At 43.7% G+C, this 288,358-nt stretch overlaps 2 protein-coding genes and 1 long non-coding RNA gene across 9 annotated transcripts; 1 reads left to right on the top strand and 2 right to left on the bottom strand.

The window, feature by feature from the left end:
* Positions 1 to 18,728: 18,728 nt before the first annotated feature.
* Positions 18,729 to 23,085, bottom strand: LOC148774859 (uncharacterized). Its single transcript, XR_016035323.1, has 4 exons — positions 22,988 to 23,085; positions 22,604 to 22,724; positions 21,179 to 21,253; positions 18,729 to 19,147 (listed from the first exon to the last, which is right to left on the bottom strand). It is a non-coding gene; the product is annotated as an uncharacterized LOC148774859 (long non-coding RNA).
* On the top strand, positions 22,313 to 143,521 carry FNIP2 (folliculin interacting protein 2). 7 transcript variants are annotated; one of them, XM_088828048.1, is made up of 18 exons: positions 22,313 to 22,333; positions 82,561 to 82,687; positions 85,266 to 85,385; positions 87,799 to 87,899; positions 88,871 to 88,942; positions 91,054 to 91,154; positions 91,314 to 91,403; positions 93,185 to 93,256; positions 102,627 to 102,756; positions 109,038 to 109,239; positions 109,511 to 109,599; positions 112,559 to 112,705; positions 112,814 to 112,983; positions 118,499 to 119,615; positions 120,222 to 120,378; positions 133,974 to 134,174; positions 138,047 to 138,162; positions 139,844 to 143,521. In XM_088828048.1, exons 2-18 carry the CDS (start codon positions 82,667 to 82,669, stop codon positions 139,920 to 139,922), a joined length of 2,985 nt encoding a protein of 994 aa, XP_088684174.1. In that variant the 5' UTR covers positions 22,313 to 22,333; positions 82,561 to 82,666; the 3' UTR covers positions 139,923 to 143,521. The 7 variants fall into 7 exon arrangements, with proteins under 7 accessions (XP_088684174.1, XP_055261686.2, XP_055261689.2 ...); XM_055405711.2 differs by lacking the exon at positions 22,313 to 22,333 and adding an exon at positions 23,199 to 23,543; XM_055405709.2 differs by lacking the exon at positions 22,313 to 22,333 and adding an exon at positions 59,679 to 60,796.
* An 8,747-nt stretch (positions 143,522 to 152,268) lies between these two features.
* On the bottom strand, positions 152,269 to 287,881 carry SPMIP2 (sperm microtubule inner protein 2). Its single transcript, XM_055404607.1, has 5 exons — positions 287,818 to 287,881; positions 227,041 to 227,273; positions 209,597 to 209,655; positions 153,167 to 153,356; positions 152,269 to 152,301 (listed from the first exon to the last, which is right to left on the bottom strand). Exons 1-5 carry the CDS (start codon positions 287,879 to 287,881, stop codon positions 152,269 to 152,271), a joined length of 579 nt encoding a protein of 192 aa, XP_055260582.1.
* Between the last annotated feature and the right edge of the window lie 477 nt (positions 287,882 to 288,358).

Here is a 288,358-nt window from a genome sequence, read left to right as displayed (position 1 = left end):
GTCTGCCCTAGAATCTTCCGGGTGGCGTTTCATGTCAACAAAGAAAACAAGGAGCGCTTACTAAATGGTGTGGAAGTAGATGGGGGTCCGTCTAGAAAAACAACAAAGTCAGACATATATCTTACATCTTATACCCAAATGAATTGCAGATGTATGAAAGGTTTACATATAAAGAAAAAGAAAATCTACTTCAAATGGGAGAGGGCTCTTATGACGCAATACTCAGAACCCATAAAAGAATATATTAATGAAATAAACTTTCAATTTTTAAAAATTCTGTATAGAAAAACCCACCACAAATAAAGTAAAAAGCAAATGATAAACTGGAGTTATGTTATTTTGTCGACTGAAAAGAAATACACAATGTGAGAGTGGCGAGGTAAGTTTTATTCGGGGCAAAATGAGGACTATAGCCTGGGAGAGAGCATGTCAGATAGCTCTGAGAAACTGATCCAGAGAGGTAGGGGGAGAGGTCGGTGTTATATATGATTCTGGTGGAAAAGGGGACACAATCAAGCACACATTTTGGCAGGGCGTTACTGCTAGTCACAAGAAGCAGATGTCTCTGTTAATGATTTTAGCGCTTTTCTTGATACGAAATGCAACCATCAGGCTCATAAAATCATCTCCTGAAAATATTTAACTCTCTGAAGGCCTTTTCTGCCAGTTTTTCCTAGCACAGAGAGTGCCTCATTTCTGATCTCCACGCTGAACTCCTTTCAGGGCGTGCTGAAGGTCAACAGCTGCTGCAGCACATGATACAACCCTTGTTAAAAAGTGCCAATTTGTAGTTGAGAATTCTAGCTATTATCACAAACCAAGTACTCATTTCTGTAATGTACAAAGAGTTTCTACACATCAATAAGAATAAGACCAATACGTTTAGAAAAGTTGATGAGGAATATGCAATACAGTTCTCAGAAATGGAAATTCAAATGGCTCTTATACTGATATTCAAATTCTCACATGAGAAAAGAAACACAAATTAAACAACATTGTGACTGTCAAAAGATTCAAAAGCACTTAATAGCCTCCATTGGCCAGGCTCTATGGGAAACTTGTGTGCTTATGCATTATTAGTGAAAGTAATTTGGTCATATTCTAGTATTTATCGGAACTCAAATGCTTGTTTTCTTCTACCCATCAGTTCTACTTCTAAGGGAGTGTAGTTCTGCAGAGAGCAGTCAGGAAAGGATTCCATGGAAAGGCAATGCCTAAAGAAGTGAGGGAATGAGCTATCCTGATGTTAAGGAGGCGGAGGAGGGCAGGAGAGGAGGGTGGGGAAAGGGAGGCAGGCAAGTGGTGGCACACCAGGGGGCCAGTGTGGCCAGCCTGGAGAAAGCAAGCTGGGGAGAATATGGGGTATGTGGCAGAGGAGTTTTGGAGAAGCAGGACACACAGGATCTCACGGGTCATTTTAAGAACCTCAACTTTGACTGTAAAGAAACAGGGAAATCACTCAGATATTCTGAGCAGAGAAGTAACCTACATTTTTTTTTTTTAGCTGAAGTTGATTTACAATGTTGTGTTAATTTCTGGTGTAAAGCAAAGTTACTCAGATATACATTATATGTCATATATGATATTGAGAGTCAATTCTTAGGTAGGTTGCTAAGAAGTCTGGGGGCCCCGAGGAGAAGGAGGAGGAGGAGGAAGAAGGAAGGGGTCTAGAGTTCTCAAGGAAAAGAAAAGGAAAACTTTCTTTTCTACATTGCTTTGTCTTGATCAATATAACAGTGTATCTTGCTCGAGGACATGTTTCTCCTTAACAAGAACCTTCTGACTAATCTTGTTATCTTAAGATACATGCTGTGGGAGTGGGTCTGGTGAGACCTTTCTATTGTTAGTTCTAATCTTGTTAATTTAACATGTATATTGTGAGAATGGGTCTGGTAAAAGTACATAAGGTCTGGATAAGACTAGTGAGTGGGGGGCACTCTGTGTCCCCCTTCTGATGTCTATGTCAGAAGTTTTCTCTGTCCCTTTTTCACTTTAATAAAACTCTGATACATGAAAGCTCTTGAGTGATCAAGACTGGTCCATAGCCCCAAAGCTAAATCTTCTTTGGAGATCACGAATTCAACACGGTTCATCATAAGCTATCACTATATCATATATTATATATATACATATATATATTTTACAGATTCTTGACCATTTTAGGTTATTACAAGATATTGAGTATATGTCTCTGTACTATACACTAGGCCCTTTTTGTTTATCTATCTTATATATAGTTGTGTGTATATGTTAATCCCAAATTTCCAATTTCTCCCTGTCTCACTTTCCACTTTGGTAACCATAAGATTGTTTTATTGGTCTCTGTTTTGTAAATAAGTTCATTTGTATCATTTTCTAAGATTCAGCATATATAAGTCCATTCATGTTGCTGTAAATGACATTATTTCGTTCTTTTTTATGGCTGAGTAATATTCCACTGGATATATGTACTACATCTCCTTCATCCATTTATCTGTTGATGGACATTTAAGTTGCTTCTATATCTTGACTATTGTAAACAGTGCTGTTATGAACATTAGGGTGCAGGTATCTTTTCAAACTAGTGTTCTTCATTTCCTTTGGATATATGCCCAGGAGTGGGATTACAGAATTGTACTGTAGCTGATTTTAGTTTTTTTTTTTTAAGGATCTTCCATATTGTTCTCTAAAGTGCCTGCACCAATTTACATTTCAACCAACAGTGAAGGTGGGTTCTTTCTCCCCACATCTTTCCAACAATGTTATTTCTGTTCTTTTTAATCATGGCCATTCTGACTGGAGTGAGGGGTGACCTACATTTTTGATAACTCACTGGAGCTGCCATGCTAAGAACAAGGGAGTGGGGTGGAGCAGTTCGGAACAATGTTGTGAGGTAAGAGACAACAAAGGGTTGAATCATGATGACAGCTGCAGAGGTGTGGGGTATATCCAGAATGTAGGTATATTTTGAAGGTAGAGTCACCTAGATTCGTGACAGATTCTATTTGAGGTCGACAGAAAGAGTCTAAAATGACTCTAAGATTTTTCAACTGAAAAACTGGAAAGAAAGGCATTGCTTTCAACTGCAATGAAGGCATCTAACAGAGGAACAGGTCAAGAAGGAGCTCAGATGTCAAATCACAGACAGGACTATGTTGAGGTGCTCGTTAGACACAGAAATGGAAACACCAGCTCAACAGCTGGCTACATAAATCTGGGGTTTGGAGAGATCCGGCCAAAGCTATAGAATTAGGAAATCAGCATGTATAAAAGGGCCACTGAAGCCTGAGAACTGGATGAGAGCACCAAGTTAGTGCACACAAAGAAGAGAAATGATAAAGAATCCTCTAGCACGTGGAGGTAGGAATGGTCAGAGAAGCCACAAAACAGATTGGGAAGGAGCAGCAAATGAGGGAAGAGTGGAACCCGAGTGTCGAGGCCTGTGAGCCAGAGAAAGGAGGTCACCAAGAGGGTGGAGCAGGAAGAGGACCCTGAGAGTGGGTCACTCCATACGTCGCAGTGACATGGGTCATCAAGGTATCTGACCACACACAGATTTGGACAGCAATATAGTAAACATGAGATTCTGATGGATTCCAGAAAGCAGAGAATCAAGCCTCAAGATGTTACTACCACTCATCCAAAATTTAAAAAAATGAAATAATGCCATTTGAGCAGCATGGATGGACCTAGAGATTACCATACTAAGTGAAGTAACTCAGACAGAGAAAGACAAATATTAATATATGATAACACTTCAGTTCAGTTCAGTTGCTCAATTGTGTCTGACTGTTTGCGACCCCATGAATCGCAGCACACCAGGCCTCCCTGTCCATCACCAACTCCCAGAGTTTACTCAAATTCATGTCCATCAAGTCGGTGATGCCATCCAGCCATCTCATCCTCTGTTGTCCCCTTCTCCTCCTGCCCCCAATCCCTCCCAGCATCAGAGTCTTTTCCAATGAGTCAACTCTTCACATGAGTGGCCAAAGTATTGGAGTTTCAGCTTCAGCATCAGTCCTTCCAATGAACACCCAGGAGTGATCTCCTTTAGGATGGACTGGTTGGATCTCCTTGCAGTCCAAGGGACTCTCAAGAGTCTTCTTCAGCACCACAGTTCAAAAGCATCAATTCTTTGGCGCTTAGCTTTCTTCACTGTCCAACTCTCACATCCATACATGACCATGGGAAAAACCATAGCCTTGACTAGACGGACCTTTGTTGGCAAAGTAATGTCTCTACTTTTTAAGATGCTATCTGCTGCTGCTGCTGCTGCTAAGTCGCTTCAGTCGTGTCCAACCCTGTGCAACCCCATAGACAGCAGCCCACAAGGCCCCTCTGTCCCTGAGATTCTCCAGGCAAGAACACTGGAGTGGGTTGCCATTTCCTTCTCCAAGATGCTATCTAGGTTGGTCATAACTTTCTTTCCAAGGAATAAGCTTCTTTTAATTTCATGTCTGCAATCACTGTCTTCGGTGATTTTGGAGCCCCCCAAAATAAAGTGACACTGTTTCCACTGTTTCCCCATCTATTTCCCATGAAGTGATGGGACCAGATGCCATGATCTTCATTTTCTGAATGTTGAGCTTCAAGCCAACTTTTTCACTCTCCTCTTTGACTTTCATCAATTTCTTCCATAAGGGTGGTGTCATCTGCATATCTGAGGTTATTGATGTTTCTCCCAGCAATCTTGATTCCAGCTTGTGTTTCTTCCAGCCCAGCGTTCCTTATGATGTACTCTGCATATAATATCAAGAGGCTTAGTAGTATTTAAAATAATGTTATAAATGAACTTATTGACAAAACAGAAATAGACTCACAAACATAGAAAACAAGCTTATGGTTATCAAAACGGGAAGGGGGAGAGAAAAATTAGAAGTTTAGGATTAAGAAATATTTAGTATCATACATAAAATAGGTAACTGACAATAACCTACTGTATACCAAAGGGGAACTACATTCAATATCTTGTAATGACCTACAATGGAAAAGAATCTGAAAAAGAATATTTATTTATATTTATTTTTATTATATGACATAATATTGATGTATAACATTTATATTATATGTATAACTGAATCCCTTTGGTGTATATCTGAAACTAACACAACACTGTAAATCAACTTTGGCTTTTAAAAATTATTTTAAAAGTGCTTATTACTACCAACTTATAAGAAAGGTGAGAAAGGAACAGTTGGGCAAAGTCATAGGACACAGGCAATCAAATCCAGAACGTGGGGACTTCCACAGGAAAAATGACCTTTGTAAAACAAAACAAAAAGATTTAGAAATGGCATGAAAGAGGGGGAGGGGGAAAAACTGTGAGAGATGAAAAACTGCCTCTAAATACAATGTGTTTAGAGACTGAGTTGAGTCGATCTATTATTTAAAAATATTTTTGAGACAATCTAGGAAATTCAAACTCTAATTATGTTTTTACATTTTTTTTACAATCTTGGTGTTGTGACTGGCATTTTTAACAGTCATTATCTATTAGAGATGTGTTCTGGAGTATTTACAGGTGAATGATATGATGTCTGGGATTTTGGTTTAAGATTTTCCAGATTTAGGCAAGGAGGGTGCATGAAATAAGATGGACAAAATGTTTACAATCATTGAAACTTGGTAATGATATATGGGGGTTCGTTATACTATCTCTCTACCTCTGTGTATGCTGATATTTTTCCAAATAATTTAAGAAGACAGAAGCTAAATTCAAGAAATATAGATAAACAGGAGCAGAGAGATAAAATGATAGCCAGAAGGGAAGGATACTTGAAAGTGTTTTTAGATTTTTTCAAGGTGGGAGAAATGAAAAAATACTTGTATGCTCTGGGGAAGGTGAAGCAAAGAGAGAAAATGTGATGATGCAAGAGAGAAGGGAGGATGGCTGGGGCAAAGTCTCAATAGACAAGGAAGGATGACGTCTAGTGCAAAAGTGGAAAAATGGACAGATTTTTCTCAGTAACAGGAGGCACAGCTGCATGGGGCGGGGGTGGGGGGTTGCAGCGCAAATGTAGGAGGCCAGAGAGACAGGAGGCAGGCACTTCTTGAAATTCCCTTCCAGAGCCTTCAGCTCCCTCAGTGAAATAGAATGCAATGTCATCAGTCAAGAGTGAGGCAATGGATTAAAGATCTAAATGTAAGACCAGAAACTATAAAACTCCTAGAGGAAAACATAGGCAAAACACTCTCTGACATAAATCATAGCAGGATTCTCTATGACCCACCTCCCAGAGTAATGGAAATAAAAGCAAAAATAAACAAATGAGACCTAATTAAACTTAAAAACTTTTGCACAACGAACGAAACTATAAGCAAGGTGAAAAGACACCCTTCAGACTAGGGAAAAAATAATAGCAAATGAAGCAACTGACAAAGGATTAATCTAAAAAATATACAACAATTCCTGCAGCTCAATTCCAGAAAAACAGGCGACCCAATCAAAAAATGGGCCAAACAACTAAACAGACATTTCTCCAAAGAAGACATACAGATGGCTAACAAACACATGAAAAGATGCTCAACATCACTCATAATCAGAGAAATGCAAATCAAAACCGTAATGAGGTACCATTTCACGCCAGTCAGAATGGCTGCTATCCAAAAGTCTACATGCAATAAATGCTGGAGAGAGTGTGGAGGGAAGGGAACCCTCTTACACTGTTGATAGGAATGCAAACTATTACAGCCACTATGGAGAACAGTGTGGAGATTCCTTAAGAAACTGGAAACAGAACTGCCATACGACCCAGCAATCCCACTACTGGGCATATACACCGAGGAAACCAGAATTGAAAGACATGTGTACCCCAATGTATATCGCAGCACTGTTTACAATAGCCAGGACATGGAAGCAACCTAGATGTCCATCAGCAGATGAATGGATAAGAAAGCTGTGGTACATATACACAATGGAATATTACTCAGCTATTAAAAAGAATGCATTTGAATCAGTTCTAATGAGGTGGATGAAACTGGTGTCTTTCATACAGAGTGAAGTAAATCAGAAAGAAGAACACCAATACAGTATAATAATGCAAATATATGGAATTCTGAAATATGGTAATGATGACCCTATATGCGAGACAGCAAAAGAGACACAGATGTAAAGAACAGACTGTTGGACTCTGTGGGAGAAGGCGAGGGTTGGATGATTTGAGAGAATAGCATTGAAACATGTATACCATCATATGTGAAACAGATTGCCAGTCCAGGTTCGATGCATGAGGCAGGGTGCTCAGGGTTGGTGCACTGGGATGACCCTGAGGGATGGGATGGGGAGGGAGGTGGGAGGGAGGGTCAGGATGGGGAACACATGTACATCCATGACTGATTCATGTGAATGTGTGGCAAAAACCACCACAATATTGTAAAGTAATAAACCTCCACCTCCCTTATGGCAGAAAGTGAAGCGGAACTAAAAAGCCTCTTGATGAAAGTGAGAGTGAGAAAGTTGGCTTGAAGCTCAACATTCAGAAAACTAAGATCATGGCATCTGGTCCCATCACTTCATGGGAAATAGATGGGGAAACAGTGGAAACAGTGTCAGACTTTATTTTTTGGGGCTCCAAAATCGCTGCAGATGCTGATTGCAGCCAGGAAATTAAAAGACGCTTACTCCTTGGAAGGAAAGTTATGACCAACCTAGATAGCATATTAAAAAGCAGAGACATTACTTTGCCAACCAAGGGCCGTCTAGTCAAGGCTATGGTTTTTCCTGTAGTCATGTATGGTTGTGAGAGTTGGACAGTGAAGAAAGCTGATCGCCGAAGAATTTATGCTTTTGAACTGTGGTGCTGGAGAAGACTCTTGAGAGTCCCTTGGACTGCAAGGAGATCCAACCAGTCCATCCTAAAGGAGATCACTCCTGGCTATTCATTGGAAGGACTGATGCTAAAGCTAAAACTCCAATACTTTGGCCACCTCATGCGAAGAGTTGACTCACTGGAAAAGACTCTGATGCTGGGAGGAATTGGGGGCGGGAGGAGAAGGGGACGACAGAGAATGAGATGGCTGGATGGCATCACCGACTCGATGGACATGAGTTCGAGTGAACTCCGGGAGTTGGTGATGGACAGGGAGGCCTGGCGTGCTGTGATTCATGGGGTCACAAAGAGTCGGACAAGACTGAGCATTTGAACTGAACTGAACTGAACTGAACTGAACAAGCCTCCAATTAAAAAAAAAAAAAAAGAGTGAGGCTGGGGGACTTCCCTTTTCTCTGACTAGATTCCATGAATGAGCTCAGGGGAGGAAGAGGTAGGATGTCCAGGCTTGTGGTCATGCCAGGTGAGTATTGAGATTCAAGGGAGAGCCCAGCGCATTGAGAGATGTATTCTTCAGAGCCAAGCTAGGCTGCCGCAACAAAGCAATCCAACATTAATTCTGCTACTTAAAGCAGATTTTATTTCTATTTCAGGCAACAGGCACAAGTGACCATTCCAGGTCACCAGGTCTCAGCTTCAGATGATCCTTTAGGGGTGGAGGGAGGGGCCTTCTCTCATCTGTCTTTCATGACAGGGCTTTATTCCCATCTGAATCCTGAAGACTGAGGAGCAGACACATCTTTACCTGTTACATGGAGGGGGAAGAAAGCATGGGGAGGAAGCACTGCCCTTGCTTTAAGGGCCTAGCCTGCAGGGGCCACACATCACTTAGGCTCACTTTGATGTTCTTGTTTAGTCACTAAGTCGTATCCGACTCTCTGTGACCCCATGGACTGGAGCCCGCCAGGCTCCTCTGTCCATGGGATTATCCAGACAAGAATACTGGAATGGGGAGCCCTTTCCTTCTCCAGGGCATCTTCTGGATCCAGGGAAAAGAACCACCCTCTCCTGCATTGGCAGGAAAATTCTTTACCACCGGGCCACATGGGAAGCCCCATTCCATCAGTAAAATGTTAGTCCTGTGGCCACATTTAAATCAAGGAAGCCCAAGAAATGTGTGTATGGCCAACTACATGCTCAACTACAATTCTATCATTTTGGAAGAAAGAGGATGGATACAGCAGGTGGATAATTAAACATAGTGCAGGGGAGTGATATACTAACTGACCAGGGGGTGCATCTAAGCTAGGAGGAATAACAGGCTCCAAGGGGATGAGGCTAGGTGGGTCAAGGGGCTGTGGTTCTCAGTGCAATGACAGGTGTTAGGGACCAGAGATGGCAGGGGCAGTACCAGAGGATGCTGGCCATTGGGAATATGAAGGACTTACTCTTACAGGTGAGGTCAACCTCTGATAAAGGCAAAATCCCAGAACAGAGGAGGGCTAGGGAGCTGCAGGCTAACCCAACTGGATATTAAAATGACTTCAGTTATGACAGGACTGCTCTTGGAGACGACTGGGTGCAGCTGCTAAAGTCTCTGTGAAATGAGGGCAAAGGACAGTGAGGCTAATCTAATGACGTCAGAGTCAAAGCTGGGTGGGGGGAGGGGAGCACCTTGAAAGTGGCCTCGAGGGGCAAGGAGACCCCAACTCCACCTGCAGGCGGAAGAGCATAGAGGGCAGGCTAGAGATAAGGGCCCCGGGGAGAGGGCTCGGGAAGCCGCAGTCCCCTCAGGAGGCTCCGGTGTGGGTGCAGCAGGGGAAGGGGGCACAGTGAGCACTGGAGTGGGTGCAGGGGAGGGAACCTGGCTCAGAGCTGCCTGGGGATCAGGGTCCGTGAGACCCCTCGTAACCCGCGGGTCCTCTGTCTCTGTGGCGTAGACATAAACACACAGGGAGGAAGGGATCTTGGGATGAATCCTGGTGGTTTCAGGGTAGTAACCTGGGGCGCCTGGGGTAGGGAGAGAGAGGTCTTTCCAAGAATTCCAGGGCCACATCTTAGCTCCTGCCACTGTCCCCAAGGTGGGAGAATGGGTCCCTGAGCACCCTGGAGAGGGTGGATGGCTCTCTCTCGAGGAAGGGCGGGGCTCTCCTTCGACTCCTGGGTCACAGTCACTGAGGATTTGGTGGCATCCCCCCAGCCTCCCTTTGGGATTGAAGCCTGAAGGACACGGACCCACCAAGATCATCAGGTCTCCACACACTCCCGGAATGGGTTTCCTGCTGCCTGGAAGTCTCCTTCCACTCTGACCAGGGGTCTGTCCTTTGGAGGTCCCCCACCACACACACACACACACACACACACACACTGTGCAGCCTTTGGAGGTCCCCCCCCCACACACTGTGCAGCCTTTGGAGGTCCCCCCCACACACACACACACTGTGCAGCCTTTGGAGGTCCCCCCACACACACACACACACTGTGCAGCCTTTGGAGGTCGCCCCCCCCCACACACACACACTGTGCAGCCTTTGGAGGTCCCCCACCACACACACACCACACACACACCACACAGACACACATACACCACACCCCCCCCACACACACACACACTGTGCAGCCTTTGGAGGTCCCCCACCACACACACACACACACACACACCACACACACACACACACCACACACACACCCCCACCACACCCCCCACACACACACACACACTGTGCAGCGGCTCAGGCTGGTTCCTAGTCCACTGGTTCCCTGACCCTGACCGTGTCCACTATAGTGGAGGAAGGGCCTCTGCTGAGAAGGTTCTCCAGGCAGCAGACTGAGCCTGAAGGGATGGCGGGACAGGCAGATGGACCCAGGGCCTCCACTCACAGATTCCTTTACCACTCTACCACCAGTTAGTCTTTGTGTTTAACATGTTCCTTATTTAAAAGACCAACTAAGTTCTTGACGCAGTAGACATCCTTTTATTTAATATTTTTTTTTTTTTTTTTAGTTTTGGCTGCACGGCATGGCTTGTGGGATCTTGGTTCTCTGACCAGGGACTGAACCCTGAGCCACAGCAGTGAAAGTGCCAAATCCTCACCTCACCACTAGACCGCCAGGGAACTCTCCACACATCCTTTTTAAAAGAAAAATTTAAAAGATCCTTGATGTTCAGTGAAAATAGTGTTTCAGGAATCCTCACAAGGGGAAAGACTTTAGCATTTTTCTCAGAGCCTTAGGAAATCAGAAGCATAGATTTATCTCCTCTGGCTCTCTGAGTGAATCCACACTGGGAGAATCTGTTTAATATCCAGGTCATTTTGTCTTCTCTTTGGTTTAAAAAAAAAAAATCAAACAGTTTGTCAAACCCGCCATGCGGTATAATCGAGCCACACTTTATCATCTAGCTTTAAGGAACTATAATTCCTTTGAATCTTTTCCAGGAATCGACCCCCGATTCTTCCTGTTGTGTCTCTAGTTTATGAATCAGGTCTTTCATTCATGTATTTATTCAGCAAGTTTTCTTTCCTTAGCAACGGTTCCAGCATAACTTCGTCCTAGGCACTTAGGAGGTTATAAAGGAAGTCTATTTCCAGTTTGGCAAGGGTTTACAATCTATTTTGGATGGCAAGAGAAAAAAAGAAAGGAAGGAAGGAAGAAGGGAGGGAGGGAAGGAGGAAGGAAGTGTGGAAGAGGGGAGAAAGAAAGTGGTCAAAATACATGTGTCTTAAGTTCAGAAAGAAACCCATGAAACAAAACTTCACTGTGGGACATGAAACAAGCCTTGCAGAGACAGACAGGTGTGCTGAGCTCCTGGATGGGAGGACTCAGTTTTGGAACAATATCAAATATGCCCAAATTCACCCAAAACTCAGTGTACTGCAATAAGCATCCCAACCCAGATTTTTACAAAAATTGACAAGTTGATCATGAAACCTTGATTTGGGAAAAGTAAATAGGAGCCAAAAAAGTTTTTTTAGGAAAATGAGAGTGAGGGACTTACCCTTGACAAAAAATCAAAATACCCTCAAAAATCTATTGAGTTGGCCAAAAAGTTCATTCTGTTTTAAGTAGAAGTAAAAGACATGTTTCTTATTTTAACTTCACTGAACAGTGTATTCGCTAACCGAATGAACTTTATGGCTAATCCAGTATAATAATGAGAGTGTCATGACTGACTGGAAAGGGAAGAAAAGCATAGCAGAGAATAGAAAGACTATTAAAAACAGTTGGAAGTTAACGCTAACTTCTAATAGTGAGTTTTTCACATGTGGACACCAGTCTAATTTTTAATGTTTAGAACACAATGATTTTTTAAAATATGACTTGGAAAAAGTTATAATGCTGTAACAAAATTCCTTTCATTCCCACCAACTTATGTCAATAGTGTTTCTCAGTATTTACATCTATAAAAATGAATGAAAAGTAAGCTTAATGTTGAATCTGTCATATGCCTCATTCATGCAATGAGTAATTTTTATCCATGAGTGAATAAACTTAATCTTATCTTTCTTCATCATTGAGAAATACATTTATAGCAGAATTTTATTTTTTATGTTTAAGACACAAATCTAAGTCATATTGATAAGTTTTGTATTAGCCCAGGTAATTAATTTAAATTTATACACATATTTTGTTACAGAGTATAGTAATTGAATAAACAAATATTTTCAAGTATAAATGTTTTACATTAAAATAAAATTATGTGGGAGAAGTGAAATATTAGTTCAAGGATATCAAAGAATGATATAAGATCTTTGGCTGTTAAAGAAAAGGTATCATATTTTGGGGACATAGATTTCATTTTTATTTTTTTGTACATTGATGTAGTTGATTCTGTGGCTTTTTTCTACAATAGTTTTAATTGTGAGACTATAGCATAGTAGTTAAAAAGTTAAAATTCCAGTGCCAGACTGGTGGTTTCCAATCATTGCCTGGTTGTACATTAGCTGTGCTCAGCAACTCAGCTGTATACATTTTCTCATCTGTAAAATGGGAGTAATAACATGACTTCCCTCACAGGGATGTTGCCAAGGATAAATGACCTAGTAACAGGAAGATGCTTAGGACAAGGTCTGGGACACAATAACTGTTATGGATGGACTTGCTATTATTTTTAAGAAATAGTGTGCCACAGCTAAGAGTATCAGAGATGACTGATCTTTTAATAAGAAATATTTGATATGTGAATTGGTGTGCAATATGCTTAAATAACTAATAATAGCCATGCTATATGTTATTATGTATTCAACAAATATTAATAGTAACTTAGCTATTGGTTTGTGTTGGTCTATGTGATGCATCTGTTTTAAATGCTTTATATTTTTTAAAGATATTCACTCTATTTATTTATTTATTTGATTGTACCAGGTATTGTGCTTCCCTGGTGGCTCAGACAGTAAGGAATCTGCTGGCAAATCAGGAGACCTGGGTTCGATCCCTGACTCAGGATGACACGCAGGATCTTTAACTGCAGCATGTGGGATCTAGTTCCTTGACCAGGGATCAAAACTGGGCCCCCTGCATTGGGAGTGCAGTCTTAGCCACTGGACCACCAGGGTAGTGCCTTTTATATTCTTCATAGCTACTAAAACAAACAAGTAACTTCTCTAACTGCTTAATGTATAATACGTTTAAAGAAAATACACAAATCAAAATTTAATTCCTTCTAGCAATTAATCTGAAATCATATTTTACTGCCTACTTGAATCCACATCTTCCTTTTTTTTTTTTCATTCCAGTCCCCTATAATGAAAAGGACATCTTTTTTGGTTGTTAGTTCTAAAAGGTCTTGTAGGTCTTCATGGAACCGTTCAACTTCAGCTTCTTCAGCATTACTGGTCAGGGCATAGACTTGGATCACTGTGATACTGAATGATTTGGCTTGAAAACGAACAGAGATCATTCTGTCGTTTTTGAGATTGCATCCAAGTACTGCATTAGGACTCTTGTTGACCATGATGGCTATTCCATTTCTTCTAAGAGATTCCTGTCCACAGTAATAGATATAATGGTCACCTGAGTTCAATTCACCATTCCTGTCCATTTTAGTTTGCTGATTCCTAAAATGTCAACGTTCACTCTTGCCATCTCCTGTTTGACCACTTCCAATTTGCCTTGATTTATGGACCTAATATTCCATGTTCCTATGCAATATTGCTTTTTATGCATCAGACCTTGCTTCCATCACCAGTCACATCCACAGCTAGGTGGTTTTTTTTTTTTTTTTGCTTTGACTCCATCCCTTCATTCTTTCTGGAGTTATTTCTCCACTGATCTCCAGTAGGATATTGGGTACCTACCAACCTGGGGAGTTCATCTTTTGGTGTCCTATCTTTTTGCCTTTTCATACTGTTCATGGGGTTCTCAAGGCAAGAATACTGAAGTGGCTTGCCATTCCCTTCTCCAGTGGACCACATTAGGAGATCAGGCCTGAGTGCTCATTGGAAGGACTGATGTTGAAGCTGAAACTCTAACACTTTGGCCACCTGATGTGAAGAGCTTGCTCATTTGCAAAGACCCTGATGCTGGAAAAGATTGAGGGCAGGAGGAGAAGGGGACAATAGAGGATGAGATGGTTGGATGGCATCACCAACTCAGTGGACATGAGTTTGGGTAAACTCCGGGTTTTGGTGATAGACAGGGAGGCTTGGCGTGCTGCAGTCCATGGGGTTGGAAAGAGTCGGACACAACTGAGCCACTGAACTGAAACTGAACTGAATCCAAATCACAACTCATGAACTCCTCTAACATTTTATAAAGACAAAAACAATTTTTAAAAGATTGAAAGATGAAATAAATTTAAGGAAGGCTGGCTTATATCAACTTAGTAAAATATTGAATAAAAGTGCAAAGTTGTCAAATCACCTGTATTACATTTTCCAGTTGGACTCCAGTACTATTTATGTGGCACTATTATATAAAGATAACACTCAATGACAACATAGACATGCTTTATCAACTGAATAAAATTTAACTATGTGCTTGGTCAGTGCCATTGGTAGGTGCCAATTGATCCATGTTAACTTTTTGAAGCCTCTAGTTTTTTTTTTTTTAATTGAAGTATAGTTGATTTACTATATTTTGTGTTAGTTACAGGTGTATCAAGTCACTTGATTTATATGCAATGTACTGCAATAGTAAAGTACTGGTGTTCTCCTTGGTAACCTGCTATGGACTGAAAATTCAGCCAGTTCTTCCCAGTCTATACCATTAATGAGTTTTACAAAGTGTTTTACTCACTACAACAATAATTAGCTGTGCTTTTTTTTTTAAATTATTTTTTATTTGGTTGCTATTGTGTCTTAATTGGGGCACATGGGATTTTCGTTCTACCATGTGCGATATTTTCATTACGGCTGGAGGGCTTGGTAGTTGTGGTATGTGGGTTTAGTTGCCCCACTGCATGTGGAATTTTAATTCCCTGATGAGGGATCGAACCTGGGTCTGCTGCATTGGACATAATCTTAACAACCGGGCCACTAGAGTAGTCCCTTCACTGTGCTTTTGACCTTAAATAATGAATAGAACCTCAATTGTTTTTGGAAGGAAGGCAGACAGAGAACAGCAATGCTTAAACTCTTCTGGATTTGGGGGCATCAAAGAGAATGGGAAAAGTAGGGACTCTCCCCCAAAGAAATGCATATTCTTGCAAAACTTTGTGTAGCATTTCAGAGGATCTGAGTGATGTTTCTCAAAGTATTGTCCATGAACCCTCTGCATCCAAATTTCTTGAGATTCTATTTAAAGGTCATTTCCTGAATCCCACTCTCACTAGATTGGAATCTCACAGTATCAGGCCCAGAAATAGGACATTAACAATGTCCACACGTGAGACTGTTTAAAAATAAACTTTATTTTATCAAAGGAAAACACACACACACACACGCACACATTCATCTGTATCATTTAAAAAGTCAAACAGTACTAAAAGGCTTATAATAAAACCCAGCAGCCTCCTACTCCACCCTTTCCCTCACCCAGGTCAAGCCCTATAGGCGGCCGCCTTCAACTTTCAGCTAGATTCACTGATATCTTCTTGCGTAACTTAAAAAAATTATATGCTCTGTCACTATTTCTTGATTTTCCAATTTAAGACTTTGTCTCTTGACCTCCTCCTATTGTGAATAAATTGACTCTCTTCCCTTTACCCCAGCTCTACTTTCTTTCTTCCCGCCCCCAACACAGTCACACATGATTTTTGCTAAATCAATAGCTGACGTTACATTAGTGGGACCACACAAATACTGTTCACTCAGTGAACAACAGCCAAGTAACGCATTGCAACCACACTTTTTCTTTTCCCGCCCAAGCACGCTTTCTTTCTAAAGTTAATAACTGCCTCATTTTATCACTTATTTGGTTTTTCAGCTACCTATTGTTCATTTTTCTCCAATGCTCCAGCATCTGTGCACATAAAGAATATATTCCTGGACTTCCCTGGTTAAGAATCTGCCTGCCAATGCAGGGGACACGGGTTTGATCCCTGGTCCAGGAAGATTCCATGTACCACATGGCAACTAAGCCTGAGGGCCATAACTACTGAGCCCATGTGCCATGTGGGTGCCCTAAAGCCTATGTTCTGCAATAAGAGAAGCCAATGAAGACCCAGCACAGTCAAATAAAAATTTACATAAGTAATTTTTTAAAAGAATATATTCCTATGCTGGAATATTTATGTTCTGTTTTTCATAGCTGCCTCTTCCCTTCTCCTTCCTGTCCTTGGCCTGGCTATTTTCTAGAAGCCCTGGGTCGCTCCTTCCTGCCACCTTACTGCCTTTCTTCCTAGTATTATCTTATCTTTCCTTTTCCTGTTTTAACTCCCTATTTTGCTAATATACCTCTTTCATCTGCCTGAGAAAGAATGGAGGTGCCATGTTTAAGAGCTTGTGTATCTAAAAATGTGTGTATTCTACACACATACTGAGTTATGGTTTCGTTTGGCCAAGGGTCCTAGGATGAAAACAGTCTTCCCTCTGAAAGTTTAAGGTGGGGCTTTGCTGTCTGCCACCATCAGGAGCGGCCAGGAATGACTCTGATGCCGTTCTGAATCCTGCTCCATTTTTTCAGGATTAGCTTTTCTCTTTGAAAGTTTTTACAATTTTTCTCCTTACCCAAGATGTTCTGAAACTTATGATGCTATGCTGTGAAGTAGGATTCAAGAAAAATGTATTGTTCTAGGTGGGCCTTTATCCCATGTATGGGGTCGCCTACCCTTCAGTTATGGGAAATTTTATTATTTCTTGGGTAATTTACTCCCCTCTTGTTTTCTCTGATCTCTTTTCTAAAGGTCCTATTAGTAAGTTCCTGGATGAATTCTGTAACATTCTCATCTTATCTTTTCAATTTATCATTTTTTCCAACTTTATCCCTCAGCTCCTTTTACTGTTTTGTTTACATCATCATATATTTAATTTTCTGAGAACACCTTCTTCTTGAGTGTTGATTCATCGCTTGTCATTTTTGTGTTACAGGCATATCTTCCTTTGTCCCTCAGATGCTATTCATCAATTACAGCTTTTTAAAAACTTAATTTTTGGTTGCTTTGGGTCTTTGCCGCTTTCTGAGGGCTTCCTCTAGTTTTGAGGAGTGGGGGCTACTCTTTGTTGCAATGCTTGAGCATCTCATATGTGGTTTCTCTTGCTGTAGAGTTCAGGCTCTAGGGTGGGCAGGCTTCAGTAGTTGGAGCATGTGGGCTCAGCAGCAGTGGCACATGGGCTTTGTTACTTTGAGGCACGTGGGATCTTCCCAAACCAGGGATCAAACTCACGTCCCCTGCATTGTCTGGCAGATTCTTGTCCACTGTGCCACCAGGGAAGTCCCATCAATTACAGCTTTGAAGTCTCCATCTCCTTGCATTGTCTCTGTTCACCCCAGAACGCTTTTTTGCTTCTGTATTTTCCTTACCATGTTGCAGGTGTTCATCACATGGTTTGTGATCCTTGGACTTCTGTTCATACTGATGAGTGAGACTCTAAACATTTTACGAAAGATTGTTGGTGTGGAGTACTGATTTGTGAAATCCATGAACAGATGCTCTAGTAGAGCACTGGCCTCCCACCATCGCAAATGTCGGGAGAGCTTTTCTCTGCCACCATCTCTCTCTGTGAGCCAGGCACTCACCTGATGCCCCTCTTTGGTCTACGGATGGATGGACAGGGCCTGGCTGTGCAGGGTAAGGGCAGAAAGGACCTGGAGTCTAACTAGTTCACATGGAGACCCTCATCCATCCTTCAGGGACCTTCACCTCCCAACGGCAGAGGCTTCAGAGTCTCTGGGGGGACTGACAGGCATCTTCATTCTTGGGTTTGAACGCCTCCTCTGATCAATTAGTTACTCCTCCTTCATCCACTCTCCACCTTCAAACACTTGTCCTTGGCCAAATGTTTGTGGAAAATCTCTCCCTCCCTTTGTTCTTGTTCCTTGCAGACCAACACCTTGGCTCACCTTTATCATTTTAGTGGGCTTTGAAAAACTGGGGAGGAGGGCAAAACATTTATAGACAAATCGCAAGTTTAAGCAGAACTCTAAAATAATTCTTGTGCAACAAACACTGGCTAAAGCACAGGTGGTATTGGAAAGCCAGATGACTACTGGCTAAATACATGAACTAGATAAATTCCTGTAGAATTAATGATTTAAGAACAACAGATTATATTATGTTGAATCAGTGACTTAGGTGCTTATCAGATCCACAAATAAAAATCCCTCTGAAACAAATGAGCAAAAGAGGGGAAAAAAAAAGAAAAAGGGAGGAAGGTAACAAATATATTATGTGTAGCTATTTCTATGTACCCAGGTTGCCGGATGAAAACATGACTATATTCTTCTTTATACTTTCCTGCATTCTCTAAATTTTATGCACTGTGTATGAGTGTGAATGAGCGTATGAGAGAAGGTTTCTGTATCTCTCCCAAGACCTCACCTATACAGGTGAAATAAAGTCCACAGAATCTGAAATAAGTGTATTAATTTAAAAGGCTTTTATTGAGTGCTGGATGAAAGTTACACACCTTAGAGGCATTAATGCTGATTGCAGCCATGAAACTAAAAGACGCTTACTCCTTGGAAGGAAAGTTATAACCAACCTAGATAGCATATTAAAAAGCAGAGATATTACTTTGCCAACAAAGGTTCGTCTAGTCAAGGCTATGGTTTTTCCAGTGGTCATGTATGGATGTGAGAGTTGGACTGTGAAGAAAGCTGATCGCCGAAGAATTGATGCTTTTGAACTGTGGTGTTGCAGAAGACTCTTGAGAGTCCCTTGGACTGCAAGGAGATCCAACCAGTCCATCCTAGAGGAGATCAGTCCTGGGTATTCATTGGAAGGACTGATGCTAAAGCTGAAACTCCAATACTTTGGCCACCTCATGCGTCGAGTTGACTCACTGGAAAAGACTCTGATTCTAGGAGGGATTGGGGGTGGGAGGAGACGGGGACGACAGAGAATGAGATGGCTGGATGGCATCACCAACTCAATGGACATGAGTTTGAGTGAACTCCGGGAGTTGGTGTTGGACAGGGAGGCCTGGTGTGCTGTGATTCATGGGGTCGCAAGGAGTCGGACACGACTGAGCGACTGAACTGAACTGAACTGTGTTACCTGAAAAGAAGCTATCTTTCTAAAGTTTGGAAGAAGGAAGCATCTTATGGGCAATTTTTTAAACCGATAAGTAAAACTATCACATCAACATTTTTACACTTAATTTGTTCAAAAAACCACATGCCTGATGCCTGCTATCTGACAAGATCCACAAATGAAATTGGAGGTGCAAAAATCCATAATCCTCTGTTCTGTCAACAGTTGTATTCAAGGGACCTGGTCCATTTGGGTAATATTCCTCCAAATGTAGGAAAATGTGGAATAAAAAGTTGACTTTTTTAATCTTTAAATTTATAGTAAAATTTAGTCCAAAATTATTTTTACAATTCATTTATTCTTACCTCCTGTGAATAATTTGAAAAAAATCATGACAACAATATGAAAACAACAGAACAGGTCCATTGGTGATAACTGTTTTATTTGGTACACTGAGGGTTAAGCAGGTAGGGTTTTTTTTGTCCCAAATGACAAGCAATCCAGGACAGAAAACAGGACCCTCTCTTATATGCTGCTTTTGGCTTCAGATACAAGAACCATTATCTCATCAAATGGGGAAGGTTGGGACTATTATCTCATCAAATGAGGTACAAGGATTGTGCCTCAGAAATGTTATCGAGGGCCACACCTCTCTGCTCTGGCTGATTTCATGCTCAGGCTGCAGAACAGCTATAGCATTACATGTAGACACACAACATCCAAAAGAAGAAAAAAACCCACCTCTCTTCTTACAACTCCCTACAAAGAGTGAGGAGACTTCCAGAATGTCTCCTCTGCCAGCTCCTTTCCCTCTTGCCTCCTTGCCTAGAACAGCCTCCCATTCCCCATTAGCTCACCTTGCAAAAGCAATGGGATTACCGGTAGATCATTCAGACTCAGTTTGGGCATAGTTGGCTTGCCCTGGTCCAGAAGAGGAACAGACACCTGAACAAGATGGGTTTCTATTGTGAAGAATGGGTAGCAGGTATTGGGTAGGCTAAGGGACCACGACAGTCTAATCGTAGAAGCAACACACCGGATGCAATTTACAGAACTCACACTGACGTCAGGGAACGTGCACCGGGACTCAGGATGGACTAGGACCAGGAATTCAGCCTTGTCCAGCTTAGTGCTATTGTGTATCTCCAAACGTTCAGGATGCTGTTTGATTTCCTCCTCCTCTTGATGCCTACAGGAGCAGCCAGCGGATGTATCTTCCAAGATGGAGTGAGTAGGGTGGGGTGGATGAGATGAATAGAAGGGCCAGTGCTGGAGCCTGGCCAGTGATGTCAAGCCTCAGGAAGAGGCAGTGACCCACAGATGACACGGGGCACATGGGAAAAAGGCCCAAGATGGCCAACAGGAGAAATAATGAAAGTGAGGTGCTAGAGCTGTCCAGAGCTGCCTCCCAAAACTCAGTTCGTTAGGATTTTTATAACACTTTAAAATCCAAGGCAAGAGAGGTGTGGCCAGAACTAGGATGAGGAACAATGTGGTGTTGACAGGAAGCAAAGTGAGGAAAGGGTACCATTTCAGTTCCTTTTTCCCTCCCCTAAGAACGTTCTTAATAGCTTTAAATGCACACTTTTCTTTTAGAGCTGCCCAATCAGGTCCAAGATTGAAGATAATGGTGGGGCAGGCTGAGTTTTTCATCGCCTCTGGTGAGTGTTCCTGCACCCTTGGATGGGGCTGGGACAGAAACAGCCCTCGGAAGTAAGGAACAAAGGTCATGCCAAATTCCTCTACGGTATGCTCTTAACAAAAGCTGCTACGCGCACCACAGAGTGTCCAGATTTTACTTTCAAGAATAAAAGACCTGACTTCCCTCGTGGTCCAGTGGATAAGAAGCCACACTTACCAGGTCGCTCAGTGGTAAAGAATCCACCTGCCAATGCAGGAGACTCAAGTTGGACCCCTGGGTGGGGAAGGTCACCTGGAGGAAGAAATGGCAACCCATTTGAGTATTCTTGCTGGGAAAAATGTAACGGATGGAGGAGCCTGGTGGGCTATAGTTCATGGGCTGGGAAAGAGTTAGATGCTACTGAGCCCACACAGCCAATGCAGGGGATACAGTTTTCCCTGGTCTGGGAAGATCTCACATGCTGCAGAGCATCTATGTCCCTGCACCACAACTTCTACTGAGCCTGCGCCCTCAAGCAGCAACTACTGAAACAAGAGAGCCTAGAGCCCATGCTTCGCAACAAGAGAATGAGAAGCCTGAGCATCGTCTCAAAGAGTAGCCCCTGCTTGCCGCAACTAGAGAAAGCCTTTGTGAAGCAACCGAGACCCAGCGCAGTCAGAAATAAAACTAAAAGAATAAACATTAAAGAAAAGAATAAAAGACTTTTTATGACCAAGGACATGGTAAGGGAGGGTGGTGCTTTGCAGGCTATGTATGACCCAGACCTTGTCTTTATAATAAAGTCGTAACAGATGAGACCAATCCCTGGAATACCAGATACTGTCCAAGACTGGCAGTCCTGTGGGGTACCTGCTTTCAATAAACAGAGAGAAACTGCAGAGCTGCAAATCAGGAGTCTGCGCACACTCCATGGTGGAGAAGGATGAACCAGTGAGAACACTGAATCCACCATTTTAATGGTAAAAATCTGAAGGAAAAAAACAAGTTTTGACTTCTACCACCTTTCCCTTACCTCTGTGAAATTTCATCACGTCTCCACTCACAGCTAGTATCCCACCAAGGCTAGAAACCTATGCAAGAAAAATTGATAATGCAAACTAAAATGGGCCCAGAAGAAATATTTTGAACTATTTATATTCGTGGAGCTACATTTGCCTTTTTGAGTCTCCAGTGGTCCTCCCTCAAACAAGTCTGAGGTGAAGCACTCAGAGTCTGCTGCTCACGCAGGACACGTAGGAGGCAGTCGGATCTCAGCTTTTTTTGCTGTTTTTTTTTTTTTTTTTTTTTTAAGCTGTGGAGCCAGCGTTATAAGGCTAAGGTCCTTCACACCCCCAGGCTGGAGTGCTCACGGAGACCAGGTGGGGCCGAAAGGTAAGTGAACTCAGGTACCATGGTTAAGTTCTCCCTTCCCCACATCAAACATCGTCTGCCATTGGTATCAGACTAGGATGTGGTCTGTTAAAATCAGGAGTGCAGTCCCTTGCTATAAAATGGCGTAAATTCCTAAACCCATGTAGTGAATTCCACGTGCTTTTTAATTTCACGTGCAACTTTTTATGTAACTATGGAAATGGTGGCCCAAGACGCCAAACAGCAAATTATACGACCAAATTTTTAAAACAAATTAAAAAGAAAACTCACAAAAGCAAGCCCATACGGCAGATGTACCAGTACCCCGGGAGTGAAGAGAGTCCACTCAGCCCCACAGAGCCGCGACCCGGTGCTCCCCCAGCGCACACCTCCGGTGGACGAGCCCGCGCACCTGCACAGGCAGAACCCAAGTTCAGGGGCTTTGTCTCCAAACAACAAAGACCCGCCCTGCAGCTCTCCAGCCGCTTCCAGCTGACCCCTGCAGCCTCGGGAACCCCCGCGCCCCGCAGAGCCGCGCGCCCCCGCCCCGCCCCCACGGGCCGCCGTGCCCCCCGCGGCCCGCCCCCCAGAGCGCCACGACCACCATCCCGCCTCCATTGCGGGCCCCGCCCCGGCCCCGCCCCCAGCGCCCCTGCCTCGACCTTCGCGGCCCACCTGAGCCGCCACCCGCCTGGCCCCGCTCCGCTTTAAGCGCTGCGCCCCTCCCGCGCTGGGTCCCCTTTACGCGTCGTGCCGCACCCCGCAGAGGCTCCCGGCCCCTTTAAGCGCCGCGCCCCCACCCACCCCCGAGACCCCCGCCTCCCGCGCCCCGCCCCGGCGCCGGCCCCCGCCCCCCGGTTCCGGGGCCGGGCGGGGTCCCGGGGCCAATGGCGGCCGCGCGGCGGCCGCGCTCCTCCCGCGCTCCTCCCGCGCCGGCGGCGGCTCCTCCCGCGGGGAGAACTGTCAGCGCGCGGCGGCGGCGGGCCAGCCCCGTCATATGACCGGCCGGCGGTCCCGGCGCCGAGCGCAGCTCCCCGCGCCGCGATGGCCCCGCCGCCGCCGCCCCCGGCCGCGCGCTGAGCCGGGCCGAGGCCGCGGAGCCGCAGCCGCAGCGGAGCCGCAGCGCCATGGCCCCGACCCTGCTGCAGAGGCTCTTCAACAGGAAGGGCGGCGGCGGCTCCGCGGCGGCGGCTGCCCCGGGCCGGGCGCCCCGGGAGGGGCCGGCCTTCAGGTGAGGGGCCGGGGCCAGCGGGCGGGGGGCGGGGGAAAGGGAAAGGGGCCGGGGTCTCCCAGCCGCCGCCGCCGGCCCCGGAGCCCCCGCCCCTGGCTCTGCGGGCCCCGGTCGGCGCGGTCACGGGCCCGCTTCCCGCCCGCGCTTGCCGGGGCTCCCAGGGTGCCGCCCGGGGGTCTGGGGGCCGCGCTGGCGGCCGGGGCGCCGCTTCAGCCCTATTGTGTCCGCGACTCTGCTCTGAACTTGGAAGCGCGCGGCGGCACCAGCGCGGCGCCCTCCTCCTCCCTGGCCCGGGGGCCGGTTCGCCGACGCGTGGATGGGAGCGTGTCGTTTCCCCGCCGTGGGGGGCCGGCGGCGCGTGGCGTGTGCGGGGCCCGAGATGCTCTAGGAAGTGGCCGAGGGAGGCGGGCCCACAAAGCTGGGGCGTGCGTGCTCGGACCTGCCCTCCCTACACGCGCCCCCGGAGACGCGCCGCTCGCCCGGGGGGCGCGCTGGCAGCTTGGGTACCTTAGGTTGATTTCTCTGGGACGTTTCCCCGACAACCTCGTCCTGCGGCTGCGACCGTAATTCCCATTTTACAGCCGGGCAGACGTAAAGTCGCAGAGAACCGAGCAGCTTGTCTGGTGTCTGAACTTGCATTTCACCCGAGCTGTGTGACCAGACAGTCCAGTCTGAAATCTCTAGGCTCGTCTGCTTTCAAGGGCTCTTTTAAAAGAGGCCTTCTTATATTGCCTTTCAGCACGCTTACGTTGAGAAATTCATTTCTTTCCCCGTAACTGTTGTTTTCCAGCAAGTATTTTAGTGAGCATCTATTTCCAATTGTGACACTTTCGGCTAAAATGTCTTGCAAAAAGAGTTTAAAGTCTTCCTCTTTGTGCACCAGGTCTAGACCTAGTGTAAGAAGCCTTTTAAAAGAAACTTTGAATACATTTTGGACTAAGTTTTATGCTCTAGATTTTGCTTTTCTTAAATTCCACTCACTGAAAGCACACAAAGCCCCTGGTTGCAGTTATGTTAGTATTACCAGCATTTAGCGTCTGTGGTGTGTGTGTCGGTGTGTGCTGTTTTTGGAAGGTAGATTGTGAAGACTTGACACACCTTGGTTAAATTCTGCTGTGTTCTGCAGGTGAACTGAATCGTTACAATTCTAGTAGGGCATTCTACCCCTTTCACTGCTGTGGGTCCTAGTGATGCTCTGTTGCTTCTGGGAACGGTAGAATTACTTCAGGCTCAGGGTGTGTAATTTCTTCTCTTCTTCCCAGTAACCCAGACTTGGTGGGGGGGGGACAAAGCCTGGAGGGAACAGGGCATGAGTTACAGCTGTCTTTGCTTGAGCAGTCCTTGTCTAGGGTGTGAGAGCCCCAAATTCCTGGCCATGGTTTGCCATGCTCTCTGCTCACTTGCCCACCAGTGTTTCCCTCCATCCACAACTGCAATGGAGTGCATTTTGAACCAAAAAATACTGTGTCTATATTTAGGCCCTGGCCATATTAGGGAAACTGATTCTAACTTAGTGGGAACGTTTTCAGTATAGTGTTCTGACTTCCTGTCAGTGTCTAGTGAAGAACAAAAAATTGGGCCAAGGACTGGTTATGGGTTTTGTCTTTGTTGACTGCTTTAGGATTTTCTGTATGTTTTCGAGGTAAATGTGTGATCGCAGGACCCTTCAGCAGTGTGTCTGCTGTGGGCTCACCTTGGAAACGTGAAGTAAAGACTCAGGAAGATGAGGGCAAATCAACCATGACACGTCACATTGACCCGGGGCGCCTGGGCAAGTCTTTCCTCCTGCTTTCTCACCTGACTTAACTCTCAGATGCTGTGAAGCCGTCCTGGAAAAGCCTCCTGGAAAATGTCCCCCTCCTGCTCTGTATGAGGTTTAACCAAATAGGAGCTGGATTGTGCTTTCAGGGGAACGGGTACCTCAGACAGGCGATGAGCTGCCCTTAGGGGCTCTGTAGTTATATGGATTTCCAGAAGGTAAGGTGTAAACCTTACCTTAAAACTCTAGCACACCTAATGTGAATTTAGTATTTTTCAGTGCATTTAATTACAGGAGATAACTTGTAGATCTTGAGAAGGAAAGGAAGATTCAGGTGGGGTTTGGGGGCAGTTTTGTAGCTTAGATTCCTATATATTTGGGGGAAAACCTAAGTAAAAAGTTTATATGCATATTTTTGTTTTGGAGGTTTTCTATGCCTTCTTGCAGTGATGGACTTCCGCTAGTTATTTTAAACTTTTCCCCACTCCTCCGTGGTCTTGCTCTGGATAGTGCTCTATTAACCCTGGGCCTCGCCACGTCCCTGACTTCCCACCCGTCTTTATGTCCTTCCAGTTCTCTGGAATTTATTAGAGAGGAACTTTGAGGACCAGGGTAAGTAGCTTACCTTGCAGGTCTTTTTCAGGTCTTTGTACTTCCTGGGGTTCCACCTGCAAACAATCATCACATTTGAGATTCCTTCTTACATGTATTTCTTTGAGGATCTTGACAGGAAGCCCTTTTCATAACTTTGAGGAAAGAGCTTGCTAGGAAAACAGGAAAAGAATCAGAAGAGATTGAATCTATGTTTGAGAGAAGGAATTATGATTATGGTTTTTGTGAAGTGTAAGCTCCATTTAAAGTTATAAAGTTGCATTATGGTCTTGAAATTTGAAAGAATTCTTCTTTTTTGCTTTCACTTTTAACTAATTCTCACACACACATGCTTTTGAATTTTTTCCAGAAGGATAAATTAGAACAAAATGAGGTTATGTGTCTGGAAGCTCAAATAAGAAATAGAATTGGGTTCCTGGTTGCCTTGCATCTCAGGTCAGCATGTTCATTTTAGGAACTTTTAAAAGCCAAGATGTGTCCACCAACTTCTTGCATGTCTGGTTCAAGTTTGAAATTTTATCTTTTTTTTAATTGTTTCTGGTAAATTAGTGGACCAGTTTCCACCTCAGATGTGTGTGCAAGATGGAGGAGGAAAAGATCATGGGTTATCCAGTGTCTTATTTGGGACCAGGTAGATGAAGTAATGGAGAAGGAAATGGCAACCCACTCCAGTATTCTCGCCTGGAGAATCCCAGGGACGGGGGAGCCTGGTGTGCTTCCGTCTATGGGGTCACACAGAGTTGGACACGACTGAAGTGACTTGGCAGCAGCAGATGAAGTAAGCATGTGTGTCCCCTGGGACTTGAGGGGTCAAGAGAGCGTCTCAGCCGCTTGGCCGCTGTCTGTGGAAGTGCTGGGAAGAGACCCCACCCCACACCCCTCCAGTCCTGAATATTTGAGGTCACATTGCCTACTTCATGCTAATCCACCTCTTCCACGTTTAAGTCACCTGCTCCAGGGTTGGTATAATTTAATCCACTTATCGTTATCTGAGAGGTTCTGATGCTTAGCTCCTGGGTGTGTGACTTTGAGTTCCACCTGTACATACCGGGGTAGGACATCTAAGGACAGCAGGTCCTATACCGACATGCATCAGCAGCAGAGAACACACTGGAAACTGTAACAGGAAGATAATTCAGATGCTGATAAGGAGCACACTCTTGCGTTAAGTACCTCACTGAGGACTCACTGTTCTCATCCTCACTGTGACTGAGGGCCTGGCCAGGAGTTACTCTTCCCTCTAGCAGGAGGGCTTCCCCCTGCCCGCCCGCCAGCTCCCAGGGCGCTAGCATCTAATGAGATTTTCCTGGGGTAAGGGAGGAATATTCTGGAAAAAACATAGATAGCTCCACTACACCACATTTTTTAAGATCTTTTTAGTAAGACACGTGACACATAAATCATGTGATTCATCTGTATACCCACCCCACCACATCACCTGGCCCTGAGCTGGGCCCTGGAGGGTGTTAAGAATTGGGGGTCAGAGTCCAGCTCATATGGTGGGTTCCGCTCAAATCGCTTGGAGGACCAGTCAAGGAGGTCATCGGTTTCATCCTGCTTTGTGCCACCCTGTGTGCATGGGGACCCCTGTGTCTCTCCCTTTCTCTGGGCCTCGGCTTTTGACATTTGTCAGTAAGGTAATTGCGCCCTTCCTGTGTAATAAGGTTGCAATAGGGAGGTAATATATTTGAAAATTTTGTGAAAAGAGTAAAATGCAGAACAGAATGATTCTAAGTATTACCAAGGGCCTCTTAACTCATCAGTATCACTCATATTGAGGCTTTACAAAAACAACTGTTTTTCAGAGGCTGATTTCTCCTTTCCTTAGTTGGGGTACTTGAGACCGAGTTGAAGCAACTTGTTATTACTTCTCTTTTTTACCTCGATGGTGTTGGTCATGAAACAGATTGAATTTTCAGAGGAGTGCGAAGACCCTCATCAGACCTGGATGAAGGTGACTGGGCGGTCAGGACTGGCTTTAGGAGTGTGGTGTGTTTTTCAGAATTATTTGCAAGTTTTTCCTATCAAGAATAAAATGTTATTTAAGTGGAAAGGAAAAATTTGTTAGGTGAAGTGATACAACTGGATGGCGGATGGCACTCTGCAGCTGCCAAGTCTTTATTGTTTTACTCTATGAACACATGTACACGTGTATTTATATGTGTACATGTATGTGTATGTACACATGCAAAGGTATTCTCTAGAAAAAGTAAAAGCAATATAAACTTGTGAATGATATTGAAGGTTGGTGTGGGACCACACACGTGGGAAGAGGGTGAGCAGCCCTGCCACCAGGATTTTAACAGCAGTGGTCAACCAGTGGGTGGAATTTTTATTTGATTCTTCTCTGTTTTATATTTGGTTGGTATTTTGGGTTTTGTGCTAATGGATTTGTGTTACTTCTGTGATTTAAGTTATTTTAAATGTTAAGTAGGCTCTGGGGTATTTTCCATTGTGAGGTAGGGATTAAGTGTAAGATTTGCTGAGAAACCCAATTTGGATAAAAAGTCTTTATAGATTTTCTCGTCTTTGCTAAAATAACTGGTAGTTCCTGTTATTAAGAGTAATATGCTGTGAGTTTTAATGTACTTAACACCTAAGTTCTTGATGATCCTTAGGATGCCAGTTTAATTGGTGAAGTTGATAATCGAAGGCGATATTTGTGTGTACAGTTTTTGCTAGTGGGGCAAGGTTCCTGCCTCCCCCAACGTCAGCCAGCATGGTGTCCACCAGGGCTCAGGAGCTGCAGCCAGGTCCCCAGGTGATCACCTGCATCAAGAGAGATCTAACTAAGATTTATTTGAAGTGTGTTTGGAAAAAGGTAACACAACTTTTTAGATTTGGGGGAAGCTTGAGTAAGTTTAAGGGGCTGGAATTGGATGTTTTTAAAGCTGAGAGACGTATTACAATTTTAAGTTCTGAATGTGAATTGGTCGTGTTCAGTTCAGTTTAGTCGTGTTATATGTTGTCATTTGATTTAGCAGGTGGTCTCGAGAGATGGGCCAGGCACACGGTCTTTTAAAGCACAGAGGATAGAGCTAAAGAGGGGCTGATTTCTGCCCCCATGGATTTGGGTTGTGTTTCCCATGGTCTGCCCATCAGATCAGCCTGAGGAAGCGCCTGCAGTTGTTTTTCCTTGGCAAAGGAAGTAGTAAAATACTGTCCTTGTGCTCCTGAGATGATCTGGCTGTTGGTGTGAACTCCTGGTGGGTGAATCTGATTTGAGAACTGGTGCTGTGCGATTTCCCCAGACACTGTTTTTCTTGGTGTGGGCACAAAAGAACACATGTTTTATCCTGATTGTCCAAGTCCCTTGCTGGCATGAACGATCAGGCCTGCACCATGAGATCACGGTCCTTGGCTGTAAAAGTGAGTCTTTCCCTTTGTGGATAAGAATGCTGAAATATCTGGTGAGTTCCTACTTACCAAGTGTTCTCCTTATCTCAGGTTTGTGAGAAATGATTATTATGTAAAAGAGGAAAAACAGGATGGACTTTTCCAGCTAACTGGGCATGTAATGGTGACTTCCCTCAGCCCCACCCCGTCTGCAAGTGGAACATCCATGACTCACCGCTCAGGCCCACAGACACTCTTTTGCAGCATGTGCTGGTGGGGGCAGCATGGGGGTGCAAGGGGGTGGGCTGCCGTCCCTCTGTGTTCAGCAAGAAGTGTCCAGCTGCCTCTGTGATGGACTCCTGGGAAGGACAATGTGCCATCTCACACATCATGCTGTTTTTCTTATTGCACTTTATGTTTGTGCCAAAATAACACAATATATTAAGTGCAATAAACGCAGCCATTAATACTCTGATGTTTTGGGTATGTGTTAGATGACAGGTGCTTTCTGTTACGTAAGTTTTCAGTATTAGTGTGAGTCTGGGTCCCCCGCGATCATGTTTCTCTCTCTTTAACTATGTTCTTTTCATTCATAGATAACGTTTGGAATATTTTTCTAGTTATTCCCTGAATCTTGCTTCATATGTAGATCATGCTCTGGAATTTGCACCCAGTGATGTGTTATGAAGAGATAGGTACCTGCTTTATGAAGATGGTTTTATCACCACACTTAATACATTTTCATCATCATATAAGAGCATTTATGTATTTGAGGTATTACACCTTTAAATCAGTGACCACTAGTGTCTGATTATTCATGGATATCTACTTGAAAATGACCACCAGTTCATACAGAGCGGTCACTGGGACAGTAGAAATTCATCCTCTGGAAGTGATGGGGGTTGAGGGGAAACCTGCATTTCTGGTGGGAACCTCAGCCTAGTTTCTATAGTGAGGATAGTTGTATGTTGGATATTAATAACGTAACCACGCATCCATCACATGTGGACAACCTAAGTAAACGGGGTGTTGATGATAGAGGGATTTTTCTAGGGAAATTGATAGTCCATTTATTTGAATATACCCTAGGTTACATTGTGTAATCCAGCAGTCCCCAACCTTTTTGACACCAGGGATGGGATTCGTAGAAGACAGTTTTTCCACAGACCAGGGGAGTATAGGATGGTTTGGGGATGATTCAAGCTCATTACATTTATTGTACACTTTATTTCTATTATTATTACATCAGTTCAACCTCAGATCATTAGACATTAGATCCGGGAAATTGGGGATATCAGTAATGGATATCAGTAGAAATGGAACATATACATGAATTTACTTGACAATTTAGCACAACCCAAGAAATATACTAACTTTAGAAGTATCTGGTTTCCCTTGAAGAAAGTGTACTCGAGACCCTGTAATGCTAAATGCTACACTGCTAAGATTTACTTGTCAAACAATCACTGTTTCATTTTATTTGTGACCTACTCTGACAAGAATGTGTGTGTTTAAATGTTGTATCCATGGAACTTTTCACAGAACATATTTTCATTTATTTTGATGGTTTAACAAACAGAAAACTAGCATTTGCTTACAAGTACACATATGTCAGTTAGATGGAATTTGGATTTTTGCATTTCACTGGTGAATTTTGCTCACTAAACTTTTTGTTCAGTTGTCATGGCAACTGTGTTTCTTCACAAGCTGGAGACAAGTTAGACATTAACCTGCATATTCCTCAGAGATGAAACAGGTGTTGCTTTAGGACGTGTTAGGAAGAAGCAGCAAAATCACCAGTCTAATCAGTTCTGCCTTTAACACCTTACACTTACTTCAGATTGCCAACTATCTTTCCCTGGTGTACCCAGAAAATTGAGCATTTTCTTCTGTCGTATGGTTGAAACCTTTGGAGGAATGGGAAGACTTTAGTGTGTTTGATTTCATCTAGCTCTTATTTGACTATCCTCATTTACACAAGTTCTAGTCTAAAACAGGATTGAGAAATAGTACCAAAAATGTCATTTAGCCAATTTAAGCATACATTTGAGTCACTGCATGAAACCAGAAAACAGCCATGTTGTGGTTAGATACGGGAATTCTTCCGACCCTAGCCCACCTGTCGTAGTTGTAGTGCTTCTTGCAGGGCTTGGCAGGAAGTTGTACTTAAATGCTTGTTAGAGGAATGAATGAATGAGAATTTTGCAAGCAGATGATCCGTAAAGATTCTCTGGAATTCCAGAACCTGATCTCTTAATATACTATGTTTTTTTCTTGATCATTCTGATATGCGTTTCGTCATTTGTCAAAGGACTCTTGTTATAGACAATGCAGTTTCCTTCTTTCCATTAATATGAATGAATTCTTTTTCTGACATAAAAATAATGAGGTAAATAAATACTCTAAAGGAACGTGCCCTCTCCTTAAAAAAGAAACATACAAAAGACACTTAAGGGACTTCACTGGTGGCTCAGTGATAAAGAATCTGCCAGCCAATGCAAGAGACATGGGTTTGATCCTGGATCTGGGAAGATCCCACGTGCCACGGAGCAGCTAAGCCTATGCACCACAGCTGTTGAGCCTGCGCTCTAGAGCCCACAACTGCTGAAGCCTGTGCGCCCTGGAGCCCATGCTCCACAAAAGAGAAGCCTTGACAGTAAGCCCACACGCTGCCACTAGAGCACAGTCACCACTGTGCAACACTCACCACAACGAGTGAAAGTCCGTGTAGCAACGAAGACCCAGTGCAGCCAAAACTAAAAACAAGTAAATAAAATGATCAAAATGACATTTAAATAATACATCTGAGACTTAGTTATGAAACTTCATAGCTGTTGAAAGCAGCCTATAGGAAAAGTATTTAATAATACCTGTAAACCTGTGAAATTACTAGCAAACTGTTTACAATAAAACTGTTCTATGCTATTTAGCATTATTAAATTTTTGTGTGGCTTAGTAAAACTGAAATATATTATAGAATGAAATTAGCTAAGTGGCTCTTTCAAACAGAAGATACAGCACGTGTGCTCAGTCACTTCAGTCGTGTCTGACTCTTTGTGAACCTGTGGACTATAGCCCACCAGGACCCTCTGTCCCTGGGATTCTCCAGGCAAAAATACTGGAGTGGGTTGCCATCCCTTCCTCCAAGGGGTCTCCCCAACCCAGGGATGGAACCTGAGTCTCCTGTGCCTTCTGCATTGCAGGTGGATTCTTTACCACTGAGCCACTGGGGAACTTAATTCTAAAAACACTGTTGGTATTCTGAATCCTCAGAGATGGTGTCTGCAGGCTGCAGGAAGTAAGTGCTTTAGGAAAAAAGATGGCATCTTTGCATTCCATGCATGTTGTTTCCAGCTGAAAAACCCATTTAAAATGGGTTTATAAACCTGGCATGCCCTTTAGGAAGAGATGGCCCAGACTGATATGTTATTGGCGATGGCCTCGGTGAGTGGGGAGGGAAGCCACGAGCAAACATTTCCCTGGCTTAGCAGGCAGTGCTGTTTGCTTTAGGCTGGTGCACTGGTTGCCAGGGCCGCACAAGCCCGCAGAGGGCCGGGAAAGCTGCCTGGTCCCTTCCGTGTGTGCAGGGCCCCGTGGAGACCCTAGGAACACCCTGACCTGGAACACTGTGTGCCACTTAGTGCCACGAGCTCCTGAGAAACAGCTCACAGATTAAATTACGATTGTGTTCAAGGTTAACTTTTAAATGCACCTGATTAAAAATCAAACAGTATAAAATGGTATACATTGAAATACAAGATTCTCACTTCACACCCCTAATCTCTGTTTCCAAAGGCTACCCTTATTATTTCCAAAAGCTACCCTTATTATTTTTTATACTTTTATTTCTTTTTATTTTTGGCTGTGCTGGGTGTTTGTTGCAGCATGGGTTTTCTCTAGTTGTAGCAAGCAGGGGCTACTCTTCATTATAGTGTGTGGGCTTCTCATTGTGGTGACTTTTCTTGTGGCAGAGCACGGGCTCCGGCGTGCTCTGGATTCAGTAGTTGCAGCATGCGGGCTCAGTGTGTGCGGATTCCTGGGCTCTAGTTGCACAGGCTCAGTAGCTGTGGCACGTGGGTTTAGCTGGTGCTTGGCATGCAGAATCTTCCCAGACCAGGAATCACACCCGTGTCATGGGTAAAGAACCCATGGCAGATGGGTTCTTTACCACTGAGCCACCAGGGAAGTCCAGGCTACCCTTATTATACCAGTTGCTTTTAGTTTATCCTTCTGGAAATATTCTGTGCAGACGCAAGAGAAAACATCATCTTTCATTCACAGAAATGGTAGTTGCTGTACACACCGTCCAGCATGTCGGTAATGCCTGCCTAGTTTCCGCTGACTGAATGCACATAGAAGACTTTATTTAACCCAGTGGTTCTCCAGGCTGGCTGGGCATTACAGGGCCCCAGAAAGATGTAAATGCCCAGACCATTCTCTGAGATTCCAGTGTCATTAACCCTGGCTGTCTATGGTCTGTCTTTATGAACACCCTACTCGGGTACTTTTAGCGGGCAGTCGAGTACACAGCCCTCTATTGATGAATGTTTAGATTGTTTTCAGTCTGTCTTTTTTATTAGAGACGGTGAACGTCCTGGTCAGAAGATGTTTATGCAGAAGCTCAAGTATCTTTCTAGGGTTAGGATCTAGGGTGGAATTTCTGCCAAATCATTCTCCGGAGATGCTGCAGCTGCCTACGCTCCTAGCCATGGAACTGTGTGTGACACTAGAGCGGCTGTCTAGTGGAAGTGATTGAAAGTGCCCTGAAGAAACGTGCTCGTGGGTGGACTGTACCTTCTACCTGGGAGTTATTGACCCCCTGTCTAGCTTGTGCTTTGGGGCCCGAATGATTTTAAAAGAAAAATGTTCTCTGCGTGGAGGTGTTAAAAAGAAAAACCAAAAAAAACTTTCGTACCTGGAGATGTTCTTTAAGCATGATTCTTATAATGATAAAAATCTGAAAAGAATTATGATAGTTGTCTAACAGCTATAAAGTAGCTAAATTATGATGTTAGCTTCATAGGATATTATATGATGATTAAATGATTATGGGGACTTTATTAATATAATTATTTTAATACAATATGTAAAATATATTAATGCATATTTAATATATCAACAAATATATAAAATAATATATATCATGTTGATTATAACATGCTATATAATATACATAAATAATGATATGCTTATATAAATATATAAAATATTACAATTAATAGCATAGCATTATTATAATCAGATATTAGATATGGTAAATAAAAATCTCAAAATCAGTTGGTTCCTACAATATGAATATATTACTGAAATACATAAATGTATGACCAAAGACTAGAAAAAAAACAGAAAAACACAAGAGTTGATGTGATTGGGTAATGACCTTGTAGGTAAATATTCTTTTTAAAAAATTCCTTTACTACTATAAAATAGTATGGGCAATAAATAAAAATTGAGAAAAATTCTTTTATAATGCAAATAGCCATTTGTGGTTTTAAAAATATGTTTTTGTATTCTAAACCTCATTAACTATGGACTATCCGTGTAAGTGGTGTGTCTGCAGTCTTTTAAGACGCCTGTAAGTAGCTGCTTCTCCAGAGTGTTAGAGGAGCCCCCAGTGTCTGTGGAGGAGGGACCATTTTCTGTGCAGTAGGCACCATGCTGCCTGGTCTTTGCTTACATCCTCTTGCAGTTACCCTTTGACGGTGGGCATTTTATTAGCTAATTTGTAAATATAAAGTTGTAGTAATTTACAGATAAAAACCAAGGCTTGCTGGAGATCAATGTCTAGTTAACTAGTGGCCCTGGGGATTTAAAACTCAATTCAGTACATGGTCTGTATTCCTTCTCTACAGGTTAACATTTGAAGTTCCTAAGAGGCGTGCTGTGATTCATGGGGTCGCAAAGAGTCAGACACGACTGAGCAACTGAACTGAACTGAAGAGGTTTATAAGGAAGTGTGTGGTCTAATATTTCTAGGGAGCTTCCCATTTAACTGTGCAATGATAGATACCAAATTTAAAAGCTAACTGGTGGTACAGAGCAGTTAGTAGAGCAGGACCAAGTGTACTGTCCTGTTCAGATGGCAGAAAGGACTGAGGGCTCTTTACTCTGGCTGCTTAGAGGCAACTTCACCCAGGAGTTAAGACCTGAGGGGTAGGACTCCGCTGGAGAGGCTGAAGGTGCGTCGCCTCGGCATGTTCCTGGGTTAGTGAATGGACCAGATTCTTTGAAGTTAGAGTGCTTCCAGGAGGCAGGATCCACTGGCCAGAATGTACAAGGCCTTACAAGCATTATATACATGTTCAGTTTTAAATTTCAGTGGCCCCAAAGAATAAGTGGGGGTCCTCAATCTGTACTTGGAGGGTTAATAGAAAAAGTAGGGAATCCATTGTGGATTTGTATTCTTGAGTTCAAAGCCAGCTCCCCCCACTTATATCGTAGGGCACACCTGTCTTGGTTTTTTCTTCGGTAAAATAAATATAAAATGGCTTTTCTTGCAGGGTCCCGAGGACTAGAGAGTACACGTCAGTTCCACCTGCTGCACAACACTTAGCATCTGTCAGGTCTTCCATTCACAGCAGGTCTTGTCACACTCAGAGTCCCGTGTTGTCTGCTGCTGCTTCCAGCTCCTCCAGCTTCTTCCCTGTGTTAATCCTGACTCTGGGTGATGTCCAGACTGTGGGGAAGTGGCAGGTGGCCTGTCTTCATCAGGAGGTGGTGTTCCTTCCCCGAAAGCACTGGGGGGGCCCCTGCAGGTGTGAGCAGGGTTGGTGCCGGATCCAGATCAGTGCAGTTTTACTGTGTGTGGTATTCCTTAGTCTCCCCCACATCCCCTACCCCAGGCTTTTCGTCTCTGAAGGGAAGAACAAAATGGACACAAGCTGGTATTGTCATGGTTCCCCTTTATGGTTCCCCTCCCAGCTCGTGGCAGAATCCGTACGTGTAGAGAGTTCACTCTCTCTTTTTTTAAACTCCTAAGAATCTGTTACTCACATTTTTTTATAAAAGATTTATTTGTTTATTTTTGGCTGTGCTTGGGTCTTCATTGCTTCTTATGGGCTTTCTGTAGTTGCAGAAAAGCAGCTGGGACCGGGGACTGCTCTATTTTGGCGTGTGGACGTCTCACCATGGTGGCTGCTTTGTTGAGGAGGAGCATGGGCTTCAGGGTGCGTGGGCTTAGTTGCCCCACAGTATGTGGGATCTTTGTGGACCAAGGATCACACCCATGTCCTCTATACTGGCAGGCAGATTCTTAACCACAAGACAATCGGAGCCACACCGTCCCCCTTTTAAAGTAAAGACTTTTTTAAGAGCAGTTTTAGGTTTACAGTAAAACTGAGAGGAAGGTCCAGAGCTTTCCCCTTTACCCGAGTGGTACTTTTTTTTTTTTTCACCAAGGGCCACCCTCCTTCCACACACCATCATCACAAAGCCCTTAGTTAACTTTCAGGTTCATTCTTGGTGTTGTGTGCTCTGTGAGTTTGGACAAATGTGTCATGACACGTTTCCATCGTTGTAACATCATGCAGGGTATTTTCATGGTCTTAAAATCCTCTGTGCTCTGCCTTCTCCCCTCCCCTCCCACTCCCGGGTATCTCTTTGCATAGCCCAGGAGTTCCTTTTTTTTCCCTAAGTGGTTTTCCAAGTTTTGTGAAGAGCTGAACAGTTTCCTAAAATTGCAGATCTGTGCCAAGGAGATGAGATTGCATTTGAACATGAGTTAGAATTTTACAAGCAGAAAAGGGATGGACCAGGGGAAAGAGAGGCATTTGTCTCAGAAACTAGACAAAGGGAAAGCTTCCAGTTGTCTGTAATCTCACCTAACTGAAGCGCTAAGTACTGACCCTAATTGCAGTGGTGGTGGAGGTGGTGGGGATCTTAGTTTCAAAAACCCGCGCCCTCTGCCTCCTCCAGCTGCCACTGTTACAGGCTACCTGGTGCCTGGAGATGCAGCCCACCCACAGTTCACAGCCTGTTCAGCATCCTGCCTGCCTTCTTCCAAGCCACCTCCTTCCCAGCCAGGTGGTGCTGGACTTTGTTCTCACGGCTGATGACCGCCCGCTGCTCCGATTGCTGCAGCGAGAATGGAGTTTACTGCCTGGACCATAAAAGTCAATATTGTGTTTAACACAGCGGTAGCCACGTGAGTTGTCTGAAGCTTGCCTTGACCGCTAGCATGTTTGGTAGCTGTTTTAACAGCAAGGTTCTTATGTCGAAATGAGCACTGGATTATCAGGATTGTCATGGCCCAATCAGCAGACTGGCGTAGGTAGCATCCTGGAGGGAAGTCTTGCTGTCTGTCCTGTGTTAGACCTTTGCTCTCTCCCCATGTTTTAGAAACCTTTGTGTGCAGAGCCCTTGGGTTCCAGGACTCAGAGGTACTGTTGGGGATGGGGATGGGGGTGGGCACAGTTATCCTTGAGGATAAAATAACAGGATTGCTCCTCCCCATCTGAACAAATCCAAAGTATTGTTAAACTGTCAGTTATCCCCCTGCTGCTCAGAAGATTCACCTTTTCTTCTCATCCTAGAAACAGCTGAGCTGTGGGACCTTGACCACCTCTGCCCTGAGCACTGGGACAAGCAGGCTTCATAGTTTTTTGTTTTTTTTACTGGCTCACATTCTCATTGAGGGTCTTTCCTCACCATCAGATTAATTCCTACATGGCCTTTTGGGGTCAGAGGAAGAGGTCGCTGACCTACTTTGGTTTAGGCCCTGAGATCCGCACAGCTGGGTTTCTCCATCAGCTCCTGTGTGGTTCCAAGCCTGGCCTAGTCCAGCTTCCCAGGATTTGAGGCTGAGATCAGGCATCAAAGTTTGCAAGTAATTATGGGCTTATCTGTCTTGCACTGCGTTCTCTGCACGTAGTTTCCAGGGGGACCTGACTGGTATGCATGGAGGAATGTGCTTGAGGCATGTTTCAGAGGAAAAGGGAGACGATGTGAAAGGGACAGGGAATTGTCAGAGTTCAGTTCAGTTCAGTCGCTCAGTCGTGTCCGACTCTCCGCAACCCCATGAATCACAGCACGCCAGGCCTCCCTGTCCATCACTAAGTAATCTTAAAAAGGAGTAACATATAATATTACGTGTAGGGTTTGAGCCTAAGTAACCCGGGCAAGTGGTAGCATAATTAATGCAAGCGGAGAAATGACTTGAAAAAAGGAGTGTGTATGTTTGTTTTGCACATGAAGTTGAGGTGCAGCTGGATACCCCAGTCATGATGCTCAGGAGACAGTGATTGTCAGGGGATATTTTAGGCCAGTATTTGCCAAAGGGGCCTGGGAAGTCTACATCTCTCTAAGACTTCTCTTCTTTCTTTTTTTTGTAATTAAAAACATTGAGGAACTTCCTTCATAGTCCTGTAGTTAAGGCTCCATGCTTCCAATGCAAGAGGTGTAGGTTCGATTCCTGGTCAGGGAACTAAGATCCCACATGCCTCATGGCCAAAAAATTAAAAAGCTGTGAAAAAAATTGAGGTATAATTGGTATACAACATTTTGTTAGTTTCCGGTGTACATGGTGATTTGATGTTTATGAATATTTTGAGGCAGTCGCAGTAAGGGTAGTTAACATCTGTCAGCTCATGTAGTCACAGAAATGTTTTTTTCTTATCATGAGAACTTACAGGACCTATTTTCTTAGCAACTTTCAAATAGGCAATACAGCGTGAACTGTAGTCACCATGCTACGTCATAAGACTTTACACTTACTAGTCCCTCCCTCAAAATTACTTTTGTCCAAATTCTGTTTGCTCTTCCCGACCCAGTTCAAATGCTTCCTTGACAGTTTTGCTGAGCCCCAAGTGGGCACACCCCTCCCCCCAGCCCCTGCACTTGCTGTTTCTTTGTTTGGTCTTTATGCCACTGACAACATTCTACCAGCTGGTTTTCTAATTAACCAGACATGACCAGATTATACCTTGCGTGCAGGGAACGTCATATGTCCCTGTAGCGCATAGCACAGAACTGAGGACGCTGATTGGAGCTCAGTCAACGTTTAAATATACTTAGTCAAGCCTGGCTTTTTTTAGCTAGTATTACTACTTAGAGGAATATAAATTTATGAGCCATTCTATGGAAGTTCCTTTCTGTGCATAAACTTGCCTCTTTAAAGCTTTTAAGGACATCTCCCCGTGCTTCCCTGCAGAATTTAACCAGTAAGCGTGTTTATCCTGTGTGTGTCTATGTTTACCCCCTTCTCTTCTTTCTTTCCAGTAGAGACTCTTTTCTACAGACCATTTTATCTTTTTCTATACTAGTCCCAGCTTAGATTTCTGAGGTTCATCACCAAGAAATGTATGATGTATTCTGTTAAGAAGATACTTTTTTTTTTGACAGCTTGGGTTTGTCATCAAAATAGCTTGAACGCCGTCATTCCCTAAACTGACCAGACCTTTGCTCAAACTGAAACTCATATACTTATCTGATGTTCAGAGAACCTGAAAGAGCTTAGTGTGTGTTCCCTTTTGTTGGACATTTTCAGCAGGAAAATGTCTAGTGCTGTCAACACGTGGCCCTGTCCCTGGCTGTCTCTCTCTAGATCAGCCACGAAGAGGTTGAGTTCACTCTCCACCCATCACTGAAAAGACCACACTGTTTACACTTCTCTTTCCAGAGAAATGTTTGCTTATCCCTTCTATTTTCTGGTCCTAATCCAGCTCTCTGTCCAAGATAAATATTCTACTGGCTTCACGCTGTTTTATCCTCGTTAAAAATGAGTGACCAGATACCTGCAGTTCATCTGGTGAAAATGTTAATGGTGATTCATAGTCGGATGAATAAATGAAGGCTTGTTTTGGTTTCTCATGTCATAGTTTAAAAAAAGAAGCCACCTAAGTTTACTTGTGCATGGATGACATACACTTACAACTTCAGGGGTCTCTCAGATGTCTGTTCCTCCCATTTGAATTTTTTGGATGTCAGTGGGTGCCTGGGACTTGAGAGTTATGTATTTCACCCATAAATTGTGGCTGCTTTCATATGGTGTTGAGAGTTGGCAATGGTTTTTAAGTTCTTTTTGCAATTTTAAAATTTATAATTGAAGGATAATTGCTTTATAGTATTGTGTTGGTTTCTGCCATCCATCAGCATTAATCAGTCACAGGTATACATATGTCCTGTCCCTCTTGAAGCTTGCTCCCACTTCCCACCCCATCCCTCCCCTCTTGGTTGTCGCAGAGCACTGGATTTGAGCTTTCTGAGACATACAGCAAATTCCCTGTGGATATTTATTTTAAATATGGTAATGTGGCTTTAATTTCCCAAAGAACATAGTTTGGGAGGAAGCTCCAATAGTCACCCTCTGCAGCCTTTATTCCATGAGAATATTGCCCCCTGTCTCCTGGTGACAAGTTACCCAGCATCAGAGGAGTTGCAGTTTTGATCTTCAGGGCTTCACTTCTCCTTTTGACTTTTTATGGTTTCCTCCCCCTAATGCTATATCCTTAATTTGCCATATTAATTAATTCAGATGAGGTGATTTCTTCGTGGGGTATGGGGACAGGAGGCCCGAGGGGGAAAGATTATTTTCTGAGTACTGCTTTTCAGGGCCCTAAGGTCACTTTTATCTCCATCTGTGATTTGATCTATGCACCTGAGGCAGAGGCACCTGTGGTCCAGATGCCCAGGGGCGGGAGCCCTTTGGGGATTGCAGCAGCTTGTGCTTCGATGATGTTGAGAAAGTCCCGCCATGAGGTCCTGTTAATGGAATCATCTCTCCTCCTTGGCAAAGACTAAGAAAGACATGTTTAGCCCAGGAAATGTAGTGGTGATGGTTTCAGAATAGTAACAGGCTGCACTGGAGGGTTAGGATACTGCAGTTAGGAATCACATCAAGACATAAACCAGTTTCCCTCGTGGATTTCTTTTCTAAAAATCATGCTGAGAGAAAGGTGAGTATTGGTTAAATGTGCTGTTGACTGTTGAAGACCAGTGTTTCAGAGAAAGGATCATTGATGATGGACTTAATTGTAATAGTTCACATTTATGTGGATTTTATTTTCCAAAGTGGTCACATGAATTTCACAGAACAGGACATGGATCCCCTGGACTAGGAAGTGGGTGCCTGTGCAGGGTGAGCCAGGTTGGGGACACTGATCTCTGGGCTCCTGTATCGTGCCACGGCCAGTTATTATCCCTACAAGTTTGGCCAGGTCCCTTGGTTTTTTATTTTTATTTTTATTTTATAGTGGAGTGTAGTTAATATACAATATTGTGTTAGTTTCAGGTGTACAGCAAAGTGACTCGGTTATATATATACGTGTATCTATTCTTTCCCAGATTCTTTTCCCTTACAGGTGTTTATAGAGTATTGGGCGGAGTTCTCTGTGTTATATAGTAGGTCCTTGTTGATTAACTGTTTTATGTATAGTAGTCTGGAGAAGGCAATGGCACCCCATTCCAGTACTCTTGCTTGGAAAATCCCATGGATGGTGGAGCCTGGTAGGCTGCAGTCCATGGGGTCGCTAAGAGTCAGACACAACTGAGCGACTTCACTTTCACTTTTCCCTTTTAGGCATTGGAGAAGGAAATGGCAACCCACTCCAGTGTTCTTGCCTGGAGAATCCCAGGGACGGGGGAGCCTGGTAGGAGGTCGTCTATGGGGTCACACAGAGTCGGACACGACTGAAGTGACTGAGCAGCAGCAGCAGTGTGTATACATTCATTCCAAACTCCTAATCTGTCCCTCCCCCACTTCCCCTCTGGTAACCATAAGATTGTTTTCTATGTCTGTGAGTCTGTTTCTGTTCTGTGAATAAGTTCATTTGTATCATTTCTTTAAATTCCAAGTGTAAGCAGTATCATATGATGTTTGTCTTTCTCTGTCTGACTTCACTTAATATGATCAATTCTAGGTCCACCCATGTCACAAATGGCATTCTTTAATTCTTTTTATGGCTGAGCAATATTCCATTGTGTATATGTACCATATCTTCTTTATCCGGTCCGCTGTTGATAGACATTTAGGTTATTTCCATGTCCTGGCTGTTGTAATTAGTGCTGCTGTGAACATTGTGGTGCATGTGTCTTTCTGAATTTTGATTTTCTCTGGATATATGCCCAGGAGTAGGATTAGAAGTGGGAATAGACGGCAGATCCGTCTTTTAATTTTTTAAGGAACCTACGTACTGTCCTCCACAGTGGCTGCTCCAGTTTACATTCCCACCAGCCGTGTAGGAGGGTTCCCTTCTCTCCATACCCTCTCCAGCATTTGTTTGTAGCAGTTCCCTTGCTTTGCACTTGTTAAAAATTGTTAGGAATTTGTAACTAAAATGCATTTTATGTTTTTTAATTATCTTGAGTAGGTGTTCTTTTGTGTATCTTTGAACATGAGACGTGTGCTCTTTCCTGGTATTGAGGGGCTCCAAGCTGTTAACGTGTGACTCTTCAGATTCATGCCTGGTTTTCTGGGTGTGGCTGGGCTGGGCCCGCTTCTCCTCACTGTCCCCTTGGTCCCACCCTTCTTACCCCAGTTAGAGTGAACCTGTCTCGGTTCCTCCAGCACTTTCGGGTGTTCTCTTTGTAAAGCTCTCCTTGGGCGGACCTGGCTTCCTGCCTCCACCTCTCAGCCGCGGGCTCCTGCCCAGTGCAGGGCAGGAGCGGCCGTGGGCTCCGCAGCCCGACTTCGGCTCTGTGGCATCGATGCTGTCACCGCCACACAGCTGTGTGGTCTTGGTGCTTTCCTGAGCCTTGCTGTGCTGGGCTGCTGTTTCCTTGCTGGCCCGGTGGGACCAGCACGACCGCTTCTTGGCGCGGCCATGAGGCTCAGATGGGGCTGCCCTTGCAGGGTGAGAGCCATGCCTGGTCCCTGGTAAGTGCTCTGACCACCACCCCAGGGGACAGCACAGCCCCGCCACGTCATGCCCGTCACCGCGCTCAGCACCCCATCCCGTTGGGGTGTGGTTTCCTGTGCCAGATTCTGCCGTGACCCCACAGGGTCGAGGGGACATGCTGCACCCCTGGTTGGTTCATGCCCTTTGTGTGGCTGCGGCGGGGTGGGGAGGACAGTACCCAGCGCATTTGTACTTTCGTAGGCCCTCACGAAATCAATAAATAAGCAACAGCCCTGTTGTTTAATGCCTTTGACCTCAGCTTTCCTTCCGTTTTGTGAAGATCATCTTAGCATTTATTGGTAGCTTTGGATGAGGAGAGAAATGATAGAAAAGATCAGGTCCTGGTTGGGCCTGGGATGCTTTTGAGCTTCCGGGCTTGGGACTTTGTGGTTTTGGGCCCCTGCTCCCTGAGAAAGAGGTAGTGCACACGGACAGGCCTCCGGGAGAGGGGCTATGCCCTCGAAGCCAAGGTTACAGTGAGGTCTGAGAGAAGCATCAGGACTGGATGTCCCTCACGGGGTCATGGCCGCCCTGTCCAACTTTCAGGGTTTCCCGTATTCAGCTTCTGTCGGCTGTCGGGTGCTCGTATAGCCTGGAAGCCACTTGACTTAAGTCAGCAATAAAAGCAGTGCAGAGGGAAAACTTATGCAAGAAGGAAAAGAGTTTCTGGATGGAAGTAACGGGAGAGAAGCGTTTTCAGCTCCAGGGGTGGTGATGGTGATGGTTCGCCCTGGCAGCCCCACTGGTGTTCTCGGTGCACAGAGAGCCTTTCTTAGGAGGAGGCAGGGGCTCGCTGGGCTGCCATGATTCCTTTGTTCAAGGCCGTTGGAGATCTGGCCCATGATTCATTGCTGTAAGATATGTTGGCTCTTCAAGGCTCAGTGGTGAACAGCAAGGACTGACTCCAGACAGGGCTTCCAGGGCAGTCACTTGGAGGACAGGTTCCAGCCTTCCTCCACCTGCTCTGCCCTGGTGGAGCGGTGGTAATAGTCAGCTTCAGCTGTGGGCCACGCACTGCACCGTCCTGTGGAGGCATCCGGTGCGTGTGCACTGCTTATAGTTTGTTCATACGGGGGCCTGGTTCTTTCCACAGAAAGCAAGGTGGGATGTGTAGCAATCACTAGAGCCTCTGTGTGTGTGTGTGTGTGTGTGAGAGAGAGAGACAGAAACAGCAGGCTCTTACCACTCAGAAGTCATTTCCACATAGTTAACATGTTAAAGATGCTATTCTGTTATGAAAAACAGCTAGTTCATACGTTTATCAAAATAATGGGTATATTCTAGGGTGACCTGGGTTTTGCAGGATGGCAGGTGCCCTGACCACCCTGTACGATGATGCCTCTGTGTGTGTTCCAAACTCTGAAAGTTAACTCAGGAGCAAGCTTCACGTCTGCTCCTTGTCTTCCGTATTTCAGGTACGGTGACCGGTTAGAGCACAGGAGTGAATGAGGAACATCCTGCCCTCAAGCTGTTTATTTCGCAGGTTCTGTTGTAACAGGTGTAACAGGAATTCACAGTGTGTCAGAGAGCAGAGGCTGGGGCCTCACAGAAGCGCCCAGTTAACAACTCTTACATGACCCAAGGTCTCTAAGCTTGGTAGGTTTCTTCATTTTTCAAGTGGTTTTTTCTTTTTAGCACTTTTTTTGGTTTTTTATCTTTCCATTTGGAGAGTTAGATACTGAATGTATATAAGTCATTTTGATGCTTGAGCTCATAATTTTTAAATTTTTGTTGTCCTTCCATCTTATCTGCGGATGATTGTCTAAAAGTAAAAGCCAAGTTCTCATGATTTGAATGCGTTCACTATGGATAGTTCCCTGTAGACCTGACTTGGGGCTGGACGGGGTGGGGGTGAGCATTAGGTGGGCCACGGCAGTGGACTGGGATGTGGCGTTTTCTGCCGGACTTTGTGGTTTCTCCCCAGCCCCTCAGGCTGTGTTGCTTCCAGTCCCCTCCCTAACCTTGGTTTACTTTTTAGGACCCCCAGGTACCCCAGGCCTCAGATGTTTCTTTCCCATTGAGAGCCTGTAAGGAGTTCTTGTGTTGGTGAGTTTGCGATACGAGGAATTTTACTAGTTGTAGCTCGTGACGATTCAGATGCAGGAAATGCTTTTGGAAGGTCACTGCCTCCCATGGGTTCACGGGGCACCAGGCCTCCTGGCCCCACCTGGCACATGCCCTCGCTAGTGACCTTCGCACTCTGTGTGCCACCCGCCCCCATCCCACGCTGTGTGGAGTGAGGGCTGCGAATGTCTGTCACCTCCCTTCCCTCTGGCTGCCTTACACATAAATGCTGCATGTGATGAAAGCTGTGTGTGGCTGGGTGGGGGGTTCTGATGGGCCTGAGCAGGTGACAGAAGACACTGAGACCCAGACAGCAGGGCCTTCCAGTCTTTTCCTTCCAGTGGAGGAGGCACAGGTGAGTGTGGGCTGGGCTCTGGTTAACAAGTATTCATCCTGCACCCGGCTAGTCTCCGGGACGCACGGAGGACTGAGACACGAGCTGCCTCTGGAGCTTGTGGGGAGCAGAGGGGTGGCCATGGGAACTACACCGGGTACCAGCACCGTTGCTCCTCATCGCTCTTGGATTCCATGTGTGCAGGCTCGCATGCTCACCAAAACTTGTTTATAGCCTTCAGGTCAGGGCTTAGTGGTTGTCTGGGGACACAGGCAGGTTGGCAGAATTCTGCAGCCGCCCGGTGTGCGTGTTCCCTGCTGAGGGCAAATGAAGCAGTGCTTGCCTTTCCTGCCTGCTCTCGTACTGCAGACACATGAAGTGTGCAGTCAAGAGAGTCCAGGTGGGGTTTTTTTCCTTTGCAGTTTTGTGCTTTTCATTGGTGATGTTGCTGTTCGAAATGGTCCAGGTGCATTGTGCCTGAGCACTGTTTCAAGTCCTCAGGCAGGACAGCTGTGATGTGCCTAATGGAAAAACTGTGTTAGGTGAGCTGCGCGCAGGTGCAAGCTCTGGTACTATCGGCTGTGGGTTCAGTGTTAATGAAGCAACAGTATTTATTAAATAGCAGAAACACACGTAAAGTAAGGTTCAGTACTAATCAGTTGATGAAAATCTTGTGGCCAGAGGTTTGCAGACACCTAACCCTGTATTTCTCCTAAAATCAACCGTTCATCATTAACTGATTCCGTCTTTGTGGAGCCTGTATAGAGCTCAGGCACCACGAATGGCCGATCTCCCACACTGAGAGGTGGAAAATGGGCCCCAGATTCTAGAATGAGTTGGACTGATGAGGTGGAGTCAGAGCCATGGCTTTGCAGGGCTTGAAGGATAAAAGAGCAAAGCCCAAATTGGACTTGTACAGGGAGACCCTGGAAGATGCCATCGTCCAAGGGCAGGCCTCAGGGACGGGGTAGCTGTAAGGACAGGGCTACAGGCACAGGCTCCTGGGAAACTGCAGGGCAAACGCAAGGCTGCCAGAGGAGGCAGAGCCCCAGCTGGGCAGGGGTGGTGAGAACAGTGCCCAGGCGTGTGGCTGTGTGCTCATTCCCTGAGACTCCATGTGCTCTGAGACGAGATGGGGAAACTGGAAAGTCTGGGTGTAGACGTGGGTGTGCAGAGGCTGCTGCCGGTGTCTGGTGAGTGACTGGTTTTCCCCAAATAGACAGGTGTGCCGTTCTGGTTTACAAGCCCCGCCCCCTTTGCACCTGCACGGGATGGGGAGCCAAAACCAGCCAGGTTTATGGGTTATATTCAGGGAAGGGAGTGGAGGAGGGTGGTGAGTGAGTGTGGACAGGGTCACAGGGTGCCCCATCTTCTGCAGAGCAGGCTGAGCTCACACTACCAGTTTCCTTCACGGTCGCCCAGCACCCACGGCCCGCAGTTCCCAGTTCCCTCGTCCTGTGACCGTCTGGGTGGAGGCCGGGGGCGGGCACACTGTGGTTCGGACAGAGGTACCAGCTGCTCTCAGTTCTCTTGCGAGGGGTGGGGTGAATGGCTTCCTCTGATGGGCTGAGAGGTTCCCGCATGAGCCTGGCCTTCCAAATGCCCGGTGTCTCGGACTCGGTTTCCCGCTTTTTCTCAGGGTTGGAGCTGGAGGACTGGCTGGTCAGACGCGTGCGCACCAGCGGTCATGGGGCCGGCCTGAACGGAGACACGCTGAGTGTAAAATCCGCCCTGGAGTCTAAGGGCTGCTGCTGCTGCTGCTAAGTCACTTCAGTCGTGTCCGACTCTGTGTGACCCCACAGACGGAAGCCCAACCAGGCTCCCCCGTCCCTGGGATTCTCCAGGCAAGAACACTGGAGTGGGTTGCCATTTCCTTCTCCAATGTGTCAAAGTGGAAAGTGAAAAGTGAAAGTGAAGTCGCTCAGTCGTGTCCAACCGTTAGCGACCCCACGGACTGCAGCCATGGGATTTTCTAGGCAATAGTACTGGAGTGGCTTGCCATTGCCTTCTCCGGAGTCTAAGGGCAGGGTGGATTATTAGCATTCAGTTCATCTGCTCCTTTTGTGCTTCTTTGAAGTGTGAGTCTTAGAAAACGTTAAATTACATGTGTGAAAAGTGAGAGTGAGGTCGCTCAGTCGTGTCTGACTCCGCGACCTCATGAACTGTAGCCCGCCAGGCTCCTCCGTCCATGGGATTTTCCAGGCAAGAGTACTGGAGTGGGGTGCCATTTCCTCCCCCAGGGGATCTTCCCGACCCAGGGAGCAAACCCAGGTCTCCCACGTTGCAGGCAGACGCTTTATCATCTGAGCCACCAGGGAAGCCCAGCTTCTCGTAAATTTCTACAGGACAGTGTTTCATTGCTCCCTTTGAATTTCTCGGATGTAATTTGAAAGCACTGTTCAGTGGTACTACTTCTAAAGACCAGATTCTTGGGTCCACTCGTGTTTGTTAATTCTGTGGAAGTTGTACCTGAGTGTAGCTGTTGGAAACACAAGGAGTACAGTCGTGAGTACAAAAAAATAATCTCTCTGGGAGGGAAAACTTCTCCCTAAGAAATGTGTTTGTTCTTTGTGGAAATTCTCGCGTAATTCCGTGTTACAGTCAGGATTCACGACAGTTATACTCGATGCACAGGGACTGACATAATCTTTAAGAACTGACGTAAAGGTTAGTGTTGTCTTGTGCTTTGGACTACTTAAGTTTAGTCAGATTTTTAAATGTGTAGTTATTCTTTAGAGGCTTTATTTTTTACTTTTGAAAATTATTTACCCATTTATTTATTTATCATTTGCCTGCTTTGGGTCTCAGCTGTGGTATGCAGCGTCCTTGTTGCAGCACGCGGCTGTCTCTGTTGTTGGGGCTCGCAGGCTTAGGTGCTCCTTGGCATGTGGGATCTTAGTTTCTCAACCAGGGATGCAGCTTGTGCCCCCTTGCACTGGACGGCAGATTCTTAACCACTGGGGAAGTCCCATAAATGTGTGATTATTTTTCACAGGAACACCTGACTCTGTGCCGCTTTGAGCCATAATGAGGTTTTCTTGACCCTGAGAAAGTGACTGTTTTCAGAACCTATATGAACAGCGGTGTGTGAGGTAGCCTCAGTGAATACGACAGAAAAGAGGTTATTTCCGACTTCAGAAGCACTTACCAGGTGCCTTCTCTCTGCTGGGTGTGAACTTAGCTCCACAAGTAAAACACAAAAGAAACGAAAGTGTTGCTGTTCACATTCTCAAGGAGTTCCTCACCTGGTTTGGAGTTCGTAGCCAATGTTAATATCCTGTTGCATGGGAGGAGGCGAGAGTAATACCGGACTCTAACAGCTAAAGCATTACAACCTGAAGACTGTTTATCACAAAATGCAGATCCAGGGTTACTTGTGCAAGCACCAAACTTGCCTGTGTGTTCCTGATGGGGACTGCGCACTGCTGGAGCCTCTTGCCCTGCACCGTGAGATGTAGGGGCTGTGGTTCACGGGGCAGCTGAGGGTTGGTTGCAGCAAGGTTGTGGGAGAAATGCTGAGCTGCTGGAAGCAGACAGCCCCTTTCACTGAGTCCGTCCTGTCTTCCTGTGTGCTTGTTGAAGTATCCTTAGCATAAGGGTCCTTATGGGGAACGTCTGGGATAGATGGTCCTTGGTTTGGGTCCTAAAATTTCTTGCTGGATTTGACTCTTTAGGAGGGGTGGTCTATGTGGTTGGAAGGACCTAGGAGGTGGAAAAGGACTTGATCCATATAAGAAAGAATGGCTTGATGTTCCCTTCAAAGCTAATTAATCATAGATTTCATTTTCTAGCTGTTAGACTAATTTGTTCTAGAGTTTATTGTTCCCAAGGGGTTCTACAGTGAGTTGCTTTGGAAGGCTTAATCGCCTGCAGCTTCCAGAGAATTGGCCCCGTTTGGGAAGGCAACTGACTTTCTTGGATAAAACTATGATTTACCAGATGTCATTGTGGCTGCAGTTATTCATCTTTGCTTCATGTTGAATAATACAGTGCAGTCATCCATGAGCTTAGTCACCCAGACAGGACAGTGAGTGCTCTTGGGCAGGCATGTAGAAAGTAGGACACCCCACATCCATCTGAGCGGTATGGCTTTTCAGGGGGGCTTTCGCAGGCTCACAGTGAGCATCCTTAGCCACTTTCCTAGGAATAGAGTGTCAGCATCACCATTATTTCCAGCTAAGGAGACAAGCTCAGAGAGTCATGTGGCCCAGAGTGATGAGGCCAGAGCTGAACACAGCCCTCTGCCCTGCAGACCTTACCTCGTGAGATCGTCCGGCTGCCATGCTCCTGGATCCTGGTCCCCAGCTCGTCATGAGGAGCTGACTCAGAGGAACGAGAGACTGCTGAGTCAGAGCTGACAGCCTGTCTCCAGCTCTCTCAGAATTGACTTCTGTCGACTGCCAAGCAGCCCTCTTAGTCGGCAGCTAGTGGAACTCTCAGAGCACTTGAGGAGGCTTGTGCATGTAACTTGCCAGCGATCCAATTACGTGAGAAGTGTTTCGTCTTAGCTCTGTTACTGTATCACTGTTTCTTCTCCGGCCAACCAAACCAAAGAATCGGCGAGAAGCACCTTCTGTCACTAAGTTAACTCTTTTTTAAGAATACATTTCTTTATTTGACTGCGCTGGGTCTTCCTGTGGCACGTGGGATTTTTGGTTGCGGCATGGGAACTCTTTGTTGTGAGATCTAGTTCCCGACTGGGGATCGAATGCGAGGCCCCTGCATTGGGAGCCCATAGTCACTAAGGGGACTCTTGGCCTGACCTCTAGTGGGTTTCCTTGAATAACTCTCATGACCTTTATTTTGCACTGAATGGATATGTAACCGGCCACGAGTGAGAGGGATGCCGGTAAGAAAGCTGTTGCAATAGTCCTGGCAGACTCAGGGCTTGCACTCTGAGCAAACCAGCATCTGCTTCAAAGCGTCAACAGAAAAGTTCAGCATTACCTTCAGATGGAAGGGAGAGGAACATAGATGCAAGTCCCTTCCTAGGTATTTTTTGAGACTTGTTTCTCATGACGTACACAGTTTGGGTAAGAATTGCACTAGTTTCAACAGGGAAATGGGAGGGAGCCCTGAAAACTTCGTCCCGCAGAGCTGGTTTCAGTCGGATAGGTGGAGTGAGCCGGTGTGCTAGACAGGAATTCCTGCCGCTGCCTGTATGCCCTGGTCACATGCTTTGGGGGGAACGATTCTGAGCCAGTGCCCCAACCCCGGGGCTCAGGCCTTTACGTCTTTCCCGACCCTGGGCTGCCGGCACTTTGCTCGGGTCCACACGCCAATGACAGCCTGGCCCAAAATCAGTTAAACTTTACAAGTTGTGTAATCTCGCTTCACTAATGTGTTTCCAACTTCTGGAAGTTTGCAAAGGAATAGCATGTTGTTGGTGTTAATTTCAGAGAAACACGGGTGTGGGCTGTACAAGTCATAGGGAAAAAGGATTGTAGATTGAGGTCTGATATTGAATCTTAGAAAGTGATGAAAGTTTTTATCTAAATTACTGGTTATCTAGCTGATTCCAGAAAGAAAGAAAAATCATTTCTCGGGGATGAAAAGACAAGCAGTACTTCTCCTTGTGGGTGGAGAGCTGTCCCAGCCAGAGAGCCTTCCGACCTGGCGTTAGTACACACGGCCTGGCCACCTCTTCTCCTGGTAAAAGCTGAGATATGAGGCAGTTAGAGCCCCAGCCTTGCTATAACCCTCCTCAGAGAAGACTTTTCACTTACTACCTTAGGGGTCTCCTGGAGTCTCGTCTCTCCTTTCTTTATCTTTAGTTGTCAGCATCTTGTACTTGGTTAGGTGCATAGCCTTTGAATGGCACTTCTTTTTTAAAAAGTGTCATCCTCTTGCGGTGGCAGAGGGTGGGAGGGAAGCTCAAGAGGGAGGAGATATATGTATGCTTGTAGCTGAATCACATTGTTGTACAGCAGAAACCACAACATTGTAAAGGAATTATCCTCCAATTAAAAATAAATAAATTAAAAAGAAATGAGCAAGGAACATTGGCAACAAGGCAGGAAAACGTTGAATTATTTGCAGGAGATATTCTATATAATATAATTATATTCCAGAAGATATATCCAATTGGAAATACCAATCCCAGTCTATTTATGAGAATGAACTGAAAGATTGTTAGGATTATTTAAAACCTTTCATAAGGTAAGAACAGGAGAAGACAATGAAATCTAACAGCACTTGGAACAGACATAGAAAATGCTTGAGAATAATTCCAAAAAATGTTTAGCATTATGAGAAGAAAGAAACCCAAGAATTATTGAATAATGTGGAAGAAAATTTAAGTGGTAAAATATATCTAGTTCCTTGGGACATCTTAATATTGTGAAACAAGCTAAACTGTCAGTATTGTGAAACAAGTTAAACTATCATTTTAAGACTAACTCCAATAAAATGTCAGTGATTTTGTTTAAAAAGATTCTCATGGTTATGCGTATTGTATTGCTGCCAGGTACTAAGCTGAGTCTCCAAATAAAGGGAAATTGAGGGGTTTTGTTTTTAGTTAGATGTTTTAACAGAGTCTGCAGCTGCAAGTCTCTACTTTTGCTGGTTTACGTAGATATTAATGATAGCAATCACTGAAGGAAAAACTCTGTGAGGAATATAGCAGTCTATGTTCAAAACACACGGGGAGCGTGCTTTGCTTTCCATTCCAGCCGTCTGAAATTGTTTGGACTCTGACAATTTCCTTACCATAAAGCCTGCAGAATTGTTATAGAACAAAGAAGTCAAGTGATCATTACTGGTTTGGCAGCAAGAATTTAAAAACAAGTCTCTTTACCCATGGTTTGTAAATAATGCATAGCTATTGTTGAAACGTGGAAAATAGAGAATTTTAAAAAGAAAAGCGTGCTAAGTCCCGCTATGCAAAGACATTTTGCTGTGTCTTTCTTGTTCTTTTTTCTGCTTTTGGTTTTTGAAAAGCACAGGACTTATCAAAGAGCACACACCATTTTGTATTGTATCCTCGTATCTTTCTTTAGCTTTATAGCGTAAGAAGTTTTCTGTGTTTCACAGATTTCATGAAGACGTGAGACATGCATTCATTCTTTCAGTTGCTGAGAGCCTTTTATTGATTGGCTGATTTTTGGCTGTGCTGGGACTTCACTGCTGTGTGCGGGCTTTCTCTAGTTGCTGTGAGCGGGGACTACTCTTCGATGCGGTATTTGGGCTTCTCATTGCGGTGGCTTCTGTTGTTGCAGAGCACAGGCTCTAGAGCGTGGGCTTAGCTGTTCTGTGGCATGTGGGATCTTCCTGGATCAGGGATCGAACCCATGTCCCCTGCAGTGGCAGGCAGATTCTTATCCACTAAACCACCAGGGAAGTCCTGAGAGCCTTTTCTGTGCCTCAGAGTCCCTGGATACGGGATGGGTGGTAACCTGGATCACGATCAGAACCACACATCACCAGGAACTCTCAAGTAACTTTATCTGAATCTGAAAGCTCCATTCTTTCACAGGTGCTTCCTCATTTTAAATCAAAGCAGTCCTATGGGTTGATTTTATTGTCTGTTTCACCTTACTTTGTATGGATCAAAAAGTCCCTCTGTGTAGGAGTCAGAGCCTCAGCTGGGCGTGGTCAGGAGAGCAGGGCAGATCATGGCAGGCAAGGGGACCCACGAGAGACCAGGCCACCGTGGTGCATGGAATGAACCCCAGCCGTACCAGGGACAGAGTTAGTGGGAGCCTGTATCTGTCGGTAGCCTCTGGTTGATGCTGGAGGAGAGACTTGGACTTGACTGATGAGCCAGTGACATCCAGCTGCTCGTCCCTGGTCGGTCCTCAGGTGGGGTGAGTGGTGTGGCTCACCTGTCACTGGCGGGGATGCCTCAAGTCCTGGCCCGGCCCAGAGGCACTCCCCACAGCGAGCCTGGTCCCTCGGCCCATCTATACTCTGCTCTTGCTGTCTGCTAGAGAGATCAGTGCTGCCCGCTCCTTGGCTGACAGAATGCTGATGGAGCTGTGCATGGCACGTGGCGTCGTGAGACTCATCAGCCAGCGAGTCTCCCCGTCCCAGCGTCTGTCTGTGCCCTGGACCGTCCCCAGCACAAGCTTGTCAGGTGGGCTTCTGTGGTGTTAGGGTGGGGCTGTGGGCTGACCGCTGTCCTAAGGACATGCGTAGGCTCAAGTGGCTGAGTGCTGCGGGGCACGGTCTCCATCCTGCGTCTGTCTTCAGAGCCTATTTCCCGAAAGCACACTGCCTCACTCCCTTACCTGAGTTCATGTCCTCTAACCCAGCAGGCGCCTTCTTTTTTTCAAATTTGATTCTTTAATTTCTTTAATTTAGTGAAGTGTAAGTGATCTTGTACTGCAAGGAGATCCAACCAGTCCATTCTAAGGGAGATCAATCTTTGGTGTTCACTGGAAGGACTGATACTGAAGCTGAAACTGCAATACTTTGGCCACCTCATGCGAAGAGCTGACTCACTGGAAAAGACCCTGATGCTGGGAAAGGTTGGAGGCGGGAGGAGATGGGGACGACAGAGAATGAGATGGCTGGATGGCATCACCGACTCCGTGGACATGAGTTTGAGTGAACTCCGGGAGTTGGTGATGGACAGTGAAGTGATTTACTGTGTTGTGAAGGTTTGAGGTGTACAGTGAAGTGATTCAGTTATACATGCATACATAAGTATATATTCATCTTCAGATTCTTTTCCTTTATAGATTATTGCAAAATATTGATTATGGCTCTCTGTGCTATATGAAAGGTTCTTGTTGTTTATCTATTTTATATATCATAGTGTGCTTCTATTAATCCCAGACTCTTAATCTTTCCTTCCCCCATCCCTTTTCCCCTTTGGTAACCATAAGTGTATTTTCTGTGTCTGTTAGTCTGTTTCTGTTTCACAGGTAAGTTCATTTTTGTCATATTTTAGATTCTACACGTGCATGATATCATACAGTATTTGTCACTCTCTGATTCGCTTCATTTATTATGATAATCTCTAGGTCCATCCATGTTGCTGCAGTTGACATTCTTTCATTCTTTTTTATGGCTGAGTAGTATTCCATTGTATATATGTACCATAGCTGCTTCATCCATTCGTCTGTTGATGGACATTTAGTTTGCTTCCATATCTCAGCTGTTGTGAATAGTGCTGTTATATATATTGGGGTGCACGCATCTTTTCAAATTAGAGTTATCTCTAGATATATGCCCAGGAGTGGGATTGGTGGATCATACAGTGGTTCTATTTTTAGTTTTTTCAGGATCCTCCATAGTGTTCTCCATAGTGGCTGCAGCAATTTTTCATTCCCACTAACAGTGTAGGAGGTTTCCTTTTTCTCCACACCCTCTCCAGCATTTGTTATTTGCAGACTTTTTATGATGGTCATTCTGACCAATGTGAGATCATACCTCTTTATAATTTTTCTTTCCATTTCTCAATAATTAGCAATATGGAGCATCTTTGCATGTGCCTGTTGGAGGCCTTTTTAAACAACTCCACGTTGAATGAGAAGGTCCCGACAGAAAACTGTACATGGTCTGCCTGCTGCATGTTCACATTAGCAGTGCCTGGATCAGGAAACAGAGTTTACCAGCAATCTGTAACTTTTCTGGTGTCTCCTGCTGGGGACCACCCTTCCAGAAGCCCTGATAGGAAGGGTTACTCTCCGTCATTCCTGGGTGTGGGAAAGATATCAGGGAGGGAAGGAGTTACCTCATCACCAGGGAGGGGGGGTGGTCTGTGTTGTGGATCTGGAACCCCCGCCCCCTGCTCTCTGCTGATTCTTACTTTCTTTGCATCAGGGTAGCATGAGGAGGCAGAGGAAGAGCCACTAAATAAGAGTCACGATACTGCGCTTCTGGGGGAGCTGCAGGAGACCTTCCCTTTTTCTCTCTCCGAACCCATCTTTCAGCTGTGGCTTGAGTTGATTTTTCCTTACACACAGTGATCACTGTTTTTTGTCACCTGACGAGCATGCTGATTAGGGATGCAGAAACGCACGAATACCCACCTGGAAACTTCCTGACCTTCATTCTCCCAACTCTGAGTCAGGGATGGGGGTGGATCCGTCCTCAGCCGCCACATCCTATGGGTCAGAGGTGGCCCTGGAGCATCGTGCTGGGAGGACCGGAGGGAGGTCTTGGCCCTGGGCAGAAGGGCTTCAGTGGGGGTCTGGAGTACCAGGTACCCGCTTCGCATGGTCCACATGGCTCTTCTGCTCTTCTCCTGGATGGCTCAGGCCTGGGCTGTGAGGGTGGAATTGGGTACAGCTTACAGACTTGCACCAGGGGCCTCCCTTCTTCACACATATCCCTGAGTTCACGCCCCCACTCCACTCCCCACTTCCTTCCAGTGGGTGGAGCTTCAGGAGGGCCGCGGGAGCCAGCTGGTGACCTCAGATCCTTCTCCCAGCGTGTGAGTGCAGCTGGACCACGTGGGCAGATGGAGAGCTTGACTGCTAGAATAGCCCATGATAAATGTCCTCTTGTGTAGTACTTACAGCTGACGAGAAGGATGTCTTATCCAGTGCAGTGCTGGTGTTCAGTCACTGAGTTATTTCTGACTCTTTACGACCCCATGGACTGCCTTACACCAGGCTTCCCTGTCCTTCACCATCTCGCAGAGTTTGCTCAGACTCATGTCCATTGGTCAGTGATGCCATCCAACCATCTCATTCTCTGTCAGCCCTTTTTCCTCCTGACCTCAATCTTTCCCAGCATCAGGGTCTTTTCCAGTGAGTCAGCTCTTCGCATCAGGCGGCCAAAGTGTTAGAGCTTCAGCTTCATCATCAGCCCTTCCAATAAATGTTCAGAGTTGATTTCATGTCGGATTGACTGGTTTGATATCCTTGCTGTCCAAGGGTCTCTCAAGAGTCTTCCCTAGCGCCGCAGGTCAAAAGCATCAATTCTTTGGCGCTCAGCCAGTGTGTTAACAAGTGGCTGTGGGGGAGCCCATAGAAGAGGATGCTCCCATTTCAGGAAAGAGAAGACAGAGGTCAAGGGAGGTGGGGCTGAGGTGGGGACAGGATGCCGCCTCTCTCACCCACTCCATCCACTGCTTGCATGGCTTGGAGAATGGATGTGACAATATCATTATTACTTGTTTTTCCACTTACCGAAAAAATGTTCAAGCTCCCGTGTAAATATAAGGAACTTGAAAGCCATAGACAGGCATTCCTTTTAAGTACAGTGGTGGTGGTTTTGATGTATATCCCTGCTTTATTACATACGATCTGGTTTTAAACTGTGGAATTATGGTTATTTAGGAGGGAACAGAGAGAAAACATAAAATGTTAAAATACCATGAGTCATGTCGATTGGAATGAACACAAGATGTTAAAACTTATAAAAAACCTTGTGCTGAAGTAGACGAGAGAAAGGGGGAAAGAGGGTGCTTGGAGTCTGAGCAGAAGTACCCGCTGCACCGCGCTGAAAGAGGCCGATGGCTTGTTGTAGCGGATTCATGTCCTAGGTTTATTTTGGTGGGGGGGGGGCGGTTTGGCTAATATTTATTTACATATTTATTTGGCTGCACCGGGTCTTACTTGTGGCACATGGGAACTTTTCTACCTTTGGTTGCAGCAAGTACACTCTTAGTTGTAGCGTGTGGCCAGTTCCCTGACCAGGGCTGAACCTGGGCCCCCTGAACTGGGAGTGCGGAATCTTAGCCACTGGACCAGCAGTGGGAGTCCCTCATGTCCTAGTTCTAATATAAGCGGAGTGAACAATCAATTGAGATAACTCACTGGTGGGAGTGTGGAGTCTTAGCCACTGGACCAGCAGGGGGAGTCCCTCATGTCCTAGTTTTAGTGTAAATATTCAGTGATATTAAGACAGTGAAAAGGTCATATGTAAGATCTGCACAAAGTGAACGTCCAGACCCAGTTTCTTATCTTCAAAATTTCTGGTTAGGATCGTGAGATGCATACACTTCTCTATTGGAAAGAAGTTGTGTGTTAGTGTTAAAAGGGTGTTTTTAGAAAATCATGCAGAATTCAGGCCCAGACCATCTTCATGGGTAGACTAGGATTCTTGTTGAGGAAGTGGTTCTCCAGTGGATGGTTCCCAGGCCAGGAATGGCTGCGTCCTGGGAACTTGTGAGAATCACATTCCCAGTTTTTAGCCCAGAACCGGAACTGCGGAATCAGAAATGGGGTGAGGTAGTTTGTGGGTGTTTGTGAGCCTCTGAAGTGTGAGCACCACCCTGCCAGGGAAGTGGAGGCTAAAAGCTGTGCTGACCAAATTTAGGGAGAAGCACTGACTGTTGAAGACACAGCTTAAGTCTTCATAGAAACTCTACAGGGGCTCGTCTTGGTTACTCCTCTCCCTCATCCTTGCATGTTAGTTACAGGCTGAGCTAGAGGTTAGAGTTTCTGTTGGAGGGCATTCTTTCCCCATGCGGTTCCTCCTTGTTTCATCCTTCATAACCATGTTGTCATTTTCTTCTCTTCTTATTCTTGTCGTTCAAAAGTGTTTCCATCATCCTTTGGATCGGGGATACATATGCATTGTTTTAACAGTGTTTGAAGCCTTGGAAAGACGTAAAATGTTGGGATGATTGAGCAGCTTTGTAGCTATCTGCTGGGAAGGTGTATATACAGAATACATAGTTACAAAGGGTTTGTGTCCTTTCCTAAGGGCCTAGATAAATATCTTCCAGAGACTGAAGTTTTAAAAGTGGAATGTATTTTTTAATACATATAAAGTGGGTTGTGTTCCCTGCAGTGTTTGCTCTACATATTTTATAAAATCTAGTTTACTTGGGCTTTTTCAAGGCTCCACCCCATCAACGTAGGATGATGCTTTCATTTCCACTGTGATTCTAGACAAGGCGAGCCACGCCCCAGGTGAGTTGAAGGCATTGACCCAGGGCCTTGCCCACATCTCAGGTGGGCGTGGTGGTAAAAGGGCTTCCTTCTGCCTCTGCTCGCTGGGACAGGTTGGTGCTACACGGGTGCTCTCTGATCCTCTTGTGAAGAAGAAAAAGGGATTTTCCAGACGGTTGAGAAGAAAAACAAAGAACCCCTGATCTCACTGAGGCCATGAACTTAAGCCTTGAGCTCAGAATGTGTTTGCCTTCCTGGAGAAATGGATTTACTTTCTCCTAACCTGGCCTTGTCTTGGCATTTGCGCCTGTGTCACAGAGGAGGTGGTCGCCACCGCAGATGCATTACACTCTCTCTCTCTCAGAGGAGGGTGTGGTTAACATCTGTGGGTTTGTCGCAAAGGAACTTTAAAGTCACATACACAGTAAAGTCTTAAGGTAAGTGAGGCCTCTGCCATGCAGTGTTAGACCTTGTCACATCGCAGAGTGGAATACATGTGGCTGCCATGTGTCGAGACACTTAAAGCCCTCTGAAGCCTGTCGATGAAAAATTAATCAATAGTTGATCTAAGAAAGAAATGGAAAATTTTGTTTGAGCCAACCTGAGGATTATAACCTGGGATATGGTCTTTCAGAAAGCTCTAGCATCATCATCCTGTCTGTGGTCGAGGCACAGTTAGATGTGTTTTTGAGACAAATGGTTGAATGTCAGATGATGTGTTGATAGTTTGCAAATCCTAGATCCACACATGCAGAGTTAGTTGAGGGTCATCCAGACCCCTCACGGGATTAGGAAGGAATGTTGTCTCCTGAGGAGGTCTGGTCGGTGCAGACTCACCACGCACTGAAGGTGAGCGGGGAGGCCAGCACAGGCAGAGGAGCATTTTAAGTTTTTCTTGTCTCGCCGTGAAATTTTATTTCATCAAACTAAAGACCCAGCCAAGGATTCATCAGATTTTAGAATTTTTAGTATTTTCTTCACCCTGATTTCAGGATGACAAGAGGAAAATTAATTGGGACAGTCCAGTTTTAGTGACTGATGCTTTTTATTTCTTCTAAAAGAAAAATCTTATCCATAAATTCATAGTACTATGGAAAAATATTGATATGTATGATATATCAATGTATATCATATAAAATATAAATGTGTATCACAGAAAATAGCATATATAAGACATAAAAAATGTAAAACACGGAAATGTGTCATTTATTAATGAATTTTATGCATGCTTATATAAGTGTGTATCATAAAATACAACAAAAATATAAAATATTTCATAAAAATCATAGAAATAATGTGCTATATCAATATATGTCATAAAATGCAAAAAATATAAGTATATATATCATGTAAGCTATATCACATAAAATATAACCTGAAAATATAAAATATGTATCATGAAATGTTGAAGTATGTGGTATATTAACATATATCATAGCTATATCATATTGATATATAATACCATGGTATTATTCTCATTTTACAGATGAAGTACATTCATGTCATAAGTCGAAACTGAACTGCCTTTGTTCTTGGATTCTGCTGGTTCAGGGCTCTCTCAGATTGGATGTGCTTAGGAATTAAGAATCCAGTGCAAGAGCTTTGGGGGTTTATGGCTTCTCGGTCATTACTATTTTTCTTTCATAAATTAAATTCGACATTGGTATTAAAGCCAGGATGTTTCCCTTCCCTCACCCCATTCCTGCCCCTGTGCGTCAAGCCCTGCAGTGGGTTTGCTGAGGGCTGCCGTCTCTCACTTGCTCTCGGCAGGATTTTCAAGGTTGCGGAGTAAGACCTGTCAGCTGACACTTGCTCACAGGAGAGCCATTAAGAGGGTGGTGGCCAATGTCAGGACAACCTTGCAGCTGCAGGCGAGTCACCGGGTTTCACCCGCAGCCATGTGAGCCGTGTGCGGAGATCTTGTGATCAATTAATTGGCTGCTTCATAATCTCCGGCCGGGCCACTACGGAGTGTGTCAGTCGAGCCACTCAGCCTGTTGAGAGTCTTGTCTTTTGTAACCCGGAGCACAAACCCAGGAACAAAAGTAGGAAGTGGGGCTTGGACTTGTTGGATTCTAATGGCTTTGCTGCGAGCCTGCTTTACAGAGTACGGCATGCATCTGACTTCCTAAATCAAGGGGCTTCGTTTACGTAACAAGTGAATGTTCTTTTTTTTTTTTTAAACTTCTGAAAGAGGAAATTAGAGGGCTGCTGCCAAGAAGCTTGTGTCACCTACCTCCTCTGTACAGGGAGTGAGGGTATCATAGGGACAGCCGATTACTGCGGAAACCTCTCCAGCCATAGGACCTTCCAAGTCCATGAGGACAGTGAGAACCACCTGGGAGAGGGCTGACCCACCGGGAGATGTGCGGTTGCTCGGCCAGGACCACAGCCCAGCCGGGGGGCTGGCGGGACACAGCCCGGGGTGTGAGTGGTGGGCGGCCGCACGGAACGCTTTTCTGCACAAGGACTCAGAAGCATGCCAGAGTGGGCAGGAGCCCTGATGCCCCGGAACTCAGCAACAGGTTTGAAACTTCTGTTCTGTCTCAGAGAAATTCTCACTGGGCACTGGGGAGGTAAATCATGGTGATCTGAAACAGGTTTGCAGACAGGCACAGGTGGTTGGTGGGTGTGCAGACAAGCCGTGTCCTTTACAGAAAAGTTACAGGATGGGTGTTTTCTAGGCTCCGTTTGGGTCCTGCTGCCCATGTCCATGCTCCTGAACCTCCCTTTACTCCTGTTGGAGCCACCAGGAAGCAGTGGGTGCCGCCTGTACCGGGGGGGAAGCTTGAACAGTGCAATCTCAGGGCTCACTGAGAAAAGGAGGCACAGCCCCAAAGAACCAGCACACTGAGAGACAGGGCCCGGATGCCTCACTTCTCATTCTGGTTGGTGGACAGAGGGCTGGGTGTTTCTGGCTGGAGGTGGGGTGGTGAGGGAGAGTCCTGGCTTCCCCTTCTGGAAAATCCTTTCCATGAGAAGGAAGATGTTAGGATGAACCAGTGTTTGTAATGCAGCCCATCAAAGGAATATGTATTATACTTGCTGTTTAATTGCTACTTAATTGTTTCATTCATTTCGGAAGAATTCACTAATTTTATTAGTGATAACTCTTAGTTGAAACATTAAGGAATTTTAGTGCATATCGGTGAAACAGAAAAATACTTTGGAAATTGCATTTCATTCCAAAATATTCAGTAAGGCCAGGAAAAAGTAAGCTCTGATTCTCTTGATTATGTAAAAATAAGTTTCTAAATCCACTTAGTTGTTGTTACTTTTTTCCTTATAGAATTTTTCTCAGCATTCACATGGCTCATCAACTGTTTACCCCATAAATATAGTTCTTGGTTGTTGACTAGTAATCAGGATATGATTTCTGTCATATGAAAATCATGGTATTTCTTCGATGGAAACAATAAAATGGTACAGAGTTCACTGCAGGATAAGTGTCCATAGTTGGAAACCCCGTGCTGTCCGCTCAGTATAGAGATGTGACTGTTCAGATAAGAATCTTCAGTTACACCATCTGTGGTGTTTCCCATGTGGAAAGGATGGCTGAGTGACAGCAGAGCGTGGTGGATCCACACTAGGTCATCTTGGGTGTGGATCCAAATCCAATCCTGATCCCAGCTCTGCTCCCCGGAGGCTGTGTTAACCCTGTCTGGCCCCCTGCTTTTTCTGCATCTCATTCTCAATTGTTGAGATGTGTAGCTGGTTTGGATTGCTTCTGAGATTCTCTCCTCCTCTAAGATTCTACAGGGTAGCTTCGCGACATTCTGAATTCCTATTTTTGTTATTCAGACAGTCCTCGATTCCCTGAGTAGGTATGTGGGGCACCGGGGGTGGCACCCACCTGAGAAGATGACGCTCAGGGCGTCACCAGTTCCTGACGAACTTAAGTTTTCGGTGTGAGCTTCTGCTTCTCACTCTCGGTGAATTTGCTCTTTTTCAGTAGAATTTTAATCATTACTTTTTAAAATGACACTTTAAACTTAACGAAGCCTTTTCATGTGCATTGTCTCCTTTCCTTATTTTAACTTCCTTTAGATTTACTTCTTCGATGCCGAGATGGTTTTAGACTTCTATACAGTGATGATGTGTGTTATTTAGTTGGAATTCATCTCTGGTCACACCAATTGTCTTGGCCCCATTTCCTCCTTTTTTAGTCTGAAAAGGTGGCCGTTGTTTGCAGGATGGTGCTTTTTTTTCCTGAATTTCTCTAAGAGTCGGGCTGGTCTCGGGGTGGAGTGAATTATTGATGGGCCCCAAGGATCTGGCTCCAAGTGCTCACGAGGTACCTGTGTGGCCAGGTCAGGTGGCAGCCAGCCAAGTGTGACTCCCAGTGCCCGCTTTGCTCTTGGGTATTTTAGATCAACAGTTTCAAGCGGTTGTCTTAGCTGAGCACACTGATAAGTAGTTTTCTTTCTTTCTTTTTCATTGCTCACGATTTTCCACTTAGTCAAAGGTGAAGAGACAGATTCCATAAATGCAGTGGAAAGGTTCAGTGTCACCATATAAACCTGGCACAATACAGGGCAGAAAGAAGCACTGGATCTTCCCGCTGTGGTTCTTGTGGAATGAGAGATTTCAGGATAGAAGTCGTCCCACCTAGACCTTGGCTTCTACTCTCTTTAACCTCTAGAATGTCAGATATTGGTTTTCAATATGTTTCACAAAATTCCAGAGTCAGCACAAACCTGTGGAGTTTGATGAGGCATCTTAAGTGGTTTACCAATAAAACATTCCTTGCTGAAACTCAGTTCAAATCTAGGAGCTGTGAACTGCGATGTGGGGCTTCAACTGCAATTGCTTCCAATCTGCTCTCTTAAAGATGCTAATAACTTGACTTTTCAAACTTTCCCAGCAAATAAAATCCATCCATAGGGCTGTTTACATGCAGAATCTGGGAGGACTTGCCTAGCTTATCTTATAAATTGCCTCGCTTATCTTGTAAATCTTACAAATTGCTGTTTCCCTGATGGCTGGAGAAAATTTGATACAGCCTTTCCTTAAAAAGTGTGCCCCCAAATGGATAACCAACAGGGACCTACCATGTAGCAAAGGGAGCTCTCCTCAATGTTATGTGACAGCCTGGATGGAAGAGTTCCAGGAGAACGGATACATGTTTATATATGGCTGAGTCCCTTGCTGGTCCACCTGAAACTATCACAAAATTGTTAGTCGGCTATACAAGTCAAAATTAAAACTTAAAAAGAAAAACATGCTCCACACGTGGAGAGGAACTGAAACAGCCCTTCAGAGTCAACGGTGCTTGAAGTTTCACATCTTGACATTTGGGTTCAGAGGAGATCCACTGTGGGTGCTTTAGAACCACCAGGAAGGAGGGAGAGAAGGAGTGACTATAGATCTCTGATATGTCTATGATTCAGATGAACCTATTCTATTAATGAAGATAGAGCCTTCACTTGTTTGTGGAAGATGCTTCCGGAGAAAACAAGTACATAAATCAGGGTGTTTCTTCCCCAGTGTGTGCTTCACGGAGATGAGCTGACCACAACCATACCATGGTCTATGTTTAGAGTAGTTAGTGTTCCTGAAGGTTTCAGTAAAAGGCTTCTAAAGGGGAGTATAAGGCAGGGTGGGCTGAGGCGGGGAGTGTTTGTATCATGCTCTTCACTGAGAAACACTGTGTAAAACTTCCTGCTTGGGAAATGAGCTGCTGGACAGGTTGAGTGCAGGTGCAGGCACAACCCCGCCCCGGTCAGCTGAGGCCCCGTGCTGGTGACCAGCCCCACGGGGAGGCTGCGGACCTGGGGTGCCTCTTCCTGATGCCCTGGGCGTCACCACCGCAAGCTCCCTGCTTCCCTGCCCTTTCCGCTGACTTCATGTGCCACGACGAGTTTTCTTTGACTCGTTGGAGTTTATTTCCACCGGCTGATGGTTGGGATTTGGGGATGTAATCTGAGGACGAGTGAACGGTGGAAGGAATGCAGTGGTAACGTGGTGCTGGGCAGAGGCGTGTTGCCCTAGGTTCAGAGAACGTTCATCTTTTCTCTGATCCCCGTCTCTCAGGGGTGAGTCAGGACAGCCTTGGAACGGGGCTGCTGCAATCCACACTGCCAGCTAACTGACATATACTCGATCTGGGGACAAGCAGGGTAAAGCCCTGTTGTCAGTCACTGTAGGGGAATGTGTTGAGAAGGCAAACCACTTTGGCTCTGGGGCCCCCAGGCCAGGTGCTGGGTGGCCAATGAAGGGTCCCCCCCGACACCCCCACTGACTCCTGCAAGCCCTGCTCGGCCAGATGGACTGGGGAGGATGAAGTGGCCACGACTCCTGGGTCTCCTGTGACTCCTTTGTGAGTCAGGCCACGGCTCAGCCTCATCCTTTCATTATTATAGTAGCAGAAGCTGAATAACCTCTGAACAAGGGGAAGCAAGCCCTGGCGGGAGTCCGTGAGAGCCATAACCCGTGACCCGCCAGATGCTGTAATTAGACTCCCAACCAACACTCACCAAGGGAACCCAGCCGGCGGGATTCCCGGCAGCTCTCCCCCACTTTTACGGGATCCTGAGTGTATGTGGGATGTTGCGTATCAGGTGTTCATCTATCAGTCAGACTTCTACATCCTGCAGGGTTTGCTCCTCCTCTTAATCTCTCATCTTTCTTAGTTTAGAAAGGTTTTTTTTTTTTTTCTCACTATGTATAACATTTTTTTTTCACTTTCATTTCTCACCCTCCCCAAAGGTAAACAAAAGAAAAAAATAAAAAACCAAAACCTTGGTAGAGCTAAGCTAGTTTCCCCACTTAGTGATTTTTTTTTTTTAAATCTCACCCCTGAAGTGAGAAGTAGACTGTGGCACCAGATTTAAGGCCAGCGCCTGTGAGGTGAGATCTTCTCTGCCTTGATCTCACGATCTCAGGGCTCATCTCCCTGAAGCCCACTGTGCCTTCGGGATCATCGCCTCCTCTCTCCGTATTTCTGTTTTCTCTTCTAAAAGAAATTAAAGTGGTGGGTCAGGTGAGTGATTCCCCAAAGATGTCTTTTTAAAAATGCAGGTTCCTGAGCCTCACTTCAGAGCCACTGGACCAAAGTCCTGGAAGTGGAGCTAGGGAAGCTTTGATTACTAAAAAGGAACACCGAGATTTTCTGGGGTGGTTCTAGTGATGAGTCAGGTCTGCAGCCACTGGATGGGGTGTCTGGGTCCCCTCCAGCCCCAGCATCCTGATTGTCTATCAGTGACCCGTGGGACCCAGAGATGACAGATGTGAGGACATCCTTTGGCAACCACGGGAGTCAGAATGATCTCAGCAGTCGTTTTTTTCAGTCTGGAGAGCAAGCTGTGTGGGTATTTGAGGAAGCGTGTTCTCAGCAGTGGGAGGAGTGAGTACAGAGATCCCAAGGCAGGAACAAGCGTGGTGTGCTCCCTAAACAGTGATGCCCAAGGGATGCAGATGGCATGTGGTCCTCCATGGGGCAGTGAGTGGGCGGAGGTGTGCGGGTGATCCAGGCTGCGCACACAGTGTGGGCGGGAGTCAGGGGGCTGTCCGTCCCCCAGAGTCTTGCCCACTGGCCTTTGCGTAATAACAAACATTCCTGCTATTGGAGCCTTTCTTCTTTGTAGCTAACCATCGTTCTCTCCAGACAGTGACTACTGCCTCAGGGTCACCTGCTTTTACGACAGCTGGTGGAGGACTGGGGGCTGCTGCCGAGCACGGGCAGGCCTCAGGGGAGGTGGCCTGCACTTCTGCTTGCAGGGACAGAGACCTTCAGTGGCTGCATCCAACACTCAAATAACGTGTCCTTGGTTCTCATCATCACAAGAGATTCTCCAGCACACTAAATGATCCTCAGAGAACAATCCTGTAGCAAAGTTTTAAAACCAGTCCTTATTACTCAAAGTACCTACATTTTGAAGTCCTCTTGAACATTGACTTTTTTTTTTAAGATAGACTGTGTTTCAGAGCAGTTTTAGGTTCATTGAAAAATTAAGCCTGAAGGTCAGAGCCCCTGTCTCCTCCCTGCAACACACTCACACCTCCCCTGCTGTCAGCATCTGACACCAGGGTTGTATGTGTGTTACAGCTGAGAAGCATGCAATTGACATACCATCCTTACCGCAAACTGTGTTTAACATGTGAGGTTCACTCTTGGCGGTGTTGGTTCTGTGGGTTTGGACAAATGTATAAGGACGTATGCTTCCCTGGTGGCTCAGTGGTCAAGAATCCGCCTGCCAACACAGGAGATGTGGGTTCGATCCCAGGGTCGGGAAGATCCCCTGGAGAAGGAAATGGCTACCCACTCCAGCATTCTTGCCTGGGACAGAGGAACCTGGTGGGCCGTAGTCCATGGGTTGCAAAGAGTCAGACACAATTTAGTGACTAAACAACTACAGCAACCCATCAATATAGTTTCATACAGAGCAGACTCACTGCCCTGAAAGTCCTCTGCACTCTGCCTATTCCTGTCACCCATCACCCATCACCCACCCCCAACTCTGGCAGCCACTGAGCTTTTCACTGTCTCTAGTCTCGCCTTTCCGGAGAAGGCAATGGCAAGCCACTCCAGTACTCTTGCCTAGAAAATCCCATGGACAGAGGAGCCTGGTAGGCTACAGTCCATGGGGTCGCTAAGGGTCAGACATGACTGAGCGACTTCGCTTTCACTTTTCACTTTCACACATTGGAGGAGGAAATGGCAACCCACTCCAGTGTTCTTCCCTGGAGAATCCCAGGGACGGGGGAGCCTGGTGGGCTTCCGTCTATGGGGTCACACAGAGTCGGACACGACTGAAGTGACTTAGCAGCAGCAGCAGCAGTCTCGCCTTTGGTTGGAATCATAACGGCACATCGCTTTTTCAGATTGGCTTCGTGCACGTAGTCATCTGCATTTCTGTTTGCTCCATGTCTTTTCATGGCTTGATAGCCCATTTCGTTTTAGTGCTGAATAATGTTCCATTGTCTGGATGGACACAGTTTATATGTCCATCCACCTACTGAAGGATGTGTTGGATGCTTCCACATTGTGACAGTGGGACGACGAAAGCTGCTGTCAATATCCACGTGCCAGTTTTTGTGTGGTATGTTTTATTCCTTTGGGTAAATATCAAGGCGTGTGCTTCCTGGGTTGTAAGGTAAGAGTTTGTTTTGCTGTAAGAAACCACCAGCTTCTGGACTGGCTGTACGATTTTGTATTCCCACCGGCAGTGAGTGACAGGTCCTGTTGCTCCACATCCTCTTAGCATTTGCTGTTTCTCAGTGTTCTGGCTCTCGGCCACTCTAATAGGTGTGTGGTGCGGTCTTGTTGTTTCAGTGTGTATTTCTCTAATGACAGACGATGCGGAGCATATTTTTCATATGCTTATGTCTTTTGTTCTCTGTCTATCCAGGTCTTTTGCTAATTTTTAAGTTGGGTTGTTTGTTTTCTTATTTTGAGTTATATGAGTTTGGGGTATATTATGGATACTAGTCCTTTATCAGTATTGTCTGTTGTAAATATTTCCTCGCAGTCTGAGGCTTGTCTTCTTCTCTTGTTTTCTCTGCCGGGCCAGAGCTTTTAAGCTTAATGAGGTCCAGCTCATCACCTGTTCCTTTCATGGCTTGTGCCTTTGTGCTGTCATCACCGTGCTCAGGATCATCTAGATTTTTTCCTGTGTTTTCTTCTAGGAGCTTTATAATTTTGCATTTTGAGTCTGTGATCTATTTTGAGTTAAAATTTTGCAAAGGATTAAAGGGCTGCATTGAGATTCTTTCTTTGGCGTATGGATGTCCACTTGTTCGCTACCATTTGTGGAAAGACTGCCTGTTCTCCGTTGCGTTGCCTTTGTTCCTTTGTCAAAGGTCAGTTGAGTGTGTGTGACTCTGAGTCTGTGTCCTCTGCTCTTCGTTATCGATCTGTTTGTCTGCTTTTTCACCAGGACCGCACTGTCCTGTTTACTGTGACTGTAGTAAGACTTCAAGTCAGGCAGTGCCATTCCTCTGACGTGGGTCTTCTGCCTCTCCGTATAAACTTCAGAATCCGTTTGTTGATATCTAGAAAACAGCTTGTTGGGATTTTGATTGAAATGTCATTGAATCTATAGATCAGCTTGGGAAGAACTGACGTCCTGAGTCTTCTATTTATTTAGAAGAGTAAACTCTATCTGTGAACAACTCTGTCTGTTTAGTTCTCCTTTGATTTCTTTCTTGATTTCTTGGCTTCTTTCTTAATTTCTTCCTTCTTCCCTCCTTCCCTCCATCCCTCCCTCCTTCTTTCCCTCTTTTATGTACCACAAGTCAGGTCAGATCTTAGTTCCCTGACCAAGGACTAAATCTGTGCCCCTTGCAGTGGAAGCGTGGAATCTTAACCACTGAGCTGCCAGGGAAGTCCCTCCTTTGATTCCTTTTTTTTTTTAAGTTTTGTAGTTTTCCTCCTATAGATCTTATAGGTATTGTGTTAGATTTATACCTAAGAATTTCTTTTTGGGGCTGATATAAATGATTTTTTACTTTTAAATTCCACTTAATTGCCAGTGTATGAAATATTAAAATTTAACAGAGCATGACTGCATTCATGTCAGGCTAGCTGCTTTCTCCTTTTCTTTATAAATGCCTCCATTTTTTCTTTTATATTGTTACTAAACTTACTTTTAATAGTTTTCTTTAATATTTTTTCTGATTATCAAAATAATACATTTACTACAAAGCATTTAGGAAATGCAAGCAAATATAAAAATGAAAACCCCACTTACCAAGAGTGCTGTCATACAGATTTTTACTACTATTAATAATTTTATATATTTTCTTACAGTCCTTTTTGGTAAGCGGATATAACCCTTTTCCACTTTCATTTTGTTATGAAACATTTCAGTCATACAGAAAGTACAGACTGTGCTGTATTAACCGTATGTGTAACCGTGACCCAGTTTTCTTAAATCTTAACATTTTGCCACTTTTGCTTCACATGCATAATTTTTTTTAAAGAACCAGATCATTAGGGAAGCAGGTGATGTTTCCTGTATCCTCCTTGCTGCGGCTCCGTCTCCCTCTCTTCCTTCCAGAGGTAACTGCCATCTGAACATGATGGTTATTCTTCTCATATCTGTTGTTTACTGGCTATGGTGCTCAGTCATGTCCGACACTTTGTGATCCCATGGACGGTAGCCCGCCAGATTCCTTTGTCCATGGAATTTTCCAGGCAAGAATACTGGAGTGGGTTGCCATTTCTTCCTCCTGGGAATCTTCCCAACCAGGGGATCGAACCAGTGTCTCTTGTGTCTCCTGCTTTGGCAGGCAGATTCTTTACCACTAGCACCACCTGTAGGCCTATTACTGGCTATGATGCATCCATAAATAATACTGGGTTACATGTATTTAACATTGTAAAATGGATATCATACTGTACATATTATTTCAGAGCTTATTTTTTTATACAGCTGGATGTTTTTGAGATTCATTCATATCAATCCGTGTAGCTCTGCTTTGTTAATTCTGAATTCAGTATAGCATGCCATTCTCTGAATAAGCTACAGTTTATGTATCTGTTAGCCTATTCACGAGCATTTCTTTTTTTTTTTTTTCAAATTTTACTATTATAATCAATGCTGCAATGAATGTATCACCATGTCCCTGTCTGCACTTTGACATTAATTTCATAGGGTGAGTGCTTACAGAAGAGTGGAGTTTAGGTTTTAGGACTTACGACTCTCGTTTTACTTGATATTCTCCAGAGTGGGTGTCCCGTCTCCTTTCTCACCAGCAGTGCATGGTATCCCCACTGGCCCCCATTCTTGGAGGTGGGGAGAGGGGAACAGAATCTCATTTTCTTTTAATTCATTGCTGACCAGGGGATTTTTGCAGAAACTAATGCCTGTGGCCAAAGATTTTTATTTTGGACAGCCAAAAATTAATTCTGTTATTTCACTAACACTTTGCGAGTTATTAAATTCAGTAGTTACACACTATAAAGTTTTTACTGACACGCCTGTAAAGTCTTCTCTAGCTTCATGAGTTGCATGTTCACCTTCAGTATCAGAATCAATCACTAAGGTTTTTTGTCATTTTGTTAGTCTAGTCTAATATTCACATCATCTGAATCAAAACTATATTCTGAAGAGCTGTCATCTCCTGAGACACTAGTTATATGTCACTCAGACAGTGAGAGAAATTACCTGCATAAAATTCACTGAAAAATTCTTCTTCACTTAAAATTTTGTGATGTGTCATTTTTGAAAATTGTACATAAAAAAGCTTGTGTGTACAATATACAGAAGGTTGGAACAAAAATCTAACAACAAAATGTGAATAACAAACATTAGTTGTATTATGAGCACTTGATCACTTTTAAGCTCTAACATCTTTCACACAGTGATTATAATTGTATCACTCTCTAAAAACATATTGATGCGTCTCCAGTCAATAATTTTCAGGGAAAAAAAAGACATATTAATATGTCTCCAGTCATATTATCGAGGTATAAATCATATACCATACAACCCCCCCATCTGAAGTCTTTCTGTACTTCAATGAATTTGCTGTTTCCACAGAGTTATAAAGTCCTCAGCACATCAATTTCAGAACATTTTCATTAACCTTAAAAGAAACCACCTACCAAAGTTAGCTGTCATCCTCTAGTCTCCCTACAAATGGTTCTAATCAACGATGAATTTACTGTCTCTATAGACCTGCCTATTTCTGGACATTTCCTGTAAACAGCATCATACAACATATGATGCTTTATGGTTATCTTCTTTCATTTACCATCGTATTTTCAAGATTCACCTGTGTTCTGGCATGTAATGGCACTTCATCCCTTTTTAGTGCTGGATCATATTTTATTGGTCATGGGCTTCCCTGGTGACTCAGGCGGAAAAGAATCTGCCTGCAATGCAGGAGACCCAGGTTTGATCCCTGAATCAAGAAGATCCCCTGGAGGAGGGCATGGCAACCACTCCAGTATTCCTACGTGGAGAGTTCCATGGACAGAGGAGCCTGGCGGGCTGCGGTCCATGGGGTCACACCGAGTGGAACACGACTAACCAACTGACACTTTGACTTTCAAGCTGGAGTTTGTTCAGTGATGGAATGGTTTTGGCTCTCGTGACTAGAGCTGTTCTAAAGATCCCTGGACTAGTTTTTATATGGACTTCTTTTTAATGAAGAAAGGGTAGTTCAGATACCAGGAACAGTAGGCAGAGGTCCTGGGTGCCCACCTGGAGCTGGCAGGTGGGTGAGAAGTGGCAGGGGCCCTTTCTCCAGCCCCCTTGGCCGTATGGCTCAGGGTTCCCCACCACGTCGTGGGGTCACAGAGGGCTCGTGGCAACAGGCATGAACTGCAAGCCCTTCCTCACTCAGGAAGGGCTGCATTCTTGCACGTTCTGGCCTCAGGTACCAACTGCCGGTCTGTCTTTAGGACAGCACTCCAGTGCTGTCTTTTGCAAGGCTTGTCTTCCCCACCCGGCCGTCTCCAGGCCAGCTCATCAACTTCTTGGCCATATAATTAAAAACCAAGCTTAGGAGGTGTGGGGGCAGCTCCTGGTCTCAATTGTCTGCTTCATCCCACACCTGTCCACAGTCGGGAGTGGACCCTAAGGTCAGGAACTCCCTTTCAGAACCAGTGGAGCAAAATCCCACTTCTGATGAACCAACCTCGCTCTTTCCCTGGGAGAACTGAATATTCTTGTGAGTTTTGCCTTCAGAGCTCAGAACTATCCCTCCTCTTCCTACATTTAAAAAATTCAATTTGCGTTAACTGTATGTTTTTACATTTCTTTTGTGTGGAAGTAAGCCAGAATGTATCTTTCCTTCTCCCATAGAGGGCGGCCTGCCTGTCCCAGGATCCAGGCCTGCCCTGTGGATTTGGGCTGTGGGCATACACCCACTGTCTGCAGCAGCTGCTGGTGTTCCGTGGGGTGGATGGAGAGCAAGGGGTTTAATTTGCCCCATCCCTGTCCTCTCCACTTGTTTCCAGTCTTCTGCTTTTATCAAACACACTGCAATCACACGTTTGTGTCTGTTTAGTTCCAGAAGTGGGGTTGGGGGTCCAAGGTTATAAACACTGGGGATCCTGAGAGCTGTGATTAGTTACCCTCCATCCGTGGTCGCACCGATTTGCACCTCCACCTGCGCTTCTCTTGTGTGGGGTGTCTTACCTCTGGGGTTTTGTTGTTTTTTTTTTTAATTTTCTTTTTTCTTTCCAAGAGTGAGAATTAACATCTTTTTCTATGTTTAAAGACTGTATTATTTTTGTTTTTCTGTAAACTATCTGCATTTTTTGCCCACCTTTCCATTGGTTTGCAAATCTTCATTGATCCCTGACTAGTCTTTATATGTTAGGAAGATGAATCCTTTGTGATATGAGCTGCTGATATGAACTGGATTTTGTGAACCTTTTAAAAAATGCTTGATCACATTTTTCTATATAATTGAGATCATACTGTATACATAACCCTGTCTTCTGTTTTTCAGTCCTGACACTGTGTCATCAGCATTTTTTATTTTTCAAACATAGTGCATTTTTACCCTCAGACAGAAATACAGAGGGAGATTTCAGGGTGCTGAGCACATGATCCCGAGTTTGCTTGTGATGTGGAGCTGATGACCCAGCAGCGTTGGAGGAGCACAATTTGGGGTCAGGAGACACTAGTTTGGGTTCCATCTTTGCCACTTACTGGTTCCAACCTTATTCAAGTCTCCTAACTTCTGTGTAAAACAGAACACAAGACACCTGTGAAGGACATCTGTGAAGGCCAGCTCAGGTACCGTCTGGAAGGAGGTTAGGCAGGTATTTCCCATGTGCCATGCAGCTCTCATCGCCAGCCTCCCTGTCTGCACCCAGACCTCAGGCCTTCTGGGCTCAGTGTCTCAGACTTCAGGCCTTCTGGAACCAGCATCTCTAGGCTCTGAGATTATGCAGTTAAAAAGGACAGTTTGTTAATACGGTGGAAATCAATTCGATACAGTCAAAACAGTAATAGCAAACTGAAACCTGTAAATGGGTTTGATAAATGAGAGGGGGCATTACTTTCTTGGAAACGTTGTCCTGTCCTCAGGGGAGGCAGGGGTGAAAAGGGGCAGGAAAGTGTGGTCTGTGGATGCTGAGAAGGGAACTCAGTAAATGCCATTGTCTAAGGCCAGACTGTGAGCTTCCCTGGTGGCTCGGTGGTAAAGAATCTGCCTGCAATGCAGGAGACACAGGTTTGATCCCTGGGTCTGGAAGATCCCTAGAAGGAGGGCATGGCTACCCACTCCAGTATTCCTGGCTGGAAAGTTCCGTGGACAGAGGTCCCTGGTGGGCTTCAGTCCATGGGGTCACAAGAGAGAATGACTGAGCAACTGAACACACATAAGGCCAGACTACATATTTGAAACCGAATCGGACTGCTTATAATTCAGTAAGGTGGCTTCCCCGTAGAAGTCCACCCACTGCCTTGAGCTTCAGCTACCAGAGGCTTTATAGAGCAAACTGTCATTAGACTCTTTGATGGATTTTAAAAGAAAGAGTGTTCCTGTTGTATTCCTGTTTCATTATTTTTAATTTTTCAAGAGATGGTGCAGTCATGGTGAAATATTGAAAAAGCACAAAGTCTTAGCACCTACCTGCACACACTCATAGCCTGCCTGACTCTGTGATAAGCAGAGATAACCCTCAAAACAGCGCTCATGAGGTGGGGACCACTGCCACCCCCATTTTGCGGGTGGGGATGCTGAAGGCACAGGGGAAGGGTGTGCCGCATGGGCAGGAGGAGGCAGGTGAGGGCGAGCGCCCAGGCGGCTGGCCCAGGGTCTGCAGACCCCTTGGTCTGTGGCCCTGACACTGGTGAATGGCATGGGTTTGCAGGAGGGGCTCTCTCTGTGTCCTGTGGGGAGGGACCCACTCGCTTCTCTCTTTCAGCCGCCAGCATCCTACTCCAGATACCAGCAGTCTCACAGATCTTCTAGACAGACTATGCGTATACAGTGAAATTCAGAGTTTTATCCCTTTTAGAAATGCGCATGGCAGCGTTCTATACACAGTACCCTATCCTCCTTTTTTCCAGTTAAAGGGATGTCCTAACGCATACCATGTCACTGCCTGAGGAGCGTCCCCGTTCGGGGTCATGTCCGTGTAGCCCCCATTGTAGGGACGTGCCGTCCCACGTGGATGCTTTGTTCTAGTCCTTTGCTGCTCTGAATGCTGTTGCTGTGCATCGCTTTTTGTACATAACCATTTTGGACCAATGCGAGTTGATCTGTAGGATTAATTCCTACCAGTGGAATATCCAGGTCAAAGATTATGTGAGTCTGTGTGTTAGCACCCTTCCTCCCATGTCTCTAGTGCTCTTCCCAACTCCCTCTTTTCCCTATTTTGGTCTCTGCCCCGCAGCCCAGCCCTCAGCACTACTCTGACTGCTCCCCCACCTACTCACCTATACCCATCTCTTAATAGGTATAATATTTTATACCCCAAAATACGGACAGTTTCTGTTTATTTTGACTTTCCCATTTTGTAAACAAAAGATCTTATGGAGAGTCATACTTTCAACCTCTGAAAATCTGGGAAAATTGACCTCAAGAAGCCTCTAGGGAAAAAGAATGATTTTCTTATCTGTGTGCAAGTTAAACAGATGTAGAATAACTCATATGTGAGACTGTGTCTTGACTGTTTGAAATTCGTTCACCTACCTGTTATGAGTAGAGAGTTTCCCTGATGGAGGGAAGGATGGGAAACCTTACGTTCAGAAAAAGATATGCAATCATGTTGATGCAAGGTAGCTTGAAGCAGAGCTGAAGTTACATCTCAGCCCTCCTGGAACACAGAGATGTGTGTAGATGATTTGGGTTATGCTGTCAAGAGTGTGAAAGAATTAGATCAGGAAATACTGAATTAATGCATGCTTGGGGATGGATCGCAAAGCTTCTTTTCAAAAATGAAAATACAGATAATTTGTAGCTTCTAGATACAAGAAAAGAATTATTGCTCTTTTAAGAATTAAAGGAACCCTTTTGGAAAATATGAGTCATAGTTAGAGATTCTGTAAGTGTTTAAAGAGGAGAAAAAGAAGACCCTGTTAATAATAACAGAATCTGGGAAGCCAGCCGGGCCGCCTGCTGGCTGGAGCAGGGCGTCTGTGTAGCCTTGAGAGAACTGGCACTTTTCACCTTCATGTTTTGCCAACGTTTTTGGACCATTCTGTTGATAGAGATGTGTTTGTGCTGAGAAGCCTGCTTCTCCATCACAGTGCAGAGCCCATCAGGGAAGGCCAGGGCGCCGTGCAGTCAGGAAGGTCAGTCCGCGAAGGCGGCATTGCTGTTTTCTCCTGTCCTCTCTGGCTGAGGACACCTGTTATACTTCGTACACTGCACACCTGGTAGATGGTTTGTGTCAGAGTAGGAGGGCTTGGAGGTCATTCTGGCTGCAGCTCGTCACTTACGAAGCGTGGGTGCCAGGCTGGAGCCGAGGAGGCTGCCTGGGGTCCGATGCTCCATCCCGCCTGGGGGCCACGCAGGGTGGCCCAGGCTGGGGGCTTTGGGTGGTGGTGCCACGGGCACCACACAGACTCACCAGCTCCAGAGTTCCGTCCAACGTGACCCTGAGCTCAGCAAGGAGGGACGGGGTTGCCTTCCCTCTTCTGTGTCTCGTAGTTCCCTGTTTGTAGGTCCCAAATAGGCTGCATGAGGACTCATGACGTCCTGTCATTGCTGTGGGAACCTAGTTGGTGAAGATTGTGGTTTGAGCTTGTGACCGGCATAGTCATTCATAGTGCTGTCTTGGCGGGAACCATACTCCCAGCCACCAACAGCCTCCCGAGCTGCCAGCTTGCTGGAACCACTCATATCCAGGGTGTTGTCGGGGGGTACTGACCTACCTCAGGCATGGCAAGCATCACACTGGACAACAGCCTTTTATCCTACAGTCCCTGAATCCTGAGATCTCTGAAGAAAACCTTTGGAACCCACCTGAACTATATATAAGACTATTTATGGTCTCTTGATAATCCACTTGGCATAAATAGTCATCACTTGGACTGGTGAAATATTAATTTGTTTCGTGTTGGGGTTTAATTACAACTCAGACCCTGGAGAAGTTGTTGTATGATATGTGGTATAAACGTCTTTTGAAAATTAAAAAAAAGTCTGAATTCTGAAACATCTGGCCCCAAGGATCTCAGCTAAAGGACTGGGTATCTGAATGCACTTTTGATTCTCAGTTACAGTTTTGCAAGTACTTTCGTCCTTATTCTCTGTCTTCCCAACAGTTTTGTGAGGCGGGTGAGGGCTGCCTCTTGCAAGGGCTTAGCTCTGGAGTCAACGCTTTCCCAAAGTCACCTCCAGTGAAAGTGGCCAAACTAGGTGGGAGCTCGGTCTTTCCTGAAGGGTAACCCATGTCCGAGTCACCATGTCATCTGAGACTTGTACCCACTTCTCACCCCTACTAGGTGGACTCAACCTCTCCTTCCTTCCAGGGATGTTTCTTTGTATTCCTGTGACAGCAGCATTTACTGATTGGTTTGTTCGTTGACCTTCCCCCTTCAGATTGTGTTTTGAGGTGGGCACCAATCTTGTTATTTCTCTTCCTGATGTCTCTCACGGCACCTGGTCAAGCCAGCACCCAGTGCTCAGAGCTGCTGGGCAGATGGACAGGGTTTGCCAGCCTTTGTTATCATCATGTTCAGCTTTGTTGGTTTCGTGTAGTTTCGTTTTCCATTTTTTTGAACCATTTAAAGTTCCCGATCATACCTGACTCTTTTTTTTAAAAAAATCATTTATTTATTTTTGACTCTGCTGGGTCTTGTTGCTGTTTGAGGTTTTGCTGGTTGCAACAAGCGGGGCTACTCTTCATTGCGTTTCATGGGCTTCTCAATGGAGTGGCTTGTCTTGTTGCGGAGCACAGGCTCTAGGCATGCGTGTTCAGTAGTTGTGACTCCTGGGCTCTAGATCACAGGCTTAATAGTTGTGGTACATGGGCTTGATTGCTCCAAGGCATGTGGGATCTTCCCAGACCAGGGATCGAATCGGTGTCTCCTGCATTGGCAGGCGAATTCTTATCCATTGCACCCCCAGGGAAGTCCCCACATACCTGAGTCTTAAAACATCCACATTTTGAGATCACAAGATGGCTCTGTCAACTCTGCCTGTGAACTTTTCTTTGATGATCTTTGTTTTTTCACGTGAAAGTCAGAGGAAGAGCATTTCCAAAGTGTCCTTCTCTCATAGACTGCGGTTCCACTGGACATACTGAGCCCGCTTCCAGCCTGGTCCCTGTAAACATGCAGGGGAGGAATCAGACGCCCAAGCTGTGGGGCCCAGGGGACAAATTGCTGCAGCAAACCGGACACCTCCCACCCTGGTCCCTGCTGGCTCGACTCCTGGAAACCCTGGTGTGCCATTTGGGGCCCCTCTCCAGTTCCGGAAAAGTGGTTTTCTCAGGTAGTTTTAGATCTCTCCTAAGACGGGTCCGATGGTGTCCTTCACTTTCTCAGAAGGTTGAAACGGCATTCAGCCCAGTGGTTTTGAAGCCAGTTCATTCTTTGACATGGCAGTCAGAGTCCTCCTCAGGTTGTCCTAAACTTCCCAAGTCTGTATGGTCCTCTCGCAAGAGAAATATTCCAGCCGCCCAACGCTTGAATGCTGTCCCTCTCAACTGTGTGTCTGTGCCCTGCTCCCAGCCTGAGAAGACCCCTGCTCACGACCACGTCCCATCCTGGCCATCTACATCCTTCATTCCTTCCCTGGTGCAGATGCTGGCTCTTCTGGGTTGTCTCCTGGTTCTTCTGCTGTCTGTGCCCTGTCTGGTCCTGTTGTTTTCTGTGGTTACCCACGTGGTTGCTTCTTCAAGATCCTTGAGAACAGGGACATTTTGCTTATTTATCGTATCCCCCTGAGGGCCAGCATCCCTGGACTTCCTGGGCTTGTCACCACAGCTCGGACCTCTGTCCTGTCATCACAGAGCCATCTTCCCTGTGTCTATGTCCAGATTCACCTCCTCCCAGGAGGACACTTTCATTGGATGAGGGCGCATCCTGGTCCAGGATGGCCTCAGCTCAGTGACATCTGCAGAGATGTTGTTTTCAAACAAGGTCATATCCACAGCTACCAGGAATTAGGATCTGGCCATCTCTTTGGGGGGAACACAATTCTGTTTTCTCTACTCAAAACCATTTGAACTCCTCTGCTTGTCACCTTTCGGGTGAGTCATCACTCGCCTCCCACTCTTGGATCAGCAGTTCCAGAGATAAGACCTGGTCCAACCAGGCAGATCTTCGCATCCTGGAATTCTCAAACTGAAAAGGGTTCATCTAAGTCCTTTTGTTTAACTTTTACAGTTGGAAAAGGTAGACAAACAATCTTATTTTCTTGTGCTTCAGATCTTACAACTGTGACCATAAAGCAGACAAGTACTATTGTGTTCCCTGATGCCAGGGGCACTGTTCCTCCCTTGTTTTCAGCAAAATGTTTCTGATCAGAGTCAGTGCCTTTAAAGTACCAGACAGATATTTTAAGGCAAGGACCCAAGGCTTGTTTTCACCCCCTGAGTCCTACAGAGAGTCGCCCTCAGCAAAGTGCCAGGAGCTGCGGCTGGTGCTCCTGGAGGCTGCTCACTGGAGGTTGGAGTGAGTGTGGGCATGCAGGGAATATGGATGGATTGTGGTCACAGGTAACTCCAAGGTGGCAGGGAGGAGCCCTCAGGGTGCTGGAGGTTTCCACACATCCTCACGACAGGGGATGCAGAGCCATAGTGTGACCCCAGGCCTCCTTCTGAAACACCATTTCACCTCCTGCATTTCCTGTCCCAGATGACTCTCAACTATCATTCCCTCTACAGCAAGTCACCGACATATGAATGAGTTCTATTCTAAACGTGGGTTTGTAAGTCCAATTTGTTTGTTGAGTCCAACAAAGTAAGCCAACTAACACAATCGGCTGTGTAGTGGGCTGTAATAATATATATTATATATATATATATATAAAGTAGAGGTTTATAATGCTTATCACACAAGCATGTGAAAAACATAGAAAATAAAATTTTTAATCTTACAGTACAGTGCCATGAAAAGTACAGTAGGTAGTACCAGTACCAGCTACCTCACTCCTGTTTCACGCCTGCTTGTGGACATCCTGGGCTTGAAATAAATATACTGTAACTCTATACCGTGCCATCCAGTAAGGTACACAAAAGCACAACCACTTGTAGAGAATGCGTGCAGGTGACAATGTCCCCCAGATACATGAACTCACGTGACTGGACGTGTGAAGGCACAGTCACATCTTTTGAAAGTTCACAACTTGAAGGTTCATATGAAGGGGACTTATTCTACTAAGTTCAGAGATGGGGAATATCAGAATTACAATTAGGTGTTAAACCAGTGACAATATCTTTGTGAAAGTAGGAGAATGGAGTTTGCCTCATATTTTAGAAAAAAACTTTTTAAGGTATTTGGGTCAGTAAGTTGAATAATCTGACAAACATCTTTTCTTCCCATATCTTTTCATCTTTTTAAATTAAAAAGTAGCATGAAACCATTTATAGGGCATTATAGTGAAAGTCGCTCAGTCTTGTCCAACTCTTTATGACACCATGGATTATACGGCCCATGGAATTCTCCAGGCCAGAATACTGGAGTGGGTAGCCTTTCCCTTCTCCAGGGGATCTTCCCAACCCTGGTCTCCTGCATTGCAGGTGGATTCTTTACCAGCTGAGCCACAAGGGTCTTTATGAAATTTTAGTTCTTCCAGAGGGGCTGTCCTCAGTTTGATTGGTATTTGAGTCAGTGTTACCCTTCAAAAATAAGGGCTGAACAAGTTGCTCAGTAATGATAATTTACAAGTTGTAAATAATAATTTGCAAGTTGCTCTGTAAATGATAATGCTGTCTTGGCAAAATATCGTTCTTGGGGCAAAATGGATTGAACAAGAAAATACAAGACAATTAGGTCTTTGTCAATTTTCGCTTTTAATGACTTCAGCCTGTGTGCTGTGTTTTTAGTAATTGCAGAGGATGTTTTTAATAATGATCTGTGTAAAGTGTTGTGGTTTGAGTTACAGGCATGGGGAGTTGTTGGGCTGGGGTGACGGAGGACTGGCTCCAGGAGCTGTGCTCCCCAGGAAAGGCTGGCTGACAACGCCCCTCTTATTCCTCCTGTGCTTCAGTCCTCAGGTTGGCTCTCAGCTCGTGATGACAAAAAACAGGCCCCAGCTGCGCAGCCCAGGTGGAGGTCAGGGAACGTGTCTGACCAGCCAGGCCTGGATTGAAAGTGGGAGATAAAAGTTTTCTGAAACAAACTCATCACGTTGTATGAAAACTAGAAGGAAGAAGGATGCTGGGCCTGGCTGCTTAGAGCTCGGGCTGTTGAGAAGGTGCAACCAGAACTTGATGCTTTGGGGGCTACGATTTAAGACAACAAATCTGCTCCCTGAAAAGCACGTGTTCATTATTACCAGGGCCTGAAAAGGAAAGGATCAGTGATGCGCAGTTCATGGTTGGGGACCAGACACTGTAGCGATGTCCTTAAAATATTGTGACATCAACAGTTCTTTGGGAAATTACCGCTGTGCTGGAGCAGTTAGCTGTGTCAGCCTCTGGTGTGAGACACTTTTCACGTAATCCCTGCTTCAGCTTTGTGAGCTTGGTGCTGATACTCGCGAGCTGATGGAGAAATGGGATCTCAGAGAGTTTGGATCTGAAACCATGTGTGTCTGACTTGGCTCTGCCATACCATCTCTTAGTTTTACAGTATGCTTTGTCCATCAGTCCTCTAATTCTTCTTCTGTCCTCCACCCTCTTCCCTCCGTGCTCTCAGCACCTGGCACCCCGCTGGCCTCCGTCCACACTGAACCGTGTCGGTTCTGCCTCTGGATGTACCTGCCGCCAGCATCTGGCCCCCCTTCCCCCTGCCTCAGTTGCCCTCACACTAGCCTTCATTTGAAGGCCCTGAACTCTTAGAATAAATTCTACTTGGCCTTCCTGCTTCTAGTTTTAATCTGCCCTAGCCCGGCTTCCCCTCTAGCCGTGGACCAACCTCTCAAAAGTGTAGACTGAGTTTATGAACCTTTTGGCCTTGGCCACTCGCTGTCCTCGGCGATGAGCTGGCCTGCTGTCTCCCACCTGCCTCTCCAGCTCTGTCTTCCTTAAATCCTAGGGACGTCCCTGCCCCTCCCCCACTGCTTAAACCTGAAAACATGAGTCTTGTCACAGCCTTTTCTTTCTTGCACTTGGACCACCTGTAGTTACACATTTATAGATGACGACTCGCCCAGTATTCCTCACTGAACCATGTCCTCCCTGAGGGCAGCGATCAACCCTGCTTCGTTAACCAGCTGCTCAACCTCTAGCTTCGAGCACAGTGACGGCAGGTGCCCAGATCTGTGCTGAACAAATGGCTTAACAGACTTGTAACTGAAGAGCCCAAAGCAGTGCAGCCCTTTCTTAGTCTTCGCATTGTGATTTCACTTGTGGCTGAAGAACAAACCTGTGTTTGGAGCCGTTTTTGTCTCGGTGGCTTTTGGTTTGCTTAGAGAAGAGTAGGCTCCCTTTATGGCTGATTGTCATTGTCAGCAATTCAGCTTCTGTGCAGCAATGAACTTGGTTTTCCAAACTTCCATGTCAGAACCAGCCACAGTGGAAGGAAAGAATAGGTTCCAGGCGATGTTTTTCCTCTCGGTCTGGCCTGAGACTGGGTGGGTGGGAGGGGAAGAGCGAGGGCTCTCCTGACTGCTTCCAGATTCCTGTCTGATGGTGCAGAGGTGGGAACACTCCAGGCCCTTCAGCCTCGGCCGTGCTGGCCCCCAGAACCCGGGCATCCGGTTCAGCTGTCTCCATACACCTGTGCCACTCCTGCCTGCCATCTTTGAGCAGAGTTTGCTTTTTAAAAATTTTTTTATTTATTTATTTTTGATTGTGCTGGATCTAGTTGCGGCGCACAGGTTTCTTGTTGCAGTGGCTTCTTGTTTCAGAGCATGGACTCTAGGGCGTTCGGGCTTCAGGAGTTGCAGCACTGAGGCTCAGTAGTTGTGGCTCACGGGCTTAGTTGCTCTTAAGGCTTGTGGAATCTCCCCGGACTAGGGTTTAAACCTGTGTCTCCTTCACTGGCAGGCAGATTCTTATCCACTGGACCATCAGGGAAGTCCCCAGAGTTGCATTGGAAGGAGAATTTTTCTCTCCAGTGATTTATTATTTCAGCAGCCCTCCCAGCCTTGGTCATGGGCACTGGCTGTCAGAGTCTGCAGCCAGGGCTGTGTGCCCCCCGTCTGCGAGATCTCGCATGCTGGTATCCTCCATGAACACATGCCTGCCAGCTGGGAGACTCGTCTTCCTATGCCTGTCCTGAGTGTTGCCGCTAACACTACTCCTTTCTCTCTCGTTAATCCACAGTTGGTCATGTTCAGAGCTGGACCTGAACGAGATTCGCCTGATCGTTTACCAGGACTGTGAAAGGAGAGGCAGACAAGTCTTGTTTGATTCTAAAGCTGTTCACAAGATGGAAGAGGTGGCAGCTCAGGTAGGAAACGTGGATTTGCTTTCCTCTTTTGCATCTGTGGTGATGGAGGTGATGGTGGTGGTGGTGGTGATGGTGATGATGATGGAGATGGTGGTCGTGGGGGAGATGGTACTGGTAATGACGATGGTGAGGTTGGTGGTAATGGTGGAGGTGGTGATGGTCGGGGGATGAGGCATGGGGCATCTGGGGATGGTTAAAAATGAGGACAGAGTAGCCCTTGATCTTGATCCCTTGGAACCAGAATGGGAAAGGTAGAGCAACGTGTCTGCTGGGAGCAGAGTCTGGTCCTCCCTGTGAGTCTTCAGGATGGCTGTCCAGCGTCCTTCTGACTTGTCGCCTTTCAGCAGTTATCCAGGTGTCTACAAAGTAAACCCTTTTCTGTTCCTTCTTTTCATGTTCAGTAAGCTGCCTAGAAAATCCCATGGATGGAGGAGCCTGGTGGGCTGCAGTCCATGGGGTCGCTAAGGGTCGGACACGACTGAGCAACTTCACTTTCACTTTTCACTTTCACACATTGGAGAAGGAAATGGCAACCCACTCCAGTGTTCTTGCCTGGAGAATCCCAGGGATGGGGGAGCCTGGTGGGCTTCCGTCTGTGGGGTCACACAGAGTCGGACACGACTGAAGTGACTTAGCAGCAGCAGCAACCTGCTACCTGTATTGATTGAATCCTGGCACTTTAGAGAATGTGCAACTAAGTAACTGAATAGTTTATGTCACAGTCTACATCTCTTCAAGCCTGAGATCTCTTCCTGCTTCTGATAAGGTCATTTCTACAGGAAGGAAGTGTTTGGTTGAAGGCAGTTTAGCTGGGCAGATCCCATGGTGCTCTCACGTGGAAGTCGGCCAGGTAGCTAATCATTAAAGTAGTTGTCAGGCTTGTTAGGTAAGTGGGGGACTGGGGGATGAGAAGTCTCCCAGATGATTCCCTGAGGCTTTCATGGTAGATTCGTATCTAAGTTCAGGTGAGCTGGTACTTGGCCCTTTGTTTGGTGAACAGCCCGCGGTTTCCCCCTGATTTCCTGCATCATTTCCTATTTCCCTGAAGGCATTGCACAGATGGTATATTTGCACATCCACATTCTGTCACCTGGGCTCTTAATGGTGGTAACAGGTAGAGGGAAAAAATTCCCACTGGTTGGCAAAAGGAACCAGAATCGTGTCTGTAGGGGCAGTGATGACCCTGGGGTGTGCAACAGAAGTGTCCGGGAAAGTGCTCATTTATTAATAATTAGAGGCAGCTGGGCCCAGGTAGGCTCGGAAACTGTCTGAGCCTACTGAACAAGTCCAGCCTGGGCTCTGCTCACTGGACTGGGTGCTGTCACCACCCGCGGATGGCTTGGCCAGAGGGCCTGGTGGTGTGGGATAGGTGTGGGTCGTGGGTCGCTGCAGGGCCATATTCCTGTCTTCAGCGGCATGAAGCAGTGGGCAGACCCGAAGAGACCACTGAGGGTGTGCATATGCTCGGGGAGGACCTCACATCCTGGGCCTCCATCCCTGCCTGTGACCACTGGGGACACATGCTTCCTGTTCCCCTTCCGCCCCTCCCCATCTTCAGCCTTCCCCCCCACCGGCAGGCACCAAGCGTCAGCAGTTGGCAGCAGGCACATGACTGCAAGCATTTGCATTCGACCACCAGTGTGACTGTCACATTGCAGATTAGATAAGCTGCAGTTGCATTCATGGTTGTCCAAGCAAAGCTGCACACAAAAAGCAAATAAGACTGAGGATAGAAACCACGCATCACAGAGGGGGCAGGCTGCGTCTGTAGGGGGACGTGTGTCTTGGCACAGGAGGATGGGAAACGTTAGTACAGGTGTATCTTTATTCCTTTGTGTCACTGTCATAGAAACCAGCCCTGGACTCCATGTAGGAAATGTGTGTAGCTCGTGCCCCACGAGCCCTGACCTCTGGAGGCCATGTTGCGTCACATGTTGGGTGATCATAGGAGCCCCTGTTCAGTGCTCTGTCTTCATCTTTCACAAGCCTGACCGCGTGACTCTCTGAAGCAGTGCAGGAGGGTGTGTCATGAAAGCACATGCCCGGACTTTCCAAATGAATCCTTCTGCCTTAGTAATTCCTTTTGCCTGGTGAAAATTTAAATTTGAATCAAGCACTGTATCCTCATCAGTATTCTAATCTATGACTCTACAAAGTACTCCAAAATCCTCTAATAATCAAAACAGAGGTCAGGTCTCATCAATGGTTTTCAAGTATGAATTGAAGCTTCAATAACTGCTGAGTTATTTAAAGAGAATATTCTTGGGGAATCCCCTGGTGGTCCAGTGGTTAAAACTCAGCACTTTCATGGCAAGGGTCCGGAGTCAGTCCTTGGTTGGGGAACTCAGATCCCTGAAGCCTCCAAAAAAAAAAAAAAAACAGTGATAATAATAAAACAAAGAGAATAGTTTTTTAAAAATAATTTTATTTATTATATTTTTGCCTGTGCTGGGTCTTCAGTGCTATGCAGGCTTTTCTCTAGTTGCGACAAGTAGGGGCTACTCTTTAGTTGCAGAGTGGTGTAAGGAAGGGCTCCTCAGCGAGCGTGTGTTCACCCTGCCTCTCCCTCTTCACCCAGAGAACGGAGGACCTCCCTGCAAAAGTGCTGGCCAAAAGCTGCTCGGGAGATGGCCCTGCTGCTCATGGCCCTTCAGGGGGATCTCTACCACATGCCAAGGAACAGCTTCCCAAGTACCAGGTAAAGCCGCCCCTGCGAGCGCAGTAGCCCAAGGGCTGAAGTCACTTACTGTCATTTCCCCACGGGGATCACAGTGCTGGAGGCGCCCGCTCCTGCAATAGGAGACTGCAGATCCAAAAATGTGTCCCAGGTGTTTTAGGTCGGTGCTGTGCTCACACTTTGGCTTTTATCTCTCCATAAAAACTAGAGAAAAGTGGAGCAGGGGGGGATCCAGCGTAACACAGACCAAAAGAGGAAGGAATATTGCAAAGGAAGCGATCTCACCTGTTTCGGTTGCTCGGTTGTCAGAACTGGGCTAATGCATGTGTTTTCCAGTTTTGTCAAAAGAGTTCTGAGGAGTCTGGGGTTGCAGGCGGACATCCTGAGAAAATACTCTTGCCAGTAGAAGGAAGAAAGCTTCTTACAGGAGCATATGGAAAGGCCAGACCTAAGTTGAGTGTGAAGAATAGACGACTGGTAGCATTTTTATGGGTGTGTGTGTGTGTCTGTGTGTGTGTGTCTGTGTCTGTGTCTGTGTGTGTGTGCGCGCGCGCAGAGGATAAGGGTTATTGCAGAATATTGGCCAACCGACTGGTAGCATTTTTATGGGTGTGTATGTGTGTGTGTGTGTCTGTGTGTGTGTGTGTCTGTGTGTGTCTGTGTGTGTGTGTGTGTGCGCGCGCGCGCAGAGGATAAGGGTTATTGCAGAATATTGGCCAACCGACTGGTAGCATTTTTATGGTGTGTGTGTGTGTGTGTGTGCGCAGAGGATAAGGGTTATTGCAGAATATTGGCCAACCAGGCAAAAGGGAAGTTGTTTCATAAATATGACTTGCAGAAGGGTACTACTTGTGGAGGATATATCAGTTTTTATTTTTATTTTTCTAGTCATGTGAGTTTTTCTACCATGTTGCTAGAACAGCAAACCCAGGGAAGGTACCAGCAGCCACAGGCATATAGAATGTTGTTCTCTTCATGGCCAGGATGGTTGCACACATCCACCTATATTCGATAGAATCCCAGGTCTCAAGAGCAGTGTGTGTGTGGTTGCAACAGCGCAAAGTGGATTAGCAGTGAGTTGAGAATCACAATTCGCACGTGGACCTTGAGCTTCCAGAGTAAGCAGATTAAGAATTGGAGGTGGTGGTTTGAAATTATTACTGAAGAACATGAAAGCCTGTCAGTTCTCTGTGCATGTAGTGAGAAGGGATTGGTAGGAGCCTATTAAATTAGATGGATTGATTTCTGTTTCTCTTTCCTTCTCTGCAAATATGTGTAAGTAGGTGTATGTGTGTGTCCTTCTGTGTGTGAATATATATGTGTATGTGTGTGGATTTTTCCTTGCATAGTAAACAAAGCAGTCAAGAATCTGGCTGGTGGCCCGAGTCACGGGAGACCATGGTTTGGTTTTGGTCAGGCTGTGTAGGTGCTCCTGGTTGGGTTGACTCTCAAACCCATCTTCCTTATCGTGTGTCACCAGTATTTACAGTAGGAGCCAAGCATCCTCTATTCAAATGCATCTACTCACATACCATCATATTTCACAATATACAGATTTTGTGCCATATGAGTGAAGGCATTTGGGTGCTGGCTTCCAAAGCCCCAGGCAAGTCAGGGTCCAGAGATGAAGGTGAGGGGGTTCCCACATGTCGGGAAGAACCAGAATCACAGCAGTGGTGGTGGCCGTGGGCAGTGACAAGAGGGCCCTCTCAGGAACTGTTCTGTCCAGGGGGTGAGTTGGGAAAGCAGAGATTTAAGAAGGAGAGCAATTAGCACATCAGATACCGTGAGACATTTAATGAAACAAACTGGGAAGTGCCCACTGGATTTCACAGAAGGCAAGGCCATCACTAGAGCGGTATGAATAGTTGTTGGGGGAGGCAGTGCTGTCCACCGTCTGTGCTGGCAAAAGGGACGCGAAAGACTGGTCAGAGGTAAGGGCTCAGATATTTAAAAAATATTTTTGTACAACTTTAGGGGAATCAGGCTGTCCGTCATCTTTTGGACCTCACCTGCCCCGTGGGGCGTTTTGTTCAGCAGTGTTAATTTTGGTTGAATAATCCCAGACTGTTTCTTTCCAGGATATGTTCTCAGTACCAAGAGAGCAGCCACCCTGTCTCTTCCATCACCTAATCTTTCTACTTAGCCTTTGTAAATGGGGATGAGGAAAACCGTTGTTTCTCATAAAAAAGATTTAAAATGAGCTTCAGTAAAATGCTTGGGTCCTGTGTGAGGATATCATGTGTAAAGAAGAAATCATGAACATTAGTGATTATTTGGGGAAAAAAGTAGGCAATCACCATTTTTTACAATCACTAAGATGGTAAAGCTGTCAGACGCTGCTTTGAGAAACAGGTCTAATTACCAACAAGCCGAGTGTTATTCTCTGTCACACTGCGCATGATGTTGTGGTGGTTCTTTTCACATCCGATAGTACACGCGGCCCGCCTCTGATGTCAACATGCTCGGGGAGATGATGTTCGGCTCGGTCGCCATGAGCTACCAAGGCTCCACCCTGAAGATTCACTACATACGGTGAGTTCTGGCACCGCCACCACGCATGGAACATAGCATGTTGACTCCTAATTCAAACGTGCTTAAAAAAAAACTTAAACAGTTAAACAATAGACTGTCATCTGATATTGTTAGCACTTGATATTTTTTATGCGTCTTTAACAGTTAAAAAAGACTTTTTCTACATAACTCTGACCTTGAATCAGCTTAGCAGAACAAAATCCTAAGCTTTAACTAAGTACTGTAAGTGAAAAATGTATACCAAAGTCTTCTATCTGCCAGGTTAGTAGTAGCAATACTTTCTATCAGAATTATTGAAATGTTTTAAGTTTTTCAAAAATCTCATAAATTTTCCGTTTTCAGATTAAAATTTTAGTCATGACTTTTTCCTTTTACTGAGGTACATATATTTTTCTTATTTTTAAAAGAATCACTGAATGAATGCCAAGTTTATTTCTGTTTCCAGGGAATGGTGTCTAGAACAAAAGCTTCTGCAAAAAACAAAATGTGACCCCATTAAAGAATATGTCCGTTGTCTGCGTGTCAGAACAGAATTTAGCTTGCTTGAGGCGCAAGCTATATGATTTATGAAAGAAAGCCTCTCCCCATCCTGCATGTCTAACCTTCTGTCTGTTCATCCTGTGCCGTGTGGCAGATGAAAAATGTAACCTGAGAGAAAACAAACTTCTACTCTGAAAGATACCAGCTAAGCGAAGTTTGTTCATCTGAAATACCTGCTCCCAAGGAAAATGGCCCCCAGAAATGTCTCCATGTCTCTCTTCTAGGGTTTTAACATCCTTGGGATTTTAAAATGATACAATTAGAAAAAAGAAATCTAGGCACCCCACTGATACAGTGATTTGAAAAATACATGTCTCATTCTTTGTCAAATAAAATATAGAAGTGAATAAAAGCTTCAGAAAAAGTAGAAATAAAAGCAAGCAAACAAAAAGGCATCTCTCCCTGCCCTGTCCTTTTGTCTTTTCCTCCAGTTCTCCTCCGCAGCTGATGGTTAGTAAAGTCTTCTCCGCCAGGATGGGCAGTTTCTGTGGGAGTACAAACAAGTAAGTGTGGGGTGTCCCCCCACCCCACTGTTCCAAGTGGCTGTTTCTGGGGTGTCCCCACTCCCACTGCTCCAAGTGGCTGTTTCTGGGGTGTCCCCCACCCCCCATTGTTCCAAGTGGCTGTTTCTGGATGGAGTCACTCCTTGTGACTCTTTTTGAGATGAGAAGCAGGACGCGTCCGCATTAACTCAGGGTTTTTAAGGTGGCCGTTGTCCAGTACACAGTGAGTGTGAAAAGGCCCTGGCTCTTATCAGTTGGCCTTGAAGACAAATCTGTCTATACATATATTTGGGATCTCTGCCTGTTACCCTCTGTTCCTACTGACAAACACCAGTTTTCATTTCCCGCAAAATGAAATGTGAAGGGGAAAAAAGGCGGGGCCACAGTAATGAGCTGCAGTGTCCCTGATATTATTTTATCAAGTCTTATCGGGACTTCTCCCTGGTGCTACAGTAGTTAAGATTTTGCCTTCCAATGAAGGGCGTTCAGGTTCAGTCCCTGGTCAGGGAGCTGGGACCCTGCCTGCCTCATAGCCAAAAAAACCAAAAACACTGTACAAAAGCAGTGTCGTAACAAATGCAATAAAGACTTTAAAAATGGCCCACATTAAAAACAAAAAATCTTAAAGCCTCATCTGCTAGTTTCCTCATTTATTTATTTCTAAAGGAATGAGGCACAGGGTGAGTTTGCCAGGCTGAGCGGCCCCTGAATGGCGGGAGGGGCTGTCTGTGTCTACTGTCTGAGCCGTCTGTGCCACCGCTGCGGTTGGTGGGGACTCGGGTTAGGCAGTGTTTTGATTTTTGCTCCTGAGTTCCTCCTCCAACTCTTAATTTTGCTCTTCTGTGTAAACTAAGAATATTTCAGTGTCTAACTTAACTCTTACCTTGGCACATTTGTTCATGTATTTTGAATTTTCCAAACAAATATTTTATATACTGCTTTTTTTGAATGAAATAACAAAACATTTGTTATACTTGCGTAAGTTTGAAATAAACGTTTGTTATAAATTAAAGGGGTCTTTTTCTGGGTGAGATAAAGGCTGTATTTTTTTTACAGTCTTTGGAAATTAAAAGTATGTTCCTCTGCAAATTTGGGTGCCTTTGAGTAAGTCTGCTTACTGTTCATCCCAGTAAAGAATTTATATTTTTGAGCATTTTAAGACTGGATTGTTAGGACTTAAGCGTAGAAATTAATGTTTCTTTTTTTGTGTGAGATATTCTTTTTCAGATCTTTGCTACTACCTGAGCATTTATTATACTAACTCCCTCTAATAAAATATTGAGCTCAGATTTAAGTAAAAATGATTTTTGCCTCATTATGCTATATTATCCTCAAAATCTTTTTTACTTCACTTCTTAGTAAATACAATAAATTATTACAATCTGCTTCTCTCACACGTATGTTATGTTAGTCAGTCATATCTGAGTCTTTGTGACCCCAAGGATTGTAGCCCGTTAGGTTCATCTGTCCATAGAATTCTCCAGGCAGAAATACTGGAGTGGGTTGCCATTCCCTTCTCCAGGGTATCTTCCCAACCCAGGGATAGAACCTGGGTCTTCTTCATTGCAGACAGATTCTTTACCATCTGAGCCACCAGGGAAGCCCTCTCACATGTTTATTTATGAGTAATTCTAACGTTTTAGAAGTTGTGGAATCAGACTCCTGTAAAAATCATTATTTCCATTATATGGTCCTCCTGAAAAAGGTTGCCAAATTTCTCATGGATGTTAACTAAGAGTTAAAATGAATTTCATTTTGAAGGTTTATGTAAAATTACCCTTGAAATAAATAGCATTAACCTTGGTCTTAGTCACCAAAACAAGATTTTAGAGTCTCTTATTCCCCGTTATATAATGTGAAATTGTATATTTGGATTGTAAATGTTTGGAATGTGTCATTTAGTTTTATACATTGAACTACCTCCCAGAACCTTTCTTGTCTTCTAACAAATTCCCCTGAAGATTAATTCCCTCCAGTAGATGTGAGACTTTATTAATTTATATAGAAAAATCTGACCAACTGGTGGGTTGTCTTGTACCTGAGAGTCTGTTAGCAAGCAGCTGTATTCATCTCTTGATGTTTCTCTCCCTTCCGTCCCCTTCTGGACTTAGCTTGCAAGACAGCTTCGAATACATCAACCAAGATCCTAACCTGGGGAAACTGAACACAAATCAGAATAACCTGGGTCCCTGTCGGACTGGAAGTAACCTAGGTAAAGTCCACCGCAGAGATGGGTCTGGCTTTCTGGGCCCCCGCCGCGGGGGTGCGTTTTGCTCTCTTTTGAGTCTGCGGTGTTTTGTTCCAGCAGTATCTTTAATCTGTGTTTATTTCTGTGTGTGCCTTGTCCGCCCCCATGTTGTCTCCGCCGCAGGTGCGCTGCAGGGATGCGGCGGCAAGCTGCCCCCGGGGGCGGCCGAGGGAGGACCTCTCCGGCTCAGCCGCAGTGCCTCTTTCTTTGCAGGTTTGTGTGGAATGCTGAGCACGGTGTGACCTGCACACGTTAATAAATCCTGGGCAGGTTCTTGGAAACAAATCCTGTTTGGCACCTCTCTAGAAATCCAAGGGGCTCTTGAGATAATTAGTTCCAAATGCTGCCAAGTTCCCCATGTTCTGAAACTTCCACCCGTGAACCCCCTATTGTAAAAGTCTCCGTTAATACCCCAGCGTAAGCTGATTCTGATCCGAAATGAGCCCTTCGTATTTCTAAGAGGATAATATCTTCTGACCTTCCTCGGGCTCGTCCGCTGCTGTGAGCTGTCTCTCTTTGCCGTGGCGTCTTTAGTCATTGTTCACCTGCATCCTTAGCTGCACAGTCTCTTCAAAAGTCACTCTAACACCAGCATGGAAGACCAACCTCACTCACCGTCTCTCTCTCTCTGTGGCACTTAAGTAGCTCAAATGCATTTTCCAGCTTCTTCACAGGTGTAATTGTCTCCGTCTCCCTGGGTAGGTACACTCTGAGCAGAGTCTGGTCTTGTAGCTGAGGCTGTCTGCTCTCTGCTGTAGGCTGGCATGATTAACAAGTGTGGAAGTCTTCACTGCTAACTTTAAAGGTTGTGTTTATGGCAAATGGTATGCTTCATTCCGTTTTACTTTGTAGCCCAGAGTATACTAGGCACCCTAGTTAACTGACAGACACTCTCCTACCTACTTCAGAGTGAGGATAACAGGTTTGTGTATACACTGTCCTTAAAATTGTAAAAATAAACATGCCTCACAAAAGAGCTGGCAAATACAACACTCAGGCAGGGCAGTCTTGTGCAGTGTAAAGCTAACTGTAGCCACATGTCAGCTACCTTCTAGCTCAATAAGGAAATAGTTAAGACCGAGCTGAAGCATTCCTAGAAGTCTGTAATCCTTTAGAGTGTTTTCTTTTTTTGTTAATTTTTTTTGGAGTATTGTTGCTTTACAGTGTAGTGCTAGTTTCTACTGTACAGTGGAGTGAAGCAGCTTTACGTACACATACATCCCCTCTTTTCTGGATTCCCGTCCCATTTAGGTCACCACAGAGCACTGAGTAGAGTTCCCTGTGTATACAGTAGGTTCCCGTTAGTTATCTATTTTACTACAGATACTGTGTATAAAATAGAGTGTTTTCTAAGAAAGTCTACAGTAATTCTGGATCTCGGTATGTATGGAAAAGAGGTGGAGGAAAAAATCGTTGAAAATAAATACGTGTTTTCTATCTACCAAGAGAATGGGTTATAAAACAGAGAAACATTTTTCAAATTTATGAAATGGTTTTCACGTAGTTCTCTAGGTTGCCTGCAGTTGTTACTAAAACTGATTACAAAGCATTTTGAAATTTCTTAATACTTTGAAATACATTCTAATATATTGAAAATACTTAAATACTATTTAAAATCTACTAATGAGGAAAATGCCTCAAAGTATCCACTGCAGGATGCGGTTCATTGTATCAGGTGACCACACAGTTTATGATTCAGTTAGAGGTGAGTATCAGAAAAGTCTCCGTGCTGCAGTAGGACAGGCAGCTGATCCTGCCTCCTCCCCGCTCCTTCCCTCCTCCTCCGCCTTTTCTCCTGCTCCCCCACCCCCTACCCCCCCCCGCCCCCCGATCTTCCTCACCCCTCTCCCCTTCCTCCCCCATCTCTGTCTTTGCTGCACTGAATTCTGCTTCCTCGTTCCTATGTACACTCACGCGGGTCCTCACTAGCCATCATAAAAATGAGCGCAGTTGATTTGAACAGCCCGGTGACCAGGTTTCCTTGCTTCCCACAGCACACAGCACCCCGGTTGACATGCCGAGCAGAGGACAGAACGAAGACAGGGACAGCGGCATCGCCCGGTCAGGTACGGGCGTTTCTCCTCTTGTGTGGCATCGCCCATGGGGTGAGCACTCTGAGCTCTGGGCCTTCAGGGGCGGTGTCCAGGCATGATGTGCACCAGGATGAGCCCTGGCGGTGAACGCGCACTGAGAAGTGACCCTCTAAAAAGAGAGAAGCCTCCTTGAGCCAGTGGTCCTTGCTTGCTGAGTGCTGAGGATCAGGTCAGGGGAGGGTCAGTGTCCGTGGATGTCACTCTGACCATGGCCGTGGCAGGACTGCCTGCTGACCCGTTCACTCCTTCTGTCCTGGAGACATACTGCTCTAGATTTTATCTCCTGTGCCTTTTCTTCTTACGTCAGGCTGTTACTGACCAGGGTTTTTGGCCTCCTTAATCAGTAGAAATTGACAAGAGACCAGACACAAAATTCAGACAAGGCTTTATTGGGCCCCCACTGCAGCAGGGGTAGCGAGAACAAGTAACAGGTGCCCTCGCTTGCTCCTGCAGAGGAGAGGGGAGTGAGCTGAGCTGGTTCCTTACATGGGGTGAGGGTAGGAGTGCGTCCAGGGATCAGGCTGGAGGGGTGGCTTAGGTGGTCGGCCCACCCCTTAGGTGGTGGTGTGTGCAGAGGGCATGCACGGTACCCTGCTAATCCCAACATTCTGCTTTTGTAACTGGATCTTCACAAGTTGCAGTTAGATTTTTTGGTCTTTTTGTGTCTTTTGTTCATAACTTGCCCCAACTGCACGTGCATGCAGTTATTTTTAGCCCCTCTGATTTCTTGGTATCTGTTGAGACATTTGTCCAGGCCCATGACTACAACAAAGGGTCCCGGGTGGCAGCCTGTCTCAAAGCCTTAAACTTTCCCAAGACTGCTTTTAAGATCTTTTGGTTTCTGCTCTTATACCTGATTCTGCTGTTGATTTTGATTTATGGTTCAGATCAGAGATAGAGTCCTTGCAGTGAAAGAAGGGTGGTGAGTGAGTGATGTGGAATTGGAGGGTTTGGGGGTGTGTGGGCTGTGCCCGCTGCAGACTCGGGGCACCTACTGCAGCCGGTTGGCACTCATTGTGCTGAGCCTGGCCTGGGCTTGCTGCCTTAAGTCATTTCTGATTCCCTCGGGTCCCTTTCATGTGGTACCAAGCCCTTCACCCCGCTCGGTATAGCTCTGCTCCCAGGTTGTTAAGTGAAATGGAATTTGTGACAGAGTCCACCTGTTTGGTTAATATATGTCACGTGATGAAAAGTACACAGCATTCTGTGTATGATTGGTTTCAGTGAGTTGATTCACTTTGGGTTTCCCAATCCTGTCTTAGGTAAACTTGGTCAGAGGTGTAACTGCCGTTAGTTAGACCTGTGTTGTTTTCGTTTGTAGTAGTTTTTACACAAACATAAAACCTGGGATGCGACGCTTATGGAGTGGTAAGAGGATCATCTGACTTTGTGTCCCATGGTGCTCGGGATGATCTCCATCCATACAGGGTGCGGTCAGCATCCACTCTGCAGGAGGGTCTTTGAGTCACATCCATCCATCAGCCACTGGAAGCTGAGAATGTGGTGTGATGGTCTTACTGTCCCAGAGCCCAGCCCCGGAGCCTCTCCAGTCAGGCCTGGCTGGGGCTAGCTCTGTCTTGGTCAAGTCTCCAGGCAAAAAGAAGCAGGAACCATGGTAGAAGCAAGGCCATGCTCCATTCCAGTTGCTGCCTTAGCAGCTCATAGAATTTGGTGTGTTTGTCTTTATGTGGTGAACACCCAGGTGGCACTAGTGGTAAAGAACCCACCTGCCAGTGCAAGAGATGTAAACGACACAGGTTCGATCCCTGGGTCAGGAAGATTCCCTGGAGGAGGGCATGGCAACCTGCTCCAGTATTCTTGCCTGGAGAACCCCATGGACAGAGAAACTTGGACAGTCCATAGGGTCGCAAAGAGTCAGACGCAACTGCGACTTAGACGTTTGCGTGCACACCTCTGTGTAGTCAACACTCTGTACCCAAAGATGACTAGTGTTTGGCTGAGTCCCGCTCTGAGCCCTGAGCACACAGGGTTCCCACTGAAGCTTTCTCTTATGTGTCTGTTTCTGCTCCTTCTTGTTCCAGAAAGGCTAGAGAGACTGGGAGGAGCGGAAGTTTGGGTGTTCCTGGGTAGCTTCTCGGTTTATCGTGTGTTTGGTATGAAGGTTCACGTTGCGCACATCAGAATCCCCATAAGTTTAGTAGTTCTGTGACTCTAAATCACTCCCTGCTGGTAAGTCACTTCAGTCGTGTCTGACTCTGTGCAGCCCCATAGACAGCAGTCCACCAGGCCCCCCCGTCCCTGGGATTCTCCAGGCAAGAACACTGGAGTGGGTTGCCATTTCCTTCTCCCGTGCATGAAAGTGAAAAGTGAAAGCGAAGTCGCTCAGTCGTGTCCAACCCTCAGCGACCCATGGACCGCAGCTTTCCAGGCTCCTCCATCCATGGAATTTTCCAGGCAAGAGTACTGGAGTGGGGTGCCATTGCCTTCTCCCTAAATCACTCCTTAGATGAGTCTTTTTTGGCCTCAGAGAAGCAGGAACATTGAAGGGCTGAGTGTGCATTAAAGTGAAAAGTCCATAGCAGCCGCATCTGGGCATTTTCTTGGGAGGAGGAGGCAGATGTGAACCTGGTGCAGATGTGAACTCTGACTTCCCTGGTGGCTCAGCTCGTGAACCAGGCACCTCTCCTTTGAGGCTCCCAGCCTCCTGTTGCGGGGATGGCAGACATGGGGCTGCACCGGGCGCTCAGGGGCCTTCTGCTTCCCTCCCTCCCTGGGAGCCGCTTCAAAGTCATCGGGTGCTCCCGGGGCGGGTCTCCCTCCACTGAGGCCTCTTGTGCTCCCCAGGCCTCTGCTCCTCGCCACCCACACCGTGTGGGACCAAGTGCTCATCCTGAAGCAGAGCGGGGACTCCCACATTATAAGCAGACACTCTTAAGAGAAGTACTATTAGTGTTACCGTCAACAAAAGCTGTTGTCATGTACTGTTTTAGTTGTAGTACCCTCTGTATCAAACTGAGAGAAAGGGTTCAGGCTCAGAGCCACACTTCTACCACCACCACCACCACCACCACCATCAAAATAAAAGTGTGAAAGTGTTAGTCACTCAGTCATATCTGACTCTTTTTGACCCCATGGACTGTAGCCTGCCAGGCTGCTCTATCCGTGGGTTTCTCCAGGCAAGAGTACTGGAATGGATTGCCTTTCCTTTCTCCAGGAGATCTGCCTGACCCAGGAATCGAACCTGCATCTCCTACATTGCAGGCAGATTGTTTACCATCTGAGCCACTAGGCTTCCCTATCAAACATAAAAAAGACTTAAAAGGAAGAGGTGGGGAGAAAATCCTTATGCTGTCTATACAGTTTTGACCATAGGAAGCTTTTTAACAAATTCAGGTTTTGAACTGTCTAGAAATTTTTTTTCTAATGCTTTGTGTCTGCTGTGCTTGTTGATCGAGACAGACATCATGAAGCAACTTTTCTTGAGGATCTTATGCACCAGACGTTTTTGTTGGATGTGAGGAGAGATCAGTAATCAAGTAGACGTGCAGTTTGTATTCAATAGAGAAGACACAGAGAAAGACAATAAAATGTAAGCAGGCTTCCATCACCACCAGGGTGCTCGCTCAAGGAATGCCTCTCCTGGAAGCTGAAGTCTCAGTTGACTCAAGCGCCTTGCTGACTTGCTTGGTGAAGACCAGAGCAGAGAGCATGTTAGACTTTGGGGGCTGCTGGGGCAGAGCCTGGGGTTGGGAACAGGCTTTGCAAGTTTGTGTGTGGGCAGCAGAAAGACCGCTGTGTACTGGGAACAGAGGGAGGCTGGATGCAGTGAAGGGAGAGTCTGCAAGCTGAGCTTGGAGAGAAAATAGAGGTCTAGTCACATTAGCCTGTTGCAGGACTGGAAAAAGTCAGTTTTCATTCCAATCCCAAAGAAGGGCAATGCCAAAGAATGCTCAAACTACCACGCAATTGCACTCACCTCACACGCTAGTAAAGTAATGCTTAAAATTCTCCAAGCCAGGCTTCAGCGATACGTGAACCATGAACTTCCAGATGTTCAAGCTGGTTTTAGAAAAGGCAGAGAAACAAGAGATCACATTGCCAACATCCACTGGATCATGGAAAAAGCAAGAGAGTTCCAGAAAAACATCTACTTCTGCTTTATTGACTATGCCAAAGCCTTTGACTGTGTGGATCACAGTAAACTGTGGAAAATGTAATACCGGACCACCTGACCTGCCTCTTGAGAAATCTGTATGCAGGTCAGGAAGCAACAGAACTGGACATGGAACAACAGACTGGTTCCAAATAGGAAAAGGAGTATGTCAAGGCTGTATATTGTCACCCTGCTTATTTAACTTATATGCAGAGCACATCATGAGGAACGCTGGGCTGGAAGAAGCACAAGCTGGAATCAAGATTGCCGGGAGAAATATCAATAACCTCAGATATGCAGATGACACCACTGTTATGGCAGAAAGTGAAGAACTAAAGAGCCTCTTGATGAAAGTGAAAGAGGAGAGTGAAAAAGTTGGCCTAAAACTCAACATTCAGAAAACAAAGATCATGGCTTCCAGTCCCATCACTTCATGGCAGTAGATGGGGAAACAGTGGAAACAGTGGCTGACTTTATTTTTCTGGGCTCCAGAATCACTGCAGATGGTGACTGCAGCCATGAAATTAAAAGACACTTACTCCTTGAAAAGAAAGTTATGACTAACCTAGACAGCATATTAAAAAGCAGAGACATTACTTTGACAACAAAGGTCCGTCTAGTCAAAGTTATTGTTTTTCCAGTGGTCATGTATGGATGTGAGAATTGGACTCTAAAGAAAGCTGAGCACTGAAGAATTGATGCTTTTGAACTGTGGTGTTGGAGAAGACTCTTGAGAGTCCCTTGGACTGCAAGGAGATCCAACCAGTCCATCCTAAAGGAGATCGGTCCTGGATGTTCATTGGAAGGACTGATGTTGAAGCTGAAACTCCAAAACTTTGGCCACCTCATGCGAAGAGCTGACTCATTTAAAAAGACCCTGATGCTGGGAAAGATTGAGGGCAGGAGAAGGGAACAACAGAGGATGAGATGGCTGGATGGCATCACTGACTCGATGGACATGAGTTTGGGTGAACTCCGGGAGTTGGTGATGGACAGGGAGGCCTGGCGTGGTGTGGTTCATGGGGTCACAAAGAGTTGGACACGACTGAGCGACTGAACTGAACTGAGTTTTGGCGAGAGTATGTCCAGAAACAAAGACACCCCATCTGTTCTGTCCAAGCTGTGCAAGAGATGGAAGACTCGCAGCCTCTGCGGCTTCGTCTGCCCAGATGTCCCCTGCAAGTGAGGGCTATCTGGCAAGTCCAAACCTGCACTCTAGACCCAAATGTCTGCTTGCAGTCCTGCCTCTGCACTGTCCCAGGAGTGCTGTCAGGTTGGAGAGCGCACGACTCCATTTTGCAGCAGCATCAACCAGCCAAACTCACAGTTCTTCCCATTGGAGGAATTGTAGCAGCTTCTGAGTGTTTCAGTTTGCATTTTCTTTTCCAGTGTTGAGTTTGCCCCTGTGGACTCACCACACTCTGGTTGTGTTATGTAATTCCTTGGGGATTTTTGCTTGCTGTTTCTTTTCCCATGGAGAGTAAGCTCCCCTGGGCAGAGACCCAGCTACTGTGTCACGCTGACTGCTCCATCCCCAGCAACCTGAATCCTGCCTGGCATATAGGAGATGTTCAATGGATCCTTGAATGGGGGGGACATGTTCCCCATATATACGAGGAGGAGTACTTACAGATTTTTTTAAAGAGACACACTCAGATGATCTAGTCATTTTCCTGGGGAACATCTGATGTGCCCTTTCCATGACTGGCTCTTGCTGGATTTTAGTTTTAGTTGAGATGTACCATTTTCACAAGGGTGTTCTGGGACCACTGAGGGGAGAATAAACCTTTGTCCTGGTTGCTTAAAGAAAAGCATGTGAACTTAACACTGATATCATCTTGTTTATATACTCCACGCATGCGGGCTTGTTAAGGACAGAGCTTGTTAAGACTTGTAACAAGTCTTGTAAGCTTGTAACTTTCTGCCCCAGGCCCAGGTGGTCCCAGGAACTTAGTAGGTGCTCAGTCAAAGTTGAGCAAATGGATTTAAGAGTTTCAGGGCGTTGCCACTTTGAATCCAGATTTTGTCAGATCATCAAAAGAGTAAGCTCTCCAAATAGCACACATATTTCCAAATAAAGCTGAATACTTATCTTGAACAACACAGGTCAAGAAAAGCCAGCAGTTGACATTTTTAAGCCTATAGATGTATTCTTTTTTCTTACTGCTAATTTCTGTAGGAATAAATAGACACTTGTTGAAGAGCCCCCCTCTGTCAGGAGGGTGGGGATGCAAGCATAAATTGTTTTCTTATTCATGTGCAAAACTCCAAAAATCTCTGCAGTCTATGTGCATTAGCATTTGTGCTAATTATAAAAGTATTCTAAAAAGAAGAGTGATACTAAAAATATTAAGAAGTGTTAGACATAGCACTTTTAAAGCTGAAGCCGAGGCTGTGAATAATTTAACTGAAAGTCGCACATTTTACAACCGAGGCACAACTTGTGGAGCTGACAGGAAGCATGGTGTGGGCTGGAACCTACCCCGTGGAGCTCCTGTGCAGAAGCTCTTTGGTGTCCTGGAGATGCCAGGCCCGCAGTGAAGTGAGTGAACCAGCCAGTGAAGCCCACACAGTCCTGGGGATGGGGACCAGCGCCCCAGCAGCATCCAGGCTGCTTTCCCTTGTTAGACCATGGCCCAGCCCATAGCCACACACACTAAATGGGGATTGAATCTATCCTTTTCTCATGAAAATGGCAATAGGTTACAAGGCAAAATGAGGCCTGTTCTTGTGTCTGAGAGTTGTAGCTGTATCATTTGCTAAAATGTATGATTTACTACGGGCTTCCCAGGTGGCACTAGTGGTAAAGACGCCGCTACAGAGACGCCACTACAGAGGTGGGCTACAGTCCATGGGGTCGCAAAGAATTGGATATGACTGAAACAACACAGCATGCACTCATGACTGACTACATGCACTGCAGTACTTTTGCATAAAAATCTTTCTGTGTGATATCAAAATGCATTTTTAAAATATTTATTTTATTTATTTGGCTGTGTTGGTAATTGTGGCACTCCAGATCTTTTTTTTTTTAAGTTGTCCATGATTCGCACGTGGAATCATGATTTGCAGCATGTGAACTCTTACTTGTGGCATGTGGAATCTAGTTCCCTGACCAGGGATCGAATCTGGGCCCTCTGCATTGGGAGCACAGAGTCTTAGCCACCGGACCACCAGGGAAGGCTCCCAAATTTTTCAGGAAATGTTGGAGAACGCTCACCCAGCCCTTCAGCTTATGTTTTTATCACAATTATTATTCAGCATTCTATAGTACAGATAAAGGGAACATCCTTCTTGGTTTTTATTATTTTAATTTTTTGCTTTTGTTTTTCATGTCTCTATTACAAGTTCTCGGCTCTTTTCACAATTAACTATTCAGAATTAATGACCTTTTAGTAGTACTCTGAAATGTCTTACCTGGCCCACCTTTTCCAAGAATTGTTAGAGAGTGAGTAGGTAACATTTACGGTATGGGCACTGGGCTGAATGTTTTACAGGTATTGATTTGTTTGATCCTCCCAGGAACTGTATGAAATAGGTCAGTGGTTTTTAAAGCTTTTTTTTTGTCTGCCGCCCACGCTAATGCATTTCACATCATGATCCAGTAACAAACATCTTTATATATGACAAACAAAAGTGTCATAAATTAGTGTTAACACTGCCCTCTACTCTATTTTCATTCATACTTCTCTTTTAAAATACCAGTTTTGATCTGCTAAATAATTTATAACCCACTAGCAGGTTGCAGCTCTCACAAAACATACTGTGGTGTGGTCCCTTACTGCTCCTGTTTTATGTATGAGAAAGCTGACAGGTTAAGTGAACCACCCAGGTGTCCCAGCCAGTGAGCCACAGAGCTGGGATTTGAAGGAGAGCCTGGGTGTTACTCCTCCTCTACTGAACAGAAGAATCATGCAGCTGTAGGACTGCCAGAGGGTTTCCCAGCTGGTGCAGTCGTGCAGAATCTGCCTGCTAATGCAGGAGACTTGGGCTTGATTCCTGGGACAGGAACATCCATAGAGGAGGGCATGGCAGCCCACTCCGGCGTTCTTGCCTGGAGAATCCCGTGGACAGAGGAGCCTGATGGGCTATAGTCCATGAGGTCACAGAGAGTCAACACGACTGAGCACACAGCATGAGCATGACTTCCAGAAGAAAGTGGTCCTCAACTCATCCCATCCTGCTTTTGTGACAGGGTGGGGACAGTGTTTATAATACAAGCGCTGCATCTCAATGGTGTCCTCCACCTGCCAAGAAGAAGCTGAGCTCTGCTCAGCATAAGACCAGGGACCCTGAGATTTGGGAATAGGGAACGAGGATCTTCTGGATCTTATAGGAGATTTTGAGAACTTGGGAGTGGGGCAGACATGTCTAATTAGGATTTTTTTAATTAAGGAGTATTCTGTGACTTTGAGGAAAAACCATCTCCCTCCAAATTCTCAATAGAATTATCTACTCACTGATACTTGAAATGGGGATTTGATTTTGGAGGTGTAAGTCCAGCCTTAAGGCTGAAACCAGGCCAGCCTCACCTGGGAGCACTTCAGTGCAGAAGTGCCATACGTTCAGCAAACCTTTGTTAATTGTCCATTGTGTCCCAGGCACATCCTGGATACAAGGGATCAACAGATAAATAGGCTCTACCTTTCCTGTGCACGTTGACTGGATCAGAAGAAGAGCATCTCATGGATGCTCACAGCACCTCTGCTGTGGACCAGGAAACCTAGATTGTTAGCTTCTCACCCTTGTGGCTGGGGGTTCTCTGGTCTTGCAGCCGTCAGCTCCATGCAGGGCCACCATGCGCTGCACAGTGCCTGGCACATTGCAGATGCTTGATGCGCAGCCAGGCAACCCTTGCAGGATTTCAGAACTCACACTGGGGACTCAGCCTATTTCCATCTGCCTGTAAAAGTAGAAATAAAAACATGATGGCTCATGTGGAGAAGCTGCCTTCCAGTGGTGTCCATGAGCATGGTACCAATTGTTTGCATTTATAAGTGAGGTCTGGTCATGGATACAGGGCTCCGTCTGTGATCCCTGCTCCTTTTGACTTGTTTCCCCTTTTATGGGATATTTTCTCACAGTACAGGAGTCTTAGGGAGGCCGGTCTCCCCCTGCTGGATGTGGCCTGTAGAACCTGAACAGATAGGTTCCTGGGCTTCTGCTTTTCGTGTAGGTTCACGCAGGCTCCTTGAGTTCAGCTCTCACTTTGCAATCTTCTTCCCGCAGCCTCCCTGAGCAGCCTTCTGATCACACCGTTCCCATCTCCAAGCTCCTCCACCTCCTCGTCCAGCAGCTACCAGCGCCGTTGGCTTCGGAGCCAGACCACAAGCTTGGAAAACGGCATCATCCCCAGGAGGTGAGCTGGGTCCCCCTTGCTGTGAGGGGCACCCAGGTGGGCGGCCAGGGGTGCCCACAGACACCGCGTTCACCTGCCGTCCTGGGAAAGTGTGGAAGTTTTCCGCTCAGCTTCAGCTCAGCCTGGAGGTTTACAAGTTGAGGGTCCAGGAAAGACACTGGGAATATCTGGGTAGATCTGTGTTGATTTAGAGTGAGTACATGCTCTGTTTGTACTGGCTCCCCTCCGGGGAGGGGAGCTTGTGTAAGTGAGAAGGCTGGAATAAATCTTGGCTTATGGTGACACAGTATGGTCTTTGAAAATATATGAACCCAAGAGTGGTGACATACCCTTTTTTTTTCTTTTTGGTAAAACTTTAATTCTTAAACAGTCATGAGTTTGATTATGAATAGAGATGGTACCAAGATATTCTTTGCCTTTGTTTCAGCTGGTTTTAGATCTAAAGTTTAGTTACATTGCAAAATGTACATTTTTGACTTATGATGATGTTACGTCAGTAGCTTCCAATCTCTTTTTCGTACAACCCACAGCTTAACAGGGAATGGAGATGGTTGTCCCTGTAAAATCCAGACGACAGTCGGTTGACTTAGTAAGTTGAGTTGTGAGTAGCATGTATAGGGTCTGTGAGGGAGTGAAGAGTCAGCTGCACAACTGCATTTCAGAAGTTCATGAAGACGCACAGGTAAATAATGGTGTAAAGAAGATAAATGCTTAGAGAGAGTAGAGTATTTGGAGCTTGGAGGAGAGAGGCAGCATTCTGGAAGTCTTGGGGCTTGGGGAACTTTCATGGAACTGGTGGTCCTGAAAGAACAGGCTGAGGTATGGGGTCTAAGACATGCAGAGGGTGTCAGGCTGCTGGCACCCTCTTCTCCCAAAATTAACATCACGTGTTAATGTTTCTTTTTAAAAAATTATGCTCCAGGCATTTTGAGAACAACCTATAAAACGAGTGTAAGACTTTTCCATTAAAAGTATTTTACTTTCAGGACTTTCCTGGTGGTTCAGCAGTTAAGACTGCTCACTGCCAATGCAAGGGGCCTGGGTTCAAGCCCTGGTCAGGGAACTAGATCCCACATGCTGCAATTAAGTCTTGGAACAGCCAAAAAAAAAAATATATTAAAAATATTTTACTTTCAAAATATAATAGGAATAATAGTGATCTGTGACTATTAACATAAACTTATAAATTGCAAAAGAAAAGTTTTGGTGTAGTAATTTTATATAATCAGTAGTAATATTTCATACAATATCTTGACTCAAGATTTTTCTGGCTCACTTTTCTGCAGATTCATTTGTTTAGGTCATCAGAATTTATATGTCAGTTGGCATAATTGGAAGCAGTGTTAGCTGCTTCTTTCAAATGCAAGATGGCAGATAATTTTTGATAATTTTTTTATTTTGGGAAAGCTCATTTTGTTTATTGTAACAGTTACTGGAGCTGCATAGATTATAACAACATTAAGATAAATTTTTAATAAGCTTTAAAAATATAAATTTTAGTACATCTGCTGCTGCTGCTAAGTCACTTCAGTCGTGTCCTACTCTGTGTGACCCCATAGATGGAAGCCCACCAGGCTCCCCCGTCCCTGGGATTCTCCAGGCAAGAACACTGGAGTGGGTAGCCATTTCCTTAGTACATCTAGATCAGATTATTCTTATGGAGAAGTTTTGCTAAAGATTTTATTCTTCACACATATCCATTTTGTATGTCTGAATTCGATTTTAAATGTAAATTTATACAAGATTATTTTAATGTTTCCTCTGCCAATTCCCGCAGCTTATGGAGGTCTTGCAAGAAATTAGAAGTGTCTTTGTGCGTTGCATGTAATTCAGAATGCCTGTTGAGGCATTCTATACTGTGTTGTCAGTTATATGGAAAATTAATTCTAAAATGGGCTTCCTTATTAATAATCTCATCACCTAAAGGTTCATCTAGAAAGTAATGGGTGTTTTCTATCCAGTGCAACAATCTCTACACTTGATTTCTATTTCTGTGCTTGTGAGTATTTGCTTGGCAATGTTGCTGCAGTTTTCAAAATAAGAGATTACAAACTCTTTGAAGAACTCTAATAAGTCCCTGATATATTAATACTTTACTGCATTGTCCACTGTAGGCCCTTCTTTGTGATAATTTACTGCCCTGGGGCTCAAGACAAAGAGCTGAGTATTTTTGCAGACCCCACAAGGGCAGGCTCTGATGATAGACTGATAAGCTGCCTCCACTGTGTCTCGCCCAAGCCCTTTCCCTCTCCCACAGCCGTGACCTCTGCTGCCACCACCAGTCTGGGCCCAGGTCCCAGCCTTGCCACCTTGGGGCCTCGTGGCACCTGGGTTCTGGTCGTGTCTGTATGTGCCTGACCCCAGGCTGACTGCCCAGCGTCCAAGTTCCCTGTGTGCTCAGCTGCCTAGCATCTGTGTGCATGCCCGTGTGCATGCGTCATCACCCCATCAGACTTCACTTAAAGAGCACAAGTTAAAGGTGACCCAGTTAGGGATCAAGATCATACCCACTGAATATTACCTCAAGCTTCAGCCCTTCTGAGAGCAGCCCTGCGAGGGAGCACAGCCTGGGCTGGCTGTTTGACACCCAGGATGGAAGAGCTGCAGGGACTCAGCATCCATTACTGCCTGTGAAGATCCTTCAGTTACAGGGGTGTCGCCCATCTCCCTTGTGGCAGCACCCTTGTGGGAGTGGGGTTTAGTCTCTGATGCTGGACCAGGGAACAGTGGGTACCAGAGATGTGATTGCTTCTGCTCTGAGGGAGAAGTCACAGCAAAGACTTCATTCCAGAGAGAGTTCAGGGAGGCTCTTCACAGTCCATAGGGTTGGTTGCTTGTGTTCACCCGTATCTCGGGGCCCTGCCATCCCACGTGGGGAGCTTTGGTGACTGGAGACAGGGCCAGCGGAGTCAGGGGGCAGTTTACCAGCTGGTGCAGAAGTGCTGCCAAAGGACTGGGGGAGAGAGGCTCAGAGATTTCCCTGCTTCGTGGGGCTGTTGAAACCCTGAAGAAGCAGCGGTAATGTCCCAGAAAGGCTGTTGACTTGAATTATGAAATGAGTAACCAGAGTTGCTCATGAGATGTTCTTTGACCTACAGAAATGGTGATTTGATATATTCCAGTGTAATCCACAGATTCAGTGTAAGTTCAGAGTGACATAAGCGGTTAGACTAAGCAGTCCTGAGATCAGCTACGGGTCACTGAGATGTACTTAAATAGTAGAGTTTTGGCTTCACTTAGGATCTTGAAGTGTTCATAACGTATGTAAATGCTGTTCATAAGTGTCAGCAAAGTTCTATCTGGTTTTTATTATAAGAAGAAAAATTCAGTGTGTAGCTTGGTCTTCCCTTGACTCGAAGGCCTGTCAGCTGTGTGATTGCTCCCCGCCCCTCCCCTCAGTGCTGCAGCTGGGTGACCCCAACAGACGGATCAGACGTGGGGCCAGAGCCCCGGGCATTCCCAGTGTCCAAGCAGTGAGCCAGGGCCAGCAGACAGAAACCCTGGGCTCCGATTGCAGCGTGGTCATTGCAAAGCTTCTGTTCTGAAGCAAGTCAGTCACTCTGCCTCAGTTTCCATGTTTGCAAAATGGACTGTGTATCTCATCTAATGCCCTGATGGTAAAGCTATGGTAAAGTATTTGTGTGCATAGTTAAATGTTGAAAAACACTTTGAAGCATGCTATCATGTAGATTGATCTTAAAAGCACATTTACAGTATTATTCAGCCATAAAAAGGAAGGAATGTGAGTTAGTTGTAGCGAGGTGGATGAACCAAGAGCCTGTTATACAGAGTGAAGCAAGTCAGAAAGAGAAAAACAAATATCATAAATGTCATATATTAACGCATATATATGGAATCTAGAAAAATAGTACTGATGAACCTATTCACAGGGAAGAAATGGAAATGCAGACGTAGAGAACAGACTTGTGAGCATAGCAGGGGAAGGGGTGGGTAGGACTCATTAAGAAAGTAGCGTGTATAAATTAGCCAGTGGAAAGCTGCTGTATAACGTACACAGGGAGCTTAGCCTTGCGCTCTGATTACCTAGAGGGCTGGGATGAGACAGGGAGTCTCAAGAGGGAGGGGATATTTACATAACTGTGACTGATTCAAGTCATTGTATGGCAGAAACCAACACAACATTGTAAAGCAATTTTCCTCCAATTAAAAAAAATGATCCCAGGCTTAAAAAAAGTATATTTATAAATACCACATGGCCTGATTTATTCCAGTTTGCATGGCCAATCCAAGACTACTACAGACTGAATGAAACTCAGCAGCTTTAGAGTTCAGGGGAGAGCAAGTGAGAACCAACACGCTGTTAGAGCTGCGGGTGATTCTCAGAAATTCAGCAGGTGGCACCGTCTGCTGTGCTGACTGGAGCTGGTTACTGTTTTCAGGGTGGAGCTGGAGCTGACTCAGACATGTGAAGAGGGCTCGACGCTCAACGCTCACAGCAGTTTGATTATTAGAGACCACATTGACCAAGACATGCAGACTGATGTAGGCATTTTTACTTTCGCAAAAAGGAGGGAAGTAGGAGATGACAAAGAACAAAAGGGTTGCAAGAAAGGATTGGTGTAACAGAAGCTCAGAATTTCCTCTACAGAATAAAAATAAACTGGTGCAGAAAATCAAAGTTATAGGACAGGTACTATGGAAAAGAAGAGGGAGCATTGTATGAAATTAAGTAAAATCGTAAGAGAGCCTCGACAGTTTCTTTCTGCCAAGCAAATGATTAGGATCTAGGGGTTTCTCAGAGAAAGCAGTTGCTGGTTTGTTTTAATGCATAGCATTTACAAGAGCACCGGGAGACCATGTCCTTCCCCTGGCGTGTCTGTGAGTGAAGTCTTTTACCGATTTATCAGCCACACTAATGACATGGTCCTCTGAGGTTCGAACATGACGCCTGTCTCCTTTCATTTAAAAATGAGATAGCTTTCCTGACCATAAAACTTGTGATATGTGTATATTTTTAAAATGTGGGTATGTTCTAAATCTACTGTGAGTGGAGCACTAAATAACCAGTTAAAGACTGGGAATGAGGCCGGTTGCCTTGAGTTCTGCCAGCAGACGTGACCATCGGGGTGTAGTTTGTAGTACAGGACATGGAGGAGGCAGCGTCCTCCTGTGCTTAGCAGCAGACACAGCTGAACACTAGGGTAAGTGAGAAAGATGTACTGGCTAGGCGCTTTCATTTGCAGTGTGATGTCACTTGCTTCGGGACTTCCTAAAGGTGGCGCTAGTGGTAAAGAACTCGCCTGCCAGTACAGGAGACACAGATGCGGGTTCTATCCCTGGGTCGGGAAGATCCTGTGGAGCAGGGCATGGCTACCCACTCCAGTATTTTCACCTGGAGAATCCCATGGACAGAGGAGCCTGGCAGGCTACAGGCCATAGGGTCTCAAAGAGTTGGACATAACTGAAGCGACTTAGCATGAATGCACATCCTTTGCTTTGGTGTCTTTATAGAAAAAAAAAAAAAAATAATTTAAAAAATCTTTCACTCTTGCTGTTAGCAGCTGCATGGTCATATGCTGGTTTTTCAGAATGAAGGAGAGACCTGGATTGGCTGTATTTGTGAGGTTCATCCCTTACAACAAATTGAATACATGTTCAGTTGGTTGGCTTTGTGCTCTCATCCTAGAAGCAGAGTCTTTGCACAGAACGTTAGGTTGGTCCAGGTGCTGACTATAGAGGGGGGTCTTTTTTCTTGGGGGGTTTCTTGGGGGGTTTCCTGGAGAGTGTTCAAGGTCGCGTGGCTTAGTCTCAGCGTTTATAGGAGTAACTTCATCTAATAGTTTTAGTAACCTTGGGAAAGCAAACCTTGGCTACTAGTAAATGTCCAAACGCGATGTCCTGGTCACACAGTGGACCGCAGAGGACCTTCCCTTTCAGAGATTCTTATCTACTGGTATCTATTAGCCAAAACTGAGGGCCTGTGTTTCGAGCCAACAGATGTTTCACACCCCTTCCCAAATACCACCAGTCTGGTGTAACACAGTCCAAGGGAAAAGGACTAGAATCTAATAAGAGGGCACTTAAAATTACTTTCAGTTCTCACTGAAGTTTCTTTTCATGTTAGGATAACACTGAGTATCAAGGGGAGGTTTTCATTTTCACAATAGAATCTGACGGAGGAGGACAGCTTAGCAGGGGATGTGCTCTGAATGAGGACGACATGCCCTGATAGGCTGTCAGGGTGTCACCCTGGCTTCGTGGCTCTTTTTCACCGTGGTCCACTGATGCAGGGCGACTCCTCAAACCCCTTCTCCTTCCAGGTCAATGGATGAGACGTTCAGCTTGGCCGAAGAAACCTGCAGTTCCAATCCGGCCATAGTCCGGAGGAAGAAGATTGCCATAAGCATCATCTTTTCACTGTGCGAGAAGGAGGAGGCACAGCGGAATTTCCAGGACTTCTTTTTTTCTCATTTCCCCCTGTTTGAATCTCACATGAACAGGCTGAAGAGTGCCATTGAGAAGGTACTGAAAGTACAGTGCATGGCCCCACGGGGCTGTAAGGGTGGCGGGCTGTCTGTACTGGATCACTGTCCCGGGGCGTGTGGATTGGCGGCAGCAGTGGTAGACAGATCCATAGGCACACCGATGTCAGTCAGCAGGTGCTCATTGCTTTGGGAAAGGGAATTACTGCCTCCCACTTGGGCTGTAACCTTGTCTCATGAATAAAGCCTGGTAGATGATTGTGAAGGAATGTCGTCTCAGCATAAAGTGGCTTCTTTTCTCTCCACCGAAGGCCATGATTTCCTGCAGGAAGATAGCAGAGTCGAGTCTCCGTGTCCAGTTCTATGTCAGCCGTCTGATGGAAGCTCTGGGGGAGTTCAGGTAAGTTGGCAACGTTTGGCGAACCCAGCAAGGGACATTGTGGAGCCGCAGCCTTGAACCTCCATGTGTGTGGAGACCATGACTCGGAATTCAGAGTTGGGGGCAAATTCCGACTTGGGGGTTGGCAGTTATTGGTTATTTTAGCAGCTCCTTCCTTGGAAGCTAAGGCCCAAAGGAGCAAAAAGTTTAAGTCACCAGCCCCAAGTTATCCTCATAACTGCCTGAGGGACAGTCTTTGATCTGATTGTCTCTACCAGAATGAATGGGGAAAACTGATGTTCACGTGCCTCGGGTCATCTCACAAAAGCCCTCAGAGTAAGCACGCTTAGCCCATTTTACAGACGCAGAAACTTGAAGTCCAGATGCTCGTCCAGAGCACAAGTGGGGAGAGTGTGTGTATCAGGGACATTACACTCCAGTTTGTCAGGACCGACCTGTGCACACCCGGTGTTCTTCCCGTGAGGGTCCTCCTCGGGACATAAATCACATGATCACCCTAGTGTATCTTTGCTGTGAGTTCCTCACTGACGACCTTTGTATCCTGGAGACCAGTTTTCTAGAGGTCTTGCCCCTCGTGTCAGGCAGAAATGTGGTGAATCCCACGGTCACCAGGCTGAGCAGGGTTGTTGCGGCACTCCTTAGGGCCGGCTTCTTGGGTGGGGAGTTAAAGCCCCCTCTGAAGCAGTCATGAGCTAATGAATGAATCTAAGTGTTCCTCTCTAGCTGCAGAACAAAAATGTTTACAATTCTTAAAAAGTTAGAAGCTTTTTGTGATGATTAAGGTAAAGGCTGGTGAACTCAGATGCTGCTTGAAGCAAAGTCTCCATCCAGTCTTTGCTGAGCCCTGAGTTATATGTAAAGTACTCCACTAACACATGACTCATTATCTGGGGTTGCTCAGACCAAGTCAGATATTTAAGGGATATGTGCAGCTGTGTGTTTCGGTGGCAGTGTGGTGACTAGTGAACCTCCTGCAGTGTAGGCGCCCTGGGGCTGCTGTGGCAGACTCCAGGCTGGCTTATGCTGGAGCGTCTGCACACTTGTTTAACGAAAGGTCCAGATCTGAAAGCGCAGGATCAGAGGCCTTGCTGTGGATGAATGGGTCTTGTTCTCACTTTAGTAAACCGCTGCTCAGAAACTATGACAGTATGGTGTGTTAGTGCTTGGAGGCCTTGGTTTCAGTAGGTGAATCGTAGGTCCATGTGGCTGTAACTCGTCCCTCCTGCCTGCTCAGAGATGCTCTGCTTTGTGCCAAGGCAGGATCCTGTGTGTCCCAGCTCCTTGATGCACATGGCCCCAAACTGAGATCAGAATATGCCCCGTGTAGATTCACCAGGGAGAGGGCATGTGTCCCAGCCTCAGAGGCAGAAAGGTGGTCTGCTCTGGGGGGCAGGTGGGATTCATGGTCAAAAGGCTGAGCAGGGCTGTTGCAGTGCTTCTTTTTTTTTTTTTATGGTTTTTCTTTTTTTTTTGGTAATTAATTTTTTATTGGAGGCAGATTATTTTACAATATTATATTGGTTGGTTTTGCCATACATTGACATGAATTCGCCCCGGGTTTACATAAGTTCCCCCTCCTGAACCCCCCTCCCACCTCCCTCCTCCCTTTATCCTCCCTCTGGGTCATCCCCGCATGCCAGCCCCGAGCATCCTATAACATGCATCGACCCTGAACTAGTGATTCGTTTCACATATGACAACATACGTGTTTCAATGCCATTCTCCCAAATCATCCCACCCTCACCCTCTGCCACAGAGTCCCAAAGACTGTTCTATACATCTGTGTCTCTTTTGCTGTCTCGTATACAGGGTTATCATTTGCATCTTTCTAAATTCCATATATATGCGTTAGTATGCAGTGCTTCTTAAAGCCAGTTTCTCAGTGGGGAATGGAAGCCTAGGCTAAGTCAGTGTTCTCCCTTTAAGGACCCCTGTGAGCCACACGGGCTGGAGCAGAACCCCCGGCACCAGGCATCCTCATCAGAGTGTGTGTCTGCTGCGAGGAGCCTAGCTCCTCTACACCTCGGTTTCTTAATCTGTAAAGTGATATGACTAGACTCATCAGTTTCCTAACAGCGTACTGTCCTAAGAATTTGATTCTGTTAGTCCGTGTTAAGAATCTAGTAAATAATATAGTGAAGAAGAGACATTTATGTAGCTTTTTCATCTGAAGTGTATAAAGTGCTTTGGTTCAGAGAAGGAAAGTGCTGACGAGAAATTGGGAGAGTTGAGTTGCCTCTGGTCACATTTTCGGTCTAGCATATTTGATCTTTCTTCCTTATGTTTTCCTCCTGTAAAAATTGCCCTAGATTCTGACACAAGGCTTCGTGAAGGCTATTTTACTTCAGTGTTTAGTATACGTTTCCTGAAAAGGGGTCTCTGCTGCAGCTGCTCAGCTTTCCTGTTGTGCAAATGTACCGAAAGATAATAGGGAAATGATGAGCATGGCCGTGTGCCAATAAAGCTTTATTTATAATAAAGGCCAGATTTGACCTGTACATTGTGTCCTAGTTTACCAACCCCTGTTCAATATTATTGTATTTTGAGTTTTCTTTTTAAAACATTTTCTTATTGAAGTATAATTGCCTGACAAAGTTGTGTTAGTTTCTGCTGTACAACAGCGTGATTCAGCCCTTAGTGTACATATATGTCCCCTCCTTGAGCTTCCCTCCCACGCCGCGAATCCCACCCCTCTAGGTCATCACAGAGCACCGGGCTGAGCTGCCTGTGCTGTGCAGCAGATTCCCACTAGCTGTCTGCTTTACATTCGGTAGTGTGTTTCTGTCAGTGCTGCTTTCCCGGTTCATCCCCGGTCTCCTTCGACCCCGGTGTTATATTCTGCTTTGAATGCCTTCGGGGCTACATAGATCCAGATGACTGTTTTCTTCTGGGTTCCTTTATGCAAAGGTCATCCACCACGGCACCTGTGACGGTTCCGTGCTCCCCTTCTCTTCTGCAGAGGGACGATCTGGAGCCTGTACTCCGTGCCGAGGATCGCCGAGCCCGTGTGGCTGGCCATGATGTCCAGCACCCTGGAGAGGACCCAGCTGTGCCAGCGCTTCCTCAAGGAGTTCACGCTCCTGATCGAGCAGATCAACAGGAACCAGTAAGGGCGGCCCGCTGGGCCCCGCGCGGCAGCTCCTTGCCCGTGCGCGCTGTGGGTGCCTCTTCCTGCGCTGACTAACTTGGTTGTGTTTTCTCCCATTTCTCCAAGGTTTTTTGCTGCCCTGCTGACTGCAGTCCTAACCTACCACCTGGCCTGGGTACCCACCGTCATGCCCGTTGACCACCCACCCATCAAAGCCTTCTCCGAGAAACGTACTTCTCAGCTGGTCAACATGCTGGCCAAGACACACCCGTACAATCCTCTCTGGGCTCAGCTGGGTCAGTACCTGATGTGACCATTCGGAGGCCGTGTGGGGTGGAACTGCAGAAACAGCAACGTTTTCGGTTAACATTAGCCGTCCAGCCCAGTGATTCCCAGGTGTCACTGGGCTGGCAGGGAACAGGAGACAGGCCCACAGATTCTACCTGTAAAGCGGGACCCTCACCCCACCAGAGCCTCATTCTGGTCTTTAAAGCCGTGCAGGCGCACTGAGTCCTCCCACATGGCAGCCACAGCTCCTCCTCCGGTGGGCTTCCTTAATGTTGGTACCACTGATATTTGGACCAGAAAATTTTTTGCTGGTTGTGGGGAGAGGGGCTGTCTGTGCCTGGTCATATATATATATATATATTTTTTTTTTTGTAATATTTGTTTATTTGGCTGCACCAGGTCTTAGTTGTAGAGTATGGAATCTAGTTCCCTAACCAGAGATGGAACCAAGCCCCCTGCATTGGGAGCACGGAGTTTCAGCCACTGGACCACCAGGGAAGTCCCTGGTCGGATGTTTAGCAGCACGACTGGCCTCTGCTCACCAGCTGCCAGTGAAAACCCCTCTTCCAAAGTGGTGATGATGAAAAATGTCACCAGACATTGCTCAGTGTCCCGTAGCGGGCAGGACACCCCCGGGTTGAGGACCACTGCCCTAGAGAGGGTGGACTGAATAGGAGGAAAGTCACAGAAAAAAGGAAGTAAGCACACACTGTGATTCCATTACCTTTTAAGTTTGAGCTGAGGGCAGAGACCTTGTCTTTCTGTCCAGCGCCCCCTGGGCTACTTCCTCCGAGCTTCGCGCTCAGACGCGCAGGGACCTGGCGTGCCAGGTGGTGGCTGGCGGAGCATGGGCTTGCGAGACCAGGGCTCAGGGTGGGAGAGGTGGGTGCCAGAGCCTCTCACCAGCAGAGCCTGCAGTGACCACTCAGGCTTGCATACCCGCTCTGGCCCAGGACCCCGTCCGTCGGCTGAACCCAGGGCTGGGATGACAGGCAGCTCACTCTTGGGACACCGGCTGCCTGTGGAGGAGGCAGGCTGTATTGAGAATGTCCTGAGCACTCCTTTGTTGGGGCAGGCAGAGGCCAGCCCAGAGAGAGAGAGCGTGCAGTGTGGAGGGTGAGGGCCAGGGCCAGATGGCTGGACTAAAACCCTGCCTCCTGGGCAAGTGGCCTAACCTCCGTGCCTCTGCTTCTCCATCTGTGCTATGGGAAGTGACAGCTCACGGCTGCTGTGGAAACTCCACTGTTTGTCTGTAAGTGGCCTTGTTGTCCATTCTGTTGCTGCAGCTGTGAATATGGGAGGGGCCCCGGGAGATAGAGGAGTGAGTAGAGGGCACTTTCAAGGAAGACACACTTGTTGTTGAGTCGCTAAGTCATGTCTGACTCTTTGTGACCCCATGGACTGCACACCAGGCTTCCCTTGTCCTTCACTATCTCTTGGAGTTTGCTCAGATTCACATCAGTGATGCCATCCAACCATCTTATCCTCTGTCGTCCCCTTCTCTTGCCCTCAATCTTTCTCAGCATCAAGGTCTTTTCCAGTGAGCTGGCTCTTTGCATCAGGTGGCCAAAGTATTGGAGCTTCAGCTTCAGCATCAGTCCTTCCAATGAATAGTCAGGGTTGATTTCCTTTAGGATGGACTGCTTTGATCTCTTTGCAGTCCAAAGGACTCTCAAGAGTCTTCTCTAGCACCACAGTTCAAAAGCATCAATTCTTCGGTGCACAGTTAGAAGGGCTGAATTTTTCAGAAAAGAATTGCAGACTGGGGACAGGCACAGCAGCCTTGGGAAGGAGCATATTCTAGTAGTAATGAAATGAAAGCTGTCACTGTGGGCCACACTATTTCAGGTGCTTTCCGCACATACTAATTAATTAGATTCTCATTCTCAACCTGTTGCTGCATCCTCACTATATTACAGATGATAAAGCTGTCTTCCTCTGTGCCCTGGGTCACGAAGTGTGTGAGGAGGAGGGTGCGTTTCCCACGTTAGGGGGATCCTAGGTGCAGATGAGTTAACTGAAGGATTTACGGGTGTCCTGAAGGATTTACTGCAGCCCATCAGCACAGCGGAAGGAGCCGGGAGCCCTTCGTCGGGTTCTTCCCAGGGAGGACAAGGCACTGCCGTTCTGGTTATGGACAACAGGCTTGAAGAAAAACTTATTCAGCAGTGACAGAAGGGGGCCAGATGTTTAGAAAACACGGTGCTTCTTGGTGCCCAGTCACCCATTTTAAAGGAGCGTGAATTGAACGGTATACATTTAACTAGATAAGTATATTTTTACTTAGCTGTACTTTCCATGTGAAGTTTAACTAATTGAGATCTGTTCCCTGAATTCGGAATAACAAGGCAGAGTCCCTTCCTCTGGGCCCCAAATCCTCTTTCAAAGGAGAGCATGTGTTCTCGGAAGTTCCCCCCAGCAATCCAGCAGGGCCTGCTGTGGACAGACCGAGGATGGGGTGCAGCCTGGAGTACAGTCACAGGGGAGAGCTTTGTGAAGCCAAGGGTTAAGTGATGGTTGGGTTTCAGTATTACAGAACATCGAGGACTGCACTCTTTTGACAGGGAGGCACTTATTTCCAATGATTGTTATTTTTATTAAACATTCACCAAGTCACAGCAAACAGAAAAATATAAATGACCAGGAATATGCCTGGTGCTGATTTACTTGTTGGAAGAGGGTGTTTGCTATGACCAGTGCGTTCTCTTGGCAAAACTGTATTAGCCTTTGCCCTGCTTCATTTCGTGCTCCAAGGCCAAATTTGCCTGTTGCTCCAGGTGCTTGACTTGCTACTTTTTCATTCCAGCCCCCTATAATGAAAAACTCATCTTTTTTGGGTGTTAGTTCTAAAAGGCCTTGTAGGTCTTCATAAAACCATTCAACTTCGGCTTCTTCAGCATTACTGGTTGGGGCATAGGCTTGGACTACTGTAATATTGAATGGTTTGCCTTGGAAACGAAAAGAAATCATTCTGTTGTTTTTAAGATTGCATCCAAGTACTGCAATTCGGACTCTTTTGTTGACCATGATGGCTACCTCATTTCTTCTCAGGGATTCCTGCCCACAGTAGTAGATATAATGGTCATCTGAGTTAAATTCACCCATTCCAGTCCATTTTAGTTCACTGATTCCTAGAATGTCGACGTTCACTCTTGCCATCTCCTGTTTGACCACTTCCAATCTTGATTCATGGACCTAACATTCCAGGTTCCTATGCAATATTGTTCTTTACAGCATCGGACCTTGCTTCTATCACCAGTCACATCCACAACTGGGTATTTGTTTTGCTTTGGCTCCATCCCTTCATTCTTTCTGGAGTTATTTCTCCACTGATCTGCAGTAGCATACTGGGCACCTACCGACCTGGGAAATTCCTCATTCAGTAGCCTATCATTTTGCCCTTTGATACTGTTCATGGGGACTGCAAGGAGATCCAACCAGTCCATTCTAAAGGAGATCGATCCTGGGTGTTCATTGGAAGGACTGATGCTAAAGCTGAAACTGCAATACTTTGGCCACCTCATGCGACAAGTTGACTAACTGGAAAAGACTCTGATGCTGGGAGTGATTTTGGGTGGGAGGAGACGGGGACGACAGAGAATGAGATGGTTGGATGGCATCACCTTCTCAATGGACATGAGTTTGAGTGAACTCCGGGAGTTGGTGATGGCCAGGGAGGCCTGGCGTGCTGTGATTCATGGGGTCGCAGAGAGTCGGACACAACTGAGCGACTGAACTGAACTGAACTGACTGTACTTGTAATCATGGTTCCTCAGTCATAGGGAAGGTCTGTCTTGAATTATTTCAAGGCCCGTTTGAGAGTTTGCCAGGACAGGCCTACTGCCACCTAGCTCCGCCCGTGTCCCTGCTCATCTTCTTGATGAACACTGGGGCCGAGTTAACAGTAGTGTCATGTGAATCCCTGACATGGCCATGACACTCTGCAGCCTCAGCAGACGTGATCACGGGAAATAGCAGTAATATACTCTTAATCGAGAAAGTTTTCTCAAACAAAAGTGCTTGTCCAGAGACCAACTGCAGTTCTGAGTTATTTTCAATTCTTGCATGGTTTCTCTCAGTCAGGTGCAAAAGCTTCCGAGGTAAAGTTCTACTAGTTTGTAACTTAGTCCTTTTATGGAGGGGATCGTGTGGTTATACTTGTCTTGCCCATTACCTGTTCTCAGAGTCTTACCCTGGGAATCCTCTCAAGGGGAGAGGACCCACCTCTGATGGGTCCTATCGCTTTCCCCTCAGGCTTCACCTTAGCTGTATGATTAATCTTGTCTAAGAGTTGTCTCCCCGCTCTCCCTCTAGATGGAGTCCAGATTCCTGAGCTCTTAACCTGTAACTGTCACCATGTATCTCCTCTCCTTGACTTAGGGTCACTCCACATTTTGATTTATTCCAGCATTCTGATTATTCCCAAAGGGGCTTCTGACTCAGGGTTGCTCCTGCGGAGATGTAAGGGAGATAAATCTACCTGAAACACTCAGCGCTGTGCCCGCAGTCAGGAAGTGTTGGCTTTTTGTTGTAATTGTCAATATTATTATCAAAGTATCAGAGATACCCCTTACCACGGGTAGTACTCAGATTTTATGAAATGCAGTAATTTTAATGGTCAGGCACTGGACAGACACCTGTGATGAGAAGCCTATGCTGCTGGTTCTCAAAGGTTTGCCTTTATTCTACCTTTAGCCAGTTTTTAATCAGCATGTCAGGATATAACTTACGGCACATTTTTTTCCAGTAAAATTTTCATATGACCTAAGAGAAAAAAATCAGATTCATTATTCATGACCAAGTGATTTTTTTCTTGTTGATCAAATTGATTCCACTTGATGCTCGTGTATATTGAGCAGACCATTTCATTAAGTATTTTGAATTGATTCACTGCACTTCTGCTCAGAGATCCCAGAATTTGGATATAACCCCAAGGCTTCTTATCCTCGGATTCTTCTAAAATAAAGATCTCATCATTCTAGTTTCCAAAATAAATGATTTGGTTTGGTCACAAATCAAGGGCGCTGGCTTTAGCCGTCCTTGGGGAGAAGGGAGCCAGCTGGCCCACTGACCTGCATGGTAAGACCCAGCCCGCAAACGGGGGACTGTGTACATGTCTCTGCACGCAGCACTGAACCCAATATACACACTGGCTCTGCACCCAGCATACACACCCATGCTGCACCCAGCGTACACCAGCACTGCACCCAGCACACACCTGCGCTGAACCCGGTATACACACTGGCGCTGTGCCCGGCATATCCCTGCGCTGCACCCAACGCACACCACACTGCCCGTGAGCACCCAGAGCAGGGCTGCTCCTGACCGGCCTTCCCAGGCAGACATTCCATCCTAGAGGGAAACGAAAAGGTGGTCATTCTAGGAATTAACCTCTGTGCCTCAGCTGTGTGAAGTGAGTCTGGTCTGGGAACACGTCATCCGTGTTTCTCCTGTTCAGGCTGACACAGCAGCCTTGAAGCGCTCACCCAGGTAACTGTGTCTTTGTGTCCACTTGGCCTCTAGGCGACCTTTATGGAGCTATCGGCTCTCCAGTGCGGCTGACGCGCACGGTGGTGCTGGGGAAGCAGAAGGATTTGGTGCAGCGCATACTGTACGTGCTGACCTACTTCGTGCGGTGCTCAGAGTTGCAGGAGAACCAGCTGATGTGGAGTGGGGGCCCCGCGCAAGGCGAGCAGATACTGCACGGCAGCAGCATCACCACGGCCCTGGAGAGAGGGGAGGTGGAGGAGTCCGAGTACGTGGTGGTCACGGTGAGGAGCGAGCCTGCTCTCCTGCCACCCACCCTGCCCGTGACCACGGCCGAGGGGTTGGCTGGGGTCCCGGTGGACGCTGACCCCAGAGACTTGTGTCCCCAACTTGATGGAGAAGGAGGCGGGGCCCTGGAGAAGAGCCTGACAGCCCACGGCGCGTGGAGACCTCAGGGCGCGTCCTGCGGGGACGAGGAGAATAAGGAGCCCCCTCGAGGCGGCTCTGCGAGGCTCCCCAGCGGTGCAGGTGTGGGCGCGGGGCTGCAGATGAGCCCTCCAGCCTTCGGGGTGGAGCCAGGAGGGGAGATGCCCAAGAAGCCGCCAGAGCGGTCGGCGGCCAGGCCATGCCCTGATGGACGTCTCCGGGACAGGCCGCCTTGGGAAAAGGTCACCTTCCACATCGGGAGCTCCGTGTCTCCGGAGTCAGACTTTGAAAGTCGCGCCAAAGCAATGGAGGAGCGGCTGCAGGCCTGCAGGTGTGCGGAGCCAGAACTGGCACGGGGACCCCCGGCCAGGCCTGGGGCGGCTGTCGACACAGCCCAGGAAGGCCAGGACCAGTGTGCTCCGACGTGCTCCCGGTCCCCTGGGGTATCTATGGGAGGCAGAGACGTCAGGACTGAGGCTGCCGTGGAGGTTGCTGGGGTGCCGGGTGCGCCTGCGATAAGCGGGAGCACCGCCCCTGTGCTCGGTGGCGATGCCAGCTTCAGGGTGGAAGGTGGCCTCCCCCGGAACGAGAGCTCCGACAGCGCACTTGGAGACAGTGATGATGACGCGTGTGCAGCGGCCTCACCGGACCTGGGTCCTGGAGGTGATCCTGATGCGGACCATGACCAGAGCGAAGGGTCACTGGAGGTGGAGCTGCCGCTGCCCAGGTAAGGCCGGCGGGAGGCAGAGTGAACCGGGTCAGATGCTGCCTCTCCGGCCACTGAGGGATGCGGTGGTGGTGGGGAGCAAGGCATGTCATCTCTCGCCACCCTCGAGGAAGATCTGTGGCCGTGGACGCCCAGCCTCGGAGGACGGAGGGTGGATGTGGTGGTGGGTTACACCCCCGAGCAGCTTTTCCCCTGCCTGTCTGGTCAGGACAGCTTCAGGTGGTTGGGAAACAGCACCTTTTCCTAAGGCAACATCAGCAGGTGACCTGGTCTGTAAAGCAGTAGCTACAGATTTGTCCCTTTTCTGTCTTGGCACCCCCCCTATGCATGTGTGTGAGTTCCTGGAGCCAGACTTTGTGAGGGACAAGAACAGACTCACACCCAGCCACCAGAATATCTGATTTTTCCTGCTCTTTCTCTTTAGGAAAGTTCCTTTTCCCTTTAACTCCCTTCCCTTCCCACAACAAAGACCTGCTTCCCAGGGGACTCCTTATGTGACCGTCCCTGGATGTTTCTCTCACCTGTGTCCCTGGGGCTTTGTTCCCACTGCAGTGCAAGAAGGGAGCACGTTTGTGTTGTGCGTGCTGATGGCTGGTCTTGTTTTAGGTCTCAGAGCATCAGCAACCCCAATGTGAGGAACTTCGGCCGCTCCCTCCTGGCGGGATACTGCCCCACGTACATGCCGGACTTGGTGCTTCACGGGACCAGCAGCGACGAGAAGCTGAAGCAGTGCCTAGCAGCCGACCTGGTCCACACGGTTCAGGTGAGTGATCCCAGCTGGGAGCCTCGGGCCACCAACCAGGGGGTGAAGGAGGGGACAGCCAGGCGGGGTGGGCAGTCACAGGTATAGTCATGGGATCGTTGCTCCAGATGCAGCCAGGGTTACGGAAACAGCGAGGCTGCTGAGGCATCTGGGGATGTGCGGAGCTGGAGGCTGTGAACACCATAGGGCACAGCGGTGGGGAGAAGAGGAGCTGCCTGGCAGTCGAAGCACAATGGGGTAGGGGGACCCCTGACTTCTCACTCCTCCAGCCTCTGAGCTCCGACAGGGCTTCCTTTGGGCTAAGCCCAGCTAGAAGCCACAGAGTGAGGAGGTCATGGCTGATGCAGATCCAGGCCTGCGGTCTGCAGAGCTCACCTCTGCACAGGACAAGGAAGGGCACAGGGTGAATCTGGAGGCGGGGGGGGCAGGCCGGGCAGACAGAACAGTCAGCACAGATGGTGCCAATTATGTGCGTCCCAGGGAGGACCAAAGAGCTGTCACATGTGTTTTGCTTTTTAGCCGATCCTTACAAGTTCCTAAAAGTAATTTATTTTAACTGATTTGTCATTAAGTTCACTTTGATGGCTGTTTGAGGATGACTGTACAAAGATTAACACATCTTATGGAAAATTGCCTCGTGGCTGCCTCTTAATACTTCTCCACTATCTGCAGCGTGACAGGAACTAAACAGTGGAGGAAACCATGTCAGTCTGACAGACCTGTTTTTAATTGAGCTGCTATTGGGCAGATGTGCAAAAAAATAGCTGTTTTGTATTGGAAGCATATTGTATCTTGGGCAGTAGGAAAAGTCCTCTTTGCATCAGGAAAATTGGAATTTGGCCGGTTACTTTCTCCTCGCCCAACAAGTACTTTTTGAGAGGTAGAACAGAGGGCAGTGCATGCAGCCTTTGGCCTTGAGCCTCTCCTCTGTGAAGACCAGACTTCCATCAGGCACAGGCCAAGCAGGCTGGAGGTATTTGTGTGAAATGGGAATTTGATGGTGAAGCAGCTGCACTCACCCTCTGAAGGGGGAAGGAGGAGGTTGGGGGGAGGGACCTGAGGCTGGCCCACCCCGTGCAGGGACTCGCACCAGGTTCCTGAGCTACCCGGCTTTGTGCTTGGCCACCACCCTCCCCAGGCCAGCCCTGGAAGGAGGCAGTGCTGTCGTGCTCCGTCTGCATAGGCCTCAGGAGCACCGTCCTTGCCTGTCATCTCAGAGGCCCGCGCGTCAGTGACCTCAGAAAAAGGAGATGCCCTCCTTGGACAGCGCTCTTTCTAGGTCATCTGGGCCACGCGTACATTTAGTGGCCACCAGGAGCTGTAAGGCAGGGGACTGGAGGCCCTCCTTTTGGCAGCACCATGTGTTTATAATCGCGTATGCAGCACCCGTGGGGTTTTTCGTCCGCCCGTGTTGGTTTGACCTGTAAGAACACTAGAGCTGCTCACTGGACCCTTCTCCCATGGAGCCTGGGTTCTGCTCTGACAGGTGTGCCAGGAGATCCCATGTGAACCCACAGGGCCATCCTCACCCACCCATTCTCCAGCAAGTTGTCATCCAAATGCCCCAGAGTCGCTGACCACCACTGTGAAGATGCATCTGTACACTGATTGTCCTCCCTGAACTTATTATCTGCAGAACAATTCATGGCATTTTGTACATTTTCCATAGGCTGACACATTCAGATGTTTTGTGCATTAGGTTTCCATGGTGACCATCTAGGTCTATAATTCTTACATTTAAAGAAACAAAACCATGTTTCCTCTGCTTGTGCTCTTAAAGACCTGTCATGTCCCATTTTCTTTTCCTTTCAAAGGTAGTATTTTCACACTCCAGCTGTTCTCTCTCTGCAGACTATGCAGTCAGCCTGAGAGATGGAAAGTTATTAAGCCTAATGACCTATATTGTGTCAAATGGTGGGAACATCTCTCATGCAGCCTGCGTGGGTGTTAATAGGGAATTGCAAGGGTCATAAAAATATCTTCAGAAGAATGTATCCAATCAGCATTAGTGGAGTTCTGATTTCACTTGGCACATTCATCATAATGAATTTTGCTTTTGAAGTAAGTGTTCCATTTAAATTTCTCAGACTGGGATCCTGCTCCATGGCAATGTTTAAATAAAAACAGCCTACTTTCAACTGCCATTGACAAATATTTGTTGGAAAATAAATTAGGAGGTTTAGGAGGCAGAACGTTATCTTGAATGACTGCTCCACAAAGCCTAGTAATTATTTAAATTCTTGAGTGTGTTGCCAGAGAAAAAAGCAAAGATCTAAGAACAAGAACAGGAGATGAGTTAGGACTGAAATACTGGCTTGCTGAGGAGGAAGACCTCGGGATAAATTGCTCTCTCATAATTTACTTTCAAGAACCTGGTTTTTGAATTTTAATAATTTCTAGTATTCATGCCACACTTTATCCAGCTTTGAGATTCATAGTTGTTTACAGAGAAGGATTTTTAATAAAATAACTTTTTAAGAGCAGTTGATTTACATTATTGATCTGTTTTCGAGGCCTGTGCTTGACAGGATTGTGAAATCTGTCTTATGTAAATACACATTTCTGTAACCTCAGTGGACTGTGTTGTGGAGTTTCTTCTCTCACTGAGGTACTGTGTCTGGAGCTCCCAGTACTAAGAATTTCTTTTTGTGCATTTCCTTATCCTAGACTCTTATGAAAGAAAGAAGTATTAACTTTGTTTCATTCATTTCCATTTTTGTTGCTGGAGTCCACGTGTTAAGAGTCTAATGGCCTTTAAATATTTTAGCATGTGTTCTTATTTAATCCACCCACTGCCTCTGTTCCATCCTTTGAGCTGTTTCTCTGCCTCCTAATGCTAGATTATGCAGCTGCCTTGAATTAGGCTGAGGTCATACAGTTTCATTTTTTTTCCTGCCTCATCTAAACGTGAATTCTTTCTTCTGTTTTCCTTTTGACTTTGAAGGGTGAAGTGGGAGAGCCAGCTTCACTCTGCACCCATGACTCTCAAAGAGCTTTTTCTCTCCCCTTCTTTCCACCTGTGTCTTGTTCGCCTATGAGTACTGATGACCCACGGGTTCTGGGTACTAGGCCGGGGCAGCTCTGAAGTTGCAGGGAGTGGAGGTGGTGGAGGAGGCTGACTTGACACTGATGCTGTGGTGTTACCGCTTGTTCGATGGTCGTCAGGTAAATCTATTGGCTTTGCTAGGCCTCAGAAAAACATATTTAGAGGAACAGAAAAAATGTAACCCAGCAGTTAAGAATGCAGCTTCTAAAGGCAGACATACCTGCGTTTGACTCATGGCTTACTGTGGCCTTGGGCAGGTTTCTCTCGTCTTCCAAGCATCTTTTTCATGTTCTAGAAGATGAGAGTACTTGTAGGTCTGATTGAAGACCGTGAGATGATGCGTGTCTGTTGTTGAGCACAGCGCCCCGCACGTTACTGCACACCCATTAAGCGGTAGCCATTAAAATGACGCCGTGAACGTGCTTTGTGAATGTTCTCCAGGATGCGCACGCTCGGGGTGCTGAACAGGAGCAGTGCATATTATTTCAGTGCTAATGGCCGCTGAGTTCCCTCTGCCATGACGGTTGGAGGAGCAGGCCGAGCCACTTAAAGCTCTGCAGGGTCGGGTCATCGAGACCAAAATTAGCATCACACGTTGTTTCTTTTAAGAAAAACTGTATGCCAGGGCTTCAGGCATCTTCAGAATACTCTCTAAAATGAGGAAAAGGTGGATATGGCAACCTCTTTCATTTAAGAGTAGCAACAGGTTGACTCCAGAAATCAGTAGTGCAGATGAGGAGTTTTGCTAATGGCTTGGCTGTGCTGTGAGCCTCGAATACCTAACGGAGCCCGTGCCACACCATCAGCCAGTGAGGTTATGAAAGAGTTGCCAGTCACAGGGACCGATAAAGCATTGCGTTAGTAACAAAGACAGCACTGAGGTGGCCCGGATCAGTAGCTACCTTCAGTCAATGGTGTTGTGGAGGAAACAGCCACGCAGAACACATCTGCTGTTTGAGACAGAACAGCTCTGGTCGCCTCCTTTCCTGGGTGGGGTGGTGAGCATGGTGGGGCCATGGACCTTCAGCCCTGACTCACTGTTCGGGTGTGTGTGTGTGTATGTGTACATGTACACATATGTCTGTATAAATGTGCATGTATAAGTATGCACACTGGGTTATGACATTCAAACGTATTTCTTACTGCACGTGGTGATTTTAAAAAATACTTGAAAAAACTACTGGTATCCGGGTATCGCCAACTGCAGTCTGAAATCTTGGTGACCCCCTCCCCTCCCCAGCGCCCCTCCACCTGCAGACGTTACCTGCGTGCGGCCACTTTGCACACAGCCACGGAGGGCTCCTTCTCAAATAGGGATTTGATTGGTCACACTTCTGCCCTCACAGGGACCCATTTCTTTAGAGAGTGAAATCTAGTCTCCTTGGCTGGGATCGCCCCCCATATGTCCTTCACACGCGCACACCCATGGTCACACTGTGGACCAGCCTTTAACTCCCCTCCTGTCTTCCACCTCCTAGCCACTTGCTGTGTTCCCTCTGTCTCAGGCACCATGGAACCAATTTACGTGCCATTTGCAGACCTCATCCTGATGTTGCCCCTTCTCCGAAACCATTCCAGTCCCTTTGCACATGCCACTTGCTTCTGCCTCTGGCGTCTTCTCCTGCCACGCTTGCAGTGCCCAGACAGGAAGGGGGCTTCAGTCCTACCAGTCCAGCACCCAGTCCAGGGACAAGCGGCACAGTGTGGGCCCCCGCACTGGTTAGAGGAGTGTGTGTCCCTTCACGCGACACTGTGCTCTAGACTGTGACCCTCCTGAAGCAGAGAGAAGCGATATACTCTGCGTTGAAGATCTAAGGAGGGAGGCATCTGTGCTTAGATGTGATGCCTGAGGCCCTTTGTGTTCCTTTTCTTTACCTAAAGGAGAATAAAAAGCTCTCAAAAGCATCATTTCTCTTGCATTTTGTAAATATTAGGCATATGGCTAATTTTGGTGTTTTCCCCAGTTTTTTCATTATGTGCAAAGTATTTGGACATCTAAGCCATTCTCTGCAGAAAAAGCTACCAGCCTTTTTACATTTTGTCTTAGCATCATGCACATCCTCCCATAACTTTGTTCTGATGATCCCTTTTGACCTCGAGCATCTCTCCTTGACTTTAAACTGTTTGCTTCCTCAGCAAGTGACTGGCCTAAAGTCTAAGGCATCCCTGAGGCTGTGCCCTGTGTGCTCAAGGCTGAGGCTTCCCCGAGCCCCTGCCTCCCAGGACCCCTCAGCAGTGCCCGTGGTCCAGAGTGGTTGATTCTCTCTCCTTCTCTACTTTATCACAACTCTGAAGCCTTTAGAGTCGACATGGCGCCTGTTTCCAAGAGACACATGCAGCACATAAAACAGAACAACTCCAACATGATGGACTTGCGGTCAGAACAAGGGGGCTTAAGCCGAATGGGCAGGGGCGTTAGCCTTCCTCCCACAGCCCAGAGTGAGTAGCCGCTGAGTAACTATGTTTAAAATGGTGGTGGTGATAAAAGGAAGGAATTGGAACCCTTAAAAAGATGGTCTGATATGATACCCGACTATTTAGATTCGTAAAAGAACTAAAGGGAGCTGCTAAAATGGAAAAATGTAGTCATGGAAATTAAAAACTCACAGGGGTAGTCTAATGAGCAGAACAGATTAAATGCAGCCAGAAGGCATTAGAGTTTGTGAAACAGTGACGAGATACAGACCTGCCCCTGTGACTGTAACTCTGAGACAAAAGGACGTGAAAAAAGCCAGTAAGAGAAGTGGTGGCTTGAGTGAGACAGTTTTATGGTGTATACAGGAGGCAGGACAGAGCAACAGTATTTGAGGGAAGAATGGCTGCTATCTTGCAGATTAGATGAGCCTGCTGACATGAACACATCCACACTGAGCTGCAGGTCGTCAAAGAAAAAGGAAACTTGTCACTGGCCAGAGAGGAGGCCTGGCTCTGTCCTTCAGGAAACTGAAATCCAGCATGTGACTAAAGACATAAACAGTGAAAAATAGAGGCCACTGTCAGGATGGGAGGCAAAGAATGCACGGATGGCTTCCTGGAGGAGGTGACATCTACAGTGAGGATAAGCAGAGCTGGAATGGGGGGTCCAGGCAGGACACAAGGACCCTGCGCTCCCCCAGGGGCTGCAGACTAACTGCAGGTGGAGCCAGCTTTACTGCCATAGGAGCTTCCGTCTGTCACTATAAACTACTGTCAGGAAGGTCTGGGTGCTGAGCATTTAGCGTTCAGTATTTTAGATGATAGACTGGAAGAAGTGTTTGAGAATGGTGAGTGGTAAAAGGATTCTGTTCTCTGCATGAATGTGAGACTAAAGGTGGGTTTGTTTTTTTTTTTTTTTTAGTATGGACCATTTTTAAAGTCTTTATTGAATTTGTTACAGTGTTACTTTTGATTTATGTTTTCATTTTTTGCCTGCGAGGCATGTGGTATCTTAGCTCCCAAACTAAGATTGAACCCCCATGACCCCCCCACGTGCCCCCGCTCCCCACCCCTGGATTGGAAGGCGAAGTCCTAGCTACCAGGGAGGCCCCAGACTGAAGGTTTAAAAAGAGAAAAAAAACTGGTCAGGCAGCCACATTTATCTGCATCCTTCTGTGTGCCCTCAGCCATCTAGAAGTGGGTGGACTGACCAAGGACTAGCTTAGGTTACTTAAATCCTCAGTGCCAAGGATGTGGGGGGTGTGGTTATGTAGGTGGGCCTTGGCCCTAGAGAGATAGGAGAATAAAAACAGGATCTGATGACATTTAACCAAGAGCAGATGCTGAGAACGTGAGCCTCAGAGCATTGATTATCTGCTTTTTCTCTGTGACTAGCCCAAGGCCTATTGAAATGTTTTAAGGACAAAGACTAACAGAGTCTTGTCAAGAGAACACACTGGTCGTAGCAAACACCCTTTTCCAGCAATCCAAGAGATGACTGTACACATGGACATTACTAGATGGTCAAAACCGAAATCAGATTGATTATATTCTTTGCAGCCAAAGATGGTGAAGCTCTGTACAGTCAGCAAAAACAAGACCTGGAGCTGACTGTGGCTCAGATCATGAGCTCCTTACTGTATAATTCATGCTTAAGTTGAAGAAAGTAGGGAAAGCCACTAGGTCATTCAGATATGACCTTAATCAAATCCTGTATGATTTTACAGTGAAGGTGATGAGTAGATTCAAGGAATTAGATCTGGGAGAGAGGGCCTGAAGAACTATGGGTGCTTAGCATCACTAATTATTAGAGAAATGAAAAGTCAAAACTACAATGATCTGTCACCTTACACCAGTCAGAATGGCCATCTTCACAAATCTAAACAATAAATGCTGAAAAGGGTGTGGAGAGAAGGGAACCTCTTCCACTGTTGGTGGGAATGTAGGTTGATCCAGCCGCTGTGGAGAACAGTATTGATGCTCCTTAAAAGCTAAAAATAGAGCTACCATATGACCCCATAATCCCATTCTTGGACATATGTCCAGAGAAAAACATGGTCCAAAAGGATGCATGTACCCTAATGTTCATTGCAGCATTTTCACAGTAGCCAAGACATGGAAGCAACCTAAATGTCCATTGACAGATAAAGAAAATGTGGTACATAAATATACAATGGAATACTACTCTGCCATGAAAGAATAAAATAATGTCACTTGCAGTAGCATGGATGGACCCAGGGATTATCATACTAAATGAAGTAAGTCAGACGGAAAAAGACAAATATCTGATATTGATTATATGTGAAATATATAATATGATACAAATGAACTTATTTACAAAACAGAAACAGACTCACAGACATAGAAAATAGACTTGTGGTTACCACAGGGCAGAGGGGGAAGGGATAGATGAGGAGTTGAGGATTAAAATATACACACTACTGCATATAGATAAAATAGATACGGAACAAGGACCTATACTGTATAACACAGGGAACCAAAGTCGATGTCTTGCAATAATCTGTAACGGGAGAATATGTTAAAAAAAAAATATGTATTCATATATAATTGAATCACTACATCTGAAACTAACACAGCACTGTAAATCAACTATTTTTCAAAATATTTTTTTAATAAAGAGGTCACTACATAAAATGTTAGTGGTATAAATAGCTGTACATGGAAAAGAAATATGTTAATAGTTGTGTGGATGACTTAATAAGCAGTGGATCCAATCTGAAAAATAAAGAAATCTGAATAGAGAATTGTTCCACAGAGCCAACATGTATTAGGTATTTAGCTCATGCCTTGCATTTTGTTATGTTCATTTCTGAGACTACGGAAGAAAATGTAATTTCTCTCCTTGAGTTACTTACGAAATGACTGAGTAGACAAACAGACGTGCAATCAAGAGAGAGTTAGGGCAGTGTGACTCCATGCCAGACAGCGGACGAGGGGAGTCTCACTGTGGGATGTAGGGGGGACGGGGCCAGGCCAGGCCAGGCCCCCGAAGAACCGGAATATTTAGAAGGGAACCCAGAAGATGTTCTGGCCACAGCCTGAGTGAGAGACGGGCTTCCTCTCTGCCTGGAGAAGGGGGCTCTCCTGAGAGAGCCTGGAGGGGAATGTGTGCAGGTGGAGGTGAGCCTGAGGGAAGCTGCAGGGATGCAGAGACAGGTTTGACCGGTAAGCATTGGGGGGGGCCCACGCTAGGGTAGGTGTCTGAGTCAGTGAGGGTTTGGGGATGTGGTTACATGAGGGGGCTGTGTAGGGTGTAGGGAAGCAAGGGGATGCACCTGGCAAGTGGTAGGCACTACACTATGAGTTTCATGCACATTTTGTCACAGAAACCCTGAATTAAGTACAGTCACACACTGCATGATGGTACATCTGTAAATAATCCTGCTAATGCAAGAGATACAAGTTTGATTCCTGGGTCATGAAGATCCCCTGGAGAAGGAACTGGCAACCTGCTCCAGTATTCTTCCTGGGAAATCCCATGGACAGAGGAGCTTGCTGGGCCACAATCCCATGTGGTAGCAAAGAGTCAGACACAACTTAGTGACTAGACAACAACACACTCTGCAGATGTAGAGATGGAAGCCCTGGAGAATGGGGCCACTAAGACCCCACAGCTAGTAAGTAATGGCATGCGTTCATTACTGGTAAGTGTATTTATGTGTACCTTGGGTTGTATGTGAACCTGATAAAACTAAAGAAACCTGCCTGACAGATTTTACTATTAGTGACTTCTATATTTAAGTTACAGCTCATAAGTAAAAGTAATAAAGAAGCGTCATGTAATTCAGCATTTCCTTTGTTTATGGTAGTTCTACATATGCCACAAGTAGAGCCATTGCGAAGAGGAATTTTCTGTTGAATACTAGGCGGGGCAGAGGCATGTGTGGGTGAGAGATCCTGTGATTATCCAGGCGGGTCTTCTGGATCTCAGAGTTCTTTAAACTCTACAAGCGTAGAGACCAACTAATAATCCAAACCGTAAAACGTTTACACTGCCCATTACTGCCCATAAATGTTACTCTTTAGTGGGCTGTATTTCCTTTGGAAAGATACATGTCAGAAATCTCCAGAATCATCAGAACTTGCGCTTCAATGCTCTGACTTTAAAGAAGTTTAGACCAGATCAGGACTGGGCTGGTCAGTTGCCCTGGTGGTCCTTATATGATAACTTGAAATGGTTGCAGATGACATTTTTTATCTCTCTCCAGTATTCTTTTTCTTGAATATTTACATTTCCTTCTATTTCCATATTCCTCAAAAAAAAAAGGGTATTTAGTCTTCAATAAATGAAAAACTACTAAATGGCATAGTTGGAGACAATTATGGTGACCGGTGGATGTATTTAGGGAATTCTAGAGGAGATCAATCCTGGGTGTTCATTGGAAGGACTGATGCTAAAGCTGAAACTCCAATACTTTGGCCACCTCATGCGACGAGTTGACTCACTGGAAAAGACTCTGATGCTGGGAGCGATTGAGGGTAGGAGGAGATGGGGACGACAGAGAATGAGGTGGCTGGATGGCATCACCGACTCGATGGACATGAGTTTGAGTGAACTCCGGAAGTTGGTGATGGACAGGGAGGCCTTTCGTGTTGTGGTTCATAGGGTCGCTAAGAGTCAGACACGACTGAGCGACTGAACTGAACTGAACTGAAAAGTGTTAATTGCTCAGTGATGCCTGACTTTTTGTGACCCCCATGGACTGTAGCTCGCCAGACTGTACTGTCCATGGCATTTTCGAGGCAAGAATGCTGGAGTGGGTAGCCGTTCACTTCTCCAGGGGAACTTCCTGACCCGGGGATCTTCCTGAACTAGGGACTGAACCCGGATCTCCTGCATTGCAGGTAGATTCTTTACCATCTGAGCCACCAGGGAAGCCCATTTAGGAAATTACATGTTAAATATTTAGTAGTCTGAGAATGTATAATTCTTTTTTAAAATTTTATTGAAGTATAGTTGATTTACAATGTTGTGTTCATTTCTGCTGTACAACAAAGTGACTCAGTCATACATAGGTGTATTCTTTCTCATCTTATTTTCCATTCTGGTTTGTCACAGGTTATTGAATATTGTACCGTGTACACTTCTTTCTTTAAGGTGCTGTCCTGACAGCGTTCCGTGGTTCTGCTTCCCTGGATCCCACACACGTGACACTCAGTGCTATGTGTGGGGTCACAGGTGCTTGCCTTCCCTGTGACTGCCGGGCTCGACCTGGTCTGTCTGAAGTCTGTCCTTTCTCAAGGAGCTGGTCCTGCATTTGGGGCTGAGAGTCCAGGAGAGAGGAGTCAGCCCCTCCTTCAGGGAGTGGGCCCTGGGCTCCCTGTCCATTTGTCCCAACCTTCAGACGCAGCACTCTTTAGTCTGTCCCCAGGTTTCCAGTGGTGATTTTAAACAGCTCGTGCTCATATTTTCTCTCATAATTGTGCCATCTGCTGTGTTGTTCCTCTGCTGTTTCCACCCCCAGGTCTGCAGCCTCCCGGGGTCACTGGTACCCGGACGGCCTCCTCTCCATCACGTCCCCAGTGAGCCTCGCCGCCCGCCTGCCGGTGGCTCACTTCTGAAGGCCGAGCTCTGTGCGTGCTTGTCGGTGGTGTGCGTGGTCCCGCGTAATCTGCAGCCTGTCTGCTTTCCTTGGATCAACACACTGCTCCCTTCCCTGCCATGAGGGGTGGGAAGTTACTTAGGAAACTGAGTGAGTTGGAAACTAGGGCCCAAATTATCCACTACAAATAGTTCATCCAACTAAAGCTAGACTTTTGTACCAACTGTCTCAGCCTCCTGGCCCCCTACTCACAAAGAAGTCTCGGAGAAGGAGCCCTTGAATGACCTGGCTTGGGTCCTGTTCCCGCACCTTGATAGAGGAAGGTGACTGAAATCCAGTGAGAGGAGATTGGCATGCCTTCCTCTCACTGTGTGTACATGGGCATATGGACTTTAATAATTATATGTATATATATTTTCAGGGGCTTCCCAGGTGGCGCAGTGGTAAAGAATCTGCCTGCCAGTGCAGGAGACATGGGTTTGATCCTTGAGTCAGGAAGAGCCCCTGAAGTAGGAACTGGCAACCCACTCCAGTATTCTTGCCTGGAGAATCCCATGGACGGAGGTACCTGTCAGGCTGCAGTCCATGGGGTCACAAGAGTCAGACACAACTGAGTGACTAAGCACATAAACATCATATAACACACAGCACATGTACTTCCATAGTGTAAGTCCCTTGAAGGAAAGGTCTTCATATAGATTCATATAGATCTTTTCTGTGCAGTACCCAGCACACTGTGAATTTCTGATTAATGCACAGCATTGAAGGAACTTGAGCTCCAAATGCAAATCTTTTCAGTTTCCAAGTTTTCATCTGCTTTGATCATAAGGACCAAGCCATTGTCCTTTTGCTGTCGATCTGTGACACAGGGATTGAGCCAGAGCTTGCAGAAGGAGCTTGTGGCCATGCCTGTACTTTCTGTTTTGGAGAGTGTGTGCACGGGTGGGAGTGAGGCGTCACAAGACCTTGTGGGTGAGAGTGGGAATCTGGTCTTTATGTGTGTGGGCACTTCGACTGTTTGGTTAAAAAAGTCTAAGAAATGAGAGCCATCCTTGGGAAACTGGGCTCCGTTAATTCAAGAATCTGTTCTATCACATTCTTCGTTCTTCACGTTTAAGATTATTTGAACATACACTTAAATCTAGTGGGCCACTAGATTTTGCCTGATTTGCTGTTCTTTTCAACGGGGAAATATTCTAAACCATGAAGGTTTCCCTCCTGTATATAGTCGAGGAATAAATGGTGCTGCCAACAAAGTTCTCATTCAGCCCATCAGTCACTTCTTCCCCATCTGTGAGAAAGAATACAGAGATTGAGTCAAAAGCCTCAAAACGAAGGAAACAGATCGCCTGTTAAATGTAGAGTATGGCAACAAACATCTTGGGTTTCCATCAATAGGCTCCCCAATCATAGTGCTGTCTTTTTTAATTTTTCATTTATTTGTTTATGTTTTTGGCTGTGCTGGGTCTTCCACGTTGTGTGGGCTTTCTCTAGTTGCAGTGAGTGGGGGCTACTCTCTAGTCATGGCAAGTGAGCTTCTCATTGCGGTGGCTTGTCTTGCTGTGGGGCACAGTCTCTAGGGTGGGGGAGTTCAATATTTGTGGCACCCTGGCTTAGTTGCCCCATGGCAAATGGGATCTTCCCAGACTAGGGATCAAACCAGTGTCCCCTGCATTGGAAGGCAGATGATTAACCACTGGACCATCAGGAAGCCCTAGTGTTAAGTCTTAAGTACATTCATCAGTGGCCACACTTGTACCTTTTGGCCTCGTCTCAATAACATAGCTCTCTAGTCCCTTCTGATTTTAGGTGGTTGTTGGAGTTGATTTATGTATGTAGCACATGGTTCCTGAGTGAATATCACTTCGTGATTAAAGCTATACTTTTCAGGGAATATTAAGTCATCCTTCCAAACCTCGTGGTGGGAAAAATGGCGGTAGAATCCTGCACTATATTCTGACAGTCTCCATTGTACAGGGAATGAGCAGGGGCTTCCCTGGCAGTCCAGTGCTTAAGACTCCATGCTTCCACAGCAGGGGCTCAGGTTCGATCCCAGTTCAGAGAACTAGCATCCCAGAAACCACACAAAAAATAAAGGAGAGTGCAGTCTTCCAAAAGGAAGTGGACTTTCATGTCCTGGTTTGGAGCGAGATTGCAGGCCTTTTTGTTTACCTGTGAGCATTTGGTGATGTTTATGGGTCCCTTCTGAATGCAGGAATAAAGTAATGATGGAGTGCAATTTTATCAAGTTAATGTTTAAATGGCAATATGACGGCACTCTTGAGTCCCTGTGGAGCTCTGGGCTCCTGGGGCTCCCACCATCACCTTCTTTTTATTTTTCAATTGGAGAAAAATTGATGTACAATGCTGTGTTGGTTTCTGCCGTACAACAATGCAGAATCAATCATTGGCATACACATATCCCCCTCCCTCTTGAGCCTCCCTACTGCCACTGTAGATCATCACAGAGCTCTGTAGCTCCCTGTGCTATCCAGCAGCTTCCCACCAGCCATCTATTTTAGACAGCTGGAAGCGTGGCGAGGAGTTGACCCCCTGTGTCTGTCCTGCAGCATCCCGTGCTGGACGAGCCCATCGCTGAGGCCGTATGCATCATCGCAGACACAGACAAGTGGAGTGTCCAGGTGGCCACGAGTCAGAGGAAGGCGGTGGACAGCACGAAACTCGGCCAGGATGTCCTGGTGTCAAGTCAGGTGTCCAGCTTACTGCAGTCCATCCTGCAGCTCTACAGGCTTCACCTCCCTGCTGACTTTGTAAGTTTGTGTTCTCCAGTCATCAGAGAAATGAGCTATAAAAACACTTCCCACAGTATTGTGGTTATAAAGTCACGAGTTCCTGTGTATTGATTTTAGTATAATTGGATGTTAGCATCAGTGGAAACAGAGTGTGTGATACAAAACCAGCACATGGGCTGGATACAGTAACAATAGTCCTTCTGAAAACAGAGCACAGAGACATCATCTCTTTGAACGAGTTACATGAAGAAGTAGGTATAATGTGGAGGCAGGGGTCAAGCATACAGGGAAGTTTAACATACCCTCCTTGGGGAAACTTATTGGTTTTTCCATCATCAGTTTGGTGCCAAGTCAGCCAGCTTTCCAAAGGGACTGTGGTTCCATCTGCTCAGGGACAATCCTCCCAGAGTTGTTACGGATAAAGTAGGATATCGTTTGTGTCAATACTTAAAATGTTGAAGCACCATAGCCATAGGGGATGGTATCAGTTGTTCCTTTTTGAATGGGATTTTGCAATCACTTTGATAACATTATATTAAATACAGACAGCAGACAAACCCCCTGAACTCCTAGAAAATGATCAACAGTTCTCCCCGAGTCTCTGGAATAATATGCACAACACATTCGTGTGTGTGTGTGTGTGTGTGTGTGCTCACGCACGCATGTATAGAGAGATGAAGAAAAACCACACTCAAGGAGGGAGGGAGCCAGGTTTCCAGAGCAGAAAGGTGTGTACCAGGAGGGGAAGAGCTCCAGGAGCTGGGTGGGACGCACCTGCGATGAGCTCACCTGCCTTCTCAGCTCCTCCTCCCTCCCCTGTCTGCATTCAGCCCTGCACCAAAAAGCCAGCATCTCCCTGCCAGCCTCCGGCCTCCACAAAAGATGCAGAGCTAGTAACAAGCAAGTAGGTGGCTGGATTACGGTCAGCTCCCTGATTGCTCAGGAAGGGTTATTCCCCTGAGTTCTTATGACCAGACCTACAGGTGCACCACGCCCCTTGGAAAGCCAGGACTCCTGTGTCCTTGGAGGAGGGCTTTGAAACACTGAGGTGGCAGTGTGGCATCACAGGGACATCACGGGAGTCACATCTGGGCTTTGCCTGTTTGGCTCCTTGGGCACCTCAGGACGTCAGCTTTTTCCTCTGTGAACATGGTACCTTTGCAGCAAGCACATGAGAGCCTCGCTGAGGTGTGTTTTCTACCTGGCCAAGCCCAGGGCGAGATGAGGCTCCTTGCAGCCAGTGGACAGCAGTGGACAGTCAGTGGGCTTTCAGTGGCTTGGACTCAGACCCAGGCTCCTCTGCTTCCTGACCATGTACCTTGTCAAAGCTGGGGAGCAGCAGAACCTGTCCCATCTGTTTATGGAAATTAAGTGAGCTAATTGACTTAACTGGGGCTAAGTCAATTACTGGGGCTAATTCTCTGGGACTTCCCCACTGGATCAGTGGTAAAGAAACTGCCTGCAATGTTGGAGACCCAGGTTCGATCCCTGTGTCGGGAAGATCCTGTGGAGGAGGGTATGGCAACCTACTCTAGTATTCTTGCCTGGAGCATCCGATAAACAGAGGAGCCTGGCGGGTTACAGACCTTGGGGTTGCAAAGAGTTGGACACGACTGAAGCGACTGAGCACAATTCACCTAAAGCACTTGGAGTAATGCTGGATGTTATACACACTCATGAGACAGCTTCTATTGGTGTGATTGTTAAGTGTAACTACTTATATGAAACAGTGTTCACGGCTGTGAAGACTGACACCACCTATTCACTGAAAACTTTATTTGGGCTTTAAACAGAAGGACCCCTGTCCCAGTGGTGACCCAGGAGGCACCTGTGGCTTCTTAAAACCCGACTCTTGTTCTGCACTTGCAGGCAGTTTTCCCTTCTAGTAGCAACGTGCGTCATGCTGATGTAGAGGCCGAGTTTTGCTTTTCTGTAAGAAAAGAGAGATATATTTGATTATACAGTTTTTTACTATTATAAGCATTTACCAAACTTTTATATTTTATTCTGTAATCCATATCTCTCACTACAGTTGACATCTTAAGTTATCCCAGCAGTAAATTACCACAGTTAATTCTTTTTTTACTTAATTTAGACATGTTACATTTAACCACAAAATCAAGATCAAAGAAAATTTCATCTTCAGTTTAAAATTCTACTTAAAATTCACTTGAATGAAATATACAATTAATTTCCTGTTGGTACTTTGAATATGGAAAGAGAAAGTAGCTATTTAAAATTTCAGAAGTTAAAATTGAAGAAATCCATCTCAGAAAGGAAGGAGCAGATCCCCACATAGTTCAATTTCATAACCAGGCTTTGTAAAAAAAAAAAAAATTTCTAAATGCTTGGATTTCAAGTTTCATGTACATTTCACATGAATGAACATTCTTTTTATTTCCACATTGCAATACAGAGTTTTCCTGGGGACTGTGAAAATGCTGCAAATTCACTATTTTAAACCATAAAGGATTCAACATAATGTAGAGGTTCCTTTTAATATTTGATAATGCTCTTATTAAACCTTTGTATTTACTCCATAAGGAACTGAAACTGAGCAGGAGGCCCTCCCCCACTGAGCCCCCTTCCTTGGGGGAGCGTTCCCAGGAGAGCGGGTGAAGCCCTCCTTGCTTTGGTTAGTACTCTTACTCACGTACCAGTTGTGTTTCGTCCACACCACACAACGCACTTAAGATTTTAAGCCAATGGAAAAGAGTGCATCTCGAATGCATACTTTATCTAAGTCACTGATCAGCCCAGATGGTCAAGATCAACATTGTCAAGTGCATCTGTTAATCTTTTTACCTTGAAGACAGCAGGCGTAATGGTCTAGAAGAGAATCACGTCAGATGGACCCTTGCCAGAGCCATCAGGTGACTTACTGAGGTGCCTGATGACTGCCTGCCAAACGCAGAAGCATTTGCCTCTGGTGCAAAGCACAGATGGTTGCTGTTCTCTAAAACACAAAGTTGGACACAGTTCCAAGGGTAGAGATGTCCTGAAAATAATTGCCTCTCTTTATTGTTATTAGAGACCTAGTTAAAATACACTCTTGAGAGACAAGGAAAGTTCAGAATAACCTTGTTCCAGTCATTCTTCTGGGAATGAATTGTACCAAAATAATCTGAGGTATAGAAAACAACAGCAGAGATGCTCTTTATAAAAAGGCATTGGTAAAGAATTTTTAATAACATGGGGAAAGGATTATTAGAAAGTTTTTTGAAAGCAGAGAATAATTGTACTTATAGAATGGTTTCAACTATGTAAAAAGCAAAAGCTTTTTTGAAAAGACTAGAAGATATATGAAGATCTTAACAATCATTGGAAAAAGTAAACTTTCTTGTTTTACAAAAACCTGCTTTTTAATTTTTTTAAATTTATATTAGAACATAGTTGATTTATAACGTGGTATTAGTTTGAGGTGTGCAGCAAATTCGTTGTTATACATATACACGTGCTAAGTCATACCCAACTCTTTGCGGCCCCATGGACTATAACCTGCCAGGCTCCTCTGTCCATGCAATTTTCCAGGCAAGTGGAAAACTGGAGTACTGAAGTGGAGTGCCATTTCCCACTCCAGGAAATCTTCCTGACCCAGGGATCAAACCCGAGTCTCTTGTGTCTCCTGCATTGGCAGGCAGATTCTTTGCCCATATAGGTTATTACAGAGTACTGGGTAAAGTTCTCTGTGGTATACGGTAGGTCCCTGTTGATGACAAAACTTATTCCCCCAAATGGTAGGGTTTGCACTGGCTTGCAATCCCTTAAGTATATTTTATAGAGAGGAGATCACAGTTGTGTACTTAGAAAGGATGGAGGGAATTCCAGCTCTTGAATCACTGGCGGAGCTCTGAGTCCCTAGCTCATCGTGACTGTGGTTGGCTTTGCAGTGCGTCATGCACCTGGAGGACAGACTGCAGGAGATGTACCTGAAGAGCAAGATGCTGTCCGAGTATCTTCGTGGACACACACGCGTGCACGTGAAAGAACTCAGCGTCGTGCTGGGGTGAGTCCTGTGGAGTACCACCGTTGCCCCCGGACTGCACCCACCGACCCGTCCAGCCCCTGCCGCTCCCCGGGGACACCATGGTTTCACACTGAGAAACAGACTCTCTGACCTTTCAGCTGGAGGTCCAGGGTCAGCCTTCCCCCCCGGGGTTATTTTATCCTTGAAAGTGGAGCACATAATCCTCCTCCAGATGCCCATCTCTAGGCATTTCACTAGGATGTGGGAGTCACGGGCTGTTGGACAGTGGCTGTGCGCTCCTCGCCGTTTCTTGGGGAGGTTAGGAAGGCAGCCCCCTGGACTTGGGGCCCGTCTGCATGTCCCAGGTGGCCGGACTCTCCTCCCTTTTCCTGTGAGCCCATCAGAAGAGGAGGTGGGCCTATCATCCGTGTCCTGCATCATCTTCCAGAGACTGTTTGTCCTAATTTCTCTGGGGGGAAGAAATTCTGACTCTGAACAGAGTAAAATTTTTGCATTTTGCTCTCTGCTCAGTTTTTCCACAGAGAAGTAACAAAACGACATTGTCTCAATAGGGCCTTGTCCCCCATTTTCCTGTGATGACGATCCCCCCAATTTGGGGCAAGAAAATACCGTGTATAAAACATCAATCCCAAAATTCTCTATTAGGCCTGCCAGTCAAAGTTGTATTATTTCAAGGCTCAGGCCTTCGCTTTCTTGCTGGACTTCTCATGTCAGACCCAGGATATGACTTACTGTATTATTCCACTCTCAGCATTTCCTGTTATACTTTTTTTTTTTTTACGTACTTCACTTTAAAAATATTCTCCTTCTGAGGCATTTTCTTCTGCAGTTTTTGCTTAGATCTCTTCACCAGCCTCACAGTAGTCCTGCCTTATCTGGTTTCTGATGTGGGATGTGCAGCTCTGATTTCTAGGACGCTTGCCTGGCCCCCATCAGCACCCACCCCTAAAGGATCAACCCTGAAGGTGGATTTGCCTCCTTGCTTCAGGCCCCTCAATGCCTTATTGGGCCCGTTCCAGCCCTTCGTCACTTCCCTCCTGCTCTCAGGCCACCAGCACTGCAGTGCTGGGAACTTGCTGTGACCCTGAATGTCACTGCAGAAGGCAGGGAAGATGCCACGAGCTCATGCCCGCTGCCTTCTTAGGTTCTGTTTTTAGTTTTTAGATTTTGGAAACAAGGGACAGCATTAGAACATGTTTCAAGCACTGAGACCATCCTGGCTTTTCCAGGACACCCAGTGGCCCCCTGCCTGTGCTCCCCCACCCTTACTGACTCTACCTCTGTTCTTCGGAGGTGGCTTCGGTGTCTGAGTGTCGAGTGCGTGCTGGGTGGGGGTCTCGGTTGTGTGAGCCATTGAAGAAAGCCCAGGGGTTTTGAAGACATTGTCACCATCTTGGGTTCCCGGAGACTTACTTGCACCCGGTGCAGACTTGGGGTGCAGTCCTGGAGTGCTGCCTGGAGGAGGTGTCATGCAGAGGCCATGCAGGGATACAGGCCCTGGTCCCATGCACACAACTGCCACTGCACCATCGAAGGCTCCGGGACCCTGGAAGGGCAGGTCTCAGGAACAGGCTCACCATCTCCCTGCCTCTTTCACTCTGTTCTGATTGCCCACTGGGCAGGCCTGGGATCTGGCAGTGGGACGCTTCTATAAATCCTGCCACTTTAATGTAACTACCTCCCCTCTCTCCACTTTCAGGATCGAATCCAACGACCTGCCTCTGCTGACAGCCATTGCGAGCACTCACTCTCCTTACGTCGCCCAGATACTCTTGTAAGCTAATGCTCAGGACAGCTCCTCCTTGAAGAAAATCGGATTCTCAGCCAGAGGAGAAAGGATGGCAGCTCCCTGCAACCACGAGGCGCCAGCAGGGTGGACGGACGCAGTCCTCCCCGCGCTGTGCTGTGTCAAGGGGAGTCGCTTCCCCGGGTGCTGGCTGGAAGCCGTAGGTTTACTGACACCAGGCGTCTGTGTTGTCATGAGCAGTCAGGCCTCCATCACCCTCGAGTCAGCGTGGGTGCTGAGGGCACAGCGGTGACCAGGGACCTGAGAGCGGGCCTGCGTGACACAGGCATCATCCATCGCTGCTAGAAACATCTGAGTGCAAGCGTGAGCTCCCCAAGCTGGAGGAAGCGATCCTGCTGTCCTGAGAAGGCGGTCAGCAGGGGGACCCTGGACACCAGGGACCGCGTTGTAGTGAAGCCCACGTGTACCGCCTCCGCTCCGGTGGCTTTGGTGTCACCATCTGGCAGAGAGCACGAGGGGAGTGGCTGTGGGCAGCGGAGCTCCAGGGACCCACTGCTTCCAGCCTTCCCCCAGTTTCCCCTGTTTGAGACGCAGCCGCGGGTAGGTTAGGGATGGACTGTTGGTGCAATAAACCCGAGAATCAATGTAGCATCCTCGTCCCATCCACATACAGCGCACAGCAGCGGAGGGCACAGCCCGACCCCACTTGCTTCGTCCTGAGGCTTCAGAGCTCTCAGCAGCCTTGTCAAAGAGACCGTTTACCAAAGTTATTTCTATAAGCTCGAGAGCATTTCTGTGGCTAAATCCCTCCAGCTAAAGCCACCTTCTTCCTGTAACAGTTAATACAGATGACTATTTATACTTTAAAAGGCACAGCTGTCCAGGTGGGATGTGAAATTTGCAACAGTTCAGGGTGACTTATGAATCAGTTTGAGCATTTCTAAACAATCCATCTATGAGCTCAATTTTTACTCTATCATCTCTGTGCCTTCCAAACCCTACATCCTTTTCAAAACACCTTCCCAGAAATTGACTGCCCCGTAGTATAAAACCTGCCACAAGGCAGCATTGCTTACGTATGAGCGTAGTTTGCTTTTTTAAAAACGCTGAGTTTTCTGTTGATACGAACTTTGGTTTACTGATTGTGAAGCAGGAAATGTCCTGACATCCAGGGTAAAGGAAAAGACTAGTAAATTGGTGGTTAAAAGGCAGGGTTAACCCTGTTAACAGCACACCTGTTAACACCTGCAGACCTTGAGGACATTCATTATAACCAGGCTCTGATCTCCTTTATATATTGATCCCAATCCTTTCCGTGGTAGCTTTTGCACCTAAGAATATGAAACAACTTCCCTTTCAGGAGTTAGAATACTCTGTCTTCAGATTTGCTATGTGATAAAATCCTAATCCCAAACCCCAAGTTACATATGTCTCTGTCTTTATTCTTTGACAAATACAAGTTTGTTTGAAAGAGCAGAGCAGCAGGACCAATGGAAAAGAAACAGGTGTGTTCTTTCTTAGGAGTGGTTCTTAGGGGATAGGTTAGAACTATGGCCTTCCCCTGTTTTTAGTAAATCACGTGTTTTTTTTTTTTTTCCCTTGGCTGCTCCACTCGGCTTTTAGGATCTTAGTTCCCCAACCAGAGATTGAACCTGGGCCCTTGGCAGTGAAAGCTCAGAGTCCCAACCACTGGACCATCGGGGAAGTACCCCTTCTCTCTTTTTTTTAAGGATGTGAAGCGCAGAGGGTCTCGAGACTCTAAAAATCTTTAATTTGTATTTTATGTCTTTCTCTCATAAAAGTGATGTCCATTTTATCTATGTTTTCTGTTTTCCTTTTTGCCTGATGTCCAAGATGAGACGGGTATTTAGAGTCCCTGGTTCCATGACACCATGGTGGTTGTCGCGGACCTGGCCCACAGCCGCCCTCTCCCCACCTGTGTCCTTTACATGTGATGCACCGTGCTGAGCGAGGTCACAGCGTCCCCTCTGCACCAGCTTTGAGCATCCCCCAGGCTCTGACTCCCCTCTCACTGGCATGTTCTGGACACTTTCCCTCCCCTGCCACCCTCCAGGGTTTACAGACAATAACTAGATGCAAAATCAGTGCAGGTAGCGGCCTGTGGAGCATTAGACCCAGCCCAGGGAAGCTGAACTTTAAATGGTCAATTCTAAGCTTCATGCAGAAAAGATGTGGCCCAGCCCCTGGCAGCCGGGAAAACTAGCTTGGCCTCTGCATGCCCCCCTCCCCCAGAAGAAGGTGACGAGGGAGACCCCTCAGGACACCAGGCAGCCCACCCCTCACGGCTGCCGCCTGCACCACAGACCAGGAACGTTGCTGCTCTTCTGTAAACCCTCCTCCTCTCTAGAACATCCACCTGTTCCCTCGTAAACGCAACCTCTTCCCAAAAGTGGAAAAAGAATCTCATGGAACTGGGTGGAGACATGCCGGACACCACCCCGGGGCCGCTGGGTTCTGTCTCAGCCACAGAGGTGAGGAAGGGACCCGCCCTCGCCCAGGCCCACCTCAAGAAAAAAACAAAAATGTACAAATAAAACTACCTCAGTTGACAGGATTCCACCTTTAGGGTTTCTTCAACTTTGACGTCTTACCTGTTGAGTGTACCTTTTGCAGCATCTTGCTTGTCCAGGCGAATGGAAGGCAGACGGAGCGGGTGTTCACCAGCGTTGCCGTGCGGGCCTTCCTCCAGCATGTCGAGGCTTAATTTTTCGTAGATTGACGAGTGATATGAATGTAAAGATACTTGTGTACGTTTAAACATGACAATGAAAACTTAAAAGGTAGCTTCCATACTTGTGCATAATTCCAAAGTATTTTATTTTTATCAGTGTTAAATAGCTTTTTGTACAGGCTCCAATCCATTTTTCTGAAGTGTGCTGTTTTTTAATGAAAGTAACAATAAAATTTTCACATCCCATGGAACTGCCGTTTACACATCACAACTTTTTAAACTTATCATGTTTTTCAAAGTTAACTTTTTTCGAGGGAGGAAAATCCCCACCTGCTAAACGATACTAAACTCTTGTTTTGGCTCTTCTAATTAGGTCCTGAGATTTTATAAAATTCAGTCTGTAGCTTTTTAGGTTCCTCATTGGAGTAGGTTGTACATAAAAATAAAGAATATAAAGTGACCCTGCAGTTCTTTTAAATATCCGGATTTTTCCACTTACATGTGCTTTTGAAAGTATTTTGTTCATGCATACTTTCACCAATAAATTGAAAAAGTCTTGAGCTTCTTGGAAAATGTGAACCATTTGTTTTCTATTGTGCTTTGGGGGCAGGAACCTTTTAATATAATATTTGCCTCAATCAAGCAGCCCCCTCCGAATGTTAATTTTTAAATGTCCACATTTGGTGAACCATAAATCTTGGAAGCAAGACTGCAATATGCTTAAATTTAAGTGGTGTTTTAAAAGGAGAAAATTCCAGGATTGATTTGTTATCATTGAAGTTCCATTACAACAAACTGATAGGACTTTGTTTTTGATCAGTTAAATAGGTATCAGTATCAATGTATGGAATTCTTTTTTCTTAAAACTTGTTCACATATTACTTTGATCTGTTTTTCTGTGGCATCTGGTGCAATAAACCTTTTGAATTTATCTTGAACACTTTCTTGGTACTGCCTATGATTTGTATGTTTAATCAGACTTCGACAGCTCAGTTCCAGTAATTCACGCTGAAACAAGCCCACTCTAAATGTTAGTGACTCTCAGCAGGTGTGTTTGGTGAGCATGTAATGGGAGAGGGCTCCGGGCAGAGTGGGTGGGAGCAGAGCAAATCTCCCAGGGATAGAGGAAATCTCGTCATGTGCTGGACACCACGGAATAAGGAGTTATCCCACCTCCTGTGTGACTTAAAATATCCTGCTGCCGTTCATATGAGTGAAAACCTGCTTATAATGATTTAAGCTGAGAATTTAATTCTGCTTTACATAAATGCACAACATACTTCTCTCGTGATCTTAATATATACCTAATTTTCCAGGAATGACACTTGTATAAACTGAGGCAAGGTTTTACTTTGTAAGGTTTAGGATGGTAATAAGAACTGACATACATTTGGAAAACCATATTACCAGTAGCTGTGTTTATCATGGAGTTTGTCATCAACAGTCTTCTGATCATCTCTGCTTAGAGCTGTTGCCTTCACAGAGATTCCACTTGGAAGCACGTGTCTGCTTTGTTGATTATATTTTCTAAACTACTAATGCCTCAATATTCATGTATTAAACTATATACTAGTATTAGTTGTGAAATAGTACCACTAGGACATTATAGTGGTTTGTCATAAATTATGTGTGTAAGTAAGTTATTCTGTTGATGAAAATTATGCATTTTATTTTAGGAAAATAAAGGGCATTACAAAATATTTACTATGAAATCTATCACTGATGCATACAGCCTCAAGAACATGCTGTTAAGTGTAACTTTTGTAGCAATGTAAGACCGCATTGAATCATGTCATTTCAAGACGTCAGTTCAGTCCTCAGTCGTGTCCGATCTTTGCGACCCCATGGATTGAGTGCAGCACACCAGGCCTCCCTGTCCATCACCAACTCCCAGAGCTTACTCAAACTCATGTCCATCGAGATGGTGATGCCATCCAACCACCTCATCCTCTGTTGTCCCCTTCTCCTCCTGTCTTCAATCTTTCCCAGCATCAGGGTCTTTTCAAATGAGTCAGTTCTTTGCATCAGGTAACCAAAGTATTGGAGCTTCAGCTTCAGTCCTTCCAATGAATATTCAGACCTGATTTCCTTTAGGATTAACTGGTTTGATCTTGCAGTCCAAGGGACTCTCAAGAGTCTTCTCCAACACCACAATTCAAAAGCATCAATTCTTCGGTGCTCAGCTTTCTCTTTAGTCCAACTCTCACATCTGTACATAACTACTGGAAAAACCATAGCTTTGACTAGATGGACCTTTGTTGGCAAAGTAATGTCTCTGCTTTTTGATAGGCTGTCTAGGTTGGTCATAGCGTTTCTTCCAAGGAGCAAGCGTCTTTTAATTTCATGGCTGCAGTCACTGTCTGCAGTGATTTTGGAGCCCCCCCAAAAATAAAGTCTCTCACTGTTTCCATTGTTTCCCCATCTATTTGCCATGAAGTGATGGGACTGGAATGCCATGATCTTTGTTTTCTGAATGTTGAGTTTTAAGCTTCAGCATTATTCAAACCAAAAATTTCCAGATGTACAAGCTGAGTTTAGAAAAGGAGGAGGAACTAGAGATCAGATTGCCAACATTCACTGGATTATAGAGAAAGCAAGGGAATTTCAGAAAAAGCATCTCTGTTTCTTCGACTACATTAAAGCCTTTGACTGTATGGATCATGACAAACTGTGAAAAGCTCTTAGAGAGATGGGAATTACCAGACCATCTTACCTGTCTCCTGAGAAACCTATATGTGGGTCAAGAAGCAACAGTTAAGAACCCTGTAGGGAACAAATGATTGGTTCAAGATCGAGAACAGAGTATGACAGGGCTGTCTGCTGTCACCCTGTTTGTTTAACCTATACGCTGAGCACACCACGAGAAATGCTAGGCTGGGTGAGTTACAAGCCACAATCAAGATAGGCGGGAGAAACATCAACAACCTCAGATACGCAGATGATACCACTTTAATGGCAGAAAGCGAAGAGGAAATAAAGAGCCTCTTGATGAAGGTGAAGGAGAGTGAAAGAGCCAGCTTAAGACTAAATATTAAGACTAAGATCATGGCATCTGGCCCCATTACTTCATGGCAATTAGAAGGGGAAAAGGTGGAAGTAGTGATAGATTTCTTCTTGGGTTCTAAAATCACTACAAACGGTGACTGCAGCCATGAAATCAGAAAATGATTGCTTCTTGACAGGAAAGCGATGACAAACCTAGACAGTGTGTTGAAAAGCAGAGATATTACTCTGCCAACAAAGGTCCATATAGTCAGGTCTATGGTCTTCCCAGTGGTCATGTAAGGTTGTGAGAGTTGGACGGTAAAGAAGGCCAAGCGCCTAAGAACTGATGCCTTCGAACTGTGGTGCTGGAGGAGACTCCTGAAAGTCACTTGGACAACAAGGAGATCACACCAGTCAATCTTAAGGGAGATCAACCCTGAATACTCACAGAAAGGACTGATGCTGAAATTGAAGTTCCAGTATTTTGGTCATCGGATGTGAACAGACAACTCATTGGAAAAGTCCCTGATTCTGGGAAAAATTGAGGGCCGGAGGAGAGGAAGGCATCAGAGGATGAAATGGCTGGACAGCATCACCGATCCAGTGAACATGAACTTGGGCAGACTCTGGGAGATGCTGAGGGAGAGAGAGGCCTGGCGTGCTGCAGTCCATGGGGTTGCAAAGAGTTGGACATGACTGGGCAACTCAACAACAACCACCCAGATATCTGGTCTCACACCAGTGTGATGTTACTGTGAAGGCATTTCATGAGAGCAACACTGAGATGAATCAGCTTTGAGTAAAGCGGGTAATCCTCCATAACGTGAAGGGGAGCCTAATCCAGTCAGTGGGAGGACTTCAGAGGAAACAGACCGAGATCCCCTGAGGAAGAGGGAATTCTGCCTTGCCTTCACACAACTGCCTGGGTCTCCACCTCCTGGCTTACATGTAGATGCGGGATTTGCCAGCCTCCACAACCACGTGAGCCAATTCCTTAAAGCTATCTGTCTGTCTCTCTTTTTATCCATCCATCCATTTGTCCCTTTATCCATCCAGCCTATTGGTTCTTTTTCTCTGGAGAACCTCTGAGTAATACAGCTACTTAAGATATTGGCCCAATGACATACATGAGGACCCAACAGTGCAGCTGGGAGTCAGAATATCCTCATACCGGGTTATAGGATGGACACTTTGAAGCGAAGATCTTTAACGTAGTGAACAGCACAGACTTCCCACTTTCCCCTGGAGGGCTGAGAGGCAATTCACATAGACTCAATATGTGCTGCAAAGTGGGTGCTAGAGAACAGGCAGAGCCCAAGTTAGGACAGCCTCTGAGATGGCAGGGGAGGAAGTATCACCCCATTTGTGGTGTGAGAGTGGGGATTCATCCCCACAGTGAGCCTTGCCCACTGTGCTCTTACAACCTCCAGCCATCGGTCATCAGCCCTTTCCTGACCTGCAAGTTCTCAGTCTACTGAGCCTTCTAGGCCCCCTTCATCCTCAATTTCTCCTTCCTTAACAACTGAGCATTTTCTAGAGAGGCTTCCTTGGCATTCACTTCTTTCCTTCCTACTCTCTCCTTACTGCCCCCTGCCTCCACCCTTCATCTCACAAGGTCTGGGGTCGATCGGCCTCCACTGCCTTCCCTCATAGTTACTGAGATCTTTTCCCCACGTCCAGTCAGTAACCAGAGTTGCTATTTTCTTTGGGTCCCAATGCATTGCCTTTTCTCCTTCCCCTTTGCCTTCTTTTAATCCCTCCTGATTTCTCAACTGGGTTACCAAAATGCCCTCCAAATGCACCTCCTGTCAGCAATCCTCTTCCAGGCTGATGTCTAAATAACTTCCCCAAAATGAGAGCTTAACCCTGTCACTTCTGTTTTTAGAGAAATGCAAATCAAAACTACAAGGAGGTATCACCTCACACTGATCAGAATGACCATCATCAAAAATGCAACAATAAATGCTGGAGCGGATGTGGAGAAAAGGGAACACTCCTACACTGTTGGTGGGAATTTAAATCAGTGCAGCCACTATGGAGAACAGAATGGAGGCTCCTTAAAATACTAAAAATAGAATTACTGTATGATCTAGCAATCCCACTCCTGGGCATATATCCAGAAAAAAAACACAATTTAAAAAGGTACATGCACCCCAATGTTTATAGCAGCACTATTTACAATAGCCAGGATATGAGAGCAACCTAAATGTCCCTCAGTAGAGCAATGGATAAAGAAGACATGGTACATATATGAAATGGAATTTTACTCAGCCATAAAAATGAATGAGATAGTGAAATTTGCAGAGATGTGGGTGGACCTAGAGATTGTCATACAGACTAGATACGTCAGAAAGAGAAAAACAAATATCATATAATATTGCTTATATGTAGAATCTAGGAAAATAGCACAGATGAACTTATTTACAAAGCAGAAATAGAGACACAGACATAAAGAACAAACTTACGGATACCCAGAGGGAAAGAGGGAGTAGGATAAATTGGGTGATTGGGATTGACTTACTGATATTATGTATAAAATAGATAACTAACGAGAACCTACTGTATTGCTCAGGGAACTCTTACTCCCTGGATGTGAAGAATCTCAAGCCCCATCCCAGACAGACTGAATCAGAATCTGCACCTTACTGTGATCTCCAAACGATGCGTGTGTGTGTGTGTGTGTGTGTGTGTGTTGTGCTTAGTCGCTCAGTTGTGTCCACCTCTTTGCAACTCCATGGACTGTAGCCCTCCAGGATCCTCTGTCTATGGGTTCTCCAGGCAAGAATACTGGAGTGCATTGCCATGCCCTCCTCCAGGGGATCTTCCCAGCCCAGGGTCAAACCCAGGTCTCCTGCATTGCAGGCAGATTCTTTACTGTCTGAACCACCTGGGAAGACCCCAGATGATATATATGCATATTAAAATTTGAAAATCACTACTCCCACATCCAATGTGAGTGAGTGGCAAGGGAAAGAACGTACCAATCCCTGAGATTATGTCCATGGTTTGGCGGGAAGGGGAGCAATGAAGATATTTGCAAACAAAGAAATGACATAGAAATGGATGACAATGTTGAAAGTGTCTGTCATATACACAGAAGTTTCACAACACTTAAGGAGCTGTTATTTATGTGGAGAAAATAATGTCAACCAAAAAGCAAGAAAGGAAAACAATGAATGTAAGAGATGGTAGGACTTGAGAGATATTTTGTGATTTAAAAAAAGAAATTTGGGGAAATGTAGGTGGCGCTAGTGGTAAAGAACCCACCCACAAAGCAGGAGACATAAGAGAGGACAGTTTGATCCCTGAGGTGAGACGATCCCCTGGAGAAGGAAATGGCAGCCCACTCCAGTATTCTTGCCCGGAGAATTCCATGGACAGAGGAGCCTGGCAGGCTACAGTCCATGGGTCGCAACTTGACTGAAGTTGCTCCAGTAACCGAAGCAACTTAGCACAGTATAGCATGGAAGAGATAGTTGAGAGATTTGTGCCACTGATTTCCCAAAATATTTGTACAAGCAATTTGGGTATTATATACAAGAATGGTACATACTGTTAAATATCATAAATTGGACTTTTAGAAATTAATTTAGAAATTAATCTCTGTACTTGGGTTGATAGGTATAAATCCAAACTTTCAGTTCAGTTCAGTTCAGTTCAGTTCAGTCGCTCAGTCGTGTCCGACTCTCCGCGACCCCATGAATCACAGCACGCCAGGCCTCCCTGTCGATCACCAACTCCCGGAGTATACTCAAACTCATGTCCACAGAGTCGGTGATGCCATCCAGCCATCTCATTCTCCATCGTCCCCTTCTCCTCCCGCCCCCAACCTTTCCCAGCATCAGAGTTTTTTCCAATGAGTCAACTCGTCGCATGAGGTGGCCAAAGTATTGCAGTTTCAGCTTTAGCATCAGTCCCTCCAATGAACATCCAGGATTGATCTCCCTTAGAATGGACTGGTTGGATCTCCTTGCAGTCCAAGGGACTCTCAAGAGTCTTCTCCAACACCACAGTTCAAAAGCATCGATTCTTCAGTGATCAGCCTTCTTCACAGTCCAACTCTCACATCCATACATGACCACGGGAAAAACCATTGCCTTGACTAGACGGACCTTGGTTGGCAAAGTAATGTCTCTGCTTTTTAATATACTATCTAGATTGGCCAAAACTTTCCTTCCAAGGAGCAAGCGTCTTTTAATTTCATGGCTGCAATCAGCATCTGCAGTGATTTTGGAGCCCCAAAAAATAAAGTCTGACACTGTTTCCACTGTTTTTCCATCTATTTCCCATGAAGTGATGGGACCAGATGCCATGATCTTCGTTTTCTGAATGTTGAGCTTCAAGCCAACCTTTTCACTCTCCTCTTTCACTTTCATCAAGAGGCTTTTGAGTTCCTCTTCACTTTCTGCCATAAGGGTAGTGTCATCTGCATATCTGAGGTTATTGATATTTCTCCCGGCAATCTTGATTCCAGCTTGTGCTTCTTCCAGCCCAGCGTTCCTCATGATGTACTCTGCATATAAGTTAAATAAGCAAGGTGACAATATACAACCTTGACATACACCTTTTCCTATTTGGAACCAGTCTGTTGTTCCATGTCCAGTTCGAACTGTTGCTTCCTGACCTGCATACAGGTTTCTCAAGAGGCAGGTCAGGTGGTGTGGTATTCCCATCTCTTTCAGAATGTTCCACAGTTTATTGTGATCCACACAGTCAAAGGCTTTGGCATAGTCAATGAAGCAGAAATAGATGTTTTTCTGGAACTCTCTTGCTTTCTCCATGATCCAGCGGATGTTGGCAATTTGATCTCTGGTGCCTCTGCCTTTTCTAAAACCTGCTTGAACATCTGGGAGTTCACGGTTTACATACTGCTGAAGTCTGGCTTGGAGAATTTTGAGCATGACTTTACTAGCGTGTGAGATGAGTGCAATTGTGTGGTAGTTTGAGCATTCTTTGGCATTGCCTTTCTTTGGGATTGGAATGAAGACTGACCTCTTCCAGTCCTAGAACATGAATATAACATGTCCCCATTTTCAGCTATTTATCTTGATAAGAAAGCATTGTGATATTGTGTATAGGTTCTTGTGTTTAAAATGTCCTCCAAGTCTCCTGGTACTATTGACAAAGTTTCGCTTTTCCAGGACTGCTCCCAGTGCCTAGTCCTGGATCTCACAACTTACAGATGGCAAGTGGGCTGCATCTCAGGTGGGTGTGGCCATAGGAGCCTCGCACAGGTGGCTGGTGTGAGGCTTACTTTGGAAGCTTGAATTTATAATGTGCTCCAACTTATTTTCCCTGAAGAGAATTTATGTCAAGTGGGGAGAGGGGTTGAGTACTTACTGAAGTATCACCCACAAGAACCCTGGGGGATCATCCAAAGAAAGGCCTTGGGGAAAAAGTTTCTAAGGTATCTCTGGAATTTACAAAAAAGCATGGCTGATAAAAAAAAGATTATTTTGAAACGACGTAATATTTTGCTTATCTCTGGAAGGGAAGAGGTTTAACCAAGTGATCAGTTACCATCACCAATGATGAGTCAAGTACTCTGTGAGGTGATACCCTGCAGATGATGTGAACACTCACCTTGGGATTCCTGCCTAAAACATATCACCCAAGAAAATACCAGGTATACCTGAAATAAGAGGAATTCCACAGAACCAGTCTGAATCCTTCAAGAACATCAGTGTCATGAAAGACCAAGGCTGAGGAGCTGTCCCTAACTGAAGGAGACTGTGAGGCTTGAGAACTAAACATAAGGGCTAAGCCTGAATCAAACATTGTGTCAGGGAACATGACAAAGAGTAGCTTTGGGCCATGCAATAAAATTTGCTTATGAACTGTAGATTAGGTAAAACTGTATCAGTGCTAAATTTGCCATACCTTATCATTGTACCATGGTTACATGCAAGAACCCCCTCATTCTTAGTAAATGCACCCTGAAATCTTCAGAGGTAAAGCAAAACCATGTCTGCAACTTAACCTTCAAATGGTTCAGTAAAAACAAAAGTGTGTGTGTACAGAAAGAAAGCATTAGAGCAAATAAAATTACCAACCAATGATTCTGGGTGAGGAGTGTATCAGTTCACTTTGCACTGTTCTTGCATCCCTTCTGTAAGTTTGAAATCATTCCAAAGTCAGTCTTTCAACAGATTTTTTTTTTTTAATGCATAAAAGCATCTCAGTTGGATGCCAAATGTAGGATGCATTTAGGATCATTCCATGATCACTCTAGTTCTACGCAAAATTAATTCACTGGTAGAAAATAACGAATTAAAGCGTTCCTCACAAACACTGCAATAAATCCCACTTGGACCCAGCTCAAAATTCAAACCACATTGGAAAGTCAGCAGCCAAATGCTCCCTTCTTCAATTCAGAGCATCCCTGGGTCAGGACCTACTGAGGACTTCCTCGGTTCCTCACAGAGTGTTTCAGATGGATATATAATTCATTGTCACACAAACAACTCCTGATGAACAGATCTCTGGCACCAGAGGGAAAGCAATATTCTAGGGCAATGGCAAGGAGCCTCTCTCCTAGTAGAGAACAGGAGTCGCAGTGTATCTGAGCCAGTGTGGTCGTTTTATACCAGGGAAGCTTCTTGTCACACTCGATATTGAAATGCTGGATGACTACACAGAGGATTTGCTGTGGGGTTATGCAGAAGGACCCCAGGAAATAGTTATTTTTTTGAATACATGCTTACACACTCTCCACTTGACTCTCATGGTAACTCTACAAAATATTCAGGACAGATGAAAACATCCCCATTTTAGGAATGAATAAACCACACTGGGAAATCGTGCAACTTGTTCAACACTCAGACAGTAATGGGGAGAAAACCTTAAATTTGAACTGGGATATCCTTACTCTGTTGATCAGTCTGTGGAGTTTTAAGGATTGGTTATAGATGAGAGTTTTCTCAGGTTTTGGAAACCAAGCATAAGGCTATGCTCTCTAGGTTAAACTACACGATATATAAGTGGTTCTAAAGACTAAGCCACACACCTCCTGTGTAAAATTGGAATAATACTCACCTATATAGACATCACTGTGGAAACCAATGTGAATTACAAAACATTTTGATAGGTTGACAAGTGATAAAATTGATTATTTGTAGTATTACTATTAAATGAAAAGCAAAAAAGAAAGTGAAAGTGTTAGTCACTCAGTCATATCTGACTCTTTGCGACCCCATGGACTATAGCCCGCCAGGCTCCTCTGTCCCTGGTATTCTCCAGGCAAGAATACTGGAGTGGGAGGCCATTCTCTTCTCTAGAGGATCTTCTCAAGCCAGAAATTGAACCCAGCTCTCCTGGGTTCTTTACTATTTGAGGCGGTTTCTTTACTATTTGAGCCACCAAGGAAGCCCATTACTATAAACAGCACTCTCTAAGTCATATATTAAAACAGCTCAGCCTTTTCCAGGATGACTCAGAAAAGCTAATGAGCCATGAAAGTGAAAAGTGCAAGTCTCACAGTTGTGTCCAACTCTTTGCGATCCTGTGGACTGTAGCCCACCAGGCTCCTCTATCCATGGAATTCTCCAGGCAAGAGTACTGGAGTGGGTTGCCATTTCCTTCTCCATAATGATCCGTACCTCCTCCTTTTTTGGTAGCTTCGGCAGCTTCAGCGGTCTGGACGCTGTCGGCAGGGCTGTCTTGCTCTGCCGGAGGAAGACGGCCCGTTTGGAGTTTCTTTGGCTGGTGTCTTCATAATCCCCCATTTGCCAGGCAATAAAACCACGACTGGAGCTTCCTTCTGCATCCATGATAGAAGGATTGGGTTGCCTGAAACAGGAACAGATTGCTTGGTCCTCACACTGGAAGGATGTTAGAAATAAGGCTACCAGTTTTCAGAAGCTTGAGACTCACCAGCTTCTGTTGTGATCGTGGTGATTTCTAGCCACAGAGCTTGAAAAGTTAAGGCCCCCAAGCCCTGAGCTGGCATCCTGAGAAGTTTCAAGACTCTGCCCCTCCACTCCCCCAGAGAACTACCTTCCCCGGTGGACAATTACCTAGGAAGGTTGTTGATCACCTTGCCCAGGTACCATGACTGCTCCTGGCATCCTTCCAAGCCAAACAGGCCAGATGCTGGGAAGCTGGGGGCGAGCCAGGCCTTGAGTTCTCCCGCTGGACATGCCGGCCAGGTCTGAGACCTTGGGAACTCAGGGAAATGCCAGCTTGGTGATGGCAGACTCTGGCTTTGGACAATGCCACAACAAAGGTCCTGGCTTCATTCTCCTTTCCTGATCCAACACCCCTAAACTAGAATATTATCTGAGGACTGTTTTCCCATGGCAAAGGGCCAGGTCTAGGGGCAAAAACAAGAGGATCATAGGATAAGGACTCGCCATGGGCTTCCCTGGTAGCTCAGATGGTAAAGGACCAGGCTGCCAATGCAGGACACCTAGGTTCAACCCCTCATTGGGAAGTTGCCTTGGAGAAGGAAATGGCAACCCACTCCAATGCTCTTGCCTGGAGAATTCCACAGATAGAGGACCCTGGAGGGCTACAGTCTGTGGGGTCGCAAAGAGTCCGACGTGACTGAGCAACTAGCACTCTCATTTGGAAGAAAGTTGGGACTTCTTACCCCCAAACCCCTCCTACCAGGCGCCCAGGGCCTCTTGGCCACTGCAAAGCTCCTTTCCTAGACCCTGAGTCTTCCGGCTTCCTCAGTTCTTTGGGTCAAGGGTCGGGGCAGATCTGCACAACCCTCACTCCTTGCAAGTCCAACACTGGGGAAGTAACTTGAAGACAACTAAAGACAGGTGGGTTCTAGAACTTGTGGGAGTTGGGGACAGGAGGATAGGCAATACTGAGCGGAGCTGAGTCGGGGAGAGTGGGCAGTTGGGGGCCCACTAGACCCCGCCTTCCTCTCCACAACCATAGAGACTTTGTCACCCTCTTGCAAGCCTGCCCCAGACACCCCACTGCTAGTAGGACGGAGGTCCACTCTCCAAGTCCAGTACACCAAGGGAAGCGGTCGCTGTCTGTTTCTTCTCTTAATGCTCTGCCCTCGGGGCCCCGGGCCCCGCCCACTGGCCGTGCTCCCCACACTGAGACCCCTGTGCTCCCAGCTGCCTGCACCTTCACCAGCACAGAGGAGGACTCACCTCCAGATCTCTGGCCTTGTTCCCCACTTTTCCTTCTCCCTGTGGCCGCCCTCTCCTTCAGAGACAAATGGCAGCTACTCCCTGACAACACCTCTTGTCTGAAGACTTCCTTCACCCCTTGTTGTTCAGTTACCAAGTCATGTTGGACAGTTTGTGACCCCATGAACTGGAGCACACCAGGCCTCCCTGTCCATCACCAACTCCCGGAGCTTGCTCAAATTCGTGTTCATTGAGTCATTGATGCCATCCAACCATCTCGTCCTCTGTCATCCCCTTCTCCTCCCACCTTCAGTATTTCCCAGGATCAGGGTCTTTTCTAATGAGTCAGCTCCTTGCATCAGGTGGCCAAAGTATTAGAGCTTCACCTTCAGCATCAGTCCTTCCAATGAATATTCAGGGTGGATTTCCTTTAGGATTGACTGGTTTGATCTCCTTGCAGTCCAAGCGACTCTCAGGAGTCTTCTCCAGCACCACAGTTCAAAAACATCAGTTCTTTGGCCCTCAGCCTTCTTTATGGTCCAATTCTCACATCCGTACATGACTACTGGAAAAACTTTGACAGACCTTTGTTGGCAAAGTGATGTCTCTGCTTTTTAATATGCTGTCTACATTTGTCATAACTTTTCTTTCAAGGAGCAAGTGTCTTTTAATTTTGTGGCTTCAGTCACCATCTGCAGTGATTTTGTAGCCCAAGAAAATAAAATCTGTCACTGCTTCCACTTTTTCCCCATCTATTTGCTGTGAAGCACTGGGAACGGATGCCTTGATCTTAGATTTTTTTTTGTTTTTTTAACTGTTTTCCTCCATTGGTAGCACATTGTATTTGACTTATCTGATGGAAGCTGGTAGAATATACTCATTAATAAATTGCTAGTGCAGCAGGTTCTCCTCCTTCCATTTCAGGGCTCCTGAAAGAACCCAGAAGTGCCTCCTTCATCACTGCCTCCCAGGCCCATTACCCTCCTGAAGCATGGCTCGCTCAGGGGATCTGTGATGGACGAGCAGGGAGGGGATCAGAACTGAGTTACTTGAAGACCTGGCCCTTCTGCAGTTGCTTCCCTCCCACCAGGGAAGGTGTGCAGGCGTGGATCCTGCACCCTCCTGTGTCTGAGTTTTCTTATTCATGACTACAGAGTAATTACCAGGGACAATTTCAGGCAAGCGTAAAGGGAAAGAGAGCTGCTGGTTAGAATGTATGGAACAGGCATGTTTACTATTTCCACTAGCTTGATTCATGATTCCTAGGAAAACCATTTAATGCAAATGTGCCACATTTCCCTAAAAATAATATATTACAGAAGGAATGACACAGAAAAGATTAGAAAAGAAAAATCCTTTCATGTCCTTAGTCTTCATTCAAATGCTAAAATATTTTATAATCTGTTTTAAATTCAGACCATCCTATGGCTCTGAATCTCACATTACCAAGAACAATAGAAAATTCAAAATTAATTGTAAGTCAAAGACTTTAGAGATCTTGTACATACAATTGCCACATCAACTATGGAAATTTACGTACACTATAACGGAACTTACAAATGAGCCAAAAAGTCAAGAGCTGAGGAAAGAGCAGAAATCTTGGCTCCAGAAAGGTTTGAAGTATGAATGTCAGGCCATCAGGAATGATTTGGTGTTAGTTACAAATGCACAATGGCAGCAAACACTCACACACATACACACACAAACACACACATGCACACAAAACTATCCCCAAATGATGCAAACATTCTTAGTGTAACATTCTATTAATTATGTTAAGTAAACCCCTAAGGCTCAGGTCTTTTTAAATAAATTCAAGCTTATAGAAAGATGGAGGCACACTATAGAGGCTTCTTTTCTTAATTAATTTGAAAGTACGTTATTGACATAATACCCATTATTACCAGCTCTTGGGTTGGCCAAAAAGTCCCTTCAGTTTATGGTCATGAGATGTTATGAAAAATTGCAAAAAAGCTTCTTGGCCAATTCAATACTTACATGTGTAATTCCTGCAAACAAAGACATTCTATATAACTTCAATATAATCATCAAAATTAGAGGAAACTAGCATAAGCAACAAAATAAAAAATAAACAAATAGGACTACATCAAATTAAAAAGCTTTTGTACTGCAAAAAAATACATCAATGAAGTGAAAACACAACTTATGTAATGGGGAAAAATATTTGCAAACCAGATACCTGATAAAGGGCTAATATCCAAAATACATAAAAAACTCAATAACAAAATAAAAAAATACACGTCAATTTTTAAATGGGCAAAGGATCTGAATAGACATTTTCCCATTTTCTCCTTTAGAGGTACGTGAATGGCCAACACACACATGAGAAGATGCTCAACATCACTAATCATTGGGGAAATGCAAGTTAAAACTACCGTAAGATATCACCTCACACCTGTCAAAATGGCCATCATCAAAAAGACAAGAAATAACGAATGTTGGTGAGGATGCAGAGCAAAGGGAACTCTTGAACACTGTTGGCAAGAATGTGAATTGGTGCAGCCACTATGGAAACAAGTATAGACGATCCTCAAAAGAATTAAAAACAGAACTGCCATAAGCTCTGGCAATTCCACTTCTGGGAGTAAATCTAAAGGGAACAAAAACACTAAATTGAAACGATGCTTGCACCCCAATGTTTACAGCAGCATTATTTATAATAGCCAAGACATGGAAACAACCCAAGTGTCTGTCAATGGATAAATGGATAAAGACGTTGTGGTATGCACATATATAATGCATATTCAGTTCAGTCGCGTCCAACTCTTTGCGACCCTGTGGGCTGCAGCACACCAGGCCTCTCTGTCCATCACCAACTCCCAGAGATTACTCAAACTCACGTCCATTGAGTCGGTGATGCCATCCAACCATCTCATCTCTGGTCATCCCCTTCTCCTCCAACCTTCAATCTTTCCCAGCATCAGGATCTTTTCCAACGAGTCAGTTCTTCACATCAGGTGGCCAAAGTATTGGAGTGTCAGCTTCAGCATCAGTCCTTCCAATGAATATCCATAACAACGCATATTACTCAGTCATTAAAAAAAAAAACAAGGAAATCCTACCATTTGTGACAAGATGGATGAAGCTTAAGGGATTATACTAAGTAATATAAGTCAGACAGAGACAAATAGGGGTGTGATGGACAACATGACGACCACAGTTAACACTGATGTATGAGAAACACAAACTGATCTTAAGCATTCTCATCACAGGAGAAATGTTTTTCTTTTCTTTCCATTGTATCCATATGAAAGGATGGATGTTAACTAAACCTATTGTAGTAATCATTTCACAACGTGTGTTAACCAAGCCACCATGCTCTACCCCCTTAAATTTATACAGTAATGCATGTCAATTATTTCCCAATATACCTGGTGTGAGGATTCGAGGAAATCAGAAAATTAACATTTGTATTACCACTACCTAATTTTCAGACACCATTCAGATTTTGCCAGTTGTCCCCAAAGGATTCAGGTCAGAATCACACTTTTGTTTTCTTATTTCTTCAGTCCCCTTCAATCTGGAACAATTTCTCAACTTCTTGCAACTTTCACTCAGCCTTGATCCTTCTAAAGAACACTGGCAGATGGATTTATCTTATGTTTCCTCTTGTAGATTTTGGTTCTTCATCTTTGAACAGGAATAACTCAGAATGGCAACGGTGTGACTTGTCCCGTTATGGGTGAGTTTCACTTAAGTCACTGATCAGTGGTATCTGTCAGGCTTCCCTCTTGTAAAATTACTTTTCCTGTTTGTTATGAGATCATGGCATCTGGTCCCATCACTTCATGGGAAATAGATGGGGAAACAGTGGAAACAGTGTCAAACTTTATTTTTTTGGTCTCCAAAATCACTGCAGATGCTGATTGCAGCCATGAAATTAAAAGACGCTTACTCCTTGGAAGGAAAGTTATGACCAACCTAGATAGCATATTAAAAAGCAGAGACATTACTTTGCCAACCAAGGTCCGTCTAGTCAAGGCTATGGTTTTTCCAGTGGACATGTATGGATGTGAGAGTTGGACTGTGAAGAAAGCTGATCGCTGAAGAACTGATGCTTTTGAACTGTGGTGTTGGAGAAGACTCTTGAGAGTCCCTTGGACTGCAAAGAGATCAGTCCTGGGTGTTCATTGGAAGGACTGATGCTAAAGCTAAAACTCCAATACTTTGGCCACTTCATGCAAAGAGCTAACTCACTGGAAAAGAGTCTGATGCTGGGAGGGATTGGGGGCAGGAGGAGAAGGGGATGACAGAGAATGAGATGGCTGGATGGCATCACTGACTCGATGGACATGAGTTTGAGTGAACTCCGGGAGCTGGTGATGGACAGGGAGGCCTGGCGTGCTGTGATTCATGCGGTCGCAAAGAGTCGGACACGACTGAGCGACTGAACTGAACTGATGAAATTCTGTAAAAATCTCATCCAAGTGAAACTTTCAATTAATCAGTTAACATTAGTATAAACTCATGTTTCCCTGTTTTATTCACTAGGTTATCATCCCTGACGTTCATTCTGATGCTCGAATTGTCCTAGACTTGACTCTTTCGAGCCCTTTTGATCTGGCTTCTGCTGTCCTTTTTATGTCCTCCAGTCATTCTTTGAGCACTTTCTTAATTTTTAACATAGAGTTGTTCCAGATGCATCTTTCCCTTCCCCACACTCATGTTGTATCCTCTCCTTCAAGAAATGGATTATTCCAGGGTTATAGTTCCTTCTAGTGGAAAATGGTAGTTAGAAACCAAGATCTGGGTGCAGGGATTACTATTGAGGTGCCACTGCCACACAGCTTTCCTAGACAACATGACACTTCGGAAGGCTCACTGTAGTTTTCTCCCTTTCCAAATGTGTGAGTCTCTCCTGCTGAGGGGAACCTGGCTCCCACACTCTTTATGAATTTGCTTATTTGATCAGTCTTCCTGTCTGTCACCATCATTGCACTGCTACCACCCCCTCTCCACCTGTGCCTGCCCTCCTCACCCCATCTGGAACCCAACACACTACCCTCAAAAATTCCCCAACAGATATCCTTCTCATCATACTCTGAACCACCATGGATCCCCAACTTCTCATTCTGGAGTGACAGTTCCCCTGCTAGACTACATCAATGGCTCTAATAAATTGTGGGGGGAAAGGAAGAGAAAGGCAGGCAGATATTTTGGAAATATTCCCAAATGTCTACAAGAGTACGTGTATATGTCAGATTCTTGAATAAATGAATCTTTTTATCACTACACCTAGATAGATTGACCTTCAGTGCAGCACTCATGCTTTGTGTCATTAAAAAAATGAGATATAATAATTCACATGCCATAAAATCCACATCTAAGTAAACAATTCATTTTTTTATCATATTCACAAAGTTGTGCAACTAACACCACTAACTAATTCCAGTTATTTTTATCACCCTAAAGAGAAAAACCTTTGCCCATTGGCAGTCACTCCCCATTTCCCCTTCCCTCCAGCCTTTGACAACACTAATCAACTTCCTATCGCTATGTATCTCCTTATTCAGGACATTTCATATAGATAGAATTGTATAATTATGTGCCTTTTAGAGTTGTCTTCTTTCACTTAACATAACATTTCTAAGGTTTATCATGTTATGCTGCTGCTGCCAAGTCGCTTCAGTTGTGTCCAACTCTGTGCGATCCCATAGATGGCAGCCAACCAGGCTCCGCCATCCCTGGGATTCTCCAGGCAAGAACACTGGAGTGGGTTGCCATTTCCTTCTCCAATGTGTGAAAGTGAAAAGTGAAAGTGAAGTCGCTCAGTCTTGTCCGACTAGTAGAGACCCCATGGACTGTAGCCCACCAGGCTCCTCTGTCCATGGGATTTTCTAGGCAAGAGTACTGGAGTGGCTTGCCATTGCCTTCTCCGATGGCCTGACTACTTAACGGAATACAGTAAGTTCCCTACGTATGAACGCTCTCCATTCCAAGAGCGTGTTTGTTAGTCCAATCTGTGTGGAGGTTCAACAAAGTCAGACTAAGTACCCAACTAACACAATCAGCTATATAGTACTGTACTGTATATAACAGATTTATAATACATAAAAAACCATATATATAAAACATTCTTAATCTTACAGTACAGTACCGTGAAAAGTATTGTGGTACATTATAGTATGCATCAACACTTCATTCTGTTTTATGGCCAAGTACTATTGCCTAGAAAATCCCATGGATGGAGGAGCCTGGTAGGCTGCAGTCCGTGGGGTCGCTGAGGGTCGGACACGACTGAGCGACTTCACTTTCACTTTTCACTTTCACACCTTGGAGAAGGAAATGGCAACCCACTCCAGTGTTCTTGCCTGGAGAATCCCAGGGACGGCGGAGCCTGGCGGGTTTCCGTCTATGGGGTCACACAGAGTCGGACACGACTGAAGTGACTTAGCAGCAGCAGCAATGTTCATTTTGTTTATGTATTTACCAGTGGATATATATTTGGGTTGCTTCTGCCTTTTTTCCTGTTAAGAATAGTGTTGCTATTAAACAGTTATGTATGTTTCTGTATGGAAATATATTTTACTTTATCTTTGGTAGATAGCTAGGAGTAGAGTTGTGGCATTGTATGGTAATTCTGTGTTTAGCTTTTTGAGAAATTGCTATTTTCCAAAATGGCTTCACCATGAAACTAATACAACATTGTAAATCAGCTGTACTGCAATAAAATTTAAAAAACCAAAAACCCAAGACTCAAAAAGCAAAGCAAAGTGGCTTTGCCTTTTTATGAGGCCACTGGCAGTGTCAGAGGGCTCCAGCTTCTGCACATCCTCATCAACAGCTGCATTTGCCTTTCTTCTCTGTTTTCACCACCCAAGTGTAAAGCACCTCATTCTGGTTTTTATTTGTATTTCTCTAGTAACTCATTACAGCAAACATTTTTTCATGGGTTTATTGACCACTTGCACATCTTCTTTGGAAAGCTGTCTGTTCATCCTTTGCCCATGTTTAATTGGGCTATTTGTCCTTTTACTGTGAGACTTGGGAGTGTTCTTTGTAATTCTGCATACAACTCCTCATAAGATATATGATTTGAAAATGTTTTTCTCACATTTAGTCAGCTGTCTTATCACTTCCTTTTTTTTTCACTTTCTTTTTTTTATATTTATTGGAGGCTAATTATTTTACAATATTATATTGGTTGGTTTTGCCATACATTGACATGAATCCGCCCCAGGTGTACATGAGCTCCCCCTCCCGAACCCCCCTCCCACCTCACTCCTCCCCTTATCTTCCCCCGCATACCAGCCCCGAGCATCCTATAACATGCATCGACCCTGAACTGGCGATTCGTTTCACATGTGATAATATACATGTTTCAATGTCATTCTCCCAAACCATCCCACCCTCTTTTCACTTTCTTGATGGTATCTTTTGAAACATAAAAATTACTTAATTGTCTCGTTCGTCTATTTTTTTCTTTTGACCCTGTTTTTTGATGTCATATATAACAAACCATGGCCTATTCCAAAGTCATGAAGACTTACTCAATGTTTTCCTGCAAGAGCTGTATAGTTTTAGCTCTTACATTTAGATCTACGATCATGTTCAGTTCATTTTTACATATGGTGTGAAGCTGAGGTCCAACTTCAATTTTTTGCATGTGAATAACCCCACATCAATTTTTGGAAAAAACTATTTTTCCATATTGAATTGTCTCAGCACCCTTAGTAAAATCAGTTCAGTTCAGTTCAGTTGCTCAGTCGTGTCCAACTCTCCACGACCCCATGAATCACAGCACGCCAGGCCTCCCTGTCCATCACCAACTTCCGGAGTTCACTCAAACTCATGTCCACAGAGTCGGTGATGCCATCCAGCCATCTCATTCTCTGTCGTCCCCTTCTCCTCCCGCCCCCAACCTTTCCCAGCATCAGAGTCTTTTCCAGTGAGTCAACTCGTCGCATGAGGTGGCCAAAGTATTGGAGTTTCAGCTTTAGCATCAGTCCTTCCAATGAAAACCCAGGACTGATCTCCTTAGTTTTATTAAAATCAGATGACTGTAAATGTAAGGGTTTATTTCTGAACTCTCAATTGATCTACACGTCTCTCTTTTTGTCTGTACCACACTCTCTTTATTACTGTAGATTTGTAGTAAGTTCTGAAATAGAAAAATGTGAGTCCTCCAACTTTACTCTTTATCAAGATTGTTTTGGCTATTTTCAGTTCTTTGCATTCCATTTGGATTTTAGAATCAGTTTAATTGTGCAGAGAAAGCTGATATCTTGAGAGAGATTGCATGAATCTATAGATCTATTTCAAGGATATTGCCATCTTAAAAGTGTTAAGTCTTCCAGTCCATAGACATTGTGTCTCTCCACTTAATTGGTCTTTTCCTTCTTTCAGTGATGTTTTGTAGTTTTCAGTTTATAAGTCTTAAGCATCTTTATTAAATTATTCCTAAATATCTTATTATTTTGATGCTATTGTGAATGCAATTGTTTCTAATTTCGTTTTAGATTATTCATTGCTAGTATATAAAACTACAATTGATTTTTGTACATTGGCATTTTATCTGTAATTTTACTGAGCTCATTTATTAGTTCTAATAGATTTTAGGGCTTCCCTGGGGGCTCAGACAGTAGATAATCTGCCTACAATGCAGGAGACCTGGGTTTGATCCCTGCAGCAGGAAGATCCCCTGGAGAAGGAAAAGGCAACCCACTCCAGTATTCTTACCTGGGGAATTCCATGGACAGGGAACCTGGTGGGCTATAGTCCATGGGGTCACAAAAAGTCAGACACAACTGGTGAGTAACACTGAATAGATTTTATGCAGATTCCTTAGAATTGTCCATATATGAGATCATGTAATCTACATAGTTTTAACTTCATTTCTAATCTGGATGTTTTTAATTCCTTTTCCTTACCTAAGTGCCCTGGCTAGAATCTCTCCTATAATGTTGAATAGACATAATGTGAGCAGATATCTTAGTCTTCTTCCTCATAAAGAAAAAGCATCTAGCCTTTCACTATTAAAAATGTTAGTGATGGAGTTTTTGTAGATGACCCTTAGGACTGATGCTAAAGCTGAAACTTCCAATACTTTGGCCACCACATGCGACGAGTTGACTCACTGGAAAAGAGTCTGATGCTAGGAGGGATTGGGGGTGGGAGGAGAAGGGGACGACAGAGAATGAGATGGCTGGATGGCATCACTGACTCGATGGACATGAGTTTGAGTGAACTCCGGGAGTTTGTGATGGACAGGGAGGCCTGGCGTGCTGTGATTCATGGGGTCGCAAAGAATCGGACACGACTGAGCGACTGAACTGAACTGAACTTGTCAAATTAAGACTATTTACTTCTATTCTTAATTTGTTGAGTGTTTTCATCATGAAATAGTGTTGGAATTTTAGTCAAATGCCTTTCTGCATCTATTGAGATGATCATGTAGTTTTTACCCCTTGTTCTATAGATATAGTGTATTACACTGAATTATTTTCATATGTTGAGCCAATCTTGCATTCCTGGGACAAATGCCAGTTAGTCATAATTTATAAACCTTTTTAAATGTTGCTGGATATAATTTTTGTTTGCTGGTATTCTGTTAAGGATTTTTGCATCTATATTCATAACAGAATCTGGTCTATAGTTTGCCTCATTTACTGTCAGGGTAACGAATAAATAAGGAAACATTCCTCCTCTTCTATTTTTTTTTAATTTATTTTATTGGAGGCAAATTATCTTACATTAATATATTGGTTGGTTTTGCCATACATTGACATGAATCCGCCCCGGGTGTACATGTGTTCTCTTTCTTGAACCCCCCTCCCACCTCCCTCTTCCCCATATCCTCCCTCCATGTCATTCCCGTGCACCAGCCCCAAGCATCCTGTATCATGTGTCGAACCTGGACTGGTCACTTATGATAATATACATGCTACAATGCCATTCTCCCCAATCATCCCACCTTCACCCTCTCTCAGAGAGTCTCAAAGACTGTTCTATACGCCTATGTCTCTTTTGCAGTCTCATATACAGGGTTCAGGTTACCATCTTCCTAAATTCCATATATATGCGTTAGTATACTGTATTGATGTTTTTCTTTCTGGCTTACTTCACTCTGTATAATTGGCTCCAATTTCATCCACCTCATTAGAACTGGTTCAAATGCATTCTTTTTGATGGCTGAAAAATACTCCATTGTGTATATGTACCAAAGCTTTCTTATCCATTCATCTGCAGATGGACATCTAGGTTGCTTCCATGTCCTGGCTATTATAAACAGTGCTGCGATGAACATTGGAGTACATGTGTCTCTTTCACTTCTGGTTTCCTCGGTGTGTATGCCCAGGAGTGTGATTGCTGGATCATATGGCAGTTCTATTTCCAGTTTTTTGAGGAATCTCCACACTGTTCTCCATAGTGGCTGTACTAGTTTGCATTCCCACCAACAGTGTAAGAGGGTTCCCTTCTCTCCACACCCTCTCCAGCATTTATTGCATGTAGACTTTTGGATAGCAGCCATTCTGACTGGTGTGAAATGGTATCTCATTGTGGTTTTGATTTGCATTTCTCTGATTATGAGGGATGTTGAGCATTTTTTCATGTGTTTGTTAGCCATCTTTATGTTTTCTTTGGAGAAATGTCTGTTTAGTTCTTTGGCCCATTTTTTGATTGGGTCATTTGTTTTTCTGGAATTGAGTTGCAGGAGCTGCTTGTGTATTTTGGAGTTTAATCCTTTATCAGTTGCTTCATTTGCTATTATTTTCTCCCATTCTGAAGGCTGTCTTTTCACCTTGCTTAGAGTTTCCTTTGCTGTGCAGAAGCTTTTGATTTTAATTAGGTCCCATTTGTTTATTTTTGCTTTTATTTCCAATATTCTGGGAGGTGGGTCTTGGAGGATCCTGCTGTGATTTATGTCGGAGAGTGTTTTGCCTACGTTCTCCTCTAGGAGTTTTATAGTTTCTGGTCTTACATTTAGCTCTCTAATCCATTTTGAGTTTATTTTGGTGTATGGTGTTAGGAAGTGTTCTAGTTTCATTCTTTTACAAGTGGCTGACCAGTTTTCCCAGCACCACTTGTTAAACAGACTGTCTTTTGTCCATTTTATATTCTTGCCTCCTTTGTCGAAGATAAGGTGTCCATAGGTGCGTGAATTTATCTCTGGGCTTTCTATTTTGTTCCATTGATCTATATTTCTGTCTTTATGCCGGTACCATACTGTCTTGATGACTGTGGCTTTGTAGTAGAGCCTGAAGTCTGGCAGGTTAATTCCTCCAGTTCCATTTTTCTTCTTCAAGATTGCTTTGGCTATTCAAGGTTTTTTGTATTTCCATACAAATTGTGAGATTATTTGTTCTAGTTCTGTGAAAAATATCATTGGTAGCTTGATAGGGATTGCATTGAATGTATAAATTACTTTGGGTAGTATACTCATTTTCACAATATTTATTCTTCCAATCCACGAACACGGTATATTTCTCCATCTATTAGTGTCCTCTTTGATTACTTTCACTAGTGTTTTATAGTTTTCTATGTACAAGTCTTTTGTTTCCTTAGGTAGATATACTCCTAAGTATTTAATTATTTTCGTTGCAACAGTGAATGGAATAGATTCCTTAATTTCTCTTTCTATTTACTCATTATTAGTGTGTAGGAATGCAAGGGATTTCTGTGTGTTGATTTTATATCCTGCAACTTTACTGTATTCATTGATTAGCTCTAGTAGTTTTCTGGTAGAGTCTTTAGGGTTTTCTGTGTAGAGGATCATGTCATCAGCGAACAGTGAAAGTTTGACTTCTTCTTTTCCAATTTGGATTCCTTTTATGTCTTTTTCTGCTCTGATTGCTGTGGCCAAAACTTCCAGAACTATGTTGAATAGTAGTGGTGAGAGTGGGCACCCTTGTCTTGTTCCTGACTTTAGGGAAAATGCTTTCAGTTTTTCACCATTGAGGATAATGTTTGCTGTGGGTTTGTCATATATGGCTTTTATTATGTTGAGATATGTCCCTTCTATTCCCACTTTCTGGAGAGTTTTTATCATAAATGGATGTTGTATTTTGTCAAAGGCTTTCTCTGCATCTATTGAGATAATCATATGATTTTTATTTTTCAGTTCGTCAATGTGGTGTTAGAAAAGGCAGAGGCACCAGAGATCAAATTGCCAACATCCGCTGGATCATGGAGAAAGCAAGAGAGTTTCAGAAAAACATCTATTTCTGCTTCATTGACTATGCCAAAGCCTTTGACTGTGTGGATCACAATAAACTGTGGAACATTCTGAAAGAGATGGGAATACCACACCACCTGACCTGCCTCTTGAGAAACCTGTATGCAGGTCAGGAAGCAACTGTTAGAACTGGACATGGAACAACAGACTGGTTCCAAATAGGAAAAGGAGTACGTCAAGGTTGTATATTGTCACCTTGCTTATTTAACTTATATGCAGAGTACATCATGAGGAACGCTGGGCTGGAAGAAGCACAAGCTGGAATCAAGATTGCTGGGAGAAATATCAATAATCTCAGATATGCAGATGACACTACCCTTATGGCAGAAAGTGAAGAGGAACTCAAAAGCCTCTTGATGAAAGTGAAAGAGGAGAGTGAAAAGGTTGGCTTGAAGCTCAACATTCAGAAAACAAAGATCATGGCATCTGGTCCCATCACTTCATGGGAAATAGATGGAAAAACAGTGGAAACAGTGTCAGACTTTGATTTTTTGGGCTCCAAAATCACTGCAGATGCTGATTGCAGCCATGAAATTAAAAGACGCTTGCTCCTTGGAAGGAAAGTTATGACCAACCTTGATAGTATATTAAAAAGCAGAGACATTACTTTGCCAACCAAGGTCCGTCTGGTCAAGGCAATGGTTTTTCCCGTGGTCATGTATGGATGTGAGAGTTGGACTGTGAAGAAAGCTGATCGCCGAAGAATCGATGCTTTTGAACTGTGGTGTTGGAGAAGACTCTTGAGAGTCCCTTGTACTGCAAGGAGATCCAACCAGTCCATTCTAAAGGAGATCAATCCTGGATGTTCATTGGAGGGACTGATGCTAAAGCTGAAACTGCAATACTTTGGCCACCTCATGCGACGAGTTGACTCACTGGAAAAGACTCTGATGCTGGGAAAGGTTGGGGGCGGGAGGAGACGGGGACGACCGAGAATGAGATGGCTGGATGGCATCACCGACTCTGTGGACATGAGTTTGAGTGAACTCCGGGAGTTGGTGATGGACAGGGAGGCCTGGCGTGCTGTAATTCATGGGGTCACGGAGAGTCGGACACGACTGAGCGACTGAACTGAACTGAACTGAACTGAACTAATGTGGTGTATTACGTTGATTGATTTGCGGATATTGAAGAATCCTTGCATTCCTGGGATAAAGCCCACTTGGTTATGATGTATGATCTTCTTAATGTGTTGTTGAATTCTGATTGCTAGAATTTTGTTAAGGATTTTTGCATCTATGTTCATCAGTGATATTGGCCTGTAGTTTTCTTTTTCTGTGGGATCTTTACCAGGTTTTGGGATTAGGGTGATGGTGGCCTCATAGAATGAGTTTGGAAGTTTTCCTTCCTCAGCAATTTTCTGGAAGAGTTTGAGTAGAATATGTGTTAGCTCTTCACTAAATTTTTGGTAGAATTCAGCTGTGAAGCCGTCTGGACCTGGGCTTTTGTTTGCTGGAAGCTTTCCGATTACGTCCTCTATTTCCGTGCTTGTGAGGGGTCTGTTCAGATTTTCTATTTCTTCCTGGTTCAGTTTTGGCAAGGTGTACTTTTCTAGGAATTTGTCCATTTCTTTCAAGTTATTCATTTTATTGCCATATAATTGCTGATAGTATTCTCTTAATCCTTTGTATTTCTGTGTTGTCAGTTGTGATCTCTCCATTTTCATTTCTAATTTTATTGATTTGGTTTTTCTCCCTTTGTTTCTTGATGAGTCTGGCTAGTGGTTTGTCAATTTTATTTACCCTCTCAAAGAACCAGCTTTTGGCTTTGTTGATTTTTGCTATGGTCTCTTTTGTTTCTTTTGCATTTATCTCTGCCCTAATTTTTACGATTTCTTTCCTTCTGCTAACCTTGGGGTTCTTCATTTCTTCCTTTTCTAGTTTCTTTAGATGTAGAGTTAGGTTATTTAGTTGACTTTTTTCTTGTTTCTTGAGGTGTGCCTGTATTGCTATGAACTTCCCCCTTAGCACTGCTTTTACAGTGTCCCAGAGGTTTTGGGTTGTTGTGTTTTCATTTTCATTCATTTCTATGCATAATTTGATTTCTTTTTTGATTTCTTCTATGATTTGTTCGTTATTCAGCAGCATGTTGTTCAGACTCCATATGTTGGCATTTTTAATAGTTTTTCTCCTGTAATTGAGATCTAATCTTACTGCATTGTGGTCAGAAAAGATGCTTGGAATGATTTCAATTTTTTTGAATTTACCAAGGCTAGATTTATGGCCCAGGATGTGATCTATCCTGGAAAAGTTTCCGTGTGCGCTTGAGAAAAAGGTGAAATTCATTATTTTGGGGTGAAATGTCCTATAGATATCTATTAGGTCTAACTGGTCTATTGTATCATTTAAAGTTTGTGTTTCCTTGTTAATTTTCTGTTTAGTTGATCTATCCATAGATGTAAGTGGGGTATTAAAGTCTCCCACTATTATTATTGTTAATTTCCCCTTTCATACTTGTTAGTAATTGTCTTACATATTGCGGTGCTCCTATGTTGGGTGCATAAATATTTATAATTGTTATATCTTCCTCTTGGATTGATCCTTTGGTCATTATGTAGTTTCCTTCTTTGTCTCTTTTCACAGCCTTTGTTTTAAAATCTATTTTATCTGATATGAGTATTGCTACTCCTGCTTTCTTTTGGTCTCTATTTGCGTGGAATATCTTTTTCCAGCCCTTCACTTTCAGTCTGTATGTGTCCCTCGATTTGAGGTGGGTCTCTTGTAGACAACATATATGGGGGTCTTGTTTTTGTATCCATTCAGCCAACCTTTGTCTTTTGGTTGGGGCATTCAACCCATTTACGTTTAAGGTAATTATTGATAAGTATGATCCCGTTGCCATTTTCTTTATTGTTTTGGGTTCTAGTTTATATACCCTTTCTGTGTTTCCAGTCTAGAGAAGATCCTTTAGTATTTGTTGGAGAGCTGGTTTGGTGATGCTGAATTCTCTCAGCTTTTGCTTGTCTGTAAAGCTTTGGATTTCTCCTTCATATTTGAATGAGATCCTTGCTGGGTACAGTAATCTGGGCTGCAGGTTATTTTCTTTCATCACTTTAAGTATGTCTTGCCATTCTCTCCTGGCCTGAAGAGTTTCTGCTGAAAGATCAGCTGTTATCCTTATGGGGATCCCCTTGTGTGTTATTTGTTGTTTTTCCCTTGCTGCTTTTAATATTTTTTCTTTGTGTTTGATCCTTGTTAATTTGATTAATATGTGCCTTGGGGTATTTCGCCTTGGGTTTATCCTATTAGGGACTCTCTGTGTTTCTTGGACTTGGGTGATTATTTCCTTCCCCATTTTAGGGAAATTTTCAACTATTATCTCAAGTATTCTCTCATGGTCTTTCTTTTTTTCTTCTTCTTCTGGGACTCCTATGATTCGAATGTTGGGGCGTTTAATATTGTCCCATATGTCTCTAATATTGTCCTCATTTTTTTAAATTCTTTTTTCTTTTTCCATCTCTGTTTCATTTATTTCTACAATTCTATCTTCTAGCTCGCTTATCCTGTCTTCTGCCTCCGTTATTCTACTGTTTGTGCCCTTGAGAGTGTTTCTGATCTCATCTATTGTATTATTCGTTATATATTGACTCTTTTTTATTTCCTCTAATTCCTTATTGAACATTTCTTCCATCTTCTCAATCCTTTTCTCCAGTTTATTTATCTGTAATTCCATTTTGCTTTCCAGATTTTGAATCATTTTCACAATTAAAATTCGAAATTCTTTATCGGGTAGGTTCCCTATATCTTCCTCTTTTGTTTGTGTTGGTGGGCATTTATCCTTTAGTTGTTGGGTATTTCTCTGCCTCTTCATCTTGCTTATATTGCTGTGTTTGGGGTGGCCTTTCCGTCTTCTGACAGTTCGTGGAGTTCTCTTTATTAAGTAGTTACCTCGTTGTGTGTGGGTTGGATGGGTGACTTGTCAAGGTTCCCTGGTTAGGGAAGCTTGAGTCAATGTTCTGGTGGGTGGATCTGGATTTCTTCTCTCTGGAGTGCAATGAAGTGTCTAGTAATGAGTTTGAGATGTCAGTGGGTTTGGAGTGGCTTTGGGCAGCCTGTATATTGAAGCTCAGTGCTATTCTCCTGTGTTGCTGGATAGTTTGCGTAGTATGTCTTTCACTGAAACTTGTTGACCCTTGGGTGGTGCCTGGTTTCAGTGTATGTATGGAGGCATTTGATGAGTACCTATCAATTAATGTTCTCTGGAACAGGAGATCTCTGGTGTTCTCAGGATTTGGCCTTAAGCCTCTGCCTCTGGTTTTCAGTCTTATTCTTGCAGGAGGCTCAAGGCTTCTCCCTCTTCTGTTTTCTGGTCTCCTCAGTGTCTAATTCCTGTCCTGACACCAGGATGCGGTGGTGGACATTTCCCACCCGCCCGGCTCTCCTATTCAGTCCTGCTATGGGGAGGGAGGAACAGCTAACAAATATCCCTGGCGTCTGTGGGGAGTGCTCGCAGTGTCTCGGCTACACTGGGAATGCTCCCGCTCGAGGCGTGTGTGCTTTCCCTGTTTATGCTGCTTAGGCTCTAGGTTGCTCTGCTGGGAGCTGTCCGCGGCTGGCGCTGGGTTGCATGCACTTCCCAGGTCTGAACGGCTCAGGTTCAGGTCCTCGGGTACTCGACAAAGGCGCAGACTTGGCTGGGCCTGCATTTTGTGCCTTCCCTGGTCCGAGCAGCTCAGCTGACCAGGCGTTTGGCGAGCACGGTCGCTGCGACTTATCGCCTTCCCAGTCCCTGCCGCTCGGTTTTCTGGGAGTACAACCAGTGCACTTTCTCAGGTGGATATCGACCGGCCCGAACCCAAGAAATCCTGGCCAGCAAGGAAGCCTGCCTGCAGCTTGGCAGGGGAAGCCTCTCTCCTCCTCTTCTATTTGGAAGAATTTTTGAAAGATTGATATTAATTCTTCTATAAATGTTTTCTAGAAAACACCAGTGTAGCTAGTCTCTTTCTTGTGGAAATTTTTTTTTAATTATAATTCAATCTCTTTATTTGTTATATAATTATTCAGATTTTCTATTTGTTCTTCAGTTTCAGTAATTTGTGTGTTTCTAGGATTTGTCCATTTTATCTCACTTACCTAATTTGGTAGCTTACCATTATTTTAGTAATCCTTTTCATTCCTGTAAGATCAGCAGTAATGTCTCTGATTTTGGCAATTTGAAACTTGTATTTCCTTTTTTAAAATTTAACTATGGTTGGTTTACAATATTGTGTTAGTTGTACAGATTCTTTCTCATTATAGTTATTACAAGACATTGGATACAGTGCCCTGTGCTACACAGTAAATCCTTGTTGCTTATCTATTTTATATATAGTTATGTGTATCTGTTAATCCATACTTCTAATTTATCCCTCCTCCTCCCCTTTCTCTTTTGGTATCCATAAGTTTACTTTTTTTACCTGTGAGTCTGTTTCTGTTTTGTAATATAAGTGATATCATACAGTACTTGTCCTTCTCTGTCTGATTTACTTCATTTATAGTATGAATCTTGTATTTTTAGTCTCACTAAATATTTGCCAACTATGTTATATGTTCAATTTTTATTTTATTGATTTTATCTATTATTTTTCTATTTTCAAGTTCATTTATTTCTGCCCTGTATATTATTATTTTTTCCTTCTACTTGCTTTAAGTTTAGTTTACATTTCATTTTCTAGAGTATTGAAATTTAAGATTTGATTCTTTAGATTTTTCTTCTTTAAATATAGTTATTTACAACTGTAAGTTTTCCCCTGAGCACTGCTCTATCTGTATCCCATAAGTTTTCAAATATTGTGCATTTGTTTTCATTCATCTCAAAGCATTATCAAACTCCTTTGAGATTTTTTTTCTGACTTGCAAGTTAAGTTTGTGTTTAATGTTTATATACAAATGAATTTCTTAAATTTCCCTTTTTATTGATTTAAAATTTAGTTCCATTATTGTCAAAATACATATTTTGTATGATTTCACTCCTCTTAAATTATTGAGGCTCATTTTATGGTGTAGCATGTTATATCCTAGAGAAAACTTATATGCTCTTGAAAGCAATGTGTTTTCTGTTGTCATGAGATGGCATATTCTATAGATTTGTTAAGTCTAGTGTTTTTCAAACCTTCTAATTCCTTGTTGATCTTTTGTCTGGTTGTTCTACTCATTATAGATAATGACATATTGAATTCTCCAGCTATTATTGTTGAATCGCCTACTTTTCCCCTTAGTTCTGTCAGTTTTTCCTCTTTTTTTGCCTCTGTTGTAGATGCATATTTGTTTATAGCTTTTATGTCATGGAAGACATTAAGACCCTTTCATCATTATAAAACGTCCTTCTTTGTCTCTTGTAACAATTTTTGTCTTAAAGTCTACTTTGTCTAATATTAGAACAGCAGTTCCAACACTCTTTGTTTACTATTTGCATGATACACCTTTTTTCCATTTTTTATACTTTTGATTTATATGCATTTTTGCATTTAAAGTGCTTCTTTTTATACTTGGATATATAGTATATGTTTGGATCATTTGTTTGCCAATCTCTACCTTTTGATTGGAGTGGTTAGCCCATGTACACTCATTGTAATTATTGACAAAGTAGAATTTCTATGTTATTTTGTTATTTGTTTTCTATATGCCTAATGTTGTTTTTGTTTCTCTGTTTCTCCATTACTGCCTTCTTTTGAGGTGAATGCTATTTTAATTCCCTTGTTATGCCTTTATTGTATGTTTCTGAGGGTTATTTTTTAGTGGTTGGCATTGGGATTTAATTAATATCTTAATTTAAAATAACGTAGTTTCATTAATTCCAACCTAATTTCAATCAAATACAAGAACTTTGTTTCAACATAGCTCCATGGTCTTCCTCCTTGTTTGTACTATTATAAAATTTGCATCTTTCTAAATTATAAGCCCATCAACAAAATTGTATAATTATTGTTCTATTCAGTTGTCTTTTAAATCATATAGAAAAAAAGTTGAAAGGCAAAATGCATTTATGCTGACTTTTAAATTTACCTATGTAGTGGAAACAGTGTCAGACTTTATTTTTTTGGGCTCCAAAATCACTGCGGATGCTGATTGCAGCCATGAAATTAAAAGACGCTTGCTCCTTGGAAGGAAAGTTATGACCAACCTTGATAGTATATTAAAAAGCAGAGACATTACTTTGCCAACCAAGGTCCGTCTAGTCAAGGCAATGGTTTTTCCCGTGGTCATGTATGGATGTGAGAGTTGGACTGTGAAGAAAGCTGACCGCCGAAGAATCGATGCTTTTGAACTGTGGCGTTGGAGAAGACTCTTGAGAGTCCCTTATACTGCAAGGAGATCCAACCAGTCCATTCTAAAGGAGATCAGTACTGGATGTTCATTGGAGGGACTGATGCTAAAGCTGAAGCTGCAATACTTTGGCCACCTCATGCGACGAGTTGACTCACTGGAAAAGACTCTGATGCTGGGAAAGGTTGGGGGCGGGAGGAGAAGGGGATGACGGAGAATGAGATGGCTGGATGGCATCACCGACTCTGTGGACATGAGTTTGAGTGAACTCCGGGAGTTGGTGATGGACAGGGAGGCCTGGAGTGCTGTGATTCATGGGGTCGCGGAGAGTCGGACACGACTGAGCGACTGAACTGATGAACTGATGTAGTTAATCTTTACTATTGCTTGTTAATTCTTTTATGGATTTCAGTTGTTTTTCATTGTCCTTCCATTTCAACCTGAAGGACTCTCTTTAGCATTTGGTGTAGGGAAGATCTGCTAGTGACAAAAATCTCTCAGTTTTTGTTTGTCAGGAGTGCCTTAATTTCTCCTTCATTTTTGAAGGATAGTTTTTCTGAGTATAGAATTTTTGGCAAACTTTTTTTCTTTCAGCACATTGAATATGTCATTCCACTGCCTTCTGGCTCCCATTATTTATGCTGAGAATTTAACTGTTAATCTCGAAGATCCTGTGTATAATGATCCCTTGTAAATGAGTCATTGTGGCTCATTTTTCTCCTGCTACTTTCAAGATTCTCTCTTTGTCTTTGCCTGGTCTCTGAGTTTATATTACTTGAAGTTTGTTGAGCTCTTAAATATGTCAATTATTGTTTTTTATCAAATTTGGGAGCTTCTGGCCATTAATTTCTTCACATACTCTTCCTGCCCCTTTCTTTCTTTCTCCTATCCTTCTGGGATTCTCATTATGCTGTGTTGATACAGTCTCAGAACTCTCTTCTGTCTTCATTTTTTTTTTAATTTCTTTTTTTCTTTCTTTTCCTCAGATCATATAATCCCAGTTGACCTATATTCAAGTTTATTAATTCTTTTCTGACAGCTCAGATCTGCTATTAAGCTCCCATAATGAATTTTAAAATTTTAGTTATTGTACTTTTCAACTCCAGAATTTCTACTTTTTATATGTACAGTTTCTGTCTCTTTATTGATATTCTCTCATTGGCAAGAACTTGCCCTCATGATTTCCTTTAAATTTTTGAACATGGTTTCTGTGAGGGTAGGGTCCAAGTTCAGTCCAACACTTCCTTTGTGATTCCAAGAAATTCCTTGTGCTCAGTACAGGACATGCTGGCAAGCTCACAAGTCATACTGGATGCAAGAGCTCAGAGCACAGTCAGTACTACCCGTTCCCTTAATCTTGGGCATGTGAAACTTTCTCAGAACTGCTTGGCTATGCACGTGTCAATGGCCCTCAGGTACATCCCCAACTTTGGGTATTTCAAACTGTAAGGAGTAAGAGTTGGTGTCCCTCTATGGCACAAAGTGAGGTGAATGCAGCAGCCTGCCTTTGACAGCTGCTGAGTGGACCCACTAGCTACGGAGGGCTGTTATATCGCAAGGAGATGAATATTTGTGCACTCTCTCCTTTTGAGGTAGGTAAACAAGGTGCCATTTGAACCTGGATGCTGTTGTCTGCTCTTGTGAGCTGTGCTAAGTCACTTCAGTCTTGTCTGACTCTTTGGGAACCTATGGACCATAGCCTGCCAGACTCCTCCATCCATGGGATTCTCTAGGGAAGAAAACTAGAGTGGGTTGCCATTTCCTCCTTCAGGGGATATTCCCAACCCAGGAAGCGAACCTGCATCTCTTATGTCTCCTGCATTAGCAAGCATGTTCTTTACCACTAGCACCACCTGGGAAGCCCTGTCTGTTCTTAGTGACCTGGAGGCATGCACTGGTCTCTTCCCTGGTTAGCACTTACCTGTGTGTTAACCTCAGTCACACTTATGTTCTATTCTATTCTCTGCCACATCTAACCCACCTACTGAAACACTTTCCCTTAGTATTTTGAACATATTTGTAATAGTTGACTTAATTACACTTATATCTGTGCTTCCTTGAACACAGTTTCTACTGACTGCTTTCCGCCCTGAGTTTTAGCCATAGTTTTCTGTTCCTTGTTTGTCTCATTATTTTTTGTTGAAAATTTGTCATTTGAAATACTACAGTGTGCTAATTCTGGAAATGAGATTTCCTCCCTTTCTCCAGGGCTTGCTGTTGCTGCTTGGTTTTTCGTTTGTTCTGTTTTGTTTGTTTTTGGTGGTAGTGGTGGTGACATTGCTGCTGTTTAGTGACTTTCCTGGACTACTTTTTAAAGCTGTCATGTGTGCCTCCTGAATTTTCTGCTTGGTTAGCTTAGCGGTCAGCTAAAGATTAGAAAGAAATTTTCTTCAATGCCTCAAATCAGTGTGTTTTCTGGCCTTTATATGTGTGTGGGCATATCTTCAATGCCCTAGTAGGCAGTTTACAACTCTGCCCTACTCTTCATTTCCTGCCTTCATGGAGCTTCAACGTCAGCCAAAGGTGAGCAATTAGGACATATTGGGGTCTTTCCTGGGCATGTGCATTGCCTTCTAGATTTCTAGGAATATGTTACAGTTTTTTGAAATCCCCTAGCGACATCTCATTTCCCAGTTTTTTCCTTAAAGATTTTTTATCAGCTTCTTGTTTGCCCCAGTTGGTGTTGCCCTCCTCCCTGCGCCTCAGGCAGATGTGACATGATTATTGCCTTGAATGAGTGCCTGTGAGTGCCTGTGAGACAGAGCTGTTCACACAGAGCCAGGCCAAATAATGACAAGTCCTGAGAATGGAGTATTTCCAGGGAATTTTAAGACAGATCATAAAACAAAACAAAAAGAAAATCTACTGAATGGGAGAAGATATTTTCAAATGATATGAACAATAAGAAATTAATAGCCAACATATATAAATAGCTCAGCACTGTCAAAAAAACCAAAGAACCAGATTTAAAAATGGGCAGAAGACCTGAATAGGCAATTTTTTCTAAAGAAGAAATACTGACGGCCAAAAGGCACATGAAAAGATGCTCAGTGTTGCTAATCCTCAGGAGTATGCAAATCAAAACCACAGTGGGATATCACCTCATACTTGTCAGAATGGCCATCATTAAAATGAACAGAAATAACAAATACTGGAGAGGACATGGAGAAAAGGGAAGCTGGTACCCTGTTGGTAGGAATTTAAACTGGTGAAGCTACTGTGGAAAACAGTATGGAGATGTCTCAAAAACCTAAAAATAAAACTACCATATGACCCAGAAATTAATTCCATTTCTGGGTATATATCTGGAAAAAAAATACCGATTAAAAAACATACATACACCCCAATGTTCGTTGCAGTATTGTTTACCACTGTCAAGATACAGAAGCAACCTAAGTGTCCATTGACAGATGAATGGATAAAGAAGTAGTGTATATGTGTATATGTACATATACACACGATAAATATTCCTCATCTATTAAATAAGAACAAAATGTTGCCATTTGCACCAACATGGATGGCCTTGGAGGGCCTTATGTTAAGTGAAATAAGTCAGACAGAAAGACAGATACTGTCTGATATCATGTATATGTGGAATCTAAAAAATATGACAAACATGAGTATCACAAAAGAAGCAGATTTACAGATATATAGAACAAACGAGTGGTTACCAGTGATGGGGGGCAATATGGAGGCAAGGGAGTGAGAGATGCAAGCTGCAGGATGTAAGATAGACTCAAGGATATACTGTACAATATAAGGAACACACCCAACATTTCGTAATAACTGTAAGTGGAAAGTAATCTTTAAAAATTGTATAAAAATTAAAAAAATAAAGAGCTGGAATTGGGATTTGAACCAGCCAGTTTAAGAAAAAAAAAAAAAGATGTATATAACATTTCTCTGAGTAGGAAGCTTTTTAAGGCACTCCAAACTTTTGTTTCCCCTCCAGTGACTGGCTGTCTGATAGTTTTCACAGGTTGTGAAGCTATTGGCTTTTTCAAGGATACCTTGAAGCTGGAAAGAGAGAATGGTAATAGAGCAATCAACTAAAATTTAAAATGCCACAACAACCATGTTTGTTTCTAAGATTTAACCATTTTTCTTAAATATATGTTCTATGAGCTATTTGTTTATTCATTTCCAATGTTTTTAAAAAGGCGATTTTGATGATTTTTTTGCCACCACTTTTCTTTCATGGAGGAAATATATATTTTTGGAGGTCCTTACTGCACCATTCCTGAAGTGCTTTCCAAACTGAATTATTTTAAAATGAAATGGAGGCTCACTATTTAAGGAAAAATTGTCTGTGCCTTCTGTTTCCACTTCTTCATTTGCCCCCGCTCCAAATACTGCAGTCTGTTTTGCGTTGATGCTATTTCTTCATGAGGGTTGTGACCCCAGTTGACAGCAGCCTCCTGTGTGTCTGCTCTCCTCCCAGAAGCATTTGTGATTGTTGACACTGTCCTCCTCCTGACTTCCTACTGGGCTTTCAAAGCTCTTCTCTTTATGCCTCTCCTCTTACTTCATCTACCTTTCTTCTGGAAAAATCTTTCACTCTTTTTGCTCCTTTATCACTGGTATTCACCAGGATTCCATTCTGGTTCTCATCTTCCCGGTACATAGCCACCAAGCTCCAAACTAGGAAATAGCCTTTATATATGATGAGCCAACCAACATCAATATACTGATGTGTACATTATTTCCCTTCAGCTCTAAAAATCTAAGTACAAATTCCCAACTTCTCACTGAACATGGTACCAGGAATCTCATTTTAAAAATTTAATTTGTCAATGTATGGAAAAACCAACCAATATAATATTGTAAAATAATTTGCCTCCAATAAACAATAAATTAAAAAATTAAAAAAAATAAAGTAAAATAAAAATTTAATTTATCCATGTATTGAGACATATGAGGTTCCAGGTACTGTGCTAGTTGTTTGATACGTATTACCTCTCTCTCATCTTTGTTATACTCCAGTGATAAATGTCATTTCTTGCCTTTTACATCTGAAGTTAGACTAAGTATTTATTCAAGATCAAACAGTTAAGAAACAGTAGAGCTGGGATTTGAACTCAGAGTTTTCTGATTGGAAACTTACAGAATTACCTCATCTGTAAAATGGGTATAACATTATAGTACCTACTCTTTATAAGGACGAAGTGAGTTAATTCTTACAAAAAATCCATAGCAAATTCACTAGAATGTGGGCCTTTGTGTTATTATTATAGGATGCTGCCGCTCATCTTTGCACCTCGCTGTTGTTTCTCTTCCCCAAATACCCTGTCCTTGCTGCATTGCCTTTTTCAGTCCATGCCATAATCATACCCACAGCCACCCAAATAAGGTGCATCAGAATCGCCTAGGACTTTCACATCGCCCCCATCCACCCACATTTACTTGGTTGCCAAGCCTCACAGAGTCTTTCTCTGAACTGCCTCACCATCCCCATCCCTCACCCAGGCTCCCATCATTGTGATTATTCCAAGTTTGCTTACCCTGTCTTCTTTCCTTTGGACTCTCTCCTCTGCTCCACCCACTCAGCAAACAGTTTTCTACAGCTATTACATATCTTGTATTCTTTCTAACACAGAGGCCTAATTATATCACTTCCTTACTTGAAAATTTAAAACAACACATTGTCATCTACAGAATTAAGCACAAAATCTTTCATCTGGAGTTCAAAATACTGCACCAATGGCCCCTGTACTGCAACCCCAGTCTCACCTCTCACCTCACCCCAAACCAATGCCCTGTGCTCTAACCACATGAGACAAGCTCTCATCCCTGGGCACACCAGGAAGATTCATCCCTCCCAGCCTTTGTTCATGTAATTCCTTCCGGCTAGAATTCCTTCCCTGGCTGCATCCCAATGCTCTCCTGTTGATTACCCATGTGTGTATGCTAAATCGTTTCAGTTATGTTCAACTCTTTGAGGCCCCATGGACTGTAGCCTGACAAACTTCTAAGTCCATGGGATTATCACAGCAAGTTTCCATTCCCTCCTCCAGGGGATCTTCCAACCCAGGGACTGAACCTGCATCTCCTGGGACTCCTCCATTGCAGTCAGATTCTTTACCGCCGAGTCATCGGGGAAGCCCGTTGATTCCCCACCCAGCCTTATAAAAAATTGTAGCTGTGTGACTTCTCCTGTGGAGCATTCCTGATTGGCTATCTGACCTTCAACACTGTTTATGCCTATTCAATTTCCTGAAGGGAAGGAATCCTGTCCCACTTTTTGTGTCTTCAGCATCTAGCAGAGTTCCTGGCATAGAGTACATTTCCAATCCAGTTTGCTTGCTGCTATCAAGGTAAAAAGGCCAAATGGCTGTCTGAGGAGCCCTTCCAAAGAGTTGATAAAAGAAGAGAAGTGAAAGGCAAAGGAGAAAAGGAAAGATAGATCCATTGGAATTCAGAGATCCAAAGAATAGTAAGAGAGATTAAAAAAAATGCTAAGTGATCAGTGCAAAGAAATAGAGGAAAACATTAGAATGGGAAAGACTAGAGATCTCTTCAAGAAAATTAAAGATACCAAGGGAACATTTCATGCAAATATGGGCTCAATAAAGGACAGATGGTATGGACCTAACAGAAGCAGAAGATATTAAGAAGAGGTGGCAAGAACACAGAGAAGAACTATATAAAAATGGTATCACAATGGTGTGATCACTCACCTAGAGCCAGACATCCTGGAAAGTGAAGTCAAGTGGGCTTAGGAAGCATCACTATGAACAAAGCTAGTGGAGGTGATGGAATTCCAGCTGAGCTGTTTCAAATCCTAAAATATGATGCTGCTAAAGTGATGCACTCTATATGCCAGCAAATTTGGAAAACTCAGCAGTGGCCACAGGACTGGAACAGGTCAGTTTTCATTATAATCCCCAAGAAAGGCATTGCCAAAGAATGCTCAAACTACCGCACAACTGCACTCGTTTCACATGCTAGCAAAGTAATGCTCAAAATTCTCCTAGTCAGGCTTTAATAGTATGTGAACCATGAACTTCCAGATGTTCAAATTGGTTTTAGAAAAGGCAGGGGCACCAGAGATCAAATTGCTAACATCTGCTGGATCATCGAAAAAGCAAGAGAGTTCCAGAAAAATATCTATTTCTGCTTTATTGACTATGCCAAAGCCTTTGACTATGTGGATCACCATAAACTGTGGAAAATTCTGAAAGAGATGGGAATACCAGACCACCAGACCTGCCTCTTGAGAAATCTGTATGTAAGTCAGGAATCAACAGTTAGAACTCAACATGGAACAACAGACTGGTTCCAAGTAGGAAAAGGAGTACGTCAAGGCTGTATATTGTCACCCTGCTTATTTAACTTATATGCAGAGTACATCATGAGAAATGCTGTACTGGAAGAAGCACAAGCAGGAAACAAGATTGCCAGGAGAAATATCAGTAACTTCAGATATGCAGATGATATCACCCTTATGGCGGAAAGTGAAGAACTAAAGAGCCTCTTGATGAAAGTGAAAGAGGAGAGTGAAAAAGTTGGCTTTAAACTCAATATTCAGAAAACTAATATCGTGACATCCAGTCCCATCACTTCATGGCAAATAGATGGAAACAGCGACAGAATTTATTTCTTGGGCTCCAAAATCATTGCAGATGGTGACTGCAGGCATGAAATTAAAAGATGCTTACTCCTTGGAAGAAAAGTCATGACCAACCTAGACAGTATATTAAAAAACAGAGACATTACTTTGTCAACAAAGGTTCATCTAGTCAAGGCTATGGTCTTTCCAGTAGTCATGTGTGGTTGTGAGAGTTGGACTACAAAGAAAGCTGAGCACCAAAGAATTGATGCTTTTGAACTGTGGGGTTGGAGAAGACTCTTGAGAGTCCCTTGGACTGCAAGGAGATCCAACCAGTCCATTCTAAAGCAGATCAGTCCTGAGTGTTCATTGGAAGGACTGATGCTGAAGCCGAAACTCCAATACTTTGGCCACCTGATGCATAGAGCTTACTCATTTGAAAAGACTCTGATGCCGGGAAAGATTGAAAGCGGGAGGAGAAGGGGACGACAGAGGATAGGATGGTTGGATGGCATCACTGACTCAATGAACATGGGTTTGGGTGGACTCCAGGAGTTGGTGATGGACAGGGAGGCCTGGTGTGTGATGGTTCATGGGGTCACAAAGAGTCGGACACGACTGAGCGACTGAACTGAACTGAAAGCCTTTGACTGTGTGGATCACAAAAAACTGTGGAAAATTCTTAAAGAGATGGGAATACCAGACAACTTGACCTGCCTCTTGAGAAATCTGTATGCATGTCAAGAAGCAATAGTTAGAACCGGACATAAAACAATGCACTGGTTCCAAATTGGCAAAGGAGTTTGTCAAGGCTGTATACTGTCTCCCTGCTTATTAACTTCTATGCAGAGTACATAATGCGAAATGCTAGACTGAATAAGGCACAAGCTGGAATCCAGATTGCCAGAAGAAATATAAGTAACGTCAGATATGCAGATGACACCACTTTTATGACAGAAAGTGAAGAAGATCTGAAAAGCCTCTTGATGAAAGTGTAAGAGGAGAGTGAAAAACCTGGCTTAAAACTCAACATTCAAAGAACAAAGTTCATGGCCTCTGGTCCCATTCAGTTCAATTCAGTTCAGTTCAGTCGCTCACTCGTGTCCGATTCTTTGCGACCCCATGAATCACAGCACGCCAGGCCTCCCTGTCCATCACCAACTCCCGGAGTTCACTCAAACTCATGTCCATTGAGTCAGTGATGCCATCCAGCCATCTCATTCTCGGTCATCCCAGTCTCTTCCTGCCCCCAATTCCTCCCAGCATCAGAGTCTTTTCCAGTGAGTCAACTCATCACATGAGGTGGCCAAAGTATTGCAGTTTCAGCTTTAGCATCAGTCCTTCCAATGAACACCCAGGATCGATCTCCTTTAGAATGGACTGGTTGGATCTCCTTGCAGTCCAAGGGACTCTCAAGAGTCTTCTCCAGCACCACAGTTCAAAAGCATCAATTCTTCGGTGCTCAGCTTTCTTCACAGTCCAACTCTCACATCCATACATGACCACGGGAAAAACCATAGCCTTGACTAGATGGACCTTGGTTGGCAAAGTAATGTCTCTGCTTTTTGATATACTATCTAGGTTGGTCATAACTTTCCTTCCAAGGAATAAGCGTCTTTTAATTTCATGGCTGCAATCAGCATCTGCAGTGATTTTGGAGCCCCAAAAAATAAAGTCTGACACTGTTTCCACTGTTTCCCCACCTATTTCCCATGAAGTGATGGGACCAGATGCCATGATCTTTGTTTTCTGAATGTTGAGCTTCAAGCCAACCTTTTCACTCTCCTCTTTCAGTTTCATCAAGAGACTTTTTAGTTCCTCTTCACTTTCTGCCATAAGGGTGGTGTCATCTGCATATCTGAGGTTATTGATATTTCTCCCGTTGTCCTTAAAAACTGCTCGTTATATGAGAAATGATCAACATTTTCCTAGCAGTCTGGAAAGCAGAGAAATGGGGCAAGAAGATAAAATAGATTCCAGCACTGGCTTAAAAAATGACTGCCTAGGACTTGCTTATATAACTGTCTAGAACCAATGAGACAAACTGAACTTTCATGTTGACGCTTGTGCCAGAATAAACACTCTGGGTGGCTGAAGAGGGGCCCTGTGAGGGCGGTGCTCTGCTTAGGCTCCTGGGTTCCCGCCCTTTTGTCTGAGCTGGGCCACAGGAGACTCCCAGGCAGTCACTTTGATTCATGATCCAACAATTCAATGAACTCTCAGTCTGTTCGCCAAATAACCGGCTTGAATTAAAATGTTGACTTAAATTGATCAAAGCAGCTGGTTCTTCTGGAGACTGACCACTGGGCATCAGTCCTGTCCAGGACTGCTTGGACATCTTCTGGTTTCCTTTTGGTTGAATAAAAATAGTTCTAATAAGTGGTAAAATGATGGTCTTTTCCATTCCAAAGTTAAGGCAATAAATGACTGTTTAAGTCGTGGTGAGTCAGTCTGGTTGCCTCATATATACCCGGGAGACAGTTATTCACTTGAATTTTAATAGAGAAAGATGCGGAAACTTCCCTGTTGGGCTTAGCATTTTCCTTGTAGCATCGTAAAGTGATATAGTTCTGTGCATTTCTAGCCCATGTAGAGGCCTGGACCGTATAAGTACAGTGGCTTGAAAGCATGACTACCTGTTTTCCCAGCAAGCTAGTTTGCTTAATTGTGTGCTTTCTTGCAGGGTCATTGATTTCTGCACGTTTCCATTTCTGGAAGTACTCAAAAGCCATTGGTGGCACATGGAAATTTTTGAGAAACATTTAGAAACCATTCGGCAGCATCTCTTCTCTCTTGGAGAACAGCCCTTCTACAGGACATTTGCAGGAAAACAAGACCCCAGTGCTTTAAAAATCTCTAAATGGCCCTGATGGCTCAGATGGGAAAGCATCTGCCTGCAATGTGGAATATCCGGGTTTGATCTCTGGGTGGGGAAGATCCCCTGGAGAAGCGAATGGCAATTCACTCCAGTATCCTTGCCTGGAGAATCCCATGGACAGAGGAGTCTGGTGGGCTACAGTCCATGGGGTCGCAACAAGTCAGACATGACTGAGCAACTAAGCATAGCACAGCACAAAGTCAGAATCTGCCAAGGAATTACAATTAGGGCTTTAAAGATGCCTAAAATTGTGTTTTTCTCTTTTAAACTGGCTTTCTGCATCGCTGGAGAGTGTTGCTCCCAACGAAGGCGGCCACGTATGTCGTATGACTTCAGAGACAGACAGCAATGTCCTGCAGAGCCTACAGTTGGGAGAGGTCATATAGAGCAGAAATCCCCTGAATCTTGCCAAGAGAACTTATCTTGAAGGGGTGATACCACGGAGATGGACCTTGGGAGACTGGGGGCTGCAGCTCAGTGTTAGATGTGTTGTCAGTTAGCCGTCAGAACTTATTTCTTACCCATTGACCTTCCTTGTCTCTCTGCCCTATGGAATCATACATGAAGTCCAATAGAATCACACATGAAGTCCTAAAGAATCATATGTGAGGCCCTAGAGAATCATACATGAGGATGTTGTGTCTTGCTTTCAGAAAAAGCCGCCTTAATCCTCTGGGGTAACACTTGAACCTGGCTCAACAGCTGTCATGGAGATGATTAAAAAACATGAAATTATCTTGATGTTTCATATTTGGACAAACAGTGAGTGCATGGCTATATTTAGCAATTCTTAATAGAGAAAAATTTTAATGCAAATGGAATTTATCCTAGGTTAGTTGTTGCCCAGGAGATTCTTGTTGAGTGAAAAGAGAGACTTATTTGAAAAGCAAATTCTTAGTAATTCATACCCAGAGCTGCTTAAAAAGACTTGTCTAGAAGACATGTGCCAAGTTTACTCATTTAATGTTCTGCCTTCAAGATGCTGGGAAAATCGAGCTTCTACCTCTGAGAAGCAATTTAATCAGTTTACATTAAAGGTCCAAGGTTAAATATGCCTGAGTGATCAGGACGAAGTGAGGGGACAGACAGACTTACAGACGCAAATGCCACCTGCAGTCCCAGCCCAAGCGTTTTGAACAGACACTAGTATGTGTATAGCAATGTCCTGCACAGAAGGCTAACAGTCCGTGCAAGGTGGATACACATCACAGGACCATAACATTAGTACATGAACACACACAGTTGCTTATTTACCACTGTACCTGTCAATGGCTACTAAGAGGTTATTTGATTACAATAAATTTCTAGTGTTAATATTCATGCATGATGAAATGCAGAAGGTATATTTTTAGCCTGCTTGAATCTTTTAATCTTTTTTTGATTATTATGTTTTAATTGGAGGATAATTGCTTTACAGTATCATCTTGGCCTTTGCCATACATCGGCGTGAATAAGCCACAGGTGTACACATGTCCCCTCCCTCCAAACTCCCTTTTCATCTCTCACCCCATCCCGCCCCACCCCACCCCTTTACGTTGTCACAGGGCACACAGGGTGGAGTTCCCTGTGTCACACAGCAGATTCCCACTTGCTGTCTATTTTGCATATAGCAGTGTACATGTTTCCATGCTAGTCTCTCGATTTGCCCCACCCTCTCCTTCTCCCACGGCATCCACAAGTCTGTTCTCTTATGTCTGGAACTCCATTGCTGCCCTGCAAATAGGTTCATCAATACCATCTTTCCAGATTCCATGCACATGCATTGATATGCAATATTTGTCTTTCTCTTTCTGACTTACTTCACTTTGTGTAATAGGCTCTAGGTTCATTCACTTCATTAGGACTGACTCGAATGTGTTTTTTTAATAGCTCAGTAATATTCCACTGTATATGTGTACCACAATTTCTGTATCCATTCATCTGACAATGGACATCTAGGTTCCTTCCATGTACTAACTATTGTAAAAAGTGCTGAATAAAGCATTGGTTTTATTCTTGCTTAGTAGTTCTCTCCTTAGCAAAATAGCAAAAATGACTACAATCAACTTTATACATCATTAATAATCCACCTACTATATAGCACAGGGAATGCTGTTTGATATTATGTAACAACCTAAATGGGAAAAGAATTGAAAAAAGAACAGATATATGTAAGTGTATAACTGAGGCCTTCCATGGTGGTAAAGAAACTGCCTGCCAATGCAGGAGACATAAGAGATGTGGGTTTGATCCCTGGGTTGAGAAGATCCCCTGGAGGAGGGCATGGCAACCCACTTCAGTATTCTTCCCTGGAGAATTTCATGTACAGAGGAGGGTTGAGGGGCTACAGTCCATAGGGTCACCAAGAGTCCGACATGAGTGAAGTGACTTAGCGTGCATGCGTTCATAACTGAATCACTTTGGCATACACCTGAAACTAGCACATTATTAATCAACTATATTCCAGTGTAAAAGAAAAAGGTAAAAAAGAAACAAATCGAAACCAAATTTATTGAAAGGAGGTCTGTATATCTATGGGCCCAGATTATTTTGCAAAGTAGATAGGATTACTTACATTTATAAACAAGACTGTGAGATTCACATTAGCATGAAACATACTGTCTCAAGGATGAAAATGAAATTGCTTCCCAAAGAAATGTTGGGGAGAACACAAGAGGCGTGTCTCCAGATTGCCAGTGTAACCATTTCAGACATAGGAACATTGCTTGAATACTATTTTTAAAAGATAGAAAGAGATAACTAAATATAAGAATATTTGTTTTCTTTTATGTAGAAAAAAAAAATCCATTCTCTTGGGCCCTCTTCAGGAAAGAGAGCATGGAAGGCTTGTGCAGTTCTGTAAAATTATATACCACCATATGCTTTCAACCTCAAATTCTAGCTATTTTGGTTTGACTTACTGCTTTTATTCCATAGGAAACACAAGTACTTTACCCCAAAGGCTTGTTAAATATTCTACCACTCGGCTGGAGTAAAGAATGAATGGGAACAAGAGAGGTCGCTCATGACCCTAAGTGGACAAACTCTTTTTCATTAATTTGCCAGATTGTCTTCTCCAAGCTCCAGAATGTGAAAAATACTCTTTGCCACAGTGATGTCACCAGCACGTGGCTGGCTGTCCTTATGGGTGCCAGCTGGGTTTCCAGGCACACGGGCCACGCAATCAAAATCAAGCATGTTGTCTTCCTGTGCTGAACAACACACTCCACAAGGTTCCTGTTGCCAAGAGTTTGTCCATGACGTGGACCTACACAGAGGTGTTTATTCATTTTCGTTCAGTATTTTAAATAATTTATATAAAGTGACTATCACCCGTGCCCACAGCCTCAGAGGCAGCCGTCCAAAACCTTTCAGCAAAGCAGCATGTTAGACATTCTAGGGTCACCTGTGAGGAATGCTGGACGGAATCCCTGATGTTGCTGCAGGTATGGGCAATTTTCTGTAGGACACCCAGGAAGTCCTGCCTGTTTCAGCAGCGCAAGGCATCTCTCCAGGCTGGTACTTCCTGGGTGATGCTTGTTTGTGTCAGGATCAGAAAACCACAAGGGGAAGAAAAGGCAGCAACATGTACTTCAGCTGCTTGGCAGCCTTCCTGGAAGGCTGGTTGGGAGGCTATAACAGTATTGATTCAATTTAGTTTTGGACAAGTTTATACATCCAGATGGTGAAGCCTGACCTTCATTAACTAAGGATAAATTTGATACAATTTCACTTCAGTTATTTTGGAACTTAAGGATACACACAATTAGACAAAATAGTTCAAAGATTCCCAAGTACCCGTCACCACCTTCAAACACTCATCAATTTATAGCTAATTTTATTAAACCTCAATTCTTCCTATTACTCCTCCATCCTCCCCACCAAGACAGCAACTCCGAAAGATGTAAAAACTTTTTCTTAACATAATCACAATGCCATTACTTCTCCTAAGGTCTTAGTAATTTCAACACATGTTCAGCATTGGAAATTCTGGTTGTCTCCTCAATGTTATAGCTTTTTTAACAGCCCGTTTGTTATAGAAACAGAATCCAAATGTTTCACACCTGCAATTGCTGAAGTCCTGTATATTTTCTTTAATTCATAGGTTCTCTTTCATCTCTTTTTCTCCTCCACCTTCTCCTCCTTGTCATTCTCCTCACTATTTGTTGAAGAAACACATTTTGTTTCTACAAAAATGTTTCCATTTGTCCTATAAAATTTCCTACACTTGACATCTTCATGTGGTCATTTAACATTTTCTGTTGTCATCTTATTTCCCATCCATTGTTGGTTGGATTTAGAGGCTTGATCTAAGGCTGAGTTTGGGGGCAAGACCAGCGCATTGATTTGTTAGAGCTGCCATCACCCAGTGCCGCAGATGGGTGGCTGAACAGCAGAAATATGCTGTTCACCATCGTAAGGCTGGATGTCCAAGATCCAGGGGTCAGTAGGGCTGGTTTCTCCTGAGGCTGCTCTTCTTGGTGTGTATCTTCCCATGATCTTTCCTCTGCATGTGTCTGTGCTCAAATCTTCTTCTTATAGAGACACCAGTCAGACTGGATCAGGGGCTAACCCAATGACTTCATATTAATTTAATTACTTCTTTGACATCTCTCTCTTCACATCCAGTCACATTCTGAGGTACTGGGGGTTAGGACTCCAACATGGGAATTTCAGGGGTGAGCAATTCAACCCATAATAACTTTCCATGTGATAATCTTCCTTCAAGAGGTACATGAAATCAGATTGCTTATCTTTTTGTGGCTTTGGCAGCCACTGATGATCAATGCCTAAATTCATTAATTTGAGTTTGCTAAGTGGTGATATATCCTAATTCTGGTCTTCCTTCTTCATATATTATCTAGATAGCTTCATATATGAGCTAGATACCTTTGTGTTTTTTAAAGTTGCTTCATCTTCTCTTTGTTTTGTAATTTTATTGGAAAGGCAGAATTAATATTTGATTCTATTTACTCATTTTCAAAATAATAGGTTGCTTCACTGAAATCCTCCAGTGTGATCAGTTTGTTGTGGTTTTCTCAGTGACATATTGAACTCATGGATGTTCACATCTGTGTGTATGAAAGTGTAATGGATAGTAATCCACTGTGGTTATTACCTTTCCCTCAAACTGCTGTATTTTCGGCCAAGGGAGGCTCTTCAAGCTAATACAGACCAGGGATCTTGGCCTTCCCCAATCAATAGAAATCGATTAGAGGCCAGAAATTCAGGCAAGGCTTTATTGAGGCCTCTAGTGCAGCACCCACTCCAGTGTTCTTGCCTGGAGAATCCCAGGGACGGGAGAGCCTGGTGGGCTTCCGTCTATGGGGTCACACAGAGTCGGACACGACTGAAGTGACTTAGCAGCAGCAGCAGCAGTGCAGCAGCAGGGAGCGAGAACAAGTAACAGGTTCCCTTGCTGGCTCACAGTAGGGGAGGGGTGTGTGTGGGCATCAAGCTCTTTCCTTTTCTGGCGTGAGAGCAGGGGTCTGTCCAGGGGTCTAGGTAGAGGGGTGGCTTAGGTGGTTTACCCACCCTTTAAGTGGCATTATGTGCAAGGGGCGTGCACAGTACCCTGCTTTTGCTCCCGACACCCAGTTTTTGCTCCTGGCTCCTCAGAACTGGCAGTTGGGTCTCTTTGCCTTTGTATCTTTGGGTCCAGAATTCGCCACAAGTGCACACGCACACTGTTATTTTCAGTTCAGTTCAGTTCAGTCGCTCAGTCGTGTCCGACTCTTTGCGACCCCATGAATCACAGCACGCCAGGCCTCCCTCCCTGTCCATCACAAACTCCCGGAGTTCACTCAAACTCATGTCCATCGAGTCGGTGATGCCATCCAGCCATCTCATTTTCTGTCGTCCCCTTCTCCTCCTGCCCCCAATCCCTCCCAGCATCAGAGTCTTTTCCAGTGAGTCAACTCGTCGCATGAAGTGGCCAAAGTATTGGAGTTTCAGCTTTAGCATCAGTCCTTCCAATGAACACTCAGGATTGATCTCTTTAGAATGGTCTGATTGGATCTCCTTTGGTGATGGACAGGGAGGCCTGGCGTGCTGTGATTCATGGGGTCGCAAAGAGTCGGACACGACTGAGCGACTGAACTGACTGAACTGAACCACGTTTAAAAATCCCTGGGAAGGACTTCCCTGGTGGTCCAGTGATTAAGAATCTGCCTGCCAACATGGGCAGGGTTCGATCCCTGGTCTGGGAAGATTCCACATACTGTGGAACAGCTAAGGCCATGCATCCCAGCTACTGAGCCCACGTGCTGCAACTACTGAAGCCTGTGCACCTAGAGCCCTTGCTCTGAGACAAGACAAGTCACATCAATGAGAAGCCCTTGCACTGAAACTAGAGAGTAGCCCTGCTTGCCACAACCAGATAAAGCCCAAGCACAGTGACAAAGATCCAGTACAGCCAAAAATAAATAAATTAAAATTAAAAATTAAAGTAAAAGAACCCCTGGGAGTATTTCTTCTCTATGGGTTAAACTATCAACTGGATACATATTTAGTTTTTTTCCATTTTATGTATAAATTAATTTATTTTACAAATAAGAATTAAGATAATAAGGTATAAACCTTGTAGATAGGGGATTTCCAGGTGGCACCAGTGGTAAAGGACCCACCTGCCAATGCAGGAGACCCAAGAGTCGTGGGTTCAACCCCTGGGTCATGAAGATCTACTGGAGTAGGAAATGGCAATCCACTCCAGTTTTCTTGCCTGAAGAATCACATGGACAGAGGAGTCTGGAGGGCTATAGTCCATAGGGTCGCAAAGTGACACGACTGAAATGACTTATGCACGCACACACCTTGTAGGTAAGAGATGCACATGTTTTCAAAGTCAAGCCAAGTGTGACAGCATCACTGCTTTCCTGTTTTTTTTGTCACCATATGTGTCTAAGCCAGAGAAAGGGCTGGTTTGTGTCGTGGCGGGTTTCGAGGAGGAGGTGATGCCTGAATCATGTCTTACCGAACAGCTGCAAAGAGCAACTTAGATTCTCGGAGAAACTGTCCCTTAGTTCTGCTCAGGGAAGAAAACATTTGTTCTGCCGCCCACCATGTAATTCTTCTTTGAATTTTAATGAGTTAGCCTTTAGGCTGCTAGACAGAAAACAACGGCTCTGTTTTTTTAAACTCTGCCATCTTCCTATTTTGCTGCAGAGGCTAGAAAAAAAAGGTTTTTTTCCCCAAATGTGTGGTCGTATGCTCCAAGGTAGTTCATCTGTATGTGTGAACTTCCATCTCGTGATAGCATTTTGGAAGCTAAATATAGCAGTGGTCTCAGGCAGTCCACTATCCATCCAATTATTCACACAAACTGGAAATTGAAAACTGTCACTGCTTCCATCATTATGTTCATCCCCCACATCCGATACCTAAGTCCTGCCAAATCTACACTCCGTGATAATCCTGGAACCTGTTTCCCCTGTCTGTCTTGCCCTCTTGTTCCCCTAGATCACCATCCTTCTCCCATAGATGCCTGACTGTCCCCCTGTCTCTGCTGATTCCCCCTATGCCCACCCTCTACTCAAAACGTAAACCTCACTTCGTCACTCTGGGTATTGTGTAGCGGGATGGATGGGTAAAATGTAACTCCCTTCTTGGGGATGCTCTAAAGGTCAGAATGCAAGAGTGAACTGGTCCTGGTCTGACTCCTAACTCCTGTAGTCTCACTTGTCCCTGGACGTTGAGATCTGGCAGCACTGCAACACTCACTGCACCAGTTGAAGCCAGGCTTTGGTACTGATGCCTGCTCTTCTTGATGAAACATTCCTTCCCTGCATCCCTGCTCATCCTTAGATATCTAATCTCACCTTTTCAGACTCCTCTATAGAACGTTCCCCCTGCCCCGTCCACCTCTTCTCCTCACCCCTGTCAAATGCATAATACCCAGCCTGGCTGTATCACTCATGTGGCTGTGTGCTAGAATTAGTCATGTGTCTATTTTCCCCTCTACATTAGAAGCTGCTTGATAGAAAGGACAGTGCTCCAAAATGATTTATTGATTTACTGATTCAATAAACATGTGGTCCAATTAAAGACTATAAACCAAAGTGGTCAGAAAAGGGTATTTCTTCTTCTTCAAGTATCAATGGGACCATTTAATTTGGGATAAAGTGAATTTCAAGAAAAATGCAAATAGAATGCTGAACAAAACCTTTCCTTCTAACTATTAACTTCAAAACATCCTAGCTACAGGGACCCTTGAATTTTTATTTCATGGTCTTCAAATATCCCATCTGAGCAGTACACCTTTCTGCCCTACCACTGAATGTTTGCCCTACCACTTCAATCTTGGAACTTGATAACACTGATGAGAAATGATGCACCAGATGATAAATTCAAAACCACTAAAAGCTGATGTCTTTCCAAACTCATATTGTTTAAAGTGGTTTGACTACTATCAGGAATATAGAAGGCAAAAAATGTTTTAAAGGAAAAACTTTTAGTAAGTTTGTGTTTTTTAAACCAGAAAGCAAATAATGTATCTCCAAAGAGTTCAGTGCCCTTAGACAAAATTTTATGGAAAAGAGTAAGATTGGAACTAATCTATTTTTATGTGATAGTGGTAAAAATGAATGGAAATATTTAAGAAAGTGCCTCGTCCTACAGTTATCTTGATACTTTCACAAAACGGGGAAGGAAGCCATTCTCCTGTGTATCAGATCCATGCTGGTTCCTTACACACTCACACACCATCCTCAAGACAACCCTATGAGTTCAATGTTACCATTCCCCTTTTCCCCTTGAAACTGAGGTCTGAGAGCATCTATGTTCACAAGATGGAGGAATTTCGCCCAACTCTGTAAGTATCAGACAACCTGAAAATTATGAGCAGGTTTAAAAGAACAAGTGAAAGATAGTGAAAAACACAGGTAAATGGTGCATGTAAAATGGACTGGGTGTTTATTCATCTGGTCATGTTGACCGAAATGATGACATGTTTTAAATTAATTTATTTGGCTGCACTGGATCTTAGTTGAAACATGCAGGATCTTCATTGCTGCATGCTGGATTTTTAGTTTCGGCATGCAAACACTTTAGTTGCGGCATGTGGAATCTAGTTCCCTGACCAGGGATTGAACCTAGGGCCCTGCATTGAGAGCATGAAGTCTTAGCCACTGGACCACTAGGGAAGTCCCGTAAGTGATATTACTGGTCTCTTGTAAACCACTTCTAGGGCTTCCCAGGTGCCACTAGTGGTAAAGAACCTGACTGTCAATGTAGGAGACAAGAGAGACTCGGGTTCCATCCCTGGGTCGGGAAGATCCCCTGAAGGAGGGCATGGCAACACACTCCAGTATTCTTGCTTAGAGAACCCCATGGACAGAGAAGCCTGGCGGGCTACAGTCAATAGGGTCACAAAGAGTAGGATACGACTGAGAGAACGTGGCAGTCACAAACCACTTCTACAGATATTGCTAATGAGGTAGGAGGTAGAGGAGCCTCCAGTTAACCTGCAGGTTTCATTCTGATTCTTTGAGATAAACTACCAATGGGAATGACACTTCCTGATTGGATGAAAGACATCGCTGCCTACCACAGCCCCCTCATTTTTGTGACGGAAAGGATTTCCCAGCCCAACACATGTGCAGAGGAGGCCTCAGTTTGTCCTCTAGTGACCATATCATTAACATTGTGAGTTTTTCTGGGAGGGGGGAATCAAACCATTTTACTGGGGGGCTTTGGGGGAAGGTGGAAAAGCTGGTAGAACAATGGGATCCAATGTCCTTCTGTGAGCCATCTACTCAACTTCTCAGCTGCTAAAAGAGCATTGTGGTTTTGACCCCTGTGGGTTTCTCTTGGATGCGGCTGGAAAAGATTCAAAATGGCAACTGGCAGAAGCCCAGATAAGGAATTACAGGTGACACGATTGTGGGGGAGGAAACCCCAGAAGACTAACCCCATACTTACACATTATTTATCTGAGATGTATCAATACATTTTTTAGATAGTGATACAGTTAACATCACCATTTGAAGTCATTAGGGTTTAAAAGTGATCAAAGTTTCATTGTACAACTTATATACAAGTATATATGGTATTTCATTACACAGCCACCAGTAAGAATTCATCTGCCAGCGCAGATGAAGATGTTTTTTACCTTTTTATTCTATATGGGGATATAGCCAATTAACAGTGTTGTGACATTTTAGGTGAACAGCAAAGGCACTCAGTCATACATATACATGTATCCATTCTCCCCCCAATTCCTCTCCTATCATGGCTGTCGCATAACATTGAGCAGAGTTCCTCCTCCAGGGAATCTTCCTGACACAGGGATTGAACCTGTATCTCTTGTGTCTCCTCCACCTGGACATAGTGATTGCCCAGTAAGTTTTCTTCTTAAGAATAACAGCACTGCCTCTTCTTTCACTAACTTTCCTTTCCAACACAGCTATATCATAGTCTTCTGCTCTAAGCGCTCCATCCCAGGATGAATAACCTCTCATCCAACAAAAACATTTATATGTAGCCTGTGCTTCTCCCTTACAACAGGTCCTACAATGAAATGATCAGCCTTACATTAGGCTGTGTCTCTCCTGTCTTTCCTGATAGAATATAAGGAAGGCAGGAACGATGTCTATCTTGTTCACTCCTGAATCTCCAGAGCCTGGCATGAGGTCAGCAGCTGGATATTTACTGAGTGAATAAATGGGCCTTCACCATCTGTGTGGTCCCACAGTGGTTACCATCATGTGAGCTCTGTGCTATTTCTACTGCACCGGAGCTTCCAGAGAGACCTCCCCCTGCACCACCCTGCTGGAGAGAAATCTCAGGGGAGGAGGCTGGGAATGGGTGGGTCCAGAGGAAGAAGTACAGAGGCAGTTTTTAGGTAACAAAAATAAGAATGAGTGCGGATAATCTCAGAAGAATACAATGAAATATCACTCAGCTATTAAAAAGAATGAAATAATGCCACCTGCGGCAACATGGATGGACCTAGAGATGATCATACTAAGTGAAGTAAGCCAGACAGAGAAGGACAAATACCATATGATATCATTTATATGTGGAATAGAATATATGATACAGATGCACTTATTTACAAAACAGAAGCAGACTCACAGACATGGAGAACAGACTTGTGGTTGCCAAGGGGAAAAACGGGTGGGGAAGGGTTAGATTTGGACTAGTAGATACAAACTATTATATAAAGAATGGATAGGGGGCTTCCCAGGTGGTCCAGGGGCTAAGACTCCAAGCTTCCAGTGCAGAGGGCCTGGGTTTGACCCCTGGTCAGGGTACTAGATCCCACAAGCCACAACTCAAGAGTTTGCATGCTGCAACTGAAGATCCCACATGCTGCAATCAAGATCAAGGATCCTAGGTGCTGGAACTAAGACCTGGCAAGGCCAAATAAATGTATTTTTTTTTAAAGGATGGATAAACAACAAGGCCTACTTTATAGCACAGGGAGCAATATTCAATATTTTGTGATAAACCAGAATGGAAAAGAATATATAAATATTATATATATTTATATATAACGGAGTCACTTTGCTGTACGGTGGAAATTAACACAACATTGTAAGTCAACTATATGTCAAAAAAACAAAAATTTTAAAAATTGCAGTACTTTGCTCCTTTATGCTCTCGGGAATCCCTCCAAAGTGCCAGTCACCAACAGCCTTAAAAATAGAAAGTTGTCAAGATTTACGGATATTTTGAGGAAAACAACTCTAAGAGAAAAGCAAGTATTTATGTACCAATATATTTTTAAAAAGTGGCTGTCATTAAGTCTGTGCTAGTTTAACAACTGGCTTTGGCAGTATTTCATTATGAAAGAAAACAGGCAATTTTCTACACACCCCTTAATTCATGCCAAATACAAGAACACCTTCTACCTTTCTGAATAAACAGAAAGCCCTGTTTATTCATGTCAGTGCATAGTTCTTTAGTACTGAAAGTCCTAGTTTTAAGAAATTTTTTCAACTTAGGGACCCTAGATACTAAAACTCAACTGAGTTTCTATTTCTCTCACTTTATAATTTATTTTCATTTTTATCAAATAATATGCTTGTACATTGCACATAATGCAATGCTAATTTTTTTCCATTTGAATGCGATCATTAAGGTACATATGCATAATATATATAAATAGTACTAAAGTGAATCACAATATTGTGGGACTTCCCTGGTTGTCCACTGGTTAAGAATCTACCTTCAAATTCAGCAGATGCAGCCTTGATCCCTGGCTGGGAACTAAGATCCCACATGCTACAGGGCAACTAAGACCCCCGTCACAACGACCGAACCTGCATGCCCTAAAGCCTGCACGTTACAATCAGAAAAGTCTTTGAGCTGCAGTGAAAGACCCTGCATACTGCAACTAAGAATGAACACAGCCTAATTAATTATTTTAAAAAATCACTATGTTGTACACCTGCAACTTACATAATATTGTAAATCAGCTATCAGTTCAGTTCAGTTCAGTCGCTCAGTCGTGTCCGACTCTCTACGACCCCATGAATCACAGCACGCAAGGCCTCCCTGTCCATCACCAACTCCCGGAGTTCACTCAAACTCATGTCCACAGAGTCGGTGATGCCATCCAGCCATCTCATCCTCTGTCGTCCCCTTCTCCTCCTGCCTGCAATCCCTCCCAGCATCAGAGTCTTTTCCAGTGAGTCAACTCGTCGCATGAGGTGGCCAAAGTATTGGAGTTTCAGCTTCAGCATCAGTTCTTCCAATGAACACCCAGGATTGATCTCCTTTAGAATGGACTGGTTGGATCTCCTTGCAGTCCAAGGGACTCTCAAGAGTCTTCTCCAACACCACAGTTCAAAAGCATCAATTCTTCGGAGATCAGCTTTCTTCACAGTCCAACTCTCACATCCATACATGACCACTGGAAAAACCATAGCCTTGACTAGACGGACCTTGGTTGGCAAAGTAATGTCTCTGCTTTTTAATATGCTATCTAGGTTGGTCATAACTTTCCTTCCAAGGAGTAAGCGTCTTTTAATTTCATGGCTGCAATCAGCATCTGCAGTGATTTTGGAGCCCAAAAAAATAAAGTCTGACATGGTTTCCACTGTTTCCCCATCTATTTGCCATGAAGTGATGGGACCAGATGCCATGATCTTAGTTTTCTGAATGTTGAGCTTCAAGCCAACCTTTTCACTCTCCTCTTTCACTTTCCTCAAGAGGCCTTTGAGTTCCTCTTCACTTTCTGCCATAAGGGTGGTGTCATCTGCATATCTGAGGTTATTGATGTTTCTCCCTGCAATCTTGATTCCAGTTTGTGCTTCTTCCAGCCCAGCGTTCCTCATGATGTACTCTGCATATAAGTTAATAAGCAGGGTGACAATATACAACCTTGACGTACTCCTTTTCCTATTTGGAACCAGTCTGTTGTTCCATGTGCAGTTTTAACTGTTGCTTCCTGACCTGCATACAGGTTTCTCAAGAGGCAGGTCAGGTGGTCTGGTATTCCCATCTCTTTCAAAATGTTCCACAGTTTATTGTGATCCACTCTGATGCTGGGAAAGGTTGGGGGCAGGAGGAGAAGGGGTCGACCGAGAATGAGATGGCTGGATGGCATCACCGACTCTGTGGACATGAGTTTGAGTGAAGTCTAGGAGTTGGTGATGGACAGGGAGGCCTGGTGTGCTGTGATTCATGGGGTCGCGGAGAGTCGGACACGACTGAGTGACTGAACTGAACTGAACTGAACACGGTCAAAGGCTTTGGCATAGTCAATGAAGCAGAAATAGATGTTTTTCTGGAACTCTCTTGCTTTCTCCATGATCCAGAGGATGTTGACGATTTGATCTCTGGTGCCTCTGCCTTTTCTAAAACCTGCTTGATTATCTGGAAGTTCACAGTTCACATATTGCTGAAGCCTGGCTTGGAGAATTTTGAGCATGACTTTACTAGTGTGTGAGATGAGTGCAATTGTGCGGTAGTTTGAGCATTCTTTGGCATTCCCTTTCTTTGGGATTGGAATGAAGACTGACCTTTTCCAGTCCTGTGGCCATTGCTAAGTTTTCCAAATTTGCTGGCATATTGAGTGCAGCACTTTCACAGCATCATCTTTCAGGATTTGAAATAGCTCAGCTGGAATTCCATCACCTCCACTAGCTTTGTTCGCAGTGATGCTCTCTAAGGCCCACTTGACTTCACATTCCAAGATGTCTGGCTCCAGGTGTGTGATCACGCCATCGTGATTATCTTTGCCGTGAAGATCTTTTTTGTACAGTTCTTCTGTGTATTCTTGCCACCTCTTCTTAATATCTTCTGCTTCTGTTAGGTCCATACCATTTCTGTCCTTTATCACGCTCATCTTTGCATGAAATGTTCCCTTGATATCTCTAATTTTCTTGAAGAGATCTCTTGTTTTTCCTATTCTGTTGTTTTCCTCTATTTCTTTGCATTGATCACTGAGGAAGGCTTTCTTATCTCTCCTTGCTATTCTTTGGAACTCTGCATTCAGATGCTTATATCTTTCCCTTTCTCCTTTGCTTTTCTCTTCTCTTCTTTTCACAGCTATTTGTAAGGCCTCCTCAGACAGCCATTTTGCTTTTTTGCATTTCTTTTCCATGCAGATGGTCTTGGTCCCTGTCTCCTGTACAATGTCACGAACCTCCATCCATAGTTCATCAGGCACTCTATCTATCAGATCTAGTCCCTTAAATCTATTTCTTTCTTCCATTGTATAATCATAAGCGATTTGATTTAGGTCATATCTGAATGGTCTAGTGGTTTTCCCTACTTTCTTAACAAAATGAATAAACAATAAATAAGTAGTATTAAAATGTTTATAATTAACAATACTCCCCATCTCTCTCTGCTCCCTGTCCCAGCATTGTCTTCTCCAAAATCACCCACTTTCAGCTCATTTGCATCTTCAGGACTTCACTCAATATTTGTATAAAGTACGTGCCCTCTGGGGAGACCCCATTTGCCCTCATCCTCCTCTGGGCTCCTGCACATCCACTTCCCTCGCCTTCTCTTTTACCATCTTGAGAATCCTCTTTGTCTGTCACCTTTGTTGTGTGTCTCTTGTTTCTTTGATCATATTCCTTTCTTTTTCCTGGGATTTCCCTTATTATCTTGCTAGATGATATTCTCCAGTTGGTTCTTAGGAAACAATGCATTTTGGGAATACATACATGCGTGAAAATGTCTCTTTTCTACCTCCCCACTTGATAGTTGAGCTGGGTATAGAATTCCAGGTTGACAGTTACATTCTAGCAGACAGAGCAGTCATTGACCAGTGTCTTCCAGATCCTAGGATCCCTAGCAAGAAGTGTGATACCTTATTGATTCTGGGTCCTTTGTACATGTCCTAGTCTCCCTCTGGAAGGCTTGGCAATTGTCTTCATCCCAGAGGTGAAGTTTCACAGTGACATGTCTTAATACAATTGTTGTCATTTTTCTTTGATAGAGCCTTTCAATCTGGAGATTCATGTTATTCCCTTCTGAGAAACTTTCTTACATTATTGATTTTCTTTCTTCTGTTTTCTCTGATCTATTTTGAGGTCTATTAGACCTCAAAAAATTAGGTCTAATTTTAATTTCTTTCTTTGTTTTTCCTTTCTTCTTTTCTGTCTCTTGGACTTTCTGTTCTACTTTTGTGAGATTAACTCTATAGTGTGAAATTTCTCTCCCATACTGAATTTCTACTATTCAATCTCTAGATATTCAATCCCATACTGATTGTTTTTCCTAACAATGTAATAAGAATTTTAATAGATTTATTTAAATTTATTTATTTCAATGTATTTCATTTATTTAACTAATTGAGAATGTTTATTAACAGATTGGCCTGATTTGCTCAGGATACCTTCAGATTAGTCTGTTGTCCAGGTAACCTAATTCCATTAGCTTGTTTTGCTTTCAAAAGTATCCTATTTTAGGTGATTAAATATATGGTCACACTGTTTACTGAGCATTTACTATATGTACCAAGTGCTGTTCTAAGTGTTGTATGTGTAACAACACATCTGTATAAAACATCTACTCCAGAGAAGTAGACTCTGTTATAATCATTTTACAGATTGGAAATCTGAGGCATAAAGAGCTTAAATAACTTGTCACAGGTGTCACAGCCTCCAGGTTTGTTAAAATGGGGACTTGAATGTGGGAAGTGTCTTCAGAATCCCCCCTTTCCCCTCTATGAACTATATTTATTTGTTTTTAAAATATTTTATTTATTTATTATTGAGGTGTAGTTGATTTATAGTATCATGTTAGTTTCAAGAGTACAGCACAGTTTTATATATATATATATATACAAACATATGTGCTGCTGCTGCTTCTTTTTCATATTAATTTCCCTTATAAGTTGCTACAAAATATTTAGTAAAATTCCCTGTGCTATAGAGAAGGTTCTTGTTGTTTATCTATTTTATATATAATAGCATGTATTCATTAATCCCAAACTCTTAATTTATTCCCCCTACCCACTTTGGTAATCATAAATTTATTTTCTATGTCTGTGAGTCTATTTCTGCCTTGCATATGAGTCCATTTGTATCGTTTTTCTAGATTCCACATATAAGTGGTATCACGTGCTATTTGTCTTTCTATGGCTTATTTCAATCAATGACACTCTCTAGGTCCATCCATGTTGCTGCAAATGGCATTGTTTCATTTTTGTGGCTGAGTCATATTTCATTGTATATATGTACTACATCTCTTAATCACTATAGATTCCACTTCACCACTGCTTGCAATCCCTTATTTGGGGGATATTAGGCTATATCTGTGGAGAAGGCAATGGCACCCCACTGCAGTACTCTTGCCTGGAGAATCCCATGGACAGAGGAGCCTGGTAGGCTGCAGTCCATGGGGTCGCTAAGAGTCAGACACGACTGAGCGACTTCACTTTCACACATTGGCGAAGGAAATGGCAACCCATTCCAGTGTTCTTGCCTGGAGAATCCCAGGGACGGGGGAGCCTGGTGGGCTTCGTCTGTGGGGTCGCACAGAGTCGGACATGACTGAAGTGACTTAGCAGCTTAGCAGCAGCAGGCTATATCTAACTTTGGATGACTGCAAACACTTTTGGACTCCTTCTAGTTAAACCGCCTTCATTTTTTTCCTGGAGGAGGATAAATTCCTGGTGAAACCAGCTTTTCTTGATTCTCATTTCAAACTCTTTCTTCTATGCCATGCTGTGCACCTCCTGAGAATGGGAGCTGACAAACAAATCCTTTGGTTATAGGAAGGCAGACACAGGAGAGCCAACACACTGAAAAGAGCTGTGACCCTCAAATAAATGAAAAGTTAGGGGACGTTGTAGTTAATTTTGACTTGTTAAGGCTCATGTTGCTCCTCTCTTCCTGGCTGGCACCTAGTTTGGTCACCCTCACCTTAGAATCTGCAGCATCCTTGACACCCACACCCGCAACCCCACCATCTACTGACAGTGGCTGTCCATGGGGCTGTGAACCAGTCCTTAAGACATTAGTCCTAAGACAAATGATACATTGGCAAATAAATGGAAAAGAGGCAGCTTCATAGTGACATTAGGGCATGGTCACGTTGGCAGTGCCTTTCTGAAAGGAGGTTTGCCTGTGAATGAGTCTGTTGATTTCATAATCTCAGCAAGCCTTTCATGTGCATGGATAACAAGTTTACCCAAGGAGGCAACCAGAGATTTTCCTAATGTTCTCCTTCTAAACCCAGCTTAAATTTCATCTCACTCAGGAAGTCCTCGTGACCAAAAGTCCTCCAGCTTTTGCAGCTTGAGCTGTACCAATCTGTGCCATTCTGAGTACAATAAGAACAGGGATTTTGTCTCTTATATCTGATTCACCAAGTATTGAGTACGCCTATATGTCAAACTCTATGTTAAAGGTAAGGGAATGAAAGCAGGATACTGCTATGCTCTACAATTTTTAGTAACATGTAACTTTTACAGATTTCACTTCTCAAAACAAAAAGTCCCTCTGATTCACTATTTACAGTACATTCTCTTATAAACTGACTCTTAATTTGACTGCAAACTGTTCTCCCACTTCCTGTCTGTGCTTTTTATTCTTATGAAATTAGACATACTGTTTGTATATATTGGAAAACACCCAGCTGCGAGAAGAAGAGACCACATAAAAATGAGTTAATCAATAGGTCTCATGTCTAGAGAAACTTATGTATTTAAAACAAAAGAATATTTCCTTTAACTCAGAAGGGAAAAGAACAAAGTCAACCCACACCTGGCTATTGTGGTCATTCTCCATCAGTGGATGTTGTATTGAAATCTTCTTTTTACATCTATCTGTCCTGAAAGTCTGTGAGTGACTTGGGCACAAGGACCCTGTTTATTACTTTTTAAATTTTGAGAATTTGTCACATAGCAGACCTTCATCCAAAGTTTGCTGAAGTATGTTTTTACCTGTCTTTAGTAGTAGTAGAGAAGGTCACTCAGTGGTGTCCGACTCCTTGTGACCCCATGGACTATACAGTCTTTGGAATTCTCCAGGCCAGAATACTGGAGTGGGTAGATTTCCCTTCTCCAGGGGATCTTCCCAATCAAGGGATCGAACCCAGATCTCTCGTAATTACACTTGTAAATGAGGCTCAAAATCTTGGATCGCCCCTACCTACCCTCAAGGTCAGGACTGCTGCTGCTGCTGCTAAGTTGCTTCAGCCGTGTCCGACTCTGTGCGACCCCATAGATGGCAGCCCACCAGGCTCCCCTGTCCCTGGGATTCTCCAGGCAAGAACACTGGAGTGGGTTGCCATTTCCTTCTCAGGACTGCTAGGGGAGCTTTATTCAAATAACAACAATTTTAGATGCAATAAATTGCATAGCCCACCATTGATTCAATATCAGATTAACTTGGGGGCAGAGAGTCACTACATCTGCAAACAACTACCATAAAACACATCCTGATTTCAAGAAAGTTAGATTTTCAAAGTACGTGAGGAAATCCTGTCATTGTCCTTGACTGAACTTCTGGTCTCAAAATCAGAGCAGTCTCTTGGCTCTATTACATCAGCGGACAAAAATTCTTCAGTGCTGCTTGTATGCCCTCAACTCATTCTTCTCTTCCTCCAATGCTTTTTCTGAGACCATTGATGACTTCCAAATATTTGTCTGTTATTGTTTTCTTGGATTTCCATTTCCTTGTATAAACCCTTTCTTTGAGTTCTTCCTGCCTTTTACAGACTCCCGTTGTCCTCAGGTCCCTGCCCCTGAGGCTCTTCCCTTCTTCCCTGATGCTCACTCACCTTTTCCTAGGTGTGGGTGCCCCCAGGCTCATCCCTTTCTTCTTTCAGTCCTCACAAGTCATTCTCAGCCCTGAATGATCATCAGAATCGCTTGAAGAGCCTTCTGAAAAGATTCAAGCCCAGATCCCAACCCAGATCTGTGGACTCAGTCAACTTGAACCGAAATATTAGCTCTGTAACCTGTGTTTTTGTACTTAGCATCTGAAGTTCAATTTCTTCTCCTGTAAAATTAAGATAAGGCTAAAATCTCTTTCGTTCAATCTCTGAATACATTCTTACTCCCCGTTGTCACAGCAAAATCATCTCTTCTTCTCCTCATTTATTTAAAGCCTGTGTTCCTTTGAAAGCTGAGCTCAAATCCTTTCCTTCTCACAATCCTCATCATCACAACTGATTTTGGATTGTTTACAGAGCACACTGAAAACTCAAGAGCGACTTGTTGAAATGAAATATTTTCCTGGCTGAGCTTCCTATAACTATCTTGTCACTTTTCAAATTTTTTTCTCAACTCAGCACTTCAATATTCCAGAGTGATCTTTTTAAAAAAATTGGATCACATTGTTCCCTATTTTAAATCTTTCAATGAATTCTCTTTTTAAAAATGTATTTATTCATTTATTTTTATTTTTTTGGTTGAGCTAGGTCTATGTTGCTGCATACAGTCTTTCTCTAGTTGAGATGAGCGGGGGCTACTCTCTAGTTGCCAAGGCATGGGCTTCTCATTGTGGCAGCTTCGCTTATTCAGAGCACAGGCTCGAGGCACATGGGCTTCAGTGATTGCTGCACAAGGCCTCAGTAGGTTCATGGGCTCAGTTGCTCACAGCATGTGGAATCTTCCCAGACTGGCGATTGAACCCTTGTCCCCTGCATTGGCAGGTGGATTCCTATCCACTGTATCACCAGGGAAGTCCCCAGTGACTTCTGTTAGTTCTTAGGCTTGTTCAGCACTGTGGCTGCAGTCTAGTAGTGCTTTGAATACAGGAGATGCTGGATTTATTGAGTGAATGCAGTTGACTGACGACAGAACATGCAAACAGTCTGGGAGGCTCAACACAAACCTTGCCCAGGAAGGAGACGGCTCTTGGCACAGCTGAGAGAATGCAATCAGGTGGGCACACCTGGACCTAGTAGAGTCATTCTCTTTCAGAGCCTCTGCCAAGCCTGAGAGTGAGGCCAGAAAGTTTTTAAGCAGTAATTGTGCTTAGTGTCCCAAAAGCGCAGAAACACTGACCTCCAAAAATCTAAGGAGAACAAAGACATTATTGAATCTGCACTCCTGCAAGAGCAGTGCTGATTGATCTCGTTTCCCTTAGAAATCTGAATTATATGTTTCAATAGATGACAAGCCTAGGTTTTTCTCTTTTCCTGTAACTGAACATACATTGTGCTAGACATGTTTCATTTAGGTTACCAGCTGCCTTAGTTCAGTTCAGTTCAGTCGCTCAGTCGTGTCCGACTCTCCGCGACCCCATGAATCACAGCACGCCAGGCCTCCCTGTCCATCACCAACTCCCGGAGTTCACTCAAACTCACGTCCATCGAGTCAGTGATGCCATCCAGCCATCTCATTCTCGGTCGTCCCCGTCTCCTCCCGCCCCCAATTCCTCTCAGCATCAGAGTCTTTTCCAGTGAGTCAACTCGTTGCATTAGGTGGCCAAAGTATTGGAGTTTCAGCTTTAGCATCAGTCCTTCCAATGAACACCCAGGATTGATCTCCTTTAGAATGGACTGGTTGGATCTCCTTGCAGTCCAAGGGACTCTCAAGAGTCTTCTCCAACACCACAGTTCAAAAGCATGAAACTAACACCCAAAAAAGATGTCCTTTTCATTATAGGAGACTGGAATGCAAAAGTAGGAAGTCAAGAAACACCTGGAGTAACAGGCAAATTTGGCCTTGGAGCACGGAATGAAGCAGGGCAAAGGCTAATAGAGTTTTGTCAAGAGAATGCACTGGTCATAGCAAACACCCTCTTCCAACAACATAAGAGAAGACTCTACACATGGACATCACCAGGTGGTCAACACCGAAATCAGATTGATTATATTCTTTGCAGCCAAAGATGGAGAAGCTATATACAGTTAGCAAAAACAAGACCAGGAGCTGACTGTGGCTCAGATCATGAACTCCTTATTGCCAGCTGCCTTAAGAGAGTGTCAATTCAAGCCATTGTGTGACTTTAATAGGATTACATTGATTAACTAACATGATGCATTATGATGGTTTCTAGGCCAACAGCATGAAATGAGGGGCTTTTAACCAAAAAAGTTATATTTTTGTTCTTTCATTGAAAACAACTATTTATATAGTTAAAGGCCCCACTCTCCAACATCCAGCTGCTGTTCTTAACAGGCTGGTTCCCTTTTCCTGCACTGTGTTCTCATCTCACTTGCCCTGCCCCATTCCTCCCCTTAATGAAATCCCTTACTATTAACAGTGGAAGTGAGAAATAGATTCGAGGGATTAGATCTGGTACACAGAGTGCCTGAAGAAGTATGGACGGAGGTTTGTGACATTGACATTGTACAGGAGATGGCTGGATGGCATCACCGACTCAATGCAAGTGAGTTTGTGTGAACTCCAGGAGTTGGTGATGGACAAGAAGGCCTGGCATGCTGCGATTCATGGGGTCGCAAAGTGTCAGACACGACTGAGTGACTGAACTGAACTGAACTGAACAGAAGGCATGGATTAAGATCATCCCCAAGAAAAATAAATGTAAAAAGGCAAAACGGTTGTCTGAGGAGGCCTTACAAATAGCTGTGAAAAGAGGAGAAGCAAAAGGCAAAGGAAAAAGGGAAAGATACACCCATTTGAATGCAGAGTTCCAAAGAATAGCAAGGAGAGAGAAGAAACCCTTCCTCAGTGATCAGTGCAAAGAAATAGAAGAAAACAATAGAATAGGAAAGACTAGAGATGTCTTCAAGAAAATTAGAGATACCAAGGGAACATTGCATGCAAAGATAGGCACAATAAAGGACAGAAATGGTATGGACCTAACAGAAGCAGAAAATATTAAGAAGAGGTGGCAAGAATACACAGAAGAACTACAAAAAAGATCTTCACAACACAAATAATCACGGTGGTGTAATCACTCACCTAGAGCCAGACATCCTGGAATGCGAAGTCAAGCGGGCTTAGGAAGCATCACTACGAACAAAGCTAGTGGAGGTGATGGAATTCCAGTTGAGCTATTTCAAATCCTAAAAGATGATGCTGTGAAAATGCTGCACTCAATATACCAGCAAATTTGGACAACTCAGCAGTGGCCACAGGACTGGAACAGGTCAGTTTTCATTCTAATACCAAAGAAGGGCAATGCCAAAGAATGTTCAAACTACCACACAATTGCACTCATCTCACATGCTAGCAAAGTAATGCTCAAAATTCACCAAGTGAGGCTTCAACAGTACATGAAATGTGAACTTCCAGACACTCAATCTGGATTTTAAAAAGGCAGAGGAACCAGAGACAAATTGGCAACATCCATTGGATCATTAAAAAAGCAAGAGAATTTCAGAAAAACATCTACTTCTGCTTTATTGACTACGCCAAAGCCTTTGACTGTGTGGATAACAACAAACTGGAAAATTCTTAAAGAGATGGGAGTGCCAGACCACTTCACCTGCTTCTTGAGAAACCCGTATGCAGGTCAGTTCAGTTCAGTTCAATCTCTCACTCATGCCCGACTCTCTGCGACCCCATGAATCACTACACACCAGGCCTCCCTGTCCATCACCAACTCCTGGAGTTCACTCAAACTCATGTCCATCGAGTCAGTGATGCCATCCAGCCATCTCATTCTCTGTCGTCCCCTTCTCCTCCTGCCCCCAATCCCTCCCAGCATCAGAGTCTTTTCCAGTGAGTCAACTTGTTGCAAGAGGTGGCCAAAGTATTGGAGTTTCAGCTTTAGCGTCAGTCCTTCCAATGAACACCCAGGACTGATCTCGTTTAGAATGGACTGGTTGGATCTTCTTGCAGTCCAAGGGACTCTCAAGAGTTTTCTCCAACACCACAGTTCAAAAGCATAAATTCTTCGGCGATCAGCTTTCTTCACAGTCCGACTCTCACATCCATACATGACCACTGGAAAAACCATAGCCTTGCAGGTCAGGAAGCAACAGTTAGAACTGGACATGGAACAACTAGCTGGTTCCATATTGGGAAAGGAGTATGTCAAGGCTGTATATTGTCATCCTGTTTATTTAACTTCTATGCAGTGTACATTGTGAGAAATGCTGGGCTGGATGAAGCACAAGCTGGAATCAAGATTGCTGGGAGAAATATCAATAACCTCAAATATGCGGATGACAACACCCTTATGGCAGAAAGTGAAGACGACCAAAAGAGCCTCTTGATGGAAGTGAAAGTGGAGAGTGGAAAAGTAGGCTTAAAACTCAACATTCAGAAAGCTAAGATCATGGCATCTGGCAAATAGATGGGGAAATAGTGGAAACAGTGACAGACTATATTTTGGGGGGCTCAAAAATCACTGCAGTTGCTGACTGCAACCATGAAATTAAAAGACGCTTGCTCCTTGGAAGAAAAGCTATGACCAACCTAGGCAGCATATTAAAAAGCAGAGACATTACTTTGTCAACAAAGGTCCATCTAGTCAAAGCTATGGTTTTTCCAGTACTCATGTGTGGATGTGAGAGTTGGACTATAAAGAAAGCTGAGCGCCAAAGAATTGATGCTTTTGAACTGTGGTGTTGGAGAAGACTCTTGAGAGTCCCTTGGACTGCAAGGAGATCCAACCAGTCCATCCTAAAGGAGATCAGTCCTGAATATTCATTGGAAGGACTGATGTTGAAGCTGAAACTACATTACTTTGGCCACCTGATGTGAAGAACTGACTCATTTGAAAAGACCCTGATGCTGGGAAAGAGTGAAGGCGAGAGGAGGAGGGGACGACAGAGGATGAGATGGTTGGATGGCATCACTGACTCAATGGACATGAGTTTGAGTAAACTCCGGGAGTTGGTGATGGACAGGGAGGCCTGGCATGCTGCAGTCCATGGGGTTACAGAGTCGAACTTGACTGAGCAACTGAATTGACCGAGTAGATAGTGAAGATTTTCTGTGCTTATTAGGAGTAAAAATTCACAAATGTGCAAATAAACCTATTGGACATAAATATATGAAGAAAAATTAACTCTGTTATTGAGTGAAGTAAGTCAGAAAGAGAAAATATATTAATGTATATATGTGGAATCTAGAAAAGTAGTATAGATTATCTTATTTGCAAAGCAGAAATAGACACAGAGACTTAAAAAACAAACATATGGACATCAAAGGGGGAAGGGGTGAATGGAAAGAATTTGGAGATTGGAGTTGACATATATACACCACTGTGCTGAAGTAACTTAGCACACATACATGTAGGTACAAAGGAAATCAATCCTGAATATTCATTGGAAAGACTGATGCTGAAGCTGAAGTTTCAGTACTTGGCCACCATCAGAAAAGACCCTGATGCTGGGAAAGATTGAAGGCAGGAGAAGAAGGGGATGACAGACGACGAGATGGTTGGATGGCATCACTGATTCAACGGACATTAGTTTGAGCAAGCTCCAGGAGATGGTGAAGGACAGGGAAGCCTGGTTTGCTGAAGTCCATGAGGTCGCAAAGAGTTGGACACAACTGAGTAATTGAAGAACAATGCAGGTATAAAATAAATAACAAGATAATGAGAACCTACTGTATTGTACCTCTACTCAATTCTCTGTAGTGACCTAAATTGGAAGGAAATGCAAAAGAGGGGATATAGGTAAACATATAGCTGATTCACTTTGCTGTACAGCAAAAACTAACACAACATTGCAAAGCAACTCACTCCAATAAAAAGAAATTAACTCTGTTACTAATTTAGGAGGAAAGATTAATTGATGTAAATATGCTTACCATGGGCTCTGGTATCTGTGGCTTAGTTTGTCAATAGCAGCTTGACTGAACTCTTCATACTGTAAAAAGAAGAAAATCAATGTCCCCTGATTCCAAGGTCACTGGGCATGAACATGTCTGAGAGTCTGGGTTCCTAGTCAAAGAGGAGGTCAGGTGGAGCAATTAAACAAGAAACACTAAATTCAGTAGAGGAAAGATGGTCTTTTGATTCTTGAACTGAGAAGAAAAAATACAAGAAGTAAAATGAATCGGACCCTCTGTGCTTTCCCTGCCCTCTCTATAAAACACCTTGTTAGATCTGCAGAAGAGTGTCATCTGCAATCTCTAAACATCTCATGATTCTGTATCTACATGAGCAGGCACTCAAAACCAGGACTTACCATTTATTTTTTGTTTTTCATAGTGGGTCCTTGTTGGTTACCAACCTTAAATATTGCACTGTGTACGTATCCATCCCAATTCCCTAACAATTCCTTCCCCCCAGCAACTATAACATGACATCATTAAGACTCAGCTTAGCTTTTTTCACATCACCTTACCCTCGTGTGAAAATATGCTCAATAACACTAATTATTAGAGAAAGGCAAATCCAAACTACAGTGAGGTATCACCTCACACTGGTCAGAATTGTCATCATCAAAAAGTCTACAAGTAGTAAATGCTGGAGAAGATATAGAAAAAAAGGTATCTTCCTACACTGTTGTTTGGAATGTGAAATGGTGCAGCTGCTATGGAAAATGGCACGGAGGTTCCTTAAAAACCTAAAAATACAACTACCATATGATCCTAAAAATCTGACTCCTGGGCAGACATCTGAAGAAAATTATAATTTGAAAATATATGTACACTCCAATGTTCATTACAGCATAATTTACCATAGACAAGTTACGGAGCAATTTAAAAGTCCATCAACAGATGAATGGTTAAAGATGTGGGATATATATACAATGGGCTATTATTCAGACATAAAAAGAATGAAATACTGCCATTTGTAGCAACATAAATGGATTTAGAAATTATCACATTGAGTGTAATAAATAAGACAAATATCATTTGATATCACATGTGCAATCCAAAAAATTATACAAATGAACTTATTTACAAAACAGAAATAGACTCACAGACATAAAAAACAAACTCATGGTTACCAAAGGAAATGGAAGAGTGGAGGAAAAAATTAGGAGCTTGGGATTAACAGATACAAACTATTTTATATAAAATAGATAACTGTCAAGGACCTACTGTAAAGGACATGGACCTATACTCAATACCTTGTAATGAACTATAATGGAAGATAATCTGAAAGAAAATCTATCATCTATCTATCTATCTGTCTGAACCACTTTGCTGCTTACCAGAAACTAACATAACACTGTAAATCAACCTCAAATACATCAAAAAAGAAAAAAAGGGGAAAAGTAGCAAAATCATATCATTATGTTCAGTTCAGTTCATTTCAGTTCAGTTCAGTCACTCGGTCGTGTCCGACTCATTGCAACAGTGAGTCAACTCGTCGCATGAGGTGGCCAAAGTATTGGAGTTTCAGCTTTAGCATTAGTCCTTCCAATGAACACCCAGGACTGATCTCCTTTAGAATGGACTGGTTGGATCTCCTTGCAGTCCAAGGGACTCTCAAGAGTCTTCTCCAGCACCACAGTTCAAAAGCATCAATTCTTCGGCGATCAGCTTTCTTCACAGCCCAACTCTCACATCCATACATGACCACGGGAAAAGCCATAGCCTTGACTAGACGGACCTTGGTTGGCAAAGTAATGTCTCTGCTTTTTAGTATAATATCTAGGTTGGTCATAACTTTCCTTCCAAGGAGTAGGCATTTTTTAATTTCATGGCTGCAATCAGCATCCTCAGTGATTTTGTAGCCCCAAAAAATAAAGTCTGACACTGTTTCCACTGTTTCCCCACCTATTTCCCATGAAGTGATGGGACAAGATGCCACGATCTTTGTTTCCTGAATGTTGAGTTTCAAGTCAACCTTTTCACTCTCCTCTTTCACTTTCCTCAAGAGGCTTTTTAGTTCCTCTTCACTTTCTGCCATAAGGGTAGTGTCATCTGCATATCTGAGGTTATTGATATATCTCCCGGCAATCTTGATTCCAGCTTGTGCTTCTTCCAGCCCAGCGTTCCTTATGATGTACTCTGCATATAAGTTAAGTAAGCAGGGTGACAATATACAACCTTGACGTACTCCTTTTCCTATGTGGAACCAGTCTGTTGTTCCATGTCCAGTTCTAACTGTTGCTTCCTGACCTGCATACAGGTTTCTCAAGAGGCAGTATCATGAACAGTATCAAAAGGCAAAATGATAGGATACTGAATGAGGAATTCCCCAGGTCGGTAGGTGCCCAGTATGCTACTGGAGATCAGTGGAGAAATAACTCCAGAAAGAATGAAGGGATGGAGCCAAAGCAAAACAAATACCCAGTTGTGGATGTGACTGGTGAGAGAAGCAAGGTCTGATGCTGTAAAGAGCAATATTGCATAGGAACCTGGAATGTTAGGTCCATGAATCAAGGCAAATTGGAAGTGGTCAAACAGGAGATGGCAAGAGTGAACATAGACATTCTAGGAATCAGTGAAGTAAAATGGACTGGAATGGGTGAATTTAACTCAGATGACCATTATATCTACTACTGTGGGCAGGAATCCCTTAGAAGAAATGGAGTAGCCATCATGGTCAACGAAAGAGTCCGAAATGCAGTACTTGGATGCAATCTCAAAAACGATAGAATGATCTCTGTTCGTTTCCAAGGCAAACCATTCAATATTACAGTAATCCAAGCCACTGCCCCAACCAGTAACGCTGAAGAAGCCGAAGTTGTACGGTTCTATGAAGACCTACAAGACCTTTTAGAACTAACACCCCCCCCCCAAAAAAAAAACATTATGTAATTGGAAGGACTGATGCTAAAGCTGAAACTCCAATACTTTGGCCACCTCATGCGATGAGTTGACTCACTGGAAAAGACTCTGATGCTGGGAAAGGTTGGGGGCGGGAGGAGAAGGGGACGACGGAGAATGAGATGGCTGGATGGCATCACCGACTCTGTGGACATGAGTTTGAGTGAACTCCGGGAGTTGGTGATGGATAGGGAGGCCTGGCGTGCTGTGATTCATGGGGTCGCAGAGAGTCGGACACGACTGAGCGACTGAACTGAACTGAACTGAACCTTAGATAAATCACCTGGTACTCCTTTTTAGCTCCGCTGTTTTCTTCCCGTTTCCTCAAGCTTTGGTTTATAACGACTTTCCTGATCAAGGGTTGTGTTGGGAAAGTAGATCTATTTAAGTCATTTCTCAGTGATGAAGATCTGAAAACTTGATCACTTCTAGATCTTTAATGTCCATGTGTAAAATAATAAACAAAGGAAGGGACAAAATAAACAAGATTTGAATGCAAGGCTGACCTACTATTCCAAAAGTTTGAAAAGTGAAAATCTGTGTTTAGGACTTCCCTGGTGGCTCAGTGATAAAGAATCCTCCTGTCAATGCAGGAGATTTGGGTTTGATACCAGGTTGGAAAGATGCCCTGGAGAAGGAAATGGCAATCCACTCCAGTATTGTTGCCTGGAAAATCCCATGGACAGAGGAGCCTGGCAGGCTATAGTCCATGGGGTTGCAAAGAGTCAGACATGACTACTTAGCGACTAAATAACAACAAACTGTCTATAATAATAAAATCTTTGTTTTTCAACTGATTTCTTTTTTAACTTTTTATTTTATATTAAGGTATAGCCAATTAACAATGTTGTGATAGTTTCAGGTGGACAGCACAGGGACTCAGCCATAAATATACATGTATCTATTCTCCCCCAAACTCCTGAGTCTCAACTGATTTCTGACACCTATTCCCTGAATATCAATCTAATCAGCTGACTTACAAATACTTTTAAAATCAGTTTATGGGCAAATTTTCCAGGACTGGGATAACCTTTGATCTTTGTTCTCATTTTTAATAACCCAAAGTTTCACTGGTTTAATCTGGAAAGATTTTCCTTAGAAACACACAATGCATTCATTAGCCTCTAACCCTACCCTATTTCTCCTATAATTATCAGCACATAATGTCATAGAAATTTATCTAAAATAAGCTGACCCTTCTCTGTCTTAATTAATGAGATTCATCATGATTTATTTGGACAGTTATGTTCACTTTGTTATTAAATCTAATGAAATTCAGAATCAAAAAATCTTTTTTTTTTTTTTTTTTTTTACTGCTCAGTTATTCATAAAAGTGAAGCAAAGACTGATTCAAAAACGAATTCAGCACCTTCATAGAAACAGGTAACAACTGAGTAGTATATGTTTTATGCTAAGGAGATCAGTAAGAATCTTTGCAGTTATTTTGCATGCTTTCAACTAGCAAAAATAATTATACCTTGAAATTGGATATTCCCTATTAAGCAATCTTTAAATAAGTCTAGGTATTAAGGAAAAAGAAATATCTGCTAATTACATTTAGATACTGTGAATTAGGCACAATTTCTCAAATGAGCTATTAAATTTAAGTGAAATTAATTACAGACATTGGGGTCCATTCTAGTTAATAATGAAAATCTTTGCTTAATATTTTTAATTTTAATCACAAACCACCTCTCCTCTAGAAGTGACCTTACTGAGGAATCCTCTTACTTTCTTGCCAGGCTTAACTCAGGATGTTTTTCCTAATATAGCCAATTGTGACTTTTCTTACTAGAAAGGACCATTTCCCATCTTGGTAAAAAGGAGGACTTTCTCTTCAGTAGGATGAGTACAAAGGCCATGCATTTCAAGAACAGTGTAAACACTAGGGTTTCTCTTGCCATCCTCCTCCTTGGTTACATAGAGCTCTTATACCAAACAGTGGAGTGGAAAATCCCCTAAGCCTACCTTTTCTTATGCTAATGTAATTTTTTCTTCACTTGCCTCCATTTGCAAAATATTACTGTTAACCCCTTAGCTGCTTTTCTTCCCACAGCCAGGGAGAAGCATTCTCATTGTTGGCGCCTGGTCACCAAATTGCATAATGCTGCCTATTCTCAACTGGAACTATTGAAGGGAGAAAGGGGGCATCAAGCCTTTGTGTGGATAGAGCATTTGAAGCATTCATTTTACATTCACAGCAGGAGTAGAAACAAAACAGTTCTCCCTGAAAAATGTCAGTGTTTAAGGCATGGATTCTGTGATGCATTTTTCTTACTAAAAAGCAAAGCATGAACAACAATGCAGAGGCCCATACTTCATTTTATGCCAAAGGATATGGAGGCTTGAGCTGAGTACCAATATGAATTATATCCTGATCTTCCCTTTTTTTATTGCAGTGTTTTTAAATAATTCGAATTAGTTCATCAAATTTTAAGCAAACAGACTAAACATTAAGTTTCCTGTGTTCCTTGACTCTGACCATAGCATGTGTTTTCTGTAGAGTATCCAAATAATGAGAAACATATTCCATTATGTTTCTAAAGTGCTTATCATAATATAATTTTAAAATTCATGTAGGTAAGAAAAACATAGTATAGTGGGGTATTAATAATACTAGATCCCACTTCTTTAGACTTATTGTACTAGATACTATGCTAAGTGCTTTACACATTTATCTCACCTAATCTACTTGATAATACTCTAAGATTATAGTAATATTTTATAGCATTATTTTCCCTGTGGAAGACAGAATTCTAAAGACCTCCAAGATGCTCATTCCCTTATATATATACCTTCTTCCAGATATTCAGCCAAATACTAACCTAGGTACTGCTGTGAAGGGATTTTAAGGTGTAATTAAGATTCCAAATCAACTGACTTTAAGAAAGGAAGTTTCTCCTCGGTGGCCCTAACTTCATCATTCAAGCTCTTTAAAGGACCTGGGCTCCTCTGGGCAAAAGGGATTTGAAATGTGAGAGGGATTTGGACATGAGGGAGAGTGTCTGTTGCTGGCTTTAAAGATAGAGGGGACCATCAATAAAAGGATGTGGGTAGCTTCTTGATGTTGAGACTGTTGCCTGCCTGACAGCTGCAGAGAAATAGGACCTCAGTCCTATAGCCCCAGGAACTGAGATCTGCCACAAACACATGCACTTGGAAGAGCCCCCAAACCTCAGATTTGATCATTGTCACAACCGACACTTTGAAATTCAGCCTAGTGAGTTCTGAGCAGAGAATCAAGCCTAGACTTCCCTGGACTTCTAGTCTACTTCTGATCTATGATTCGCTTCTGTGAGCAAATAAATGGTCTTGCTTTAAGATGTTCTTGTTGACTGCAGTACGCCAGACTTCCCTGTCCTTCATTATCTCCCGGAGTGTGCTCAAATTCATGTCCATTGAGTCAGTGATGCCATCCAACCATATCATCCTCTACTATCCTCTTCTCCCCCTGCCCAAAGTCTTTCCCAGCATGAGTCAGCTCTTCACATCAGGTGGCCAAAGTACTGGAGCTTCAGCTTCTAATTTAGTGGCAATATATTACCCTCAACAGAAAATGAAAGCAATGCCCATTTTATCAATGGGAAAACTGAGATATTATAAAGAATAGTGGGCAGATTAGCATGTAAATAGGAGAAAATAAAAAATTCTTCAACTGACTCTTTTTCCATATTCAGTTTTTCATTAAGACCACACGCATAGATTTGTCTTGAAAAGCATTATAAATGCTAATTGCCTTATTTATCCTCAGAGAGAAGGCACATTTCTATTGTTTTTTTCTGTACTTCTCCAGGGAGATTAATGTTTTCCTTATCCACGTGACAATTCAAGAAACAGGAGGACTTCTAGCAACACTAGAACTTATTCTGTTGGGAATTGTTAGGATTTGTGATGAGTAACCAATCATTCTGCAACCAGTCTTTTATCCATAGTTGGTCCCTACCAGGGTCTGAAATATGAGTGGACTCAAACATTCAAGCTACAGGAAAGTTACACAGGAGGTTCCCAAGTCTCTGCTTGTGCCCAGGCCACAGTTCCTGAAATATAATTAAGTGCCTGGTTGGCGACTGCTCTCACCCTCGCAGTTTTCTAATGTGTTGGCACTGTTGTTAATTCAAAGGTTAGGAAGTGTGATCCTCCCAAGTTAATTGTCCAATTAGCTTTACAGTACAGAGTTGCACTAGGGGTGGTAGCACAGGCATTGTGAACATAACAGTATAACTAAGTTGCAGCAAAAAAAAAAAAAAAAAAAGCTAAGTAGTTCTTGAATCACTATTGAATAACCTAGGAGGAGAATGATACTCAAGCTCACACACACTTAAAATCTCATTCCACGCATCCCCTTCCCCACCTCCTTCTGCAACTTGGTTTGTTATCAAAGTCTCCATTTCCCATCATTTTTTCATGATCTTCTAGGCTGAGCTAAGCACTAGAAAGAAGGTTGTGGATGCTGTCAATAGAAAGTCAAGTAAGACAGATCTCACACCTCAAGTTGCTTATAGCCATTTGAGATGTGGCTGGCACTGTGCAGACCAATAGTCACACTAAAAACCTCAACAATGACGACAACACATAGAAACTTCCTACGAATTCCTCCCCAACTGCGAGGGCCCATATGGGCCCCAAAGCATTTATTTTCAGTGCCATTTTCTTTGTGTCCAGAGACAGTGGGACCACATACCAGGGGCCTCTCTATTGAATGGGTTGTTTTCAGTTTGCTCAACTGAGATTTCTTGAGTCCTGGGAAGAGAATAGCTCGCTCCAGATCGCTATGCATTCTAGGCACTTTTGTCAACACAGCTGACATACTTCAGAAGTGTTATATATGAATAATAGGGAAAACTATAACCCTAAATTTATAATGATATTAGAATTTCTTCCAAACATCTCAAAAAGGCCAGGATAAATGCCAGATTCAGAAAACATATGTCCTGGTATTTTAGCCACCTGTGCCTGGGATATTAGATCAAGCCCAAGTTTCTGAATTTTTGACAGTATATTTAAAGAAGCCTGATTGTGGAGTTAAATGTCAAGTTTACTAGAACCCATTCTAATTTATACATTTTTCTTAGCTTTGTATCTTGTTAGCATCATCAAATAATATTTGTTGAAAACCTATGGAGTATGCTTAATACTAATTTTAAGAAGTGCAATATTTTTTTTAAAAGGTTATATATATTTTCATTGAAAAGCATAAGCCCTACAGAAACTGGTAACCACCATGGCACATTTTTCGCCTTCCTTAATTAGAATAAAATCACTCACTAGGCTCTAAATTGCTTTGAGTTTATTTCCTTCCTTCCTTCCTTCCTTCCTTCCCCCTTCCTTCTCTTTCTTTCTATCCTTTCTTTTGTTTTCACATTTCCGCATCCTAACAAAAGATGTGAGGATCAGGATGTCTGTTTTTTTCCAATTCACCAAAAATCATCCATAAAGTCACAGCCAGAAGGAGGAAGCCCACACTGACTGGGAAGCCAGTTACCTGGGGCTGGGGAGCCTGGTGACACGTGGAGAGGCAGTGTCTCAGGTACCAACCTCTTGTTCACAGAACCGCTTTGGACACAGCACAGAGAGTGCCCATCAGTGATACCTATCTCGCTTTTTGTTTTCATGGTCTGTTCCAGGAAGGAAGCATTAAAATTTATTTTCTGAGAGTTCAGATACAAGTAATTCCTTCAGTCTACTTGAAGAATAATATAGAAAGCCATCACTTCCCTGATGGCTCAGTAGCAAAGACTCTGCCTGCAATGCAGGAGACACAGGTTCGATTCCTGGGTCAGGAAGATCCCCTGGAGGAGGACATGGCAACCCAATCCAGTACTCTTGCCTGAGAAATACCATGAACAGAGGAGCCAGACACGAATTAGTGACTGAACAACAGCAGCAATAGAAAGCCAAGTTTTATGAAATGGGGAAATTTTAACACCTGTGTATTGGGAAGTTAATGCTAATATGGGGCTAACCAAACAGTTCAGATTTTTCCATAATATCATGTGGAAAACCCAAGCGAAACTTCTGGCCAATCAGTATACTATTTTCCCAAAAATGGAGGGCTATTTTGGCTTCGTAGCCAAGGTTTCTCCTTGCTCACAGATGGTCACTATGTGGCCTTCCCAAACTAGTGGCTTCCTGTGATATCAAGAAAGCCACTATTTTATACAGCACTTAAGGATGAAAGGTGCTAATGTAATTATTTTTATATTAAACAACAAACTGTTAGGACTCAAATAATTTGTGAGAACTAAACACACACACCCATCTGGGAAAGAAACAGCAGCCATTCCAAGGAACACCTAATTTTAGAAAAGCTATTTTCTATTTTGCTTTTATAACTTGGTTGAAAAAGGAAGCTTTGTTATCTTTTAAAAGTCTTCTGTGTTGCTAACAACATGAGTGTGAGATCTTAGGAATTTTAATGAGACTGTGATTCACCTAAATGAACCCAAACATAAATGAGAAATTTGTGGTGAAAAACGCCCAGAAATTCTGAAATGTGTGTGTCTGGGTGAGTCTACAAACTGATCAACTCCATACCAACAATACTTCTCTATTTTAGGTTAATTTGAAAAATTTCCAGGACACTGTTGTGTGACAGTGGGATTTGGAAGAATGCATAGGGTGGGGCTGGAAGGAAGTTTGGGAGGAATCTCACTTCTCTTTTTTTCCAAATTGCCAAAGATAATATTTGATGATACGTTTTGAAATACTGTAAAGAACTTATTACATAGAAACTTGAAGATACTAAAATTAAAAATAGAGTTACCATTTTATCCTGCAGTCCCATTTCTGGGCATATATCTGGAAAGCATCACAATTTGAAAAGATCCCGGGACCCCAGTGTTCATTGCAGCATTATTTACAATAGTCAAGACATGGAAGCAACCTAAATGTTCATCAACTGAAGAATGGATAAAGAAGTTGTGGTACATATATATGTGATGGAATATTACTCATCCATTCAAAAGGATCAGATAATACCATTTACAGCAACGTGGATGGACCTAGAGATTATCGTACTGAAGTCAGACATAGAAAGACAAATATCATATTATATCATTTATACAAGAAATTACTGTATAGCACAGGGACCTATACTCAATATTTTGTATTAACATACAATGAAAAAGAATTTGGGAAAACAGATATATGTCCATCTGTAGGTATAATTGAATCACTGCTGTACACCTCAAACGAACACGCTACTGTAAATCTACTATACTCCAATAAAAAGTTTTTCAAGATTTAATAAAGAAACAATACAGAAAATAAGTATTACTGAGCTCTTTCTTATTATATCAAATAGGTGGGTTATATCTACTACTGATGACTCATTCTGGTATCATGAATGAAGCATCTTGTGTGCAAATGATGCAGAATGGGGTACCAGCAGACACTTGAGGCCCTGTGAAGAAAGGACCGGTGTTTATGAGACAAAACGGCTGGGACTGACCCAGCCAGACCCTGCCGCGTGGAAAAGTGCTCACCCAGCTAGGTGCCTCCCACTGTGGCTCCAGCCCCATGTTCTGACTTCATTTCCTCTCTCACATGCTAGACTCCCACTAAGTCCCTGAACCCACAGCCTAGGCTGGGATCCTAGTTCCATCATTGACCCCCCTGTACAACTTCAGCAAGGGGCCTCAGCTGTCAATGCTTCCATTCCCTCCTCTGTGAGGGAAAAGAATCATAGTACCTTCCTCAAACAGTAAATAGTCAAGAAGAGCTTGTTTTTTAAAAATCTGTTTTACTGGAGTACAGTTTATTCACAATGTTGTATTAGTTTCTGCTACAAAGCAAAGTGATTCAATTACATATATATGTGTGTGTGTGTGTTTATATTCTTTTGGTTTTATTCTTGTGGCTTATGATAGAATATTTAATATAGTTTCCTGTGCTATACAGTAAGTTCTTGTTGATCATCTATTTTATATGTAGTAGTGTGTCTCTATTAACCCCAAACTCCTAATTTATCCCTCCTCCATCCCCTCTCCCTTTGGTGACCATAAATTTGCTTTCTATGTATATGAGTCTGCTTCTGTTTCACAAATAAGTCAATTCCTGTCATACTTTAGATTCCACTGTTGTTTGTTTTTTTTTTTTTACATGGATCTGGTCAGCCAAATTATATGTGTTGTTTATACAAAAATATGGAGACCAGGACTTCCCTGGTAGTCCAGTGGTTAAGAATCCACCTTCCAATTGCAGGTTTAATTCCTTAGTGGGGAACTAAGATCCCACATGCCTCAGTGCAACTAAACCCATGCAGTACAACTAGAGAATTGATATCATATGATAAATTTCTTTCTCCATCTGGCTTACTTCACTGAGAAGGACAATCCCTAGGTCCTTCCATGTTATTGCAAGTGGCACTACTTGGCTCCTTTTTACGGCTCAGTAATAATCTGTTGTGTGTATGTACCACATCTTCTTTATCCACCCATGGCACATTTCAGTTGTTTCCATGTCCTGGCTATTGTAAGCAGTCCCGCAATGAACACTGGGGTGCATGGATCTGTTTGAATTATGTTTTTGTCTGGATGTGTGCACAGGAGTGGGATTGCTGAGTCTGTTTTCAGTTTCTTGAGAAAACTCCATACTGTTCTCCACAGTGGGTACAACTTGCTGCTGCTGCTGCTAAGTCACTTCAGTCGTGTCCAACTCTGTGTGACCCCATAGATGGAAACTCACCAGGCTCCCCCATCCCTGGGATTCTCCAGGCAAGAACACTGGAGTGGGTTGCCATTTCCTTCAGTTCAGTTCAGTTCAGTTGCTCAGTCGTGTCCGACTCTCCGCGACCCCATGAATCACAGCACGCCAGGTCTCCCTGTCCATCATCAACTCCCATGAGTTCACTCAAACTCATGTCCACAGAGTCGGTGATGCCATCCAGCCATCTCATTCTCTGTCGTCCCCTTCTCCTCCCGCCCCCAACCTTTCCTAGCATCAGAGTCTTTTCCAGTGAGTCAACTCGTCACATGAGGTGGCCAAAGTATTGGAATTTCAGCTTTAGCATCAGTCCTTCCAATGAACACCCAGGATTGATCTCCTTTAGAATGGACTGGTTGGATCTCCTTGCAGTCCAAAGGAACTCTCAAGAGTCTTCTCCAACACCACAGTTCAAAAGCATCAATTCTTCGGCGATCAGCTTTCTTCACAGTCCAACTCTCACATCCATACATGACCATGGGAAAAACCATAGCCTTGACTAGACGGACCTTTGTTGGCAAAGTAATGTCTCTGCTTTTTAATATACTATCAAGGTATCCCCACAAAAACAGCTCTTTTGTGTTTGCTGCTAAGTCGCTTCAGTCATGTCCGACTCTGTGTGACCCCATAGACAGCAGCCCACCAGGCTCCCCCATCCCTGGGATTCTCCAGGCAAGAACACTGGAGTGGGGTGCCATTTCCTTCTCCAATGCATGGAGTGAAAAGTGAAAGTGAAGTCGCTCAGCAGAGTCTGACTCTTGGCGACCCCATGGACTGCAGCCCACCAGGCTCCTCCGTCCATGGGATTTCCCAGGCAAGAGTACTGGAGTGGGGGGTGCCATTGCCTCCTCCAGCTTTCATGTTTACTTTCTCTAAATAAATTCATGGTGGGGAAAAAAATGTTTCATAGAGAAACCAACCTTGGATCAGTTTATTGAACAGCTATCAAAAAGTCTGTTCCCATGTCCATCAAACTCAGAGAAGCCCTCTGTGTTCATAACGCGGGAATTTGGGTCAAACAAGAGGCAGGAGTTTCAAAGCCTCAAAAAATTTCCTTTTTATTATATCAGTCCTCAAGTCCAGTATCACATTGTTTCTGTGGGAAAGCCAACTGTCTTAAACCATCTAGCCATGAGGTCAGATGCAGGAGCAGAAAATGGACATGACAAGACCTGGATTAATGAAAGCCCATGGGCAGAATACATGGCTACCTATGTAGAAACTCCTCAGTTTGAAATCAAAGGTTTCAATAGTCTCCATATATTTTTAAAAATGTTTCTGTATTTACTTGTTTATTTATTTATTTTTGGCTGCTTTGGGTCTTTGTTGTGCTGCAAGGGGTTATTTGCACCAAGGCAGATGGAATCTTAGTTCCCCAATCAGGGATTGAACTTGCATCTCCTGGAACTTGGATTCTTAACCACTGGACTACCAGGGAAGTCCTGGTCTCCAAATATTGTTGAATAAACAACACATATAGTTTGGCAGAGACCAGATGCATTAAAAAAACAAAAATGTACTGCTCTTAAATCTATGAAAATAAGGAAAGCAGTGATCTTCACTGGTTTTTTACACATGTATCATCATTGCATCGTGGCCCCACACCAGAGTAGGAAATAGCTAAACGCATGAAGACCCAGAAGAGAGCCCTGATGTTGTGATTTTTACTGACCCCCGAAAATGTGGGGAAATTTTTCAGGTGTCACTCAACCTGGAAGTTATCTTTCTACCCAAATCCAAATGACCTACAAACCCTTTCCAAGTGCCTCCAGAGAGGAGAGGCCATAACTGGGGAGGAAGCAGCTGCCCCAGGCCTGTCACCAAGTCTGCTGTAGGTGCCCGAGCTTTCTTAGCAGCCGGTTACAGGAACCTGGAGCAGTGAATTAAGAAGAGCAGCTGTTCAGGCTATAAAAACCCACTAGATGAAAGTTTGTGGTTAATATCCAGGTTCTGAACTATTGCAGTGGGAGCCGTTGAAGAGTCTCTGCAATCAGAAACAAAATGCCACCTTGGTGGGACTCTTACAGATGCAGACGGTGGGGGATGGGATCGAAGACCACCAAGGACAGGCAGCCAGAGAGGGAACAGGGCATAGATGGAGATGCTGCCCTGGGTTACATCACATGAAGGAATGGTCCAGCTCCTTGGCGAGGAGACTTGAATTCACCACACAGGCACGCACATTTTACTTGTGACTAGGGACTCATTTCTAGGCGTAGAGGATGAGTGTGTGTGTATCAGCTCAAATGTCACTTTCTTCTCATTGATCGCAAGAGGCTGCCTGGAGACTTGCGAGGATAAGGAGTCGGAATCTGGGGCTGTCCTGGATGGAGGGGAAGGGGGAATGGAGCAAGGCCCTGGGAGTGGGGTTGGGTGGGGGGTTGAGGGGGCATGAACAAACTTGGTGACAAATCCTGGGCCTTAACTGCTGGTAAATCATATGTGGTTCTTGACCTGTATGTACAGTCATTCTCCATGCATCTTTATGTTCTCATGATAAAGTTTTAAGTCCAAGGCATCCTTTAACCCTGGTGGTCCAGTGGTTAAGACTCCATGCTTCCAATGCAGGGGGTATGGGTTCCATCCCTTATCAGGGAAATAGATCCCACATGCCACAGAATACAGCCAAAAAAAAAATCAAACTTAAGACAGATACATCTTTGAAAACATTCACTGTCAAATGCTGGGGCACAGCAGACAAGCCGTTACAGCCTGTACCAAACAAGGCCAGCTTCCATGTGAGCCCGGGGTGGGCAGAGCTCTGTCTGGTTCACACACAGTCCCACTAGGTTATGAGAGCTGCACAACCATGCAGGGCTGAGAATTAGAGCTGTCTGTGACATTCCATCCAAAGAAATGGAATAAATCCCTTCCTAGAAGGCTAAGTCGTGGCTGATGTGGGTCCTGGATCCACAGCCCCACACACTCAAGACAGAGACAACTTGAGGGCTGTGCACAAAAGCTGGGCATCACCTGAGACAAGCCACCCACGTTCTGGACCCTCTTCAAATCAGCTGCCTTGCTCTGGGTCCATTCTCCTCTCACTAGCGATCACTTTTGATATTGCACCAAGCTTCTGATCTTCGTCTTCATTGCCTGAGTGGAACAGGCTGTGATTTAGGAACCTGAGCCCTCTTTCTGTGTCACTGGCACTGGGTAACATTAAATACAAAACCACAGTCCTAACCACTGACATCGGGGTGTTAACCTCTTGCCGGGTACTGTGCTGAGTGCGTTCCTTGTGTCCTTGTATTTATAACTCACAACAGAACAAGAATGATACCTAGAGAGTCTTTTATTTTTTTCCAGAAAAAAAGTTGAGATTTTTATTGTAATTTTATGGAAATTATTTTTATCAATCTGATAAATTTATGATATAGAATCTTTACGATTCCGTCTTTATGATATTGAATCTTTCAATTCACAAACATGATATATCTGTCCACTTATGTATATCCTGTTTCAATAGTTTTATCATTTTTCTCCATGTGTAGAACACCTTTCTTTTTATTGACATATAGTTAATTTACAAGGTTGTACCAGAACATCTTTTTTTAAGATCTATTCCTACATACTTTATATTTGCTGATGATACTGTAAGTAGTATCCTGTTTTGCTGCATTTTCTGTTTGTTTCTGGTATATAAAAATAAAATTGATTTTTACACCTGGATTTTGTGTCCTGTTGACTGCCAAATTCGCTTATACTTTGAGGTATTCTAGGTAGACAAGCATATTAGCAAATAATGATAGTTTTACTTCTTCTATTTAAATCTTTACACTTTTATACTTTTTTTTTCCTTACTGCCATGGTTAAGACCTCCAGGACAAAGCTAAATGAAAAAAAAAATCAGGATTTGGGGCATCCATGTCTTGTTCCTGGTCTTAAAGAGAATGCCTTCACTGTTTTATCAAGTATCACTATTGTAATCGCCTTTTTTGTGGACAGTCTATATCAGATTAGGAAATTCCCTTTTATTCCTAACTTAAGATAAAAGTGTTTTCACTTTTTGGGTTTAGTATGTAAGTAGGAAAACATTGTGTTGGGAATTTAGGAAGCATACCAGACCTAGAGCCTTGCTGTGTGGCAGACACTGTGCCCAGCAGTTGGCAGATATTTCTTCATGACAGCCCAGTAAGGCAAACGCTCGGGTTCATGATGAAGAGACACAGCGCTGTTGAGGAACTGGCCCAAGATCTCTCACAGCTAGGAGGTAGCAGGGGTGGGACAGGAATTCAGGTGGTCTCAGGAAGTGGACACCTAAACGCCACCATGGAGCAGAGGAAGCTTGGAGACCCAGGGAGGTAAACTCAGAGCCCAGGGTCACAGAGCCAAACCTGACCAGAGGCAGGAATGGAACCCACACTGTCTGACCCCAAAGCCTGAGCTCTCAGACGCTCTCTGGTACTGCTGAAGGTTGGATCAGAAAAAGGCTTTAACTTTGTTAACCATTCTGTATAACACTGTGGGCTTCCCAGGTGGCTCAGTGGTAAAGAATCTGCCTGCCAAAGCAGGAGATGCAGATTTGATCCCTGGGTTGGGCAGATCCCCTGGAAGAGGAAATGGCAACCCAATCCAGTATTCTTGCCTGGATAATTCTATGCACAGAGAAGCCTGGAGGGCCACAGTTCATGGGGTCGCAGAGTCGGACAGGACTGAGCACGCCTGCACGTGAGGTTGCACTAAATGCCTCAGAAATTAAGGCAATTGATACATATTCAATTTGTTGCTGTGTCATTGATACATATTCAATTTCCAGGAGAAGGCCTGCCTGGGAAAAAGTCTGAATCCTCAGATTTTGCTTCTAAAATCACCTGTGCTCTCTCCTGTTTCAGAGGAGACTGGCTGAGCTCACGCCTGCATCCACATCACCAAAGGGAGGTAAGGCAGGCTTTCTCAGAGCCCTGGATGGCCTGACTTAAAGGCACGATCCGCACAGCGGGTTTTGAATCTCTGGGGCTGGTTTCTAGGTTTGTGGATGACGTCCAGCACAGACTGCTGCTTTACCACCACCCACTCACCCAGCCGCTCAAGAGCGGGGGAATGTGTGTGAATGTCACCGCAAAGACGGGAATCTGGATGCATGCCAAAGCCAAGTGCAAATGCTTTTGGACTGCCTCCTGCTTCCTTCTCTTCACACCCCTCCTCTCCTGTATTCAAGGGACTTAAAGAGGGTGATGGCAGCCAAGTACTTTTATCCACACACTCATTTTTCTGCACAAACTCCAATCCCATTGCTTCTCAAGGACAAGTCCAGGACACAACGTTTCCTATGGAAGCAAACTCAGAAAGCATTTAAATCAGAAAACAGTTGGTAGGGAGGGCAAGTGAAAGCTGTTATCATTTACTGTACTGATGGTGAAACAAAAGCCCTACAAATATAATGACTTTTTTCCAATTCCTAGATCAATACATTTGATGTGAAAAAGTTTAATGTGAAGAAGTCTTGGAGACATATTTAATATTATGGATACCAAAGAGCTGTCACTTAGAGGTTTTTTTCTTTTTTTTTTTTTTTGATGGCTCCTGGTGTTTATTTGAAAGCAAGTCTTTCTTGGAAAATCTGACATACAGATTCTTCAATACATGATAGAGCATTTTACTAGTAACAGTCCTATGACATTATACCCAAGGTTAGAAATCACAGTGAGGTACTTAAAATTTTTTCTGTTTAATTGATTTTGACAGTATTGTTATCTGCTTCAATTAATTTTAATAATAAATTAGTTGTAAAATTAGTCTGGAAAAAGTAAACTGACTATTCATTGGGAGAAAAAAAAGAAAACAATGTTTTAGAAGGAGCATAAATTTAAGAGCAATACCTTGACGTGAAAGCCAGTCTGAAGCCTTGTTTTGTTGATAAAATCATACTCTGGTATTCCCCAGCCAATTTCACCAACATACTCAGGTTTATATTTAGCTGGCAAGCTTCTGTTCGAGGCAGGCTTCCATAAATATCTGAGATCTCCAGTTTTCTCTAATGCAGGACGCTTTTCTCCTATATAGGCAGTGTGCTGAGCAACTTGAGGGAGGTGATCCTTTACATAATCTGGGCCTTAAAACAGAAAGAAAAAAACAACCTGAAAACCTCCGCACTTTATTCTGAGATGCTTTGGTTATTCTAAATGGTGGGGACAATACTAACTAATGATTGTGTGCATTCACTATGTTCTAGGTGCTGCCATAAGCTTTTTAGATATGTTAATTCAGTAGCTCCTTATAATAACCAAATGAAGTATGGGGTATTATTTTCCCCAGTTTATAGATAGGGAAAACGAGGCCCAGAAAGATTAGTTACTTGTCCAGAGTCACAGTTAACAAGCCTGTCACTCCTTGACAGGCTGTCTCACAGATTGGGTTCTTAATCATCCCACTACATGGCTTTCTTTATAACCAATTTAATACAAACATGTTCTTTTTTTAAAATTTTATTTTATTGAAATATAGTTGATTCACAGTATTGTGTTAATTTTTCTACATAGCATGACCTTGTTGTTTATCCATCCTATACATAAAATAGTTTGTCTGCTAATCCCAAACTCCTAATCCATCCTTCCCTGCTCCAAGTCCAGCCTGGCAGCAGAAGGTCTGTTCTCTAAATCTGTAAGTTTGTTTCTGTTTCATAGATGATGTCATTTGTATCATTTTTGATTCCATATATAAGCCATTATATATAATATTTGTCATTCTCTGACTTACTTCACTTAGTATGATAATTTTTAGGTCCACCCATGTTGTTGCAAGTGGCATTATTCCATTTTTTGTGTCTGAGTAAATATTTCATTGTATATATGACCACATCTTCTCTATCCATTCGTCTGTTGATGGGCATTTAGGTTGTTTCCATGCCTTGGCTGTTGTGAATAGCTGACACATTCTATACACTAAAACTTCTCACTTATACCACATTTTAAGGATGTTGGTCTTTAGACATCGGAATATTTTATCTAGAGAGATAAAATCCTGAAATGAGGATTAGAAAATTCCCGAAATGTATTAGAAGCCATGGAAGATGGAGAAAATTCTCAGATTAAGAGGCCCAAAGGCAGGGGCATTAAATAAATATTGGATTTTAAATGAAAGACAATGAACAAAAAGGAATCAATGAATTGTAGAAGTGGGCAAAACAAGCAAAAATAAGAGGAGATCTAGGAAAAGATCGCTTACATACAACTGGGGTTGAAAGTTGATTATGTAAATGTGAAAAGTGAAGCCAAGAAGGGTCTGATTAGAACAGACAATGAACTGTGGCCCAGGGAGGGTCTCAGAAGACCGGAAGTAAAGTGGCTGAAGCACTGTCTGGGCAGATTGGAGACAAAAAGAAGCATCACTCCTCTTACTCAAGGGAAGCCCAGACTTTGGAGACAGAGGTTTTGCTATGATCATGGTGTCACTTGGTGCCTTCTGGCCCCAGGGCCCCTCCGGTTTTGTCTTGGGTCATTGAGCTCAGGGTTTCCAGAGAGTACAAAGTGGTTGGGGGTTTGACTAAGTGCTCTGATGGAGAGATCAGTATGGTAACAAATCTGTGCCTAGAAAAATCCTCCAAGCTTTCCAAGGAAACTGAAAATGAGAGAAGTGGGACTTCCCTAGGGGTACCTAAGAATCTGCCTGCCAATGCAGGGGACGTGGGTTTGATCCCTGGTCCAGGAAGATCCCACATAACATTGAGAAACTAAGCCAGGACATCACAACTACTGAGCCTATGAACTGCAGCAAGGGAAGCCACTGCAATGAGCGTCCCCACTCACCGCAACTAGAGAAAGACCACGCTCAGCAATGAAGACCCAGTGCAGTCAAAAATAAATAAGTACCTTGATGCTGGGAAAGATTGAAGGCGGGAGGAGAAGGGGGCGACAGAAGGTGAGATGGTTGGATGACATTACCGACGCAATGGACATGAGTTTGAGTAGGCTCCAGGAGTTAGGGATGGACAGGGACGCCTGGCCTGCTGCAGTCCATGGGGATACACAAAGAGTCAGATACGACTCAGCGACTGAACTGAACTGAACTGACCTGAATTAATTTAAAAAATTAAAAAAAAAAGAAAACATTAGAAATGGCTCTCCAGACACAAGACCCGGGCAGATGATTCCCCAGCTTCCTAATCACCGTGCACCCCGGGATGCCTGCGTGTTGACTGGCTCGTTTCCTGTGATGAATCCATTATGACTGCAGCTTCTCACTCAGGCAAAAGGACTGTATAGAGTGGTCCGAGCATGAAAAACTTTTTTCTCTCCCAAGTTAACCAGTGCTGAGGGCTCACTTACAAAACTCCTGCCATAAGCATAAATTTGCAATCTCCTCCAAACAGGATGAAATTGTGACTGTTTTAGTCTTGCTGGAATTTCAGGGTATGCTTAGGCTGGTGTTTTCCCAAGTGTGAAAATGAAAGTGTTAGTTATTCAGTAGTGTCTGACCATTTGCGACCTCATGGACTGTAGCCTACTAGGCTCCTTTGTCCCTGGGATTTCCCAGGCAAGAACACTGGAATGGGTTGCCATTTCCTTCTCCAGGGGATCTTCTGGATCCGGAGATCGAACCCGGGTCTCCTGCATTGTAGACGAATTCTTTATCATCTGAGCCACTAGAGTAGACCGGTGTTTCCCCTAATGCTGCGCCCATGAGTGACAAGGCAATGCCTGGGTGGGGGTGGGGGTGCTCCACCATCTAATGTACCCAAATGTCGCAGGCACATTTGGGACAATGTCCCTTTGCCTTTGAGAAATTCCCAGCCTACAAACAGCATTTTAAAAGTTCTGAGAAATCCTGCACTAAATGAACCTGTTTGCAATTATGTAACCCAGCTTTTACCAAACTGATTTAAACGTGTATCTTTTTTTTACACTGGGTCACCTGTCCACATCCTGCAGATACCAGCAGAGTTGGGAAAATAATGATTCTCTTCGTAATGTTTTAGTTGTTGCTGAAATGTTGTCGTCCCCTCACGCCACTGCCAATGTGAGAGCAGATGTCTATCTGCAGTTACTCCTCCTCACTTGGTGGACCGCAATACATTTTTTAAAAGAACACTTTCCTGACAGCTGAGTCTAAACACTTCATTTTAGACAGAATCGTGGAAAGTGCTTCATTTTAGACAGAATCGTGGAAAGTGCATGTGTTTTGCAAGTCAAGTGTGAGGAGAGGGGCTCCCCAGAGAATCAAGCTTCTCTGTGGCTTTTTAGTCGAGCCACTGGACTTTCCTGACCCCCCCATCTCCTGTGTGCTTTGGAAATAGCGTGATACCCTGTGCGTGGTACAGGAACTTCAGGGACAATTCTCCCAGGCCATGGAGCTGACACAGGCACCCACCTTCACAGCAGAGCCGGCTGGTACCACCATCCTCAGTGGGCCAGGTTCACAGCCGTCTCCTGGAGCCAGCCCAGTGCTCACATAACCAAAAGATCCACTGTCACTGCCCAGCCAGCAATGCAGACATGGGGTTACCCTGATGGGCAGCTCCATGGGTGTCTGGCTTTGTGTGACTCATTATTCTGACCCTCATCCTCCAGAGCCGAGACTCTGTTGGATCCAATTCCCTGCCTAAAAGCCAAACTCCCAATTCCTGTCCAATCCGCAGTCTCTTTATTTTTCCTTTAACAACTAAGATGTCTGTTCGACCACTGTTGCTATATCCCTTAGGGAGTTCCTATTTGTTTATCATCCTATGGGAAGTTTTTTTGGATTGTTCATTCTTTCCCCAAACTCCACCCCTCATTTACCAATCATGAAGTGTCAGCTCCTGGGTTAATAAAATCGTCATGTGCCCATCTGTTTTGGAGGTCTCGTTCACACCCGAAGACCAGCTCCAGTGGATGACCTGCAGCTGTAACGTTTCATCAGAGCTGCCCAGAATTGGTCCTCTGCCCAGGGGCTCACATCATGATGTGGGAAGAAGATGTACTTCCTTTCACACCTGGACCAACTTCATGGGTTCTCATTTCTTCATCTTCCTGCCCTGGAGAAACTATGATCTCAAGGGCAGAGGGTAGATCCTTTCTCCCCTGTACATGCCCAACATGACCTGCTCATTAGTGTCTGAAATTCTAATGTTACAGTTGAAAAAAAAAAGTTACAGTTGAGGATGTAGTTTACAAGCTAAACAACTGTAGGGTCAAATCTTGACTTTGTCTTATGCTGGCTTTGTGACCCAGGGAACGTTATTCAGCCTCTGAATTTAGACTCATCTATAAAATAAGAAAAAAAAAAATACACACACTCCAGTGTTTACAATAGACAGGACAAGGACGAAAACTAGATGTCCATTGACAGATGAATGGGAAAAAAGATGTGGTACAAATATACAGTGGAATACTACTGGGCCACAAAGAGGAATGAAACTGCCATTTGCAGCAACATGAACAAACCTAGAGATTATCATACTAATTAAAGAAAGTAGACAAAGAAAAATATCATATGATATTACTTATAGTTGTCATCCAATTTAAAAATGATACAAATGAATTTATTTACAAAACAGAAATAGACTCACATAGGAAAAAAAAAACTTATGTCGACCAAAGGAAAAAAGGTGGAGGAGCAATAAATTGAGTTTGGGATTGACATATACACACCACTATATATAAAATAGATAATCAACAGAGACCTAATATATAGCACAGGGAACTATGTTCAGTATCTTTCAATAACCTATAATGGAAAAGAACCTGAAAATAATATATATATATATGAATCATTATCCTGTACACATGAAGTAACACAGCATTAAATATTAATTTTAATTTTTAAAAATGATTAAAGAATAGTGACGCCTGTCTGATGGCCTTGTTGGAGGGAGAGGAGATAATTTTATTGGAAGAAGTGCTTATCTGATGATCTGGCACATAATATACATCATCATGACTATTTCTGTCTCTTCCTCTTTCTTGTTTGTTCGATTCTTATTTTAATTTGATGCTTTGTGTTACCGGTTATATTTTTTAAAGTATATTTTAGGAAATTTCACTAATAATTTATTTCTTATTGTGAATAAACTTCAAAGCCTTTCCTGAGAGCTCTTCTAGTTCAGGGGTTGACAAACTTTTCCCACAAAGGGCCAGAGAGGAAGTATTTTTCACTTTGTGTTTTTGGCATACAGGCTCTGCCTCAACTCCATGGACAGTATGTAAACAAATGGGCATCGCTGGGTTCCAATAAAATTTATTTATAGACACTGCAATTTTAATTTCATGTAATTTTCACATCTTACAAGCTGTTATTCTTCTTCTGCTTCCCCCCGCCCATCCCACCCCCCCAACCATTTGAAAAAGTAAAGAACATTCGTTGCTCGCAGGTGGCAGGACAAATTTGACCCAGAAGAAGATGAGGGACAGGAAGGAAGCAGATGCCATGGAGGCTGGAAAGAGCCCAGATCAGAAAATATGACGCCTTTCCAACAAGTGTCACCTTCTGCCAACACCTGGAAAGGCCCTGGCTGTGGCATGTGTCAGCAGAGAACGAAAGTTCCATCCTGAGGCAAGGGTTTCTTTCTGATTTCTCTCCTGCATTTGCAGTGTTTCAGTTAATTAATGAAGTAACTCATTTATTCATCTGTTCTCTCACCGACTTATGCGTTCATTTATTCAACAAATATTTATCGAACTATATGTCAGGCACTGTTCCCAGTGTTATGCAAGGAGCAGCGAGCAAAACCAAGGCCTGCCTTCAAGGAGTTTCTCTTCTCACTGAGAGGCAGGTGATACTAATAAACCATCCTTCAGCCTCTCTCATCTGGCCTATATCCCTCCAACTAGTCTCAGCTCTCATGTCTCCTAACAAACATGAAATGGTTTTCTCCAGTGCCTATACCTTTCTTCATCCAGATTTCTTAGGATGGCTGACTAGTGTCTTCATAAACTAGAGTCTTACCTTCTTTCACCTTTTCTCATGGTCAGAACTCATCTTTCAACGCTTACTGTGTGTGCTGCCTTTTCTGGAAAACATCTCTAATCCTGCCAAGTCCAAACTAGACACTCAGCATGCTGCCCTCACAGTAGTTTCTTTTGATTTGTCTTTAAAAATACTGTATTAATTGGATCTACTCTATTTGTAAGCTCCTAGAGGGTAAAGGTTTTTATTTATCTTTGTAAATACTTAAAAACTTTTTAATTGAAATAGACTTGACATAAATCCTGTATACATTTAAGGTGTACAACATGTTGAGTTGATACATTTATATATTCTAACATGATCACCATTGTAGTGATAATTAGCACATCTATCATTTCCTTTTAGTGGCTGGACTAAACTAATTTAAACTAGTCTCTTAGCAATTTTGATGATAATGCCATATTGTTGTCCATGTTCACTACATTGTGCATTAGATCTCTAGGGTTATTTGCTATTCTTTGAGTTTGTATCTCTTTTTTTTTTTTTTTTCCAAGTTTGTACCTTTAAACAACATTTGTTTTATTGCACCAATTCCCAGCCCCTGGTAACCACAATTTTACTCAAGTGTGTGCCTTTTTTAGATTCCACATATGAGTGATATTATATAACATTTTTCTTTCTCTGTCTGACTTATTTCACTAAGCATAATACCCACAAGGTGGCAAATGGGTAATGTCCTCTTTCTCATGCATATAATATTTATTTATGATTTATTTATTATATTTTTATATACATTTATTTATTTATTATATGCATGTAATCTCTATAAAAGTCTTAATGACCAACACAGTGCTCAAGGTCCTCAAGAAACATGTGTTGAATGCTGAAGAGAATTGTTTATTGAATAAAGGAATTAAAGAACTCCATCAAAGGGCTTCCCTGGTGACTCAATGGTAAAGAATCTGCCCGACAATGCAAGAAACAAGGTTTGATCCCTGGTCCAGGAAGATCCCACATGCTGTGGAGCAACAAAACCTGGGCACCCCAGCTTCCGAGCCTGTGCCCTCAAGCCCGGGAACCACAACTACTGAGCTCACCCAAGCACTACTGAAGCTCTCAGAACCCAGAGCCTGTGCTCCACACAGGAGAAGCCAGCACAGTGAGAAACCCACGCACTGCAGCTAAAAAGTAGCCCCCACTCTCCAAAACTAGAGAAATCCCACACGAAGCAATGAAGACCCAGCTCAATCAAAAGTAAATAAATTATATTTAAAAAAAAAATTCCAGCATAGGATGGCAAGTATATAAAGTCATACTGAGGGAAAAGCAAGCGATCCTTTAATTTTCAGAACTCCCTTAGACCCTCCTAGTCTGGACTTCATGATACAGCAGTTTAGGGTGAGGTCAGAGAAAGAAGTGCTTTTCACAACACTTATTCTGAATAGCTGGAGGCACGCAGAAGGGTGGATGCTCACAGGACTATCACTTTATCCCATAATGTGGCCTCATGAGGCGAATTCTCCACCTCAGTGACCAAAACGAAACACACCAAGGAAATAAATCAAAAGGTATTGAGTGGAACATGGAACTGTTTTAATACAAATATTTGAATATATGTTGACAATATGGGCATAAACATGCCACTGCAAATGCACCGTGCAGAACAGCAGGACTTGTTGGGGGAATCACACCAGGACAGAGGTCAGAATGCAAGATGTGAAATACTAAACTCTAAGTGACACCTGGAGTACGTCAAGGTTGTATATTGTCACCCTGCTTATTTAACTTATATGCAAAGTACATCATGAGGAACGCTGGGCTGGAAGAAGCACAAGCTGGAATCAAGATTGCCGGGAGAAATATCAATAACCTCAGATATGCAGATGACACCACCCTTATGACAGAAAGTGAAGAGGAACTCAAAAGCCTCTTGAGAAAGTGAAAGAGGAGAGTGAAAAGGTTGGCTTGAAGCTCAACATTCAGAAAACTAAGATCATGGTATCTGGTCCCACCACTTCATGGCAATAGATGGGGAAACAGTGGAAACAGTGTCAGATTTTATTTTTCTGGGCTCCAAAACCACTGCGGATGCTGATTGCAGCCATGAAATTAAAAGACGCTTACTCCTTGGAAGGAAAGTTATGACCAACCTTGATAGTATATTAAAAAGCAGAGATGTTACTTTGCCAACAAAGGTCCATCTAGTCAAGGCTCTGGTTTTTCCAGTGGTCATGTATGGATGTGAGAGTTGGACTGTGAAGAAAGCTGATAGCCAAAGAATTGATGCTTTTGAACTGTGGTTCTGGAGAAGACCCTTGAGAGTTCCTTGGACTGCAAGGAGATCCAACCAGTCCATTCTAAAGGAGATCAGTCCTGGGTGTTCATTGGAAGGACTGATGCTAAAGCTGAAACTCCAATACTTTGGCCACCTCATGCGAAGAGCTGACTCACTGGAAAAGACTCTGATGCTGGGAGGGATTGGGGGTGGGAGGAGAAGGGGACGACAGAGAATGAGATGGCTGGATGGCATCACTGACTCTATGGACATGAGTTTGAGTGAACTCCGGGAGTTGGTGATGGACAGGGAGGCCTGGCGTGCTGCGATTCATGGGGTCGCAAAGAGTCGGTCACGACTGAGCGACTGAACTGAACTGAAGGGACACCTGGGGAAGGAGAAGAGACAATAGGAACATGGGGAAAGGAGAAGAGGCAATAATGGAGATTAATTGTTGTAACTGCTAATGTACGCAGTATTCTCCATTTCCAACTATTAGCACAGGATGGACTCGTGGACTGGAACATTTTAAAAACACATTTCAATCAAATTCATGCAGTTATGCAATAGATCTAACCACTGAGTGAACTGAAAGACTCAATTTGTCAATATGTATTTGGAAGATGGCAGAGGGGAAGACTCTGAGGTTACATCCTTCCATGGGCACACCAAACTTACAACTATTTAAAGACCAACTGTTGATGCAAAAATCCAGAAGACAAGCAGAAAAGATCGTCTACAACTAGATATATAAAGAAGGAATCATAATCAGATGTATACAAGGGAAGGAGACACAGTATCCCCAGGGAGGTGATCCCATAGATGGGTGAATAGTCCTGAATGGACTGTGGTACCATACAGTCTAAGGAGACCACGTTCTCCTTCGGAAAGCATTGTCTGCTCTCAGGACAGGTTTTATTATTCCCTGAAACTGTAAAGTACAGCTTGATCCGTGTTTCATGTGTGAGCTCAGGCTTCTCAGCTATTTTAGGAGCTTCCTGTCTCTCTGCTCAAGTGGCCCCAAGTTAGTTCCCTTAGAGACTCCAACTGTCTTCTATTTGCTTTGAAACTTCCATAGCATTCTAGGCGGTGCGGTGCACTAAGCGAAAGCTTGGTAATGTTTGTTAAAAGAACAGCTACTTTATCATGAACTTGCTGATGTAATCTAAAAGTATATAATTCCGTGTTTTTCCTGGTGAGCACAGAAAGACGGTAAGATCAAAACTTCTATAAACATCTTGGGGCTTTCACTTAGAAAATAAAACAGACACACTCATCTCGACAAAACTGCAGCCAGATGATTCTCCGCATGTTTACCTCGTGTGAAGAGAAAATCTAAGTAGACAATAAATAGGTTTTATTTTGTTTGGTTTTGACTTGGAATTTTCATATAAATGTGCACAAAATGGTCTATTTATTATAAGGAACTCATTGCCATTCATGAAGACAGGCTCAAGATGTTCCCATGAGAAAAGATATTAACAAGACATACATATCTAGAACTAATATTAAAGACCCACCGGAAAACTGCACTGCAAGTAACAGGAAATTCATTACAAATGAATTAAATAGTAAGGGAAATTATTGTGTCATATAGTAACATCTTCTGAGGTTTAAAGAATCCAGACTTGCTTAACGCTGTAGCCCAGTATTGTTTTCAGAACAGGCTTTACCTAGAGCTGTGCTCTGCAATCCCCAGGGGACCAGGCTGCCTTCAGACAAGCTCCCCTTGAGGCTCCAGGGAAGCTGTCACAGCTGCAGGTATCATATGCAGGTACCGTAATATCCAAGGGTTGGGGGGGGGGGGGTGTTACCAATGGAGAAGCCCTTCCTCGAAAATCCAGGTGAATTATTCTCTCATTTTATTGGTGGGAATTGAGTCATTTATCTCTTCCTAAAACCAAGCCCTGGCAAGAGGACTGGATTTCAGTGACTGGCATGGATGAATCAGGGTTTTACTCCGAGTCATATGAGGCCAAAGTATGCAACTAAACAAAACAGCAGCTCCCTGGAAAGGAGCCCTCTGACTTGTCTTCTATGGAACTTTGGGAAACTCATCACAGGAAAAAACCCAAAGCAAATTTTTTTTTCCTGCTTTGCAATCCACTTTTTACAATTTAATTTATTTGCTGCAAGTGGGCTTTCTCTAGTTGCTGCAAGTGGGCTTTCTCTAGTTGCAAGTGGGCTTTCTCAAGTTGCTACTCGCTGTGAGTGGGGGCTACTCTCCAGGGAGCAGGCTTCTCACTGTGGTGGCTTCTCCAGTTGTGGATCTCAGACTCTAGAGCACGGGTCCAGCAGTTCAGATGTATGGGCTTAGCTGCCCCTAGGCATGTGGCATCTTCCCAGGCCAGAGACAGAACCCGTGTGCCCTGCATTGGCAGGGGGACTCTTAACCACTGGAACACGAGGGAAGTCCTAAAATCTACTTTTATAACACATAGCATTATTTGAAGTGGCTACTTTACTGTCTGGTTCTTGATCACATGAATTATAATTCATTTAGTGTTTATGCTCTCATGCTTGAAGATATGACTTAACGCTGAAACAGAAAAGTGGAGGCAAGCCAGGGGCCACAGATGAACTCGTCTTCACACAGTGCAAGGGAGAGAGGGCGGTGTTCCTCTCAGACCTTGTGAGCTAGAGCAGAGGTGGGCAAACTGTCCTATGAGAGGCTGGAAAGAAAACAGTTCAGGCTCTGGGACCTTGCCACGTCTGTCACCACATCTCAGTCCTGACTTTACAGCACAAACCATAGACAGTATGTAGACGAAAGTGTGTCTGTATTCCAATGAAACTTGATTTATGAACACTAAAATTGGAATTTTACATAATTTCACACATTACAAAGTATTCTTCTTTGAATTTTTTCCACCACTTAGGAAGTCAAAACCATTTTCAGCTGTAGTTAAACCAGGGGTTGAACCAGATTTGGTCCACAGGGCACAGCTGAAGACCCCTGTTCTGGAGGGGGTCTCATATGTGTCTTTTATTTGACACTTTCTCCGTGCATGGTTTAGACAGAAAGCTTCTCTATTTGCTAGAATAAAATAGTTGGTTACATTGCTGCAAAAATAAACATTTTATTGAAATGACTATTTTACATCAAAAAGGTTACTTTTCAAAAAAATAATAAAAACGTTTATTTATTTGGCTGAGTTGGGTCTTAGTTGCAGCATGTGGGATCTTCAATCTTTGTTGCAGCATTCTGGATCTTTAGTTGCAGCATGTAGGGTCTAGTTCCCTGACCAGAGATTGAACCTAGACACCCCGCCCCCCAGCCCCGGCCCCTTCAATGGGAGCTCAGAGTCTTAGCCACTGAATCACCAGGGGAGTCCAAAAGAGGTTACTTTTCATTTGGACAAAAGGTCCCAGAAGAGAGCATTGCTTTATTCTACTTTCCTGGTGTTAATTTGGCCCCATCTCATTTCTGGCTCTGTGATTGTTGATTTTATTAAGAGTTGCATAAGTGACCAGTCCGGAGATGTAAATATAGTTAACCTGCCAGAGCAGATAAAAACACAGAAAAGTAGGTGGGATGATAAATGATATAGACAGACTGGAAATAATAACGTGAGTAAGAATGGCACTGGTTTTACCCACCCCTGGAAGAGCTGAGCGGATACACATTGCTCTCTGTTCATGCTCTGAGTAATGATGGTAATTACTGCCTAATCCAGAGAGAAGAGCTTAACTAACACAGGGCTGGGTAGAAACAGCTGCTATGAGTTGTAAAACATACCATTGACTTAATACCAGGTTTGCTTCTAAAAGAGAAAAGAAAAGAAACTTACCACTTTAAATGTAGGCATTGATAGCAAAGTACATCAAAATTACAGAGGAATTAGAATGCAATTTATGAAATTAACACTTTTTTAGCCTCAGTGAAATATGGCCATTCCTTCTCTATCCCCCAAATAAACAGGACACTAGGAAAGGGTGGTTTATTTCTGGATGGCCATAAATGACTCCAGTTTCAGTTCAGTTCAGTTCAGTTCAGTCGCTCAGTCGTGTCCGACTCTCCGCGACCCCATGAATCACAGCACGCCAGGCCTCCCTGTCCATCACCAACTTCCGGAGTTCACTCAAACTCATGTCCACAGAGTCGGTGATGCCATCCAGCCATCTCATCCTCTGTCGTCCCCTTCTCCTCCCGCCCCCAACCTTTCCCAGCATCAGAGTCTTTTCCAGTGAATCAACTCGTCACATGAGGTGGCCAAAGTATTGCAGTTTCAGCTTTAGCATCTTTAGACCAGGGCAATTTAGACTAGGAAGTGGTATTTCTCCACCTTGTGAATTATATAATAAATGAGTAAAGATAACTTTAAGGGGATGTGCCTGGCAATCCAGTGATTAAAACTCAGTACTTCCAGTGCCTCCACTGCAGGGGGCAGGGGTTTGATCCCTCGTTGGGGAACTAAGATTCCACATGGCCCATATTGCATGGCCAAATAAATTAGTAAGAATGGCTTTAAAATGACCAAAAGTAGGTTGCAAGAAAAACTTGTGAGCCCCCTATTGGGATTACTGAGAAATGTTTGATTATAAAAAGCAGGTAAGTAGTAATCAACAGATTGGTATGCTCTACATTTTTGTATCTTTTTAAATTCATTTTTTATCAGAGTTGATTTACAACGTTGTGTTGATTTCTGCTGTACAGCAAAGTGACTCATTTATATATATATGTACATTCTTTTTCATATTCTTTTCCATTTTCTTTTATCCCAGGATACTGAATACAGTTCCCTGTGCTATACAATAGGAACTTGTTGTTAATCCATTTGATACGTTTTTTAAAAATCTTTTTTTGGCCCCGCCCAACCAGGGATCAAACCCATCCCCCTGCAATGCTAGCATGGAGTCTTAACCGCTGGACTACCAGACTCCCTGTAGTACACCTTTACATGTCTCTCTTCAGCCAGCCAGGGGACCGCTTGTGTTCCCAGGTACTAGTCAAGGGGATTGAAATGAAACAAGTCCTCATTTATTCCAAGAACAAATTCACAATACTGAGACATTTTGCTTCTAAAATGAGTTTCTAGCATATGGCAAAAGTGACACTGCTCTCATCTCTAGGTCCAGCCGTTAGAAACTGGCAGCTAACACTTCTTGCCTCTTGAGACACTCACCTCTGAAGCCCCGGTTCCCCTTTAAGAAATTCAAGGCTGCCATGCTGTGAGGAAGTCCAGGCCACACAGGGAGACCAGGGAAAGCCTTGGTCTGACGGCCCCAGAAGGGGTCTAAGTAGACAACGAACGTCAACCATAGACCTGTGAATGATGACGCCCAAGAGGATTCTTGCCCATAGACTGAATTCTCCTAGGTGAGACCCTAGATATCTCGCAAACAGGGACAAGCCATCCTGCTGTGCCCTTTCCCAATTTCTGACCCAAAGAATCTGCAATCTGTGAACATGATAAAATGATTGTTTTAAGTAGAAATAAATAAATGGGTTTGTGAACAGGTGGAATATTAGACGTCACACGTCAGAGCAGAGATTATACATTATAAACGAATTTAAAGTTTCTTGTCAGTCCATTTCTGAATGTCCATACTTTAGGGGTCTATTTTTCCCTCCTAGTGAGCAAACATTTTCTTCTTGAATCAGCCTGGAAGAGCAAGCAGAGCCTTTGAACTAGGGAGAATGGCATTAGGACTTTGGTCCTGGTGTGGCTGCCGATGCTGGGAGGACCTGGGAAAGTCATCACGTCCTTCTTGGTTAATCCAGTTTCTTCTTGTTTTTAGCAACTTTATTGAAGTGTAACTGACATAGAATAAATTGCGTCTTAAGTTTTTTAATTTATTTTTTAATTGGAGGATAATTGCTCTACAATGTTGTGTTAGCTTCTGCTGTCCAACGAAGTAAAGCAGCTGTATGTATACATACGTCCCTTCCCTCCCTCCCGCCCTCTCCTACCTCCGTTCCACCCCTCCCCAAATGTGTCCATACATGAACAGAACAGGGGGTCAGATAAATACAGAACCCCCAGTTGAATTTGAATTTCAGTTACACAATAAGTAATTTTTTGTACAACTATATTCCAAACATTGTATGGTACATAATTATACTAAACAATATTCTTTATCTGAAATTCAAATTTAGTTGGGTGCCTTGTATTTTCACTTGATAAACCTGGCAACCCTACCCATGAAATATCACCACAATCAAAATAAAAATCATATCCCATCACCTCCAAATTTCCTCACGCCACTTTATAAATCCTTTCTTTTTCGCACTCCCTACCCTTTCCCATACCAAGGCAACCACATATCTGCGTTCAGTTACTATAAATTGCATTTTCTACAAGTTTATATAAATGGCATCATATAGCATGCACTCTCTTTTGTCTGGCTACTGACACTAAGCATAATTATTTTGAGATCACTCATATACCAATAGGTTATCCCTTTTTATTGATAAATAGTATCTTGTATGACTATGCAACACTTAGTGTATTCATTTTCCTGGTGATGGATGTGGGGTTGTTTTCAGTTTGGGGCTGTTACAAATAAATCTGCTGTGAACATCTGTGTACAGACTGTTGTGTGGACATATGCTTTCATTTCTCTTAGGTGAAACCTGGGAGTGGAATGGTTGGGTCATACGGTAGGTGTATTTACCTAACCCAAGGACACAAAGGTTTCCCCTTATGTTTTCTTTAGAAGTTTTGTAGTTTTGGGTTTTTCATTTAGGTTTATGATCCATTTCAAGTCATTTTTTGTATATGTCAGGAATTCTTGGGCAGTCCAGCAATTAGAACTCTGCACTTCCACTGAAAGGGGGCCCAGGTTTGATCCCTGGTCAGGGAACTGGGATCCCACAAGATGCATGATCAAAAAAAGAAAAAGTGTATGATGAGGGACACACATTGAAGTTCAACTTTTTGTGTGTGGCTATCCAATTGTTGTAGCAACACTTGTTTAAAAGACTGTCCCTTTTCAAGTCAGACAAATAAAGACAATTATCATATGGTATCACTTAGATGCAGAATTTACAAATGAACTTATTTATAAAACAGAAATAGACTCCCAGACATAAAAAACAAATTTATGATTACCAAAGGGAAAAGAGAGGGGAGGATAAATTGGGAGTTTGAGACAGACATGTACATACTGCTATATATAAAACAGATAGCCAACAAGGACCTACTGTTTAGCACAGGGAACTACACTCAATATTTTGTGATAAGTTAAATAGGGAAAGAATTTGAAATAGAATAGATACATGTATATATGTATAACTGAATCACTTTGTTGTACACCTGAAGCTAACACAATATTGTAAATCAACTATTATTCAATATAAGATAAAAATTTTAAAAACATATTAGAAATAAAAAAATAAAAGACTATCCTTTGTCCAGTGAACTCCCTTTGCACCTGTATACACACACACACACACACACACACACACACACACACACAGAATTAGTTAACTGGCTCCCTGTGTAAAATATATTTTTACTCCAGGCTGCAGTCAGGAAAGTTTGAAAGCCACTGATACAATGGTCACCTGAATTACTTTTTTCCCTCTGCTCTGGTCTCTTAATCATACCTATCACCTACATATTCAGTCCTTCCTATTCTTCAATTTTCCCTGTTTCTCTGAAATTTCATTTTCTGTGGAGTGTATTTATGATTGTCTCAGGACACCATTGTTGTCACTGCCCCTTCAACTATTCCCTCCTCTTTGTTGTACAGGGAAGTGATGAAATGCTTTATTTCTCCCCACCAAGTTTATATCATATAATTTACACTCTGCCCTTTCATTCAATCTGTCTTGAGGCTTGCAATTGGTTTACAGCAAACCATTTCCTTTTTCATTCATTTTGCTTTATTGGGTGGTTTCTGGTGTGGGGCAGAGAAAACGGACCATACTTTATCTGAATTCTATTGCAGACTAGATTTGTAACCTTCTCAAAGACTGCTTCTCAGGCTGTTTCTTATCTGAAAAATGAAACCACATCTAACAACCTCATGCAGTTGTAGTAAGAACTGGGAGCTATGGTGTGTAGGTAAGCTGTGTCTATACATGAACCTGGCACATAGCACATGCCTGGCGGTAGTTGTTACCATATTATCCTCATTCGAACCATTTCTGCTATTTCCATCACCTTTTGCCATCCCCGCATCTTCTCTATTAATGCTAATAAATAAGATTAGGCCTGAGATAACTGAATGCAATGCCCTGAACTGTTATAATGAGAAGTGTTTAATGATATTACACAGGAAGTATCCTGCTGCCAAACAGATGAACGTCAGATTTAACCTTGCTCTAAAAACAAATATTCTTCTTCCACAAAGAAGACTTTAAAATCTTCCTCCCACTGTCAAGGTGAACAGAAAAACATTCCTCTCTAAAGGGAAATGAGATTCAAATTAGACCCTGTTTGAGAGCTATCATCTTGCTCCAAAATCACTGCAGATGGTGACTGCAGCCATGAAATTAAAAGATACTTACTCCTTGGAAAGAAAGTTATGACCAACCTAGACAGCATATTAAAAAGCAGAGACATTACTTTGTCAACAAAGGTCCATCTAGTCAAAGCTATGGTGTTTCCAGTAGTCATGTATGGATGTGAGAGTTGGACTGTAAAGAAAGCTGAGCACCGAAGAATTGATGCTTTTGAACTGTGGTGTTGGAGAAGATTCTTGAGAGTCCCTTGGACTGCAAGGAGACCCAACCAGTCCATCCTAAAGGAGATCAGTCCTGGGTGTTCATTGGAAGGGCTGATATTGAAGCCAGAACCCCAATACTTTGGCCACCTGATGCGAAGAGCTGATTCATTTGAAAAGACCCTGATGCTGTGAAAGATTGGGGGCAGGAGGAGAAGGGGATGACAGAGGATGAGATGGTTGGATGGTATCACCGACTCAATGGACATGAGTTTGAGTGAACTCCGGGAGTTGGTGATGGGCAGGGAGGCCTAGTGTGCTGCAGTCCATGGGGTCACAAAGAGTCAGACATGACTGAGTGACTGAACTGAACTGAATCTTTCAGTCCTTTGTGAAGAAGGACAGGAAGCTATGAGCCTACTCTATATGTGTTATGTTTTCTTCACTAAACATTAAAGATAATATAGGAGCCACACTATGAATTCCTAGATTCCTAGTCTAGGTAGACCCTATCTGACCATCAATAGCTGAAATTCTGGTAGCCTGTATAGTTGTTCTATTTTTGTACTATATCACCACAGTAATGTTTAATCGTTTTTATTTATACACAGCAAGTGTCTAGATGCTCTTCACCATAATTAATTATTGTTCATTCTAATTATAAAAGTTGACCTCACAGGCAAGTCACAGGTCAAAAGTGTTTTGATACTTCTTTGCAGAAACTTAGTTAAAAACCTATCAACTGGATGCTTGTATATTTGGATGTTCTAAGAAAATATTCATCTGAGCTTTAACAAGTCTGACGCTGCACTTTCCAAAATGGTAACCACGCTAGTGGTTTTGGGAACTTGTTAAGGATCCAGTCCAAACTGAGACATGCTGTGAGTTAAATTCACATCCCAGATTTCGAAGACTTAGTATAAAAGAGAGAATGTAAAACTTTCTGTTTATAACTTTTGACCTTGATTTCATATTAAAATGATAACCATATGGATATATTGGATTAATAAAGTACATTATTAAAGTGATTTCACCTGATTTAATTTGTAGAATGTGGCTTCTAGGGGTAACTATAAGTATTTTGTAATAATCTATAAGGGAAAAGAGTGAGAAAGAATATATAACTGTGTGTGTATAACTGAGTCACTTTGCTGTACACCCGAAACTAGCATAACACTGTAAATCAACTACACTCCAGTAAAAAAACAACAACAAAAACGTGGTTCCTAAGACATTTTCAATTATATATGTGGGCTGCCTATGATTCCAATTGAATAGTGTTGGTGTGGAGTTTGGAAACCTGTGAAATTCTATGGTATTTAAGCTGGTGGATCATTATAAACGTGGCTCATGATGAGTGGGGAAATTGTTGCAATGCTTGTTTGTTAGAGAGGGTGAGGTCTTCAGGGCACATAACTGGCTGAAGAGTCAGACAGAAGTGGTCTGGAAGGGTCTATTCAGGTGACCAAAACGAAACTGCAGTGAGCAACCGTGTTTATGCAGGGGAAGAGCTGGTGGCTTGGCTATGTGGCTGTGTGACCACACCCTGTCCCTGCAAATACTCATCCCTGAAACCTGCCCTCCAGGTTTCTGTAGCTAATTGCTCACAGTCAGATCCCTTTTTAAATGAGATTACACTCCAGACTGGACGTGTTATACATGCTGACAGCTCGAGAGCATCTACGCTTTCACTCCACATAATACTCATGTTAGGTCACATGATGGCTTCCAATGAGGCAGCGAGCATGACAGGCAATCTAGGTGCTGACAAGCAGAAATTCCCAGGATCTGTAGTCATTGGGATCACACAGACACAAAAGAACCTTAAAGACAGAAGGTTTTGAAGTTAGAGCCATCGTGTGGATGCCAAGTCACTTCAGTTGTGTCTGAGACCCCAAGGACTGTAGCCAACAAGGCTCCTCAGTCCATGGAATTTCCCAAACAAGAATACTGGAATGAGTTGCCATGCCTTTCCTCTAGGGGATCTTCCTGACCTAGGGATCAAACCCGTGTCTCTCTCCTGCATTGGCAGGTGTATACTTTACCAGTAATGCCACCTGGGAAGACCTGGTTAAAGAATCTGCCTGCAGTGCAGGAGAATCCACATTTCAGTCGCTGTTCTGAGCCTCTGAGAATGGGTCATTAAGAGTTAGCAGTTGTGGCTTCTGCTTTGGAGACCAGGGCAAAATTCCCATGTAAAATAAACAGATGCCCTGTTGCATTAGTGATATATTAATCCACTTGGGTTGCCAGTAGGTTTTGGCCATCACATTAATACAGTCCCAAAGCCAGTTATTGGACCCACAGTATCGGCAGAGACATACACATTTCCAGTGTTTGGGGTCTGGGATTGGTCAGCAGGTTTAACCTCATACCCTTAGTTTAGGGCTCCCCCCAAGGCTGGTGTCCATCCAACTGCCAAAATATTCCCAGCAAAGAAGCACATTCCATTTTTGGACAGGTCGAATTATTATTTCTTATGTTGAACTGAAATATGCCTTCCTGTAATATGGTCTGAATTCTGAATCTTAGTTACTAATCCCTCTCTTGGGGCACCACCTGTCAGACATGGAGAAAAGCTCAGACTAAGCTCTTTTGCATGTTGGGCTCCCCAGTTCCTTACAGTTTTCTTTGTGTGATGTGGTCCTGGTACCTCCCATCCCATCATCAACATCTCCCTTAAAACATGCTGCTCATAGGAGCTTCCCTGTAGCTTATATGGTAAAGAATCTGTTCGCAGTGCGGGAGACCTGGGTTCGATCCCTGGGTTAGGAAGATCCTCTGGAGAAGGGAATGGCAACCCACTCCAGTATTCTTGCCTGGAGAATCTCCATGGACAGAGGAGCCTGGCTACAGTCCATGGGGTCACAAAGAGTCAGACATGACTGAGAGACTAAGGACAAACACACAACACTGTTTACAATAGTCAAGACATGGAAGCAATCTAAGTGTTCATCAGCAGAGGAATGGATAAAGAAGATGTGACACATATATACAATGGGATATTACTCAGTAATGAAAAGAATGAAATAGTGCCATTTGCAGCAACATGTGTGGACCCAGAGATTGTCATACTGAGTGAAGTAAGTCAGACAGAGGAGAAATATCATCTGACATCCCTCACATGTGGAATCTAAAAAGAAATGATACAGATGAACTTAACAGAACAGAAACAGATTCACAGGCTTAGAACAAACTTATGGTTGCTGGGGGGAAGGCCGGGGGAAGGGATAGATAGAGAGTTTGGGATGGTTGTGTACACACAGCTATATTTAAAATGGATGACCAACAAGGACCTACTTTAGAGCACATGAAACTCTGCTTGGTGTTCTGTGGCAGGCTGGATGAGAGGGGAGTTTGAGGGAGAATGGATACATGAATATATATGGCTGAGTCCCTTTGCTGTTTACCTGACAGCATCACAGTGTTGGGGACACCCCAATATAAAATAAAAAATTTTAAAGAAACATGGTGTTCCTCACAACTGCTGCTACCATGTGGCCCCCTTGTCTGTTGAACGAAGACCCTGGATTAACCAGCTTTGTCAGCAAGGAGGCTCACCTCAGGGTCCAACCTGAGTTTATAAGTCAGCTACAAACTCAGCATCAGCCAACCACATCATGATATACCACACCATGATATATCTTTTCTTGCGTTACTGAATTTTTAACCATAAGTACAAGGTTCATATTTCTTTCTATTAAATTATAATCTTGTTGGTTTCAGTTCTAATTCAAAAATATTATCATTTACAACCTAAATTGTCATCTAATTTTCACTCCCTTTCTCCTAGGTTGATTCATTCTGCAAACTAAACAGTGTTCTTTTCCTCTGTTCAAATCACTCAGAAAACCATTGAGTAGAATGACTAACCTCTGCTCCCTCCCTCAATCAATTATTAAACATCAAAGCTTGAAACTAGAATAAAACGTCCAAGTGAAGTGCCAGTTAAACATTGACTCTCACTCACCAATTTTACTGCAGCATGTTTCAGCTGAAGTAGCCTGAGAAATAAAAATGCAGTCACTATAAATAATTCCTAGGGAACATTTAGAATCTAGCAGAGCTATTTGAAATATATATCCCCATTCTTTGATATGTGCAGAGGAGACAGTCTAGGAACAGTAGAGAATAAGTAAAAGCTTTAAACATGATCCCAGATTCACTGGAGTATTTAGTGAGTGGAAAAGACTCTGATGCTGGGAAAGGTTGGGGGCGGGAGGAGAAGGGGACGACAGAGAATGAGATGGCTGGATGGCATCACCGAGTCTGTGGACATGAGTTTGAGTGAACTCCGGGAGTTGGTGATGGACAGGGAGGCCTGGCGTGCTGTAATTCATGGGGTCGCAGAGAGTCGGACATGACTGAGTGACTGAACTGAACTGAATACTACACTGGGAAACATGATTAAAAAATTTTGCTTTTTAGCAATTTTTTGAGGCAATTATTTTTATGTTTGTGAAAATTATTCCTCCAGTGGCTCTTTAAATCTATGAAAAGTGAAAATAATTATAAAGACAGATTTCATAATGCTGTCCTACTTAGCAGAGAGTATTAATAGAGTTTACAGGTTATACGGAGAAATATATTCCTGAACTCTATGTATGAGCTACATGACTCTGTGAAACGTGAATCTGAAAACAGATAATATCAGGATCACAAATATCAGTATTCAGCTCAGGGAATGGTTTTTGAGATGGGGGGCGGGGCACGAAGGGAGGTATGTAGGATCTTAGTTCCCAAACCAGGGATTGAACCTACACCCCCTATAGTGAAAGTGCAGAGTCCTAACCACTGGACCACTAGGAAAGCCCCAGATAACATATGATCTGCTGCCTTTAGACCACCTGGAGAAGAAAGGTAGAAAATAGGCTTCTGTTGACATAGGTGAGGCCACTACTGGGTAAGAGGTGTGTGTGTGTGTGTAACTTTTTTTCACTTTTAACATGGTGACCCAAGCTAATCAAGCACCTCAGAATTTTACAATAGTTTTTGGTGAAGCAATGCTGATGCAAAATGGCACCAAAGTTCCTGTTTATTTTGAATCCCACCTTTGAAAGCAGTACTATGCACTGGTACATTACTGCTTTAAGGAAAGCAAATTAACTGACATATTTAAACAAGGGGTCGGGGATCCCAGGACTACAATTATTACTGAGTAGCCACACTTTCTTCCCAGGAACCAAAAAATCAAACTTAAATGTTTTAAAAATGAGACACACAGAGAAACTGGAACGCTGTGCAGTGCTGGTGGGAATGTAAAATGGTGACGTTGCTGTAGGTAAGTGTGATGAGTCTTCAAAAAATTTAATACAGCATGACCATGTGATCCAGCATTTCCACTTCTGGGTGTATACTGGGAGAAGTGAAAGCAGGCACTATGACAGGTGTTTGTACACCCATGTTCATAGCAGTGTTGTTTACAACAGCCAAAAGGTGAAGCAGCTTAAGTGTCCATCAATGGCTGGGTGACTGGACAAAATGTGATATGTACATATCCTTTAGACTTACAGGGCTGCCATAACAAAGTACCACAGGCTAGGTGGCTTAAACAACAGAATGTACTTTCTCACAACTCAGGAGGCTAGAAGTCCAAGGTCAAGGTGCCTTGAGGGTCAGTCTCTGGTGAGACCTCCCTCCTTGGTTCTGCAAGCCCCTTCTCTATGTGTCTTCCTGCGATCTTTCCTCTGCACACAGAGACAGCGCTCTGGTGTCCCTCTTCTTATAAGGACACCAGTTCTCTGGGATCGGGGCCCCACCCTACTACCTCATTTAACCTTAGTTACCTCATGAAGAACCTATTTCTAAAGAAGTCCACATTAAGACTTGAGGATTCAATACATGAATTTGGGGGGGACAGTTCAGAGGATGATGACCCCACACAGTAGATTATTATTCGGCCTTTTTAAAGGGGGAAATTCTGACAGAAGCTGCTGTGTGGATGAACCTTGGGGACGATATGCTTAATGAGATGAACCAGTTACAAAAAGACAGGTATGTTTCCACTTCTAAGCAATAACTAAAGACAGAACTAAAGTTCTATCTCTTTCGGAGATAGAAAGCAGAGGGACTTCCATGGTGGCCCAGTGGTGAAGAACCTGCCTTCCGATGCAGGAGGTGTGAATTCGATCAGGTCAGGGAACTAAGGTACCACATGCCTCGGAAAAACTAAGCCTGTGCACCACAACCACTGGGCCTGCGAGCCTCAACTAGAGAAGCCCGCACGCTCCAGTTAAGATCTGATCTAGGCATATGAGCAAATAAAGATTTTTCAAAAGTAGAATGGTGGTTCAGAGACTGAGGAGGGGGAAATGCAGTGAGTGATTTGTGGGTACATTTTGCAAGATGAAAATGTTCTGAAGATGGATGATGGTGATGATTGTTTAGTTCAGTTCAGTTGCTCCATCGTGTCTGACTATTTGCGACCCCATGGACTGCAGCATGCCAGGGTTCCCTGTCCATCACCAACTCCCAAAGCTTGCACAAACTCATGTCCATTGAGTCAGTGATGCCATCCAACCATCTTATCCTCTGTCATCCCCTTCTTCTCCTGCCTTCAATCTTTCCCAGCATCAGGGTATTTTCCAAGGAGTCAGTTCTTTGCATCAGGTGGCCAAAGTATTGGAGCTTCAGATTTAGTATCAGTACTTTCAATGAATTTTCAGGACTGATTCCTTTAGGATGGACTGGTTGGATCTCCTTGCAGTCCAAGGAATTCTCAAGAGTTTTCTCCAACACCACAGTTCAAAAGCATCATTTCTTCAGTGTTCAGCTTTCTTTATAGTACAACTGTCACATCCATACATAACTACTGGAAAAACCATAACTTTGACTACATGGACCTTTTTCGGCAAAGTTATGTCTCTGCTTTTCAATATGCTGTCTAGGTTTATCATAGCTTTTCTTCCAAGGAGCAAGTGTCTTAATTTCATGGCTCAGTCACCATCTGCAGTGATTTTGGAGTCCAAGAAAGTAAAGTCTGTCACGGTTTCCACTGTTTCCCCTTCTATTTGCCATGAAGTGATAGGATCAGCTGCCATGATCTTCTTTTTTTGAATGTTGAGTTTTAAGCCAGGTTTTCACCCTCTTCTTTCACTTTCATCAAGAAGCTCTTTGTTTCCTCTTTGCTTCTATCATAAGGGATGTGTTATCTGCATATCTGAGGTTATTGATATTTCTCCCAGCAATCTTGATTCCAGCTTGTGCTTCATCCAGCCCAGCATTTTGCATGATGTACTCTGCATAGAAGTTAAATAAGAAGGGTGGTAATATATGGTTGTATGTCATGTATGGATGTGAGTCATGTATGGATGTGAGAGTTGTACTATAAAGAAAGCTGAGCACCGAAGACTTGATGGTTTTGAACTGTGGTGCTGGAGAAGAGACTCTTGAGAGCCCCTTGGACTGCAAGGAGATCCAACCAGTCCATCCTAAAGGAGATCAGTCCTGGGTGTTCATTGGAGGGACTGATGTTGAAGCTGAAACTCCAATACTTTGGCCACCTGATGCGGAGAGCTGACACATTTGAAAAGACCCTGATGCTTGGAAATATTGAGGGCAGGAGGAGAAGGGGACAATAGAGGATGAGATGGTTGGATGGCATCACCAACACAATGGACATGGGTTTGGGTGGACTCTGGGAGTTGGTGATGGACAGGGAGGCTTGGTGTGCTGCGGTTCATGGGGTTGCAAAGAGTTGGACACGACTGAGCGACTGAACTGAACTGAATATACAGCCTTGATGTACTCCTTTCCCAATTTGGTATCAGTCTGTTCTCCCATGTCCAATTCTAACTGTTGCTTCGTGACCTGCATATAGATTTCTCAGGAGGCAGGTACGGTAGTCAGTATTCCCATCTCTTTAAGAATTCGCCACAGTTTGTTGTGATCCACACAGTAAAAGGCTTTGGTGTAGTCAATAAAGCAGAAGTTTTTCTGGAACTCTCTTGCTTTTTTGATGATCCAACGGATGTTGGCAATTTGATCTCTGGTTCCTCTGCCTTTTCTAAATCCAGCTTGAACATCTGGAAGTTCACGGTTCATGTACTGTTGAAGCCTCGCTTAGAGAATTTTGAGCATTATTTTGCTAGCGTGTGAGATGAGTGCAATTGTGCAGTAGTTTGAACATTCTTTGGCATTGCCTTTCTTTGCAATTGGAATGAAAACTGACCTTTTCCAATCCTGTGGCTACTGATGAGTTTTCCAAATTTTCTGGCATATTGAGTGCAGCACTTTCACAGCATCATCTTTTAGGATTTGAAATAGTTCAACTGGAATTCCATCACCTCAGCTAGCTTTGTTAGTGGTGATGCTTCCTAAGGCCCACTTGACTTCACATTCCAGAATGTCTGGCTCTATATGAGTGATCATACCATCGTGGTTTTCTGGGTCATGAAGATCTTTTTTGTACAGTTCTTCTGTGTATTCTTGCCACCTCTTCTTAATATCTTCTGCTTCTATTAGGTCCATACAATTTCTGTCCTTTACTGTGCCCATCTTTGCATGAAATGTTCCCTTGGTATTTCTAGTTTTCTTGAAGAGACCTCTAGTCTTTCCTATTCTATTGTTTTCCTCTATTTCTTTGCATTGATCACCGAGGAAGGCTTTCTTCTCTCTCCTTGCTATTCTTTGGAACTCTGCATTCAAATGGATATATCTTTCCATTTCTCCTAGGCCTTTAGCTTCTCTTCTTTTTTCAGCTTTTTGTAAGGCTTCCTCAAACAACCATTTTGCTTTTTTGCATTTCATTTTCTTGGGGATGATCTTGATCCCTGATCTCCTGTACAGTGTCACAAATCTCTGTCCACAGTTCTTCAGGCACTCTGTCTATCAGATCTAGTCCCTTGATTCTACTTCTCACTTCCACTGTATAATCGTAAGGGATTTGATTTAGGTCATACCTGAATGGTCTAGTGGCTTTCCCTTCTTTCTTCAATTTAAGTCTGAATTTGGCAATAAGAAGTTCATGATCAGAGTCACAGTCAGCTCCTGATCTTGTTTTTGCTGACTGTATAGAGCTTCTCCATCTTTGGCTGCAAAGAATATAATCAGTCTGATTTTGATATCAATCATCTGGTGATGTCCATGTGTAGAGTTTACTCTTGTGTTGTTGGTGAAGAAGGTGTTACTACGACCAGTACATTCTCTTGGGAAAACTCTGTTGGCCTTTGCCCTACTTCATTTTGTACTCCAAGGCCAAATTTGCCTGTTACTCCAGGTATCTCTTGACTTCCTACTTTTGCATTCCAGTCCCCTACGAAGAAAAGGACATCTTCTTTGGGGGTTAGTTCTAGAAGGTCTTATATGTCTTCATAGAACCATTCAATTTCAGCTTCTTCAGCGTTACTGGTTGGGGTATAGACTTGGATTACTGTGATACTGAATAGTTTGCCTTGGAAACAAACAGATTATTCTGTCATTTTTGAGATTGCATCCAAGTACTGCATTTTGGACTATTTTGTTGACTATGAGGGCTACTCCATTTCTTCTAAGGGATTCTTGCCCACAGTAGTAGATATAATGGTTATTTGAGTTAAATTCTCCCGTTTCAGTCCATTTTAGTTCGCTGATTCCTAACATGTCAATGTTCATTCTTGCCATCTCTTGTTTGACCAGTTCTAATTTACCTTGATTCGTGCACCTAACATTCCAGGTTCCTATGCAATATTGCTCTTTACAGCATCAGACCTTGCTTCCATTACCAGTCACATCCATAACTGGGAACTGTTTTCCCTTTGGCTCAATCTTGTCATTCTTTCTGGAGTTATTCCTCTACTCTTCTCCAATAGCATATTGGGCACCTACCGACCTGGGGAGTTCATCTTTCAGTGTCCTATCTTTTTGCTTTTTCATACTGTTCATGGGCTTCTCAAAGGCAAGAATACTGAAGTGGTTTGCATTCCCTTCTCCAGTGGACCACATTTTGTCTGAACTCTCCACCATGACCAGGCTGTCTTGGGTGGCCCTACACGGCATGGCTCAGTTTCTTTGAGTTAGACAAGGCTGTGATCCATGTGATTAGACTGGTTAGTTTTCTATGACTGTGGTTTTCATTCTGTCTGCCCTTTGATGGATAAGGGTAAGAGGCTTGTGGAAGCTTCCTGATGGGAGAGATTGACTGTGGGGGAAACTTGGTGATGATTGTACAACCATGTAAATGTACTTAATGCTGCAGAACTGTACATTTTAAGGTATTTGCCATTTCATGTTTTAAAATATTTTAAAGTGTACCATTTTACGTATGTTCATTTTACCACCATTTTTTAAATAAAAAATGAAGAGAGTACTCTTAAACATTTATGCTTTAGCATGTGACACTAAATGGTACTTACTCTTGGTGAGTCTCTTTGTCCTGAAACACACTGAAACAAGTACACTTACTATGTTGCCATGATGTGCCTTCAGTCCAGCAACCAATGATCTGATTATTTGTTTACGCTGGTTTCTACACTGTCCTTTCAAATATAGAGGAGGGCTATGTCAACCTCGCCACAGAACCTCCTAAATTTTGAGTATGAATTGCAACTTAAGTTTTCTTATGTGTCTGCGTCACAGGGACAGTAATAAAATTATTTATTTACTGAATTATGGGAAAATCATTTTGGGGACTTCCAAAGCTCTACAAGAATGTAAATGATTTAACAATATTTTTTATGTGAGCTGACACTAGCAAAATTGGAAAGTCCCAGCCTTGTTTTGCCCTTGGTCTCTTTCCCTTCCTCAACCAATATACAAATGCAGAGGGTGTCTGTTTTCTGACATACAGTAGCTATGTGTGAACTAAATGAATAAATGTGTGAAATGCAGGTTACAGGAAGAAGTCCCTTACTGAAGAAGGGAGAAATCCAATGTCTCATGCAAACCCGCTCAAGTATGGACTCCAGATCAGGGCATCTTGAAATAGTATCGTATTCTTATCGGAATAATGCAGTTTTTAAAATACAGCTGAGGGAGAGGGAGCAAGATGGCGGAGGAATAGGATGGCGAGACCACTTTCTCCCCCACAAATTCATCAAAAGAACATTTGAACGCTGAGTAAATTCCACAAAACAACTTCTGAATGCCAGCAGAGGACATCTGGCACCCAGAAAAGCAGCCCATTGTCTTCGAAAGGAGGTAGGAAAAAACATAAAAGATAAAAGAGAGACAAAAGAGGTAGGGACGGAGCTCCGTCCCAGGAAGGGAGGCTTAAAAAAGAGAGAAGTTTCCAAACACCAGGAAACACTCTCATTGGCGAGTCTGTGGCGAGCCTTGGAACCTCAGAGGGCCATAAAACTGCGAGGAAAAAGAAAGAAATAATTAAAACCCACAGATTACCCGCCAAAGGGTAACTCCTAGCGGAGAAGCAGGGCAGATGCCCTCATCCGCCATTAGCAATCAGGGGCTGGGCAGGGAGGAGCCGGCTGAACTGCTTAGAGAAAGGACTGGGCCTGAATGCCGGGAGAGCAATCTGAGAGAATTAACTGGGGATAGCAAAGCAGACTGCAAGATAGCTACCCCCCGAAAAGGTGGAAAGCCCTAACCTAAGACTCCACCAGCCCCGCTCACAGAACAAAGGACTGAGCAGAGCTAGCCGGCTGAGGTCGGCCCATCCTCCACCAAGACAGGCAGGGGAGGGCAGCCAGAGCCAGAAGGGGGCAACCATGCCCCGGAGAGGCTTCTGATACCAGCTGCAGGCAGGCTTTGTTGCTAACCAAGAATTCTTGGGTTTCTGGCCGGTCAACATATGCCTGAGAAGGTGCACCGGCTGCACACCCAGAAAACTGAGTGGGAGGGACCAGGGAGGTGATAAGTTGTAGTGACCGCATTCGCCAAACACCTGGTCACCTGAGCTGCTCAGACCGGGGAAGGCACAAAACACAGGCCCAACCGAGACTGCGCCTTTGTGGAGTACCCGAGAACCTGAACCTGAGTGGCTTAGACCTGGGATGCGCATGCAACCCAGCGCCGGCTGTGTAGAGCCTGTGCACTGTAGACTGGGACAGCACACACGCCGTGAGCGGGGTCAAACCCAGTGTGGCCGAGACACTGCTAGCACTCTCCACAGACGCCAGAGATATTTGTCTGCAGCTTTCCTCCCTTCCCAGAACAGGACTGAACAAGTGAGCCTTAAAAAGTGTCCACCACCGCCTGCCTAGTGTCAGGGCGGATATTAGACACTGAAGAGACCAGCAAACAAAAGCCGAAACAGAGGGAACAATCTTGGAAATGACAGACAGAGAAGTCTAGAGGCTACTCCAAGAATAAGACCGAAAACCCAGAGGCAAGAGGCTTAAGCCCGAATCCTGAGAACACCAGAGAACTCCTGACTCCAGGGAACATTAATCGATAGGAGCTCATCAAACACCTCCATACCTACACTGAAACCAAGCACCACCCTAGAGTCAACAAGTTCCAGAGCAAGACATACCACGCAAATTCTCCAGCAACACAGGAAACTAGCCGTGAGCTTCAATATACAGGCTGCCCAAAGTCACTCCAAACCCACTGACATCTCATAACTCATTCCTGGACACTTCATTGCACTCCAGAGAGAAGAAATCCAGCTCCGCCCACCAGAACACCGACACAAGCTTCCCTAACCAGGAACCCTGACAAGTCACCTGTCCAACCCCACACACAGCGAGGAAACTACATAATAAAGAGAATTCCACAAACTGCCAGAAGACGGAAAGGCTATCCCAAGCACAGCAATATAAGCAAGGTGAAGAGGCAGAGAAATACCCAGCAAGTAAAGGAACAGGATAAATGCCCACCAACCCAAACAAAAGAGGAAGATATAGGGAATCTACCTGATAAAGAATTTCGAATTTTGATGGTGAAAATGATTCAAAATCTTGAAAGTAAAATGGAGTTACAGATAAATAACCTGGAGAAAAGGACTGAGAAGATGCAAGAAAGGTTTAATAAGGATTTAGAGGAAATAAAAAAGAGTCAATACACAATGAATAATGCAATAGATGAGATCAGAAACACTCTGGAGGGAACAAACAGTAGAATAACGGAGGCAGAAGACAGGATAAGCGAGCTAGAAGATAGAATTGTAGAAATAAATGAAACAGGGAGGAAAAAAGAAAAATGAATTAAAAGAAATGAGGACAATATTAGAGACCTCTGGGACAATGTTAAATGTCCTAACATTTGAATCATAGGAGTCCCAGAAGAAGACGACAAAAAGAAAGACCATGAGAGAATACTTGAGGAGATAATAGTTGAAAACTTCCTTAAAATGGTGAAGGAAATAATCACCCAAGTCCAAGAAACCCAGAGAGTCCCTAACAGGATAAACCCAAGGCGAAATACTCCAAGACACATATTAACCAAATTAACAAAGATCAAACAAAAAGAACAAATATTAAAAGCAGCAAGGGAAAAGCAAAAAATAACACACAAGGGGATTCCCATAAGGATAACAGCTGATCTTTCAACAGAAACTCTTCAGGCCAGGAGGGAATGGCAAGACATACTTAAAGTGATGAAAGAAAATAACCTACAGCCCAGATTACTGTACCCAGCCAGGATCTCATTCAAATATGAAGGAGAAATCAAAAGCTTTACAGACAAGCAAAAGCTGAGAGAATTCAGCATCACCGAACCAGCTCTCCAACAAATGCTAAAGGATCTTCTCTAGACAGGAAACACAGAAAGGGTGTATAAACTTGAACCCAAAGCAATAAAGAAAATGGCAACAGGATCATACTTATCAATAATTACCTTAAACGTAAATGGGTTGAATGCCCCAACCAAAAGACAAAGTCTGGCTGATTGGATACAAAAACAAGACCCCCATATATGTTGTCTACAAGAGACCCACCTCAAATCGAGGGACACATACAGACTGAAAGTGAAGGGCTGGAAAAAGATATTCCACGCAAGCAGAGACCAAAAGAAAGCAGGAGTAGCAATACTCATATCAGATAAAATAGACTTTAAAACAAAGGCTGTGAAAAGAGACAAAGAAGGAAACTACATAATGATCAAAGGATCAATCCAAGAAGAAGATATAACAATTATAAATATTTATGCACCCAACATAGGAGCACTGCAATACGTAAGACAATTACTAACAAGTATGAAAGGGGAAATTAACAACAACGCAATAATAGTAGGAGAATTTAATATCCCACTCACACCTATGGACAGATCAACTAAACAGAAAATTAACAAGGAAACACAAACTTTAAATGATACAATGGACCGGTTAGACCTAATAGATCTCTATAGGACATTTCACATCAAAACAATGAATTTCACCTTTTTCTCAAGTGCACATGGAACATTTTCCAGGATAGATCACATCCTGGGCCATAAATCTAGCCTTAGTAAATTCAAAAAAACTGAAATCATTCCAAGCATCTTTTCTGACCACAATGCAGTAAGATTAGATCTCAATTACAGGAGAAAAACTATTAAAAATGCCAACATATGGAGGCTGAACAACACACTGCTGAATAATGAACAAATCATAGAAGAAATCAAAAGAGAAATCAAAATATGCATAGAATTGAATGAAAATGAAAACAAGACAACCCAAAACCTCTGGGACACTGTAAAAGCAGTGCTAAGGGGAAGGTTCATAGCAATACAGGCACACCCCAAGAAACAAGAAAAAAGTCAACTAAATAACCTAACTCTACACCTCAAGAAACTAGAAAAGGAAGAAATGAAGAACCCCAGGGTTAATAGAAGGAAAGAAATCTTAAAAATTAGGGCAGAAATAAATGCCAAAGAAACAAAAGAGACCATAGCAAAAATCAACAAAGCCAAAAGCTGGTTCTTTGAGAGGGTAAATAAAATTGACAAACCATTAGCCAGACTCATCAAGAAACAAAGGGAGAAAAACCAAATCAATAAAATTAGAAATGAAAATGGAGAGATCACAACCGACAACACAGAAATACAAAGGATCATTAGAGAATACTAACAGCAATAAAATGGACAACTTGGAAGAAATGGACAAATTCTTAGAAAAGTACAACTTTCCAAAACTGAACCAGGAAGAAATAGAAAATCTTAATAGACCCATCACAAGCAAGGAAATAGAAGCTGTAATTAAAAAATCTTCCAGTAAACAAAAGCCCAGGTCTAGACAGCTTCACGGATGAATTCTACCAAAAATTTAGAGAAGAGAATCACTGCAGATGCTGATTGCAGCCAAGAAATTAGAAGACGCTTACTCCTTGGAGGGAAAGTCATGACCAACCTAGATATTATACTAAAAAGCAGAGACATTGCTTTGCCAACCAAGTTCCGCCTAGTCAAGGCTATGGTTTTTCCTGTGGTCATGTATGGAAGTGAGAGTTGGACTGTGAAGAAAGCTGATCGCCGAAGAATTGATGCTTTTGAACTGTGGTGCTGGAGAAGACTCTTGAGAGTCCCTTGGACTGCAAGGAGATCCAACCAGTCCATTCTAAAGGAGATCGATCCTGGGTGTTCATTGGAAGGACTGATGCTAAAGCTGAAACTGCATGCGACGAGTTGACTCACTGGAAAAGACTCTGATTGGGGAGGGATTGGGGGCAGGAGGAAAAGGGGAAGACAGAGGATGAGATGGCTGGATGGCATCACCGACTCGATGGACATGAGTTTGAGTGAACTCCGGGAGTTGGTGATGGACAGGGACGCCTGACATGCTATGATTCATGGGGTCGCAAAGAGTCGGACACGACTGAGTGACTGAACTGAACTGAACACCTATTCTACTCAAACTCTTCCAGAATATTGCTGAGGAAGGGAAACTTCCAAACTCATTCTATGAAGCCACCATCACCCTAATCCCAAAACCTGGTAAAGATCCCACAAAAAAAGAAAACTACAGGCCAATTTCACTGATGAACATAGATGCAAAAATCCTTAACAAAATTTTAGCAATCAGAATCCAACAACACATTAAGAAGATCATACATCATGACCAAGTGGGCTTTATCCCAGGAATGCAAGGATTCTTCAATATCCACAAATCAATCAATGTAATACACTACATTAACAAACTGAAAAATAAAAATCATATGATTATCTCAAAAAAACCTTCGACAAAATTCAACATTCATTTATGATAAAAACCCTCCAGAAGGTGGGAATAGAAGGAACATACCTCAACATAATAAAAGCTATATATGACAAACGCACAGCAAACATTATCCTCAGTGGTGAAAAACTGAAAGCATTTCCCCTAAAGTCAGGAACAAGACAAGGGTGCCCACTCTCACCACTACTATTCAACATAGTTCTGGAAGTTTTGGCTACAGCAATCAGAGCAGAAAAAGACATAAAAGGAATACAAATTGGAAAAGAAGAAGTAAAACTTTCACTGTTTGCTGATGACATGATCCTCTACACAGAAAACCCTAAAGACTCTACCAGAAAACTACTAGAGCTAATCAATGAACACAGTTAAGTTGCAGGAAATAAAATCAACACACAGAAATCCCTTGCATTCCTATACACTAACAATGAGAAAATAGAACGAGAAATTAAGGAAACTATTCCATTCACTGTTGCAACGAAAAGAATTAAATACTTAGGAATATATCGACCTAAAGAAACAAAAGACCTGTACATAGAAAACTATAAAACATTGGTGAAAGTAATCAAAGAGGACACTAATAGATGGAGAAATATACCGTGTTTGTGGATTGGAAGAATAAATATTGTGAAAATGAGTATACTACCCAAAGTAATTTATACATTCAATGCAATCCCTATCAAGCTACCAACGATATTTTTCACAGAACTAGAACAAATAATCTCACAATTTGTATGGAAATTAAAAAAACCTCGAATAGCCAAAGCCATCTTGAGGAAGAGGAATGGAACTCGGGGAATCAACCTTCCGGACTTCAGGCTCTACTACCAAGCCACAGTCATCAAGACAGTATGGTACTGGCATAAAAACAGAAATATAGATAAATGGAACAAAATAGAAAGCCCAGAGATAAATCCACGCACTTATGGACACCTTATCTTTGACAAAGGAGGCAAGAATATAAAATGGAGAAAAGACAGTACCTTTAACAAATGGTGCTGGGAAAACTGGTCAGCCACTTGTAAAAGAATGAAACTAGAACACTTCCTAACTCCATACACAAAAATAAACTCAAAATGGATTAAAGATCTAAATGTAAGACCAGAAACTATAAAACTCCTAGAGGAGAACATAGGCAAAACACTCTCTGACATAAATCACAGCAGGATCCTCCATGACCCACCTCCCAGAATATTGGAAATAAAAGCAAAAATAAACAAATGGGACCTAATTAAAATCAAAAGCTTCTGCACAGCAAAGGAAACTATAAGCAAGGTGAAAAGACAGCCTTCAGAATGGGAGAAAATAATAGCAAATGAAACAACTGACAAAGAATTAATCTCAAAAATATACAAACAGCTCCTTCAGCTCAATTCCAGAAAAATAAACGACCCAATCAAAAAATGGGCCAAAGAGCTAAACAGACATTTCTCCAAAGAAGACATACAGATGGCTAACAAACACATAAAAAATGCTCAACATCCCTCATAATCAGAGAAATGCAAATCAAAACCACAATGAGATACCATTTCACACCAGTCAGAATGGCTGCTGTCCAAAAGTCTACATGCAATAAATGCTGGAAAGGGTGTAGAGAGAAGGAAACCCTCTTACACTGTTGGTGGGAATGCAAACTAGTACAGCCACTATGGAGAACAGTGTGGAGATTCCTCAAAAAACTGGAAATAGAACTGCCATATGATCCAGCAATTGCACTCCTGGGCATACACACCGAGGAAACCAGAATTTAAAGAGACACATGTACTCCAATGTTCATTGCAGCACTGTTTATAATAGCCAGGACATGGAAGCAACCTAGATGTCCATCTGCAGATGAATGGATAAGAAAGCTTTGGTACATATACACAATGGAGTATTACTCAGCCATTAAAAAGAATGCATTTGAATCAGTTCTAATGAGGTGGATGAAATTGGAGCCTATTATACAGAGTGAAGTAAGCCAGAAAGAAACGCACCAATACAGTATATGAATGCATATATATGGAATTTAGAAAGATGGTAATGATAACCCTGTATACGAGACAGCAAAAGAGACACAGGTGTATAGAACAGTCTTTTGGACTCTGTGGGAGAGGGCAAGGGTGGCATGATTTGGGAGAATGGCATTGAAACATGTATATTATCATATGTGAAACAAATCATCAGTCCAGGTTCGACACATGATACAGGATGCTCAGGGCTGGTGCACGGGGATGACCCAGAGGGAGAATAAGGGGAGGAGGGAAGTGGGAGGGGGGTTCAGGAAGGGGAACTCATGTACACCCGGGGCGGATTCATGTTAATGTATGGCAAAACCAACAATATAATATTGTAAAATAATTCAGTTCAGTTCAGTCGCTCAGTTGTGTCCGACTCTCTGCGACCCCATGAATCACAGCACGCCAGGCCTCGCTGTCCATCACCAACTCCTGGAGTTCACTCAAACTCATGTCCACAGAGTCGGTGATGCCATCCAGCCATCTCATTCTCTGTCGTTCCCTTCTCCTCCCACCCCCAACCTTTCCCAACATCAGAGTCTTTTCCAGTGAGTCAACTCGTCACATGAGGTGGCCAAAGTATTGGAGTTTAATTAGCCCCCAATAAAAAAATAAATAAATAAAAAAACACCTGAAAAAAGAATATATCCTCTATTGTATCCATTTTTAGATAAATTGTTAGTTGATACTCTTTATTACTCATTTAAAATTTATTAAACAATAACCTCTTTAACAGTTAAAAAAATAAAATAAAATACAGCTGAAAATTTTCCATTTAGAAAGAATCTTTTTCAAGTGTAGCAAGGCATTTAGAAATGAGTTGATATATGGCAGAAACCAACACAATAATGTAAAGCAATTATCATCCAATTTAAAAATAACAAAAAAGAAATGAGATTTCAGTACTACTTAGTCCCTTTAATAAAGTCAAAGCCAGGAATACTGGTATGGCTTCTGGGTATCTGTCTTAAAGTCATTGCAGATACTGTGGTACAAAATTTCCAAGTTTTGCTAGATTGAGGGAAGAGAAATAATCTATTAGAAACAAAAGAGTTGGAACAAAGAAATTCAGCTTTTTGTAATGTTTTGCATTGTAATTGATATATAAATGTGAATAATATATATTACGATGCTGACAGTATATTAAAACCTAGCACTTTATGTGATTAGACTGATAAATGTTTAAATATTATAGTGACTACTTACTACATGTGCAGTGTTATGTTGTCCAATGAGGCTAAGGAAAAGGCTAAGACTTGGTCCAGCCCTCAGAGAGCTGATAACCTAAGCAAGGAGTGGTAGCCACTGAGGAAACAGCGTGAAGCTGGGTGACGCTGCCCTGCAGTGAGGGGAACATTCAGAGGTGGGCAGGAGCAGGGAGAAGTAGTCACGACAGGAAGAGAGCAGGATAATTAGTGTAGAAATGCCACTAGGAGATTAAAGACAGAAAGGGGATTTTAAGGGAATTTAGGAGACTGTGAGGCTAATGACCACTCAAGGAAACAACCCAGTAACCTAGCAACAATCTACCCTGAAGGAAGGTGCATCCAAGCACCAGGAACAATCAAGCCACAAAGCCTGATAGTTAAAACAAAAACAATAGATACAGGGTCTGAATCTTGTTACATGAAGTCACAGAGTTAATTGTCCTTGAAGAGTAGCATTTCTGCATGTAGCCAAGATAGGAATACAGGTCAAAGGGGAAAGAAACTAAGTGAAAGGGGACATTATACTGAAACCTAAGATGAATTACCATGTTTTGTTATGTTACCACTCTTCTGCTAATATATGATTTAAATAGTGCCCTGAAGAGATCCCCGTTGGACAGTATAGGGTCAAAGGAGAAACTAATGATGTAAGCCTTGAGGTTTACCCAGAAATGAGGAAGAAAGTGGTCCTCTCAACTCCTACTTTTTTCTTGATTATAAAAGTATAGTCCTCTGTGTTCTCGGGGCTGCACTCTCTTGCCTGCCTGCTTGTATCTCTCACAAGCGTCCTGTGCTAATAAACTCACTCTTTGCCTATTGCTTTGCCTCAAGATGAATTATTTGTGCATCAAGACCAAAGAACCTGAGCTTTCATCAGGACAAAAGTCCTGACGCTAGACGAGTGGCTTCAATCAAAAGAAAGTGGATTCAGATCCCCTCCTAAGTCAGGGATTGTGGGTTTAAAACCCAATCTGAGATGTGGCTGTGTTTGAGTCCCACCTGAGGAGTACAGCTTCTGTCAGGGGAAAAGTGGGTCTTGAGCAGAATTTGGACAGGTTGATGAAGTCAACACACAAGTCTGAAAAATTAGAATTTGTAACTTTAAAATATAAGTATGGGACGTCCTTGGTGGCCCACTTATTAAGACTCCACGCTTACAATGCAGAGGCACAGGATCAATCCCTGGTCAGGAAATTAAGATCCCACGTGCTGTGCTGCATGGCCAAAATATACAATCAAATACATGATGAAATGTGGGGATGGGAATCCATTCAATGTTCCTGTGACCTGTGTAGGAGAAATGGAATGAAAAGCAGATTCCCAGTATCACTGCCAACTATCTCCATTAACCAGACCACTACGACATGAACAGGTTCATACAGAACCACCTCAGAATTTTCCACCCTCTGTCAATGCTGGCTAGTCCTTACAGCAGATGAAGAAATCAAATCAATAACCAGGGACCAGTTCAGTTCAGTTCAGTTCAGTCGCTCAGTCGTGTCCGACTCTCCGAGACCCCATGAATCACAGCACGCTAGGCCTCCCTGTCCATCACCAACTCCCGGAGTTCACTCAAACTCATGTCCACAGAGTCAGTGATGCCATCCAGCCATCTCATTCTCCGTCGTCCCCTTCTCCTCCCGCCCCCAACCTTTCCCAGCATCAGAGTCTTTTCCAGTGAGTCAACTCGTCGCATGAGGTGGCCAAAGTATTGCAGTTTCAGCTTTAGCATCAGTCCCTCCAATGAACACCCAGGATTGATCTCCTTTAGAATGGACTGGTTGGATCTCCTTGCAGTATAAGGGACTCTCAAGAGTCTTCTCCAACACCACAGTTCAAAAGCATCGATTCTTTGGCGATCAGCTTTCTTCACAGTCCAACTCTCACATCCATACATGACCACGGGAAAAACCATTGCCTTGACTAGACAGACCTTGGTTGGCAAAGTAATGTCTCTGCTTTTTAATATACTATCAAGGTTGGTCATAACTTTCCTTCCAAGGAGCAAGCGTCTTTTAATTTCATGGCTGCAATCAGCATCTGCAGTGATTTTGGAGCCCAAAAAAACAAAGTCTGACACGGTTTCCACTGTTTCCCCATCTATTTCCCATGAAGTGATGGGACCAGATGCCATGATCTTAGTTTTCTGAATGTTGAGCTTCAAGCCAACCTTTTCACTCTCCTCTTTCACTTTCATCAAGAGGCTTTTGAGTTCCTCTTCACTTTCTGCCATAAGGGTAGTGTCATCTGCGTATCTGAGGTTATTGATATTTCTCCCAGCAATCTTGAGTCCAGCTTGTGCTTCTTCCAGCCCAGCGTTCCTCATGATGTACTCTGCATATAAGTTAAATAAGCAAAGTGACAATATACAACCTTGACGTACTCCTTTTCCTATTTGGAACCAGTCTGTCGTTCCATGTCCAGTTCTAACTGTTGCTTCCTGACCTGCATACAGGTTTCTCAAGAGGCAGGTCAGGTGGTCTGGGATTCCCATCTCTTTCAGAATGTTCCACAGTTTATTGTGATCGACACAGTCAAAGGCTTTGGCATAGTCAATGAAGCAGAAATAGATGTTTTTCTGGAACTCTCTTGCTTTGTCCATGATCCAGCGGATGTTGGCAATTTGATCTCTGGTGCCTCTGCCTTTTCTAAAACCTGCTGCCCTCTATTTAAGTCGCTTACTACAGCAGCATTCAAATTACAAAATAACAGTGCCTTTGCACCATCAGGTGTTACTTTCTCATATTAATTACTATTGGGGAAAATGCAATAATTTAAAAATGACAGCTCTTTTTCTAGTTTCCAACTTTTTAGTTAACAGGAGAGGGAAGGAGTTTCATTCTGCTATTGCTTCTTTTTTCCTTTTCCTTTTTTGTTAGGGAGACTTTCTAGATTGTCATCTTTTCTGCTTCATTTTCCCACCTTTTGTCTGGTAACCCCTTGCAGTTGCAACCTAGTGACTTCATGCTTGCTTGTCAGTTAAAAATGCTAGAGTGGGGAATCCTGCTGGGCTCTCAATTTCTCATTTTTACAAGAGAAATTACCCCCCACCCCCACAAGGAGATGCTGGATGAGCAGCAGCTGGGCCGCCGGTAAAAAGAGAGGGATAAATGCATTGCCTTTGAACTTGTATGATTCCCTCCTGTGGCTGCCCACAATGCATATGCAGTACCTTAATTTTCCATTTTCACTAAAAAGCAAATCTCGCCCCTCCAAAGGAGCATGAACAGACATAACCACCTCCCTGGAAAGGTTTGAGGTGTTAGGTGAGCAGAGTGTAGGCTGAAGGGAGCAGGTGGAAACTCTTTGTCTGAAATCTATTTCTGATGCTGGTCTCAGCAATGTTCGATTAGTGACCAGAGAAACCACAGAGAAAGGAGAGGTAGAGACATTTTGGATAAGAAAGAGATAGGCGACACCTCAGAGGACTCCTATGCTTTCCACAAACATACATCTACTCCCAGCAAAGTGCACAGACAGGACTTCCCTGGTGGTTCAGTGGTTACGAATCTGCCTTGTAATACAGGGGACATGGGTTCAACCCCTGGTCAGGAAACTCAGATCCCACATGCTCTGGGGTCCCCACACCACAACTAGAGAATCTGTGCCACAACGAAGATCCTGCATGCTGCAACTAAGACCCAATGCAGTCAAATAAATAAGCACTTAAAAAAAAAATCAAGCACAGAGAAGAAACTGGTGTGTTCCCTCTGCCTTGTCCTTTTATGCTGAGATAATTATTGACCCCACTTAGGGGTTTCAAAGGTATGCAGAATGATTCTCTAGATAGTAGAACAATTGGTCCAACGTGTAAGTTAGTGCCAGAATAATGTAATAAAGGAAAATGCCAGACTGTACACTTCTTAAGGACTTGTCAGTTCATCAGTACCTTCTCGCCTTCCTTCCAGAAATGTTTTTGAAACTGTGCTTTACATTAGGCTGCCTTTGGTGCTACAGCCATGTCCTGTCTCCTTATCCTCTGAAGCTGGAACCATAAAGAAGGTGAGTCCCAGGAGTCCTGGTCCCCCAGCTCCACAGGAAAGACTCTGCCTGTGATACAGCCACCATGCATGGTCAGGAAAGTGACTGAGATGCTGGAAGACAAGCAGTAGATCAGATGAAATATTCAAGTCAATGTGGGTTTGAAAATGGTGAACATAGAGTCTTGGGGCAGTAAGACACAGGGAGGCGAGATGGACCGAGCATGGGGTGAGCACAGGAATTAGCCGTGAAAATCCAGGATGCTGGCTACTGCATCCAGGTGCTCTTTAGGGATGCACCTCTCCACTTAAAGTGGGCTTTCCTGTTGCAGGATAAACTGGAACCCACAAGGATCGGCTGAACTCCAGTGGGTCTCTCACAGCCTCCAAGCTTCCAGATTAGAGGTTCAACACCACCTGGCCCAGGAGTCAGTGAGAATGGAGGAGGCATGAAAGGTGAGCCAAGGTCAGTCCTTCTTGTTTGTACTTTACAACTTGAAAGTGTGGAAGTGTTAGCCCTTTAGTCATGTGTGACTGTTTGTGACCCCATGGACTGTAGGTCCCAGGGCTCCTCTCTCCATGGAATTCTCCAGGCAAAAATACTGGAGTGGGTAGCCATTTCCTTCTCCAGGGTATCTTCCCAACCCAGTGACTGAACCCAGGTCTCCTGTACTGCAGGCAGATTCTTTACCATCTGAGCCACTAAGGAAGACCTTACCAGATCATCTAATGAGTTCATTATAAACACAAGGAGAAGATCCTGAATCTATCCTAAATTGTTTCCAGTAACCCAAGGTGGCCTCATAATTTTACAAAAGGGGCAAGAACATTACTTTTTAAAAAATTATTATTTTATTGTTGAAGTACAGTTGATTTACAGTATCATGTTAGTTTCAGGTATATAACATAGCAATTCAGATACATACATATATTCTTTTACAGGTTCTTTTCCTTTATAGATTGTTATAAAAGATTGAGTATAGGTCCCTGTGCTAAACAGTAGGTCCTTCTTGGTTATCCAGTTTATATACAGTCATGTGTACATGTTAATCCCAACCTCCTAATCTATCCCTCTCCCCATGTTCCCTATAAAGAAAATGTGGTATACATATATATGAAGTAAAATTCGCTCAGTCGTGTCCAACTCTATTTGACTCCATGGACTATATACTCCATGGAATTTTCCAGGTCAGAATACTGGAGTGGGTAGCCTTTCCCTTCTCCAGTGGATCTTCCTGACCCAGGAATTGAACCGAGGTCTCAGGCAGATTCTTTACCAATTGGGCTATCAAGGAAGCCTATATATATATTATATATACATATATATAAAATGTCATAAGGAATGAAATAATATTAGTCATAAGGAATGAAATAATATCATTTGCAGGAACATGGATGGACCTGAGATTTTCATACTAAATGAAGTCAAGCAAAGACAAATCTTATGACACCACTTATATGTGGGATCTGAAAAAAAAAGATTCAGTTGAACTTGGTAACAAAACAGAAATAGGACCACAGACATAGAAAACATGTGGTCTTTAGTCACGAGAAGCAGCAGCCCCAGATGAGACAGGGGCAGAGGTGAATGAACACATACATCTGGAACCGACCGAGATGTCCTCAGAGCAGAGGTGTGCATCTACCTAGTGAACTCTGTGGCAGAGCCTGGTCCTGTTCCTCTCCCTCTGAGTGCCAGGGAGGAAGGTAGTAATGGCCTGCACAGAAGGAACTCTTGCTTGGTGCCCTGACAGCACCAACATATCCCCACCCTGCTTTGTGCCAAATTCGGATAATGAATCCTATCCACATCTACAAGTAAATGTGTTGGGGTTGAGGAGGCTTCCCAGGGTGGGGCAGCAGCTCAGGGCCAGAGTTAGGGCAACCCACTCATCCAGTTTCAGCACTGAAAATCCAGGGTTCCAGGAAACCCTTCTTCCAGGGTAAACTGGGGCCGCTGGTCATCCTCAGACTAGGCACGTATGGCTGGAACAAGGTCTCAGCCTGGACCACAGGACAAACCGAAGCCAGAGTGCAGAGGGCATGTCAAGGAGGGGGTGCTAGCCACCTGGCTGTTGGATTTGCAAGCTGGGGTGGGGCTACAGTAAGTCAGGCCTGTATTGCAGCTGAAGTTCAAAGCTGTAGTCAAGATTCCCTAAATCAGTAGGAGTTTGACAAATGTAAACAGAGACCAACTAAGGTCTGTGATGATCTCTGTGCAACTTTTGTTTTGTTCTACAGTCTTCCTGCACCTCTTTGTAACTATAGAAGAGAAGATGAGGGAGACGGGGAGGGTAAGATATAGCAGTCATTAGACGAAGGTGGGACTTGATAGAAGGCCCCACTGTTTGTGATGCCTTAGGATGAACAGACAGCAAGAAGAACCATCATGGCAGAAGTTGTCTTTGGAGCCACCTTATATTCAAGTCACTTTTATTTTCTCAGCTGCATCTGGTCAAGATGTGAGAAAATAGGTATTACCGAGCTTAGACCCTCTGCCTTTGTGCCAGATGGGGTGGGGGTCTTTTCCTTTCCATTTGTCTTTTACCTACTCTATCCCACTTTCTGCAAACGCTGAACTGTCTACTTAATCACATGGTCCTAACTTTTCATACAATCTCAGCCTTTGGGCACAATCTCAGCCTCAAATGTCTGTTTCAACTCTCAAACATTTTAGCTAAGACTCCCTGCTTTTTTTTTTTTTTTTAGGTGATTCCCAGGGATGAAGTGAGTTTTAATAGGTATAGTTTTTGTCTGTTATATCATCAGACAAAAATGACTAGACAAATTCCCACCCAAATTTGGATCATGTTTGAAAGATAGTCCAACTTAAAATCATGGCTGAGTCTTCCAAAGCCATCCTCCAAGGCTGTATGACTTAAGTTGAAGAAAGCCAAATAACGGTCCTCCAAACCCAAATCACAGAAGCAGAGGATTTCAATCTCCTGCATCGATTGTGGACAAGCTGCCTCCTCCAAGCCTTCTAGTTGGGGAGCAGTGGGAACTGTTTATTTAACAATGATTGATGGGATTCTTGACCAATATATAGCATAGTGTAAATAACTTCCTACTTTATAGTCCTCACGTCAGAAATCCATACAATCAGATGGTCTTTCCACAACACTTCCCCTGCAACAGGGTTGGGGATTTACAGCAAGTTCTCATTCAGTCTTTTCTGAGTAAGTATATTCCAAGGTCAATGATAAGCTATAACTTGGGTGGGGGTAGGGAGGTCATTTCAAGGAAGTCTGTGCATGCATGCTAAGTCACTTTAGTTGTGTCCAGCTCTGCAACTATGGACGTAGCCTACTAGGCTTCTCTGTCAATTGGATTCCACAGACAAACATACTGGAGTGGGTTGCCAGGCCCTCCTTCAAGGGATCTTCCAGACTCAGGGATCAAACCCGCATCTCTTAGGTCTCCTGCACTGGCAGGATTCTTTCCACCATCTGGAAAGCCCCTCAAGGAAGTCTAAGACATTGGAATTGAGAAAAAAATCCTTGGGACCTGGAACTGAAAACCTTAGTTTTTAATCCCTGAAAACAAGAGGATCTGACAGTCCTCAGGTCATTTCCACTGTGAAAACATGTGTGTGAGCAGAGTGCATCCAGGCACCCACTCGCCCTTTTGGAGGTCCCCGGAGGGAGTATGGGCCAGTGGTGGGACCCGTGTCCTAAGTGACTGCACAATCCCTCGGAAAGGAAATGAATGGCATCTACCATGTCAGTTTCGAGGATTGTCAAATCAAAGGCACATGCTTTTAAACACCTTTCCTCAGCCCACGTGACTAGCACGTCTACTTTGTTCCGCTTCCACATTGTGAAAAGAAGGTGGCTACTTAGCCTGTGAACTGAAGTTTGAAAGAGTCTGGAAATCTGTAAAAGAAAGAGATGTGGGTGGTATTGTTTCCTTGCTATAAACAAAGAATTTATCTGACCCGACTGCCATTAGCATTTATTCACTAATCTTAACATCAGATAGCTTTGTTTGCATGTTTTGACTACTTAGACTCCTAATTATCCTGTTATCATGGCCATAATCCATTGGGCTGAAAGACATATTTCATTCTATATCATCATTTACAGAATGAAATAACACACACTAATTTGAACTATATTAATGTTTCCATCTTTAAAAAAATTCAGCCTTTAAATTACACTTGGAAACCTTTATATTTAAAAAACATGCATGTGAGAATAGATACATGTATACGTATAACTGGGGCTTCCCAAGTGGCTTCAAGGTAAAGAATCCTCCTGCCAGTGCAAGAGACTCGGATTCGATCCCTGGGTTGGGAAGGGCCTCTGGAGGAGGGCATAAAAACCCACTCTGGTATTATTGCCTGGAGAATCTCATGGACGGAGGAGCTTGGTGGCTGCAGTCCATAGGGTCTCAAAGAGTTGGACAAAACTGAGGCAACTTAGCATGCATGCATATGTATGACTGATTCACTTTACTGTACAACTGAAACTAACACAACATTGCAAATCAACTATAAAATTATTTTACATTTACATTTAATTAGAGGATAATTGTCTTACAATGTTCTGGTGATTTCTGCTGCACAGCAACATGGATCAGCTCTATGTATACATATATCCCCTCCTTCTTGAATATTGCTCCCACTCCCCCCAATCCCTCCTCTGTAGGTCATCACAGAGCACCGAACTGAGCTCCCTGTGCTATACAGCAGCTTCCCACTAGCTATCTATTTTCCACATGACAGTGTATATATGTCAGTGCTACTCTCTCAGTTCATCCCACCCTTTCTTTCCCCCTCTGTCCACAAGTCCATTCACTATGTCTGCATCTTTATTCCTGCCCTACAAATAGGTTCATCAGTACTATTTTTCTAGATTCCATATATATGTCATCAATATAAGATATCTGTTTTTCTCTTTCCGACCTATTTCACTCTGTATAACAGATTTTAGTTTTGTTAGGTAGTTAGAATAGGAAACAGGAGTCCAAAATGGCAGTGGCTAAAAGACAGGGAAGGGAAAAGCCCGCGAAAATAGAACAAAGGAAGGTCCAAGGCCTGGAGTGAAGACCTCAAGTAGAACAAACAGCCCTCCTGGCTAAGCCCAATTTGCACAGGGCAGGCCCAGGGGAAGGAAAAAGCATATAAAAGGAGGAGCCAAAGCGCTTGCTTTCTCTCTCTCTCCCACACGCTGGCACACTCCTCCACTTTCTTCTCTTCCCGTCTTTGGGTTGGCATGCCCTCACGCTTTGAGGATGGATTCTCCTGCTATCTTCTAAATGAAATAGAGCTGTAACAATGATTTGTCTAAGAGCTATAACACAGTTTGTCCAAGACCCGAGAGCTGTGACCTGCGAGGGCTTTAATGTCCGTCACTTCAAATCTTTGTTGTGATGAGACAGGACCGAGGAGCATACACTCACCTGACAGTTTCATCTACCTCACTACCACTGACTCAAATTCACTCATTTTATGACTAATATTCCACTGTATATATGTCCCACAACTTCTTTATTCCTTCATCTATTGACGGACATGGAACATCTAGGTTGCTTCCATGCCCTAGCTATTGTAAATAGTGCTGCAGTGAACATTGTTGTTTTCAGTTGGTAAGTCGTGTCTGACTTTCACAACCCCATGGACTGTAGCCCACCAGGCTCCTCTGTCCATGGAATGTCTCCAGGCAAGAATACTGGAGTGGGTTGCCATATCTTTCTCCAAGAGATCTTCCCCACCCAGGGATAGAAACCGTACCTCTGGCTTTGCAGGCAGATTCTTTACCACTGAGTCACCACAGTGAACATTGGGCTAAAACACATTTTTTAATTAAAAAAAGAGAAAAACCAATGGTTGTGAACTGAGACTTCTGTTCTGACTAGAGGCCAATTAGACCTCCAGCCTTGGAGGAACTGTGACCTTCCAGGGGCAGAGGACGAATAGTTCCTGCTGCCTAAGGGGCTATGTGGGTCCCACAAGGTGTCATGTGACCCCCTGTGTCACAGTCTCTCCATGCGCTTGTTTGAGTGCAGGTTCCAACACCCCAGAAAAACTCACCCAGAATTTGGGGCTTTCTGCATTGATAAATGTCTTGACAAGTGGTTTTTCTACACAATTACATTACAAGAATAAGTGCCCTAACTGTGGAACTGGTTAGTTCAGAGTCCCCTGCAGGGAGGTCTTAGTATTGCTGGTGGAAAGTGGATGTGGCTCCCATTTCCAGGCACATCAAGTCTCCCTGTTCCTCAGTGGCCCCAGCCCTCCCCCAGTTGTGTGCCGCTGAGTGTTCATCATTGTCTAGTAACCCTAGGAGGTGCTGCACTCATCCGACCCACTTGGGGTTCCTGGCTCTGCCTCTGGTCCCCCCACCTCCATTCCCAGGCAGGTCTCTTGACCAACAAGAATGAGGCTTGGAAATAAACCTGAGTTCGCCTTTCCTCCTCCAGAAGCTTTCCTCAGGCTCCCAAATCCTCATCAGGGAAAGTCTGTCCTGCTCAGCCCCAGCTTGGAAATGGGGTGCTGGAGCTCCTTGCCAGGTCTGTGCAGTTCAACCCCGGATACAGAACTTCCTCCTCTCAAATGACTGCCTCGCCTGCAATTCTGTAGCTTCCAGAAATTATTTCCTTATTTTAGAAAGTGCTGCCTCAGAGAAATGATTTGACCACTGAAAGTGTTTCGAGGTCACTTTCAGACCGCTGCTATTCTTAAAGTGAAAGTGAAGTCGCTCAGTCGTGTCTGACTCTTTGCGACCCCATGGACTATAGCCAGCCAGGTTCCACTGTCTGTAGGGATTCTCCAGGCAAGAATACTAGAGTGGTTTGCCATTTCCTTCTCCAGAAGCACCATTATTCTTAAAGGAATGGGTAATCTTCTACCTGTCTGGGACTCTTCCCTGAGGTGTAATTTTGTTAAAGATGATACCTGTGGGTACTTTCCTGGTGGCACAGTGGATAAGAATCCGCCTGCCAGTGCAGAGGATATGGGTTTGATCCCTGGTCCAGGAAGTCCACATGCCATGGAGCAACTAAGCCCGCGCACCTAGAGCCTGTACTCCGCAGCAAGAGAGGCCACTGCAATGAGAAGCCTGAGCTCGCCACAACTGGAGGAAGCAACCAAATAAAAAGAAGTAAACTAAATAAACGAGTGACTAAAAAAATGATATCTGTGGTCAAAAGGGCCTTTTAGTAAGAGCTGTGAAAGCTTCCACCTTTTCTGAGATAACTGCTAGCAACTGGGGCTAGTAACACAGCAGGCACTTCACCCTTTACCACCTGCTGAGAAGCACAATTCACTAGCATCTGCCACAGCAGGCTTCCTCCTGCAGGAGAGGAGGAAAAAGGGGAGGGAAGCACAGCTCTAGGGAGACAGACAAAGAGAAAGACTTTACACCCAGAGCCCCCAGGGTGACCCTTCCATCCTTCCTGACCACAAAATGATGGGTCGTTTTCCTAACCAAGATCACGGGAATTCATGAGGTTTAAGGAAGAATTCCAAAATCTGCTGTTCTACATTATGCAACGTTGTAAATCAATGATGCTTCAGTAAAATTAATTAACTTTTTAATTTTTAAAAAACCTGACATTCTCCCACAACATTGTTGTAATGCAACTTGCTTTCCTTGGTATTATTTAGATCAGGTTTATAGGAAGATGCAAAAGGCCAATAGTTAACAGCTTAAAAATGTATATGTGTGTGAGCTCCAAGTATTAGCATCACAAATAACTTCCTGTTTTGGGCCTTTAGCCAGCAGTTGACTAGTTCGTATCACTAGTAATCTGAGATAATAGATTATGCGGACAGTGGTCCAAGTACTCTATGTGCATTGACTCATTTAAAACTCCCAGCAGCCCTATGAAGTAGATACTAATATTGCTGTTTTACAGATGATGTAAATGAAGCACAGAGAGATAAACACCTAGTCCAAGGTCACAGCAGTGACTAGAGGGGCCAGAAGAGTTCAGGTCCTCGCTGCTCAAGGTGTGGTCCCTTGACCTGCAGCTTGGGCGTCTCTGAGAGCTTAGTTAGAAATGCAGGCTCTCAAGCCTGGAATTGGAATCTGCATTTTAACAAGGCTTCCCAGGTGATTCACATGCACACTGAAGTTTAAAAACCATGGGCTTAGATAGTCTTAGATTTTTTTTCTCTCTGTGCCCATTAAAAATTCAATTATGGCTTAAGACTTTAGGAAATAATGTGTACTTGGCTGATTTAGTATCAAAAATAGGATTGTAAGATGATTTTTGAGTCCTCTCCAAGATCTTCTGAAGAAAATAGATAACATACATTATTTTTTAAGTCCAAAAAGTTATTGAATTCTTATCATATCAGGCATTCTCATTTCATTAAATCATCATAGAATATGTGCTGTGTTTAGTCGCTCAGTCATGTGGGACTCTGTGCAACCCCATGGACTGTAGTCCACCAGGCTCCTCTGTCCATGGGAATTCTCTAGGCAAGAATAGTGGAGAGGGTTGCCATGCCCTCCTCCCGGGGATCTTCCCAACCCAGGGATAGAACTCAGGTTTCCCTCATTGCAGGCAGATTCTTTACTGAACCACCAGAGAAGCCCAAGAATACTGGGGTCTACTATATCCCTTCTCCAGGGGACTTCCTGACCTGAAATAGTTACTACTAGGCTCAAATTATGGATAAGAAGACTGTGGGCAGAAGTGTTAAGAAGAAAAGACAATGTAAGGACGGTGAGAGAGAATTTGCAAATGATACAACCAACAGTATACAAACTGTTCACATAGCTCAATATCAAAAAATAAAATAAAGAACCCAATCAAAGAACGGACAGAAGGCCTAAATAGACATTTCTCTAAGGAAGATACACAGATGGCTGACAAGCATATGAATAGACGCTCAATATCACTCATTATTGGAGAAATGCAAATCAAATCTAGGGCCATCATCAAAATATCTACAAACAAAAGCTGACAAGGGTGTGGAGAGAAGGGCACCCTCCTATACTATTGGAGGGAATGTAAATCGGTCCAGCCACTATGAGAACAGTATGGGGTTTCCTTAAAAAACTAAAAATAGAGCTACCATATGATCCAGCAATACCACTCCTGGGAATATGTCTGGAAAAAATGGAACCTGTCATTCAAAAAGTACTTGCACCCCAATGCTCACTGCAGCACTATTTACAATAGCCAAGACATGGAAACATCCTAAATGTCCATCAGTAGAGGAACAGACAAAGAAGACGTCGTACATATTTACAATGAAATACTACTCAGCCATAAGAAGAATGAAATAATGCCATTTGGAGCAACATGGATGGATCTAGAGATTACTGTACTAAGTGAAGCAAGTCAAAGGCAAATCAAATGATATCATTAATATGTGAAATATAAAAAAATTATACAAATGACATTATTTACAAAACAGACTCACCAATGTAGAAAGCATACATGGTTACCAAAGGTGAGAGGAGTAGGGGAAGGGATAAATTAGGAGTTTAGGATTAACATATATACATGCCTATATATAAAATAGGCTTCCCTGGTGGCTCAGTGGTAAAGAATCAACGTGCCAATGCAGGAGACATGGGTTTGATTCCTGGGTTGAGAAGACACCCAGGAGAAGGAAATGGGAACCTATTCCAGTATTCTTGACTGGGAAATCCCATGGATAGAGGAGCCTGACAGGCTATACAGTCCATGGGGCTGTAAAGAGTCAGACACAACTTAGTGACTAAACAACAACATATGTAAAACAGATAACCAATAATGACCTACTGTATAGCTCAGAGAGCTATACTCAATATTCTGTAACAACCTATATGAGAAAAGAATCTGAAAAGAAATGTATATGTATGTGTAACTCAATCACTTTGCTGTACAACTGAAACTAACACACCATTGTAAATCAATTATACTCCAATGAAAAGAACGAAAGAAAAAAGGTTAGGAGGAGCAAGGACATGACAGCTCCATTGACAGCTCTGCTTCTTGAAACGAGCTCCTCATGTTGATTTCCTAGCAGGTGGCACAGTGAACCATCGTTAATCTTTGACAAAATAGTTCCTTTTTTCAAACCCTGTCTCCAAAACACAAAACATTTTTTACTTAATCCTGAGCATGGCATCTGGTCCTATCACTTCATGGGAAATAGATGGAAAAACAGTGGAAACAGTGTCAGACTTTATTTTTTTGGGCTCCAAAATCACTGCAGATGCTGACTGCAGCCATGAAATTAAAAGATGCTTACTCCTTGGTAGGAAAGTTATGACCAACCTAGATAGCATATTAAAAAGCAGAGACATTACTTTGCCAACCAAGGTCCGTCTAGTCAAGGCTATGGTTTTTCCAATGGTCATGTATGGATGTGAGAGTTGGACTGGGAAGAAAGCTGATTGCCGAAGAATTGATGCTTTTGAACTGTGGTGCTGGAGAAGACTCTTGAGAGTCCCTTGGACTGCAAGGAGATCCAACCAGTCCATTCTAAAGGAGATCAACCCTGGGTGTTCACTGGAAGGACTGATGCTAAAGCTGAAACTCCAATACTTTGGCCACCTAATGCAACGAGTTGACTCACTGGAAAAGTCTGATGCTAGGAGGGATTGGGGGTGGAAGGAGACGGGGATGACAGAGAATGAGATGGCTGGATGGCATCACCGACTCGATGGACATGAATTTGAGTGAACTCTGGGAGTTGGTGATGGACAGGGAGGCCTGGCGTGCTGTGATTCATGGGGTTGCAAAGAGTTGGTCACGACTGAGCAACTGAACTGAACTGAACTGAGCACACTTCTAAAGGAGATCAGTCCTGGGTGTTCGTTGGAAGGACTGATGCTAAAGCTGAAACTTCAATACTTTGGCCACCTCATGTGACGAGTTGACTCACTGGAAAAGACTCTGATGCTGGGAGGGATTGGGGGCAGGAGGAGAAGGGGACGACAGAGAATGAGATGGCTGGATGGCATCACCGACTCGATGGGGTTGAGTTTGAGTGAACTCCGGTAGTTGGTGATGGACAGGAAGGCCTGGCGTGCTATGATTCATGGGGTCACAAAGAGTCGGACACAACTGAGCAACTGAACTGAACTGAACTGTGCACATTTCTCCATCATTTAACATATTGATATTAATGTAACCTAAGAGTGTATCAACCTTGGAAAATTAAGCCAAAGCTCAGAAAAGCAAATCAGCTCTTCTCCTTTAGTTCATACCATAAAGTTGTATATTGTCTAAAAAACAAAACAAAAAACTAGAGTATGAGACAAAGCTCGTCCTTTAAAGTCTTCTTCTAAGGGCTTGGTTTAGGTGCTTTTCAGAGTGATGCCAGCAACTGATTTTTTTTTTTTCTGGAAGTCACATTGGTGATGATTCACCTGGCCAATTATTTAAGGTAGGATTTATTTGAAACTGCTGTCACTTGTAGATAAATTTTGATTCAGGCAAATCACACGCTACAGTTACAGAATAAAATGCAGATTAGCCAACAAAATGTGTCAGGCCCATTAAAATGTGTAAGCTTTATCATGAATTAGTTTTTTACAAGGTGACAAGTTTGCTTCCTGAATTACAATGATGAGACTTAAGTTGAATTTCCAGGAGGACTGTTTGGTTCTTTCTTCTAATAGGAAACCACTGGCAGTTTTGTATGAAGTCATTTTCTATTTTTAAAACAACTGCATTTGAAACATAACTATGAGTGTGACAGTTTCACAGGGCAAAAAGCGAGATGAATAAATGGGTCTGAAACCCAGGCTAATGGAGCAAGCTTTTCAAAATCACATACACATTTATGTACTTCTTTCACCACTTATAACTTCATTCATCATAATGTTTTTTGGCCATTTCCTAGACAGTATTTCCAATTCTAATATATTTTTAACAGAAGTCCCATGGTGGAATTCTGCAATATTCCTGGTACAGATTTTCTAGTAGATTCTGATGGCTGAATAAATACATTAATATATTTACTTAGCAATCTGGATGTAACTTGGGCTTTCCAGGTGGCTCAATGGTAAAGAATCCACCTGCCAATTCAGGAGATGCAAGAGACATGGGTTCGACCTCTGGGTCAGGAAGATCCCTCGGAGAAGGGAATGGCAACCCAATCCAGTATTCTTGCCTGGGAAATTCCACGAATGGAAGAGCCTGGACGGCTACAGTCCATGGGATTGCCAAGAATCAGACACAACTGAGCATGCACGCACCTGCCTGAATATAACGTGCATCATTCATCATACAAACAAGAAGCAGGCCTAGGCTGTCATCCTTCTGATCCAGACTATGTGACCTTGAGCAGGTCACTCATTTCTCTGAACCTCAGTATTCTCATCTGAAAAATGATAGGTTAAATTAGATTATCTTTTATGGGGCCTTTTTAATTTAATATTCCATAGGAATTATTCCATCAGTCTCTCAATTTGGGCCAAGTAGAAATTTATTTTAAAAATCTTAATAAAAAATATACCTTTTAAAATGTAATTTTATAACTTCAAAGCAGCATGGGACCTGGAATTGAGTAAACAAATAGTATCATTTGTTTGCAAACAGATGTAAAAATACATAAGCACGCTCTAAGATACTTTAAAATCACTTCAGAATTTTGTTTATGGTATCAGTTTTCATAGTAAGGCCATTTTAATGCCAAAATAACACTATCTATAAAATCTCTTCACTGTGTAATAAAACTTAGCAAATTGATAATAAAACTTACATGGAAGAATAAGCCGGCAAATAAAATGTTTCAAAAATACAGACAAGAAAAGTACCCCCCATCAAATTAAACTCACATTTATCAAAAACATATGGATTCTAAACATAAAAACGATGTTTTACTTTGGGGGAATTGGTTGGGAAACGATATAAAGGAACATTTTAGGATGGCAAAAATATTCATGTTCTTAGTCTAAAAAGTAAGTGCGTTGGTATGGTCACTTTGTAAAATGTTATCTAGCTGGACACTAGGTGAATTAGTTACTCAAGTATATGTTTCATATCAACTTTTAAAAGACGTTTTAAAAGTTGGACCTACTGACAGTTTTTTCCACAAGAATCTCTATCCCTTTATTAGTTGCAGAATAAATAAAATCTAAGATCCATCCATCATATAGGAGGCAATTTATTCTCTAATTATGCCAGTCAAAGAAAGGAGTAGGAAACAAAACTTTAAAAAGCACAGGGAGTAGTTTGTGAAGCATCCCGTGAGGTAATGGTCCTCCATCCCCACCTCTTCCACTTGGTTCCTCAAGGCCTTTGGAACTGGGTTTCTGTCTCCTTTTTATGTCACACTACATTCCCAGGACATCTGTGGTGAATATTTAGATTAAATAGGAAAATGGGACAACCTATGATGTTCTAACAAGAACAGATTATACATATCTAAAAGACAAAAAAAATCTTATTCCTGTTCATTTTTGTATCCTCTGAAGCTCATGGCTAACTTTTCAGTATTCAGTAAGGATTCAATTTCTGTTTGTCACATTCAATTTCAAATATATATGATAAAAATTTAGAATAAAAAATATTTTTAAAGGGAAAGATATTAAAATTGGGCAGAAAAATAAAATGTAATGAATCGGCAAATTAGTTCGTTAATGGCAGTACACTAAGTAAATACACATGAATCATCTCGCAGAATAATGGAGTCTCACTAGAGATGAAAGAGATTGGAATTAAAACAATTATAGCTATCAATAAGTATGAAGAGTGTTACACTTACAGCAAAAAGGGAAAATTCGATTTTAAAATTAAATTGAAAGTGAAAGTGTTAGTCATGTAGTCGTGTCTGACTCTTTGCCGTCCCATGGACTGTAGCCCACCAGGCTCCTCTGTTCAGGGAATTCTCCAAGCAAGAATACTGGAATGGGCTGTCACTCCCTTCTTCATGTGATCTTCGTGACCCAGGGATCAAACCTGGGTCACCTGCATTGCAGGCAGATTCTTTACCATCTGAGCCACTAGGGAAGCCCCCAAATTAAATTAGGCTTTAGTAAAAACTCTATAAAACTCTTAAAAGTGCTCTGAAATCATCCTCAAAATTTCTGCAAAACTTCTGAGCTATTTTCTCATCCTCTGATAATCCACTTAGTTTTTCCTCATATATCGGCATTCAGCATAAATTTTAAAATGATTTCTCATGATACTTGATTGCTTTTTCATTAATTATTAATCGTGACAAAATATTTTCCATGTTTTTATTGCAACTATAGTATGCAGCACATCAACTTTTTATTTGCCTAACCAGAATTCTTACCCACTTACACCAATATCTTTATAAGAATATGAGCTTCTCATTGAGATCAGTTCCAAATTCAGAAAGAAGAGAACTAAGTCCCAACAACTTAGAAAGGTCCTAAGTGATGGGTCTTGGAGAAATTAAAATTGTAACATCTGATCTGAATGATATGTTGACCACAGCAGCATTTAAGTAACAAGCTTGCCCAAAGAGTTGGACCTCAAGAGCCAGATTCCAATTTTGGAAAACACAGAGGACAGAGGAACACATTAAATGACATGACACCAGGCAAATTCAGAATGTTGGGTATTTCTGCTGGATGACTGACCCAGTCTCAGCAACAAGAAAAGAAAGAAGACTGTACCAGCTTATTGTTGCTATTGTTCAGTCACCAAGTCATGTCTGAATCTTTGCCACCCCATGAATTGCAGCACACCCAGGCCTCTCTGTCCTTCATCTTCTCCCAAAGTTCACCCAGGTTCATGTCCATTGAATCGGTGATGCCATCAAACCATCTCATCCTTGGCTGCCCTCTTCTCCTTTTGCCTTCAATCTTTCCCAGCATCAGGGTCTTTTCCAATGAATCAGCTCTTCAAATCAGGTGGCTAAAGTACTGGAGCTTCAGCTTCAGCATCAGTCCTTCCAATGAGTGAGGATTCAGGGTTGATTTCCCTTAGTATTGACTGGTTTGATATGCTTGCTATCCAAGGGACTCTCAAGACTCTTTCTTATCCAGCATCACAGTTTGAAAACATCAATTCTTCAGCATTCAGCCTTCTTTATGGTCCAACTCTCACATCCATACAAGATTACTGGAAAGACCACAGCTTTGACTATATGGACCTGTCTTTGCTTTTCAATATGCTATCTAGGTTTGTCATAGCCTTTCTTCCAAAAAGCAACCATCTTCTAATTTCATGGCTGCAGTCACCATCCACAGTGATTTTGGAGCCCAAGAAGAGAAAGTCTGTCACTGCTTCCACCTGTACCAGCTTCAGTTCAGTTCAGTCGCTCAGTCGTGTCCAACTCTTCGTGACCCCATGAATCACAGCACGCCAGGCCTCCCTGTCCATCACCAACTCCCAGAGTTCACTCAAACTCATGTCCACAGAGGGCGGTGATGCCATCCAGCCATCTCATTCTCTGTCGTCCCCTTCTCCTCCTGCCCCCAATCCCTCCCAGCATCAAAGTCTTTTCCAGTGAGTCAACTCGTCGCATGAGGTGGCCAAAGTATTGGAGTTTCAGCTTTAGCATCAGTCCTTCCAATGAACACCCAGGATCGATCTCCTTTAGAATGGACTGGTTGGATCTCCTTGCAGTCCAAGGGACTCTCAAGAGTCTTCTCCAGCACCACAGTTCAAAAGCATCAATTCTTTGGTTATCAGCTTTCTTCACAGTCCAACTCTCACATCCATACATGACCACGGGAAAAACCACAGCCTTGACTAGATGGACCTTTGTTGGCAAAGTAACACCTCTGCTTTTTAATATACTATCTAGGTTGGTCATAACTTTCCTTCCAAGGAGTAAGCGTCTTTTAATTCCGTGGCTGCAATCAGCATCCACAGTGATTTTGGAGCCCCCCAAAATAAGGTCTGACACTGCTTCCACTGTTTCCCCATTAATTTCCCATGAAGTGATGGGACCAGATGCCATGATCTTAGTTTTCTGAATGTTGAGCTTCAAGCCAACCTTTTCACTCTCCTCTTTCACTTTCATCAAGAGGCTTTTGAGTTCCTCTTCACTTTGGGCCATAAGGGTGGTGTCATCTGCATATCTGAGGTTATTGATATTTCTCCCGGCAATCTTGATTTCAGCTTGTGTTTCTTCCAGCCCAGTGTTCCTCATGATGTACTCTGCATATAAGTTAAATAAGCAGGTGACAATATTCCGCCTTGATGTACTCCTTTTCCTATTTGGAACCAGTCTGTTGTTCCATGTCCAGTTCTAACAGCTGCTTCCTGACCTGCATACAGGTTTCTCAAGAGGCAGGTCAGGTGGTCTGGTACTCCCATCTCTTTCAGAATTTTCCACAGTTATAGTGTACCAGCTTATAGGACATCAAAGGAGAGAACACAACCAAATGCAATGTGTGGACCTAATTCGGATCCATATTTTTGCAATCAACTGTAAAAATGCATTTTAGAGGCAATGAGGGAAATATTACCATGGACTAGTTATTACATGTTGTCAGAGGATAGTTTTTTATTTTGCTAGATGTGATAGTGACAATGTGGCTATGTAAGAATAAATCCATTTTGAGGGGGGGGTGATGCACAGTGTAATACGTGGGGCTTCCCATGTGGTTCAGTGGTAAAGAATCCCCCTACCAATGCAGGAGAGACAGGAGACTCAGATTCTATCCCTGGGTCAGGAAGATCCCCTGGAGAAGGAAATGACCACTCCAGTATTCTTGCCTGGAAAATCCCATAGACAGAGAAGCCTGTCCATGGGGTCTCAAAGAGTCAGACATTACTGAGCAACTTACATGCATGCTTGTGAAATGTGTAGGATATAATAGAATATCTGAAATTCACTTTAAAATATTTTAGCAAATTAAAAAAAAAACTAAGTGATCAAATGAGGGAAGTTTTTGATAAATTGTTGAATATGAGTGACAGGTAAGTGAGATATGTTCTAAAATATTCATAACAAAAATTTTTAATGTTATAGTCAAAAGCATTGATGTATAACTCACCATTATAAAAAATAAATAACAGTGATTTTTAAAACTATTTGCAGACTTTAAATACAAATATATTGTTCATAGTATTTTATACAATCCTCTGAAGTCTATGGCCTCAATACGTTTGTATCTTTCACCACCTAATTCCGCTCACTGTAAATATGCCATGAGAAAATAATAGAGAAGGAAAAATACCCAAAAGTATCCATGCAGCTTTAACTATAACAGAGGAAAATTGGAATTTAAATATAAAATATAGGAGAACATGAAGTGAATTATTATGCATCAACATAATATAAAACCTGAAGCCTATCAAAAGTGATAAGAATTTGAGCTATGTAAATACATGAAACTAAGTACACACTGACATAGATTATAATAAATTTTAAGGATCATTCAAACTCTTTCATGGTTGCAAGTGACAGAAAAGCCAACCCAGGCTGGCTTAAGCAGAAAAGGAAATCAATTGGCTGATGGAAATGAAAAGTTTAAAAGATACAAAAATCACTGTGAAATGAATTATAGACAAATGAAAACATAAAATAGTAAAAAATTTTAGAAGAAAACAAGGACAAAAATCTAGGAGACTCTGGATTTGGTGATGAATTTTTAGATACAATTTCAAAAGCATAAGGAAAGAAAAATCGATCATTAAAACTAAATTAATAAATTTAAATATTAGAGTGGTTTATTAAACTAAATATTAAAGTTGTTTATTAAAACTAAAACTTGTGCTCTGCTCTATCAAAGACTATATTAAGAAAATGAAAAGACAAGCCACAAACCAGGAGAAAATATTTGCAGAACATTTATCTGATAAAAGACTTGTCTCTAAAATACCTGCAGGACTGTTAAAACTCAACAATAAGAAAATAAACAATTATTTTATAATAGGCAAAGATTATGAACAGACATCATATCAAAGAAAATATTCAGATGGCAAATAAGTATATGATCATCAGCCATTACAGAATTATGAATTAAAACAGCAGTGAGATAGAACTACATCTGGTAAGAATGGCTAAAGGTGAGAATAGAAAGACCACCAAATGCTGACATGGGTGCAAAGTAACAGGGGCTCTCACTGAACTGCAAGCGAGACCGCAAAATGGTACAGCTGCTATGCAAGACAATTTGGCAGTTTCTTTTCTGATTTGTTGTTGTTGTTGTTGTTGGAGTATAGTTGCTTTACAGTGTTGTGTTGGTTTCTGCTGCACAACGAAGTGAATCAGCTACATGGATACATATATCCCCTCCCTCCTAACCCTCCCTCCCACTGACACCCACCCCACCCATCTAGGTCATCGCAGAGCACAGAGCTGAGCTCCCTGTGCTATGCAGCAGCTTCCCACTGGTCATTTATTTTTTTCACACATGGTAGTGTATATACGTCAACCCTTCTCTCCCAGGTCGTCTCACTCTCCCCATCCTGCCCTGTGATTACACATCTGTCCTCTATGTGTGCATGTCAATTCCTTCCCTGCAAACAGCTCATCTGTACCATCTTTCTAGATTCCACTCATATGCATTAAGATATGATATTTGTTTTTCTCTTTCTGACTTATTTCAACTTGGCAGTCTCTTACAAAGCTAAACAGAGTCTTACCATGTGATCCAGCAATCACATTGCTGAGTATGTACCAAATTGATTTGAAAACATATCCATGTGAAAGTCTCATAGAAGTTGTTTTTTTTTTTTTTTTTTCCAGAATTGCCAAGATGATTAGGTAAACAAATTGTAATACAACCCTACAAGGGAAGGCTCTTCAGCAATAAAAATAAGCGAACGCTCCAGCCGTGAACAGACATGGAGGAAATGTCAATGCATATTGACAAGTGAATGAAGTCAATCTGAAAAGGCTACCCACTATATGATTCCAGCTCTGTGATATCCAAGAAAAGGCAAAACTTTAGAGAAAGAAAAACGATCAGTGGTTGCCAGGAACTCAGTGAGGGAAAAGGAGGGATGTGTGATTGAAGCACAGGGGCATTTAAAGCCTTGAAAAGTCCTGTCTTGGTGGGTACGTAACCTTATGAAGTTGTCAAAACCTGAAGATTTACAGCACTGAGAGCAAACCTTGGTGTACGCAAATTTAAAAAATCATTTAGGAGTCTGGGGGATTTTAGAATAGAATTCACACAGTGACAGGATTACAAATATATAAACCAGTCTCCCTGGAGGGAGTGGGTAAAAGGAGCTGAACCTTTGGTAACTTTGACCTTAAGCAACTTTGGAAATGAGCAGAGTCCTAAGCCCAAAGGCAAAAGGAAGGTAAGGAAGCATTGTACTCTAGCTGACAAAGTTTCTTCTCCTGAAGTACTGGTTAGCAATTCTGATACTTGCATTCACATATATAGGGCTTCTCTAGTGGCTTAGATGGTAAAGAATCTGCCTGCAATGCGGGAGACCTGGTGGGAATTAAACAGTTAAATAAATGGGTGGCAAAGAGTGGGAGCCAAGCTTCTCATGATTGCAGTGAGAATTTACAGATAAGCAAGGGATATGCTTAAAAATAGGCTTGTGATTTTAAAACATAAAGAAAATAAGAAAAAATGTGACATTTCTTGCAGAAATCACAATTAGTTATATTCTATTTAACTACATTTAAAAAGCTGAAGTATAGTTTATTTACAATGTTTCATTAGTTTGATGTACACAGCAAAGTGATTCCATTATCAGTTCAGTTCAGTCGCTCAGTCGTGTCCGACTCTGCGACCCCATGAATCACAGCACGCCAGGCCTCCCTGTCCATCACCAACTCCCGGAGTTCACTCAAACTCATGTCCATCGAGTCAGTGATGCCATCCAGCCATCTCATTCTCTGCTGTCCCCGTCTCCTCCTGCCCCCAATCCCTCCCAACATCAGACTCTTTTCCTGTGAGTCAACTCTTCACATGAGGTGGCCAAAGTATTGGAGTTTCAGCTTTAGCATCAGTCCTTCCAATGAACACCCAGGATTGATCTCCTCTAGAATGGACTGGTGGGATCTCCTTGCAGTCCAAGGGACTCTCAAGAGTCTTCTCCAGCACCACAGTTCAAAAGCATCAATTCTTCGGTGCTCAGCTTTCTTCACAGTCCAACTCTCACATCCATACATGACCACTGGAAAAACCATAGCCTTGACTAGACGGACCTTTGTTGGCAAAGTAATGTCTCTGCTTTTTAATATGCTATCTAGTTTGGTCATAACTTTCCTTCCAAGGAGTAAGCGTCTTTTAATTTCCTGGCTGCAATCAGCATCTGCAGTGATTTTGGAACCCAAAAAAATAAAGTCTGACACTGTTTCCACTGTTTCCCCACCTATTTCCCATGAAGTGATGGGACCAGATGCCATGATCTTTGTTTTCTGAATGATTCCATTATACATATATATAATTCCACACAGACATACCATCCAAATCATTTAAAGCAAGTTGAAGGAACAAAACGCCAGCCAACATTTTACTAAGTTTACATCTTGCTCAAATTTTTATCAATCAAATATGTCAAGTTTCTAAAAATATAAGAAACTTAAATCAGTAATAATGAAAATATGATCACTACTATAATTTGTATTAACATCAAAGCAGCCCCAGTTACACAAAACATAAACTGTATGATATGAAAAAATTCCTAAATTAGTGAGAACAGGACATCACAAATCTTCTGAAGGCAACTCAGCCCAGGCTGAGTGCATAATAAGAGCCACAGAATCATGTAGAATAAGTGTGTGTGGTTCTTTCTTTCTCAGGTCCATTGTCATTTGAGTATCATGTAGGTGAACGGTTAAGGAAGCTTCAGGCTCCTTGTGAAACATACAGAAAAGCCCTTTACCTGTGAACACCATCCGCTTTCCCACTGTGGCCGATACTGGTTCTCGAAAGGTTACACACGCCATGGCCAAGGTTGTAGCTGTGCTACTGGATCTTCTTTCCCAACTTCCTCAGACCAATTTATCTGCACCAGAAAGAGCCAAAGACTCTGCTGTCTCTCTTTTCCCTGTCTGTGACCTGAACTAGCTGGTTGCTAAGGACTCATTATGACAGGAAGGCAGAGTGTTCCTTCTAACACTGTTCAGTATTCCAGCCTCCAGGAACAGACAGACACAGTCGCAGCATCCCCAGGAACGGTGCCCAATCCTCGCTTTCCCTTGTCTGTCAACATCAAGTCAAGAACAGACCTGTTAGGGTTCTAGAAATAGAGCAGCCTTACGGCACCCATGGCCTGGCAGACTCAATCAACACCATCTTTCAACATAGCCCCAAAAAAGGTGTGCAGAAGGGTGTTATCACAAAACCAAACAAAAAATTCACAAACTCGTGGTTAAGAGCTTTTGAGGAAACCTGGCTAGGTAAAATACAAATAAAAATTGTAT

The sequence above is a fragment of the Moschus berezovskii genome, chromosome 19 (genome assembly GCF_049115385.1).
Source record: "Moschus berezovskii isolate FMDL1 chromosome 19, NW_MosBer_1.0, whole genome shotgun sequence".
Classification (NCBI taxonomy): domain Eukaryota; kingdom Metazoa; phylum Chordata; class Mammalia; order Artiodactyla; family Moschidae; genus Moschus; species Moschus berezovskii.
Note: the sequence above shows the minus strand (reverse complement) of the source record. Positions and strands in the feature narration are given on the sequence as shown.

Bases quoted from the DNA above. Each gene is read 5' to 3' on its own strand.
- FNIP2 (XM_055405709.2), top strand. From the start codon at position 60,636: ATGTGCGGTTGCTCGGCCAGGACCACAGCCCAGCCGGGGGGCTGGCGG. The intron at 60,797-82,560 runs GTTTGAAACTTC...GTTAATCCACAG, and splicing joins GCCCCGGAACTCAGCAACAG to TTGGTCATGTTCAGAGCTGG. The intron at 112,984-118,498 runs GTCAGTACCTGA...CTTGGCCTCTAG, and splicing joins TCCTCTCTGGGCTCAGCTGG to GCGACCTTTATGGAGCTATC.
- SPMIP2 (XM_055404607.1), bottom strand. From the start codon at position 287,881: ATGGCGTGTGTAACCTTTCGAGAACCAGTATCGGCCACAGTGGGAAAG. The intron at 209,656-227,040 runs GTATTGCTCTTA...TTCTTTTTACAG, and splicing joins AGACTGGCTTTCACGTCAAG to TATGAAGAGTTCAGTCAAGC. The intron at 152,302-153,166 runs GTACGGATCATT...AATATTTTGTAG, and splicing joins AGCTACCAAAAAAGGAGGAG to AGTTACCATGAGAGTCAAGT.